Raw genomic sequence first — 228365 nt, 5'->3', positions numbered from 1 at the left:
ACACCTCCACGCGCATGTCTCTCCTAAGCAGCCCCAACCTTTGCGTGGAAGCCACACTCGTCCCTTCTTCCCTGGAGAGCTCCTTCCAGTCCTCCGCTTTGCACAAACGGCACTGGGAGCACGCAGCCCTGAAGCTGAAACGTGACATCTTGAGTTCCTTCCCTTCAGTCATTAAAAAAAAGTAACAAGATACAAAAATCCAGGTGTAGTGGTGTGTTTATAATCCCTGTACCGAGGAGGCAGAGACAGCTGGAGCCCCAGGACTCCGGGCCAACCAGTCAGTCTAGCCTGCTAGGTTGAGTTCCAGGGTGTTGAGAAACCTTGTCCAAAAAAAAAGAGAAACAAATGACACCTGAGGTTGTCCTCTGGCCTCCACGTGCTCCACGTGCACACTCCCACCCACACACGTGGTGGCCCACGCCTGTAATCCCAGCATTCCCCAGGAAAAAATAGGAAGATCAGAAATTCAAGGCCAGCCTCAGCTGTCTAGGGAATTTGAGTCCAGCCTGGGCTACATGAGACCCTGTCTCAAAACAAAAGCTGAACAATAAAAAGATGCTAGCAGGGATATAGTTATTTGAAAGCTTTTCCTGAAAATTAAAAAATAAAAGATTTATTTTATGTGTGTGTACCCCATGTATGCAGGAACCTGAAGTGGTCAGAAGGGGGCATCAGATCCCTCGGAACTGGAGTTCCAGGAAGTTGTGAGCCACCCAGGGTGGGTGCTGGGAAGCGAACCTGCATTTTCTATAAGAGCTGTAAGTACCAGCCACTGAGTCATCTCTCCAGCTCCCGTCTGAAAGCTTGTTGAAGCCTGAAAAGCCAGGTGCCCTGAAAATCGAATGCGGTTGGATGACGGGATGCCTCTGTTCCCCTTCTCATGGCCCCTCCGGACAGAGCTACTGGCTCCCTTGAGAACATCCTTCAAGGTATTGTAGAATCTATAGGAAGTTACACTCATGTCATTGGATGCAGAACAATCCCTACAGCGGGCAGGAGAGGGCCACTCAGGGAGTTGTGGGTACCCGAGGCATCGTCATCTTGGAGGATAGTCTCTCACACAGCCCCGCGGCCCTGCTGTGTTTCCACACTTCTGCTGCCCTCCAACGTGTTCCTCCTCGTGTTCCCACCCACGGGCTCATTTTCTGTTTTGCTAACATACCCAGAGGGTCCTGTTTCAGGAACCTTGCAGCAGTTGTTCCTACAGCCATTGCTACCTTCCCCAGGAGTTTTCCACACCCAAGATGTCCCCTTCTCTGAGAGCACTCTCCCGACCTCTGACCTAACATACCCCCCCCATTCTCCTTAAGGCCAGCCTTTTCTTTTCCTTTTCAGAGTACTGATCTCTGCTTGCCGTATGTTTTTGTGTGTTCATGGGATGCCAGCTTCCCTCCACGGTATCTAAGCTTTGTACGAGCAGGAAATTACCTGCATTTTCGTGACTGCCATTTTCCAAGCACTAGAAAGGTACCTGGCACACAGTCGTATAACTTTAGCAAACACATCACTGAAGGGCTTCCAGGTTGAGTGCGAATGAAATCTCCATGGCGGCTAACTCCTGTAATCTAACACTTAGGACACTAAGGCAGGATCAGTACAAGTTCAAGAGCAGCCTGGGCCACATCGTAAGCTTCAGAACAGTGTGGGCTACAGAGTAAGACCCTGTCTCAAAAATAAACAATAAACAGGATGGGCAGTGGTAGCGCACACCTTTAATCCCAGTGCTCCCAGGAGGCCAGCCTGGTCTACAGAGTGAGTTTCAGGACAGCCAGGGCTGTTACACAGAGAAACCGTATCAAGAAAACAAACAAACAAACCCAATATAAACAAATCCCCAAACAATGCCACTAGCTAACAAGCAAGTGTTCAAACAAGTGGGCAGACATTATACATCTAACCCGAAATTGCACCGTTCTCCTAGATTCCTCTGTTTTTCTGCTACCTGCGGCCGTCACTCTTCCATGTTCAGATCAACTTTGTTTAGTTTCCCCATTTGCCTCTCTGTGACCAGTTTATTTCAGTTAGCATACTGATTTCGCTTTTCTTTATGGTTAAATAATAACCCACCAGTGTAGATACAATACATTCTCTTTATCTGTCAGTGGGCATGAGGTTAAGACCATGTCTTGGCTCTGCATAGTTAACCCTTATTCTGAGTTTTGCCACGTACTTACGTGTGTTCCAAAGCTCCACACAGTAACTGTCATCTTTATTTCAGAGATGAGAAAACTGAAGCTGGGTGAGTCTAAGTGCATCCCGTGACAGAATTCACATCAGGCAGAGTGACGTCAGAAAGGTCATTCATGTGTACTGTGTGTTTGTGCATGTGTCTATGAAATACTTTTATTGAAGCCAGGCAGTGGTGTCACACACCTTTAGTCCCAGCACTTAGGAGGCAGAGGCAGGTGGATCTCTGTGAGTTTGAAGCTAGCCTGATCTTCAGAGACAGCCAGGCCTGTTGCACAGAGAAACCCCATCTCAAAAACAAACAAAAAACAAAACAAAACAAAACTCTATTGAGATATTATTCACATGCCATAAAATTCACTTACTTGGTATAAAACATGGGTGCAAGCCTGTAATCTCAGCACCGGGGAGGCAGGGACGGGAAGATTTTGAATTCTAGTCTAACCTGGGCTACATCGAAAACTGTTGTCAAAATAAACAAGAGGAGGAATGTGGGTCCAGCAAGATGGCTCAGCTGGTAACAGTGCCTCCTGCTAAGGCTGGTGGCCTGAGTTCGATCCCCGAGACCCATGTGGTAAAGGAAAGAACCAATGCCAACGAACGTCCTCTGACCTCCACATACATGTTGTCATAGCATGTGCCCTCTCCCCCAGCAAAAGCGGTCATTTTAAAAAATGTGGTCAGTTGTATAGCTTTTTTTTTTTTTTTAAATCAAAACATTCGTTTTCTGACTGAGCTGAAGTCATCAGGATGAACGGGGTGCTGCAGCAGCCACCCTCTTGAGTTTAGGTGTCCCATCACAGCACTGGTGTCTGAACCGCCGTCGACAGGTTTCAGGTATCTCAGCTGTGGCGGGGAAGTCACCTTCACCAGCGCAGACCCCTGAAGGGGGCAGCAGTGCACACAGGTCACACGCTTCCTCCTGTCACCTTGCTTCTGCCTCAGGACCAAAGAGCCTTTCCTATTATTTATTTATTAAGTTTTTTTTTATTCTGAGGTAGAGTCTCATGTGCTCCAGGTTAGCCCCAAACTCACTATATAGCTGAAGATGACCTTGAACTTCTCCTTAACCCTCCACCTCCTAAGTGCTGGGATTACAGATCTATACCAGGATACCTGACTTGGAGCTTTTTGCATAGTGTGCAGAGGGTCTTCGATTTGATTCTCAGTAAAGAAGAGGAGGAGGAGAGGAGAGAGAGGAGGGGGAAGAGGAGGAAACGACTACCCAGTTAAAGTACATCATTCAGTAGATTTCAATATATTCGAGGTTATATAACCCTCGATACAACCAAGTTTTTTTTTCACCCCAAAGAGCAACCGGATAGCCTTTAACATTCATTTCCACTGCCCCGCCTCCCAGCCCTAGGCAACCACTGATGTACTTTATGTGTTTGTGGATTAGCTACTCTGGGTGTTTCGTGTAAATGGGATCATTCATCCTGTGACCCTTACTGGCTGCTTTCCCTCACTACCGGTGTTACTTTTCACGGTTCATCCATACTGGACCATCTACCAGCACTCCACTTTTTTTTCTCAGTGATATCTTTTGAAGGGTTTCTATTTTTATATTCTTCATGTACAAAGACTAGCATGATCATGTCTCTGGGTAGACAAGTCTTGAATAACCCACTCAGGTCGCTTAGTCCAACTTAATGAAGCCTATGTTCTTCGAGTACTGACGGAAACACTAACAGCTCATGCTCAGTATTCCCGGCTCAGATCAGACTGGGACAGTTAAAGCAGACACAGCAAGAGCAAGAACTCTGGCCTAGCTGGGTGACTCCAACAGAGCTTGCTTCTAGAAGGCCAATGAGGAAGTGTTCTGAATGGTAATCTATTGCATGAGTGTATCACAAGGATTCTGCCCTTTGAATTGTTGCTACTTTTTGACTGTTTTGTGTCAGGCTGCTGTGAGCTTTCACGTGTGAGTGTTTGTAGGCACGGTATGTTTGCTTCTCTTGGGCAAATACCTGGGAGTGGACTGTCAGGACATGTGGGTGCAAAGCCCAGGTTCACGATTGCTTTGTTCTACTGCCTACTACAATGGATAAATCCATCACCAGTTTAGCTGACATAGTCTAGAGGCTATTTTTTTTAAATCAATTTTTATTTTATTGGTGTTTTGCCCATATGTATGTCTGTGTGAGGGTGTTGGATCCTGGAGTTACAGACAGTTGTGAGCTGCTATGTGGGTGCTGGGAATTAAACCTGGGTCCTCTGGAAAAGGAGTCAGTGCTCTTAACTGCTGAATATTTTTTAAGATATATTTTATTTATGAGTGTTTTGGCTGCATGTATGTGTGTGCACTGAGCGTGTGCAAGCCCCACAGAGGCCAGAGATTTGTGGAATAGAGAGATAGTGAAGAGATTAAGAGCACTGACTTCAGCTGGACAGTGGTGGCTCACACCTTTAAGCCTAGCACTCAGGAGGCAGAAGCAGGCGGATCTCTGTGAGTTCAAGGCCAGCCTGGTCTACAAAGTGAATTCCAGGACAGCCAGGGCTGTTGTACAGAAAAACTCCTGTCTTGACAAACCAAAAAACAAACAAACAAACAAACAAAAAAGGTCACTGACTGCTCTTATAGAGAACTCACATGGTGGCTTACAACCATCTGTAACTCCAGTTCCCAAGGATCTGACACCTTCTTCTGGCCTCCGTTAGCACCAGGCACGCATGTGGTGCACAAACACATGCAGAAAAAACACCCATACATGTAAAACTGAATGAGAGAGAGAGAGAGAGAGAGAGAGAGAGAGAGAGAGAGAGAGAGAGAGAGGTGTGTCAAAGGAGACCAGAAGACTGTTGGATTCCCACGACCTGGAGATACAGGCAGTTGTGAACGGCCTAATGTGGGATCTGGGAACTGAATTCTGGTCCTCTGCTAGCACAGCACATGCTCTTAACTGCAGAGCCATCTCTCCAGCCCTGTTTTGAGAGTCTTGGGTAGCACAGTCAGCACCTACTCGATCCAGGAGCCTGGTCAACTTTGAGTGCACCAAGTAGTGACCAGTGGCCTCTGATACTTGATGGGTGACACTCCCAGAGGAGAAACTGTTGCCAATGGCAGACTCCTACTGAAAATCACTCCCACATAGTTGCCCTTTCCTGAGAGAGCCAAGTGGAACAGCAGCAACCCTGTACCTCTTTTGCCCTGCACCCCTTTCTAATCAAGGCAGGAATTCTCAAGGTGACAGGCTGGTGGCTAGAGGTGTTGTCAATACCTAGGATTTTAGGAGTCAAGTCAACTGAGGACTAATTAACCCCTTTCCTGATTCTTCAGTTCAGGATTATTGTGCTTCACCATCTCACTTTAGGATTGAGTCTTCGTCCCCTCCTGGGAAGGGTTTCTCCTCCCAGAGACCCTGCTGCATCTTCCAGACATAGGGCATATAGATTAGAAGCTGGCAATGGATCTGCAAGACCAGTGTGTCTCAGAGCAGGGGCAGGAAGGTGAGAGAGGAGCCTGCTTTGGGGACAGGTTCAAGGACCGTACCTGAGACCTCTCCTTTAGGTAGCTCTGCTTAGATTTTGAAAATCCCTTGCCAGGCTGATGGCATCAGATGTCCAAACTATTTCCTTCAGCTTTACTACTTTCTCCAGCAAAAGGGCTGGGCCCACGGGCCACTTGGCAAACATCAATGAGAGTAATAAACACAGGAGCATCCCTGGGAAATCAGTGCGGTACAACAGGCAGGCAGTTTTCTCAGGTGAAAAGGCCAACAAACATGGGCTGTTGCCTTGGTTTTGTTTTGATTTTATCATGGGGTGTGGCTAGCACACGTTCGGAAAGAACCACAGGAACTTTACAACTCCTGAAAGGTTTTTATTGGGCTGAAGTTCAGGTCTGTTTATAATTCTTGTAATAAATCCTTGAGTTTACACACATTTCAGGTCCTCCAAGGCTTTTTCCCAAAGGCTGCTCCTCCTCTCTTTCGATATCCCAGTGAGTGAGCTACAGATTAGTGACACTGTATCTGTGTTCTAGAAGGCGGGAATGTGGGGCAAATAGGCTAAGAAAGAGCTTTCCTCAGGTTCTCGGAGTAAATGGGCTATGGACAGAAAATAAAGTCTAAGCCCAGCATTCATCTCCCCCTTCACAGTGGGTGAGATCAGGAGTTGACTTCTTTTGTGTCTGGGTTTGCAAGGGGAGGGAAATGCTATTTAGGGAACAGGTGCCACCTACCGCCCCACCCCCACCCCCAGAAATCCCAGCTGATTCAAATGTGCCATTCCAGCTGGAAGGCTACAAAGGAAAAGCCAGGCTTGTCTTGAAGGTTCATGACACCACCTTGCTTTCTTTATCCTTGATAAACAGCTGGGCCAGTCCAGGGATGCAGAAGAGACTCCTCAGCAAAGATGTCTGTCTGCGGGTGCCAAAGTGATTGAGATTTGGTTGAAGGTGTCCATCCAGAACCCACCAGGGTGGGGTAGGCACCCTGGAGAGACTGAAATGGCAGTGGATGTTGGGTAACTCCAGGACTAACTGGGAATGACTAAAGCTCTTGTGGAATGTTCTAAGAGCATAATGGCAGGAGAAGAGCAAACCTGTGTGGTGACTGGGGGGACTCTGATATATGTCACATTGGTATCAACTGGTGGTCATGAATTCATTGTAAAAAGGGACGGACCATGACTTAACACCAGAATGAGACCTGTGAGGTCAAATTTGAAGATTCATTTATTTTTTTATTTTATGTGTGTAGGCTTTTGCCTGCATGTGTGTGTATGTACCATGTGAATGTCTGGTGCCCAGGGAGTCCAGAAGAGGGCACTAGAGCCCCTGAACTGGAGTTACAAATAGTTGTGAGCTGCCATGTGGCTGCTGGGATCCAAACTCAGGTCCTCTACAATGGTACTGACCACTAGCCCAGCACACACCTTTGATCCCAGCATTCTGGGAGGCAGAAGCAGGCAGATCTTTGAGTTTGAGGCCAGCCTGGTCTACAGAGCAAGTTCCAGGACAGCCAGAACTACATTGAAAAACCCTGTCTCAAAACAAAACAGCACAAACAAACAAAAAGAGTACAGAGTGCTTTTAAGCACATCGCCATCTTTCTAGCCCCAGTGAAGTTAGTTTTAGACAGATCCCTTTATGTGTACTATCAAAGTAGACATGAGCAAAGTGTGATGGCACACACCTTAGTTCCAGCAGCACGGTGGAAAAGGGATGTGAATCTCTGTGAGTTCGAGGCCATCCAGGGCTAAAGAGTGAGACCCTGACTCAGAGCAACAAAATTAAACAGAGGAAAGACCAAAATTACTTAATTAGAATAAGGAAAAAGTCAGTTAACAAAACATTCATAACCAACCGAGTTGTTTTGTTTTGTTTTGTTTCTATTCAGCATTGCAACCTTAGTTGCTGGGTATACCCCATAATTTTTGAATTAAGAATGATGCACGTAAGGGGCTACTGATGTGGCTCAGTTGGTATGAATGCTAACATACACAAAGCCCTCGGTCTGAGCCTCAGCACTGCATAAACCAAACTTGGAGATGCACACCTGTAATCCCAGCACTCAGGGAAATAGAGGCAGAGAAACCCAATGTTCAAGGTCATCCCTTAGAACTTAGAGAGTTCCAGGCTAGCCTGGGCTACATGAGACCTTGTCAAGAAAGAAAGCAAAAGCAACAGAGAGAGAGAGAGAGAGAGAGAGAGAGAGAGAGAGAGAGAGAGAGAGAGAGAGAGAGAGAGAGAATTGGGGGAATAGTCAGGAATAGAGTTCTTGCATGCTTACAAAGGAAGAGGAGGAGGAAATGGCCATTTGTCTGTCTGTCTGACTGTCTGTACTAGCTGATGATACAAGCTAGAGTCATCAGAGTGGAGAGATCCTCAGTTGAGAGAATGCCTCCATAAAGATCAGGCTGTAGGCAAGCCTGTGGGGCATTTTCTTAATTAGCGACTGGTGGGAAAGGGTCCAGTCCATTATGGGCGGTGCCATCCCTGGGTCTTGGGTTTGCCAAGAAAGCAGGCTGAGCAAGCCATGAGGAGCAAGCCAGTAAGCAGCACCCCTCCATGGCCTCTGCATCGGCTCCTGCCTCCAGGTTCCTGCCCTTATTGATGTAACTAACCGTCTTATTAAATAAGAAACACAGAAACAATGTAAAAGAGAAAGCCGAGAGGTCAGAGCTCAGAGCTAAAATCTCACCCTTCCGCCTGTGGTGTCCCAGCTTCCTGAAAAAGAGCTACTTCCTGTCTGTACGCCTTTTTTATAGTATTATTGTTCTGCCTTCTCATTGGTTGTAAACCCAAACACATGACTGCCTCGTCACTGTCTGAATGTACAGCCCCCTAGGTCTTAAAGGCATATGTCTCCAATGCTGGCTATATCCCTGAACACACAGAGATCTATGGGATTAAAGGCGTGTGCCACCACCGCCACACTCTTGCTATGGCTCTAATAGCTCTGACCCCCGGGCAACTTTATTTATTAACATACAATCAAAATCACATTTCAGTACAATTAGATTACCACCACATGCCCTGTTTGATTCCTGTCCTGACTTCCTCCAATGATGGACTGTGACGTGGAAGTTTAAGCAAAATAAACCCTTTCCTCTCCAAGTTGCTTTGGTCCCGGTGTTTCATCACAACAAAAGGAACCCTAAGACACCATCTAAGGAGCCGGGCAGTGGTGGCACACGTCTTTAATCCCAGCACTCGGGAGGCAGAGGCAGAGGCGGGCAGATCTCTGTGAGTTCGAGGCCAGCCTGGGCTAAAGAGTGAATTCCAGGAAAGGTGCAAGCTACACAGAGAAACCCTGTCTTGAAAAAAAAAAAAAAAAAAAAAAACAAACAACAAAAAAATAACCAAAGACACCATCTAAGATGACAAAATAAATCCCCAAAAGACAGACATTTGAACTTCCTCCAACACACACATTTTTAATGAGAGAAATACTGGCCCTTAAAAAGACAAAAAAATCATGAAGATGAAAATACCTTAGAAAGTACAATAGCTTGTGGTCTTCAAAACTCACGTTACCCAACAGTCTTATTTCTTACTATTTAATTTTCTCATTAAGGAATGTTGAATATGGCATGCTTTTTTTCTCCTTGGGGGATTTGTTTTAAGTGTAAAATGTTAAAAAAAATTATGTATGGGATAATTATGATTTGTCAAAGAAAGTCTCTCAGCCATTATGCACCCTCAGCTCAAATTTCGGAAAATCTTTGTCTGTGGGCCACTGAGACGGCACAGCAGGTGAAGGTATTTTCTGTCTAGCCTGACATTGTGAGTTCAATCCCTGGAACCTACATGGTGGAAGGAGAGAACTGACTCTCCAAAGTTGCCCTCTGACCTCCGCACGTGCACCATGGTGTCCCATGGTGTCGTTATCGCCTGCCCATTCCCCTCCCTGGTCTCCCCCGCCCCACATCCCCCACCCTGCCCACTCACACACACAGAGTTAACCTGTGGCTTGAAAGTCAGATGTCCGGGGTCATGGGAATGACAGGAGCCGTACATAGTCTGGAGGCTGAGATTTATTGTGTGGAGACAGGTGGGCACTAGCAGAGAACACCCACTTAGCTCATTCCAATGGCTGTTTGTGCTAGCATGTGGTTAAAGTGTGTGTGTGTGTGTGGTAGTGTGGGAAAGAGAGAGCGCACGCACATGTTTTTAATGTACATATATGCATAGGCCAGAGGAGCACATCAGGTGTCCTCCTCCATAGCTCCCCTTCTTGGTTTTTTTTTTTTTTCCCCTTCTTGTCTTTTTGTTTGTTTTTTAGTAGAATCTCTTCCTGAACCCAGCGCTTCCCAGTTGAGCTAGGCTAGTTGGCCTGTGGGGGCTGGGGCTACAGGAATGTTGTTGCACACCCAGCTTTTACATGGGTGTGGATTTGAACTTAGATCCTATTGCTTTGGTTTTTCAAGACAAGGTTTCTCTGTGTAGCCCTGGCTGTCCTGGAACTCATTATGTAGCCCAAGCTGGCCTCAAACTCAGAGATCTGCTGCCTCTGCCTCCCGAGTGCTGGGATTAAAAGTGTGCACCACCACCGCCCGGCGATCCTATGGTCCTCACTCTTCTGGAGCAAGCAGCTAACTGCTGAGCCAGTTGCCCAGCCCCAAACTTTTGTGGTTAATTTTAGAACATTAGGCAGGACTGGAGAGACGGCTCAGTAGTTAAGAGCACTGGCTGCTCTTCCAGAGGACCTGGGTTGGATAACTAGCATCCACATGGTGGCTCAAAAATGTCTAACTTAAGTCCCAGGGAATCAGATGGCCTCTGTGGGCACTGCACACACGTGGTGCACAAACCTGCATGCAGGCAAAACACCCATGCACCTCAAGTTTAAAATAATAATCATTAAAAAAAAATTAAGAATGCCGTGAATGCAAACTTGGGGAAGGAAGACAGAAGAAATCTCTTTTGTGCCAACTGGATTACCATAATTGTTTTTTGTTTTGTTTTGTTGAGATAGGGTCTTACTATGTAGCCCAGGCCTGCCTAAAATTTACGATGGAGACCAAGCTGGCTTTTGGAACTCACAGAGATCCGCCTGCCTCTGTCTCCCTAGTGCTGGGATTAAAGGCCTGGCCACCACACCTGGCCTGTTTAAACTCAAGCATGTGTCCCTAACACTCAACCCTGGACGGAGCCTGTGGACCTGGAACCCTGCTCACTGCTGTTTCCGGGGTCTGCTCATCAAAGGCAGCTTCTCTCCCCAGGCTGCTGGGTGGGGATGTGTGCAGAGAGGTCTGACAGCCAGACCAGGGGTGGCTCGACCCTTGCCTGCTCTGTGCCTGTGACAATGCTTTAGAATAGCAGAGTTTATCAAGGATATTCTTATAAAGCACACACACCCCTCCCCCCCCCCCCCCCGACAGTGTGAATAAGCTACATGAAGGAAGACAGGTTTATTTAAAGATGATTTCTAAATTCCTGCCTGGGTTGTCACTACAAAAAAGTTGGCATAATTGATGACTGTTGATAAAATGCCTTTTCTATCTTGGGGTAGCAGGGCTTTGTGAGATATATGACGGACTATCAGCTGTTACTCCACCTGGCTGTCCCCAGCCTCCTCTCGAATTGCAGGCTGCCTGGTTGTTTTTTTATTGTAGTCTTGTCCTTTCTTCTTGTGTCCATAGAAACAACTAGTAATGTAGGGGGCTTGTCCTGTGGGGTCCCTGTGATTCCCACAGCTTTGCTGGGAGCCCAAGAGCTTTGCCCTTCAACCAGACACAGGGCTTTTGGGTCTCTTGGTGATGTCTTCTAGCTAAATCCAAATGGTCCCACTGAAGCCATGCACCACTATATCTGGCTATATATGTGTGTGTGTGTGTGTGTGTGTGTGTGTGTGTGTGTGTGTGTGTGTGTGTGTGTGTGTGTGTGTGTTTCAAGACAGAGTTTCTCTGTGTAATAGTCCTGGCTGTCTGGCTGTCTGGAACTCTCTTTGTAGACCAGGCTGCCTCAAATCCCTGCCTCTGCCTCCTAAGACTGCGATTAATGGTGTGTGCCCTGCCACCCAGCTAAAGATTCTATTTTAATTTTATGTTTACAAGTGTTTCATGTATGTGAGTGTGTGGACCTGGTGCCCAAGGAGGCCAAAAGAGGGCATCAGAGCCCCAGAACTGGAGTTGCAGACGGTTGTTAGCGTCATGTAGGGTGGGGATCAAATCCAGGTCCTCTGTAAAAGCGGCCAGTGCTCCTGACCGGACAGTCTCTCCAGTGCTCCTGACTGGACAGTCTCTCCAGTGCTCCTGACAGGACAGTCTCTCCAGTGCTCCTGACTGGACAGTCTCTCCAGTGCTCCTGACAGGACAGTCTCTCCAGTGCTCCTGACTGCTGCACAGTCTCTCCAGTGCTCCTGACCGCTGCACAGTCTCTCCAGTGCTCCCCCATTTCTTCCTTTCTTTTTTTTTAAACAGGGTTTCACTATGTAGCCCTGGTTAGACTGGAACTCACTGTTTAGACCAGGGTGGTTTGCACTCACAGAGACTTGCCTGCCTCTGCCTTCCTAGTGGTGGGATTAGAGGTGTGCGCCACTAGGGCAGGGTATTTTAATGCCTTTTAGAATTTGGTTGGTAAATAATACATGCACCTAAATTTGTGAGAAATTTTCCAGTATAGTTAATACTTAATGTGTTCTTATAGCCATCAAGGTAATAGATGGTGGGAAGTATGAGCTGTGGCTGGTCAGACAGATCTGAGTGTGAATTTTAGATGTGGCATGTCCTATGAGACATCTTGCAAAGCCTAGGGTTCCTTAGAGGTAGGACTTTGGGTAATGATGGGGCCTTCTTTATTTATTTATTTTTATTTAATTTTATTTCATGTGCATTGGTGTGAGGTTGTCAGATCCCCTGAACTGGAGTTACAGATAGTTGTGAACTGCTATGTGGGTGTGGAAATTGAACCTGGGTCCTCTGGAAGAGCAGCCAGTGCTCTTAACTGATAAGCCATCTCTCCAGCCCCCATGATGGGGCGGCCTTATAGGATTATCAGATGAGATCGTGATCACATAGTCAGGGGTCAGCAAAGGACAGATGTGGTTGTGGTGGCTAGTGAAGGAAGGAGCTGGGGAAGAAAGGAGGGAAGGAAGAAAGGGGAGTCTGACCTGATGGAAAAAGAGCTAAATCAAACTTGACGCAGAATTTTACAAATATTAAAAGATGTATTAAAATTTTTTTTCCGGAGCTGAGGACTGAACCCAGGGCCTTGCGCTTGCTAGGCAAGGGCTCTACCACTGAGCTAAATCCCCAACCCCTAAAAATTTTTTAAATGGCTGCTGAGGTGGCTCAGTGAGGAAAGGCATGACCATCAAGCCTGATGACCTGAGTCCAATTCCCAGGATCCACATGGTAGAAAGAGAGGAGAGGACAGAATCCTACAAGTTATAGTCATAGTCTCAACTGTCACAACCATGCTGTGGTACCTGCACACTCCACACATGCAGGAAGACATGCGCGCAGACACTGATGAATAAATATAATTTTTAATGTATCATTTACCTTGGAATAAATAATGCATGCAACTAAATATTTTAAAAATATAAAGAGGTAAAGAGTAGTAGATTGGCCAGGCAGTGGTGGCACACACCTTTGATCTCAGCACTCAGGAGGCAGAGGCAGGGGGAATCTCTGCGAGTTAGAGGTCAACCTGGACTACAAATCAAGTTCCAGGACAGGCAGAGCTGTTACACAGAGAAACCCTGTCTCAAAAAAAAAAAAAAAAAAAAGTGGAAGATTGGTCCCTTCTCATCCCTGTCCCTATCTCCTCATCCCTCTCGCCTAGGGCTACTAATAAATTTCCTGCATATCCTTCCAGAAATTCTTTTTTTTTTTTTTTTTTTTTTTTTTTTGGTTTTTCGAGATATGGTTTCTCTGTGTAGCTTTGCGCCTTTCCTGGAACTCACTTGGTAGCCCAGGCTGGCCTCGAACTCACAAAGATCCGCCTGCCTCTGCCTCCCGAGTGCTGGGATTAAAGGCGTGTGCCACCACTGCCCGGCCTTCCAGAAATTCTTATTAACATTTTTTTTTAAAAAGCATACTATGTTAAGAGTTGGAAACTTGACGGGCGGTGGTGGCGCACGCCTTTAATCCCAGCACTCGGGAGGAGCCAGGCGGATCTCTGTGAGTTCAAGACCAGCCTGATCTACAGAGTGAGATCCAGGACAGGCACCAAAACTACACAGAGAAACCCTGTCTCGAAAAAAAAAAAAAAAAAGTTGGAAACTCCCAAAATGTCCATCAACAGAGAGTTAGGCAAATAAACCCCAGAAATTTGACAATCTATTTCATGAAATCTCTGTGATTATAGAAAAGAAGATTTCCACTTGAGAAAAGGTTCACAATATACTACATTAAATCTGGGCCAGCCTGGACAACTTAAAGCGATATTGCCTCAAAAAGTAAGAAGTAAAGGAGATATAGGGTTATAATTCTGTGGGAGAATACTCGTCCACCATACGCAAGGCCATGGGTTCTGCCCACCCCCTGTACCAGAAAAACAGAGATACAAACAAAATGCCTTGCTAAGCATGTGCCCGAGTGGTCTGATAATGAAAACAGCTGTCTGTGCGCTCCTATTGGACCTAAGAATAGGGAGTATTTTGACAGTATATTTACTTCTCTGTGGCCTGTGCCAGACAGGGTGAAATCTTTCTAGCTATAATAAGACACGTGGGCTCAGAAAAGCAATATGATTCAGAAGCAGGAATCACAACCCCAGAGCAAAGAGCCCCTCTCAGGGAGTCTCCTGGCTTCATCTTTCATGACGGGTGGCAGGGAGGGCCCAAGCCAAGCCTGGAGATCTGAACTCTGGACTGTGGCTCATTCCCGACATTCTCCACTCGCCAAGCCCACATTGTCCACATTCCCCTTGGTTTAGCTCTCTTGCCTCCTGGACACAGATACTTGAGGTCACATAGCTTCTCCTTCAGCTGCTGGAGGGTCCCAAGGAGAGGATAGAGGGGACGATAATTAACGACCTTATAAAAAATAACCCAAGTATCCCTTCCTATATTCTCCCTTGGCTGTTGAGGTCCATTTCTGAGGGGGAGAATGCAGTTCTTTGAGGGTTTTATTGTGTGTGCATGAGTGTGTGTGAGCGTACATGTGCGTGCGTGTGTGTGTGTGTGTGTGTGTGTGTGTGTGTGTGTGTGTGTGTGTGTGTGTACAAGCGCCCACAGCATGTGTGAGAAGGTCAAAGGACAGCGTGGGTGAGTCGGATTTCTCTTTCTACTGTGGCAGGGATTAACCTCAGGCTGCCAGTCAGTCAGGTTTGGTGGAAAGCACCATTGCTCAATGAACCATCTTGCTGCCTCCAAAATTCAATCTTGTTTTTAGATGGACTTGGTGAACTTAACCGTTTCAGTCCTAAGGGCACCTGTTTATGGGAGGAACAGGGCTATTTGCTGTCATGCTGTGTGTGTGTAGATATGGGGAGCTAAGAGAGGTGACATGTCCCCAGTGTTCTGCCAAACAAACAGATATCTAATCACCCCAACTGAAAAGAGTCTGCAACCTCAGAAACATATTCCAGTGTGTAACATTCATATTTTTTTTTAAGATTTATTTATTTTTTGTATACAGTGTTCTGTGTGCATGTACACCCGCAGACCAGAAGAGGGCACCAGATCTCATTATAGATGGTTGTGAGCCACCATGTGGTTGCTGGGAATTGAATTCAGGACCTCTGGAAGAACAAGCAGTGCTCTCAACCTCTAAGTCATCTCTCCAGCCCCGCCCCCCCCCCCCCTTTTTTTTTTTTTTTGGTTTTTCGAGACAGGGTTTCTCTGTAGCTTTGCACCTTTCCTGGAACTCGCTTTGGAGACCAGGCTGGCCTGGAACTCACAGAGATCTGCCTGCCTCTGCCTCCCGAGTGCTGGGATTAAAGGCGTGCATCACCACCACCCAGCCCATATTTTTAAAGAAGGGGAGAGGTAGGTAGTACACACATAAGCATTGTGCACACTATGCACAGACTAATAATACATGAGAAAAATTCCAACAAAACAAAATCCTATTCAGAGCTGTCCTGAACCCGCTAAGCTAGAATATGTCTGGTTCCCAATAAGGAACACAATGGTGACACTCTTTATCAACTGCTTATACATAGACAAGCTCGTTATTACTTTATCCATTTGTTTATGTGTGTGTGTGTGTGTGTGTGTGTGTGTGTGTGTGTGTAGGCCAGAAGTTAATGTTAAATGCCCTTTTTCAATTGCTCTCCACCTTCTTTTTTGAGACAGGGTCTTTCCCTGAACCTGAAGTCAACAGTTTGACTAGACTGGTCAACCAGCCAGCCTCGAACTCACAAAGATCTGCCTGCCTCTGCCTCCCGAGTGCTGGGATTAAAGGAGTGCGCCACCACTGCCCGGCCAGGCCAGACTTTTAATGTTCACAATATCGGGAATGACCCCCACATAGCCTACTCCTTCCTTTATTCCTTCATTCCTTTCTCTCTTCAGAATCTCATGCATTCCAGACAAGTGCTCTACCACAGAGAGTTGCACCTCATAGCATATATAATACATACACACACACACACACACACACACACACACACACACACACACACACACACGACTCTCATTGGGGCTGGAGAGCTGGCTCAGTGGTTAAGAGCATTTATTGCCCTTGTAGAGGACCTGGGTTCGATTTCTAGCACCCACATAATGGTTCACAACCATCTGTAATTTCAGGTCCAGGGGATCCAATGCCCTCTTCTGACCTCTGCAGACACTAAGCGAGCATATGACACACAAACATACATGCAGACAAAACACTCACACATTAAGTAAAATTAATAAATCTAATAAATCTCATTATATGTCTCGGGCCAACCTCAAACTTACAGCAATCCTCCTGCTGCAGCACTCGGAGTGATGGGATTTCAGGCCATGTATGGCCCATGCCTGCCTCCTTATAGAATCATGTATTGTTTTTTGTTTTGTTTTGTTTCTTTAGGCAGACTAGATGTGAAATTTATTGGTGGCATGTAGGACAAAACAGAATGGAAGCCCTCTGAAGAGCAGGGCCACCACTTGTCCAGGGGATCGTGACTGGGGACATATTTCACCCCATAGTTTTTAGGGATGAATTGCATCTCAGCTCCCAAGTCCTCATTTCATCTACATCAAACTTGGTGAAGCCCCACTTCTTGGAGATACGGATCTTCTAAGGGCCAGGGAACTTGAACTTGGCTCTACAAAAGGTCTCAGACATGTGTTCCTTATTCCACGGGTTGGTAGAGATGGACATGATGACCTGGCCCAGTCACTGTGCCCTGGAGCTTCCCAAAGACACACTGACCACCTGTCTAGAATCTAATTTAGGGATGGCATTGTGATCAGAGATATGAATATCTACCAGAAAACTGCCTCCAAAGTCCCCTAGGGCAACTCAGGTAGGCAACAGACTGCCCACACTACGAAGGCTGCTGTTTGCTGCCATTGCATGCCAGGCCCCCATGAGGAAAGGAACCTGGCTGCCTAGTTGGCTGCAGACATGGACTGTGTCTTTCACATCCCTTTCATCTTCCATGTATGGAAGCTGCTTGCCCCGTGCATCTTTGCCTGTGTGTACATAAGCTATATAAAGTGAAAGATTTCCCCCATCTGACATACAGAAATATAAGGGTGAGTAATACTGTCCCTTCTGGTTGCCAGGCAGTTCTGGTATTTATATTGATTTTAGCTCATGATGCTTACAGAGATTTAATTATCCTAAGAATCTAATGTTCATGTTAATTTGGGAGAGGATGGAGATTTGGTTTCTTAGGCAGAGCCAAACATTTGAGAGCTGGTTGATTCGTAGCCCCAGAAGAGCTGCCAGCAAGACTTTGGAGCAAACTTTCAGCCTTGCAACTCAAGGCAGAACAGAGACGGCATTCCTGATTTCCAAAGGCTTTGCGCACACACCTGGTATAAGCAGCTGGATGAAAACGGAAGGATTAGAAAAGCAAAAAGCCTTGGAACTGGTGGGGAGGCAAGCCGACTTTTGTTTGTCCTTTTGATACGGGGTCTCATGTAGCCCAGCCAGGCCTTCCAATTTAGTATATTGTTGAGAGCGACCTTGAACTTCTAATCACCCTGCCTCTACCACTCAGGCACTCAGGCACTGTACAAATACTTGGCTCTATTCTATTTGTGAGTCAGATGAAACGGACTTACAAAAAAACAGGCTGGACATGGCGGGATGATACATGTCTTTAATCCCAGCATGCTTAGAGTCAGATGCAGCAGATCTCTGTGAGTTCATGGCCAGCCCAATCTATATAACAACTTCCAGGCCAGTCAGGGCTACACTGTGAGACTTTTCAAGAAAAAAAGAACAAAAACACAGAGCTGGTGAACTGGCTCATCAGTTAAACAGTTAAAACCACTTGTGACTCTTGCAGAGGACCTGGGTTTGGGTCCCAGAACTCACATGGCAGCTCACAACTGTAACTATAGTTCCAGGGGATCCATTGTCTTCTACACTCTGAAGACCTCAGGAAAACATGTGCGGGCAAAACGTTCATACACATAAAATAAAAACAAATGTAAAATATCTTCAAAACCAACCCCTGCTCCACACAGAGTCTGCGGCCAGTCCGTTTTCTGCTTACGGGTAGCCATGCAAAGTGTTACAGCAAACATAATGGTCTTGACAGTCTAGTGGTCAGTTCAAGACTTTAGCTCTAGTTTATATGAAGCACAGCCAATAAACCGAGTCTGTTACCACCAAAGTGATTGGTTTTCCTTCTTCACGTCACCTTCCCCTCTGTGGTCAAGCTGCTCAGGCAGGGCAAGCCTGGTTCAGGGTGCTTATTTACCTCTGGATCCTGACTGATAATTTTCTCCATGTCATGACCTAGTTGTAATAATAATGATGCTATTTTTTTTTAACTGAGGCCCCTCCCTTTTTGGAGACAAGAGTCTGTTTATTCCAGGCTGGCCTTGCACTGGTTATATAGCCAAGGATGGCCTTGAACTTCTGATCCTCTTGCCTCAACCTCTTGAGTGCTGGGATTACAGGCATGTGCCACCATGGCTAGTTTTATGTGGTGATGGGGAGCTAAATGAGGATTTCATTCTTGCAAGACAACTACTCTACCAACTGAGCTACAGTAAGTAGACACTAACATTTTTTCCCCCCCGAGACAGGGTTTCTCTGTGTAACAGCCCTAGCTGTCTTGGAACTAGCTCTGTAGATCAGGCTGGTTTTGAACTCACAGAAATCTGCTTGCCTTGGCCTCCCGAGTACTTGGGTTAAAGGCATGTGCTACCACTGCCCGACTTTGCTAACTTTTTTTTTTTTTTTTTGAAGAACTTATATTGGGCCAAGGTCAAACTGTAAATGAAACACACAATATGTATTATTTCATCTTGGCATAAACCTTTAGACATTAAAGATCCTTGCCAGATAAGAGAGCACTAGCCAGTCGGGGTGGTACAGGCCTGTGATCCCAAAGCTTGGAAGGTAGAAGGAGAAGGATGAGGAATTCAGAGTCAACTTGGACCACATGAGTTCTAGGTCACGCTGGACTACATGAGACCCTGCCAAACAGCAACACCTTCAGCCAGGGGAACTACAGATCTGAGGCCAGTTTGTAGATGTATATAGAGAGAGACTTTTCTCAAAAGAAGAAGAGGAGAAGGAAGAAGAGGAGGAGAAAGAACATTAGATCTAGGTATCGCCACTGTGTCTTCTAGAACCTGTGACAACTGAGAAGTAAAGAGACCGTAGGTCCTGCTCTGGGACCTAAAGCCAGAGGGACCAAAACTGTGTTGCATTCACTCAAGAAGTCAGGGGGGAAATGCAGCCGTGGAGCTTATTAAATAAGTGGGAAAATATTAGCTCTGTTCTCCTGGAACCACAAAGTATTGAAACTTGTGGTGAACGAAGATTCCGAGGTGAGGAGAGTGCGAGGGGCGGGCTGTTCGTGCCTGTTTCTGTTTTGGTTCCAGGGAAGCAGGGTTTCCATTGCATGGGATGCAACTGGATATTTCCTCCGTCCTCCGTGGCTGGGGCCTGGCAAACACTGTTTCCTGGCACTTGACGAGCGGCAAGTCCCAGCAGCGAGGTCAAATCCATTTTTGGAGCCAAACAGCAGCATTCCTTTACAGTTAGTTAGCGTTAACACTGCCAAGACCACTGCTGCCTGTCTAGTCTAGGGTGACATCTAGTGGCAACCAGGGGAACTGTTCCAATTTCCCAGTCCTGTTAGGAGCCACCCGAGAACGCTGGATTCAGTGTTCCCACAGGAGTGTCTTGATTGTATCCCTCACTAATTACTCTCTAATTAATGACGACATGTATGTTTGACAACATGAGTGTCTTAGTATTACTGTTGCTGTGATGAAACACCATGACCAAAAAGCAAGTTGGGGAGGAAAGAGTTTATTTGGTTTACACTTCCACATCACAGTTCATCATTGAAGGAAGTCAGGACAGGAACTCAAGCAGGGCAGGAACCTGGAGGCAGGAGCTGATGCAGAGGCCATGGAGGGGTGCTGCTTACTGGCTTACTCCCCATGGCTTGCTCAGCCTGATTTCTTATAGAACCAGGACCACTGGCCCAGGGTTGACACCATCCACGATGGGCAGGACCCTTCCCCTTCAATCACTAATTAAGAAAATGTCGTATAGGCCTGTCTACTATGGCTCAATCTTATGAAGGCATTTTCTTAATTGAACTTCCATTTTCTCTATCTTGTGCCAAGTTGACATAAAACTAGCCAGCATAGTGAACATCTTGACATTGTTCCTCCAGTAATGCTGGAGGGGCTGGGAATGCAGCTTCTCAGAAGATTCTTGTCATGCATGCTTGCCTTCAGACCTCAGCACTGACAAACAAAAACTATACCACCACGTGAGATAGCACATGCCTACAATCCTGGCACTTGGGAGGCTGTGGCAGGAGAATCGTGAGTTTAAGGCTAGCCTTGGTTACCTAGTGAGACTTTGTCTCAATAAAACAAAAAAACTGAAAGGTTTTTTTTTTTTTTAATGGGGTTTCTCTATGTAGCTCTGGCTGTCCTAGAACTCACTCTGTAGACTGGGCTGGTCTCTAACTCAGAGATCTGCCTGCCTCTGCCTCTGAGATTAAAGGCACGCGCCACAGAGTTCTTGATTAAACAGGAAAATGGAAGTGAAAAAAAGCAAGGTTTAGTGCCAGGTGTTGGTGGTGGTGGTGGTGGTGGTGGTGGTGGTGCTGCTGCTGCTGCTGCTGCTGCTGCTGCTGCTGCTGCTGCTGCTGCTGCTGGGATTAAAGGCGTATGTCACCCCTTGCCCAGTTAAAAAAATGTATTATTATTTTATGTGTATGAGTCTGTGCACCGTGTGTGCAGAGCTCATGGAGCCCAGAAAAGGGCCTCAGCACACCAGGAACTGGAGTTACAGACCATCTTGAGCTGCCATGTGGGTGCTGGAAATCAAACCTAGGTCCTGTGGAAGAGCATCAAGTACCATCTCTTCAGTCATCTCTCCAGCCCAGAAATGTGCTTTTATGTAAAGTATGAAATAAGATGCATCTAATTCCAGGTCTCAGCAGTGACTGTCTGGAGTTCCACATGAGTGACTTGTAAGTCTGCCAAGAGCGAGTTGCTTGGCTATGGGTCAGAAGTGGAATGTACCTTCTCAGAGGGACCTGAGAAATAGTAAGAAATAATGGGGGCTGGAGAGATGGCTCAGTGGTTAAGAGCACTGACTGCTCTTCCAGAGGTCCTGAGTTCAATTCCCAGCAACCACACGGTGGCTCACAACCACCCATAATGAAATCTGGTGTCCTCTTCTGGCCTGCAGGGGCACATATAGGCAGAACACTCTATACATAATAAATAAATAAGTCTTTAAAAAAAAGAATTAAATGTAAAAAAAGAAAAAGAAATAACAGAGCCAGGCATAGTGATACAAGCCTTTAATGCCAGCACTTGGGAGGCAGAGGCACTCCAATCTCTATTAGTTCAAGGTCAGCCTGGTCTACATAGTGAGTTCAAGGCCAGGCAGGCCAGGCAAGAGTACATAGTGAGACTGTTCCTAAAAACAAACAACAAAAGACATTAAAAAAAAAAAAAAAAGAAGCTGGGCGGTGGTGGCGCACGCCTTTAATCCCAGCACTCGGGAGGCAGAGGCAGGCGGATCTCTGTGAGTTCGAGGCCAGCCTGGACTACCAAGTGAGTCCCAGGAAAGGCGCAAAGCTACACAGAGAAACCCTGTCTCGAAAAACAAAAAAAACAAAAAACAAAAAAAAAAAAAAAAGAATGGGGTGGGCAGTGAAATGGCTCAGAGGGTCCAGGAACCTGCTGCCAGGCCTGACCATCCCAGTCTGATCCCTGGATCCACATGGTGGAATGAAAGAATGGCCTCTACACACACAATAAAGAAATGTTTTTTTTTTTTTTTTTTTTTTTTAAGGAAATGGTACAGGGGTGTAGCAAGCATATGCTGGTACACATGAGGCACTAGGTCCATTCCCACCACCAAAATAGCAACAACAACAACAATAGTGATAATCCACAAATGATGTAGCAGTTTTATTTGCAATCATCAGATGACTGAGGATACGAGAAGGCTTAAGAGAGAACAGCTTGAGATATGACCTGTACATTTTAAAATTTGTTTTATCAATTGACTCTATTTGTGTGTCTGTGCGTGTGTGCTCACGCATGCAGGCTTGTAGCAACGCCGCAGCATTCCTGTGGGAGTCAGAATTTAGCAAGTATTCCATGAACATATTCTCCTACAGATGATGAAAATACATGCTGGGCGTGCTAAGGCAGACCTGTGACCCCAGTATTTGGGAGGCAGAGGCATGACTATGGATGGCCATAAGTTCTGGGCCAGCCTAGTTTATATAGCAATAGTGTGTGTGTGTGTGTGTGTGTGTGTGTGTGTGTGTGTGTGTGTAGTTTATATATACTACAGGCCTCATAGCAACTATACGTAATAGATAGTGTGGCCTAGGACCATTTTGTAGATGGGAAATTATTTCGAGAAACATGGGTTCTTCAGTTCTGTCCAGTGTTACTACAGAGGATGCCTAAGATGAGAATGGAAAATAAACCACTCATTTTGGCTCAATGAAGATTGTTAGTTATGCTGATGGAGGTAAAAAAAATCTTGATCATTCTGATCAAAGAGCACTTGGAAGAAAGACAGTAAGAGTGGGGACATGGTGGGGTCAGAGGTGGCCCAGTGGTTAAGAGCACCATTGGCTCTTGCAGAGGACCTTGGTTTGGTTCCCAGAACCCACACAGTGGTTCACAACCATCTGTGACTCCAGTTCCCGGGGACCCGATGCCTTCTGACTTCTGCAGGGACCAAGCACACATGTGATGCACACACATACATGCAGGAAAACACACACAAAAGAAAATGAACAAATTAATTATTAATTTTTAAGAATCAAGGACATGAGTCAGCAAGGACAGGCAACTCACCCACCTACCCCCCACCTCCCACACACACACCAGCCACAGTCTGCTCTCTCAGACTTGGAGGGAAGAAATATTAAATGTGAGATTATAGCATGACATTTGGTATGCTGTCTTAGTTAGGGTTACGATTGCTGCGAGGAAACACCACAACCAAAAGCAAGTTGGGGAGGAAAGGGTTTATTTGACTTACACTTGGATGTTGCTGATTATTATTATTATTATTATTATTATTATTATTATTATTATTGGGTTTTTTGAGACAGGGTTTCTCTGTGTAGTTTTGGTGCCTGTCCTGGATCTCACTCTGTAGACCAGGCTGGCCTCAAACTCACAGAGATCTGACCAGCTCTGCCTCCCGAGTGCTGGGATTAAAGGCGTGCACCACCACAGCCTGGGCTGCTGTTCATTATTGAAGGAAGTCAGGACAGGAAGGACAGGAACTCAAGCAGGGCAGGATCCTAGAGGCAGGAGCTGATGCAGAGGCCATGGAGGGGTGTGGAGTGCTGCTTACTGGCTTGCTCAGCCTGCTTTTTGTTTGCTTGCTTGTATGTGTGTGTGTATGTGTGTTTTTAAGACAGGGTTTCTCTGTGTAGCCCTGGCTGTTCTGGAACTCACTCTGTAGACCAGGCTGGCCTCGAACTCACTTAGCTCTGCCTGCCTCTGCCTCCTAAGTACTGAGATTAAAGATGTGCACCACCCCGGCCCAGCTTAGCCTGCTTTCTTACAGAACCCAGGACCAACAGTCCAGAGATGGGTTGCCCCATTGATCACTAACTGAGAAAATGCTTTACAGCCAGATCTCAAGGAGGCATTTTCTCAACCGAGGCTTCTTCCTCTCTGATGACTCTAGTGTGTGTCAAGTTGACACACAATACCAGCCAGTACAGTAAGCCAACGGGTATCACCTGAGAGAAAGGGGAAGTTGTAATTACAGGAGAGGGAAGAAATGGAAGAAGACCCTTGCTCTCCGTCAGTCTCCGTGGACAGGAAGCAGAGCACATGAGGCCAGATGCAGGTCAGAGGGAGCAGCAGAGAGATACTGTCCTTCTACTCTCCTGGCTACTCTTCCTTCAGCTGAACTAGAGAGAGAGAGAGAGAGAGAGAGAGAGAGAGAGAGAGAGAGAGAGAGAGAGAGAGGATACTTGCTGATAGAGAAGGAAAAACATGAGAAACTTGATGACCAGAAGGCATGAACCTGTCCTTACAGCAGAAAATGAACTGGTTCACAAATATTATGGACAATATCAAGGCCCCAATCAAATGTGAAGTTGTAAATTTTTTGAGGGGGCAAGATTTTTAATTTATTATTATTATTATTATTATTGACAGGATTTCTCTGTGTAGCCCTGGCTGTCCTGGAACTCCCTCTGTAGACCAGGCTGGCCTCAAACTTACAGTGATCTGCCTGCCTCTGCTTTTTGAGTGCTGGGATTAAAAGCATTCGCCACCACACCTGAAATTGTAAATTTTTAAGTTTTAATAATTATTATCATTCTTTTTCTTTATGTGTATGAGTGCTCTGTATGTATGTGTCTTCAGAGGGCTTTGGATCCCCTGGAACTGGAGTTACAGATGGTTGTGAGCTGCCATGTGGGGACTGGGAGTCAAACCCAGATTCTCTATGGAAGAGCAGCTAGTGCTCTTAACCACTGAGCCATCTCTCCAGCCTTTGAAGATGTCAGTTTAAATGAGGCCATTCAGCCTATCGAGTGCATTTTTAAACCTAGCTGTTTAGAGAAGGAGAGAAAGATGAGTAGGAGACAAAAGAGAGGGGAGACTCTGGCCTTAACGTTCAAAGGCTACGGAGTTTCCATTTGAGATGATATCAAACTTCTGAACATGGCCTGCGCATGATCCTGTGGTCCCGGTTACCCTGTCTTCAGATAAGAAGATCATTTGATTCTGGGGCTTCAGTGAAGGCTGGGAATGCAGCTCAGTTGGTAGAGTGCTTGCCTAGCATGCACAGCTCTACTTCGAGTGGGGTGTCGGGGCACAGGTTGTGAGCTGCCCATGATGTGGGCGCTGAGAACTAGACCCCGGTCCTGTGAAAATGCAGTGGTTCCTCTTAATCACTGAGCCATCTCTCAACCCCAGACTCGACTCTATCCCTTTAATGAACAGAAGGTGTCCTGGGAGGGGTGTGGACCCAGAAACAGAAGGATGGAAAAGGGCCGGCCTCCTCTGAACTTGGTCTTAGAACTCCTTCAGAAAGCTGTCAAAACCAAAGTCCACTTGTTTGGGCTTTTATGCATTTATTGATATTCAGGCACCTAGAAGCCTCAGCCAGCCAGTCCCAGACCACACCAAAGCACTTTCCTGGCACTTCCCAGTTGCAGGCAACATGAAGTCCCAGGAGAAGCACTTGAGGGACATGTCCCCAAGTTCTCCCCCACCCAGGACTGTTACCATTCTGATTCCTGTAATGGTAGATGTACAAGAATTCCTAAGAGTTATATATTCAGAAAGCATTGTCATTCTGGGGCCACCCCAGAAATGACAAACCTGAGAATCCACCTGAAGTTGCTTATTTAAGGTTCATATTTCTGGGTCCTTCTTAGAACTAATGATTGGAAGTCTCTGAAATCCCAGAACCTCAGACAAATCCCAGCCCACATCCTCTGTTTGGGAGTTTGGGATCTGTTGCATTTATGAGAATTGTTGATCCTTTTCTCCATCTTAAATGTTTACTGCTTCATCTGGAGGGGCTCCAACCTGGCTCTACCTCTGGCTGGCGATGCTCGCTAATGTTCTAGATGATTCAGACACTGCCTCCTCTACAGAACCTGCATGAACTCCTCTCTCCTTCTCTCTGGGTTTATTCATTTTCTGTAGACATGGTCTCCCGATGTACCCTGGCTGGCTCAGAACTCACTGTGTAGACTAGGTTGGTGCTAATCTGCCTGCCTCTGCCTCCTAAGTGCTGGGATCAAAGGTGTGCGTGTATCTTTGACTTCCTCCAGTGCTTGTAGTGCTTTGCTCTGTTGTATCCCACTATTTGCAGGTGAGACTTTATTACCATACACCACCACTAGTTTACACAGTAACTGGGGACAGGGACTTTTTGTTTCTCGAGACAGGGTTTCTCTGTGTAGTTTTGGTGCCTGTCCTGGATCTCGCTCTGGCGTCAAACTCACAGAGATCTGCCTGGCTCTGCCTCCTGAGTGCTGGGATTAAAGGCGTGTGCCGCTGCCACCCAACAAGGGGGACAGGGACTTATTAAAAATTATAGAGGGGCTGGAGAGATGGCTCTGTGGGGAAGAGCACTTTCTGTGAAACAATTTCTGAGTTAGAATCTCCAGCAACCATGTAAAAGTGGGCATGGCCATGTGTGTCTGTAACCCTAGTGTTGGGGGGTAGAGACAGGTCCCAGGAACTTGCTGGCCACCCAGCCTAGCCAGAACTGCAAACTTCAGGTTCAGTGAGAGACCCTGTCTCAAAAGCAAGGTGCAGGGCCGAAGAGCAAGACTGGGAGGAGCGGGTGTGCAGCCCTAAGCTCCATGAGCTTCCAAGGTCAACTGAGAAAAGGTGAGTAGAATTTTGAAGGAACCACTAAATAGAAGCAAGAAGATGTGTGTGTGTGTGTGTGTGTGTGTGTGTGTGCGTGTGCGTGTGCGTGTGCGTGTGCGTGTGTGTGTGTGTGTGTGTGTGTGTGCAGGTTTGTGTCTCAGAAGATGTGCCTGGTGTGATCTAGGGCCAGCTCCTAAGGAAGGGGTCAGCAACTGTCAGGCAGCGAAATAGTAAATTCCAGTGCAATGCCCAGTTATTACCTGAAGGTGGCAGTATGATACTCATAAAAGTCACAGGTGGAACCCTAGCCTCTGAAAGTAAACTACCACCGCCCCAACGCACCCCCCTCCCCCCAAATGCAAAACAACAACCCTTGGGGCAGGTACAACACAGGAACAGGCAAACATGAGGGACACACCACACACACTTTTGATGACCAGTTTATATTTAGAAGTGGCTGATTTGGTCAGCAACTCTTGCTACAGTTTTCAGGTGTGACATCTCCTTATCCACCATTTCACCATGTTGGCACAATTACTGTTACCTTTAAATATTCTTTTCCAGATCTGATATATTTGCATGTATTTTTTCCACAGATATATTCAGATTTTTTTTTTTTAAAAAAAAAATCAGGGCTACAGTTGAAATGGAAGTACAGAACTTTTTTTCTTTCAAAATCTTTGTCAATGCTGAGCTAGCATCCACTCCTTAGCTCTGACTATCACCACCACACAGAAGAGCAGCCACAGTCAGGTGCGGTGATGACGCCTTTAATCCCAGCCCTCGGGAGGCAGAAGCAGGGAGATCTCTGTGAGTTCAAGCCTAGCATGGTCTACAAAGTGAGTTTTAGGACAGCCAGGGTTACAGAGAGAAACCCTGTCTTGAAAAACAAACAAACAAAAGAAAGAAAGGCAGCCATATTTTTACCTCCATTCATCTGCCTATCCACTTGTTTACTTCATAATGGGCACCAAGAATCCAAGGATACACACGTGAAAATGTGGAATTGTGTCTGGCCTAAAGCTCAGGACCATGTGGAGTCCCTGAGCTTGGAGGCACAATGGTGATTTTTTTTTTTCCTTTCAATTTTGTAAAAATTTACTTTGAAGTATGTTAATGTACGGGTAGATGCATGCATTGTGGGTACCCATGGATACCAGAGGCTTCACATCCTTACAAAGCTAGAGTCACAGGAGGTTGTGAGCTGCCCTGTGTGGGTGCTGGGAACCAAACTCAGGTCCTTTATAAGAGCAGTAAGCACTCTTAACCAATGGACCATCTCTCTACCGCCTTTTATTTCTGAGAAAGGGGCTCAGGCTGGCCTTAAACTTCCTGTGTAGTGGAGAATAACCTGAACTCCCATCCTCCTGTCTCTATGTCCTGGAATTATAGGTGGGAACAGCCCCACCTGGGTATAACAGGAATTTTGAAGAAAATACAGACTTGGGGACCTTAATACAGGGGAAAGGCCGACTGAAGAGAGGAAATTGCACTAGCAAAGATATGGACATTCAAAGATACGGCACCTTCCGGAAACCACAAGTGGCTCAGTATTAAGGGAGTTGGTACTGGCTGTGAGCTGAGCTGAGAAGAGAGGTGAGGGCTGGAGGCAGGAGCTGATCTCTAAGAGCCTTGCAACAAACGTGAAACGTTATCGTGCAGATGATAAATATCTTAGTTCTAATTGATTTTCCACTCTGCAGTCACAGTGATAAAGCAGTTTGAAGATGAAAATCAAACTGTGGTCCAGCCCTGCTTCAGTGTTTCATAGAACGGAGTTCCCTGGGCCTCTCCAACCGTCTCAACCCCACCCTGCATGCTTCTTTATCCTAGACCCCCTCACTTCCTCTTAGGCTAACCAGAGTCCCAGCCTAAACTTCACTTCCTCTGTCTTCCTTGGCTCTGGAAGAAGTTCCCTGCTGTGTGCTCCCAAAGCCACCAACACAGCCTGGGCACAGTCTTAGAAGTATGTCTTCCACTTTCAATGTCAAACTCTAGGAAGAAAAATCCTGCTGGCTGCAGAAAGATACGAAGTTAATGCCGGTAAGGGACAAATGCAGCTTGGCTATTTCTACCTGTAAGTCCTGGAGGGTTGCAGTCTTCGTTCAAAAACCAGCTCACCATGACTTCCTCATCTGCCCCCCCCTTCCCTGTGCCACCCACCCCTACACAGACACTTCTCTGTCCCTCTCCACATCCTCTTTTACTGTCTGGCAGCAGAGCCCACCAGAAACATAATTGCAGACGCTTGGTTAGATAAAATTCAGTTAATGCTGAATCCCTGAGAGGACCCAGGATGCTTTTTGTTTATTTGTTTGGGATAGGGTCTTATGTTGCCCAGGCTGGCTTTGTTCGTTCTATGTGGCTGAGGATGGCCTTGAACTCCTGATTCTCTTGATTCTACTACTTGATTGTTGGGATTATAGGTGTGTACTACCACACCTGGCTATTTATTATTACTACTACTATTATACCTTTAAAATTTTTTTTTTATTTCATGTGCATTGATATTTTGCCTAGATGTGTATCTGTGTGGTGGTGTTGGATCCTCTGGATCTGCCATGTGGATGCTGGGAGTTGAACCAGTGATTTTAACCACTGAGCCATCTCCAGCCCCTTATTATTCTTTTATTTTATGTGTGCAGGTGTTTTGCCTGTATGTGTGTATAATTTGTACATGCTTGGTGCCCATGGAAGCCAGAAGAAGGTGTCATGTCCCATGGAACTGTAACTAGAGAACTGTGAACCGCTATGTAAGTGCTGGGAATTGAACCTAGGTCCTCTGAAAGAGCAAAAAAGTGCTCTTAACCTTTCAGCCATCTCTTCAGCCCCTGTTCTTATTAATTTTTAATTATGTGTGTGTGTGTGTATGTGTGTGTGTGTGTGTGTGTGTGTGTGTGTGTATGAGTATGTAAGTACAGATGCTTTCAGAGATCAGAGGCATCGGGTCTTCCCAGACCTGGAATTCCAGGTGGTTGTAAGCTGTCTGATGTGGATAGTGGGAACTAAATCCAGGTTCTCTACAGGAGCAGTGTGCATTCTTAGTTGCTGAGCCATTTCTCCAGACCTATTTATTTATTTTGGTACAGGGTTTCTCTATGTAGCGCTGGCTGTCCTGGAACTTGCTACGTAGATCAGGCTGGCCTCGAACTCACAGAGATATGCCTGCTTCTGCCTCCTGAGTGCTGGGACTAAAGCCACATGCCACTACCATATTTGGCCCTATTTATTTGTTTTTGAGACAGGGTCTTATTTTATTTTATTATTGTTTTATTTTTATTTATTTACTTATTTAGTTTGTTTGTTTTTCTAGACAGGGTTTCATTGTGTAGCTCTGAGTGTTGGCTGTCCTGGAATTCATTCTGTAAACCAGGCTGGATTTGAACTCCCAGAGATCTGCCTGCCTCTGCCTCCTAAGTTCTGGGATTAAAGATGTGCTCCACCACTGCCCAGCTTTATTTTTGTATTTCTGTCTTTTCTTCTTTTTTTAAAAAAATTTATTTTATGTATGAGTATTCTAGCTGCACTTATGCTTTTATGCCAGAAGAGGGCATCAGATCCCACTATAGATGATTGTGAGCCACCATGTGGTTACTGGGAATTGAACTCCAGACCTCTGGAAGAATGGCCAGTGCTCTTAACTGCTGAGTCATCTCTCCAGCCCTATTTTTGGATTTCTTACTTACATCTTTTCCTTAGAATTTTTTGAGATAGGGTCTTACCATGTAGCTCAGGCTAGACTCAAAACCCCTTTAAATTATTTTTTTATTGTATGTGCCAGTGGCTTGCCTCCAAGTATGTATGTGTACTACATGTGTGGCTGGTGCCAGAAAATGGTCTGGATTCCCTGGAACTGGAGTTATAGATAGTTGTTAGTGCCATGTAGGTGCTGGGAACCAAGCCTGGGTTCTGCAAGTGCTCTTAACCACTGAGCTATCTCTCCAGCTCTGTGGACTCAAAAGTCTTGATCCCCTTGCCTCAGACCTCCTAGTACAGGGCTTCTCACTTTCTGTATCTGAGTGAGCTGAAGACACTAGCTGTCTTGTGGAGGCGCTGTGACTTTGGCATCCAGGGGGTAAGCCCGAGATCCTCTTGTTATTGTCACCTCCCACCAGACCCCTCCTCCAAAACCTCCCGGGTGCATGTCATTTGACACAGAAACCGAAGACGTGCATCTCATTACTCACCCCGAATCCCGGAGTCCACCCAACGTGAGACAGTGTTGGATTCGATCGCTCTCCTTTCTGCTGTCCCATTGCATGGTGATCTTTGTCTTTCTAATTCCTATGCCACCAGATAATGGCTCCCTCTTCTGGAACTGGTCATTCTGATATGCAGTTCAGGGGCACTTAGGGCCAAGTTCTTCTCTTTCAGACTAAGTCACTCTGTCCAGATTGCAAGCTGCTGGAGGCAGTGGCTTCACCTTTTACTCTGAAAGGCACTTTCAATGCAAGTGATGTTCAGCCATCACTTGGTCAAAGAACAACTCTTTTTCCTCATTTCAGTGGACCCATCTCTGTCCTACCAGAGGCTCGCTCGTGTGTTCTCTGTTTTGCTGGCTTCTAGACAACACATTAACATTAGATGTGTTCTGTGCTCTCCTGTAATTGGAACTGAGAGTTACTTCTCCAAGCTTCATCTCCCCCATACTCAGCAGCCCCCGAACAGGAATCTCTGTACTTTGCATCGCCTGGAACACGACTTTCTCACGCCTCCATGCCTGTTCTATGTGCCGTTCCTTTGGCCGGCTACGAGCTCACCCTGGCTCCTGCGCTGCGGAACTCCTACTCACCCTCCAATACTCAGCGTCACGTCACCGTCACCTTTGTTAAGTCTTTTATGCAGTGGGCAGAGGAACAGAGCCAGCCCTCTCTTTCTCTTTGGCTTCCTCAGCATTTCCCCAAATAGCTAGAACAGTACTAAATCATTATTTACTTAAATGCTTAGAAAATTATTATTATTATTGGTTTTTCAAGAGAGGGTTTCTCTGTGTGACAGCTCTGGCTGTCCTGGGATTTGCTTTGTAAACCAGGCTAGCTTCGAACTCACAGAGATACGCTTGCCTCTGCCTCCTGAGTGCTGCTGTTGAGATCAAAGGCGTGCGCCACCACGCCGACTATTTGTATTATCTTTAATTATGTATAAGTGTTATAGGTGTGTGTGTGTGTGTGTGTGTGTGTGTGTGTGTGTGTGTGTTTGCATAAGGGTGTGTGCAGGTGAATGCTGGTGTCAGCAGAGTCCATAAGCACTAAATCCCCTGGAGCTGAAGTTACAGACAGTTGTTAGCCATCTGATGTGGGTGCTGGGTAAGGAACTCAGGTCCTCTGGAAGAGCAGCGAGTGCTTTTAACCTCTGAGATGTCTCTCCGGCTCAAGATATTACTTGTTTACTCTTCTGCTGCTACTGTTGGCCGAATTGCTTGAAGGCCAGGATCTCCGTACGTCGTTTTATCTTCTTACCCAGCACAGTGCTTACTTACAGTAGTAGGTATGTAGTTCAGTCAATCATCTAACACTGCAGGTTGTACGGACCAGATTCCCCAACAATTCTAGGCCTGGTCCTCTATCTGGATTGAGCCATCCTGGGATCTCTTTTCCCTTCTCCCTCTTTGCCTTGGTTTGGTAGAACGGGAAAGGACCGCGATCCAAGTGTGGAAAGTGTTATTCCTCCAAGACAGAGTTCTAATTCACTTGCTCCGGCACCCAGAGGGTTACAGAGACCCAGGGGCGGAGCCAAGCCCGTGCCACCTGCTGCGGGGTGGGCTGGCGCATGCGCGCAGGCACCCGCTGGGCTACCTGCGGAGGCCAGCCGAGAAGGGGCGCTTGCGCTCTGGGCCTTTTCCGCCGGGGGAAGTCTCGCGGGGGCGGGGCGCGGCGGGGCGGGGCCGCGTGGGGAAGTTCTCGCGGGACCCTGCCTAGGAGCGGAAGCTCGGCTGCTGCTGCTTCAGCGATCGGGCGGCGGCGGCGGCGGCGGCAGCGGGAGCGAGGCTGAGGCGGGGACGGTGGCCGGGGCAGCGGGAGCCGCAATCGGGGAGCAGCAGCGGGGTTGGCGGCCGCGGGCGGCAGCGCAGGGCGGGCCGGGCTGGGCAACGGAGCGGACCGCTGCGCCACGGTGAGTGCACGAGAGCGGGCGGGAGGAAAGCGGGAGCTCCGTCGTCCCGGCGCCACGGCGGGCAGCCCGGGCCCGGTCGGCTTGGGGAGACCGGGGCGAGCCGTTCGCGGGCCGAGGCTGGCTCGGACCTGAGCGCAGTTGCTGCGCCGCCGTCTCCTCGTTTCCCCCTTTGGGGCGCTTCCTTCCTGGTGCCAGTCTTCCTCCCGCTTGGGGCAGAGACCCGGCTTGTCGGTGAGGTCTCGTGCCGCGGCCGTCCGCCTTGGCGCAGAGGGAGCCGGGAGCAGCCGAGAGGCGCAGGGTGCTGTTCTGAGTCAGGCTGACTGAGCCCGGGAGGCGGGGGATTCGGTGCCGGCTGCTAACGTGGTGATTGATGCTCCTTTGACCTGCAAAGCAACCACGTCACCATCTTTTGGCATCTTGCGGCGGAATTGTGTGCGGGAATCCACCGTGTGTTAGAATGATTGTTACCCGGACCCGTCGACGGGTCTTTGTCAGAGCTGGGCGCGTCTGTTTTAGAACTACTTGAAAAATACTTGTTGGGGAAAAGCAGCAAGCAGCAGCTGATGGGAATGCTGGGAGGAAGGATTTCAGCGAGAGAACCCCGTTGGTTCAAGCCTGTTTGTAGCGCTCCGTATGAGCTAGAGTTTGTTTAGAAAGTGATTTTTAGGCTATCTTCAAATGCAGTTGCAGTCCAGTTTGCCTGCGAGCCGAAGCGCGCTCCAGGTCCGTCTTTCGGTTCCGTTGACACTCAGAAGAGGCTGGAGAAATTGGTGCTAGAGAAATCGGCATCATTTTGACTTCCGCACCCTCTTTCACTTTGTTCTCCAGTCTTTTCCTTTTCAGTCTCCTTTCCACTCCATTTGTAACGCTAGTCATTGGCCCCTCCGCCTCCTTTTTAAAAATAATCTACTTCCCCTTCTTGCTGTACCTCCGTTATAGTTTTTGAAGTTTCTGCCCCTTTTGGCACTGTTAATTTTCTCCGTCGTTCCAAGATTCCTTTTTCTTTTTTCAGGAAGATACCTTTCCCCGTTTTCATTCTTTTACTTTTAAAACTAACACTGTATTGGTCTGCTAGCCAGAAGGGCTGCTCGGGCGTCGGGGGTGGGGGGTGGGGACTTGGGACTTGAGTTCTCCCCTGGGAACTAGGATACTCAAAGGACTGAATTCATTCCTAAGTCATCCTTAGCGCCACTAGATCACTAGTGGATTTTGCCCCTTTGCTTGTATTATTTGTTTTAGTGTTTTCTTCACAGAGCATGCTTCTATGCCTAGTATTTTCTTTCTTCTTCCCTCCCGTGTCTTTTCATTGTTAGTAAGGAAGATTGAGTCGGTTTGGGGGCCAAAAGACTTGGAGTTTTTAGTATGGCTAACAATTGTCAAGTGAAAATCAACTATGGAATTTATGAATTAAGAGAGCTTGAAAAATATAAAGGAACAGAACTTTAGAAAATTTGTGAATTAAAGCCTACCCGTTCTAACTACTGATTTAGTCAGCAGGCTTTTAAAAATGATTTATTTTATTTTTATGTGGGTGAGTGTGTTTTGCCTGCATGTATTATGTACACCATGTTCATGCCTGGTGCCTTCAGAGGCTAAAAGAGGACAAATACCCTGGAACTGGAGTTACAGAGGGTTGTGATTTGCCATGTGAATGCTGAGAGTTGAACCCAGATCCTCTGAAGAGCAGGCAGTGCTCTTAATGAGCTGTTGTTACCTCTTTAGCCCATCTGTCTAGCTCAGTTGTTGGGTTTTAAGTACTATTTATTGGTGGCACTAAGGGGTGTCTCAGCGATTTCGTTATGTCATGGGTGCAGCCGCACTTGTATGTAGCATTATGGAATGTTAGACCAGGAGAGTGACTACAGAGCCGCCATGTTCCTGACAGCAGTTGCGACTTACTAAGGAGCTCCACACCACCCCCCACCCGTCAGTGATGACTGAGATTAGTTGTTTTGTGTTTGCCAAAGTTGGTTTTTCCCCAGAATTGGGCCAAGTTGAATATGTATCATTTTTATTTTGTCCAGACACAGTGCATTTTCTGAAATGCAAAATTTAAAATTTGCTTAAGACGCCACTCAGATTTTAGCAGTGATTCTTAAAATTTGTATGTATTAATTTACCTGCCAATAAATTTGCTAAAATTTTTTTTAATCCAATTACTTTTTTGAGGTAAGGTCTTGATTTATATATAGAGTCCAGGTTGGCCTCAAACCTTTTATATAGTTATTTACTTGTTTGTTTTGAGGCAGGGACTCTTTCTATAGTTCTGGCACTATGTTAACCAGGCTGGCCTCAAAACACACAGAGATACTTCTGCTTTTCAAGTGCTGGGATTAAAAGTGGGCACCAATATGCATAGCCCTGGCTTCAAACTTTAAATCATCCTGCTTCAGCCTTACCTCGGTGCTAATGCTACGATATTTGGTGGGGATTTTTTTTTTAATTGGGTTATGGTAGAACTCCAGCAGTGTTATATAATGTAAATTTTCCCTCTAAGATGGAAACATTTGAAAGATTCCATCCCACTGGGAAGCTTTTTTAGTAGGAAGGCAAATAACTCAAAATAGCTGCAGGAAGTCCCTGAAGCTGACCAGATTCTCTAGGCCCCTCCTGCCAGAGTAAGCAATGGAAACAGTCCCTTTTGGACCAAGAGAAGCAGAGTTGCAGAGAAGACTCTTTAGACGAGACCAGCTGCTTGGAAGAAGCAGAAACCAGCCAAGCTGCCGGGAAGAGGTTTAGACCAGAGTCACTTGGAAAGAACATTCTCCAACCTGTTGAGCTGCCTGCAGGCTGTGCACTGTGCTCCAGGTTCTCAGCCTTTGTGAACTGACAGGCTGGGGTGGGCTGTCTTTGAGTCATTTCTGCTCCTGTGAGTAACCCCTCACCCATATGCCTGTAACTCACGCCAATAAAACTCACTGGTTCACCAACTTGGACTTTTGTGGCTTCCGTACTTTGGTCTATTGTGGGCTCTCTATCTGGGGTGAGTAGATGTGTGTTGTATCTTCCACAGGAAAAGTTTTACCACATGTCAAGCAGGCGCCCCACAATGAATTAGTCCCTGAATGTGTCTATTTAAAACAGACAACTTTTTAGGCTTGCATTAAAACTTGGATTAAAAGAGGAAATTCCCCGCTAGGAGGACCTCCTGCGCGATGGCCAAGCTCATGCTGCACAGTGGAGCCACTTCCCTAGCAGTTCAGTACTTGTTCTGTTTCCAGTTCTAGTCCTGGGAATTGATCCTGGGACCTTGCACATGGTAGAGAAACGCTCTACCACTGTGCTGTGCCTCAAACCAGTGATTAATTCTTCTGTTTTTAATTCATCTGTTGTAACCTCAAGCTCATTATATAGCCGAGGGATGACCTTGAACTTCTGATCCTCTTGCTTCTACCTCCTGAAGTGTTGGGATTACAGATGTAAGCCACCACACCCCATTTATATACTGCTGGGGATCAGACTCAGGGCTTGTGCATACTAGGCAAGCACTCTACCAACTAGGCTACATTCCCAGCCCCCATAGTTGGTTCTTACATATATAAAGTAGTAGTAAGACCAATATGGGGTGGTTTAACTTTAAAACATATATGTCTCCCAGGTACCGAAATGGAGCGAAGCCTAGTGCATAGAGCTTGCTAAGGAATACTTTACCATTGAGTGTGTCTCAAACACCTCCCTTTTTGTTTTGAAACAGCGCCTCATGTAGCCCAGCCTGTCCTCAGACTTGCTGTGTAGCTTACACAGAGGCTGAGATTACAAATATGTGCCATTGTGCCTTGAACCCAGGGCCTTGAATATGATAGTCAGGGCTTTACTGATGAGCATCATCAACAGCCCCAGGCTCAGTCCCAGTTTGTAATAATAGGCTGTTAATGTGCATATCATAGAGTTCTGAGTTCATGTATGTAGGTACCAGTTCCAGGCTTATTGTCACATGTAGACTTATAGTGGAAAGAGCCATCATCCTGGTTAATATCTTAACCATCAGAATGTTTTTATTAGGTAGGTGCTGCTGTCAGCCTTATTTTCCAGTTGAGGGGCACTAGGGTTTAGAAAATGGAAGTGGCTTCTCTGGTGTCATTTTATTTGCAAATGCTAAAAGGGATGGTTGAACTCAGGCCTTACGCCAGAGCATCTGTAAGGCCTTCGGTTTGCGTTGAGGGCGCCACATGGAAAGTAATAGTATCTGTTACCGACTAGTAGAAAGAACAGTTGTTAGCCGACCAGTTTCAATCATATATTCATGTATTATATTGCTTTATACAAATTGGAGGAAGTAGTATTGGGGGAGGTGTTGGGATATGGCCTTGATATGTATGCCTGGCTGGCTTCATGTGTAGCTTTGGTGGCTTCAAATTTTCAGTGATCCTCCTGCCTCAGCCTCTTGAGTGCCCCTCTCTGCCTTTGTTTTGCAGTTTTTTAAAACTTGGAAATATGTCTTTCTGCCTCTGGAGAAGATCTCCCTAGATAAGTAGTACTGATTCATGGGTGTGGACTTTGCCCCATACTTGTGTCATTTTTAGTAATAAAAATCTGGGAAGTAGAATTGCTTAATCAGGGGTACAGCTTAATTCCCATCTAGAATGTAGATGTTAATGGTTTTATATATCAGCTGCAATGTCTAGCATATAGTAACTCCTCAGTCTTGAATGAGTGAATATCTGATAGAATAAAGAGTCAAAATATTGCAGGTTGGATAGTGTATATCTTAAAAAACATCAGTAAGTACACAGAAGAAACCTTTTTAAAGATTCATTTTTATTCATGTGAATATGTGTGCGTCTTGTGTGTTTGCCAAGTGTGTGCAAGAGGCTAGAAAAGGTGTCGGATCCTCTGGAACTGGAGTTTCATGTGGGTCTGGGAATCAAACCTGGGTCCTCTGGAAGAACAGCAAGTACTCTTAACCACAGAGCCATCTCTCCAGCCCTGTTTTTACATTTTTTTTTAACATTTATTTTGTATGTGTGTTTGTGTGCATCCGCTTCTATAAGTAACACAGTATCTCTATCAGAAAATAACTTGAAAGAGTTGATTCTCTTTTCATTGCATAGGTTCTAAGGATTGAACTCAGGTCCTCGGGTTGGGGAACAATAGACTGAGCCATCTTGCTGGCCCTCTGTTTGTTTGCTTGTTTAAATAGGGTCTTGCTCCTGACTGGCCTGGAGCTTATTTTGTACAACCATGCTGGCCTCTAACTTGCCGTGATCCTCCTGCTTCAGCTTCCCAAAGTGCTAGGATTATATTGTTGGCTTTGCTTTGAAAAGCAGTAATCAACAAAACTAAAAAACTGTCCTTGTCAAGATACCATGTAGCAAAAGGACATGCATTTTAAGTCAGTCAGAATTTGAGACATTTGCAGCACAACTGAACTGCCGTAGAAAAAGTACAGGGTCAGGCAGAGAGGAGGCTTACGTAGTCCATAGTGTTTGCCAAGCATGCAAGAGCCCTGCACTACAATTAACAGAGTGTGTGGTGCATGCCTGTAATCCCAGCACTTGGTAAGTGGAAGCAGAAAGATCAGTTCAGGTCATCCTTTGCTGCTTAGAGTTGGAAGCCAGCTTGGGCTACAAGAGATGCTATCTCTAAACACCAGTAAGCAGTGAGATAGTTCTTAATCCCTGCTTTGTCTTAAAAAACAAAACACAAATGTCTGACACTTGTGAAAGTTGAAATTGAATTCAAGTAATCACTTAACAGAAAATCAAACCAGAGCCATTGAGATGGCTCAGCAGGTAACCGTGCTTGCTACCCTGGAACCTACTTGGTGGAAGGAAAGAACTGACTCCCCAAAATCTTGACATGTAGGTGCACATAATACATGTACAAACGCAAATAAATGTGAGAAAATCAAATCAATAATTCCATGTTTTCGGCAAATACGCATTTGACTTAGAAAACCTGAAGAGATTAGGTTATTCATAACAAAGGAATCCCAACCTTCCATTTTGTAGCAACAAAACTACACACTGTGCTGTACACAACACCATTTAAGGGAAGATCTGAAGACAAACGTGTGCAGTGATTTACACACACATGCGAGCACACCCCACCTGGGGACTGAACCAGGTTCAGGTGTGCTGAGCACCTGCTTTCCTCTGAGCTGTTTGTCCAGCTCCCACCAGAGTTGATGCTGCTGTCCTCCCCAAGAAAAGGAAGTGGCAGGGCACATTAGCAGTGCCTAGTGAAAGCGTCTCTAGACGGTTAGCACACAGTAAAGTCTAAGAAAGGACAGTTTTAATTGTTGAAGTGATAGGGGAATTGTATCTGAAAATGTAGCCTAAAGGATTTGGTAATTCTCTCTTTAAATTCTCTCTCCCTCTTCATGGCACTAGGCCAGCAAAGCTTAATGTTGAGTCTTCATGGTCTGGAGAGGTAGGAGAAATGCCATTTATTCAAGCAGTGAGCCTATCAGTTACACCTATAATACTTTTAAACAAGACCCAGTTTTCTGACCAGAAAAATGGAATAATAGCTACCTTTTTTTTTTTTTTTTTTTTGGTTTTTTGAGACAGGGTTTCTCTGTGTAGCTTTGGAGTCTGTCCTGGAACTCACCCTGTAGCCCAGGCTGGCCTAGAACTCACAGAGATCTGCCTGGCTCTGCCTCCCAAGTGCTGGGATTAAAAACGTGCACCACTACTGCCTGGCAGTAGCTACCTTCTAAGATAGATTGAGCCGGTAAATCAGATTGTGTGTGTGTGTGTGTGTGTGTGTGTAGTGCTTTGGATAGAGCCTGACAAATAAGTCACTGGAAGTTAAACAACAAAACAAATGCAAATCAAAGCAGTGAGTTGTCAGGGCCGGAGAGATGGCTAGGAGGTAAAGAGCATTTATTCCTCTTCCAGGGACCTATGTTTACATCCCTGCACTCATACAGGGCAGCTCACAAACTACCTTTAATTTCAGCTCCAGGGAATCCAACACCCTTTTCTGGTCTCCTTGGGCACCAGGCATGCACATGGTACACAGATGCACATGCAGTCAAAACACCCACACATGCTTAAAGATTGTAGATATGATTTAATCCATGCGAACTAACTACAGAGAATGTATTGGGAATTTAAATCCTTACAACGGGCTAATGTTTCTATTTTTAATGCTTTTATATTTGCTAGGACTTCTTCCTTCTCTTCTCTTGAGAGCACCACATAGACTAGTCACGGTATGGCCGTGAAGAACGAGCAGCATTGTGGTTCATTAGGGTGATGGCCTTCAGACTGTCCTGAGGACTTCCCCCTGACGATCTCTCCTCTGGCAGCACTCATGTCATCCCTGAATATCCCCAGCTGTCCTCTGCTTAGCCCATTCACAGCTGTATGCTTGATTAAGGCTCCAAATGTTAACTTTAGAACAAAAGAATAATAATTATCCGGGCCCCTCAAAGTGAGCTGCTAGGTAGTAATTATCCAAGAAAGGTGCCACTATAAATAATCTGCCTCCATTCTGCAGGGCTCTTGATTGCCATTGTTCAGTTTATATGGGAACTGTGACTGCAATCCAGAATGGGGGCTTCATTTTCCCTTAGGTATGCAGAGATCCAGGTTAGGCCCCCTGTTCATGGCCACACTGTCCCAGGTCACTGTCACCAGATACACCGCGGAGAAGTTCTGACCTATGACATTCACCTACAGAATCCTCTCACTCAGTGCAGGGCTCTCCTGACTGAGGAAGGCAGCTGAGGGAACTGGATGAAGCTGGGGTCGGACCATCTGGCACCAGCCTGTACTTAACCTGTCCCCAGAGAAGACACTTGAGGTGGGGGACGTGCGGTCTCAGCACTCCGGGGGGCCAACCAGGAGGATCACCTCAAATTCTTGGCCAGCCTGGTGTATAAATAGGGAGTTCCAGGTCAGCCATAACTCGGGTGTGAAACGTTTCCTTTCACTGCCCCTAATATAACTTGATAGCTCAGATTTGCCGAAAGGAACTACTTTTAAGTATAAATTAGAACTTCAGCTCCGCTCTTGTGCTGTTCAGAAGCACAGTAGAGGCTATTCCTGAATGTTAAAACCGGATCGCGTATTTCAAGGACTAGAGTCTGGGTATTTTGTGCAAGAGCAGATTTCCCCCTCCCCAGAAGAGTGCTGAGCTGAGTCCTCTAATGACCAAATGATAGGTTGGGCATGGACAGTGCTGGGCCTCCTTGTATCGTTGTGGGTGGTAAAGAGCATTCTAGGATCGCTCTCGCCCCCCTTGAGAACAGGTGAAGGTTTAGTTTCAATAAAGAGTAGAGCCGCTCAAGACCCAAGTCCTTGGTGGCTTCTGAGGGGGAGGGGGAGTGCCCTGCTTCTCAGGACACCAGCCGGTGAGGAGGAACGGGAGGGGGGCCCGTGTGACCACCCCCGGTGCCTTGGGTGCAGGGGGTGCTAAGGGGTGTTAGGGGAAAGGCTGAGACCGACGCCGGCTCCAGAGCTTGCACCCTGCGGGAAGGAAGAGGAAGTGTATTCTGGAATAGCTTAAGCAGCTGCCGCTATTGGCCGCTGGGCCTGTCAGTCGCCTGGGGCTGAGGCAGAAAAGAGGAAGAAGGAGAGCTGTTGCCTGGAAGGGAGGAGGAGGAGGGGGCTGAGCCCAGCGGAGCCAGGGGGCGTGGGGGCTGGGAGTGCAGGCCAATTGGCAGGGCGGGGCTGCCTTCGATCTGGCCACTTCTCTTAATCATCGCTCTTCTGATTCAGGGTGGCATTGTGTGTCCCAGTGTGCCAGAATAGCCCCAGAATCGGAAAGGCTGAACCCAGAGCTCTTCAGCAGGGAAGATTCCCTTCCCCCCTGCTTCAGGCTGCTGAGCACTGAGCGGCGCTCAGAATGGAAGCCATCGCCAAATATGACTTCAAAGCTACTGCTGACGATGAGCTGAGCTTCAAAAGGGGGGACATCCTTAAGGTAAGTGCTGATGTGGTTGCCTCTCGTGCTTGGCTGCCTTCCCTCACCGTGGTAACACACAAAGAAGCTGTGCTCGCTCTTCCCCCAGTGCACACTTTGAACATTTGTCACCAGGTTTGATTGGATAGCTTGCAGTAGATGCCGAGTGGATCATTAAATGTGGCCAACAGAGTTGGTGTGATGTGTGCTCCGTAACTGCCTTTGTGTGATGTCTGTCTGTTTATTGATACAGGGGAGTCAAAAGGGATATGAGTGATGGCTTTACCTTGTGAAATTGTATTTATTTGAAAAAAAAAAAAACCAACAAGGAATTTTTTTAAATCCTAAACATGAATTATTTATGTAAAAGCATTCCTCTAGTCTTACTGGGATAGCCAAGAGAATCTGCATTTTGTGATGGGATCCTAGTAGATTAGAAGCTGCTTAGGGAGAGGGTGAGCGTATATGCACAAACTCGCTGAGGAGTTCATTGCCTTTTGTTTCTGAAAAAAAGAATGGAGTTCTACATAATAGTGTTTAACTGGCCCTTAGACAAGGCAGATTCGGCTTTCTTTAGAGGAACTTGAGCAATTGCTGCAGATTAAAATCGAATTGCATAAAAAATGGATACAGATTAGAAGTGAACCACTTCACAGCTGGCAGCTTATTGACCCTGCTATGACATGGGCATTGGCTCCCCACCTGGCACATGGTGATTTACCCAACTGACCGAGCACTTGCACTTTTGGGCATCACTTTTCTTTACGGGGGTGAGTTTTGTCTAAGAGTGTGTGGACTCTGAGTGGGGAAAACTGAAGCCTAATGTTTTGAGTTCTGCCCATGTCTCAAGTTTTGATATTCTTTCCTCAGAGCCTTAGCTGGCAAATCCCAACAATCTAGACTTTTTTTTTGTACTACCAGAGTAATGTTCCTTGATTTTATAGAGGATGAAAGTGACAATATGATTTATAGGAAGAACTATATAGACTCATTATGTGAACCTATTGATAGTTAATGTTTGCCCTCAGTGCTCAAAGTGAGGGAGTGTTATTGTATGACAGAACTTTTCCTGAGGAGATGCCACACACATGTCTACTCAGCCCAGATACAGAGCCCACAACAAACTAAAGTATGGACACCACCAAAGTCCAACTTGGTGAGGCAGTCAGTTTTATTGGATTACTTACAGGAATGTGGGTGAGGGGTTACTTGCAGGAGCAGAAATGACTCAAAAGACAGCTGCATTACCACGTCCCACCCCAGCCTGTCACAGTTCACAAAAGCTGGGAAACCGGAGCACACTGGACCGCCTGCAGGCTGCTCAGCACTTATCTCAGCCTCTTGCAGGCAGCCCTGCTGGTCCCTGCTTCCTCCAGTCTGGCTCAGTCCTCTCTCAGCCCTTCTCCCCCAAGCCTTTCTTGCAGCACAGCTTCCTGAGAAGGAGATGCTCAGCTTTTATTGTTTATTGTGGCCGGGAGGAGCCTCGTGCATCAGGTCGGTTTCAGGGACTTCCTGCAGCTATTTTGTGGCGTTTACCTTCCTGTTTAAAGAGCTTCCCTGGAGGATGGAATGTTTCAATCTCAGAGGAAACTGTTACACCTTTTCCACATTAAGGAGCTGGGCTCTGAAAGTGTTACTGGGGGAGGGGGGGGGGAGTTGGCTCTCAAGTTCCCCGAGTAGTGTTAGAAATGGTAGGTGAACTGCACATAAGGTGGTGCGGGTGGCTGGGAAAGTAAGCACCTCTGCGGTGACATCAGGCTCTCTGAGAGCTTCTGAATGTGAGAGATGCATAGAAGCAGCCCTGGCTTTAGAGCCTTTGCTGGTTTCTTAGAGTGCTAGAACTCCGAGAGAACTCCGGCTACTAAACTCCTCGTTGCCATTGGTACAAAGGTTATTTTCTCTGTGGTTACTGTGTATAGTAGACAGTCCACTTGTGTTATCTTATAAGGAGGCTGGTTACTCAGACACTCAACATTGGCAACTTAAACAAAACCCTTAAGAACCAAGTTTTGATTTGTTTTATTTGGTTTGGTATTTTGGAGACAGTCTTTTTTTTTTTTTTTTTTTTTTTTAGCCCAGGCTTGTTTAGAACTCACTATGTAGCCCAAGATTGTAGGTGATCTGCACCATGCCTGACACGGTTTTGTTTTGATGTGCATGGAATTCCCTTTTAACTTACCTAGTGACTTACACTGCCACTCCCTGATGACTGGCTCTTAAGCTTGTCCTATACCTAGACCATAAATGTTTGACAAGTCGTTCATGTTCTCCTGGGAATTTTTATGATGAGGAAGGTGAATCAGAATGTTCCTTCCCACTTACTTTCACATTCTATTTGGGAGAGAAAGCCATACACTTGATTCTTTCCAATTTGGTAGATAACTGGGATATGAAGTCATAATGCCATTATTGCTTTTGAACAGTGGCCATTAGCTGCTTGTTAGTAATCTTGTGGCTTTACTCCAAAAAGTGAGTGAGGGAGTATGAATGTGTGTGTGTGTTGATACAGTGGTTGCCCTTTGTCTCATAGCCTGAAACAGCTTTATGAAGAGAAGGGACGTGTTCTGTGTTAAGAGCTGTTGGTAAAACAAGCAAGCAGTTTTCTTCCTTCCTTCCTTCAGGGAGTAAGCCCACATCATCACTTGCTTGGATATCATTTGATAGTTCTGGCCTCATAAAAGGGGCTGGAGTGGTACGTAACACTTAAAATTTGATTGAAACAGATATTTGTCGTCCCTTTTCTTTTCTTCCTCTTCTTGTTGTTTCTTCGCTTGTTCTATTTTGAGATGATACATGTGTTACCCATGCTGGTTTCAAATCATCTGCTTTTGTTACTTGTCCTTACCTATCTAGGCTTGTGTTTTGCTTGGAGAGCAGAGGTACTGGGACTTAAAAAGCTTTTCTTGCAAGCTTCAAGCCTCTGCATGGTTGAACTGCAATTAAGTCCCCATCGTTGTGGTAGAGGCTTGCAGTGGGCCCTGAGAAAGGGACTGGGGTGGAGCTCGATAGAGCAGTGCTTGCTCGGCATTCGAGAGACTCTTTGTGTCTGTAGCCTTTGTCATACCAGACTGCCATGTAGTCAGTGTGTGTCCTCAGGTCCTGCTGCACGCGGATCCAGAGGCCATTTCAAGCCCATAGACCTTTGTGAATTCTATTACAGCTGCTTGCTTCCGTTCTGGAAGGGGCTAGCACTCCAGTCATCGAGGTATCCTCTGGCTCACTACCTTTACTATCCTCCTGAACCGCTTGAGAAGTAGGTCTTGGGTTCATTTTCTGCCTTTGGGCATCTGTCTGTCTGCTGCTTGGCCTAGTTCAGTGTCATGTTTACTGAGCATGCCTTGAACCAGACTCTGTTCCCTGCCTTGACTGTTGGGGAAGAAACCTAAGCTACACTTTCTGTCTTCAATAGCTCTGAAAGAAAAACACATCACTGTACTAAGCAGCCCAAGACAGTGTTAAGTTCTAGGGTTTTAGAAAAGGAAAGGCCCTTTTAAAACCCCTTAACTTATGCCGGGCGGTGGTGGCGCACGCCTTTAATCCCAGCACTCGGGAGGCAGAGCCAGGCGGATCTCTGTGAGTTCGAGGCCAGCCTGGGCTACCAAGTGAGTCCCAGGAAAAGGCGCAAAGCTACACAGAGAAACCCTGTCTCGAAAAACCAAAAAAAAAAAAAAAACCCTTAACTTAGATTTTAAGGTGTTGGGGTTTTTTGGTGTTTTTGTTTGTTTGTTTGTTTGTTTGTTTGGTTGGTTGGTTGTTTGGTTGGTTGGTTTTTCAAGACAGGGTTTCTCTGTTTAGTCCTGGCTGTCCTGGAACTCACTTTGTAGCCTAGGCTGGCCTCAAATTCTGAGACCACCTGCCTCTGCCTACCAAGTGCTGGGATTAAAGGCGTGCCCTACCACTGCCCTGCCTAGATTTTAATTTTTACATCTATTTATTATTGTGCGGGGATGGGCACTTGTGCCACAGCCTGCGTGTGGAGGTCAGTCCTTTCTCTCCTTCCACTGTGTGGGTCCTGGTGCTCGACCTCAGGTCAACAAGCTTGGTGGTGAGTCATTTTACCTACTGAGCGGCCTCACCAGCCCCAACTCGGCCTGTATTGGGGGAGGTGTAGAGTCCCAAGCCTGGAATGTTCTAGTCTTCATTGTGTGATCTAAGTGCCAGTGTAGGTATTGGCTATTAGGAATGGAGGAGGATGCTGTGAGAGATGCTAAAGGGGAAATGATGGTTTTCTACCTGGCATCCAATGGTGTCTGCATCTCCTGTGGTCCAGGAGGACTGCCCACTGGTGAGCACAGCTCCATCTGCTTGGCTGGTTTTATCACAGCTGCAAGGCCTATATTTCGGTATAGAAGTCTCATTTCAGGTATTTGAATAAAATATGTAAAGAAATAAAAAGTAAGGCTGTTTTAAAACCTAGTATTGGTATACTGAGAGACGCATTTATGATCACCTATGGGTAATGTCGTTCACGAAACTAGAACGTTGTGTTTTAAGTATTTTTTTCTATTCCCACCCACCCACTCACCCCAGACAGGGTTTCTCTTTGTAACAGTCCTGTCTGTCCTGGAACTCACGCTGTAGACCAGGCTGATCTCTAACTCAGAGATCCGTCCTGCCTCTGCCTCCCAAATGCTGGGATTAAAAGTGTGTGCCGTCAACACCTAGCATGACATTAACGTCTTTATGGCTGAAAAAAAAATCTTTATATATAAAGTGCATTTTCTTTTTTTTTTTTCTTTTTTTCTTTTTTCTTTTTTTTTTTTTTTTTGGGGTTTTCGAGACAGGGTTTCTCTGTGTAGCTTTGCGCCTTTCCTGGAACTCACTTGGTAGCCCAGGCTGGCCTCGAACTCACAGAGATCCGCCTGCCTCTGCCTCCCAAGTGCTGGGATTAAAGGCGTGCGCCGCCGCCGCCGCCGCCGCCGCCGCCGCCGCCGCCGCCGCCGCCGCCGCCGCCACCACCACCACCACCACCCGGCATAAAGTGCATTTTCTTGATTCTGTTATTGGACATCCCTGTTGGTTCCCTGACTTAGCTGTTGTGACTAGTCCTGGGGTAAACACCGATTCAGATGCCTTTGATATTTGACTTGGAGTCATAAGGAAATGCTAGAGGAATTGGGGTAACTTGATTTATTTTTTATTTTATTTATTTGTTTATTTTTTAGACAGGGTTCCTCTGTTAGCTTTGGTGCCTGTCCTGGAACTCATTCTGTAGACCAGGCAGACCCCAAACTCACAGAGATCCACCTGCCTGTGTCTCTAGAGTGCTGGGACTAAAGGCGTGTGCCACCACTGCCCAGCAGGTCATGTGGTCTCTTTATTTTAGATTTTTAGTTTGTTTTTCAATTTATCATTGTCTTTATGTGTTTTTAAATTTTGCGTTTGTACGATGTGTATATGAATGTGTCACAGTGTGTGTTTGTTTGTATGATGTTTGTGAGTGTGTTACAGTGTGGATGTTTGTATGATGTTTGTGAGTGTCACAGTGTGTTTGTATGATTTGTATGAGTGTATCACAGTGTATGTTTGTATAATGTATATATATGAGTGTGTCACAGTGTGTATGTTTGTATGTTTGTGAGTGTGTCACAGTGTGTATGTATGATGTTTGTGAGTGTATCACAGTGTGTATGTTTGTGAGTGTGTCACAGTGTGTTTGTATGATGTGTATATAAGTGTGTCACAGTGTGTATGTTTATATGTTTGTGAGTGTGTCACAGTGTGTGTTTGTATGTTTGTGAGTGTGGCACAGTGTGTATGTATGATGTTTGTGAGTGGCACAGTGTGTATGTTTGTATGATGTTTGTGAGTGTGTCACAGTGTGTATGTGTATGAGTGTGTCACAGTGTATGTTTGTATGGTGTGTGTATGAGTGTGTCACAGTGTATGTTTGTGTGGTGTGTGCATGAGTGTGCTGCAGTGTGCATGAGGAGGCCATGAAACAACTTTGTTGAGTCAGTTCTCTCTTTCCTCAGGGTGTTTTTTTTTTTTTTTTTTAATTCTATTAATTATGTTTGGGGTATGTTGTGAACATGTCACAGCATGCGTGTTTAGGTCAGAAGAGTTTGTTGCTATTGGTTTGTTCCTTCCATCATGTGAATCCTAGGGATTGAACTTGGGTCATCAAGCTTGGTGACAAGAGCCTTGACCTGCTGAGCCACCTCATCACATCGGCTTTATCTTTTGTTTTTACGGAATGGCCATACTGATTTTCATAGTGACTGGAGTAGTTTACATTCTCATCAAGAAGTGTATAAAGGATTCTCTTTTGTCCAAATAGTCAGCATTTATTGTTACTCTTTCTTTTTTAGATTTTTAAATTAATCTTTATTTTCTATATATGAGTGTTTTATCTGCCTGTATCTCTTTGCATCACATGTGTGCTGCGCTTGAGGAGGCCAGACAGGAACATCATTCTGACTGCGGTGAGGTAGTGTCTCTGGAGTTTTGTTTGGCTGGTTGGTTTTAGTTTATTGAGACAAGGTTTCTCTGTGTAGCCCTGGCTGTCCTGGAACTTGCTCTGTAGACCAGGCTGGCCTGGAACTCAGAGATCTTCCTGCCTCTGCCTCACGAGTACTGGGATTAACGGCGTGCGCCACCACCATCTGGCCTTAGCTTGATTTTTAAAATGACAGTTTGTCATATGAGTTCTCTCAAGGCAAATAGATTTATAGTCACTTTGTCAGCTGAATGCAGAATTTCCAAATGGATGCTGAGAATGAACTTTCAGTTCCTACGCTTCTTGAGGAGCTGGGATAGAGACCACTTCCCTCTTCTGGGGAAGAACTGACTGAGGACATGTACTGTTCCCCTGGGGTGTCACATTCTGCCTCTTTGGCAATAGGTTGAGCAGACACCGTTTAAGGAACTCTGGCTGCATGTTTGGACCTTAAGAATTTTTCCAGTGCACTAAAGAACTGATACCATTAACCTCGTAAAGGGCTGACACCGTTAGCTCCATAACGTGGATGTGTAAATAGGCTCAGAAACAGCCCCTAGAGCTGTGAGCCACCCAACATGGGTACTGGAAACCAAACTCCAGTCATAAGGCAAAATCGATCTGTGCTCCTAACTGCTGAGCCATCTCTCCAGCCCCTGGTTTTAAATCTTTTAGGCTAAAGTGCACCATAGTCAGTGTTTAATATCAAAACTTTGAGGCCTTAAAAAAACAAAACAAGCTGGGCAGTGGTGGCCCACGCCTTTAATCCCAGCACTCGGGAGGCAGAGGCAGGTAGATCTCTGTGAGTTCGAGGCCAGCCTGGGCTACCAAGTGAGTTCCAGGAAAGGCGCAAAGCTACACAGAGAAACCCTGTCTCGAAAAACCAAAAAAAAACCCTAATGACTGAGGAAAATCTTGCTCCACTTGGCAGGTACTCTGATTTTACCACGTACTGGATGTGGTATGAGAGACAGTTAGAGTGTATTGTAAGGAGTTATACTCTGTAGCCTGCTCTACAAAGCAAGTTCCAGGACAGCCAAGGCTACACAGAGAAACCCTGTCTCAAAAAACAAAACAGAAAAAAGAGTTAGATTCCAGGCTAGACTCTGAATCTTAGCTCTTCTACTAGCCAGTTGTCATCTTGGACAGTTGGCTTAACAATTTTGCATTTGGTCCTCCCATCTGTAAAATGGGACTAATAATACCTGCCTTCCTAGGGCCACCATAAAGTTTAAAAGAGCTAACATGCTAGTGTGTTTAAATCCGTGACTAACATACATAGACTGTAATTGGCTAGCTGCTCTTAATTTTACTAATAGATTCAAGAGCACAAACAGTGTCGGAACTCCTAAAGTCATTCGCCTCTACCCACTAACCTGGTAAGTGTGTGTCTACTGTTACCTCAAATTCTGGTCTGCTAAACCCTGTCCCAGAACTCAGGGTATTTATTTGGTTTTAGTTTTGGTTTGAGACAGGGTCTCACTATGTAGCCCTGGCTGTCCTGGAACTCTCTGTAGACCAGACTGGCCTTGAACTCAGATCTGCCTACCTCTGCCTCCCAAGTGCTGGGATTAGAAGCATGAACCACCATGTATGGTGGTTCACTTAAACTTACTTTAGTTATTAGAAAGAACTAGGAAACTCCGAGCGCTATATAAACCTCTTTTAGTACTGTTTCAGAAATATTCAAGCTTTATCATTACGCAATACAGGCTGTTGAAATGGCTCTGTGGATAAAGACACTTGATGCCAACACTGGTGAGCTGAGTTCCATTCCTGGGACCCACGTAGTGGAGGAGAGGATTGGCTCCTGAGAGTTGATCTCTGACCTCCACCTGTGCACCTGGCTTGGCAGTACATGTGTGCACATGCGTGCATGCAGGTGGGTACGTGTGTAAGTGGATGTAGCTGAACATGTAGCTCAGTGGCATAGTGCATGCGTGCATGACATGCGCAGAGTCCTGTGGTTCCTCTCCAACACTGGAGGAAAAACAAAACAACTTCAATATGCTGTTATTTTCTATATTTTACTAATTTTTTAGTGGTTACATAATATATCAAGGTAAAGTTCTTTAATTGACTTTCCTAGTTCCCTGTTGCTGGGTTTCTTGATTGTTTCTATTAATAATTTAGTTCTTAGTCTCAAGGGGGCCTTGGGTACTATGTTGTCCTGCTGTCTGACTCCTGGACTGATGTCACCTGCTTTAAGACCGTTACTAAGAATGCCCCAACTTCTCATCCAGGGTAGATCTAACAGTGGTCCATCTGTTTGCTCCATTCTTAGTCCCCGATAACAACAGGACGTTGTTTCAGAGTTTGACAGTGTTTTATGGGACTGTGATAACCCAGATTTGTGAAGTGCCTAAGCAGCTTTGATATCTGAAATGGTTGGTGTTTTTCTGAGAAATGTTTTATTTTGTGCGTTTAAGGTGATTTTTGCCTTTCTAACTCTGTCATGAAGCTAGTGAGTAATTATAACACTAGAGAAATTTCACATGTATTTCTAGATACTTTGTAGTTTTTGTTTTTTGTTCCTGTTTTTTGGTTTTTGTTTTTCAAGACCGGGTTTCTCTGTGTAGTTTTGGTACCTGTCCTGGAATTCGCTCTGTAGACCAGGCTGGCCTCCAACTCACAGAGATCCGCCCCTGGCTCTGCTTCCCAAGTGCTGGGATTAAAGGTGTACGCCACTGCCGCCTGGTTTTGTAGTTTGTTTTTGAGACAGGGTTTTTGCTATATATACTTGGCTGGCCTGAATCACCATCATACTAGCCTGGCTCTAACTCAGAGAGATCTGCCTCTGCCTGGACTAAAGGTGTGCACCACCAATGCTGACTGTATTCTGTAGTTTCAGTTCTGTTTTCCTTCTTTGAACCAAGTGAATCTCTTCTAGACAGATTTCTTAACAAATGTCTAGAAAAAAAGTGGAAAAACAAACTAGGTTTTGTTTAGTTTATGTTGCAAGTGTGCTTTAACGTTAAGAAGCTGTGCTGGGGGATTTGAGAAACAGGTAGAATAGGTAGTAAACCTCCTCATTCACCAGCACGCGCGCATTTTCAGTGGTCTGGATGCTGGATGGCTTGTGGACGACTTTTACTGTCCGGCCAGCATTTAACAATAGGTGTATTTGTAACATAGACGTTTGTAATCAGAAAAGGCATAAATAAATAGGTACCATCTCCAGATGGCGGTTACAAGTGACTTTTCATTGTTGCTGGGTAGCCCTCTGGCAGTCCTCTCTGGCCTGAAAGTCACAGACGTTCTCCTGCCTCAGCTTCCCAAGGGCTAGAAACAGGCGTGTGCTCTTGTTAAAGTGTAACTGGCTCTCTCTAACGATCCAGTTTCTTTATCCCAGTTTGATTCCTGTCAAGCATCAGTCTGCTTCACTATGTCAGTTTCTGCAGTGTTTGCTTTGAAAGTAATTGAAGACTTGAAGTTTCGAACAGCTTTTTAATGTTAATTCATTTAAGCATTGAGTATTAAGTAAGGAAAGCGAGGTTATGCTTTTTCTTGTGGCCAGATAACTTTTTTGAAATTAAGTAAATCTAGAGTCATCATTGGAGAACTTAAAACTACCCCCCCCCCACCAATGTTTAAGTTTTGGAAGTCTTCAGGAAAAAGCATTAATATGTACAGCCGCCATCACTATTTACTACGTGCAGCTGTTATCATGATTACTGTGGTCTCTGAAAGTCCAGGGGCGAAAACCAATAATAAAACTGAGTTCCAAATGCACATAATGGAAGTAAGCAGGTATGTCAGTTGTGGATAAACAGACAGGGTGTCTGTTTAAGTGTCCTGCATCCCTTTAGAGACCGTCAGGGTTTTGCAGCAGTCAGGATGTTAGAGAAGACTTTTCTCAGTCACTGAATCCAAATGGAACCTGGAATTTGTCAGTTTTCTGAAATGTTGTTGTAACAGCATCTACATCAGACATCTACCTGGGTGAGTTTGTGACCAATGACCTCACCTAATACCCAAGGTAGAAACTGATAGACCCGATCTCCTAACTGAGGTCACTGTGGAGACCCACCAGTGTGCTTTCACGTGTCCTGGAGTTGGGAAGTCACTCTGTAGGTCCTTATCTGGGCCTTGATGAGGTGATCACGCCCACTGGGCAAGCTGCTGACCTGTGCTGCAGACTTCAGGATTCACTGTTAGTTTGCTGGAGCCGAGTGTGAAGGCTGATTTTGGCTCATCTTTCCCACCTTCCTGCTAGGTCACAAAGGTCCAGCAGGAAGGACACACTCCTCATCTGCATAACCACAGGTGACCCAGTCAAGTTATTTTCTGCTCTAAACTTGGTTTGAGGTGTGTGTGTGTGTGTGTGTGTGTGTGTGTGTGTGTGTGTGTGTGTGTATTTATTGAGATGCAGTCTTGATACGGTACTCAGATTGGCTTTGCCTCCTGCCTTATCTTCCTGGAAGCTGGAGTAGCCACACTTGCCACCACACCTGGTTTCCTGAACCCTTGGTTTTTGTTCTGTTTTAGATCCACAGTCTTATGTCTGGGTCTCAGTTCATGGTCGTCCGTCCCACTTTTGCTTTGCCAGTGCTGGGATTGTTCGTGTATTGTTTATTTTTTGAGACAAGGCCTCACTGTGTGTCCCCAGCTAGCCTGAAACTCACTGTGTAGACCAGGGGACACTGTTGTTCGAATCTAGATGGTCTTTTAATAAAAAACCCGGTACCAGATATTGGGGTGAAAGCTGAAAGAGCAGAGAAGCAGAGCCACCACCTATTACCCCACCAGCTCCACAGATCCTCTGACTGAAATCCTGAGTCCTCACCCAAAAGGGTCTCAACTGAACTGCCTTAGTTCCTGTTTCCTCATGTCTTTGTTTGTTTTTCGAGACAGGGTTTCTCTGTGTAGCTTTGCGCCTTTCCTGGAACTCACTTGGTAGCCCAAGCTGCCTCGAACTCACAGAGATCCGCCTGCCACCACCGTCCAGTTCCTCACTTGTCTTGTATACTTTTCTCTGCCAAACATCACTTCCTGGGATTAAAGGTGTGTGGCACCACTGCCTGGCTCTATGTCTAATTTAATGGCTAGCTCTGTCCTCTGATCCCCAGCTAAGCTCAATTGGGGTATATAATATATCTACCACACTACACTTGAACTCAGATTCATCTGCCTTCGCCTCTCAAGTGCTGAGATTAAAGGTGGGCATGCCTGTTCCCGACTCTTTTTTTTTTTGCTTTTGTGTGTGCTGTTTGTTTGAGAGAGGGTCTCACTATGTAGTGTTGATGTAACCAACCGTCTTATTAAATAAGAAACACAGAAACAATGTAAAAGAGAAAGCCGAGAGGTCAGAGCTCAGAGCTAAAATCTCACCCTTCCTCCTGCTGTCCCAGCTTCGCGAAAAGAGATCTACCTCCTGTCGGTTCGTATTTTTAAAGTATGTTGTTCTGCCTTCTCATTGGTTGTAAACCCAAACACATGACTGCCTCGTCACTGTCTGAATGTACAGCCCCCTAGGTCTTAAAGGCATATGTCTCCAATGCTGGCTGTATCCCTGAACGCACAGAGATCTTATGGGATTAAAGGCGTGTGCTGCCACCGCCACACTCTTGCTATGGCTCTAATAGCTCTGACCCTGAACACACAGATATCTATGGGATTAAAGGCGTGTGCCACCACCGCCACACTCTTGCTATGGCTCTAATAGCTCTGACCCCCAGACAACTTTATTTATTAACATACAATCAAATTAATATTTCAGTACAAATCAAAATAATATTTCAATACAATTAGATTACCACCACATTTCCCCTTTTCTATTTTAATAAAAAGAAAAAAAGCAAAAGGTTATGACTAACAAAAGAAAAACTATATACAAAAGTACAATAACTATATACAATATATACAAGTAATAAATACCTAAACAGGTATTTGACGAATCAGAGAAAATAATTCCATTATCTATCCTATTTTGATAATTCCAAGATGTATCTAATGTACTTTCTATCCTAATTAATTTTCAACTATAACTAACTAATCTTCAACCATAACTAACTAATCTTCAACTCCCTCAGAGACCCAAGAAGGGAATAATATTAGCTAACAAAAATAAAAACAGGAAGTGCATGCAAGCAACTTCCAAAAAAATTTTGTGAGTTGACAGAAACAGCCAGCTGCCTGGGCAGTCACCTGAGGTTTCTCCGCAGTGTTGGGGCATCATCTTCAGCCTATAGGCTTAGTGTATCTGACAGACTCATTTGTGAAGTAGGATGTACACAAGGTCAACAGTTCAACCTCACATTGGGTGAGAGCAGTCCACGTACCAGAAACACCTGAATTCCACTAGTGTCCTGTCATGATTCAGGATTTTAAATTCTGGAAATTGTTGACAGTTTTTTAATTCAGCTGTCCATTCTTCTTGGCTGTGTATATATGGCTTCATCTCAGCATCCCCTTCTTCTCCACATCCCTCTATTAAATGCCGGTCTACTTTTGAGAGGCATGAGCTTTCAGCTGCTGTTCCATTGTACAACAGAATCCATCGGCCCTCTGCCTGTTAAGCTGCCTTCGAAGAAAAGGGCACCGTACCTTTTCCGGAGGCGAAGGCCACTTCAGGGATGGGGCCATATTGTCCTGGCCTCAGAAGATGCCTTTTGATAAAGCCATAACCACACTTGTTTTGGCAAGAATCAGTAGTCCCTTGTTTCGTGATCTGTCTGTCCATATTGTCCTGTTGATTCGAGGATACTCTGTTGTCCAGTGGCTAACTTTTGCCAGAATGAAAGTTGACTCCATATGCAGTTTCTTCAATGCCCATATTTTCTCTAAAGTAGATTGGTACTGCCAGGAGCTGACATGTCTCAAAAAAGAAAAATTTTCTAAGTTATTAAAACATTTTAAATGCCATATTCTGTAGATCTCTGAAGGGTTTGAAGATGACCTGTCTAAAACATCTCTGCTCAATTTTTAAAACATATCTAATATGACTACAAGTTCTATTGTAATGTCTAACTACTAACTTTCATTTCTTTATATCCTAATAGTTGATAATAATAGCATTCAAGGATCAGAAATTTGCATTACATTGTTAAATGGATGGAATAAATACAATTAGAAATATACATATAGCATTTTCTAACAATATCAGTTTCAAATTTGTGTACAATATAAAACAATTCAATCCAATGTAAAGTATTTAAAACTAGTAATTGTCTTTCTCTTTTCTTTCTTTTTTTTTTCTTTCTTTCCTTCTTTCTTTCTTTCTTTCTTTCTTTCTTTTTTTTTTTTTTTTTTTTTTTTTTTTTTTTTTTAAACAAGAACCTTAAATCTAATCTCCTTTGCTTAGCCTTTTTCCTAACCCTTGACAATAACTTGTAACCAACCCCCCTAAATACTGAAAATTATCCCAGACCCAGAACCCATTAAAAAGACCAAAAAACCACCTGCCCCACACCACCTCTTTGGGAATGTGGGCGTCGTATTCTTAAAATTGCTTCCTGCTGGGTATGGGCGAAGTTTTCTTTATCCTGAAAGAAAAATTTTAGGTTAATTGTCAAATTCTAGGAGAGGTAACTATATCCTTCATTATCCAGTCTGTGTATAATGCCAAAGTTGAGGGTTTATCTGAAGTCCTTATTCAAGTAGTCTTTGAGACTGGATCATCTCAGCTAGTCATCTCAAATTTGCTCTGAGCATCTTGTAGTTCAAAGCTGATCTGTGGATGATGTTTGTCAGCTTAATGATATTATTATTGTCCACGTAGAATTGTTGTTGTTGTGGGGCCCCATCTTCTTTCTGGAGACTTCAGTTGATGTTAGGCCAGGCCGTGATTTCCTGCAGAAAACTGATAAGAGACTCGAACACAAAAATATATATATGCAGCTAGCCTTTTTTCTAGAATTAGTTAGTACTCTATGTGACCATTCATATCTTAATAAAGTTTAAAATGTATATATATATATTAATCTTGTAAATTTTGATATAAAATTTATACTTTGAGAAAAGTTTAAAGAATCAGAATAGAATCAAAGAGTTGAGGTTAGTAATAGAATAGTCCCTTAATTAATTTTGCTTTTGTCCTGTACCATAGCAGAAATGGCTCTTATTCTGGCATGATACAGGGAGTTTGCATTTTCCTTTTAACAACATGCTTGAGTTTAAAGAAGGAGAGAGCCATTCTCCAACTCCAAAGTCAGCTTTAAATTTTAATTGAACTGGGACTGTTAGAAGACCAATAGTGTTAAATCTTTAAAGAAAAGCAGAAACAAACATTTAGGAAGACATAAAATTTTTTCAGATAATATATACCCATACACCGTTTCACTCTGTTTCTTGGGATAGATGATTTGTCCCTTTTCTTCAGTTGTCTCATTTGTCCAGTGTTCTTCAGATTCCTTAACCTTCATTCTCCTAAAAGACAAAAACAAAAACCTTTCCCCAAGACTAATTTTGGGGATGTTCCTTTTTGGCAAGTTATTATCTGATGAAATGAAAAGGCATGTTTTATTGATACAAGTTAGTTTAAATTGGATGTTCATGCTGGTTGATGAACTATCACCTCCTCTAATTAAGAGGTCTCTCTTGTTCAAATCGAACCTTTATCAATTTTGATGGTACCCACAGCTTATCTTCTCCTGTAGAAACAAAAGCAAAACCACGTCCCCAATGTAATACATACCCTGGTTTCCATTCTGAGGTCAGCACATCCTTAAAGTATATAGGCTGATTTAATTCTGTAGTTTTTTCTATTATCCAATGTCTCTCTGCAGCTGTTGTTCCTTTCTCATTGGCATTCAGAAAATTCAAAGTTAGAAGAGCATTATGCAGTCTATTTCTGGGGGTTTTTGTTACCCATTTCTGTTTATTTAACATATCCTTTAGAGTTCTGTTTGATCTTTCTATAACTGCTTGACCTGTAGGATTATGTGGTATGCCTGTAATATGCTTTATATTGTAATAAGCAAAAAACTGTTTCATTTTAACAGAGACATATGATGGAGCATTGTCAGTTTTGATTTGTGCAGGTATACCCATGATGGCCATAACTTCTAGCAAATGAGTGATTACAGAATCAGCTTTTTCAGAACTCAAAGCAGTTGCCCATTGAAATCCTGAATAAGTATCGATAGTGTGGTGTACATATTTCAATTTTCCAAATTCTGCAAAGTGAAACACGTCCATCTGCCAGATTTCGTTTCTCTGAGTACCCTTTGGGTTACATCCTGCTGGTAATGGCGTCTGATTGTAGAAGGAACAAGTAGGACATTTCTTTATTATTTCTTTGGCTTGTTGCCAGGTTATGGAAAAATCCTTTTTTAAACCTTTACTATTAACGTGATGTTTTTTATGAAATTCTGAGGCCTCCAGCACATTTCCTATCAATAATTTATCAATCTCATCATTGCCTTGTGCTAGAGGGCCTGGCAGACCAGTATGGGATCGAATGTGAGTTATATATAAAGGATGATTCCTTTTCCTGATTGTATATTGTAATTGAATAAATAGTGAAGTTAATTCTGAAGCATCAGGGATAAATTCTGCAGTCTCAATATGTAACACCACTCTTTCAGCATACTGAGAGTCAGTTACTATGTTGAGAGGTTCTGAAAAATCCATTAATACCAACAGAATAGCATACAATTCTGATTTTTGAACTGAATTATACGGACTTTGAACCACTTTACTTAAATTTTCTGATTTGTAACCTGCCTTTCCTTCTTTGTTGGCATCTGTATAAAATGTACGAACTCCAGATATGGGTTTTTGCCGTACAATTCGAGGCAAGATCCAATCAGCTCTCTTTATAAGATCAATTCTATTGCTTTTGGGATATTTGCTGTTAATTTCTCCCAAAAAATTACTGCAAGCTCTTTGCCAAGGTTCACTTTCTGTCCATAATTTTTCAATGTCCTCCTTAGTTAATGGTACGACAATTTCTGCTGGGTCTATGCCTGCTAATTGACGAAGTCTCATTTTTCCTTTGTAAATCAAGTCAGAGATTTTTTCCACATAAGTTTTTATTTTTTTATTTGGTTTATTTGGTAAAAATATCCATTCCAATATAATATCTTCCCTCTGCATTAATATTCCAGTAGGAGAACGCCTAGAAGGTAAGATAACCAAAATGCAATCCAGCTTTGGATCAATACGATTCACGTGTCCTTCATGCACTTTCTTTTCTACCAAGGCTAATTCTTTCTCAGCTTCAGGTGATAATTCTCTTGGACTATTTAAGTCCTTGTCACCTTCTAAGGTTTTGAACAAATTAGTCAGTTCATCATTTTTTACCCCAACAATAGTTCGTAGATGAGAAATATCTCCAAATAATCTTTGAAAGTCATTAAGAGTCTGTAGTCTATCTCTCCGAATTTGCACCTTTTGGGGTCTAATTTTTTGTAGCTCTATTTTATATCCTAAATAATTAATAGAATCTCCTCTTTGTATCTTTTCAGGAGCAATTTGTAATCCCCAGCGAGGCAAAATTTTCTTTACTTCTTCAAACATTATTTCTAAAGTATCTGCATTTGAGTCAGCTAGTAAAATATCGTCCATATAATGATAAATTATAGATTTAGGAAATTTTTTACGTATCACTTCCAATGGCTGTTGTACAAAATATTGGCACAGAGTTGGGCTATTCAACATTCCCTGTGGGAGGACCCTCCATTGAAATCTTTTAACCGGTTGAGAATTATTATAAGTAGGCACTGTAAAAGCAAATCTTTCTCTGTCTTTTTCTTGTAAGGGTATTGAAAAGAAACAGTCTTTTAAATCAATAACTATGAGAGGCCATCCTTTTGGTAACAGAGTAGGCAAAGGCATCCCAGATTGTAGAGAACCCATTGGCTGAATTACTTTGTTAATTGCCCTAAGGTCTGTTACCATTCTCCATTTACCAGATTTCTTTTTAATAACAAATACAGGAGAATTCCAAGGGCTGGTTGATTCTTCAATATGCTGAGCATTTAACTGTTCTTCTACCAGCTCTTCTAAAGCCTGGAGTTTCTCTGTTGTTAAAGGCCATTGCTGGACCCATACAGGCTTGTCTGTTAACCATTTTAAAGGTAGAGCTGTTGGTGTCTTTGGAAGATCATCAGTTATTGTGCCCTGTTCTTGTATAATATGGATGGCTGGTGACCACTCATTAGAACAATATCTTCTAATATTTCTCTCAGTAACATGTGCTAGTTTATGATTTGTTTCTGAGATTGGAGGGATGTTAATCTGAGTATTCCATTGTTGCAACAAGTCTCGACCCCACAGGTTCATAGTTATGTTAGCCACATATGGTTTTAATTTTCCTCTCTGTCCTTCTGGACCTATACATTCGAGCCATCTTGCACTCTGTTTCACCTGAGATAATGTCCCAATTCCTAACAGTTGAACGTTTACCTCCTGAAGAGGCCAAGTTGGATGCCAAAATTCTGGTGCAATTATGGTAACGTCCGCACCTGTGTCTACCAGACCAGACAACAAAACACCATTTATTTTTATCGTTAATTTTGGTCTTTGTTCATTAATAGAAGTTTGCCAAAAAATTTTCTTTATGTTTTCTCCTGAATTTTCTATTCTCTCTGTTTCATCATTCTGACCAGCATGATTTATTCCAATAGGCATTTGGTTATTTAATCGCTCTCCAGAGCAGGCATTTCCTCTATGGCTGCCGGAAAGGTTTGAACTGGATTTGCACTGGGGGCCTGCCTGAGGCCCCTCTGGGAGTTTCCCGAAGACTGAGGCAAAGGATTACCCTGTCTGTCCTTTGTTGATCTACATTCGTTGGTCCAGTGTTTTCCCTTACCACACCTTCTGCATACTCCAGAAGGAAGGGGCATTCTGTTGCCATTGTTCCTTGAAGAAACATTGTTTCTGGAAATGACCTGTCTACAGTCCCTTTTCAAATGTCCTTGCTTTCCACATCCAAAACATCTAACACTCCTCAAACCTTTTGAAATTACTTCTCCTACCCATGTATCATCATGCTCATCAGCTTCAACATTAATTGTTTCTCTAATCCAATCTTCCATAGGTGCAGATCTTGCCCTTAATGGCCTGATTATTCTTTTGCATGCTGCATTCGCATTCTCAAAGGCCAAAGATTCAATTATTGCCTTACCAGCTTCTGAATCCGAGACCGTTCTCTTTACTGCTGAAGCCAGTCTTTGTAAAAAATCTGTAAAAGACTCTTTTGGGCCTTGCTTCACCTTTGTAAATGACTCAGATTTTTTTCCTGGTTCCTCAACTTTGTCCCATGCATTCAAGGCTGCCGTTCGACATAAAATTAGGGTTTGGACATCATATAAACATTGTGCTTGTGCTGAAGCATATTGGCCTTCGCCCATAAGCTGATCCTGGCAAACTTGTACTCCTTTATCCCTCCATTGTTTTTCTATGTTTTTAGCCTCCTCCTTAAACCAAGTCAGAAATTGAAGTCTCTGGCTGGGTTCCAGAACACCTTGTGCGAGGTCCCGCCAGTCCTGTGGTACTATCCTATTATATGTTGACCAAGTGTTTAACATTTGCTTTACATATGGGGAATGCATGCCATAAGATACTATTGCCTCCTTAAACCTTTTTAAATCCAACATTTCAATTGGAGCCCAAGTATTTTGTGTAGCCATTTGATCAGGCATCTGCTGTACTGTTACAGGATAAATTAAGGGTGACTCTGTGAAAACAGGCTTTCTTTCTGCAACCTTATGATCCCGACTTGAAACAACTTCACTGTTAATTTCTTCTGTCTGAATTTTTACAGGTTTAACAAGTTCTTCTAACGCTGTTATCCTGGCACTTAAATTGACTATCTTTTTAAATATTAAAATGTGGATTATTATAGTGATGAGGTGCATAATTCCACCAATACTAATATTATATAGTTGTTCCATTGCCAGACTGCCTAAAATTTCGAACAAAAACCAATTTTCTTCCAATGTACACATAAAACCCATTTGTTTTTTAATGTGGAAAAAAATTCTCTTTTAGATAGTTTCCTTTAAAATATCTGATATATTATGACTTACCAAATCTGCGTAGAACAGTAGAAATCCGAGGGGATTTTCAAAGCAGCCACCTAGTGTCCCAGGTGTAAATCCAGAGAGAGAGAGAGAGAGAGAGAGAGAGAGAGAGAGAGAGAGAGAGAGAGAGAGAGAGAGAGAGAGAAAAGAGAGAACGCACAAGAAAGCGTAGCCGGCTAAAGCTTAAATGCAGCCACGTGTTCCCTCTTGTGCCGAGTCAAGGCTTGGGTCTGGCTTCCTTAAGCTCCGACCACCATGTGCTTTGGCTTTACAGGCAGGGCCCTGTTCGGCAGGGCAGGTCTGAGTTGTTTGTAGCACCGGCTTTAGGCAAGCTGCTCACAGACCTAGGCCCGGGCTAGAAGTTGCTACCCGGACTAGGACGCCAGCAGCTCGGACTAAGAAGCCGATCGCCGCCGGCCGCCGTGTGCCGTCGCTGCCGCCGCCGCCGCCGCGGGCCGCCTGCCGCCCTTGCGGGAAAGCGGACCTGTCGCCAAGCCAAGCAGTTTTTAATGGATTCTTGTCACGTTGGGCGCCAGATGTTGATGTAACCAACCGTCTTATTAAATAAGAAACACAGAAACAATGTAAAAGAGAAAGCCGAGAGGTCAGAGCTCAGAGCTAAAATCTCACCCTTCCTCCTGCTGTCCCAGCTTCGCGAAAAGAGATCTACCTCCTGTCGGTTCGTATTTTTAAAGTATGTTGTTCTGCCTTCTCATTGGTTGTAAACCCAAACACATGACTGCCTCGTCACTGTCTGAATGTACAGCCCCCTAGGTCTTAAAGGCATATGTCTCCAATGCTGGCTGTATCCCTGAACGCACAGAGATCTTATGGGATTAAAGGCGTGTGCTGCCACCGCCACACTCTTGCTATGGCTCTAATAGCTCTGACCCTGAACACACAGATATCTATGGGATTAAAGGCGTGTGCCACCACCGCCACACTCTTGCTATGGCTCTAATAGCTCTGACCCCCAGACAACTTTATTTATTAACATACAATCAAATTAATATTTCAGTACAAATCAAAATAATATTTCAATACAATTAGATTACCACCACAATGTAGTCCAGACTGGCCTTGAATTCACAACTTTCCTCTTGGCCTTCTGAGTACTAGGATTCCACCCATGCTGCACCATGCCCACTTGGTGATTTAAAATGCATAGTAGATACGTGAACTCAGTCTCTGACCTGCACTCCTTCCGACCCCCTAGTGTCCGGGTATTAAATGCATGCCAATATGACTGGTAGATACATTGTCTTCTGTTGTTATTTAACTTTTTTTTCTCTTATTCACACATTTTACTTTAATTATGAATATATACTGTTGGATGTTATTTCACTTTTGGTTGTGTAGCTGAGGTTAGCCCTGAACTTCTGATCCTCCAGCATTGGGATCACAGGCATGCAACAATATGTCTGGCTGCATCGCACATTTGTTTGTTTTTATTTTCTCCTTTAAAAAAATTATTTTTGTGGGCGGTTGTGGCGCACACCTTTCATCCCAGCACTCAGGAGACAGAAGCAGGTGGATCTCTGAGTTCAAGGCCAGCCTGGTCTACAGAGCTGAGTTCTAGGACAGCCAGAGCTACATAGAGAAACAAAGCAAAAAAAACCAAAAATTTGTTTTTGATTGTGTTACACGTATGTGTGGGTGAGTACAGGTAACCTCCTGAGTCCAGAAGAGGTGTCAGGTAGCTGGAGCGGGAGCTGTGGTGCTGGGAACTACACACAGGTCCTCTGAAGTGCAGGCTCTTGACCCCGAGGTCTCCTGCAGTGTCCGCTCTTGACCCTGAGTCATAGCTCCGCTTTCCCTTTTTTGTTTTTGTTTGTTTTTCAAGACAGAATTTTTCTGTAACAGCTCTTGGCTGTCTTGAAACTCATTCTGTAGACCAGGCTGGCCTCAAACTCAGAGATCACTTGCCTCTGCCTCCCGAGTTGATGACTTCTTAAAATTACCTACCTTGATCAATTTTTATCTACAAATACCAGTAGATTATAGGACTGGTGAGATGGCTTAGTGGGTAAAGGCACTAGTTGCCAAAGATGACCACCTGAGTTTCTGTCTTTACAAGTTGTCCTCTGACCTCTACATGCCAAGATGGCGTATGCTCTGTAGCATGCATACACACTAAATAATGTTTTTCTAAAAAGGCTTTAAAGAAATCACTGAGTATTTCCTAAGTACTTAAACGGGTGCTGTGTTTAATGCTAAATAAGGTTGATACAAAGACCAGGTTTCAAGGTCTAAATAATACTTAATGCCCTGTTGTAAGAGCTTGCTGAAGATAGACATTGGATGTTTTGAATGGAACAGACATTGTAAGACATTGAACAGATTTCTGAGTTAATTTTGAAGCTCTCATGACCGCGTTTTGGCTGTATAGCTGTCCGTGACTTACTAAGGACTTAACTTCTAAATTTAGCAAAGCTCTGAAGCGTTAACTGGAACTGCCCTAGAACACTTCAACTTGGAATTGTCTTTGAGAAATGTATTTGGCAGTTTTGAAAGTAGATGTGAGCCATTGATAGCAGTGTGGCATGCCCAAGAGCCTTGAACTTATTATGACATTATTTCAGTTTCTGTGAAATACTCCAGTTCAGTGCCTTCAGATTTCATGCCTCTCTCTCTTTCAGAAAATACTTTATGGAACAGTTTTCTGTATAGAAAACACAGACAAGGGCTGGAGAGGGGCCTCAGTGTGCAGAAGCCCTTGCTGTGCAGACAGGACAGCCTAGGTTCAATCCTAGAGCCCACTGGGGGAAGACAGAACCAATTCCAAAAGGTCCTGTGATCTCTAACATATGCTCTATGGTGTGCACCCATCCCACCCTCCCGATAAAACACACACACACACACACACACACACACACACACACACACACACGCTTTCACACCAATACAAATCTTAGAAAATACGGAATAGACTGCTTACGTGGGGCTGCTGTTTATTTCCTTATTTATGTGTCACTGGGGCTTGAAGCCCAGTCTTTGCCCGACCTGGGAAATGCTAAGTGCTCACTTTACCAATGAACTGTATCTCCAGGCTTGGGACTGCTTTTAAAAACCAGAGCTTTCAGGGGTTGGGGATTTAGCTCAGTGGTAGAGCGCTTGCTAGAAGGCCCTGGGTTCGGTCCTCAGCTCTGAAAACACACACACACACACACACACACACACACACACACACACACACACACACAACAGAGCTTTCTTTGTGTTAAAAACATCCTGGGGCCAGGCGGCAGTGGCATATACCTTTAATCCCAGCATTTGGGAGGCAGATTTTTGTGAGTTTGGAGCCAACCTGGTCTACATAGTGAGTTCCAGGTCAGCCAGGGCTACTTAGTGAGACCTTGTCTCAAAACAAGCCAACAAACAAAACAAAAATAGCCCAAACTTCCTTGGGCCCTGTCACACTCTTCGTGGTTTTTTCTTAACCTAAGTTATCTCTGCTAAAAAAACAAATACTAATAGACTGAACTTCACAGATGTTTTAGTGGCTTCAGAAATACAAAAGGGTAAGTAAGCCTTTTATTTCCTTCATCTCCAGAACATCCTAATAGACCAGAGAGTTTATACCAGAACCCTGTTCCTCCATCCATTTCTGTCTCCACTTCTCCACCTCTTGTCTTTCCTCTGAATGAGGTCTCACTCACTCCTTAAGTCACAACACCCCCTGCTGCAGCTTCCTGAGTGTGTGATCCTCTGCTGCTCCTGGCTGGATGTTAGTTTTCAGTTAAAAACATCGAGATAGTGGAAATGAAGATGGGATTGTGAGGTGAGTCAAGGGCAAGGGTGGAATGCCTGCCTAGCAGATGGGAGGCCCTGGTTTCTACCCTCAACATTGCCAGGGGGACAGTTGTTCAGAGTTAATTAAAAAGCCCAAATTTTCATTCATGAAACCTAAACATGTTTGCTAAGTTCATGCTATTTATCAAATATAGAAGCATGGAGTCCCCCAAGGCCATGACTGATGAGAAGGACTGAACTGCTTACCAGCCCCAGGTCTGTGGGAGGCCAGCTCCCACCTTTTCCAGGGAGGAGAGAGGGATAAGAAAATATTAGGCCAGGCGGTGGTGGCGCACGCCTTTAATCCCAGCACTCGGGAGGCAAGAGCCAGGCGGATCTCTGTGAGTTCGAGGCCAGCCTGGGCTACCAAGTGAGTTCCAGGAAAGGCGCAAAGCTACACAGAGAAACCCTGTCTCGAAAAACCAAAAAGGAAAAAAAAAAAAGAAAAAAGAAAAAAAAAATTTTTTTTTTTTAGAAAAAGAAAGATAGCAAAGAAGATAGCAAAGAAGAGAAAGACAGAAACACAGAATAGCTTCGGGAGGACCTGGGTCAATACCCAACGGCCCCTTCTGCATCTTCAAAAGGGCTTTTTATAACAATGCCAAGGGGTGGGGCAAAAGACTTCTCCCTTGCTCCATCAAAGCATACCACACAGCCAAGTGTAGACCCTTCCAGACACCTGGTAAACACGCCCATGGTCGATATCATTCCCCTTATGCAGCCCTGCTGGGTAAAGCAAGCTCAAATTCTCTGACCCTGAGTTATTTGGGCCTCCACACAGGTCCCCTCCACAGGAGTGTAGCTGGTAGAGCGTCATCAGTGAGTGCCAAGAAGGAAGTGTAAGGACAGTATCCAGTCTTGCCATATGCTAAGAGCATGTTCTACCACTGATCTGTTCCCACAACCTTTGAACATACCTGGAACTCAAAATGGAGATCTTCTGCCTCATGAGTTCTGGGATCCACCACGCCTGGGTGAACAGTTTTAAAATTAAATTTTATCGTGTGTGTGTGTGTGTGTGTGTGTGTGTGTGTGTGTGTGTGTGTGTGTGCGCGCGCGCGCGCGCGCGCGCGCGCGCGCGCCAGAGGGCACCTTCTGGTCAATTCATTTTTTCCACTGTCAGGTCCAGGGCTCAAACTCAGGTGGTCAGGCTTGCACAGTGAGAGCTTTTGCCCATCCAGCCATCTTGCTAGTCCTCAAACATAGACAGACTCATGAGGCAGACTCACTATGTAGTCCTGTCTGGCCTTGAGTTTACAGAGATCTGCCTGCTCTGACTCCCTGTTGTTGCATCATTACACCCAGCCCTGAACGTAGATTTTTAAGGAGACACTTGATCTTCAAACACTTGGTTTTTATAAAGTCAGTTACAGAGATAGAACAGGGCGTCTCTGTACCTTCCACCAAGTTTCCCGTTACCTACCTCAGGTTAGTAGAGCCCATTTGATAGAGCCAATGACCTGTATTGATGCTCACCTCTCTCAGCTTTCCTTAGTTTTCTCTGTGTGTGTGGGGAGGGGTGAGGGGTGGTGGTGGGGCATATGGTGGGGGGGATGGTATGGTGTGGGAGGGTGGTATGGTGTGTGGGAGGTAGTATGGTATGATGTAGGGGATGGGGGATGGGTGAGAGGGGTGATATGGTATGTTGGGGGTAGTATGGGGTGGTATGGTGTGTGTGTGGATGATATGGTATGGTGTAGGGTGATTAGGAACCGAGGTCAACATCAGGTGTGCCTTCCTTTATTTCTCTCTGCTTTATTTTTTGATTCAGGGTCTCTCGTAGAACCTGGAGCTTACTATGTTGACTGGACTGGCTAGCTAGCCCCTAAGATCTGCCTGCCTGTCTTTGCCCTCTTTCTCTAGCTGGGGCTATAGACACGCACAGCCACACCTGGTTTCTACATGGTGTGGGGTTTTGAACTCAGGTCCTTCTGCATAGCACACTCTTAACCAGCTGAGCAGAAGCCCAGATGCCCTTTATCTTGCTTTGCTTTCCTCTTCTTTCTTTTTTTTTGGGGGGGGGGGCAAGCCCCCCTCCCCTGACAGGGTTTCTCTGTAGCCTAGCTACAGAGGAACTCTGTTTATAGACCAGGCTGGCCTCAAACTCACAGAGATCTGCCTACGTCTGCCTCCCAGGTACTGGGATTAAAGGCATGCACTACCATGCCCAGCTTCAGTTCACTGTGGTTTTTCCATTTCAAAGTGCCACACTGTTAAGTTGTGTCTCCCTAGGCTTAGCTGTACAGCTGAGCCTACAGACTTTAGATGCTGTGTGTTTTATTACCAGCTGAGCCTGTCGTGGCACAGGCCTGTAAGTCAGCTGCTTGGGAAGCTGGGGCAGGATTATTAAAAGGTCAGAGGGCCTGGGCTGCATTGAGCAGATGGCTGGCTTAGGCAACATTGAGTGTCTCCAACTATAAACAGGGGATGGAGGAGACTTAGAACTTACTAGTGCTTGCTGGTTTTTGCAGAGGATCTGGGTTCCGTTCCCAGCACCCACAAAGAGACCCACAACAGTCTGTAATTCCAGTTCTAAAGGGTTAGACTCCCTCTTCTGGTTTCCTGGCACCAGGCATATACGTGGTACACAGACATATATTCGGCACAACACCCATACACATAAAATAAAAATGAATTCTTTACTCACACTGGCTGCATTTCCAGTTCTTGATAGCTGGGTGGCTAGTGGTGGTAGTAATGCACACGTGCAGCCATGTGGCGGTATCCCGTAGGCCTGCTGCAGCTCTCACCACCTACACTGGTTTGCTGCAGGGCACCTCTGGGGTTCCACGGAGGTCTGGGAAGAACCGTCTTTTCACATGCACTGTTGGTGGTTCTTGTAGACTTTGGAAGTGCTGCTGTGGACTGGGTGGAGAATCCGGGTGCAGTTTCCTGTCTTAGGATCTCATTCTTGTCTGCACTCCTCTCCTTTGGACCTTGGCTTTTCCAAGTCCTCCTCTCACAGCACTGCCTCCTTCTACCTGTGGTCTGTGGAGAGGCCAACCTGCAAACCTGCCATCACCGAGTCCTTTACTGCTAAATAAAGTGGCAAGATCAGAGTGTCCCTGAGTGTCCCTTCTCGGGGTGGCCTGGAATTGCTGCCTCTTCTCATTCAGGTGGCTGTTGCACGACCTGTATTATGTGGTCTTGCGGTGGCCGTACCACGGCCTGTGTGATGTGGTCTTGTGGTGGCCGTACCACGGCCTGTGTGATGTGGTCTTGAGCTGAATGTGCAGACAGCAGCGTCTGAGGCTCGTCCAGAGAGCAGAGGCAGCGTTTCTTCGAATTCACCAAAACCATAATTACTGGATTTTCATTCTAGAACTGCCTCACAAAAGCAAGGCCCAGCTTTACCTTTACTCTAGAGTCTCTTAGAGTTGGGTTAATGTCCATATTTCGTAGTTTTGTATTCTCAACCAGGAAAGCTCTATGTGCTTCCCAGATAACACCTTTACCAGTAATTCAGAAATGGTGGGTCCAGCAGTACACAGCATGTGCTCAGTTTGCAGTTAGTCACCTAGTTTCCTTGGACACCAAGTGACTCACATCTCTGGTCTTCAGCCATATTGCTCTTTTTGCCTTTTCAAACTGCTGAAGTGTCCTATGTGTTATAAGCGTAGACGTTCACACAGCCTGGAATTCACCCAGGCTCTGATGGCTTTTGGATCTCCTCTTTCCCATCAGCTGCCTCGCCACTGCCCCAGCATAGGTGTGCCTCTTGCCACCACATCTCTCTCCCTCATGAGCAACTTTGGTATCTGGGAGCCTTGTCAGGTTTTGGCATAGCAGTAGCCTCCGGAGTATACACGGGCCACTGTAATTTGTTGTCCCTCCCTTTTTCTTTCTTTCTTTCTTTTTTTTTTTTTTTTTTTTTTTGTTGTTGTTGTTAACACCTTTGTTAGCTTCTTAGCTATTTTTCCTCTTAAATTTTTATAAAATATAAGTATACTCTACTGTATTACTAGCCAGGTCAGTGGTACATACCAATAATCCCAGTACTGATAGGTGGAGGCAGGAGGATCAGGAGTTGAAGGTCATCTCTGGCTATACAGTTAATTATAGGCCAGCCTGGGTTACATGACACCTGGTGTCTTAACTCCAGTCCCAGGTGATGTGACCCATTCTTCTGGCCTCTGTGGTCACTGCATTCACGTGCACAGATATACCTACAGGTAAAATACCCATACACATAAAGTAAACATGAAGGCAAAAAATTGTAATGAAGCCCCCCGCCCCCATTTTTTTCCCCCTGAGACAGATTTCTCTGTGTAGCTTTTGGAGCCTGTCCTGGAACTCACTCTGTAGACCAGGCTGGCCTTGAACTCACAGAGATTCACCTGCCTCTGTCTTCCAAGTGCTGGGATTAAAGGTGTGCGCCACCACTGCCCGACACTTTTTTTTTCTTTTTAAGATTTATTTTTTAATTAAGTGCCTCTGCATGGCTGTGTGAGAGCTGATGCCCTCAGAGGCTGGAGCCATTAGATCTCCCTGGAGCTGGTGTTACAGGGATGTGAGCCACCCAACATGGATGCTGGGAACAGAACTTGAGTCCTCTTCAAGAGCAGTACATATGTCTAGCCTCTTGATTTTTTTTTTAAGTTGTTACTTAATAATCTCAATTTTTATCAGTTTTTAGTTTTGGATATTGATCCAAAAGAGTGGTAAGATTTTATTTTAGTTGTAGTCTGGCATAGATGAGAAAATACCAGTATATGATGAATTCTAAAATTTAGCAACCCCCCCCCCCCCCATTACATGTGTAAACACACGTAAACAATCCACGGAGATTGTTTGAGATCCTGCTGATTTGTGGGATTGATGCATCCTTGGCTCTAGGAAAGAGCTGCTTTGGAGACGGTGTTGTGGGAGAGGAATCTTTTTGTCGTATATTCTCTGTTGTTTACTTTGCTGCTTTAAGTGAGATGGGTTAAGGGGAAGGTTTTTCCCCAGTGTTTCTCCAGTCTTGCCAGAATGCTGAGCTTAACAGACAGCTGTGTAACTGTGGGTTATGTTGCTGCAGGGACGCTCTCTGACCTCTTGCTAATATGACTAGCACTGCATGGTCTATGGGGCCGAACAGAGCTGTAGTCAACCTGGAATGTGTCCAAATGAAACAAGATACTGGAATCCAGAAAGGACAGGTGGGATGCATTCTGTCTTGGTCAGAGTCAGGACATCGTGAGTGATAGTCACAGAGGAAGGTCTGCTTTTCAAAGCTTGTGCATAGACTTTCGTTTTGATTCCTCTAGACAGATTCTAGGCTACAGGATATTAATAACTCTTTTAGAAGCCAGTTCTTGGGGCAAATGCATTTTGCCGATAAACTTGGAGCTGGGGTGCTTTGTCAGTGAGTGACCTGTGCTAGCTAACCTGCCTCCCATGTGGTGATCAAACAACCGTAGAAGGACTTAGTTTTAGCCATTGACTCCACAAGCCAGTGTAAGTGGCAGTGTGGTGCATTCGTTTGTTCTGAATATCGGGATTTCTTGTATTCAAACTGTTGGTCCGAGTTTGCAGTAAGTTCTACCGCTGATGCCCAGGCTCACCTTGAACTGGGCTCAGTCAGTCCTTTTGTTTCGGCAGCTTGAGTAGTCAGGATTCTCTTTAAATGTTTAGCTTTGGCTCATGGCCTTGCAACGTAAAGTAACATTAACTTGTGCATAGAAGTTTGAGTTTTTACTCCTTGTTCTAGCTAAACCTTATTTAAATAAATTAGCCCTGATCTCTGTGCCCCCCCCCCACACACAAATATTGAACTAGGAACCTAATACAAGTATTGTACGCTGAGCTGCAGTCCCAGCTGGATATGTTGAACTCAGATGGCAGTGATAAGCTGATGCAAAAGAAGGACGCAACCTAACATAATAGACTTCCAAGTTCTCCTCTTTCCATGTCCTACATATAGGTCAGTTAGCAAGCTTTGAGTCTGCTGTGGAGACCAGTTTAGTCTGCTGGGAATTTGCAGTAAAACAGGAAGGGCGCTGGCTATAGGAATACACGCACTGATTTAGAGAATTTGTAAGACACAGTGACCATCCACTCTAAGTGTTTTGGACTCCTTACCAGGAAATGCATCGTGCAATGGCAGCTTCCTTCTAAGTGGGAAGCCTCATGAGTGAGTATAAGTGGACTCCCATGTGGACACCCGAATGAAGTAAAGCTCTCACGAGGACCAAGAAAACAGGCTCTTCCTAGTCTGGTTGTGTGGGGAGCCAGGCCTACCCTGCCACACACTCTGGCTCCACCCCCTCCCCCACACCTACATGATTCTGCTACATAGTGAGTTCATGTCCAGCCTGGGCCACAGAGATTCTGTTACAACAACCAAAAGGAAAAATAATAAAATAGCAAGTATCTATCTTTGTCTCAGGCAAGCTTCTACAGAGGCCACAGAAGGGAGTTCTAAATCTAGGATGTGGGCTACAGAAAAGGCTTAGCCCAGTTCCTATCCCAGCACCACACAGAGGCTTACATCATACCATCAGGAATCCCTGTTTCAAGAGATCTGACATCCTCGCTAGGTCCCCTGGGCACCAGGCATGCATGTGGTATGGACATATATGCAGGCAGGATGACCATACTCATCAAATACATGTTTTATCTGACTGTGTGTATGTGCACCATGGATGTGCCTGGTACCCTTGGAGGTCAGGATTGGATCCTCTGCAACTCGAGTTACAGGCAGCGGTAAGCTATCTTGTGGTGCTGGGATCCAAACCTGGGTCTTCTGGAAGAAGAGCAGCAAGTGCTAGTTAACTATTGAGCCATCTCTCTAGCCCCACACGTGGATGTAGCTTGTGTTGTGTCTCACACTTACAGATCCACTACCACCACAGGCGTGTGAATGAAACTTGAAAGGAAGAGCTTACTCGAATAACCTTCCATTCCGTAACTCTTCCCACATAGACTTCAGTGTTTACTAAAGGTGATAAAACTTGATGTTTTCTTAGGAAAGGATGACTTTATTGTCATGCCATTCCTTACGATTCTGGAGTTTTGGAATTTGGTGGATATAAGGGCCTCTGTCCGTGAAGAGTTAAATGGTCGTAACCTAGCAGCCTTTGAGATTTCTTTTTCTTCCTCTCTTCCATCCTTTTTTCGTTCGTTCTTTCTTTTTTTTTTTCTTTTGACCTACAAACAGATCTCGTGTCATATGAGGCATTAGTTTCCGCCTGCTCCATGGACTCTGTCCAGTTTCAGCGTGAGCATCTGGACGGGCAGCAGATGGAGCTGCAGGAGGATTGGTGTCAGACCCGTGGCGGCTTGTAAAGCTCACAGTCTCGTTAGAGCAATCCCTTGGTACTAGAATTGCCAGGGATGTACAAAATAAAGATGGCCAATAGAGAGGAAAAGCCTGCAACATTACTGCCAGCCTTGTTCATGATCTGCTGTGAGAAGTTTTAGGTACATGTTCAAAACTGCCAAGAATAACAAAAAAGCTGGAGTTGTAGTTTGGTTGATAGTGCTTGTCTAGCAAGCATAAAGCCCCGAGTTCAATCCCCAGCACTGATAAGCCAGTGACAGCAGTTCATAGGAAAAAAACAGCAACACAGAACACTGGTTCTGATATGTTTAGACTGATCTGCCTTCCAGAAAATGAAAGGAACCCTTCCCTGCTTTGAGGTGGAACCTGAATACTTGGTAAATATGTATGCCCTCTCCCTGGCCTTCCAAGGGGCTTACACCTCTCTGCCTCTTGCTCGGCTGAGTTTTTGTGTTTGGATGGAGTGAAACAGTGGGATTCGGTATCAGGCGCTTGTGTGACAGTTGGGAGTAATGACATTGTTCTGAGTGCAGCGTCCGTTACTAGTTGATTTGATAGAACTCTGAGCCGTAGAAAGTATTAAATGACCTGATGACCAAAAGACTGTGTGACCTGTGGACAGCAGTCTTCAGGGACAGTGTTCTGTTGTAGGTGGAGGGAGCTGTGAAACGTGGACTCTGGTGCTTAGATCTGAGTTCCCATCTGTGTCCTCCATTTACAAGTTATCTGGCCTCTCTGGAAGAACCTTCTATTCCTTCTTTCTTTTCCTTGTTACATTTTGTTTCTGCACAGCACCGGTGCCCAGCGGAGCACACGAGCAGACCCACAGGACAACTTGCAGGACTCCTTCTTTCCTGCCACCATGTAGGTCCTGGGGACTGAACTCGGGTTGTCAGGCTTGGCGGCGAGGATCTTTACCCGTTGAGCCATCTTGCCAGCCGCAAAGAATGTTAGGTTCTTATCTGTAGAAACAAGACGGTACCGTCCACGTTACAGAGCCTGAGGATGCACTTGACTAAAACATCATGAGTTCTGTTCATGATAAAAGTTTAATAAGTTGTGTTCTCTTTGCTTTGAGACAGTATATCATAATATAGCTGAGGCTGGCTGAATTGTGTAGCCAAGGTTAGCCCCAAACTTTCTGTCACAGTCTCTTAAGTCCTGGGATTACAGTGAGCACATCCATGCCCAGTATACACTGTATTCTTAATTATAAGAGAAATTACCTCACTCTTCCAAAGTGTGTAGGATTACATAAAGGGCACTATGAGGAGTAACAGGATTTGCACACTACGGTGGTTGCAGTTCCTCTGACTTTACTAAGTGTGGTACATGTCGTTCTAGAAGGGAAAGGTGAGGAGTGTCACGGGTGACGGGGCTGAGTACACATGGAAAGAACAGCGGCGTCTAGGTGGAGCCAGCAGGTGCCACAGGGTGGACTGGAAAGCAGCAGCAGAGGTTGAAGAAGCAGGAAGTTACCACCAGGGAGTTCTGGTCCTTGGAACCTGGAGGAGCTGCTTCGTGTGTTGGCTGTCTTTTGTTGAAACGAGTCTTGACTCTGTTGCCAGGTGGGCCTTGAACTTGTGGTTCTCCTGCTTCCCGTGTGTTAGGGTCTTAGGTTTGCCCTCTGGTACCCACTGTACCCCAGCTTAGTTTTAAAGACAAGGCCTCACCACAGCCTGGGTTGCCTCTGCCTTAAGAGTGGTGCAGTTAGAAACATGCACCACCACACCTGGCTGGGATAATTCTTTAAAAGTATAATGTAATTTGAAGGGTTTTAAGCATAGAAATGATAACACATACCATGCGGTAGTGGCGCACGCCTTTAATCGCAGCACTCAGGAGGCAGAGGCAGGCGGATCTCTGTGAGTTTGAGGCCAGCCTGGGCTACAGAGTGAGTTCCAGGACAGCCAGGGCTACACAAAGAAACCCTGTCTTGAAAAAACAAAAGGAAGGAAGGAAGGAAGAAAGAAAGAAAAGAACAGGAAATGATAACACACAGTTGCTGTTTTTGCTTTTTTTAACCACATTTGTATTTTAAGTAAGAAATTGTCACAGTGGAGTCATAGAGGCAGGGAGGTCACTAAGAATGTTGTATTCTTCGTGTGGAGTTTATGTTAAGGGGACATCTACTTCCTCAGAGATAGAAGGGAAACTGGGAAAGACGGTTGGAGAGAGACGCTTTGGAATGTCATGCATTACACTTGGTTATGGTTAAGTTAGAGCTGCTTGTCAGATAAGAAAGATACATACCTGCATGCATGCATACGTACATACACACATACATACATGTGTGCAAACTCATACATACATACATACATACATACATACATACATACATACATACATACATACGTGTTGGTTTGAGCCAGAAACATTTAGTCATATTTCTGTGGAATGTGAGCAGTAATTGATGATTGTAAATGGCTGAGCCTCTGTGTGTGTGTGTGTGTGTGTGTGTGTGTGTGTGTGTGTGTGTGTGTGTGTGTGTGTGTACACACGTGCGTTCACCGCCTCTCCTTGCTGAACTGGGCTTACAGGCATGTGCTCACACCTGGCTTAAAGTGATACCATAGAGCTAGACTGTGATACCCAAGAGAGAATCTGGGGTTGGTGTGTGGCTCAGTGGAAGAGCTTTTGTGTAGCAATGTGAGGCCTGGACTCCATCCCTAGCAAGACAAAGGATTTGTAAGGTAAACCTTGAGAACCTTGAGGAATGCTGGGCATGTCGAGAAAAGCCAGAGGCAGATGGTGCCCTGGACTGTTCCTCCTGCCCCTAACATCAGGTTCATTATACAGAAGTAGATCATGTGACTCTTGGTGTGTCACCACAGTGTTAGTTTTCTGGTGTGCACATCACAACACCCCTCAGGACAAACTCAACAGAAATTCAGACCCATGATTTTTTAAGACCCAGGTGTGGTGAAACACTTTGCAAATGTAATAGTTCTCATGTTGCTTGTACTCTGGGATTCCTAGATAATGGCCATCTGTAATCTCTTTCACTGTCCTCACCACAGTCCGTGTAGTGTGCCTAAGTGAAAACAATGTTCCAGTTAATGGCCTGGTGGTTAAGAGCACTGGCTGCTCTCTCGGAAGACAAGAGTTCCAGTATCAGTAGCTACATGACAGCTCACCACCATCTGTAACTCATTCCAGAGAAGCCTATACCCTCTTCTGGACTCCATAGGCACCAGGCATGCATATGGTACATAGACATCCATGCAGGTAACATACATAAAAAATTAAAGTTTTAAAATTTATTTCTTAGGCAGGTGGATCTCTGAGTTTGAGACCAGCCTGGTCTACAGAGCGAGTTTTAGGACAGCCAGAGCTACACAGAGAAACCCTGTCTTGAAAAATAAAAATAAATTTTCTTTCTTTCTTTCTTTCTTTTTTTAAAATTTTATGTGTATTGGTATTTTGCCTGCATGAATGTCTGTGTGAGGGTGCTGGATCCCCTGGAGGTAGAGTTACAGGCACTTGTGAGCTGCCATATGGGTGCTGGCAGTTGAACCCAAGACCTCAGAAAGAATAGCCAGTGAGTGCTTTTAACTGCTGAGCCATCTCTCCAGCCCCTAAAAAAAATTTTTTTAATGGGAAGTGCTGCTGTCAGAGAAACCAGAGTGACTTCCCCTTTGCCACTGGCTTTAGAGTTCACCTGGAATCATGCATTATGGCTGAACATTTGAGCACACTCTGCCCAGATGAGGAAATTTAGTTGAGGCAGCACACTTACAATCCTTGAAAAGAGGTTTCTTGACTGTTGAACTAGAAAACTAAGTCTGTGCAATGGAAAATGGTTTCCCCGTTCCCTAAGAGCCCATTCTGTGGGTGGATAGGTCATGGATTGTGCTTCCTGGACACGCCCCACCAAGTTTTAAAGGTAACAGTGGCTGTGCTTTCCGTTGAGCACACAGAACATAATGGCTTTCTTGTAGCAAGAATTCTAATTGATCTTAATAATAAAAACCCAGAGTCAGATACAGGGGTAAAAGATGAAAGATCAGAGAAGCAGAGCAGCCAGCCACTAGAGTTCTTACCTCTACAAACTCCTCAGATTGAGAGGGGCTGGGCTTCTGTCTCCACCCGCCTTATATTACTGTCTCCACTTCCCTAGTGCTGGGTTTAAAGGCAAGAGCCTCCACCACCTGGCTCTGTTTCTCTTTTAGACTGGTTCAGTCTCCTGTAGCCCAGGGTGGCCTTGAACTCCTGATCTTCCTGCTTCCTCCCAAATGCTGGTATTAAAAGTATGTGCCACCACTGCCTGGCCTCTATGGTTACTAGTGGCTTAGCTCCGTCCGCACGTTGGTCTCCAGACAAGCTTTATTTGTTAGAGCACAAACAAAATGTCATGACGTTTCCCCCTGTTGTCTTATTATCTCCCTTACGTGGCTCTGTCCATCCCCTGGACTTACTATTCTTCTCTTCCTTCCCCTCACCCCCCCACATGGGAGACTTTAGCATTTAACTGCGGTACTTTATTTAGCCATGGCAGTTGTCACATTAGTAATTGGGGGAGCCCAGCTGGAGGTGGGGGGCTGTTCTGCCCTTTTGAAGTTCAGCCCCCACACCACTGTACTTAGGTACCCACGCTGGAGCAGAGGCAACTGGCTGGATCCTGAACTCAGACATTTGATGGTGTGCGTGGGAGCCTGTGTAGTTTAGAATTTAAATTCAGGACAAAGCCTGTGCACCTGATGGGCTGTAAAATACACTTTGCAGCAGACAGCTTTTGTTCTTGTTTCTTTTGTCTTCACACCCAACAGTTTACAGAGCTTGTAAAGTGAGAATTACTCAATACGACTATCTGTGGCATTTTGGTCAAGTCAACGTGTTTAAAACTATCTGCAGGCTTCCATAGGAATGCTTCCCGACTCCTCTGTGTTCTGAGGAATTGGGCAGTGAGTGAGTTAGATCTTGCATTCTTGGCAAGGATTCATGTCTCTACTAAGGGGTGAAATTTGGTTACTAGAGTTTGGGGGTGGGAAAAAATGATTCACTACACACACACACACACACACACACACACACACACACAAATTTGGGGGTAGGAAAAATTATTCACTACACACACACACACAAACACACACACATATAAAACAGTATATAAATAAGTAATGTATCTTTGATAGTTGATTTTTATAAGAGATGATGCACACATTTAATCCCAACAGTCAGGAGGTAGAGGCAGATCCCTATGAGTTCAAGGTCAGCCTGGTCTATATAACAAGTCTCAGGACACCCAGGGCTGTATAGTGAAACTCTTATCTTGAAAAATAAAGGACTGGAGAGATGGCTCAGTGGTTAAGAGCACTGACTGCTCTCCCAGAGGACCTGGGTTCAGTTCCCAGCAACCACACTGCAGCTCACAATTGTCTGTAACCATGAGTTCTGATACCTTCACACAGACGCACATGCAGGCAAAACACCAATGCCCATAAAATAGAAATAAATCATTGAATGAATGAAACAAGGGGCCAGAGAGAAGGTTCAGCAGAAGATCTGGTGGGATTCCAGCACCCACGGTGGTTCACAGTCACCTGCTATTCAAGTTCCAGGGAAGCCCAGACATCCATGTGATGTACATACATACATCCATGCAGGCAAAACACTCTCACACATAAATTAATACAAAAAAAAAACTTGTAGGTTCTCTTTTTGTCTGAAAAATACCATACGCTGGAAGAAATGAACATTGGTTATTACATTTTTTTTGTGTGTGTGTGTTTATTTACTTGTTGTGGGGTGGTTGTGAATGTGTATGGAGGTCTGAAAACTTTTGGGATTTCTTTCCCAACCTTTTTTCATGTTGGTTCCAGAGGTTTGAACTCAGGTCCTCAGGCTTAGCATCACGTGTCTTTCTTTACCCAGTGAGCCGTCTGCCCAGCGCCTAAGTCTGGTAATCTGTCCTCTTCCATGACACAGCCTTTTACTTGTGCCTTGGCTCCTTAGCAATTTAGTCTGTTTTCTCCTTTTTTTAAAAAAAGTATTTATTTACTTCTACGTGTTTGCCTGCATGTAAATCTGTGTTCCAGGTACGTGCCTGCCTGGTACCTGAGGAGGTAAGAGGAGAGAGCATAGGGCCCCTGAGACGGGAACTGTAGGCAGTTGTGAGCTGTGTGTTGGTGCTGGGAAACAAACCTAGGTCTTCGAGAAAAGCTGTCTCTCCAACCCCGCCTCTCCCACTCCCTTTTAAATGAAGCTGGTTAACAAAACTTTGGTTTTCAGTTTGAGGCACAGGCTGGTTATAGAAGTGCCAGACTCATCTTTCTGCTGCGGGGTGTACAGTGCTTCGTGTGTGAAGTGCTCGTGCATGCAGAGGCCGTAAAGCAACCCCTTTGTGTTGTGTTGTAGTCATTGACTAGTCACTGTGTGAGCCTGTTGTTTAGATCTAAACACGTTTCTGGATTTATTTACATTATGTGTATGAGTGTTTTGCCAGAATGTATGTCTGTGCACCACAGAGGTCAGAAGAGAGAGGGTGTTGAATCCCCTGGAACTGGAGTATGGGTAGTTGTGAACCACCATGTGGGAGCTGGGAAACGAATCTGTCTTCTCAGCAAGAGCAAAAAGTGCTCTTAATCTTCAAACCATGTCTTCAGCCTTGAAGATTTATTTCCTATATGTGTGGGTGTTTGGCTTGAGTGTCTGTCTGCACCTACATTGTAGTGCCCAGGGAGGCCAAAAGGGGACTTCGGATCTCTAGGAACTGGAGTTGGGAGCTGCCATGTGAGCACTGAGAACTGAACTCTGGTGTGTGTGGTGGTGAGCTTAAAGTGAACCAAGAGTTACTCCAAACATACAAAAACTGGTTCCTGAGGGCCAGAACGTGTTGTCTAAGGCAGTTGAGGTAAAGAGAGACTGGGAAGGTGGGTGGTGAGTGTTGATTATCTGTTGAAACCACATGCTTGAGAGTGAGTTATGGAGGTATTTTCTCAATTGTAAATATGCTGAAAACCAGGTGTAAGTGTTGCTTACATAATTCGACTCCTGTTTTGGCATTTACATCTGCCCTACCCTGAAGTGGAAGGATCATGAGCTTATTTACATTTGGAAAATAGTTAATGGGGGTGCTCACTTGCTCTCTCCTCCATCCCGTGTGTGTGTGTGTGTGTGTGTGTGTGTGTGTGTGTGTGTGTGTGTGTGTGTGTGTGTGTACACACTGTATCTTCGTAGCTCAGACTGGCCTTGAACTTGTGGTGATCCTCTTGTGGTGATCCTCCTGCCTCAGCCTACCAAGATTTTATACACTACATCTGAAAACTGTAATAGGTTGAGAATACAAGGCCAGGAAAAAAAAGTATGTCCATTTGAAATCCTAAAAAAGCACCGAAGACCATCCAATCAAGGAAGCACAGTTTAAAACCAGATCAGCTTTTCCCTCCTAGTGCTGTAGGCTATGAGCCTAATGGTGAAAATTGAACTGAGTCTTCTAAAAATAGACACTCATGACACAAGCCCTTCTGCTGTGTGGAGGAAGGATTACAGAGGCTGAGTGACGCTGTTCTAAGCAGCAGACACAATAGTCACACCCTAGTTTATATCTGACCTTAGAATTTGGGAAACTACTTGCCCTTTGGGTCAGGAGAAGGAATTGCTGGTACCAGTCACCCTTTGCTTTTCAGGCAGTGTGGATATTGTTCTTTTGCACACTACCCACCCATGGCATGGCGTGGCAGGCACAGTTCCCTTTCAGATAGACACAAGATCAGGGCGTTGTTCTTGTGGTCTAGAATTGAGGGGCTGACATACCAGTGTTTGCATTAACACCTCCTGTTATTAGCACTTCTAAACCCTGTCTTCTCTGTGGGTTGTGACATTTTTGTGTACCCAAAGTGCTGATTTTCTACACTGCACAGTGTGTAGGTGCTTAGAGAAAACTATAGACTGAGCAGAGGGAGGCTTGTTGTCTTTTGGTGGGCCATGCCACGTGTGGTGTGGTGCTTCTCTGGGCTCCCTGCCCCCAGCCCTGTCAGGATCTTTATTCTTTCCCAGCCTCTGGCCCTGCAGCTGCCTGCAGGGGCCTAAATGTGGTAATTAGCAGGACTGCCTCCACTTCAGCAGCACAAGGAGGGTAATTTAACCTGCCTAGGAGTGGTTATGTTTGTCTCCCGCCCCATTGGAGAGGCTCCATTGGAGAAAGGGTTGTTAGATCCTGAATTTGCATGCCCCTTTTCTTCTTGAAAGGGGTCTGTGTTCATGGTTGTGTAAGCCTTGGATGTCACTTAGGGAAGCAGAGAGACTATGTGACAAGGCACACACATGAATTAGGATGTGCTGGTTAGAGTAGGACACTCCAGAGGTAGATTCTAAAGGCATTGCAAAGTATGGAACATGTTTTTAATTAGTTATTTTAAAAGAGCAGCGTCGGAGCTGGAGAGCTGCTTCACTGGTTCAGAGCACTTGTTCTTGCAGGGGACCTGGGTCCAGTTCCAAGGCCCCACATGAGGCTCATAACTGTTAGTAATGCCAGATCCAGGGGATCCGATGCTCTTGTTTGCCCCCTCAGGCACCATGAGTACACGTGGGCACATGCAGGCCAAGCACGTATACACATAAGATAAATAAATGACAAAGAAGTGTAGGTGGAGTGGGAGGGCTCCTCGGTCCCACCCGTCCTTGAGGATATGTGGGAGTGCTGGCCGAAGAGAGGTTTCTTCACCTGGTAAGGGGCAGTGCTTCTGTGGACAACCTGATCTCGATCTCGATCTCTCTCTCTCTCTCTCTCTCTCTCTCTCTCTCTCTCTCTCTCTCTCTCTCTCTCACACACACACACACACACACACACACACACACACAATGAAAATAGGGTTGGGGTTAGTTGGTGTCGTGGTTAGTATCCTTTGCCAGCAAGGAGGAAAGCTCAGTTGAGGAACTGCCTCAATCTGATTGTTCTGTGGGCTTGGGCTGTATAAGAAGGGTAGCTGAGCAAGCCAGTGAGCAACATTTCCTTCAGTTCCTGCTTCAGTTCCTGCCTCCAGGTCCCTGACTTTGCTGGGCCTCCCTTGAGGACGCCTCCTCTCCTCCCCAAATTGTCTGTGATCAGTGTTTTATCACAGCAGAAGGAAAGCGAACTAGGACAGTTGGGAAGAACAGGAGGGTCAGAAGGGGTGGGCGAGACAAGAGAGGGTAAGAAAGGCCGAACATGACTACAGTGTGCTGTGCACGTGTGTGAAGATGTGTGGGGAACCCATTAGTATGCGTGGTTAGTATATGCTGATCTGTTTCCTAAAGGACAGTTTTTACATACTAGAGGAGAGCGCTGGCATGGAGTTCAGCAACAGAGCACTTTGCCTGCTGTGTTCAAGGTCCTGGGTATGGTCTCCATCATAGGGTGGGGTGGGGGATTTGGTGGGGAGCGAGAAGCAAACTTAAATTTTTTTTGAGACAGGTTTTCTCTGTGTACCTTTGGAGCCCTTACTGGAACTCACCCTGTAGCCCAGGCTGTCCTCTCCTCTCGAGTGCTGGGATTAAACGTGTGCACTACCACCCGGCAAATTTAAAATTCTTTAAATAACGCATATGTGTTTTTAATGTTTGTTGTAGAGACTTTTCAAAATATCTCTTAATCTTTATGTGTATGAGTGTTTTGTCTACATGTGTGTATATATGTGCCTAGTACACTCAAGAGTTGAGAAGAGGGTGCCAGATGCCCTGGAACTGGAGTTAGAGACGGTTGTGAACCACCATGTGGGTGCTGAGAAGGAACCTGGGTCCTCTGGAAGAGCAGCCAGTGCTCTTAACCTCGGAGCCGTCTCTGCAGCCGATATTTCGCGCGCACACGCGCACCTAGTCTGCTGTAGTGGCCTTTTAGTTAGTCACCTGGGCTTCCCACTGCCCTCATATGCCAGCCAGAACCATAAACCTCCTGAGTCCTCGCTCTGCCCTTTAAAGTCTGCACACTGTGCTCCAGTTCTCTGTCTGGCTCCTGGGGCTTCCCTTGCTGCCTAGCTTACTTGGATTTAGCATTTCGGTCTCTGAGCTGTGGGGGCCAGGGGTGTAGCTCAGCAGGAGAGTCTGAGTGCACAGTACACTCTGCTAAACTCGGTGCCCAGGGACCTTTACTTAGACTCTTCCTTTCTTGTAACCTTCTCTTTGCTCTCACTTGAATTCTCTGTCCTCACTGCCAAACCAAACTAGGGAAGTCCTCCTCTCAGTTACTGCCCTGGAGAGATTTCTTATGCCCGACCGACTGTCTTTGTGTGTGATTAGGTCTGCCCAGAATGCTCTGACTGCGCCCTGACCTTCTCATCGCAGAACTCACTATACCTGAAGGTTTCTCTTTTCTTTATTACTAATTACTGCTTGGGAGGTGATGTGTGGGTGTGTTGTCAGAACACAGCCTGCAGAGTCGTTATCGTCCCCTTTGTGTGCATTTCAGGGCAGTGGGCTACAGTTACAGGGCTGGCTTGCACAGTGAATGAGCACTTACCACTGAGCCCTCTCTCTCTCTGGCCTCTGAAGTTGTAATTATCTTTTTTTAATTTATTTTATCTGTTTATGCATATGGGTGTTTTGCCTACACGTATGTCTGTGCACCACATGCATGCCTGGTGCCCTCAGAGCCATAAGAGAGTTTCAGATCCCCTGGGAATTGAACCCAGGTCCTCCAGAACAACAGCTAAATTATCTTGTCTGTGCACTACCAGCTTCTAATGAGCCCCATCTAAATAACTTCCCATGAAGTCGTGTGTGTGTGTGTGTGTGTGTGTGTGTGTGTGTGTGTGTGTGTGAGTGTGAGAGAGAGAGAGAACACTCACATGCTGCAGTGCGAGTGTCCAGGTCAGAGGACAGCTTTTCCTCCCACCTTGTGAGTCCTGGGGTCAAACGTGTCTTCAGGCCTGACAACAAACACCTACCCGTGGAGCCGTCTCACTGTCCCTCACAGACCTTTCTGTGTCACTGGCTTGTTCCTGTTTGCCTGTGTCATCACCTGGGGACAGGCTCTCAAATGTCTGAACAGCAGACACAGATCTGGAGTGAGCTCCTTTCTCCAGAGCAGCCTGCAGGAAATGGTGCCCTCGGTGTTCTCAGGGCTGTAGGGCAGCCTCTTGGGCCTTGTGCAGGGACGATGGCTTGTCTGTCTGTCTGGTAGGCAGCAGCACTTCCACGGTGGAGTGACATTACCAGCTGATCATTCGCGTGAGATGGCTGCTGGGTCCAGTCATAGCCAGCTGTCCAAAGGCATTTAGTTAGGATTTGTCATTAAACTCTGGCTCCTTCATAGGAAGGCTGTGTGTAGCCTGGCAGAGAGCAGCAAGCATGGTTCACTCAAACAACTGTCTTCTTTTCTTTCTGTCCAGTGAAAGCAATAGAGCAGCGGTTCCCAACCTCTCTGTGGGTCCTGACCCCTACAGAGGTCACATATCAGATATTTACGTTACAAGTCATAACAGTAGCAACACGATAATTTTATGGTTAGGAGTCAGAACAACATGAGGAGCTGCATTACGGGGTCACAACATGAGGAAAGTTGAAAACCACTGGTCTACGGGGATATCCATATTGCTTCTGTGCACTTGCTGGGCCGCTCTCCGTCTTGCTCGGCTTTGGACTACTTCAGGTTGTTGAGCTTTCCACATCAGCCGAGTAGCTGATGGAAACATTAATGCGAATTCATGTCCAACAGTTCCCTTCTCTCTCTCTCTTTCTTTTTGGGTTTGGTTTGGTTTGGTTCTTCAAGACAGGGTTTTTTCTCTGTGTAGTTTCGTTGCCTCTGTACAGTTCTCTCTCTGTAGCCCAGGCTGTCCTCGAACTCACAGAGATCCGCCTGGCTCTGCCTCCCGAGTGCTGGGATTAAAGGCGTGCGCCACCACCATTTGGCCCCTTCTCGTTTTTTTTTTTTTTTATTCCTGTGTTTTTCACGTTCATAAATACTTGCGAGGACAAGGGTTGGCCTTTCTTCTTTCATTCTATTTCAGCTTCCTGAACAGATTCTTTCAGTGTATTAATGAAAGTGCAGTTAAAGGAGATGGCTAATGTAATTCCTTATGGCAGTCCGGTAATGACCAGACTACATTTGCAAGTCTTTGTACCCTCACCCACTTACCAACTCACTTTTTGTTTTTTTAAGAGGCACAGTCTTGGGCCTGGAAAAATACACCAGTGATACAGTACTTGCCTGCTCTGTGCCAGGCCTGGGAGTGTCCAGCCCTGAACACAAAGGGGACCAAGAGGAAAAGCGGCGTCCCCCCTCTGACCAGGTTGCCCAGACTGGCCTTCAACTCCAGGGCTCCATCAGCCTTCCCATTCACCACCAAGGAGCCACTGTGCTCAGCTGTCTGTCATTCCCCACCCAAACAACGGTGCTTTGTTCCCTGTTAGAAGTTTAAGGTAGAATATGGTAGCTACCTGAGAGTCTCTGCTCTGCTCAGGAGAATGAGGCCAGAGGACAGCCTGGGGAACAGAGGAGACCCCTGTTCTGTCGGGGGGGGGGGGGGGGACGACACACACCTGTTAAAGCTTCTTTTACAGTTTTCCTCTAGAAGTAATAGCAGAAGTTGAATACTTACCTGCCCCATAGCAAACATCACTCCATGCAGTAGTTCCTTAATACTTTCTAGAAGATATCATGGTCTGGTAGGGAACACCTGAGAATACTGCCAAGTGTGGGCAGGGGTACTCTAGGAACCACGGGGAGCGGAGGGAATGGGCAGGAAATGGGAAGAGGCACCCAACCCAAAGGAGGGAAGGACGCCGACCTTCAGTGGGGGGGGGGTCGACTCTGTACACAGACACCCTCGGGAAGAAAGGACCAGGAGATGGAGACACCGACCCTGGCCCCCGGCCCCCTGCAGTCCTGTGCACTGTGTGAGAACACTGGACCTGGTGGAGTAAGGGAGCCTGTGTCTTCACTTAGATGTTTTGACACTTACTTGTTGGGTGTGTGGAAGTCAGAGACAACCCTCCGGAGTCCGTTCTCTTGTACCACGTGGGTTCTGGGATCAAACACAGGTCATCAACTTGGAGGCAAGTAAGTGCATTTGTTTACGTGCTGAGCCTTCTCAGCAGCCCCATCTGCCTGGGGGAATCTGCTTTTCATTCCCAGTGAACTGAAAGGGGAGCTTGCCTGGTGACTTTACAGAGAAAGTTTTGTTGTTGGTTTGCTCTCTACATCTTTGAAACAGCAGCTCGCTGTCTCCTGCTTCCTTGGAACTCACTGAGATCCTGCCCCTGCCTCTCAAGTGCTGGGACTATAAACATAGCATGTGCCACCGTGTCCGTTTTATAAAACATTTTCCAGAAAAAGTCAGTAGCTGAGAGAGAAACCACTTGGATTCTCTGTCTCAAGTGTGCTTGTCCCCCGTTCTGCCCTCAGCCTTGTCCAGTGGCTTCTCCCGTGGGTTGTGACTGGTGCCTATCTGTCCCTCTCACAGCTGGAGCAGTGTTTGAGCATTCAAAGATAATGATAGAGCTGGTGATTTACAGTCATTGTCCGAGTTTGAATTCTTTATTTGTACACACGTGCACATGAGTTAACTGTCCGTCTGCACTTTCCAACACCCTGGAGAGGGTGTAGAAACCCCCACACACCCAGCGGCCCCCATTGTTTAGCACGTGGTCACAGTAAACCTACATTAATTTGGCAGTACACTATCCTGCACCAGCAGTAGCCCAGGCTAGCCTGGGATTTACAACTTCTGCCCCAGTTTTTGGTATAGAACTACCCTTTGTTGTTGAGAATGGTAGCCATTTGGGCTAAAGACTTTCATTGAATTTTTCACTATAAATCAATGGATTTCGTAGCTTGTCCCTTGAATCACTAAGATCTCGAGTTGAACTGAATGGACTGTTGCTGTTGCCATTACCTGGGTTCTGCAGGATGGTAGAAAATGAGGAGACCTTGAAGGGAACTGATGAACAGATCTGGTTGTCAGGGTCAGAAAACGTTTGCCTGCTCACTTCACCTCAGTGTCGTGTTGTCTGTGTCTTAAGACATAGAAAGTTTGCATCAGATGAAAAGCCTTGTGGTTGGGAGCAAGATGAAAGAGAACAGTAGCTAAAAAATGTGTGTTAAAAGCCCAGGCATGGTGGTGCACACCTTTAATCCCAGCACTCAGGAGGCAGAGGCAGGCAGATCTCTGCAAGTTCGAGGCCAGCCTGGGCTACAGAACAAGATCCAGGAGAGGCACCAAAACTACACAGAGAAACCCTGTCTCAAAAAAAAAACAACAACAACAACAAAAGACCTTGTTTCAAAAGGGGAAGGGAGGGAGGGAGGAAGGAAGGAAGGACTGTTAAAAAGTTAGCTGTAGTTTACTAGTCATTTTATTAGTTAGGAAGTACTGATACCATTAGTGACTGCTAATTTTGACCAAGAGAACAAGCTGTCCCACACTTGTTGGACAGCAGGCTGAAGAGTCGGGCATTCCTTCCACTCAACAGCTTTGCACAGGCTGACCCGAGCTGACGGAACGAACAGTCACAGTTTAGGCTTCCTCCAGTTTTCCTCATAGCTCTTAAGGCCGGGTGGATGATCTTCCTTGGTGTGTTGAACTCTAGCCATGGTGCCCATGAGTGCTCCCACCCTACCTGGTGCACCTGGAAGTGTGTCTGACTCTAGAATCCTGGGAGGGTGTCCCTGTATCAGTTCTCTAGATCTTACCTGGCGCTGTGGTTGCGTTGAAATCGTCTAGTGTAAGCTGTGTTCAGGGTTGACTTTCACTCTCGGTGCTGGGGTTGAATGCAGGGCCCTGAGCGTGCTAGACAGCCAGTCAGCCTGAGCTATAGCCCCAGTCCCTGGGTGTTCTATGTACATTTCCTCCTCTTACAGCGCCCTGCTGTGTCCCTGTGCTGCCGTCCCCCTGTCCCCACTGCTGCAGTTGAAGTTGACATTCTGAGATCGGTCCTACTTGAGTAGTGGGCCTTTCAGGAGTTAAAACAACAACAACCCACCCAAACCAAAGACATTTGCTTGGAGTGGAAACTCTTTGTACCCCTTTACAAAAAGTCTATCCTGTGTTAATTGTCTGTGCCTTTGGGTTTCACTGTCTGGAGATTTGTCTGCATGGACTGACATCACATAAATGTGAACCATTTTCCTGTTTTGTAAAGTACCAGCAACAGCCTTTCTAAAGTGACAACTGACCAGGAGGAATTTAAGGAAATAGCAGTTTAGTTTTGAGTACTAAAGTTTTTCAAAGAAATATTCTGCAATATCCTGTGATTTGGTGACTTATTTTTCTTCCATGTTACTTTTTTTTTTAGTTTGTTTTTTCGAGATAGGGTTTCTCTGTGTAGCTTTGCACCTTTCCTGGATCTCACTCTGTAGACCAGGCTAACCTCAGACTCACAGAGATCCGCCTGCCTCTGCCTCCCGAACGCTGGGATTAAAGGCATGAGCCACCACTGCCCATCTCCATGTTAGGTTTATTTTAATTATACCCTAAAACTCAGAGGTCAGCAGGGTCTCTGTGCTCAGCAGCTATAAAAGAGAGGTCCAGACCAGCTGGAGGCAGGTCACTGCAAGAAAGTATCATGTGGGAAGAGGGGCCTAAGACCCTCTTACATTATTTTATATAAAATCTATGTAGGGGAGCCCCCAAGAGTGAGTGACACAGAAACCATCCTATTCAGCTGAGAGTTAAAGGGGATTGAATACTGGCAGCAAGAGCGTGTTGTCAATGCCCTAACCCAACACGCACACCACCGTTACGGAATATTAGTTTAAGATGTGTTACATTTGTTTATGTTGTGGAACATTTGTTTAATAATGCAAAAAAAAAATGTGTTGCATTCTTTTTTTTTTTTTTTTTTTTTTGGTTTTTTGAGACAGGGTTTCTCTGTGTAGCTTTGCGCCTTTCCTGGAACTCACTTGGTAGCCCAGGCTGGCCTCGAACTCACAAAGATCCGCCTGCCTCTGCCTCCCGAGTGCTGGGATTAAAGGCGTGCGCCACCACCGCCCGGCGTGTTGCATTCTTTTATGTTGCATTTGTTTAACTTTGTGAAGCTGTTTAACTTTGTCTAAAACACCTGATGGTCTAATAAAGAGTTGAATGACCAATAGCAAGGCAGGAGAAAGGATAGGTGGGGCTGGCAGGCAGAGAGAATAAATAGGAGAAAAAGAGAAGAAAAAGATCAAGGCGCAAGAAAAGAAGGGGGCCAGCCACCCAGCTACACAGTAAGTAAGAAGTAAAGAAAGGTATAGAGAAATAGAGGAAGATAAAAGCCCAGAGGCAAAAGGTAGGCAGGATAATTTAGAAAAGCTGGCTAGAAATAAGCCAAGCTAAGGCTGGACATTCATAAGTAAGAATAAGATTCTGTGTGTGACTTACTTGGGAGCTGGGTGGTGGGCCCCCCAAAGAGCAAAGAACAGAGAACCAAAAGAGCAAAAGAGTTAAAAAAAATAAAAATAAAAAATAACAACAACAATGCATGTCTTTCATTCTCTGTGGTCCGCAGCTAGGACCTGAGGAGAGGGAGGCCTCGTGTTCACACCCCCACTTCTCCTCCCTTCTGTCTGTGTGACGTTGATAATCAGCATTCTGGGTGATACAGTGGACCCAGGGCAGGGCTTCGCATCCACTTTCTCAATGATCTTTCGACGATGGTGACTCTTCTTAGTTTTTCAACTTCTGGCATCTTTGAACTTCTTCTTTTTTTTTTTTTTTTTGTTTGTTTGTTTGTTTGTTTTGTTTTTTTTCCCTTAGTTTTTTGAGACAAGGTTTCTCTGTATAGCCCTCTCTGTCCTAGAACTTGCTCTGTTGATCAAGCTGGCCTCGAACTTAGAGAAATCCATCTGTCTCTGCCTCCTGAGAATGCTGGGATTAAAGGCGTGTGCCAGCCACCACCAACCATCTTTGAACTGTTTTTTTTTTTTTTTTTTTTTTTTTTTTTTTTTTTTTTTTTTCAAGACAGGGTTTCTCTGTGTAGCTTTGCACCTTTCCTGGAACTCGCTTTGTAGACCAGACTGGCCTCCAACTCACAGAGATCCGCCTGACTCTGCCTCCCGAGTGCTGGGATTAAAGGCATACGCCGCCGCCGATGCCGCCACCACCACTGCCCAGCTGAACTTTTTAAGGTGTTCTTGCATCTCAAAGATGCCAGTGTGGGGGGCTGGAGAGATGGTTCAGTGGTTCTTCCACTGTTCTTCCAAAGGTCCTGAGTTCAGTTCCCAGCAACCACATGGTGGCTCACAACCATCTGTAATGAGATCTGGTGCCCTCTTCTGGCCTGCAGGGACACATGCAGACAGAACACTGTATACATAATAAATAAATATTTAAAAAAAAAAAAAAGATGCCAGTGTGGTCCTTGGCTCCAAATGTGATGACTGTAGGTGTGGAAAGCATGTTTACCTCTACATCAGTCTTGTTGTGATTCAGTGAAAGAATAAAAAACTCCAAGGTCTTCCAGACTATTGTTGAAAAATGTAGCTGGAAGAATTGTAGCTATTAAATAAAGCTGCATGGAGTGGGGATATATTTATAGCCCAGATATATATATATATATATATATATATATGTGTGTGTGTGTGTGTGTGTGTGTGTATATATATATTTATATATATATATATAGAGAGAGAGAGAGAGGGAGAGAGAGAGAGAGAGAGAGAGAGAGAGAGAGAGAGAGAGAGAGAGAGAGAGCCTTGCCTGGCCTGTGCAAGGCCCTTAAAAAACAAAAAATTGCAAAAGTTAGTCATGGTTACACATGCAGGAAGATGATGGCATCTTCAGGTTTCCAGGAAGCAGCTGACCCCAAGACGGAAGTGGGATTAGAACTCTAGTAGAAACCAACACCCTTCCTCTCCTCTAAGCCAGTCAGAGCTTTGCCTCCTTTATCCTCGTCATGGTCACATGTCCCTCCCATGCTCACATGTCCATCCTGAAACCTTTCTGTCTTAGAGACAGTGCACACAAGTAGCCTTATGACATGATCCCATATCCTCCCATTTTGAGGTACACCGTGGCAATTTGTGGGTGACAGGCAAACTGATTACCTGATTCTCCTTCTTCCTTTATTTTGCCTCTCCTTCTTTGGAACAAATTTAGGGTGATCTATCTTCTTGAGGTTCTGCTGGGCATGGTGGTTCACATAGACCTGTGTCCCTGCCCTTGGGAAAATTAGGCAGGAAATCAATGAGTTCAGAGCCAACCTGGGCTAAATAGCAAGACTCTTGTCTCAAAATCCCTCTACCCCATCACCCAGAAAAGACATTCTTGTTTGTTGTCAACTAATGAAGAGTATGCTCTGTTCTCTTGATGATTCTGGGTCCCGCTTGCTCTGGTGTGCTGTGGACTTCACTCAGAACAAGGCCCATATAGGAGTCACTACCTCAAAATACACCTCATGCCATTTGAGAGAAACCCATTTGAGCATTGGGTGTTGAGCTAGCTAGCCTCAGGACCCTGGCAGGTTTGTTTGGAAGAGGCCAAGGCCTGCCAGTACATAAAGTCGTGGTAGATAAGGCATTTTAAGGGATTGTGTTGTTACTGACCCTCTACTAACTGCTGTAAAACTAAAGCTGAAAGAGAAGGGTAGCTGATGTTTCATGAGCTCAGAAATGAATCTGGAAAGAGCTGTCTGGAGAAGAAGGAGGAAGCCGTACCACAGGATAAGATGGCACACAGCTCAGTAAGTCAACTGGTTTGCCTGAACTAAGGGTTTATTTGGAGGGTAAAAAGGGTGTCTTGATCAGTGTTCTGGTGCTGTGAAGAGACACCATGACCACACAACTCTTACAAAAGAAAGCATTTAATTGGGCTTATTTACAGTTTCAGAGGTTTAATCCATTATCATCATGTCGGAGAGCCATGGGAGCAGGGAGACATGCTGAGGAAGTAGCTGAGAGCTCTACACCAAGATTGGCAGGTTCAACCAGCCAGCACGAAAGATCTGCAGACGCAAAGCCTGGCTAGCTCAGTCGGTAGAGCATGGGACTCTTAATCCCAAGGTCGTGGGTTCATGCCCCACGTTGGGCACCAGTTGTTGGTGAAATTATTAAGGCCTCTCCACATAGTTAAAAGGGAGGTTTATTTTGTGGGGTAACTTATAAGTGAAGGGATAGTTTACAGCAGGGAGAGATCGGCAGGGAACCATTCTTATTCAAATCACCACAACAAAGAGTAATTTGGACTCAGAAGAGGTTTTTTGTTTTTGTTTTGTTTTAAAGCAGAAAAACAGCATTATCTGAACTGATTTGGAATAGTAAATAGATTAGATGTAGAACCAATTTGGTTTACACTGTAATGCCTGGACATTGGTCCTTGTGGGACTGAACCCAGCTAAATGGGCTGCTGAGGAGGGTGACAGTGTAGGAGGCTAGGAAGCAGGAGCTTTTCCTCTCTCCTTTCTGGACTCCCTCTTTCTTTATTCAACACCATTGCATAATTACCTATTTTAGTGAATAGGTTTTTTAAAAGTTGTTTAGTAAACCAGGCAGTGGTGGCACACATCTTGAATCCCAGCACTCTGGAGGCAGAGACAGGTGAATCTCCGAGTACGAGGCCAGCCTGGCCTATACAGCAAGTTCCAGGACAGCCAAGACACAGAGAAACCCTGTCTCGAAAAACAAAAGTAAAAATGTTTAATGAAACAACATAGTTTGGGGAGAAAAACCTCTGTAATTACATACATACAATTTTATCAATACCAAGATCAGAATGGTTGGTTTTTTGTTTTGTTTTAAATTTCATGAAGTACCTGGCCTGACTGAGAAGTGGCTCAGCATGTTCTCGCTGAGTTGTGGCCTTGCAGCAGCAGTCTCAGACCACTCAGAGTGGAGGGTATCCTGATGGGCAGAGAGTAGGGGTTGACCTTTGTGTATTTAGTGAGCAGATGGAGGCTTCTGTGGAACTGGGGACCTTTTTTACCTAGTATCTCTAAATTCATTCTTGCCTGACACTTCATAGTGAGCCCCAAGGTGTTATGGATTCCTCCTGCAACTTTAATCCCAGCACCTAGGGCAGAGGCAGCAGGATCTGGAGTTCAGAGCCTATTTCTGGAGACATAGCAAGACTGTCTCCAGAAGAAAAGAAGAGCGGTAAAGAGGAAAGAAAAAAACAGAAAGGTTCATAATGGCTTATCTCCAGTGTGGGTGTTTTTCCTGGCTTGGCACATGGGATAACAGGCCGCTTAGCAAAGATGTTTTCATGCTGAGCAAAACCTGCAGCAGATGGACGTGGTGATTGCAGGGCACTTACTCAAGAGCTGGGAGTGAATCAGTGTGGCTCAGGACTGAGTCAGTACCGTGCAGACAGCAGGCCAGGGAGCATTCTCATCCTTTCTATGTAGTAAGTGACAGCAGCTGGAAGGAACTAACTTGAAATAGCTCTCAGGACTTTTACCCTTGTGAGCGGCCAATAGAGTTGGCTTTTAAGGATTAAAATCTTTAAAAAGTGTATTTGTTCTCGTGAAAGTATTTGGTGGATGAGGCTGGGGAGATGGCTCCGTGGGTCAGAACACTTGCCGTGCAAGCTCAAGGACCTGAGTTCAAATCCCCAGCACCCACATAAAAGATTAGGCATGGCTATATGTGCCTGTAACCCCAGTACTGGTCAGTGGTGACAGGAAGCTGGGGTTTGCTGACCTGCCAGGCAGCCTAGCCAAGATGTAGCACTAATGATTCAGTAAGAGACCCTGTCTTTTTTGGTTTTTCGAGACAGGGTTTCTCTGTGTAGCTTTGTGCCTTTCCTGGAACTCACTCTGTAGACCAGGCTGGCCTCGAACTAACAGAGATCCGCCTGCCTCTGCCTCCCGAGTGCTGGGATTAAAGGCGTGCGCCACCACCGCCCAGCTTGAGACCCTGTCTTAAAAGAATAAGATGGCAGATGATAGAGGAAGACATTAATTCCCTCCTGGCCTCCACGTGTCTGTGAGTGTAAGCAAAAGTGTGCATACACACACGCGTGCGCACACACACACACTGACAGTAACTGTCACTAGATCTCTTGGTAGTTTTTCAGTATTGTTATGTTGAGGTTGCTTAATTGATTAGCTCGTCAATACCTGGATTGAACTTCTGATGTTAAATTTCTACAATTCAAGGACTAGCTGTATGTGATAGTCTTAGTTTTTATAGACTAAGAATTTAAATGGTTTTTGATTTTTTGGTTTGGTTTGGTTTTTCGAGACAGAGTTTCTTTGTGTAACCCTGGCTGTCCTGGAACTCTCTCTGTAGATCATGCTGGCCTCAAACTCACAGAAGTCCGCCTGCCTCCACCTCCTATGTGTTGGGATTAAAGTCAGGAGGTGGAGGCAGGTGGATCTCTGTGAGTTTGAGGCCAGCCTGGGCTACAGAGTGAATTCCAGGATAGGCACCAAAGCTACACAGAGAAACCCTGTTTGGGGGCGCAGGGACACAAATAAATAAAAATAAAGATAAAAATGTTACTTGAAACACAAATGCACTTACAGGGGTTGTTTCATAGGTTGGTGAGATTTTGAGCAAATTTTCAATTTATTTATTTATTGGGGGCATCCAAGTACCACAGTATATGTGGAGGTCAGAGGACAACCCATGGGAATTCCTTCATTCCATCATTGGGTCCTGAGGATAGAACTCAGGCCATAAGGCTTGGCTACAGGTGTCTTTACCCACTGAACCATCTTGCTGGCCCAGTTCTAACTTTTGTTTTGTTGTCTTGTGTTTTTCGAGACGGGTTCCCTTTGTTCCCTTTGTAGCCCTGGCTCTCTTGGAACTCACTATGTAGACCAAGCTAGCCTCGAACCCAGAGAGCTTTCTGCCTCTGCCTCCAAGGTGCTGGGATCAAAGGTGTATGCCATCACTGCCCAGCTCAGTTCTAACTTTGATTGAGGTGTAATACACAGCAAAATTCATGGGTCATAACTGAATTTCCAGAAACAACACCAGGAGAAGACACACACAAGTCCCACTGTGGTGTCCCACCGTGTGCCCTCTCCTCCTCTCAAGTGTCTTCCTGATTGGGCTGACAGTTTCAGAGTCTCTGTAACGGGGAAAAAAGAGCCCTTCTCTGAAACTGGTTCTTCTTCCTTTTACAGTCTCATCTCTTGATCTGTGGGCTTCCGTTGACTAAAGTGCTTGTGTGTGTGGAGGGTGGGGGTGGGTCCTATAGCTACTGAGTCATAATGCGAGGGGATGGAGAAAGGCCAGACAAAAAGGCAGCTGTGTGGTGATGGCTGGAGAGATTCCCTGGAATAGTCAAAAAAGTGGAGCTGAATGTGGGTTGGTAAGGTCACCTGTTGGAAGGAGGTGATAGATGAGCAATCTCTTAAGTGCCTTCTGCAGGAAGAGGGTGGTAGAAACAGGTTGCTTGTTCTCAGCACTCAGAACAAGCCCTGGACTTCAGCGTGCGGGTTGAACGGTCAGCACCAACACCTCCCATGCCTTGGGTCACCTCCACTCCACTTTCCAACTCACTCTTAGCCTTTGCTAGTTTGTTTGTTCACACTTCGAATAAAAGTTAATTTGGGGGCCTGGTAGTGGTGGCGCACGCCTTTAATTCCCGCACTCAGGAGGCAGAGGCAGGAGGATCTATCTGTATGAGGTCGAGGCCAGCCTGGTCTACAGAGCGAGTTCCAGGACAGCTAAGGCTACCCAGAGAAACCCTGGCTGGGGAGTGGGGGAGTTAATTTGGAGCTGGGCATGATGGCATACATAATGAGTTCCAGGCAACCGGGCTATGTAGAGGGACCTTGTCTCAAAAAACTAACAAAAGTTAATTTGGTGGGCTAGAGAGATAGCTCAGCAGCTAAGAGTATGTATGTATTATTACTCTTTTAGAGGACCCAAGTTTAGTTCAAAACACCCACATTGGGCAGCTCACAACTGCCTGTAATGTCAGCTTCTGGCCTCTAATGCCACTTAGCCTTAAGTGCACATGCGTGCACTTAGACACATTGTTTGTTTGTTTCATTAGCTCTCTCACTCTCATGTCGATGAGTGTTTTGTCTGCATGTATGCGTGTGCATCACATTCATACCTGGTGACAGCAGACTCCAGAAGAGGGCACTGGATCCCCTAGAACTGGAGTTACAGGTCGTTGTGAGCATCCATGTGGCTGCTGGGACAAGTCCTCTGGAAGAACAGCCAGCATTCATAACCACTGAGTCATCTTTCCAGCCCCCAAAAGCTAATTTTTGAGTTCTGTTATTCTGGTGTCGGGCTTCCCTGTGAAAACTGCTGTATGTGCAAAGCAGGAAGTCCTGACCCCCGTCTCCCAGGTGACACTCCTGTGCTTGCCCCCAGCATAGCCAGCCTCTTCTTAAGTTCTAGAGTACAATCACAGAGTAGCACCATGGCTGTCTAGCATTCCCAGATAACTAAAATTGTAGCCATTCATGTGCCAAGCATCGCATTTCCCTGCTGTCTGGGAGGCAGAAGTGTAAAACGCCAGGTGATTGTTTGGTGCTGTAGAAAGCCATGGCTGTAGATTGTCTCCACACATGGGCTTCCCTTGATGTCATGCGCTGGCAGAAGGATACTTCTTAGGGGCTGACCTCTGTCTTGGTAAAGAATGCAGTGAGAACTAAGCTTCTGGGACTCCTGGTGTGTCCTGATGTCTGGTTTCTACAAGGCTGCTGGGTGCAGTCACACTGTCCTTTGCTAAGTGAATCTCTTACTCTCTTCTGGTGTACAGTTGCACGAGCAGGTCACAGCCAGTGCCTTGTCAGCCTGGCTCATCTGCTTTCCACGAACTCCAGAGTGTGTGGGTACACCCCAGCAGCTCTTGCCCAAGCCTGCTGACTGCTTTGTCACTACTAGAGGGTAGTCTTTCACGAGATGCTTGGGAGACCACATTGTTCTTGAAGCCCGTATTTTTGGTTGCTAACAGTACTGGCCTTAATCAATTAAAAAAACAAAAACAAAAAATAAACCTGGGCCTCCTCTCATGGGCTATTGAGAGCTCTGTGCTTCAAAAATGGGACTGCAGATAAGGAGCCTCTTATTCCCAGTCCCCTGTCCTGGGTGTGCCTGTGTGAGCAATGAAATGCCTCTGCTGGCCACTCCACAGGTCAGCATTTGCTAATGGAGGCTTTTAAATTATGTGTCCTACATAGTATATCATCAGGATCTTTAATAAAGTGTGAATGATTTCTCAAAGACTTTAGTGTGTGTGTCTGCGTGCGCGTGTGCACCTGTGTGTATGTGCATGTTCCACACATAGGCAAATGCTCTTGAAGGCCAGGAGAGGACATCAGAACCCCTGGAACTGGAGTTACAGGCAGTATGTGAGGTGCCCTGTTTGGGTTCTGTAAGAGAAACAAGTGCTCTGTGACACCGGTCCAGCCCCTACTTCTTGTTTGTTTGTTTTGTTTTGTTTTTGAGACAGGGTTTTTCTGTGCAGACCTTTCTGTAGACCAGGCTGGCCTTAAACTCACAGAGATCTGCCTGCTTTTCCCTCAGAGTGCTGGGATTAAAGGTACTCCATTCTCTCTTTCTGCCATGGGTTCTGGAGCTCCAGCTCGGATCAGGCTTGCATGCCAGTCACTCTTCACCCATCTTGCCAACCCGTAGATGTTTGTTTAAGGAGAATTTTTCAATTTGGTTATGGTAGCTTATGCCTCTTAATTCCAGCATACGGGAGGCTGAAACAAGAAGATGGCCCCTAGTCTTGGACCAGCCTGAGGTTCACAGTTCAAGGCCAGCCTAGGCTGTAAACCCCTATCTCATAAAAACAAATAGAAATCTGTCCTTCCTGCACTACAGGTATATGAGCCTCTTGGGAATCTGAGGCTGCCTCTTTGAGTGCTTATTGTTCATTTCTTAGCTTTTGTAAAATTAGCTGTGTTGGCTTTGGTTTTGTTTTTTGGGGGACAGGGTCTCACTATGTAGCCCTGACTGGCCTGGAACTTGATATAAAACTAGGCTGGCCTCAACCTCATAGAGATCCGCCTGCCTCTGCCCCCTTAGTGATGGATTAAAGGTGTGAGCCTGGCCCTCGTTGGCATTTTCACACATACATCTAAAGCCAGTGACTGTCACCTGTAGCTGGAGGCTGGCCGGCATGGCAGATAGGCAGCAGCAGCGTGATGGAGCTCCTCGGCCTGACGCCCTTGTTGAGGAGTGCGTGGTCTGTTGCAGCTGACAGGTTGTTGCTCTTTTGATGTTTTATGGCACTTTAAAATGTCAACATGCAGACATCATCCACATTAGAGCTGATTGCTGATTCTGATTGCTAACTTGACTGATGTTCAGCCTCTCAAAGTCACTTTGTAAGAAACAAATCTTTCAGACTTCCTTTTAGAACTCCATTGTGCAGTGTGGACTAACCACCACTTTGAGTCAGCATTTCCTTTGCTCCCCATTTTGGAGTTGAGCTCACTTCTGTATTTCCTCTTCCTTCGTCCTTTTGGAGACAGGGTCTCACAGTGTACCCCATGTAGACCTCAAAACTTTGACCAACCTCCTGCTTCTGCTCTGATGGTGGGAATTAGAGGTGGAGACCACCACCTTCTTCTGCATTTTCTTTTTTGTTTTTGTTTTGGTTTGTTTTTCGAGACAGGGTTTCTCTGTGTAACTTTGGAGCCTGTCCTGGAACTCACTCTGTAGCCCAGGCTAGCCTCGAACTCACAGAGATCCACCTGCCTCCACCTCCTGAGTGCTGGGATTAAAGGCGTGTGTCACCACCACCACCACCACCACCACCACCACCACCACCACCACCACCACCACCACCACCACCACCACCACCACCACCACCACCACCACCACCACCACCACCACCCGGCTGCATTTTCTTTTTTAATACCAACCTTAAACCAGGCATGGTAGTACACACCTTAGTCCTAGAACTTAGGAGATGGAGGATTGAGAGTTCTAACCAGCCTGCTTTACAAGATGGGACCCAATCTCAAAAACCAACCAAACAACCCACATATGTGCTTGTGATCGTAGCACTTGGGTGGTGGAGGCAGCAGGATCAGAAATTCAACGTCATCCCCATCGACCAAGTTCACTACAAGAGACTGTTTTTATTATATATATAACATATATATATAATATATCATTAGTTCCAGCCTAATCTAGGCTATAGGAGACTATATATATATGGAAGTCTAGAATTTGTTCCGAGTCTTGGGCCTGGAATTGTGTGGGTTAGTCTATCCAGAAGTGCCTGACCTGAACACAAGGCTGGAGGATGTGCCTGCCTGGTCATGAGAATGGTTTCCTATTCACTGGCCCCTGGTGACACCAGTGAGCTGCTTGGGGACTCGTAGAGAGGCTGCTGGGAACCCAGCATTGGGAGTTTGCAGGGGGCTTGCAGAGAACACTAGAATTTCTCTCTCTGCAGCTTGCTTTTCTCTGCAGCCTGTTCAGTTTCTGTGGAGCTGGGTCCCTGTGCTCTGATACCAGTGTCTCAGTCTCCTAGAGAAACCTCTTAAGAAAACACTCATCTATTCTGCCACTATCCCTTCTGCCTTCCCTCTGAGAGTTTAATTCTAGGTGTTGAAAAAGAAGCCTGGGAGCTGGAGAGATGGCTCAGCGGTTAAGAGCTGGCTGTTCTTCCAGAGGTCCTGAGTTCAATTCCCAGCAACCACATGGTGGCTCACAACCATCTGTAATGAGATCTGGTGCCCTCTTCTGGCCTGCAGGCAAACACGCAGCCAGAACACTGTATACATAATGAATGAATGAATATTTTAAAAAAAGAAAAAGAAAATGAAGCCTGAACTTTCATTGCTCAGAAGTTTCTTTTTCTCTGACTTTTATAGTTTAACATATAATGCTGGCTATTAAAGTTAAAAGAATTCTGATATCCAAATAAGCCTTCCACAAACCTAGAAGATACGACTGTGGTTGTACTTATGAGAATGAGAAAATGGTTGATTTTTTTTTTTTTTAATTTTTCCTCTTGTCCTTTATTTTTCAGGTTTTGAATGAAGAATGTGATCAGAACTGGTATAAGGCAGAGCTCAATGGGAAGGATGGCTTCATCCCTAAGAACTACATAGAAATGAAACCACATCCGTAAGTTGGACTCAGGTCCCCTAAGCAGGGTCTCACTTACTTGTCCCAAGTACTGGTTCGGATTTGGATTACTGGAGGTGAGGCAGGGTCTCACTATAGCCTTGGCTGCTCTGTAACCAGGCTGACCTCACAGAGACCCACATGTCTCTGCCTCCCTAGTTCTAAACCATGTGTATATGCTGCCTCAGCCTCCCGACGTACTGGGGTTACAGCCATGCACCACCATGCCAAATACTGTTGTTAAGATTTAAAATGAGGCCGGGCAGTGGTGGTGCACACCTTTAATTCCAGCACTCGGGAGGCGGAGGCAGGTGGATCTCTGTGAGTTTGAGGCCAGCCTGGGCTACAGAGTGAGTTCCAGGACAGGCACAAAGCTACACAGAGAAACCCTGTCTGGGGGGGGGGGGGATTTAAAATGGAGCCCACAGTAAGATGTCATGGTGCATACCTGTGATCCCAACACTTGGAAGGCAGGTGCGTGGGTCACAGCCAGACAGTATCTCAAGAACTAAAAGTACAAACAAAATAAAGAGCGTTGGCCAGACATTGTGGTACATGACTGTGATACCAGCACTTGAAAGGCTGAAGCAAGAGATTTGTAAGCCCAAGGCCATCCTGAACTACATAGAGATCTCAGGACTAGCCTGAGCTACATAGCGATTTCAGTGCCAGCCTGAACACACCAAGAACTTATTAGGGAACTAACCAAACAGAAAAGATGGCTGAGCTCTGCAGGGGTGGTCCAAGACCCAGCTCAGTGTAGTTATGGGGTAAAGCTGGTTTCTAGAATCTCTGAGAGTCAAAGTTTTTTTGTTTTGTTTTTTTAACAAGTTCCTAATTCTTTCTCATTGAGACTTTTAGGGGCACGATGCATCTCATGATTTCGTGTTTTGTTTGTTTGGGTTTTTTTTTTTTTTTTTTTTTTTTTTTTTTGAGACTGGGTTTCTCTGGTTTATTTTGGTTCCTGTCCTGGATCTCGCTCTGTAGACCAGGCTGGCCTCGAACTCACAGAGATCCGCCTGGCTCTGCTTCCCAAGTGCTGGGATTAAAGGTGTGCTCCACCGCCTCCTGGCCCTGTATGTTTTGAGATGTACAGAGTTCTTACCATGTGGTTTTGTGCCAGTGCACTTGATGACCTATGGGATAGTGTCTTTATTGTCTCAGCATTGGCTCTTCTAAATGTTTCTTTTCCATCCAGAGTTCCCATTTCAGAGAGAAAGAAGGAGCTAGGTTCTCTTCCAGGCTGCAGATATTGAACGCTGATTTCCCCTGCTCCTTCCATCCCCTACAACGAACATTTTTAGTTTTCTTCAGAACCCCTACCCGATCGGTCTTACTTGTGTTGATTTGTGGCATGGTGGCATCTTGGTCTGTGTAGGATGCACTCAAGAGCAGTCATTTGCACACTTTGTAAGTCAGAGGAGCCAAGGCTGTCAGCACGCAGACTGCAGTGCCGTGAGGGTCCGTTGGTTTCATGCTCAGTGGAAGACTGTTGGGTGCCCTGCTCCACCTGGAACAGTCCGGGGCCCTTCTACCCATGATCACCACTCGCAAACACCTGTCCTTTTGCTTTCCCAAGTACTGGAGCAGAGATGACATTGTACTGCTTCAGACTTCCCCAAATGCTGGTGACATCCTCTGCCATGTGTCCCGGAGCCAGCGGGGTCATCTGACTCATTCTTCTTTAGTCTACAAATTAGGAAAGCTTCTGGTGTTTTTGCTCCAGTGCTAGTAACTTACGAATGCAGCACTCTCTGTAAAGGATTCCCAGTGCCAAGAAAGAAAAGGAAGGGCGGCCTAGAGCCATAGACCAGCTTGTCCCCACACATGTGGTCCTTGCCGGTGACTGGTAGTAACTGGGCCAAATGCCACAATGGACCTAATCCTGAGTCTCATCTCAAAAGGTGATTTTTTTTTTTTTCTCCTGAATTGCCTCCCACAAAGCTGTCAGTTTAGTTCATGCCTTGGTCAGTGAGTCCTTACAGAATGTTGTCATGTGGCCCACTACAAGGTAATGAGAAGGTATGAGCTGCAGTTAACCTGCCCCTTAATGAAATCCACACAGTCCTGGAGAAGCTCTTAGAGATAATATCCAGGCAGCATTAGCCTAGAGATGCAGAGTATGATTGCCTGCAGGTGATCCACGGAGGATGTTGATGCTACCAGGAAAGATAGGGGTGCCTCAAGGAAACTCCTTTTACTGCAAGGACAGCCGGACACCTCATGATGTTATTTAGATATCCCATGGGGTGATTTACAAGATGAAGAAAGGTCTCATTTGTATATTTTTCTTGCTTTTGTTTTTTGGGCAAATGTGTAAGTTTGGTTTCTACCCAAAAGATTTTAGGTTCCTTGGAAAATTAGGTTGGGCTTCTACTTTTATCCATTGTAATTTGTACCTTGCTTTTTGATTGGTTTTTTTGAGACAGGGTTTCTCTGTGTAGGTCTGGCTGTCCTGGAACTCACTCTGTAGACCAGGCTGGCCTCAAACTCACAGAGATCTGCCTGCCCCTGCTTCCTGAGTGCTGGGATTAAAGGTGTGCACTACCATGCCAGGTCATACTCTTATAGCCTTTTAGTTGTAGTATTTTGCTTCAGGAAGTTGTGTGGGTGGGCACATCCTGGAGATGGAGCAGTGGGGAAGACCCCTTGATCAGTCTCATAGCCTGTGAGTCTCGTCCATGTAAGTCATGTAACCCCTGTACTTGGTTTCCTTTATCCATGCCCCAAACAAACCCTTGCTCAAGAAGTGTCTGTGCCGGAAATGGTGGCGCACACCTTTAGTCCCCGAACTTGGGAGGCTGAAGCAGGGGAATCTCTGGGAGTTCGGAGCAGGTCTACAGTGTTGAGGTCAGGGCTGCATAGTGAGACCCTGTCTAAAAAAAGAAAGAAAGAAAATATAAAAAAACGGGCTTGGAGAGATGACCCAGTGTTTGAGACCACTGGCTGATCTTCCATCACATCTGGGTTTGATTCCCAGCATCAACATCCTGACTCACAGCCATCCATAACTTAAGTCAGGGAACCCAAGCTCTCTTCTGGCCTCTGAGGTCACCGGGTATTAGGCACACATGTGATGCTCAGACACCTATGCGTATAAAATAAAAATTTTTAAATAAAAAAGAAAAACAGAAGATCAGTAGACAATTTGTAGAGGGTTAGATAGTGAAAGTTTTAGATTTCTAGTCTTGGTGGACCACGCTCCATTACTTTCCTATCAAATGTTTTTTCTTTCTTTTCTGCCCCTCCCTTTGTTGATTTCTTTCTTTTTGAGTAAAGGCCTTGCTTACTTACTATGTGGCCCTGACTGACCTAGAACTCCCTTTGTTGACCAAGCTGACCTTGAACTCAGAGAGATCAGCCTGCCTTTGCCTTCCAAGTGTCTGTGTTGAAGGTGTGTGCCAGCACACCCGTCCTGCTTTCTTTAAAAACAGTAAATTGTGCCTATGTCTGTGTGTGTCTGTGTCTGTGTTTGAGTATTATTGTTGAGAGACATAATAAAGGGGCATCGATCCTCTGGAACTGGAGTTATAGGTGGTTGTGAGCCACTAATATGGGTGCTGGGAACTGAACCCAGGTCCTCTAAAAGAACATTAAGTGTTCTTAAACACTTAGCCATCTCTACATGCACTCAGGCGCGTGCGCGTGCGTGCGTGCGTGCGTGCGTGCGTGTGTGTGTGTGTGTGTGTGTGTGTGTGTGTGTGCGCGCGCGTGCACACTTTTCCTTCTTTCTTTTCATCCCCCCCCCCCCCTTTCTTTCTGGGAGTTGAATAGTAGGCATGCATTTATCACTGGACTATGCCCAAAGTCCACTAAAGTTTATGCTTTGATGACCCATTAGGGCTGGGCTCGCTTTATATACTCAAGGCTCCGGATTCCACCCCTAGCACCATAAAAATACTAATTTTTAAAAATAAATGAAAATTGTAAAGGCGTGTGGTTTATGGTAGTATGCTTGCCTGGCACTTGTGAGGTGCTAGAGTAGGAGGAGGAAGACGGTGTGGTGGTGAGTGCTTGTCTCCCGCATTTCAGACACTAAAGGAGGAAGATGGCAAATGCAAGGCCACCCGGGGGCTGAGCAGCCTGAGGATGGCCTGAGTTCAATCCCAGATCCCAGGGGGAAGGAGAGAACTGACTCTCCACAGTAGTCCTCTGACATCCACAAGTGGGCCATGGCATATGAGTACCTGTGCATACATTATATGAATGTGTACACATTAGTAAATTAAAAAAAAGAAAAAGGCCAGCCTAGGTTTACATAGCAAGACAGCTGAAATTGAACAGTTGGGTTGTGGGCCAATTAAAAACAAAAAACAAAAAACAAAAAAAAAAAAAAACACACATTTGGCCTGAGAGTTCCCTACTGCTGTGATGGATCAGGAACAAAATCATCCTGAATACAGTTGCTGTGGTCTCCATGCTTCAGACTGTTAAATAAAGATGGGGCCGCCCTCCTTGGGAAGGAGGTCTAGTTGCTCTCACTAACTAGGACCCCTGTCATGCTTTACCCTTTCCCGTTACCTAAGAGTCTGGAGTGGTAGGTATACGGACCTGCAGTCTCCTGAGGTTAGGGAGAAGTATGGGAGTTCAGGGCCAGCCTGGGCAATTGAGCAGAATGAAAGGTCCAGGGGTATTAACTCAGTAGTAGAGCACCTGACCAGCATGGATGAGGCCCTAGGATCAAATCCTTAGTGCTATAAATAACTACCTAACTAGAAAGCATCAGCATGACCTGCTGGGCTACTTGCAGGCTGACTGAAGAAAAGTCAGTGTCTCTCTGCTCTTCGCTCTGCAGAGGAATGAAACATTCAGGAGCCTTTCTCCAAGTCTGTGAGCGTGCTGGGGAAGGCTCCTGGTGCAGAGTGCTTCTGTGACTTTACGGGCTCAGTTCCCACCACGGGGCTGCCAAGTATTGCTTAGTGTGGCACCGCAGTGTGGTGTACCAGAAGCCAGAACCCCCCCCCCCCTTGTTTGGAGAGAAAGAGGACAGGCACAAAATAAGAGTGCCAGCCACCTAATGATGCATTTGTGTCCACATGAAGACCGACAACGAGTTGTGTGTGCCCAGCGGATCCACACACGATCTTCATAGTAAGTGCATGTGGGCAGAGGCCTATGGCATGCTATAAATAATACACTGGAAAATACATCTCTCCTCCCCCTTGGCTTCCTTGCTTGCTATTTCTAGGGTAGTACAGACCAGTCTTTTTAAAGATTAGCAGAACATTTGTCTGTAGGCATGCAGTTACACATTAATACCACCATTTAAAGAAACCTATCAGGCTTGGTATAGCTCAGTGGTAGAGGGGACTAGCCCGGCATGCACAAGGCCCAGGCTTCTGCCTCCAGCACTGCAAGCTGTAATACTTTTTATTGGGTTTGTAAATGGCCTGTGAAAGTAGAGTCTAGAACTGGATGCTGTGAGCTGTCCCTCCTGGTGTGTAGAGTCTCAAAACCCTGTGTACTTGAACCACGAGCAGATACACAAGAAGTTTTTTGATCAGTGAAATGGTTTTCAAACTGATGCTTCATTCTGTTTTAGTTTTTGAGACAGGGTTTCGGTATGTGACCCAGACCAGCCTTGAAGTTCCGGTATTCCTTCTTCCTCTTCCGTCCCAGTGCTAGAATTCAGGTGTGCATCACCACACTCAGCCTGACACTTTATTTCTTAATGCATTTGTTTTGTAGAAATTTAGATTAGAAGCCAGGGTGGTGGTGGCGCATGCCTTGAATCCCAGCACTTGGGAGGCAGAGGCAGGCAGATGTCCATGGGTTTGAGGCCAGCCTGATCTACAGAACTAGTTCTCAAAGAAATCTTGTCTCCAAAAATAAAAACAAAACAAACAAAAAATCCAACTAGAGAGTTGGGCCTGCTGCACAGGTTTTAATCCAAGTACCCTTGAGACAGGAGAATAGGAGTTGGAAACCAGCTAGTCTACTAGACCCTATCTAAAAAATTAGCAAATAAAATTGTACTTGCAATTTAGAATTCATTTCAGCTTTTTTTTTTTTTTCTTTCTTTTTTTTTTTCTGAGACAGGATTGGTCTCATGTAGCCCAGGCTGGCCTCAAAATGTGCCATTATACCCAGCACTAATATTTTTTAATTGAAAACAAAATTGTGTCTTTTTTTTTTTTTTGCTTGCTTGCTTGCTTGTTTGTTTTTGTTTTTCAAGACAGGATTTCTCTGTGTAGCCCTGGCTGTCCTGGGACTAGCTCTTTAGACCCAGCTGGCTTCAAATACAGAGATCCACCTGCCTCTGCTTCCTGAGTGCTAGGATCAAAGGTGTACACCACTACTGCCCAGCAAGAATTAATTTTTTTTAAGTACATGCTTGGTGGCAGTATCTTAGGGTCCAGGAAGGAAGAGAGAGAGCGGCTGTTGAGAACATTTGCCCCTTCCTAGTGAGTGTGGGGTGAGGGCACAGGCACTTTTCACTGTCCCAGATGCTGCTGCACACGTACAGTAAACCCTTAAGTACCAGAGTCCACAGAAGGTGGCTGTATCCTCCGAGCTTCCTGGTCTGGTAACAGGGAGTTTCCCTTGTGTGGCCTGCTCGCAGACACCACAGGATTCACTCTCCAGCATTTGTAGAAGCGGGGGGGTGGGGGGGGGTGGGGGGGGGGTGGGGGGGGTGTCTCTCCTCAGCCTGGCATCAGAGCTTGCAAAGTGAGAAAGTCATGAAACAGATTTGGGTGCATTCAGATTCATTCAGACAGTGTTGGGGGTGCCCCTTCTAGCAGCTCCGTGTCTTCTAGCTAAATTTTAGTTTTAGTCTGGCAGAATTTTTTGAAAATATCTTGCAGTATGGCTGTTTATAAGATAGCCAGAGCCAGGCATGGTGGTGTGCACTTTTAATCCCAGCACTCAGGAGACAGAGGCAGGCGGATCTCTGTGAGTTTGAGGCCAGCCTGGTCTACAGAGGGAGTTCCAGGACAGATAGCCATAAGCCTTGCCTATGGCAAATGCCTGTAATTCTCAGTACTTGGAGGCCGAGGTGGACCAGACATGAAGTCCTATCTCAAAACAAACATCAGCCTTGGTGGCTTACACTAAAATTCCACCACTTGGACAGCTGTATGGAAGTGGGAGAGTTCAAAGCCAGCCAGCGTGGGCCATAGACTTCCAGGACAGCATGGGCTACCATACGAGACCACGGCCCAGCAGGGAAAGCACTTGCCACGAAAACCAGACTACTTGAATTTGATCCCTGGAACCCACAAAAAGGTGTGAGGCCAGAACCAACCCTCCAAGGTTGTCTTCTGACCTCCACGTGTATACAGTAATTTTAAGATTAAAAGATGGCTATAAAAGTTAGTTTTCTGTGACAGTAATAACATCATTTTTGTAAATTATTTTATTTTATTTTATATGTATGGTTGTATTGCCTGTGTGTATGGCCCTGGTACTGGAGTTAGAGATGGTTGTTAGCTGTGATGCTGTTAGGGTGCTGGGAACTGAACCCATGTCTCTGGAAGAAAAGCCAGTGCTCTTAACTGCTGAGCTATTTCTCTAGCTCAAAATAAAACATTGAGATAATTATGAAAGTTAGGTTTATGTAGCTTAGTTGCCAGGGTCTTGTCTGGCATGCATGAGGCCCAAGGTTCAGTCCCCAGCACCACATAAAACCAGGGGCGGGGTGGGACACACCTGTGGCCAAGCCCTCCATACAGGAAGGTCAGAAATTCCGGGTCATCATCCTTTCCATAGCAAGTTCTAGCCTGGGAATCCAGAGTAGACTCACCACTGCACAAAAGAGAATAACAGACCCAGATAGTGTGGTACACTCGTGTAGTCCCAGCACTGGGAGGTGGAGCTGAAGAATCAGCAGTTCGAGTCTAGTTTCACCTACATAAAGAGTTTGAGGGAGACCCTGTCTCCAAAATATTAATAATAGTTAGCAATAAAATTTGTAAAATAAAATAAGATTTGTAACTATAATGGACTGTTTGGTACTGTTGTGATTATCAGTTGCATACTGAAGAATTCCAGTTACCATCTAAGGTAAGGTAGGTCTTAGCTGGTGGGAATAACAGCTTTGCTTCCTCCCCCTTCCCTCTTGCTGGTACTTAGTAAGAGGCACTGATAGAGCCACCCTGCCCCAGCCTTACTTTTGAAACATAGTAAAATATTGAAGATGATCTTCACAGCCTCTCTGTCCTAATTAGTGATGGTTTTCATTTGAAATAGCTGGACAGCCATGACCTCAACCTTTTTTCCCCCCTCTCTCTTGTTTATTTTTCTAACTAGCTTTGCTGTTTTTGTTTGTTAGAAGACAGGGTTTCTCTGGGTAGCTTTGGCTGTCCTGGAACTCACTTTGTAGACCAGGCTGGCCTCAAACTCATAAAAATTCTTCAGCCTAGTCTACAGAACGAGTTCTAGGACTGTTAAACAGAGAAACCCTGTCTCAAACCACCCTCCACCCCCACCCCACCCCCAAAAGTAAAAGAAAAAGAAAGAAATCCACCTGCCTCTGCCTCTGAGTGCTGGAATTCAGGGCGTGTGTAGTCACCGCCCCCCAGCTCTAAGTAGCTTTTCTATGTGTAGTAACTTGTGATGTTCCTGGTGCTCTGTTCAGTTTTTGTTTGTTCGGGCTTTTAGGTGGTGCTGAGACTCAGACTCAAGGATTTAGGAATTTTAGGCAAGTGTCTTAGCAGTAGGTAGTGTGTCATCCACCCCCACCTGTGTCCCCTCAGGCCTTTCTCCAGTGCCTGTGAAAGCTGCACCCTGAGCCTGTCCTGAGAGAATGGCCTCCAGTACCATCCAGAGTCTGCTTTCTCACAGACCAAGCCTCCCTTTGTGCTTTAGCAGAAGAAGCCCTGCCTCCAGCTTCTTCTGGTCCTTCCAAGTCCCCCTGCACTCGTGTGAAACGGCTTCCCAAGGGCCCCTTTCTCCCGTCTTCGTCACCTGTGGCAGGGCTTTCCTGGGTGCTTTTCTGATGAGTCAGTGAGGGGCGGGTGGGGGGGGGGTGTTCAGAAACCTGTTTCCAGGTGACACATTTGGATCGTCTCCTCTAGTCTGACGAGAGCTGATGTAGAGGGTGGAGTGGACGAAGCTGCTTGAAAGCGCATCTCTTAGGAAGGCAGGAGCCAGAGTGGGCCAGTGAGCCTCACAGGAGATCTGCGGGTAAAGAGCCTCCTCCTCCAAGGAGAGCTCTCTTTTTTACTTGTGAAGCTGTACAGCCCGTTTCTTTGTGGGGAAGCAGATGTTAACCGGCTTGCCTTCCTTCCTTAGGTGGTTTTTTGGCAAAATCCCCAGAGCCAAGGCAGAAGAAATGCTTAGCAAACAGCGGCATGATGGGGCCTTCCTAATCCGAGAGAGTGAGAGTGCCCCTGGGGACTTCTCCCTGTCTGTCAAGTAAGTATTTCCTGCTGGAGCTGCCCACAGAAGCCTGCTGCCATTGGCTGACAGGCAAGGCTCTGGGAACATGTTACACATCTTTCCATGAATCCTAGTGTTTGCCTCCAAAGCCTGGTTGTAGCAGATCCAAGTTTTAGGTTCCCAGTGGCGTGAACCTTCAGGAACTGACAGCACACACAGCCAGTTCCTGACCCCGCCAGCCCGCCCTGGTCCCTCCCTGCCTTCAGTGCAGCTGCTACCCTCTAACGGGATGGCACATGCCATCCCAGCCTCCGGTGCTGCTTACCTGGACCAGATGCTAGCTGAGGCTTTGACATTACTTGAAAAGGTTGCCATGAACCGAGTGGGGTGCTGTCTCAAAAGTCCAAATAGGAGTTAGGCATGGTGTGCCTTCCTCCCAGCACTTGGGAGTCCAAGACAGGTGGATCTCTGTGAGCGCCAGGCCAGCCAGAGTTCTGTAGTGAGATCCTTCTAAGAAGGAATGGCTTTCCATAGATGTTTGACTGGTCATCTTTTTCTAGCTGATGTGTTACTGCAGAAACCTGCCTCAAAAGTCTTTTCAATCATTTCTTTCTCAGCACAGACTTACTGTGTGTGTACCTCAGGCTATCCTGGAACTTGCTGTGTAGCAGAGACAGGCCTCACATTGATGGCAGTGTGCCTGTCTCGGGCTCCTGGGTGCTGGCTGACAGGCATGAATAGCTAATCCACTTTACTTTATTGTTTGTCCATAAGGAAGGCTTAGGAACCCAGTGCCTCTAACCCAGCACCGGGCAAGAGAGAGGACAGACTCCTCAGGATCCGTTTTCTCTGCTACCTTGAGGGACCGAGGTTTAGACCCCAGTTGCTAGGTCTGTGCACAAGCGCCTCTCCTCACTGAACCAGCCCACCAGCCCTGCTGTTTGCTTTCAGACACACTGACCAGCGGCTCACTAAATCGCCCACACTGGGAGCTAGGGTGTAGCACACGCAGGATCTGGGTTCCATCACTGGTGTCACGGTAAATGAGTGAGTGAATGGCAGGCTGGCCTTGAACTTGGAATCTTCTTACCTTCACTTTCTGTAGTAGGAATGGCAGGCCTTCATTCCAGACACCAGAACAAAGTTGTGTTCTTCGTCTCAATGGAGATCTGAGAATTGGATAAATAAGTGAGATTTGATGCCACTGAAGGTTGTTTACAGTTTTTTTTTCTTTTTCTTTTTTTTTGTTTGTTTGTTTGTTTGTTTGTTTGTTTGTTTGTTTTTTCAAAATAAGGTTTCTCTGTGTAGCCCTGGCTGTCCTGGAACTTTTATCTGTAGTCCAAGCTGGCCTCATACTCGAGGAGGGGATCACCTGGAATTAAAGGTGTGCTCCACCACACCTGGCTTATAGTTTTTTTTTTCCAAACTGAGTGTGAGAATGGTTTCCTCTTATAAGCAGGGCTTTTGAAGTTCTTGATAAACACATGCAAGTACAGACCTAACAGAGCCTCATGGGCTGGGCTTGTAAATGAGCGTTTTTAAGCTCCTCAGTGGCTTGTGTGTGTGTCTGCTTCCCTTGACCTCTGCTGTCTGGAGTAGCAGGAAAACAGCCTAGGAAGGAGAAACAAGGAATTAGTCAGTGGGTAGTGACTGACCCAGCTCTGTACATGCTCCTGCGGAAGACACAGGAAGACCAAGCTGCTTCCGTCCATAAAGGAATCTAAACCTAAAACGGTAGAAGGGATGCTTGTGTGTGTGTGTGGGGGGGGGTGTCTCGGGTTCCATTGCTAGCACCAGCACTGCCTACAGCTGGGTGTAATCCAGGAGGCAGGAGGATCATAAGTTCTAGGTCAGCCTGGGCTACATGAGACCCTGGCCAGTGACATGGCCCAGTGAGTAAAGGTGCTTGTCATCTAACCCAGTGACCTGCAATTTGTCCCCAGGACCTACATGGTGGAAGGAGAGAGTTGATTGCTTCAAGTTGCCCTCTGACTCCACGGCCACCTCACCCATGCACACACATGCATATATAGAGAAATGTAATTTTAAAATCAAACAAAACTTAGCCAGGTGGTGGTGGCGGTGGCGCACGCCTTCAATGCCAGCACTTGGGAGGCAGAGGTAGCTGGATCTTTGTGAGTTCGAGGCCAACCTAGTCTACAAAGTATATTCCATGACAGCCAGGACTATTACACAGAGAAATCTTGTCTCAGGGAAAAACAAAATTAAACAACTTTTGAAGAAGTTAATGTGTTGTCCCTTTAGGAATAAAATAAAGCAGGGGCTGTGGGAGTGTGGCTCGGTTGGTAAAGAACCCACAGTGTAAACATGAGGACCTGAGTTAGGACCCACGGTGGAAAAGCTGGGGGAGAAGAGAGAGAGGTAAATCCCTGGAGCCCAGGAGCCAGCTAGCCTGGCCTAACCACTGAGCAGCTGGGTCAGTGAGAGAAGGTGGCAGAGAGGCTCCCAACACTGACTGGTTTCCACACACATGTGCATTCACACCCCAGGACCATGCACACCGAGGGGAGGGAGGGGAGAATATGAAATGTGCCTTCACTCCAAGTGTCTTTGCAGAGGGCTGCTTCACGTGGCACGTTCTCCGGGGTGGGGCACTAGTTTCAAGATCTTCAGGGTCAGGTTAAAAAGATGTGGCGGAGGCGACCCTGGCTCTCGGGGACCCTGCGCTCTTTGGACCCTGGATCCTCGGTCCTCTTGAGGCTTTCGCCAGCGCATTTGCTTCTCAGTGAAAACATCATGAGGTCGTCCAGCTGCTTTGGTCCCACTTTCCTCCATTTCAGTTACCACAGACCAACTGGAAAATCCAGAAACAACTCCTGGAGTTTAAACAACTTCTGTGATTTCATATTGCTGTAATCATTTCAGTGAAAATTAAACGTTATTGGATTATATGTGTCTAGAGGGGGAAATGGTGTATCTGGGTTCCGTGTCTGGTTTCAGGTTTGCCCTGGTGTTTGAAGAACTCAGTGTGCTTCCCTAGCTTGACGCTCAGTGCTGCCATCTGCTGGGTTGTCCTTAGAACTGCTTCACCTTCTTTAAGCCTTAATCTGAAGGAGAAACTCCTGGAAAACGTGGAGGCCTGGCAGTGGACAGGAGGCAGTGTCCAGGCCGAGTGACTGTCTTGTCCAGATGTCACCGGGGCAGATGCCCTGTGAGTCGGCCAGCATCAGTCAGTCACACATGATAGCCTTGTTCACCAGTGCAGAAGAGCGTGTTGTCTAGTGCTAGAAGCGTTTGTTTCTTCATGCTTGGGTCTCATTACCCTGAGAAAGAAAATAGAGAGACACTTCCTCAGTGGAAAGCATGGCTTTGGTGCCACACCTGTAATACCAGCCCTGGGGAGGCTGAGGCAGGAGGATTACCATGAGTTCTAGACCAGCTTAGCCAGTTAATGAGCTCCAAGCCAACCTGAACTAGTGTTTGAATGCCACGTGGCTTTTTTAACCATTAGAGCAGATAAAGCTGTAACTTCATTAATGGGCTGTGTTAGTAGATCCACAGGCACCTTCCGAGTGAAATGAGTGGGTGGACTTCCTTTCCGTGAGGGTTGTTCCTGTGACCAGCAGTCAGGAGGGGTCTAGAGGAGGCTCCCAGGATGGTCCCCACTCTGTCCAGCTGAAGATTCGGGTTGCTGTGTAGCCATTGTATCTCCAAGCTCTGATTAGCCAACCAGACAGCAGCTCCCTGGACACTTGCAGGTTCGGGACAGCCTGCGGAGCCCTGTGGTGGAGCCCTGTGGCTGCCTCATGCCTCTTCTCCCATCCTCAGGTTTGGAAATGATGTCCAGCACTTCAAGGTGCTCCGAGACGGAGCTGGGAAGTATTTCCTGTGGGTGGTGAAGTTTAATTCTTTGAATGAGCTGGTAGATTACCACAGATCGACATCCGTGTCCAGGAACCAGCAGATATTCTTACGGGACATAGAGCAGGTGCCACAGGTAAGCCAGAGCCCCGGGTCCCTTCCAGCAAGTGAGAGGGGCCCTCGAGCACAGAGGCCCTAGCAGGGCCTCCACAGCACCTCCCTGTTCCTCGGGCCGCCCTTATCCACCAGAGGGAAGTGCTTCCAGCCCCGGCAGCCTGTGAGGAGGGTGTCTGCTCGCACCCTGCCCTGACTTACTGTAGGAGTGTGGGTCATGACTGCTTTGACCCGTGTAGGCTGTGTTGCTGCTCCCTGTTAGCTTAATGTGGCCCTCGTGACCCAGGTGTCCTTGGTACATGCACCCCTGTGGTTTTAGTAAAGGATTACTCCAAACCCACCCAGGACTTGGGGACGGGTAGGGGAGAGGAGGAGGATGCTTTGGGAGGGGAGGTTTGCATGCACTTGCTCGCCTGGGAACAGTTAGCTTACAAGGCAGCCGGCAGCTCAGAAATGCCTTTTCTCTGCTTCTCCTGCAGCAGCCAACGTACGTCCAGGCACTGTTTGACTTTGACCCCCAGGAGGATGGTGAGCTGGGATTTCGCAGAGGAGACTTCATCCATGTCATAGATAACTCGGATCCCAATTGGTGGAAGGGGGCCTGCCATGGGCAGACCGGCATGTTTCCCCGCAATTACGTCACCCCAGTGAACCGGAGCGTCTAAGAAGCAAAAGAGATTATTTAAAGAAGTGAAAAGTTGAGACCATTCACAAGAATTACACCCACATGCTGCCTGTCACAGCCTGTGAGGGAGTGCAGAACACCTGGCTGGGTCCTGCTGCGACCCTCTCACTGAGGTTGAAACTTCGGGGGGGTGGGAAGGGGTGTTTGATTTCATAATGCCAAACTTAACCTATTGAATTGAGTTACAGTTTTTATTACAGAATCTCACCGCTGCTCTGGTTCCCTCCTGTCCTTTTTCTCGTCCTTCCTTTCCTGCCCTTGAGTGCATGACGTTTAAGGCCACACATATAGTCCCAGCTGATGCCAATAATAAAAGAAAAGAAACCAAGTGGGCTGGTATTTTCTCTATGCAAAATGTCTGTGGAGATGGATGGACTAAAGAGCTGTATTCTTCACATGCAAGGGGCGGCCAGGGCACCTGGGGCCCTTGGATGGGCATCTGCTTCCAGCCCCAAGCCTGGAGCACTCCATCAAAGTTGGACTTGGTAGGGAAGGAGGCACGATGCCCGCCTGTGGTTCCTGAGTCACACTGCAGACCTGCGCCGCCTCCCGCTCCCCCTCCAGGTGTCGCTAAGATGTTGTTTTCATAGTGCCTTTTTTCTTATTTCAAGGGTGTTTATGAGTGGTGTTTTTCCTTTTTTAAATAAGTTAAAGACAGTCCAGAGCTTTTCAGCTGAGTGGTCTCCTATCCTGTGCAAATACTTTCCTCTCAGGGCAGGGGAAACAGGATAGAGAAAGGAGCCGGTAGAAGCAGGGAGTGTGGTATTCCCCGTCTGGATGGGCCAGAGCTCTTGGCACACTCGGCTCCCTGGCTCCAGTCTCAGTTGTGGTCTGCCCTCTAGATGCCTGGAGCCCAAGTGTTAGACACAAAAGACGAGGAGCAGGAGGCACCCAGACTGCCCTCCTGCGGCCGTCACAGGCCTGCCCTTGGGTGGGAGTTGAGAATATGGCGCTTCATTTTTCTTGCTCTTAGAATTAGATCCTCACTCCAATTGTGTATTTTCCAACCCGCCCAAGAGTGCAAATAGCAGCGTTGTGGGTTGGTCCTGCTGCCCCATCCCCTGAAGCCTTGTGAGGTGAGAAAGACAAGACCCATGCAAAGCTCTCCTGTCTCCGTGAGCCTTCGGTCCTCCGTAGTCACGTGCCTGTACACCAGTCTCTCCGCCCAGCCTCCTCTCCACCCAGCCGCCTCCCCACAGCAGACACGAGGCCACTCCTAGACTCTGCCTTGGAGTTGGTGCTGGCCCTGGGCTGCTGGGCTTTTCAGGGTGGGGTCTCCCCTGGACTCCGTTTTGTGAGATGGACCCAGCCCTGAGGCGCCTTCCAGATGGATCGTGTTCCCGCCCTCCTGGTTCTGCTGCTTCTTTCCCTGCTGATGATAAAAATAATCTCTGGAGTTAGACCTGGGCCATTTGATTGTTTTATTTTGGAATTGGTGTATATCATGAAGCCTTGCTGAACTAAGTTTTTTGTGTATATATTTAAAGATCAGTGTTTAAATAAAAAGACCTATGTACTTATCCTTTAACTTCTGCGGATAGCATTTGGTAGGTAGTGATTAACTGTGAATAAACATACAATGAATTCTTCACTGTGCATCTTTATTTCTCCCTGAAAAGGTCTTTATTTTATAGACAACGTCTCTCTCACTATGTTGCCCTGGCTGGCCTGGTTCACCTACCTCTGTCTCCCGAGTGCTGGGATTAAAGGCTTGAAGTTTGTTAATACAGGCTGGCATACCTAGCCGCTATGATTCTAGGACAAGGGATACAGTTCATCATTCAGAAATTGGTTTAGACCAAGAGCTGGGCTTATACGGCTTCTCCCCCTCTGCTGAAGGTATAGAAAGGCTGATCTCTGAGGAAGTAGCTGAGACACATTGACCAATGCTGCTTCTAGGGTGATCCAAGGCTGGTAACCACACATGCGGGCTGTGACACAGCAATGGTTAATGGTTGAACGAGAGAAATCACATTGAGCAAACAGCCTCTGTTTTGGAGTCACAGCTAGGGAGTTTCTGGGTGCTGCGCCTGCCCACCCTACCATGTAGACTAGCTTGCTACCTTGAACCTGAGCAGACATTCCCAAGATTGACTGGCAGAAACTGGCATCGCACTCCATTTGTGTCCTTGCTCATCTTGACCCCTTCCTCTTTTGGGGTCTTCCTTTTTTCCCAGTGCTGGGAACCCAGAGCCTTACACTTGGCCAAGCAAGCACTCTTAGGACTGAGCTGGGTCTCTGGTCTTAGCCCCGATCTGTTCAGTGGCTCCGGAGTTTAGCATCAGGAGGAATGGTAAAATCAGGTGATGGTGTTGAGTCACAGATTTTCTGATCGGTCTTTTCCCACTTCTCCCCTGGATCAGATTCTTAGTGAAGTGTCTGTGCTCAGTGCTGCTCCCCTGAACAGACATCTACCAGGATCGGCTCCACCGTGCCTCATGGTAAAAGTTAGACTGGGCAAGGTCTTGAGGGTACCACTAGCCAACCTGGCCTATCACAGTGGCCCTCCTGGTCCCAAGACTCCAACATATACCCAGGAGCTAAGTGTGAAATGAGATCATGAGGGCTGCGATAGCTAAGTACTTCCAGCCTGTGTTGTAGCACCGGCCAGCTGTCTTCCTCTTGTCACTTGTCCCCTGAGCCTGCTTATAGGCTAGGTGACCTTCAGGCCCAAATAACTTACTTAGGGAAATTTTTAGATCGCTAGAGGGGAGTGAAGGTGAGTTTATGAATGTATCTTCAAAGTGCTGAAAATACGCTGCATCTGCCTGTCATGGGGTTCTCCAGGTCTGAGCCCCAGTTTACCCCCAAGGAAAAGGGATTTTGGAGGGCTTCTGTGTGTTCATTTAGGAGCACTTGGTGTGTGTGTGTGTGTGTGGCGGGAGCGGGGGGGGGGGGGGGGGGTGGCTTGGTTTTTCTGTCTTTTATGATTTTTTTTTTTTTTTTTTGAGACAGGGTTTCTCTGTGTAGCCTTACGCCTTTCCTGAATCTCGCTCTGTAGCCCAGGTTGGCCTCGAACTCACAAAGCTCCGTCTGGCTCTGCCTCCCGAGTGCTGGGATTAAAGGCGTGCTCCACCGTCTTTTATTGTTTTGTGTATCTTTTAACTTTTGAAACGGTCTCTCTCTGTAGCTCTAGCTGAACTTCAGAGATTCACTCCCTCCAGAGTGCTGCTTCTACTTGTTTTTGTTTTTCTTCAATATTTTCAGAGATTTTTTTTAAATTTTTATTTTATGTGTATGAGCATTTGAATATATGTCTGTGTACCATGTTAAGTACTGTAGGATAAGAGGGCCAGCCAATGAAATACACCCTGGCCCTGAAACTAGAGCCAAAGAAACACTGTTCAGCCCAAAAAGCAACCAACCCCTGAGCAGGAAAACCCAACAATCCCTAAACACAAAATCCAGCCAATATCTGAGCTTGTCCAAGCTCAGGGATTGAAATCCAACCAATTCCCACCCTGAAAATATCCACCCTGGAAAAACCCCACCCCTAAGAAGTCATATAAGCCTGTTCAGTTTGCTGCTGCTTTTTTTCAACCATGGCAGAGGCAGCCACCCTCCTGGATTCTTCCCTCCCAATCTCTCTCTCTCTCTCTTTTTTTTTTTTTTTTCTTTCTTTTTTTCAGAGCTAAGGACCGAAACCAGGGCCTTGCACTTGCTAGGCAAGTGCTCTACCACTGAGCTAAATCCCCAACCCCCCAATATATCTCTTGAATAAGGTTTGTGTGAGACCTTCTTTGGCCAGAATGGAGCTAAGCAGAACTGTAATACTTTTGCTCCGGAAATCTTCAGTTGTTACATCAGGGAGTGGAGGGGGCGGGGATGACATGACACCTAAGTAGAACTGTAACAGCTTCGCTGGGGAACCCTCCTCTGTCTGGGCAGAGCTGTTACATTGGGGAAACCTTTCCCTGGAGCAGGGCTGTAAGCTGCCGAGTTTAGGGTGACTTTGTGGTATTCCTTGGCTCACAACTGCCAGGACCCCTCTCTCTCTGAGCTGCAATGCTTACAGGTACAGTGCCCAAGAAGGCCAGACCTAAAAACTGGAGTTACAGACAGCTGTGAGCTGCCAAGTAGCCAAAACTGGCCTTGAATTCCTAATCCTCCTGCCTCCACCTCCCAAATGACAGAACTACAGGCATGCACCAACAGGCCGTGTGGGATCCTCAACAGTCTGGAGTCCCAGGTCCCTCAGCCACCAGCAACCTCTCTGTGATGGCTATCATCAAAATCTTGAGAGGGAATGGTAGCTCATATCTGTAACAGCACTCCAGAGGCCTAGGCAGGAGGATCAGGTTGCATTCCAGGGCTACAGACTGAGGCACTGTCCCTGTCAAAAAAAAAATTTTTTTTTCAGGGACTGTTGTACTTAGGGTTGCTGATTGTTAGAAATGGAAAAGTAACCAGGCAGTGGTGGCACACACCTTTAATCCCAGCACTGGGGAGGCAAAGGCAGGCAGAGCTAAGTGAGTTCGAGGCCAGCCTGGTCTAAAGAGCGAGTTCCAGGACAGCCAGGGCTACAGAGAAATCCTGTCTCAAAAAGAAAAAAGAAGAAAGAAAAAAATATAAGATTGCTAGGTACGGAGGCACAGCACTCTGGAGGCAGAGGTAGTCCAGATCCCTGAGTTTAAGTCTAGTCTGGTCCCTCCAGGCCAGCCAGAGCTACTTAGTGAGACCTTGTCTATGAATAAATAAGGGCTGGAGGAGCTAGGGGAGACGCATTTATAATCCCGGCACTGAGGAACCTGGAGACTTTTGCCAGGGCTCATGATAGGACCCGGTCTCAAGAGCACAAACCAAGTAGAGACCACTGAGGCAAGAGGTCCAGACTTGACCCTGGCCCAGCAGTAAGCATGGCTTGGGGTTTCTGAGAGAGCCTTTTCAGCACCCTTCGCTTGGAGGTTATCGAGCACAGTCCTCTCCTTGTGAGTCAGCACCTGGACCGGCTGCCTGCACATCCCTTCCCTGTACTGCCCCAGGTGTGGGGACCTGACCCTGCATCGGCCTCTTCCCCATCCCCTTGAGGCATTGTCAGAACCCCTGGTGACAGTGTCCTCCAGAGGGCACGTGGCCTCTTCTGCTCTAGAACTGGGGGACTTCCCCCACCCCCACCCCCGGGAGGAACAGGCAGAAGAGAGCCTTGTCCATCCCCCACCGATCAGCAGACTCCTCCACTCCTCCCCTGCAGACATCACTGAGTCATCCTGAGACTGGAAATTACCCCATTTTGGTCTTCTACTGTACTGCTAGGGAGGTGTTCTACCCAGTTCTTAAACTGCAGTGTGAGCCATGGGCTGAGTGAATTCAGAGAGGAAGTGGGGGGTGGCATGCAAATGGGGGCTTGATCGGTTGGCGCAGTTATTTGAACAGTTATTAATAGGTGGGCTGGAGGTGTAACTCAGTGGTAGCACACATGCTTAGTATAGGCAAAGCCCCGAGTTCCATGGCCAGCACCAAACAGACCATAGACCCATAGGGCAGGTGGAGCAGGGCTCGTGAGGGTGTAAGGCGAGCTGGCTGAGAGCCTTGGGCCAGCTCCTAAGTGTCCTTAGCAGCCCCTCTGCAGTCTGGCTGGGCCGGTGGGGCTCTGACCCAGTTGCACAGTGATATCTACCTTCTTTTGACACCGGAGGTTTCCTTCTGACCTGTACTTAGCTAATATGGTCAATATTTAAGACCATCAGTTTAAAAATAAAGTAATCAAAATCAAACTCTGTAACCATGGTGGCTTCTGCCTACCATCCAGGAAGTGGAGGCAGGAGGATTGCTGGTGATTTGAAGCTAGCCCAAGTTACATAGTAAGAGCAAGGCCAGCCTAGATTGCAGTGTGAGGTCTCTCAAGAAAATAAAACAGGCTGGACGGTGGTGGCACACGCCTTCAAACCTAGCACTGGGGAGGCAGAGGCCAGCCTGGTCTACAGGGTGAGTTCCAGGATAGGCTCCAAAAGCTGCACAGAGAAACCCTGTCTCAAAAAAAAACAAAGAAGAAAGAAAGAAAGAAAGAAAGAAAGAAGAGAGAGAGAGAGAGAGAGAGAGAGAGAGAGAGAGAGAGAGAGAGAGAGAGAGAGGAGAGAGGGAGGGAGGAAAGAAGGAAGGAAGGAAGGAAGGAAGGAAGGAAGGAAGGAAGGAAGGAAGGAAGGAAGGAAGGAAGGAAGGAAGGAAGGGGATGGTAATATCAGCTTGTTATTTCAGTATGCAGGTGTTCTGTAGCTTCGGCTCACATGCCATGACATGACGCCATCTTGGCATTCAGTCAGCACCTGGACCAGTTTCCCCCTCCACCTCCCAATACCAAGCCCTTCTGAGACCTAGGCTTCAGCAGCCTCTATCTTTCAGATCCTGCCATCTCTGCCTCTGTCCTTCCTCACTGACCCTCAGGCCCCTCCTGCCTACTCATCTACAGATCTGGGACCTGTCAGGAGACCTAACTCTGCAAAGCTCACCTGAGAGCTCCCATCTCATCAGACTCCAGGGAACCATGGCTCCCCTGCAGCCTCCAAACCTCAGGACGTGCCCCCCGCCCGCACCCCAGCTGTGTGTCTGTCAACTCCAGGGCTGCAGCCTGCCCGACCTGTGTCCTCTGCTCTCTTGTTCCCAGGGCCCTCTGTCCTGCATCAGCAGCTGGCTGTCTTCACCTGCAACCAGGAAAGTAGGAAAGGAGTCAGGGCCCCGAGGCGCGGCCATGCTCGCGGGCGGGTTGTTTCCTGCCTGAGTGTTGGGTCTGTAACACTGAATGTGTGACTTTCTGAGACTGGGGGGGAAGGAACTTAGGTTGATAAAAGGACTGGAGTGTGGTTGTCAAGATCGCACAGGGTACGTCCTGGGTTGTACGGGGCAGGAGGCCGCTCATCTGTGCTTGTGCCTGTTCTGGGTAAGTCATCCTGTGTTCAGCTTGTGCCTAAGCCCGATGCTGTCACCCGAAGTTCCTTTGTTTAGATTGACTTGGTGCTGGGGAGGAAAGCCAGAGTACAAATATGCTAAGCACATGCTCTACCTACCGCTGAGACACACCCTAACACCACCTTTGTTTCTGTGACAGGGTCTCACGATGTTGCCCTGGCTGTCCTGGAACTTGTATAGACCAGGCTGGCCTTAAACTCTGAGTGCTGGATTTAAAGGCATGCGCCACCACCCCAAATATATATATTTGTTTTTTTCTGCTTAGATCTGCATGTGGTAATTCTAGCACTCAGAAGGCTGAGCAGGAGGGTCTGAGCTAACCTGTTGTACATGGCAAGATTCAGGGCTACTCAGACTCTATCTCAAAATCAAAAACAAAAACCGGCTTGAAAGCCAGGCTTAGTGGCACACAACAATCCCAGTACTGGGGAGGCAGAGGCAAGCAAGTGGGTCTCTGTGATCTTGAGGCCAGCCTGGTCTACATAGAGAATTCCAGGACAGCCAGGGCTACAAAATGAGACCCTGTCTAACAAACAAACACAAAAACCCTGCCTGACCCAGGCTTGGTGGCTCCTGGCTATAATCCTAGCTCTCCAGAAGCTAAGATAGAAGACTGATGTTTGAGGCCAGCCTGTGCTACATGGTGAATCCCAGGCCAGCCTAGGCTAAGTGTGATATCCTGTTTCATTAAACCACATTTAACAGCCAGACAGGTCAGCACACTCCTCTAATCTTAACGCTTGGGAGGCTAGCGAGGGGATCCACAGCTTGAGGCCAGCTTGGGCTTCGTAGCCAGAAGCTGCTGTTCAAGGGGTGGTGGGGCTCTGGGCAGCCTTCTTTCTTAAGACTTCCCTTCAAGTTTGGGTGGCAGAGCGGGAATCCTCTCTTTCCAGAATTTCCCTGGCTTGGTGTGCTTATGTTTTCAATCCAAACTTTTGTCTTGTTCCAGGAAAAAAAAAAAGCCTCTCAGTGCTGTTGTGTGGATCTTGTGAAATTTATAAACTACCTCTAAAGTGTGGGCAACTTCCTGAAGCTGGGTGTCCCCATCAGGGAAGCTCGGCACAGCCCCAGGGTCATGGCCTTAGGGACCGTCTCAAAGTCGCTGTAAAGGAGTGTTTCTTATGCTCGCAGATGCCTAATTGCTTTGTTGGACTTTTTTTTTTTTTTTTTCTTCCCTGTCTTTTGGGACAGGAAGCATGTAGCCCAGGCTAGCTTTGAACTCCTGATCCTCCTGCCTCAGCTCCGGATGCTGGGATTGCAGGCGCATGCCTTCACACCTAGCTTTGGTATCTCCCCCTTCCCTGTGCAGCAGGCTACCGCCATCAAACACCTCACCGCCACCTCAGCCTTCCCTTCACTGAAACAGTGGACAGAAGTGAGCCCCACGGTCCCGAGGAAACCGTTCAAATTGCATCAAATTCTCTGACAAAATGCAACAAATTTTTTTTTCTTGAGAAGAGATACAAATCCTCTTTTTTGTTGTTGTTGTTTTGGTTTGGTTTGGTTTTTTCGAGACAGGGTTTCTCTGTGTAGCTTTGGTGCTTTTCCTGGAACTTGCTCTGTAGCCCAGGCTGGCTACACGGAGATCTGCCTGCCTCTGCCTCCCTTGGGCTGGGATTAAAGGCGTGTGCCACCACCGCCCGGTGAACTTAACCATTTTGGCTGAGGACTCAGGACTCAGTCTGAGGATTCATGGAGACAGGATCTCGCCTCCCTTTCAGCCTGAGGATTTGGTAGTGGTGAGAAGTGCTGTGGCTTGTTCCTTTGTCTCTCTGATCTTTCAACATTTACCCCAGTATCTGGCTCCAGGTTTTATTATAAGACCAGTTAGGATTCGTGCAACACATACACATAAATAAAAATTAAACAAGGGGGGAGAGCTGGCTCAACCGTTAAGAGCCCCGCGCTGCTCCTGCACAGGATGTGAATTTGGTTCCCAGCATCCATATACGGTTTAACACCACTGCTGGTAACTCCAGCTTCAGGACTTACCGCACTGCATTCACATGCACAGAGCCCACCACCACCACTGTGCACACACTTCATTAAAAAATACCATCTGGGGCTGGAGACATGGATCCTCAACTAAGCACTGACTGCTCTTGCAGAGGACCCAGGTTCAGATCCCAGCCTCCCCATGGCGGTCACAACCACCTGTAACTCCAGCCCAAAGATTTACTTATTTTGATTTCACTTGTGTAAAATAAATCTTTAAGAAGACAGCTGATGGACTGGGGAGACAGTTCAAGGCTTAAGAGCCCTGGCTGCACTTCTGGAGGATGAGGGTTCAATTCCCAGAACCCACACAGAGGCTAACAACCATGTATAACTCCAGTTCCAGGGGATCTGACACCTTCTTCTGGCTCCACAGGGACCAGGCACACATGTGCTACACAGACATACATGCAGGCAAACACTCACACAGATGACAAAATAAATAAAAGTATCTGAGCATGGGCCAGGTATGGTGGCGCACGCCTTTAATCCCAGCCTCAGAAGGCAGAGGCAAGTGGATCTCTGTGAGTTCAAGGACAGCCTGGTCTACATAATGAGTTCCAGGACAGCCAGAGCTACGTAATAGAGAGACCCTGTCTCAAAAAAAAAAAAAAAGAAAAAAAAGAAAAGAAAAGAAAAAAAAGAAAGAGAGAAAGAAAAAGAAAAAAGAAAAAAAAAGAAAGAAAGAAAAAAGAAAATCTGGACATGGTGGTACATACTTATAGTCCAGCCCTTGGGAAATGGAAGCAGATGAATCAAGAGTTCAAGGTCATCTCAGCTCCATAGTGAACTGAAGGCCCCTCTAGGTTCTATTACGTCAGACCCTGCTCAACATATACATAACATATGAAACACTTCACATTTCAACTGTTTATTCAGATTTTTGTTTGATATAATACCTCACTATGTGACCAGGCTAGCCTTGAACTTGAGATCCTCCTGCCTTAGCCTCTTGAATGTAGACATACAGGACAGGCATCTTTGCCCACTGAGCCATCTTATTACCTTCCAAAGACGAGAATTCAATCCCTGGAACCCATATAGTAGAAAGAGAGAAAGGATTTTGGCAGATTGTCCCCTGACCTCCACACTAGAAATAAGTAACCAATCAATCAATCATTCATTCCATCAATAAATTTCAAGTTGGGTGTGGTGGTATGTGGCCCTGGAGAGGCAGAGGCAAGGGGATTAACAAAAGTTAGGAGTCAGGGCTACAGAGTGAGGCCGTGTCTCAAATAATAAATAGACAAAGTTTTTTGATTTGTTTGTTTGTCTTGCTTTTTTTGAGACAGGGTTTCTCTGTGTAGCCCTGGCTGTCCTGGAACTCACTTTGTAGACCAGGCTGGCCTCGGAACTCACCGAGATCCACCTGCCTCTGCCTCCCGAGTGCTGGGATTAAAGACGAGCTCCACCACTAACAGGCATAGATAAAGGGTTTTTTCAAATCCAAGTAGATCGAGCCTGACACCCCCCACCCCCCACCCCCGAAGCTGAATGAAGAAAGGGCACTGCCAATCAGCCAGCCCCTCTGCAGCTTCCTTGCCAGACCCTGCAAGAAAGCACAGTGTGTTGCTCGGAAACGGTAACCAGGGGTGCTCTCCAGATGTGTGTACACAGCTAGAAAGCCAAGAAAAGTCCAGATGACCCAGCCGAGGGGAATGGGGGAGGGGCCGACATGAGAGACTGATGGAGGGGCCGGGGAGAGAAGGTAGATGTCTCCAGGAGAAAATCCCTTGTTTCAGGAAGAATATGATTTCCTGATCTACTAAGGTTTCAGGAACTTCCAGGCCATGCCCTCCCCTGGTGTGTGTGTGTGTGTGTGTGTGTGTGTGTGTGTGTGTGTGATGTTGTATGGACGCACACACACCATGGATCATGTGTGGAGGTCAGTGAGTCCTGTCAGGGTGGACAGCAAGCACCTTTACCAACTTTACCAACTGAGCCATCTCACCCTTTGAACATCTGCCCTCTCCCCGGCTAGACTCGAATGTGTTATTTGCTATGTCGCCAAAGATGACCCTGAACTTCTGATCTTCCTGTCTCTACCACCTCCCGAGCGCTAGGATTACAGGCCTGTGCCGTCATCCCTGGTTTATGAGACCTTGGGCTCAAACCCAGGGCCTTCCGCATGCTAAGCAAGCCCTCTACCAAGTAAGCTACATGCCCGCCCTCTTTTCTCCATCTCTCTGTGTCCCCAAGGAGCACACCCCAAAGCAGGTCTTGAGATATGGGGGAGAAGTTGTGGAGGAAGAGGACAATGCCCCCCCCCCTTTCTAATGGGCAGGGCTCACTTCCCTTCTCTCTGTGGGCGCAGAGTGGAGACTTGCTTCTCAAAGGCAGCAAAAAACGCTCCAGGGACTCAAAAATGGTGACGGGCGAGGTGCTGTTACCCACAAAGGCTGAACTAGCCGAGAACCAGAAGCCAAAAAGCAGAACTCTGGGAGCTGGGACACCCTCCAGCAAGTTGGGAACCCTTCCCCACTGGCTCCTTACCACTGACCCCTCTCCCCCACACACCTCCTGACTTCCCTGTGAGGTCACTGCTGGAGACCTGCTCTTGAATGCTACTAGACAGTGAATCCCCTTTCTTGCTTTGTAAGTTTTCTGGGTTTCGAGCCGTGTGCTGAGTGAATCCGAAAATAACAAAAAAGGAACTGTCAGAAGCACCCTCTGGTGTTGCCCTGGTGCCCCTGAGAACTTCCTCTAGAACATTCCGACATGTTGGTTTTTTCATGGGTTTCTCAGTAAAAAATGTCAAAGTCTGAAACAAAATAAAATTAGGATACACAACCATGCAAGCGCTTGTGAGTGAAGGTTTATTTTATTTATTGATTTATTTATTTTTCGAGATAGTTTCTCTGTGCAACAGCTCTGGCTGTCCTGGAAGTTGCTTTGTAGACTGGGCTGGCCTCGAACTCACAGAGATCTGCCTGCCTCTGTCTCCTGAGGGCTGGGATTAAAGGCACCCGGCCAAGTGAAAGTTTATTAACTATTATTATTATTATTATTTTTTAATAGAGCTGAGGACCGAACCCAGGGCCTTGCGCTTGCTAGGCAAGCACTCTACCACTGAGCTAAATCCCCAACCCCAACTATTATTATTATTATTTTGGTTTTTCAAGACAGGATTTTTCCTTGTAGCTTTGGAGCCTGTCCTGAACTCACTTTGTAGACCAGGCTGGCCTCAAACTCAGAGATTCGCCTGGCTCTGCCTCCCAAGTGCTAGGACTAAAGATGTGCGCTACGACCACCCGGCAACAATTAAAAATTTTATATTTATAAGTGTCTGTGTGCTGCAGTGCACATGTCCTGTCTGAGGTCAACTTGCATTCTCTCCCTCCACTCTGTGGGTCCCTGGAATCCAACTCAGGTCATCGGGCTTGATAGCAAATAACTTTACCCTCTGAACCATCTCTTCAGCCCAGAACTTTCATTCATAAATACTGAAACCTAGAAACAACCAAGATATCCTAACATTCAACTGGTGACTGGCCATACAAACTGGGTGGGGCATCCACACAAGACTTTGTTTGCCTTGGTTGGAATCCAACCTGGGATGTTGCTTGCTCAGCTCCTGAGCTGTGCCCCAGCCACACAGGTGGACACTGTTCACTCCCCACTCAGAAGTACCTCACTAAGTGACAGAAAGCTCCAGCAGGGAGGGACCTGCTATACCCCAGGGTCTGAAACAGTAGTGACTGTGGATCAGCACAGACCCTCAAGCAGTTATTTGGTGAACTTAAGAACGAGAGCAAGGAGCATGAAAAACAAGGGTCTCCGTCTCTGACTCCTAAGAAAACAGCTAAGTGTGGTAGCTGCAGCCTGCGACCCCTGAACTCAGAAAGCAATGGCAGAAGAATTACCATAAGCCAGAGTTTAAACTGATCTTCACAGCAAGCTCCGACTAGCCAGGACTACACAGTGAGAACCTGTCCCAAAACAAAAACAAATACAAAGTCAGAAGCTGGAGAGATAGCTCAGCGGTTAAGCCCACTGGCTGCTCTTCCATAGGTCCTGGGTTCAGTTCCCTGCACCCACGTGGCAGTTTACAGCAGTCTGTAACTCCAGTCCCAGAGGACCTGACACCCTCACACAGACATGCATGCAGGCAAAACATAAAATAAGAATAGTAAAATCATTAAAAAAAAAAAAAAAAAAAAAAAAGCAGCTTGTATTTCTCTTGCAGACCTACATTCTGTTCTTGTACCTACTCTGGCAAATCACAATTTCCAGCTCCAAGACATCCAATGCCCTCTTCTGGACACTATGGGAACTGCATTCTACATGCACATACCCTCCCTGCTCCCCTGACAAATAAAACAATTCTTTTTTTTTTTCCTTTTATTTTATTTTACAATACCATTCAGTTCTACATATCAGCCACGGGTTCCCCTGTTCTCCCCCCTCCCACCCCCTCCCCTTACCCCCAGCCCACCCCCCATTCCCACCTCCTCGAAGGGAAAAGCCTCCCCCGAGGACTGCAATCAACCTGGTAGACTCAGTCCAGCAAGGTCCAGTTCCTTCCTCCCAGACTGAGCCAAGTGTCCCCGCATAAGCTCCAGGTTTCAAACAGCCAACTCATGCAATGAGCACAGGACTCAGTCCCACTGCCTAGATGCCTCCCAAACAGATCAAGCCAATCAACTGTCTCACCTATTCACAGGGTCTCATCCTTTGGTTCATAGTTCATGTGTTTCCATTCGTTTGGCTATTTTTTTTTTCAATAATTGAGTAAAACCGAAATTTATTATAAGCCACAGTTGTCCTAGGGACCTCCATGCTATATATATATATAGCCTCCATGGTTCTATGGGTTGTGGTCTGATTGTTCTTTATTTTATATCTAGAATCCACTTATGAGTGAGTAAATACCATGACTGTCTTTCTGGGTTTGGGTTACCTCACTCAGTAACCTGCTCCCCTAGTATACCTAATTACAAATAAAACAATTCTTTAAAAAAAAAAAAGTTTCCAAGTGATTCTGTATCAGCTTAGACCGACAGTCATGTTTTTGGTTTGGTTTGGTTTTCTGGGTGTTTTTGTTTTGTTTTGACTCATGGATCTGTAGCTTGGATACCCTGAAGTCTACCTTCTTCATCTGGATGGATGGAGAGACTGAAGCCAAAGATACACAGCAGCCCCCTTCCACCAAGCTCGTACTGACGGCAGATTGCTGGGGCCCAGTTCCCCTACCAAAGCAGCCCAGCTGTGAGACACCAGCCCCAACCGAGACATTTACTCCCTCTGAAGAGGCGGGGGAAGTCCAGAACTCTTAATGGTTCTGTTTAGGGCGTGATGAGGTCACTCAGGGCTTCACTTCCCCAAGCTGACGGGAACTGTTATTTTTCTGGTTTATCTTTTCACATGACTGGATTTACTAAATATATTGAACTTAAATGACCAGATTGCAAATATGCAAAAATTAGGACTGGGTTACAGGCCCAAGAAAAGTGGCACCTGTTCAGGTGTGTGCGTGTGAAGAGAGCAGAGTCAAAGTGTACACACATGCAAACGACTATTTCAACAGAGGTGGAAAAGGAGGTACATGGAGAGAAATGGACTCTTCAGCAATACCAATATTCCACATGCTGAAAGAATTAACATCTAAATCCTGGGGTTGGGGCAGAACTCCAATCCATGTACATGCATTAGAAAACATAGCAGGGCTGAAAGGTTTTGCCACACGGTTAGTTATATGGGCCAAACTGGAACTGGCCCTGACCTTCAGGTTCTTCTGTTTCTGAGTGCTGGGATCATAGAAAGACGGCAGCAGGCCTGCTTTGGGAAAATCTTTATGAATCTTTGGCTAGGCATGATCCACTCCCCCAACCCAAGGAACACAACTAGACTTCAATAAAATTAAAAATTTCTAGGCCAGGTATGGAGGATCAGACCAGATGTGGAGAAAGGAAGATCAGGAGTTATGGGTCATCCATGAGAACCTATCAAAAATAAATAAATAAATAAAATTAGCAAAGCGGTGGTGGCACAGGCCTTTATTCCCAGCACTCGGGAGAAAGAGGCAGGTGGATCTGAGTTCGAGGCCAGCCTGATCTACTGAGTAAGTTCCAGGACAGCATGGACTACCCAGAGAAACCCTGTCTCTTAAAACCAAAAAAGAAGGAGGAGGAGAAGGAGGAGGAGGAGGAACAACAACAAACATGCAAGGAAGGATACATTAACTAGTCAGAACAAATGACTTAGGTCTCAGTTGGGATACAAATTTTGTTTGTTTTTTTGGGGACCAGGTCTTACGTGGGCTGGCCTTGAACTCTGTGGCAGGGGATAACGTTGAACTCTCCATTTTCCTTCCGGTGCCCAAGCCACCTCGCCTGGCTGTGTGATAAACGGCAGGGATACAGCCCCCACAAAAGGCTCTCATCCCAAGAACCCATCTAGAACCTCGACCCAACCCCGGCCCTCCGGGCTAGTAATGCCAGGCTTCCCTCCATCTTCTCCAAATTTAGATTATACGGATTCTGAGACTACACCGATTTGAAGAAAGGTGGGTCAAGTTCAGCGAGACCTAATTCCACGTCCTCCGCGGACTTCAGAGGATCCTGCCCCTGAGAGAGACCGCCCAGAAAGTCGTAAAAGCCTGCTCTTCCATCCTCTTCCTTCCGAAGTTGAGACGACGCACGCGCAGCAGGACTACATCTCCCAGGAGGCTCTTCGCTGCTTCTCTGGGGGAGGGGCTTGATAGCGGAAGACTACATTACCCAGAGATATCTCGAGGGTAACATTTGACGGTCCCTCCGACATGCATCGATTGGGCCATAGGCGGCCAGAAGCTGCGCCGTGATTGGCCCAGCAGCCCATCAGTTACTGGCAAGTGCAGTTAAGTTTTGCTGTTGGGCTACACTGAGGGAGAACTGAGCTTGTAGAGCCCTGCGGACCTGCGGACCTGCCGCCTCAGGTGAGTGTCCTCCGGCTTTGCTCTCCCCTGGGACGGGGGAACTGGTACCCCCGCTTCCTGAGTCGGAACACAGGGAATACGGAAGGACAGGTGTCCACGCGGGGCAGGGACGAATGCTCACGTGTTACACCTGACCCCAGGAGCATCTTCAGGGACACGGAAGGCGAATTCCCCCCGTCCCCGCTACACACACACCACCACCACCACCACCACCAGCACCTCAGGCAACGTGGGGTTGTCCACTGCTCAGGACTCCCGGAAAAGCCCTCCCCGCGGTTCGCCTGGACAGGGTACCAACACGGGGCCATCTGCAGAGCGCCTCACCTGAACACGTGGGCTCTGGGTTTCACCGAAGGACACCTGTCCACCCGGCAGTGGAGTCTGACACAGTAAAGGTGCAGGGTGAAGAAATTCGCTTGCACCCCATGCACTGCCACTCAGGTCAGCAGCCGGCCTGTCTCAGTCCTGCATTATTTATATTACACAATCGATTTTTAAAATCTGTTGAGATATCACGGTTATTGGTGCCAAAAGATTTTGAATGGGCAGGAGATTAATTTTTCCCTTTGTTTATTTTTGTTGTTGGTTTGGGACAGGGTAACTCAGGCTACACTTGAACTTGCTATGTTCTCAAGGATGACCTTGAACTCTTGTGTCTCCTGCCTCCAATTCCCAAGTGTTACAGGCTCCACCATGCTGGTTTGTGCTTCCTGTGGGGACCGAGCCCAGGGTGCTTTACCAACTGTAATACTTTTCAGTCCTGATTTTTGACATGTTTGCATCTTTGTGGTTTTCTTTTCTAGAAAACAAACATTTCAAAAGCTTTTCAGGTGTGTATGACTTACTTGTTTTCAAAATTTGTCACTTAATCTGATCAGCAATCTGGGCCAGGCAGGTCGAACATCATCTCCCACGTTCCACAGTGGAAAACAGTTGGTATTTTATTTAATTTCATTTTTGTGTGAATAAGCATTTGCTGCCTGTATTTCACCGCATGCATGCCTGGTGCAGGAGGAGGCCAGAAGAGTGGTTCAGATCCTCAGAGCCTGGAATTACAGACAGCTATGAGCCTTCATGTGGATACTGGGAATCAAACCTAAGTCCTCAGTAAGAGCAACAGTCAGTGCTCTTAACCACTGAGCCATGACTTCAGTTGGAATTTGAAAAGCTGCCCCTGGTCTATGGGAGAGACAGAACTTGAACATAGGTTTTACTTTGTTTATATTTATTTATTTATTTATTTATTTATTTATTTATTTATTTATTTATTTATTTATATTAGAGTGTGTGTGTGTGTGTGTGTACATACGTACGTACGTACGTACGTACATACATATGCGCACGTGTGTATGTATGTACCGTCACACACACACCACAAAGAGCGTGTAAAGGTCAGAGACAACTTTCTGGGGTCGGTCCTCTCCTTCCATCATGTGGGTCCCAGGGATGGAGCTCAGGGCTTAGGCTGGGCAACAGGTGCCCTCACCCACGAAGCCATCGCTATGGCTCCAGGCTTTTATTTTTGGTGGTAATGAGATTTTAAACTCAGAGCTTTGTGCAGACAAGGCACTCTACCCCTGAGCTATATAGCAGACACACACACCCGACCCTCGTAGTGCTAGGGAATGAAGCCCAGGGTCTTGCACATGCTTGCACTTTGCTCTTTGTCTGGGTTTCTTGGGCTGAGATCTTATGTAGCCCAGGCTGGCTCCTAATCCTCTTGCCTTTGCCTCCCACATTCTGGGATTGTAAGTGTGAACCCCAGCTTTCCTTTTTTGTTTTTTTTTTTGAGACAGGGTTTCTCTGTGTAGCCTTGGCTGTCCTGGAGCTAGTACTGTACTGTAGACCAGGCTGGCCTCAGACTCAATCTCAGAGATCAGCCTGCCTCTGCCTCCAGAGTACCAGGATTAAAGGCGTGCACCGCCTGGCTTCCTTTTACTTTTTATGTTAAGACATGGTCACATTATGCAGTCCAGGCTAGGCCTCACACTGTGGTCCTTCTGTGTCAGTCTCTCTAGTAGCTAGAACCCAGGTTTCTGGAGCTGTATCCAGCAGTGTAGAACTGCTTATTTCTTGAAATCCAGACACAATAGCCTCTCCCACCCTCTGCTTGGTTTGAATCGTGCAGTTACAGCCTGGGCTTCCAGATAGACTGGCTGCCTCCTCAGCTTCTGTGGACACCGAGCCAGGACACCTGCCACTTGGCTTTCTCTTCTTTCCCTCCTAGACTGCAAGAAACTTGAAACTGTTGAGGACTGAGCAGGCCCCGTCACCCCTGAGAGGGTTTAGTGGCTTCGTCCTCTGCCCTTGTTTAACCCGATTCTCCCAGCCTTCTGGGAGAGGTGCCAGGGTGCACTAGAGAGGGAAAATAGAAGTCAGAATGGAGGAGTGGAAGTTGTCATCGGGTGGCCAGTGATGGACGACCTAGTTACTCTGCATGTTCAAGCTGTGGGGTAATTCCAGTGGCCTTTCTGAAATCAGTTTATATTTAGGTGTTTTGTTTGTTTTGGGGATGTCTTAGTTAAAGTTCTTTTGCTGTGAAGAAACTTCATGACCATAGCAACTCTTTGTTGTTGTTGTTGTTTTGTTTTTCAAGACAAGGTTTCTCTGTGTGGCCCTGGCTGTTGTAGAACTCACTGTGTAGACCAGGCTGGCCTTGTACTCATAGATCACCTGCCTCTGCCTCCTGAGCGCTGGCATTAAAGGTGTGTGCCACCACTGTCACAGCAACCTCCCCCCCCCCTTTTTTTTTTGAGACAGGGTTTCTCTGTGTAATTTTGGTGCCTGTCTTGGATCTTGCTCTCTAGACCAGGCTGGCCTTGAACTCACAGAGATCCGCCTGGCTCTGCCTCCCAAGTGCTGGGCCCAGCCACAGCAATTCTTATAAAGGAAAACATTTAATTGGGGCTGGCGTATAGGTTCAGAGGTGTCGTCCATGGCAGCACGCAGGCAGACATGGTGCTGGAGAAGGAGCCAAGAATTCTCTTTTTTTTTTTTTTTTTTTTTTTTTTTTCTGGTTTTTTGAGACAGGGTTTCTCTGTGTAGTTTTGGTGCCTTTCCTGGCTCTCTGTAGACCAGGATGGGCTTGAACTCACAGAGATCCAGCTGGTTCTGCCTCCCAGTCCTGGGATTAAAGGTGTGCACCACAGCTGCCTAGCAAGAATTCTGTATCTTGACTGGCAGGCAGCAGTAACGGAGAGTGACACTGGGCCTGGCTTGTGGTTCTGAAACCTCAAAGTCCATCCCCAGTGACACACTTTTTCCAACGAGACCTCACTTACTCCAACAAGGCCACACCTCCCAATAATGCCGCTCCCTATGGACCTATAGGGGCCATTTTCATTCAGACCACCACAGGAAGGTTCGGTTTTGTGGTTTTGCCTGCCTGGAATTTGCTCTGTAGACCTGGCTGACTTTGAATTTGCAGTGATCCTCCTGCCTCTGTCTCTCAAGTGCCGGGTGGATTACAATGGAAGAAAAGGCAAAGAGGGCACTGGGTAGGAATTTTGGACAGTGGTAGCTTGTTGGAGACTAGTAATATATCTATAATTTAATTAAAATTTTTAGACTTACTTATTTCATGTGTTTGAATGTTTTGCTCACATGCATGCTTATATGTGCATCACCAGCATGCCTGGTGCCTGTGGAGGTAAAGAAGGTGTAGGATGACCCAGAATTGGAGTTACAGACAGTTGTGAGCTGCAGTGTTGGTGCTGGGAATTGAACCCAGGTCCTCTGCAAGAGTAACAAGTGTTCTTAATCTCTAGGCCATCTCTCCAGCCCTAATTTTATTTTTAATTATGAGGTTTTTTTAAAATTATGAGTGTGTTGGGGGGGGGGTAGATGTGTGTACATGAGTGCAGGAACCCTCAGAGGACCAAAGAGGGCATTAAATCTCTTTGGAACTGGAATTACAGGTATTTATGAACCATCTAATGTGTGCACTGAGATCTGGATTCCAGTATCCATGACTAAGCAGAAAGTGCTTTTAACTCCTGAGCCACCATCCGTGGTTTAGATGGATCTTTTTCTGTCACTGGATGTGGAAGGTATAAAGTTGAGACCAAGGCTATGTTTCCACTGGCTTGCATTCTTTTTGTTTGTTTTGTTTTGTTTTTGTTTTCGAGACAGGGTTTCTGTGTGTGTAGTCCTGGTTGTCCTGGAACTCGATTTATACACCAGGCTGGCCTGGAACTGAGAGATCCACCTGCCTCTGCCTCCCAAATGCTGGGACTAAAGGTGTGCACCACCCCGCCCGGCTCTGTGAGCTTACATTCTAATCAGGAGGACACGAAACCATATCCTGTAGGAATAAGGCTACAAAGGCCAGTGCCGTATGTGGGCAGAGAGGGCTGCTGCGCGGAGGTGGTGTCCGAGCAGAGCCGGAAGGAACTCGGCTTTACCCTGTGACTCTTACACTCAGCTCGATACTCATGGACGTTGGATGGACTAGCGGCAGGGATGGTCGGCTATGATGCCAAAGCAGATGGCAGGAATAACTCCAAGTTGGAGGTGGCGGTGGCAGGATCGGTGTCTGGATTTGTCACTCGTGCCTTGATCAGCCCCTTGGACGTCATCAAGATCCGTTTCCAGGTACCTTTCCCCTCGTCTCCACGTGACAACGGGCCAGGGAACAAGCAGGCTTCGTCCTTGCAAAGGCGGGTCTCGTCCTTGCAAAGGCGGGTCTCGTCCTTGCAAAGGTGGGTCCTAAAACTTGGAATTTTGTCAGGTGAAGGGTTCGTTTCCTTCAGTTTCCCTTTGCCACTCCCCCTCCCCCACCGCCCTGACCTTTTACACTTTAATCCCCAGCTTCAGATTGAACGCCTGTGTCCAAGTGACCCCAACGCCAAATACCACGGAATCTTCCAGGCGATCAAGCAGATTCTGCAGGAGGAGGGCCCAACGGCGTTCTGGAAAGGACACGTTCCAGCCCAGATTCTGTCCATAGGCTATGGAGCAGTCCAAGTAGGTAGCGGGGGACCCGGTCAGGTCCCTGTGGTCACACTGCTCCATGGAGCAGAGAAAGGGTGACAAGTAAGGACGTTGCCTTTGGTGGCAGTCCCCACCCTACCCCATTGCCTTCCCGGGAAACCTGCTCTGACTGCGTGAAGACATCATCAGTTAGCCACACCTCAGGCCTTCCCTCCCCACATCCTGTTCTCCTCCCCTTCTCCTGACTCTGTCCCCGCTAATACTGAGGAATACCTCCATTTCTCTGGTTTAAATTTCAAATTACGTTTTGTTTATTTCTTCAGAGAAATAAACAAAGGGGAGATGTGCTTGCTATACAATTTCTGCCAAGGTGTCCAGGTCAGAGGACAATTTGCAGGAGTCAGGTCTCTCCTCTGCCATGTGGGTCCTGGGGTTCACTAGGGTTTGTTTTTTGTTTGTTTGTTTGTTTGTTTGTTTGTTTGTTTTGTTTGTAGGCAGGTTCTCTCTATGTGGCCCTGTCTGTTCTGAAACTCTCAATGTAGAACAGGTTCACCTAGAACTCACAGAGATCCACTGCTTCTGCCTCCCACGTTCTCAGATTAAAGGCGTGCAGTGCTATGCTTGATTAGGCTCCCGGGATTCAAACCCAGGTCCCGAGGCTTGGCTGCAGGCCGCTTTACCCCTGACTCATCCGTTTTCGGAATAGCGCCTTCACCGCAGTGCTCAGTTGGGTCTCACTGGTGCAGGAGAGGGATGAGAGCAGGTGCCGCCAGCAGTGCAGGACGGGTGCCGGGAGGGACCTCGGGCTGCCCATGATGGGGGGACGGACACACAGGCTTCTCCCTTCGCAGCACTTCCTGCTTGAGTCCAGCACCAGCGTTTTCATGGTGTGCTTGGTAAGGTTTGGCCGGAGTGACACTGTCTCAGACTGTGGGCCCGGCCCCCACAGTCGTCCTGCGAGGTAGATGCTGTTGTCTTTCTGACTCTACAGAAGAGAAAGCCGTGGCTGAGAATGCTTATGTGGTTAGTCAGCTAAGGTCATTCGTGGGACCGTGGCAGAGGGGCGGCCAGCGTGGTGGGAGAGCACTGGCAGAGGGGCGGCCAGTGTGGGGGCAGAGCACGAAGCACCACCTTAGCAAGCTTGTGCATGCGAAGTCCTGGCTTTGGTCCTTGCAGAGCACAAATGAGTAAATGCAAGAGAGAGCGGCAGAGCAGGATCCTCCTCATGTAGCCAGTGTCAGAGTGGTCCCTGGCTGCTCTTCCAACCCTCTCACATTCTGTTCCAGTCCAGCCCTGCCAGCTTGGCATGCCTGTGTTGACCCGTGTCCTTCTCTGATGCACCATGTGGAGGAAATGCAGCAACGTGGTAGTCTCAGGAAATCTGGCTGGCTGGAGGTGATGGGGGAGGCTATGGTATGAGGGCCTGTGGTGTCAGCAGACGTGAGTGATTCAGCTGTGGTGTGGGGTCCTCTGCCGCAGGTCAGATAATGGCTAGCTTTTCTTAGGTTGCAGAAAAGTCGTTAAATGAAAGGAGTTTCTGCATCTTTTGAGCATGGCATGACACATACCTGTTTTTGTTTGTTTGTTTGTTTGTTTGTTTGTTTGTTTGTTTTTCAAGACAGGGTTTCTCTGTGTAGCTTTGTGCCTTTCCTGGATCTCGCTCTGTAGACCAGGCTGGCCTCGAACTCACAAAGATCCGCCTGCCTCTGCCTCCCAAGTGCTGGGATTAAAGGCGTGCGCCACCACTGCCCAGCTATGATACATACCTGTAATGCTAGCACTCAGGGACTGAAGGAGCATCATAAATTCAAGGCCGTCGTGGTCTATATAGCAAGTTCCAGGCTAGCCAGGCCTTCATAGTGAGGAGGCACCAGCTCAGAAAGTAATAATAAAACAAAACAGATCTCTCTGTATGTGTTTCTCTGTCTGTCTGTCTGTCTATCTCTGTGTTTGTATGTACATGTGTCCATCTGTGTTCATGTCTGTATGCATGTGTATATATGTAGGCCAGAGATGTGTCTTCCTCAGTCTCTCCCTAAACCTGGAGCTCACTAACTTGGTTAGACTGGCAGATCAGCAAGCTGTCCCTGCAGGCCCCTAGCTTGGGGATTACAGGCATGCACTGTTGCACCCTGCTTTTATGTGGGTGCTGGAGCTCAAACTCAGGTCCTGTGCTTGCACAGAAACACTTTACCAGCTAAGGTATTTCCCTAGCACCTTTTTTTTTCTTTTTTTAGATGATGTAGGAGATGGAACCCAGGGCCTTGTGCTAGGCTAGTGATCTCCAACTGGACTAAGATCTCCAAGCCTGCTCCATATCTTTTTTTTTTAAGACTTATTTATTATGTATACAGTGTTCTGTCTGCATTTATCCCTGCAGGCCAGAAGAGGGCACCAGATCTCATTACAGATGGTTGTGAACCACCATGTTTGCTGGGAATTGAACTCAGGACTTCTGGAAGAGCAGCCAGTGTTCTTAACCTCTGAGCCATCTCTCCAGCCCCCTTTTTAAAAGATTTTTAAGTTATATGTATTTGCACATGAGTGCTGGTTCCTACAGAGGCATCAGATCCCCTGGAGCTGGAGGTACAGGCAGTGGTGAGGAGCTGCCAGATGTAGGAACTTGGAATTGAATTCTGCAAGAGCAGTTCACACCTGCTCTTAGTTACTGAGCCATCTTTCCAGCCCCTTTCTTAACTTTTTGGATACTTGGCTTGACTCAAGTGGATAGGAAATGGCACCTGGGTTATTCTTTCTTTCTACTCTGTCCGTTTGGGTAAGGCAACTGCGTACACAGAGTGACAAGCTTCTTCTTCTGGGGGACCATTTCTGCAGCTTGTCCTCAGTGCCTTTCCACTTGCTTTTGCAGTTTCTGTCATTTGAAGAGCTGACTGAACTGCTCCACAGAGCCAACTTGTATGAAACTCACCAGTTCTCAGCACACTTTGTATGTGGCGGCCTGTCTGCCGGCACAGCCACCCTTGCTGTGCATCCTGTGGATGTCCTGCGTACCCGCCTCGCAGCTCAGGGGGAGCCCAAGGTGAGCAATCAGGGCCAGATGGGGAGCCTGGGGGAGGTGGGAGCACAGGAGTTGGGGCTCTTGTCCCTTCAGGACGCAGAGCTGGGGCGCCTTTCATTATCAGCACAACAGCCAGTTTGTGAGGCTCTGTCAGTAATCTGCACTCCTTCTGCAGTTTGGTGGTTTGTGTCCATTTCTCCCGGAGCTCGTAGACTTCCTGGGGAGACTGAGCCCACGGGGCAAAACAGAACAAATAAGTATCCGGCAGCGGGCTGAATGAGGCAGGCATCTGGGGGAATTGGGACACAGGAACTTTTGGCCATCATATCCTGAGGGTTTCCTGCAGGAACGTGTTGAAGGAGTTGGCATAGGTGAATCAGTCTCAGGAAGGACTTAAAAACAGTGGACAAGCCTTACGGCCCAGTGACTCTTCTCCTCGCAGTGATGAGACACTCTGACAAAGCGACTTAAGGAACAAAGTGCTTATTTTGGCTCACAGTTGCAGGGTGCCGTCCGTCATGGTGGAGAATCCTGTTGACAGGAGCTGGAGGCAGCCGGTCACACTGCGGCTGGAGTCAGGAAGCAGAGAGTGATTGCTTGTGCTCAGCTGGCTTTCTCCTTTTTGTACAGTCCAGACTCAAGCCCATGGATGGTGCCGGCTACTTTTAGTGTGGGTCTTCCCACCTTAACTAACCGGATGATCGTGCCTCGAGGGCACACCCAGGCATGTGTCTAGATGATTCTAGATCCGTCACAAGTTTGACCTCCTGGTCCAGTCTGCTTCCTGGATGCATTTAAGGGCAGCATCATTAGAGGCTGGAGAGACAACTCAGGGGTTAAGAGCTCTTGCAGAGGACCCAGGTTTGGTTCCCAGCACCCACATCTTTAACTCCACAGCTAGCTTTAACTCCAGGTCTAGAGAATCTGACACCCTCTTCTGGCCTCTGTAGGCACCAGGCAGGCATGCAGTCCACATACATACATGCAGAACAGACCCTAATACACGCATAAAATAAAACTTTTTTTTAAAGCAAGAGAAAAAAAAATCCTGCTTTAAAAAAAAAAATAGGCAGGCTCAAGGCCCAAGCCTATAGTCCTGGTTGGAGACAGGAGGATCCATGGGAGTTCAAGGCCAGCCTGGACTACAGAGTGAGGTCCTATCTCAAAAGACAAAAAACAAAACCTACATACCCCCAAACACATACACACTAGCAAACCCAAAACACAGCCACAAAAGGAAAAAGACAGCGGCAGCCACACACGTTGCTACAGTCCTAGTACATGGAGGCTAAAATGGGAAGGTTGACTGAGGTCAGGGGTTTGAGGCCACCTCAGCAATGTTTTTTTTTTTTTTTTTTTTTTTTTGTTTTTTGTTTTTTTTGTTTTTCGAGACAGGGTTTCTCTGTGTAGCTTTGCGCCTTTCCTGGAGCTCACTTGGTAGCCCAGGCTGGCCTCGAACTCACAGAGATCCGCCTGGCTCTGCCTCCCGAGTGCTGGGATTAAAGGCGTGCGCCACCAACGCCCGGCACCACCTCAGCAATGTAGTGAGAGTCTCAAAAATAAACAGAGCTGACAGGATGACTTGGTGGGTAAAGACACTTGCTGCCACCCTAATGACCTGAGTTTGATCTCTGGAACCCACCTTTTTTTTTTTTTTGTTTTTCGAGACAGGATTTCTCTGTGTAGCTTTGCGCCTTTCCTGAACTCACTCTGTAGCCCAGGCTGGCCTCGAACTCACGGAGATCCGACTGCCTCTGCCTCCCGAGTGCTGGAACCCACATATTAAGAGAGAACCAACTCCCGAATTTTGTCCTCTACCACATGTGCACAAAGTATGCACAGGCCCCCACACAGGAAATAAACACAGTGACTGGAGAGATGGCTCAGTGGTTAAGAGCACGGGCTGCTTTTCCAGCTGGCCGGGGTTCAGTTCCCAGCACCCCAAGGGATCTCACAAGAATCTGTAACTCTAGTCTCTGGGTTTTCTGTCCTCTGCTGTTACTTCATATGAGACATGTGTAAACATGCCTACAGGCAAAACGCTTGTCTTCGTCAGGGGTGATGTTGCTGTGATGAAACACCATGACCAAAAAGCAACTTGGGGAGGCAAGGGTTCACTTGACTTACACTTCTTATCACTGTTCATCATCGAAGGAAGTCAGGACAGAAACTCAAGCAGGGCAGGAGCTGATGCAGAAGCCATGGGTGGGTTCTTCTTACTGGCTTGCTTCCCCTGACCTGCTCAGCCTGCTTTCTTATAGTACCCTGGACCACCAGCCCAGGCATGGCACCACCCACAATGGGCTGGGCCCTCCCCATCAATCACTAATTAAGAAAATGCCTCACAGCTGGCTCTCATGGCAGCCTTTCTCAATCGAGTTTCCCTCCTTTCAGATCTAGCTTGTGTGTGGAATAGACGTAAGACTAGCCAGCACAGTATCCGTACACATAAAATTAAAGATGTGAAAATTCAGCCGGGCGGTGGTGGCGCACACCTTTGATCCCAGCACTCGGGAGACAGAGCCAGGCGGATCTCTGTGAGTTCCAGGAAAGGCTCCAAAGCTACTCAGAGAAACCCTGTCTCAAAAAAACTAAAAAAAGTAAAAATTCTTTTAGAAATACCAGTCAGTATGTGTGTGTCTCTATCCATCCTTATGGACACATTGGTTGGGACATTTTGTTTAGGTTTTGGTTTTGCCTGGCCTTTGTGTCCCTCAGGGTGGGGAACCTGGTTGGAAAACATTCTGATGCTATTTTGGCTGCAAAGAGCAAAGTCCCGTAGGAATAGTCTGGAAGAAAAGAATGGGGCACAAGGGTCAAGTGTGTGATAATTCACTGGGGAATTGGAGGCTGGGGTGACCGGCCTGTGGAGAAGTGGGGGATGAGGTCTCCGCAGTGTGGTGGCTCCTGGGCTAGAGGGAAGGTGGCTGACGACAGCCCAACTTTGCCCGTGCCCTCCTGTTACCTGCCAGCCTCTGGTGAGAGAAGGAAGTGCAGCGGTATTAAGGAAGGAGATGAGCTTTACCTCTGCCGACCGGTGCAGGAGGGTATTGTTCTGGGCTAACCTGCTCTGGCCCCGCAGAGCTGAGAAACAGAGTCACTGACACAGAAGGCCCCACGCTGAAGCTAAGCTGTTTTCCTCACCTCCCAAAAGAGCAGGGACTGCAGAATTCTCCAACAGGCCCTTTTCCGTGCCCTGCACTGGAACCCGCGCCCAGAGACCTGCTGCTAGCCTCTGGGGCATTTTCTGCTCTTCACCCTACTCCCCGCCTTCCTGGGAAGGAGCTTTGAGATGAACCGTCTACTCTGTGTTGTTGTGAGTTCCCTGGGAGACCTGGGCAGTCTTTGTTGTTGCAAGTGGCTTTCTCTGGAGGGTGGTCCAGTGGCCTCCCAAGTTCAGGTGGCTCTTTTGCAGTCCATAGGATGTTCAGGATGTTGCTGGGAATCTTTGGACATTTACTTTTTTTTTTTGGTTTTTCAAGACAGGGTTTCTTTGTGTAGTTTTGGTGCCTGTCCTGGATCTTGCTCTGTAGGCCAGGCTGGCCTCGAACTCAGAGATCCACGTGGTTCTGCCTCCCGGGTGCTGGGATTAAAGGCATGTGCCATCACCACTTGGCCTGGACATTTACTTTTAAATATTTATTTTATGTGTATGGGTGTCTTGCCTGCGTGTATATGTAAGATGAATTGCTAAATGGTCTTATTAATATAAAACCCTGTGCCAGATATTGGGGTGAATTCTGAGAGATCAGAGAGACAGAACCAGCCAACCTCACCTCGACAACTCCTTATCCAGTCGTGTTTCCACGAATTCTCAGACTGAAAGCTTCAGAGTCCTTACCCGAATGGATCTCAGCTGAACTGCTGTTAAAAGCTAAAAGCTAAAAGCTTAAAAGCCTAAAAGCCTCTAGTTCCTGGTCCTCACGCCTTATATACCTTTCTGCTTCCTGCCATCACTTCCTGGGATTAAAGGCATGTGTCTTTCCCAAGCAAGAGATATGAGGTCTCAAATTCTGGGATTAAAGTTGTGTGCCACCATGCCTGGCTCTGTTTCCAGTGTGTCTTTGAACTCACAGAGATCCAGATGGATCTCTGCCTCCGGAATGCTGGGATTAAGGGTGTTTGCCACCGCTGTCTGGCCTCTATGTCTAATCTAGTGGGGGACACAATACATCACCACATATGTCTGTGTACTATATGTATGCAGTGCCTACATACCCAGGAGAGGGCATGGGATCCTCTGGAACTGCCACCATATGGGTGCTGGGAACTGAACCTGGGTCCTTTGCAAGAACAGAACGTACTCCTATTTGCTGACACAGTTCTCTAGTCCTGGGGCACATCTGTTTATATACTCAAGAAGAAGTAACAATCATGGAAATTTCTGGGAAGTAAGTTGTCAGAAAGCCACACCCTTTTGTTTGTTTTGGAGACAGGGTCTCCCTATGTTGCTCAAGCTGACCTCAAGCTTTTTTTTTTTTTTTTTTTTTTTTGGAGACAAGGTCTTGTTATATATCCCTGGCTGTCTTGGAACTTGATATGTAGCCCAGGCTGGCCTTGAACTCGGAGAGATCTGCCTGCCTCTGCCCAGCTATGCCCAACTGGCCTCAAACTTTTTTTTTTTTAAGCTTTATTTGTCTTTATGTGTACAGGTGTTTTGCCTACATTTATGCCCATGCACTGTGTACATGCAGTGTTCTCGGGGGCCGGAAGAGGGTGTTGGATACCCTGGAACTGGAGTTACAGTTGTTAGCTACTTTGGTGATGCTGGGACCCAAACCTGGATCCTCTGGCATAGCAGCCAGTGCTCTTAACCTCTGAGCCCTCTCTCCAGTCCCTGTCCTCGAATCTTGATCCTCCTGCCTCCATTTGCTAAGTGCTTGGACGATGGTGTGTGCCACCGCACCCCACTGCCCTGTTGAATTTTTATTTTGTTTAGAGATAGGGTCTCATTCAGCCCAGGCTGGCCTTGAAAAGGATATGTAGTCCAGGCTGACTTTGAACTCCTGATCTTCCTGCCTCCACCTGTCAAGTGCTAGGATTACACGTGTGCCACCACACCCAGCCCCCACTTACCTTTATCCTTAGTTTTCCTAGACTGAAGTGGAAAAGTTACACTCCTGGCAGCTGGGTTTTAGATGAGAAGAAAAGGATGCATTTGGGCTGAAACCCCTCACACAGCTCACTCATACTGTGCATGTACGTGTGCAGATCTATAACAACCTGCGGGAGGCTGTGTCGACCATGTACAGGACCGAGGGCCCCTTGGTCTTCTACAAAGGCTTGCTTCCCACCGTGATCGCCATCTTCCCCTACGCGGGCCTGCAGTTCTCCTGCTACCGGTCCTTGAAGCGTGCCTACGACTGGGTCCTCCCGCCAGATAGAAAGCAAACAGGTGAGATGCCCCCAGCCTAGCCTGGGCCACGGCTTCTGTGAGTCTTGAAGGCGCTGGTTTTCCTGTCCGGAGCATCTGGCTCTGTGGTCTAGCTGGCAGAACATGTGAGTCTTGTACTTTAGAGGACACTTCTTCCAGCTCTTACACACTCACCCCTACACTTCTGGGAGCAAGTGTCTTTCCTGGGAATAGTTCTTCCTGGTTTTCATTTTTTTTGTCAGAAGCCCAACTTACAAATTGCATTTATTCATTTATTCATGTATTCATCTATCTATCTATCTGTCTATCTATCTATCTATCTATCTATCTATCTATCTATCTATCTATCTATCTATCATCCATCGCTTTTGTGGTTTCATTGTTTGGTGGGGAGGGGATGCACTGTTTCCATCTAGGGACTCACAGGTTCTGTGTCTCCAGGTGAGACCAGCTGGCTAATGTGTCTGTCTGTTGTCACTCTTGCTTCAATGGCTGTGTCTGCCTCTGGCAGTGGTCATGTTCCCTTTTGAGAAGCAAGAATTGCTCATGGGGTTCAGGTTAGTGGTAGAGTATTAAGTCTGATGACTTTTTTTTTTTTTTTTTTGGTTTTGAGACAGGGTTTGTCTGTGTAACAAACAGCTCTGGCCATCCTAGAACTTGCTCTATAGACCAGGCTGGTCTAGAACTCACAGAGATCCACTTGCTTCTGCCTCCGAAGTGCTGGGATTAAAAGCATGCCCAATTCTGATATTTTTATTTCATATTTTTTTAAGATTTATTTTTAAATTCTTAATTATTTTATGAGTGTCTGTGTACCATGTGTATGCCTGATACCCTTGGAGACAAGAAGAACTCATTGGATCCCCTGGAACTGGAGTTACCAGCAGTTGTGAGCCTCCATGAGGTGCTGGGAATGAAATCCAGGGCCACTGGAAAAGCAGCGAGTACCCTTAACTGCTGAGCCATCTCTCCAGCTCTGGTTTTATTATTTATGTGTCTGCATGTGTGTATGCCATGCGTGTGTGCGTGTGCGTGTGTGTGCGCGTGCGTGCGTGCGTGCGTGCGTGCGTGCGTGCGTGCGTGCGTGCATGTGTTTGTGTGTGTGCATGTGTGTGTGTAGGGTACTCAAGGCAGCTGAACTGTTCCCTGGAGTTGTAGTTCCAAGCAGTTGTGAGTGGCCTGATGTGGGTGCTGGGAACAGAACTTGGTTTTTCTGGAAGAGCAGCCAGTGCTTTAAGACACCAACACTCTCCTGTCCCTGTCATGCCATGGACCTTCAGCTGCATTTCTCTTTCTGTGGCTCAGGGAACCTGAAAAACCTACTTTGTGGCTGTGGGTCTGGAGTCATTAGCAAGACCCTCACATATCCCCTGGACCTCTTCAAGAAGCGCCTGCAGGTGGGAGGGTTCGAGCATGCCCGGTCTGCCTTTGGTCAGGTAAGCCATCCTGTGCCGAGCGCTCAGATCAGTGCTGTCATTGGACGTGAGCAGCCAGCAGCAGTGACCCCTCCCCCTTTGTCTTCTGTAGTTTTCTTTTTTTGTTTTGTTTTTGGAGACAGGGTTTCTGTGTGGCTCTAGCTGTCCTGGAACTAGCTCTGTAGACCAGGCTGGCTTCGAACTCAGAGATCCACAGAGTGCTGGGATTAAAGGCTTCACCACCGTCTGTCCCCCCACCCCTTTTTTTTAGTCAGAATTAATTCACTTTATTTTTCTTGTATAAAAACCTTATGTAGGGCTGGCGAGATGGCTCAGAGGTTAAGAGCACTGGCTATTCTTCCAGAGGTCCTGAATTCAATTCCCAGCAACCACATGGTGGCTCACAACCATCTATAATGGGATCTGGTGCCCTCTTTTGGCCTGCAGGCATACACGAGGGCAGGATACTGTATGCATAATAAATAAATCTTTAAAAAAAAAACAAACAAACAAACAAACAAACAAACAAAAACCTTATGTGGTGGCCACGGCTTAAGCCTGTTAAGCCTGGGTCCCCTGAACAGAGGCTCTGCTGTGAGTTTTCACAAGATGGTCAGTGAATTCTTGATAAGGAGAGTTGGTGAACACAGTCTCTTTCCAGAGGCCTGCGGTCAGGTACCTGTAGGTCTTGGAGATGGCATCAAAGGTGGCCTTGGCAAAGTTGCCCCGGGTGGCATTGCGGCCCCTGGCTGATGGGTAGCAAGCAACAGTACTGGCCATTGGCAGCAGCTTCTTGGGCACAGGAGCAGAGTCAATGCCAGTGCCTCTGGAGGCAGGGCTGAGACTTAGCGACACAGAGCCACAGCGGCCTGTCACCCTGCACAGAACAGTGTGGGGTTGGCCAGTCCTGTTCCCCAGTAGCCTCTGCACAGGGACAGTGGAAAGCTCGGCCAAGATGATGGCCACTCGATGGCAGTGGCTACCTCCTTGGAGCACTTAACACCAAGACCATCATGATCGTGGTAATTCCCAATAGCGACAAAGCCTGGAACCTGGTCTGCTGGCCAGCCCGAGTCTGATCCACACTGATCTTTAGAATCTCATCCCTTAGGGATGTGCCTAGGAAAAAAAAAAAATCAATAATCCCTGATTCCTTAATGGGAAGGGAGAACAGGTAGGTCTCCTCGGGGGCCTGATCTTCCTGTCTTTCAGCTCCTTGTCGTCAGCTTTGCCTCCGCCATCCCCCTGGCCCTGACCACAGCAACAGCCTCACCCCCCTAGGACCACTCGGAGTCTTCACCTCGTTCCCCTCGCCAGGAAGAGCCCTCTCTAGCTTAGTTAAGCCCGACCTATCCCATGTGCCCAGGGATGAAGAATTCCACCCCTCATTCATCCAGGGAGCAGTTACTGGGAGCTGTGTTGAGCCAGGTGACTCCCTGTTTTAATGACCATTTCCCTCCTCAGCCTACACCTTCCTCTTCCCAGGTGCGGAGCTACAGGGGCCTCCTGGACCTCACCAAGCAGGTGCTCCACGATGAAGGCACCAAGGGCTTCTTCAAGGGCCTGTCGCCCAGCCTGCTGAAGGCTGCCCTCTCCACGGGCTTCATGTTCTTCTGGTACGAGCTCTTCTGTAACCTGTTCCACTGTATGAGGATCGAAGACAGATAGCTGTGAGGGCAGGAGGGGCCGAAGGTCTGCCCTGGAGGCGCCTCTCCCAACAAGACTTGTTCTGAGCTCATACTGAACAATGGCTGCTGCCTGGTTGGCCTTCTAGGCCAGCTGTCCTGAGCATGAAGGGTCGTCCACAGCCGATGGCGGACGGGCCAGGGCCTTTTCTGAAGAGAACACAGAGAAGGGAGTGCTTGGGCTACAGAGACACCGAGGAGGAGGAGCCTGGTGTTGTTCCTCCTCTGTCCAGCCAGCCTCTGCTTTGTAGTCCTGGTTCTGGGGAGAAGCCCCCCAGTCCTAGTAAGAGCACAGCTTGAGCACACAGGGGTAGGACTGGGCTCTTTGCAGAATTCTAACCCCCACAACTTGGTTTGTTTCTCCTGCCAACTTATTTAATAGACATTAAAGCAAAAGGCACATTCCTCATCTCACTCTGGCAGCTCGTCTCATGAGCCACGCCCCAGTTGAGGGCGGGTGATGGGGGGGGGGCCTTTCTGGTGCCCCTGCAGCTGCAGCCCAGGCAGCCACGCTCTTCAACTTAAGGGGGGACCCCTACCACGTGGGTAGCTTCTGAACTCGCAGACCCAGACCTCTGTGGCTGTGAGGCTCCAGGACTGAACAGGAATGGTACTGGGACAGAACCAGTTTCTAGGTGGAAGGCGGGAAGTGAAGGGGATGTGCTGAGCCACAGGAGTGGGCAGGTGCTGGCCCAACCCTCAGGCTTGGCGGCGGCTCCACTTCACCGGGTGCTGGGTTAGCGCTGCTGGAGTGCAGAGTTCTCAGGCCAGGCGACACCATTAGCTCAGGGTTTTGCTCTTCAGCTCAGCATGGATGCTGTGTGTGTCCTCTGATCCCAGAAGGGCCTCAGCCACAAAGCAGTCCAGTAGTGGCCAACAGGCTAGGGGGGCATGGTTGGCATCTGTTAGCGGAACCAAGGATCCAGACAGATGGATGTATCTAGACGAAGAGGAGAAACTTGTCAGGGGCACAAGAGGATAAATACAGGATGGCCATCTTTTCCATGTTCCTGCCTGGCAGTGAATCTGGCAGAGGGAAGGGAGGAAAGATCCCTTGACTCTGTGGGATTCCTGCCCCTGTGATAACCTGGATTGTAACGCCTGCTGGGAATGGCCCTGTTCATGGAAGCTGGAACTTCTACCCCGAGTCAGCAGCCTCTCCTCTTGGCCCCATTGTATCTCTCCCCTAGCTGCTGTACATTCTCTGATCCTGGCTCCAGATTCTGAAGGTCCAGGCTGCTCTTGGGAGGGCTTCTAAGGCAGGTGGGCCCTTGCCTTTCTGGGCATGGGGTTGCAGAAGTCTCATGAGATCCTAGAGACAGGTGAACAAATGCCTATTCCAGAGGAGGAGGATGACAGACAGTGGAAAGACGCCACCTGTCTATGGGTTTTCATTGCTGACATGAAACACCGTGACCAGGAGCTGCTTGGGGAGGAAAGTGTTGTTGGTTATTTTTACTCTTTTGGGGGGCCGGCCACCCAGCTCCCAAATAAGTCACGCATGGAGGCTTATTCTTAATTATAAATGTCCAGCCTTAGCTTGCCTTGTTTCTGGCTAGCTCCTTAACTTAAATTATACCATCTACCTTTTGCCTCTGGGCTTTTTCCTTTATTTACTTCTGTATATCTTGCTTTCACTCTTACTCCGAGGCTGGCTGTGTGGCTGGCACCTAGAGTCCTCTCTCCTTGTTCTCTTGCTCCTTCTTGATCTCTCTTCTAGATTTCTCCTTCTATTTATTCTCTCTGCCTGCCAGTCCCGCCTATCCTTTCTTGCTATTGGCCATTCAGCTCTTTATTGGACCATCAGGTGTTATAGACAGGCAAAGTAACACAGCTTCACAGAGTTAAACAAATACAACATAAAAGAATATAATACAGCTTTTCATCATTAAACAAATGTTCCACAGTATGAACAAATGCAACACATCTTAATAATATTCTATAGTATTTTTCCCTTTTTGTCTAAATAAAAAGGTTTTAAATTTAACATAGTAAAACTATACACAACAAAAAGTTATCAAGTAAGAATTACATTTACAATATTCAGTCCATTTGTATTTAGCTTATTCAGAGAAAACATTATCTGTCCTATCTTAGTGAATACAAAATTTTACACCTAATTTATTTCCTATCATAATTAAAGAAAACTATTAACTAATTACTTAGTTTTTAACTCCATCAGATACCCTGAAGGATGTAATATTATCTAACAACAGAGACATTTGGCTGCCTGGACAGTAACTCAAAGTTCCTCTGCAACGTTGGGGCATCCATCTTCAGCCTACAGGCCCAGAATATCTGGCAAACTTTTCAGTGAAGCAGGAATTTGAAGAACTGTCCTGCCTTCTTGTGGCACAGTTCAACAGTCTTTCCTGTGGGCTCTGCATGTCCAGTCTGCACAGCACATTGTCAGAAGTTTCTTTGCCCAGTGGCTAACCTTGGCACAATGAAAACAAACTCCTATGAAGTGTTTTTTTTTTTTTTTTTTTTCTCCCCAAGACAGGGTTTCTCTGGGTAGCTTTGCACCTTTCCTCGAACTCACTTGGTAGCCCAGGCTGGCCTCAAACTCACAGAGATCCGCCTGCCTCTGCCTCCCGAGTGCTGGGATTTAAAGGCATGCGCCACCACTGCCCGGCATGTGATAAGGTTTCTTTTTTTAAAATTTATAAATAAATAAATTAAATATGTATTCAGTGTTCTTCATGCATGTATACCTGCACGCCAGAAGAGGGCACCAGACCTCATTACAGATGGTTGTGAGCCACCATGTGGTTGCTGGAAATTGAACTCAGAACCTCTAGAAGAGCAGCCAGTGCTCTTAACCACTGAGCCATCTCTCCAGCCCCCTATGAAGTTTCTTAATGCCCATCATCTCTGATGTAAATTGGTGCTCCCAGGGGCAGATATGTCTCATTGTCATGAAAAGCCCTAAGTTAACAAAACATTTTAAATGCCACATTCTATAGGTCTTTGAAGTATTTGAAGACCAATGTCTAAAATATATCTCTATATAATCTTGAAAGCATACTTTGGGGCTGGAGAGGTGGCTCAGCGGTCAAGAGCACTGGCTGTTCTTCCAGAGGTCCTGAGTTCAATTCCCAGCAACCACATGGTGACTCACAACCATCTGTAACAAGAACTGGCACCTTCTTCTGGCCTGCAGGCATGCATGCAGACAGAGTACTTATACATAATAAATAAATAAAATCTTTTTTTTTAAAAAAAGCATACTTAACACATCTACAAATATGGTTAAAAATTACTACTAACCTGTTTCTTGGTTGTCCTATATAATTCGTAATAACAGCTTTCAAAAACTAGAACTTTACCTATATTTTAAATGAACTACATAGGTGCAGTACTTTAAACAAGAGTAGAAGCATATATACAATATGTTGTAAGAAAAATAACCTTAAATTTGTATCAATATACAAGAATCCTTTAAACAAGAGTAGAAACATATATACAGTACTTTATAACAAAAATGACCTTAAATTTGTATCAATATACAAAAGTCCATACAAATACAAAATATTTGTTGTTTTTTAGTTTAAAGTAGATTTAATATTCTATCCTATTATCATTCCTATATTCCCCTAAATATAACAAACATCCATGACTCACCAGTTAACCAAAAGCCAACCACACCCCTCTTGGGAATGTGGGCAATGTGTTCTCCAAACTGCTTCTTGCTGTCTGTGGGTGAAGGCCTCTTTAGGGTCCCCGAGAACATTTTGAGATAATAGCCAAATCCTGGGAAGACCAGCAGTAACCGTTGTTGATAGATACCATCTGTCAAGATTCAGTAGGTCTCCCTTGATCAAACCTGATCCACATTATTCCTGAAGGAGTCCACAACTTCTGTGGGAACAAAACTTGAAAGCATTTTTGACTTCCATTTGACAATTTTTTTTTTACTTCTTTTTAAAGTTAAGGCATTAAAGTATCCTGATGGTTCAATTTGGCAGTCCAGTTCACAATCCCATGCCTCTTAACTATTTTTGCTTATCAGCATTCAAAAAATTCAAAAACAACATAACACTATATAGGATCCAGACTCCCTGTGTATTTCCTATCTTATGTGGCTTATTTCTTTTATATTACTTTTACTGTCTTTTTAAAGACTGTACTCTTTCTTTTCTTTTTTTTTTTTTTTTTTTTTTGGTTTTTCGAGACAGGGTTTCTCTGTGTAGCTTTGTGCCTTTCCTGGAACTCACTTGGTAGCCCAGGCTGGCCTCAAACTCACAGAGATCCGCCTGGCTCTGACTCCCAAGTGCTGGGATTTAAAGGCGTGCGCCACCACTGCCCGGCCAGACTGTACTCTTTCTAAACTATTTGTTTCTTTAACTGTCCATACCTTTTTCTTTCTTAAGCCTATGCACATTGTAAAACACACTGTTTAGAGGTCTTTTCTGTCTAGACCTCTTTTACTGCATAACTTTTAGCCTTTTTTGACTGCACAAGCAAACTTTAGACTGCTAAGCTATACCTAGATCCTCCACGCGGCCCTCTTGGCTGGCTCTGCCTGCTTCTCGGGTCCTGAAAGACAGGCCTAAAGCTTACAGCCCTGTCAGAGGTATTTGATCAAACACTGCATTCCACCTTCCTAACTGTAGGAAGCTGGTATCTGCATTGCCACAACCTGTTTTACTCAGCTTGCCTTTGTTTGTTGTTTGTTTTTAAGCACTGCTGACTGAACAGCAGTGCCTCTTAAAGGAGTAGTGTCGTTTTTCTTTTTTGTTCCTTTCCTCTTTTTTTTTCTCAGCTTTCTCAGTACCTACATGCAAATTTGGCCCACATTGGTATGCCAATATGTTGTTGGTTATTTTTTATTTTTATTCTTTGGGGGGCCCATCATCCAGCCCCCAAATAAATCACACATGGAGGCTTATTCTTTTTTTTTTTTTTTTTTTTTTTTTTTTTTTTTTTTTTTTTTTTTAAAGATTTATTTATTTATTATGTATACAGTGTTCTGTTTGCATGTATCCCTGCAGGCCAGAAGAGGGAGCCAGATCTCATTACAGATGGTTGTGAGCCACCATATGGGTGCTGGGAATTGAACTCAGGACCTCTGGAAGAACAGCCAGTGTTCTTAACCTCTGAGCCATCTCTCCAGCCCCCGGAGGCTTATTCTTAATTATAAATACCTGGCCTTAGCTCGGCTTGTTGCTAGCCAGCTTTTTAAAAATTATCCCATTTACCGTTTGCCTCTGGGCTTTTTCCTTTTCTTCTGTATATCTTACTTTCACTCTTTCTCCGTGGCTGGGTGGTTAGGTGGCTGGCCCCTAGCATTCTCCTCTCCTCGTTCTTTTAGTCCTTTTTTTCCTCCCAGATTTCTCCTCTTATTTATTCTCTGCCTGCCAGCCCCACCTATCCTTTCTCCTGCCTTGCAATTGGCCATTCAGCTCTTTATTGGACCATCAAGTATTTTAGACAGGCACAGTAATACAGCTTCACAGAGTTAAACAAATGTAACATAAAAGAATGCAACACATTGCTGGGCTCTGGTGGTGCACACCTTTAATCCCGCGCTCGGGAGACAGAGGTAGGCAGATATCTGTGAGTTTGAGGCCAGCCTGGTCTACAGAGTTAGTTCCAGGACAGCCAGCGCTATTACACAGAGAAACCCTGTCTCGAAAAACAAAACAAAAAATACAACACATTTATGCATCATTAAACAAATGTTCCACAGCATAAACAAATGTAACACATCTTAAAGTAATATTCTACAACAGGAAAGGGTTTATTTGGTTTACACTTCCATCTAGCTGTTCATCATTGAAGGAAGTCAAGATAAAAACTCAAGCAGGGTAGGAACCTGGAGGCAGGAGCTGAAGCAGAGGCCATGGGGGGGTGCTGCTTACTGGCCTGATCCTCATGGCTTGCTCAGCCTGCCTTCTTATAGAACCCAGGACCACCAGCCTGGGTTCACACACAATGGGCTAGGGTCTCCCCCATCAATCATTAAGAAAATGCTCTCCAGGCTGGCCCACAGCCTGATTGTATGGAGGCATTTTCTTAACTGAGGTTCCCACTTCTCACATGACTTTAGTTTGGGTCAAGTTGATATAAAATTATTTAGCACACGGGCCTGGACAGATGGCTCAACAGTTAAGGGCACTGGCTGCTCTTTCAGACTACCCAGGTTCAAATCCCAGTACCCACATGGCAGCTCACAACTGTCTGTGATCCAGCTCAAAGCGATTTGACACCTTCATATAGATGTAAATGTAGACAAAACATCAGTGCATCCGGAATATGAATAAATCATTTAGAAAATGTCCAGCACTCCCCCAAAGTCCAACTTGGTGAATGAGGTTGACAGCTCACGAAACTTGGAAACATGGAGCACACCGAACAGCCTTCAGGCAGCCCAACAGATTGAAGAATCGGGCAGCTGGTCGAGTCTCTTCAAGTCAACTTGACCGATCTTGAGAGCATTCTGGGCAGCCCAGCTCATCCCTGCTTCTTTCTCACAGCTGAGCTGACCCAAGCCTTTTCCGGGCAGCTTGGCATGGGTGCATCGCAGCAGTCCTCGCTGCTTACATAGCCTCAGTAGGGAGGGGCTTCCAGGAGCCTTGGGTTGTTCTCGTCCCTAGAACATCCGGTATCCCCTCTCCCCCAGCCCCACCCCGGGCTTTTCGAGCCAGGGTTTGTTTCTCCTCTCAGACGTCCCATCTTAACGTGGAGGCTTTAGAATCGGCTGTCTGAATGTTTTAGTTTGCTTTTTTTATGAAGTAAATTCCATGAGAATATTGCCCTGCCCTCCGGAGTATCTTTGCTGCCACAGAGGAGAGTTCTCTTGTACCTATTACCATGAGTGTTGTGACAACTCGTAAAACAGGCGCGAGCTTTGGCTCCTGGTCTCCTGAGGGTAGGGAAGCCGCATTGTTGCCCCCCTATACCCCCCAGAAAAGACCCAGGGCCCTCTCTCTCGGACTGCCCCTTTGATTTAAAACTTACTTTGCCCGAGTGGCAGAAGAGGGAGTTGCAAGGATGTGCCCCAGCCCTTCCACACCCTCCGCTGTAACCAAGCGAACCCCAGATGACGGTGCCCAGCCGTCTGCGATCGACCCGCCCCTCCTCCCGGGCAGACCACGCCTTCCGGAGGCTCCTCCCACGCCGCACGGCCGGAGTCTCCGACCCAGTTCACCTGAACCCCACAAGGGACATGGTGACCCTGGTGGGGGGTACGACCTGGCAAGACCAAGGGCTTCATGCTGAACCGAGAGCAAGTCCGGCCGAGCACTCGAGGGCCTCTGCGGTCAGAAACAAGGCGGAGGTGCGCCCGGTGAGCAGGGGACAGGGGCTGGTGAGCGCTCGGCGCGGCGGTGGCGGTGTCGCAGATGTCGGGTGCGAATTTGTCTCCGCGCCAAGCCGGGGAGCCGCCCGGGGCGGAGGCGAAGGCGAGCCGTGGCCGGCAGGCGGCGCCGGCGAGCAGCTCAGACGCCTCCATGGCAGATGATGAGCTCAGCTTCCGCGCGGTACCACGGCGGGCGCGCGCTGCGCAGCCCCGGAGGAGCGAGCGCCCTCCCACGCAGGCTAGTCGGAGCCCAACGGCTGCAGGGGTGGGTTTTGTAGGCTGGAAAGGACTGGCACACGTTGGGGAGAAGGGCTTGAAACTCTGCTGGTGTCGGGATCTGCGGCTTGGACAACACCGGCAAAGGAACTGAGCCAGAATTCTCCATGCTGGATAATTTGGGCGAGTCTTGACATTTACCTCTCCACAACCCAGTTCAGTATATGCTCCCCTAAATTTACCCTGATACTGACTGATAACCCAGATCCTGCCGCGACCGTAGGTGAATTCCCGCTTCATCCCTCGTATGTAGCAGCAGAAGCATGGGTTTCCTTAAGCTGAGCTGCAGGTGCCTACCTGATGCTCAAGTCTCCATCAGAAGCCAAGTTTGGTGGGCTGTAACCAACCACTGCAGGCGACAGAAAGTCCTGTTCCACCTGTCCCAAGCCCTGGCCTGCCCCACCCATTACCTACAGGACTAGAATCCGGAGCTCTGCGATTCTCACTTGAAGCTTCTTCCATCTCTGCTTCTCAGGTGCTGGCATTAGTTTGAGGCCAGTGAAAAGCTGCTGGGGCTTAGACCGTCATGGGAGAGGCCAGTAGAGATGAGTATAAAATCCAGTCTTTTGATGCAGAAACACAGCAGCTGCTGAAGACCGCACTCAAAGGTGAGCCGACCAGCCCTTCCGCTTGGGCAAGAGCTGCAGAGGGGCTGAGTCCCAGAGCCAGGCAATGCCCAGCCTTCCCGTGGCTCCCTGAGAATAAGTCACAACCTAACTCTTCGACTGGGAGACAAGCTACATCTAGGCCATTATTTTTGAGATGAATCACAGAGTCCTGTCTAAGATCATAAAGCCTTTAAGTACCCTTTAAAGAGAACACAGTCTTCCCGTGAAAGGCTTTGCATTCATTCGGTGCAGTCAGCTCCCTTGGACGTTCAGAGCTGCCTGCCTGGGGACAGAGGTGGGAGAATCTGCTTGCTGGAAGAGATATGTAATTGCCTGGCCCCATGCCCTTCCATTGTAACACTCGGGACAGAAGTTTGACTTAACAATTAGCAATGGCCGTCATGTGCCAAGCTAAACCCGTTGGGGAAGCATCTGCATAGAGCTCGTGTCTGGGGCCTCTAGTGTTTTGAGAACACTTGGAGCCACGTGATGGTACACAACTGTAATCCAAGCAGATTACAGAGGCAGGATTAGCACATATTTAAGGCCAGCCTGCTCTATAGAGAGAGTGCGCAGGGTGGGGGTGGGGGCGCCCAGCAGTTGAGAGCACTGGTTGTGAGGCAGGCATGGGGGCGCCCGCCTTTAATCCCAGCACTGGGGGAGGCAAAGGCAGGAGGGTCTCTGTGAGTTCCAGGCTGGTGTGGTCACTTACATAGTGAATTTCAAGATAGCCAGGGCTACATAGTGACCCAGTCACACACCAAAAACAAAACCCAAAACCTAAAGAGCCCTTGCAGAGGATCCAGAGTGGCTCACAATTATTAGTAACTGAGTTCCCGGGATCCGATGCCTTCTACCCTCCTCCGGTACCAGGCCAACACGTGGTGTGCATACATGCATGCAGACAAAATATACATACATATAAAATGAGTGAACCTAAAAAAATTGCATGATGAGCTGGGCGGTGGTGGTGTACGCCTTTAATCCCAGCACTCGGGAGGCAGAGCCAGGCAGATCTCTGTGAGTTCAAGGCCAGCCTGAGTACAGAGCGAGAACCAGGACAGGCACCAAAGCTAAACAGAGAAACCCTGTCTCGAAAAAAAAAAAAAAAAATTGCATGATGAGCTATAGGCCAGCCAGGGCTATTTTTTTTTTAAAATAATTTATCTATTTCCATTTTATGTGCATTAGTGTTTTGCTTGCATGTATGTCTGTGTGAGGGTCCTGGGGATTGAACCCAGGTCCTCTGGAAGAGCAGCCAGTGCTCTTAACCTCTGAGCCATCTCTCCAGCCACTAGCCAGTGCTATTAAATAGCAAAATTAGACTATCTCAAAAGACCAAAAAAAAAAAAAAAAAAGTTGTAGAAATCTTGGCATTCAGTATACATTCTTCAACCTACTGCCAAGAAAATAAAACATGTATCCCAAGAAACTACATTTGTACTTTGGTCTCTTAATCATTTATTTTTATTTAATTATATTATTTGGTAGCGCCCTGGCTAGCCTACAGCTCACTATGTAGGCCAAAGTGGCCTCACACTCAGGTCAGCAAGCCTCCTGAGTGCTAGGATTAAAGGTGAGTGCCACACCTGGCAGTATACAATTAAATTTCTTTTACATTTAGTTTACTTATGTGTATACCTACTTGTACCAACATATGCAGTGCCTGTGAAGGCAAAAGGGTGTCAGGTCCTCTGGGACTGGAGTTACAGGCAGCTGTGAACAGCCCAGTGTGGGAGCTGGGAATCGAACCTGGGTCCTCTGCAAAAGCAAGTTCTCTTAACTACTGAGACATGGCTTCAACTCCCCTGTTTCCTGATTGGGTAACGAGGGTCCTGAGGGTGCGAGCTGCCCTGCGCATGGTTACAAGCACTTTCTTGGAGACTGCTTTCATTGGTGTGGTTGCTCTGTGTCCAGCCTTTGGCTTTACACACAGTGGACAGGCAGAGTGCGGATCCCTAAATTACACCCTTTGCACCTGCAACTTTGATTTTTTTTTTTTCTAGATGGGGTCTCACTATGTAGCTCTGGCTGACCTGGAACTTGCTATGTAGACCAGGCTGGCCTGTCTCTGCCTCTCAAGCCCTAGAATTATAGGTGTTCACCACTCAATGCAGCTTTCTTTTTTTTGAGAGAGGGTCTCATGTAATTCAGGCTTTCCTGGAACTCTGCATGTAGCCAAGGGTAACCCTTACCTCTAGATCCTTCTTGTTTCTACCTCCTAAGTGCCGTCTGGCTGGTTTTCCCTTCATTTTTTTTTTTTTTTTTTTTGAGCTGAGGATCGAACCCAGGGCCTTGTGCTTGCTAGGCAATCGCTCTACCACTGAGCTACATCCCCAACCCCTCCCTTCATCTTTTAAGCAAACATCTCAGGTCTTTGGGTATTGTGGTTCAAGACTTTAATCCAGTACTCAGGAAGCAGAGGCAGGCAAATCTCTGTGGGTCTGAGGCCTGGTCTACATAGAGTGTTCCAGGCCAGCCAAAGCTACATGGTGAGACCCTCTCTCAAAGAAATATGAAAGCCACCTTCAATCCTTGGCAGATGGAGGCAAATGTGATTAAGCAGGCAGCTCTAGACTCCCCTCCTGTCTCTACCCCAGATCCAGGTGCTGTGGACTTGGAGAAAGTGGCCAATGTGATTGTGGATCATTCTCTGCAGGACTGTGTGTTCAGCAAGGAAGCAGGACGGATGTGCTACGCCATCATCCAGGTTGGGGGTGCTGGCAGAGAGGGAGCTGCCTTGAGGATGGCACCTCAGGATCAGGCACAGGCTGGCCAGCAGAAGACACAGGAGCTTATAGACAGAGGCTAGGGCGGGTGGAGTGGCCAGTGCCCTGCTTACCACCTTCTCCTGGCTCACAGGCAGAGAGTAAGCAAGCAGGCCAGAGTGTCTTCCGCCGTGGGCTCCTTGACAGGCTCCAGCGGGAGTATCGGGCCCGGGAGCAGCTTCGAGCCCGCTCCCTGCAGAGCTGGGTCTGCTACGTCACCTTCATCTGCAACATCTTTGACTACTTGAGGGTGAGGCATGGGCAGTCACCCTGTGCTGCCGTGATGGCTGGCCTGCGTCCCAAGGCCAAGGCTGGATGGCTCCCCCTGGTCACTAATGCTGCCTCCCTGCACCTCTTGCTCTCCCCACAGGTGAACAACATGCCCATGATGGCCCTGGTCAACCCTGTCTATGACTGTCTCTTCCAGCTGGCCCAGCCTGAGAGTCTAAGTAGGGAAGAGGAGGTGAGTGGCCATTCAGCCACAGGCTGTGGAGGGCATGTTGGCGTGGAGTCCCGGTCCCGTCCGTGGAGGCGCCTCAGGTGCCTAGTAGGGGCATTTAAGGCCTGTGGCAAGTACAAGACAAACTAGTGTCTGGAATTTATCCGGAACACACAGTAGCAAGGCCCCCAGTAGCAGACAACCTATGGTAGGAGTGGCAAGAGCTGTGGCCAGCTGTGGGCAGCTGTGGGCAGCTGGCCCAGAAACCAGCTCTTGAGTCAGGCAGTGAGTAGGGTTAAGCAGCAGTTTGGAGACAGGCCCAGGTTCAGCCTGGTCAGGTGTTCTGGGAGAGTCTCTGTGGTAGGATGTGGGCAATACCCTCTCCGTTGTCAGAATGGAGCAAGGAGCCACCATGCGGGGAAAGCATGGTACTCAGCAGGTGCCGGTCCTCCCTGGGGCTGACCAGGCCTTCCCACTGCCCCTGCAGGTCGACTGTCTGGTGCTCCAGCTGCACCGGGTTGGGGAGCAGCTGGAGAAGATGAATGGGCAGCGCATGGATGAGCTCTTTGTCCTAATCCGGGATGGCTTCCTGCTCCCAATAGGCCTCAGCTCCCTGGCCCGGCTGCTGCTGCTGGAGATCATTGAGTTCCGGGCAGCTGGCTGGAAAACCACTCCTGCTGCCCATAAGTATTACTACAGTGAGGTTTCCGACTGAGCTAGGCTCCACATGTCTATGGCTATGCACACCCTCCTGTGACCCTCCTTTCAAGTTGGCCTCGTAGACCTTTCCAGACTCACCTTCCCTCACTCTGGAGTTGTGGAGACTGCCCTGTCACCCTTCCTCCAAGTCCTTTCAGCTTCTTTTTCCCACTTCTCCCTGGGCCAGGCAGGGAAAGGCAACTCCTAACAACCACTGAACTGTGTAACCACTGCTGCAGTACTACCTTGGTGCCTCAGTTTCCCCATCTGTAAAATGGGCAATCACAGCCATTGGTGGGATGCCTTGGGATGTTAAGGGCAGAAAGAGTCCAAATCACAAGAGAAGTAGTGTTTTGTACATTTTGTACAGACTACTGTGGAGGTAAGCCTGTGTACTCCAGTCAGTTTTCATGAGTGACAGTCTCACCAGGTGGGAGGCGTTTCTAATAAATCTTTTCTGAAACCAAACTGCTTCCTTTCGTAACAGCCAAAGGTGTGCCCCAAGCTAACTGGACCTGAGTTTCTGGAGGAAATCTCTAAGGAGACATGTAGGTAGTAGGGAAGGGGAACCAGTTTGATTACTGGGCAACACATGCTCCTGGGACCCCGAGTCTTACTGTGTGAAGGGAGCTTCACCCTCAATTTGTACCCACCCAACTTCTAGGGCTTCATAGGATCTAATATTACATTACAAAAGGCCCTCTCCATCCTTAAATTCCTTCCAGAACTTTCCAGTAACTCAAGTCATTTATTACTTTATTAGTAATAGTATATGTACATTTCCCTGCATGTATGTCTGAGTACTATGTACATTCCTGGAGCCCACAGTGGTCAGAAAAGATGTCAAATTCTCTGGAACCAGAGTTACAGAAGGTTAGTGAGCCACCATGTGGTTGCTGGGATTGAACTCAGGACCTCTGGAAGAGCAGCCAGTGCTCCTAACCACTGAGCCGTCTCTCCAGCCCCTCAAGTGTCCCCTGTGGCAGTGTGTCCCGGAGTCTTCCATCCCTCCGTTCACACTACCACCAGCGGTAGTGGGCCAGGGCGCGGTTGGCCTCCGCCATCTTGTGCATGTTGTGCTTCCTCTTGATGACGGGACCCCGGTTATGAAAAGCCTCCAGCAGCTCTTCTGACAGCTTCTCCGGCAGCAGCGTCCGCCGTGGCTTATTCTCTCGGCACTCTGTGATCATCCACTTCATGGCCAGGAAGCGGCGTCGGCGGTCAGTCAGAGGTACGGGGACCTGGGTGAGGAGACGAGCTCAAGCTGAGCTGGGGCTGACTGAGAGCCACCACCTCCTAGAAGCTACCATGTACTGTCTTAGAGCAGCCCTGGGATGGGCCCCTTGACAGAACCCGTCTCTTCTCGGCTTTCTCAGTGACATCAGTGAAGACGAAACAGTCACTTAGTGAACTCAGTCAGCACGTTCCTTCCTAAGGAAAAGCTCTGCCAAGTCGACACAAGCACCAGATGGACAGTCTGCTCCCTGAGGCAGGCCGGCCACTTCAGACCAAGGGTGCCTGAAATACGACCTTCTGAACAAGAACCACTTTCCTGGCCCCATCGCATGCCAGGTACTATGCCACACTAAAGACACAGACAGTGAAAAAAATCCTAGTCTTAGGAGTTGCTGCTGAAGGAGAAGACAACCTAACGCAATAATATAAAGTAAATATGCTCTGATAGGGATGGCTAGCTCAGTTCAATAATGATGGTCAGGGGTCAAGTTCTATTCTAGATACCGGCACATCAACATTCCTTTCCCAAGTGCAGCGTAGACCACACACACAACACTGGACAATGGGGAGGAAGTGGGCTCCCCGAAGACGTCACCAAGTCACTCTGTTCTCTTGTCTTTCCACCTTCTGCCTGTGGTTTTTCCACTCTGGGCCTCAGATGAGTAGATCCTGACAGTGCCCAGTCTCTAGGGGTTATTATACATGGCCCAACTCTGGACCCTCATTCCCCGATCAGTTTCACATGTGGGCTGCCCTGCTTTTTATTGCCCACTCACCTGGTAGAAATGGCCTCCTTTGAGGATAGACATCAGCCCAATCACAGGTTCACAGTTTTTCAGTGCCTGGTGGAAGATCCTGTAGGGGTTACGTTCGATGGTGGCCTGTTCCTCTGCAGAGGCAGCACGGTACTTCTCAAACTGTTTCCTCTTCACAGCTTCCAGAGTCTGCAAAGGCAGGGACCAGGCTGCTCAGGCCCCTAAGAATTCGGCCAGTTCAGCTGGGAGTGGCGCTGCATGCCAGCAACTGCACTTGGGAGGTGGAGGCCGGAAGACCAAGAGTTCAAAGTTATCCTCCGGTATATAGCACAGTCCAGGCTAGACTACTCCATGAGACCGTCTTTCAAAGACACTAAAGAGAGTTTAAGCACTCACTGCTTTGCCAGACTGACCCCAAGAACAGGTGAGAACCCCCCTCCCCTGGCTGTCCTGGAACTCACAGAGATCTGCCTGCCTTGCCTTGTCTCTTCTGCCTTTTCAGTGCTGGAATCCAAGGCCTCTCCAGTGATGGGATTTAAGGTGGGCGCCACCATTCCCAGCTCTCAGAGATAAATTTTAATGACAGATATAGAAACCCGTTCTCTAGTTTTCAAGCTACGGTGAAGAAACCAGACACAGTACAAAGGCAGCCGAGGGAAAAGAGAGAAAAGCAAAGAGGACTCTAGACACTGCCTTACCTGGGCCATGAGGGACCTGGCCAGTATTTTGTTGCCGCCTTTCATCATCATGTTGGTGAATTTGCTTCAAGGAGAAAAACGTGTTTAGCTTTCCAAGGCTTCGTTACAGATCCCTCTGTAGAAACCTTCCCTGGGGTAATCCCAGCCCAAGGAAGAGCGGTTCCACCTCACCTGATGACGGGGTCTGCAAACACTGAGCTTGTCGAAGTTGCTGCGGCAGCTTTGATGAGCTGGGTTTTCTTGAGCTCTTGGTCATATTTCTCCTCTTCGGTGAGTTCCGCCACAGGTTTGCGGTAATATTCCTTGTCGATCAGGGGATCCCTGAATTCAGGGGCATAGCGGCTGCACCTCACCTGAATGTTCCTGGGAGCGGGAAGAGGAGGAGGAGGCAGAGGAGAACTCCACAAATGAATTTGTGACTGGACAAATGAACAAGCCTGACTTAACAATACGCCCGTCTGCCATGGCGCTGGCGAGGGGCAGGAACGCTGGGGCCGCAGGCTAACCCTCCCCGCAGGCGTTCTGACTCCAGTCCCCGGAGGCGGGAAGCCCTCGCCGAAATCGGCCTTGACTCGGCTCTCCCTCGACCGCCCAGGAGATCCCCGCTCGAAGGTCTCCAGCAGGGCGGCACCTTCGGCTCGGGTAGGGTCAGCCCCACCTGCGGGCAGGGCAAGCCGCTGACCCTGCCACCGGCCCGAGCAACAGCCGGACTCAACCGTCCCGGGCCGCCGAGCGGGGCTCCCTCGCCCCAGGACTCAGCGCGGCTCCTCTCCTTTCCCCAGGCCCTCCCGCAAAGGCCTGCGCGGCCGTGCCAGCGACCCGTGGCCGTCTCACCCTGGAAGGTTCCGCACGGCAAGCCTCACGCCCAAGGCCAGCCCCGACCACCGTCGCGCCGCCTGCAGTGCGGGGGCAGCCATCTTGGCCCGCTACGAGGACCCCCGGCGGGCTGTCCACAGCGCGCCTGAGCGAGTGACGGAATACGGATGAGAAACTGCACAGTTTATTCAAGCGTGGGTTTTACGTCAGAGTTTCCCTCCGAGGAAGAAGCGAGGAAATACGCCCGTCCGCCCGATATTCGACACAGTCCGGCGCGCCTGTCGGCGGCAGCTCTCAATCCTCTCAGGCCCCCATGCGGGCCCCGCCCCGGACCGGCTCGCGCAGAATCTCGCGAGGTTTGAGTCCGCAGGACCGGACTGGGCGGCTGCAATATGGCGGAGGCGGAAGGGGAGAGCCTGGAGTCCTGGCTGAGTGAGTATCCGGGGCCGCTGTGCCTGACCTCCAACCGCGGGCCGCGCCCCTCCCTCACCCCGACATCCTTCCGCGGCGGCGGCGGCGGCGGCGGCTTGTGGCAGTCCGCACCCGGCCTGGCCTCGCCGCGAGCATCCCGCATCCTCACCCCTGGGCGAGCAGGGGCCCCTTCCCCGCGGCGCGTCCTCCGGCTCCGGCGCGCGACACCTGCAGCTCGAGGTCTCGCAGACCCGGGAAAAGCGACAGCCGGGTGCTTAGGGCTGACAGGCACAGGCGCGTTGCGGAGGCTGAGGGACCCTGCACCCCAAAGCCCCAAGGATGTAAAAGCTCCGGATTGGGCTGGTCCCCCTGGGAGTGGGGAGTGGTGCCACCCGTGCAAAGCTGGGGGCTCCAGGATTGTGACCATGGACCCTGCATACGCGTTTTCCACAGGCACGATGCCTGAAGTGAGAGTTCTTTTCCAGAGTGACTGCAGGGATGGAGTACCACATATGCATTAAAGGGACGCGCGCGCGCGTGTACACACACACACACACACACTCACACTCACACTCACACACTCACACCTAACGAGATAACCCGCTCTGGAGCAGTGTGAAGCTGTTGTATCATTGTGCTGCTGTCATTACTAATTTACATTGCTAGGAAGGAATGAGGTTGAACATTAGCAGGCAGTTCATGTGTTTAGTAAGGGTTAACAAGGCTGGTTAATCACAAGGGTTAGTAAGTTAACTAAGGGCTAGCCCCCGGGGAGCCTCTTAAATGGAGACAGAAATTGGGATGCCTACATAGAGCCTTGTGCCAAGGTATTTTACTGAGTACAGTCTCCAGCCTTTGGGGTGTGAAGACTTGCCTCCCAGTTGCCTTGTCGTCCTTAAGAAATACCCTTCAGGAAATTGAAGTTAGGCTTGAAGGGGCGCACATCCCCAAAGGGAAGAAAAGTACGATTACATTCGCAAAGTCTGATGTTGCAGGCAGGCCACTGAACAGTTCTCCCTATATGGAACAGTTCTCCAAGGAGTGCACAGTGCTGGATTGCAGACATTGGTTAAAATCACTTAGCCAGGGAGCCTAGTGTACAGCCAGCCCTGTAGTTCCAGCTGTTCTGGGGGGTGAGGCAGGGCCTGCCTGGTTGACAAGTGAGCAAAACACTAAATAAGGCAAACAGTGACACCCCGTGTCCAAAACTGAAAACACTGAGGTTAGAGTTCATTGTAGAGTATTCAGCTGTCCTAGAACCCTCTGTGTAGACCAGGCTGGCCTCAAACTCACAGAGATCTGCCTGCCTTTGTCTCCCCAGTGCTGGAATTAAAAGTGTATGTCATGTCACCGTGCCTGGCTTCCAATCCCATTCTTTTTTTTTCTTTTTGTTTGCTATATAGCAGCTCTGGTTGTTCAGGAACTTGCTCCATAGACCAGGCTGGCCTCGAACTCACAGACATCACCTGCTTCTGCCTCCTGAGTGCTGGGATTACAGCCCCAATCACATTCTTGAAAGATGAAAATAAATAAAATGTTGACCCAGCTAACAAAACAAGTTCTGTAGCCACAATTCAAACCGGATACTCTGACTGCACTCAGACTTTTCCTAAAACCTTGCAACTGGGAATAACCAGAGGTGGAATTGGTTCAGTGTGCAGATGGTAATGAGAAAAATTGGAATAATTTAAGAGACTTAAGCTGAGCTCAGTAGGATTGATTTACTTGTTTTCTTTCTATGAGACAGGGTTTCAGGAAGCCCGGGCTAGCCTCAAACATGCTATGAAGCTGAGATTTCAGATGTGCACCTTCCACAGTTCTCATGACTGAATGGTGTGACTTGTACCAATCCTGTGAACCAGTCAATACCATCTTAGTGAAGGTCTTGTCACCCATGGTTTGCCTGCCTTACCACAGCAGCCTCTCCTTGGTCCACTCTGCATGCTGCTTCCGGGACAGCAGTTACCATTGGTCACCCACCCCCTGCTTCCAAACCTGCCCCCATCCTTCCAGTCCATCTCTGGTCATTCCCTGCCTTTTCTCAGTGGCCTTCTGGTGCTTTTCCCACCACAGTGTTCTCATTAACCCCAAAGCCCTGCTCCCCTTTGCTCAATTAAATGCTTCAAACCCATCGCAGATTCTTCTCACAAACCATCTCATGATGACTCCAACCCTCTCAGGTCCTGCTTGGCGCATTCAGCCGGTGGTTAGCAAGCCACTGCCATGTGGAGTATTATGAGAAGTTTATTTTCGCCAGGCATAGTGGAACACACCTTTAATCCTAGCACCTGTAAGGCAGAGACAGATCTCTGTGAATTTGAGGCCAGCCTGGTCTACAGAGTGAGTTCCAGGATAGCCAGAGATACACAGTGAGACCTTGTCTTGGGGGCAGGGGGAGGGGTGGTGGTGGTAGAAAAAAAGTTTATTTTATTTATTTTTTTTTAATATGGAACACTTGCTGGGCAGTAATGGCACACGCCTTTAATCCTAGCACTCAGGAAGTAGAGGCAGACAGATGTCTGTGAGTTCAAGGCCAGCCTTGTCTACAGAGTAAGTTCCAGGAGAGCCAGGGCTGTTACACAGAGAAACCCTGTCTCAAAAAACAAAACACAAAAAAATATGGAACACTACAAATTTGCGTGTTATCCTTGTGCAGTGGCCATGCTAATATTCTCTTTAACATTCCAATTTTAATATATGTGCTGCCAAAGTGAGCACAAGAATTGTGAAGTTTAAACAGTTGTTTTGTGATGGAGCTTTCACTTACATGTGCAAGGCACTGGGTTCCATGCCAGCCTTACAAAAACAGAAATAAAACAAAAAGGCCCAGGAAATTGAAGTAGTCTTTGTCTTCAGTTTGATGGCTGTGATGTCACAATGGGTAGAAACTGAAGCGGCAGAGACTCTGAGTGGAAGCCGTAAGTACTAAAATGCAGGTTTCCTTAGGTCATCGAGGAAGGAGAGTGGAGAATGACCAAAGACAGAAAATGAGAAGACAGCATCATGCTAGGCCTTAAAAAATGGGAGACGGCCAGAAGAGAATTTGACATTGCTGCTGCCGTTGTTGCTGTTATAGCAGTGGCGGGCACCACTGCTACTGTTTCTGGGATTACCATTTCATAATTGCTTACTACAGCTAGCACAATGGAGACCCTGGCAGCAAAAGTAGCTGTAACAATCTTTCATTCTATTGGGCATGATAAATTTAAATCAATAGTTATATACATTTCGATTGGCTTTGAAAATTATAAATTTTGGGGCTGCAGAGATGGCTCAGAGGTTAAGAGCATCGACTGTTCTTCCAGAGGTCCTGAGTTCAGTTCCCAACACCCATATGGTGGCCAAAGCCATCTGTACTGAGATCTGGTACTCTCTTCTGTGTACATAATAAATAAATAAATCTTTAAAAAGAAAGAAAGAAAGAAATTATAGATTTATAAACTCAAGTTCCATTTGTTTTTGGGATACCATCTTACAAGGGCTCCAATTTGCAGCAAGGCTCGTTAAGGAAGGGAATGGCTCATTTGCCTTTAGCCTACTGGCTATGGGTGGGATAGGACTTCTGTTGGTCTTTTCTGTGTCGAACACACAGATTGTGAGCCCAGTGCCACTTTGAGATCTTTGGCAGCAGTTAACTCTGCAGCTCACACACAATTGAGCCTGTATGATAATGAGTATTCAGAGATGAGTAATGCCTGGGGGGTGCTCACCAACCTAAGACAGCACCTGTGTGGCCTGGGCAGGCGGCTCTATGATGGGTAAGGTGACCTGCTGACGTCCCATGCAACCTAAATCAGAAGCTCATTTTTTAGTAAAAGGGGGACCTGTAGGGCCCTGGCCCCGTTTTGGGTAACTGTTGCCTTACTTGCTGACCTTGACCTTGATATTCTCCCTATGCTAATTCCCTGCTGGGTTCCACCCTCCTGAATGCTTAAGGGAAGTTCCTTGTCTGTGTGTCCTGCATAATGCCCGTTAACAGCTTAGATGCAAAATTGTAAAACATCGTAGCGAACTTCCCCCGGAGTTCTCTCATTGTGCTATAAGCCTGTATTTAAGACCTCTTCCCTCCTTCAAAAAACAGCATTCGGCATAAAAAAAAAAAAAAATAAGTTAAATAAATAAATAAAGAAAAAGAAAGAAAAAGAAAAAATGGGTGACGGCTGGGCAGTGGTTACGCACACCTTTAATCCCAGCACTTGGGAGGCAGAGGTAGGTGGATCTCAGTGAGTTCGAGGCCAGTCTGGTCTACAGAGTGAGTTCCAGGACAGCCAGGACTGTTACACAAAGAAACCGTGTCTTGAAAAAACAAAATGAAAGAAAGACCATGGGAGACAGCCCCGAGAATGCTGGGTGGTGATGTATAAAGCCCAGAGTAGCAGGGGTTGGAGTAGAGAAGAAGTTAGGCTGGGAAGTTAGGGTCAAATCCTGAGACACTGGAAATTTCTGCCTGAGGGGTTTTGAGTGTTGACAGTTAGCAAGCTCCCCTTCCTCTTAGACCTGATTAAACTGTCCTGTGAGGAGGATTGACGGCAGGCTTCACCTAGAATGTTGACAGCAAGCTAGGTGTGGTGGCTCTCCTCTGTTCTCCAGCACCTGGAGGCTGAGGCAGGAGGCTCTCCCCAAGTTTGAGGCCAGTACCTTTAAGGGTTACCGAGTGAGACCTTGTTTCCAAAACAACCCCAAAAACCAGCATTGGCAAGATGGTTCAGTGAATAAAGAGGCTTGCTGTGCAAGCCTGCCACGCTTGGGTGCAGCCATTGGGACCATGTAAATGTGGAGGAGAATCAGTTCTGTAAAGTTGTCCTCTGGCCTCCCCGTGTGTGCTGTGGGACCCATGCGCACCGGCTCAGATGTTGTGTACGACACAGAATGTGAGAGGAGGACAGGTTCTGGAAGGAGCAAGAAGTTGGGGTAGGGAGGAGAAAGATTGTACAAAGACGTGGATTAGGAAAGCGACTCCAAGAGCCAGGAAATGGCTCCACAGGTAAGAGCACTGGCCACCAGGCCTTAAACCTGAGTTGGATCCCAGGGAACCACATAGTGGAAAGAGAGAAGCAACTCCCACCAGTTGTCATTTAACCTTCACACTTGTACACACCACACATCTCCCCCCTACCCCCGTCCCACATACACAATAAATAAATATGTAATAAAAATTTTAGAAGGGGGGGGGAGCAAGATTGCCAGGATATGGGGAAGGAAAGAGAAGGGATCAGCAGTAGGGTTTCAGACCTGGGCGCTTTTGAATAGTGGCACTGTAAATAGAAATAGGGGAAGTCAGTGAGGAGAAGTGACAGGTCCTCAGACTTATTTGTGTATCAAAGGAACGTAATTATAGACTTGTTTATGTGCCAGTTTCTTCCTCATGCTCACATAGAAGCACAGCTTCCTCAAGGGCCTGCCTGTGTTGTGTGCTTCACCCGGAGCTCCTCCAGTGTCTTATTTTTGAGATGTGTGAAAGCTTGAATCATCTCAGACAACTTCGCGGGTTATAGCAGTTTGTTTCCCATGAGTGCCTGAGAGACAAGGCAACTGTGCCTTTCTCCTTTGGTTCAAGATGCAGCATACAGGTTAACTTTGAGCCCTTCCTTTGCTGTGCTCTTGGGTCTGCTTATTTTTGGGTCATTGCTGTGTGCAGCTTGGTTTCCTTGGAGAGGCCAAGCCATGTGGAGTTCAGAGTAGTCAAAGCTGCTTGTTTTCATCCCTATCCTCTGACGCCCTGTAGGAGCTGAGGTTAGCAGTGCTTAAGCTAAATAGTACTTAAGGAGAGTAGGACATCTGGAGGGATGGAAGCAGCGGAGGATGAGGCTTTCACCAGAGACCCAAAAGACAAACTGTCAGCAGAGGGGGACCCATAGGGGTGGCTCAAGGCGGGGACGGAGACGGACGGAGGAACGACACTCCATTGTTGGCTCTGCTAGATGAGGAAAATGTGGAGTAGGTGAAGTGATGAGCTTGGAGAGCTGGAGTCACCTAGTACTACCCACAGCAGTTTTTCTAGTTGCTATGGGTGACAGGTTGTGCCTTCTGAGCTGCAGACACTGGGAAGCGGTACTGTGTTCCCTGTCCTCAGTGAGAAGAAGATGGAGTGTTCTGGGTGGCAGCAGTGCTTGGGAAGAGAGTTTTCTTTGCCTGTTGCTTTGTAGGAGTCCTTATGTTACTCTGTTTGGAAGATGGTTTTCCCATTGTCCACTGTGCAAGTCTTGTGTCTCTTATAGAAGCATTAGGCATGGGTCTGGCTTCTTGGTGTCTTATTTTGAGTCCTGTAGCTTCTTGGTTTCATGTGAAAACTTGAAGCATCCCAAAAGATAGCGATTAGCATAGCAAAGCCACACTGACACCTGAGAAGAGTCACACCTGGGCCAGGAGACCTTGGTGATGACTAGTATTGTCTGGTGATTGGTGTAGGCTCGACAACCAATTCTTATCAAATGGACACTGCTGAATAAAATAATCCCTCTTTGTGCTTGCCATTTGGAAGGTGTTACTAATTATCTTTCAAGATTGAGAACAGTCACCTTGGCATAGATCTGTAATCCCAGCACTTGGAAGCAAAGGCAGGAGCGTCAGGAGTCAAGATCATCCTTGGTTACGTAGTGAGTTGGAGCCTAGCCTGGGCTACATGAGACCCTGTCTCAAAATAAATAAAAAGCCCTAGCCGTGTGTTTTTTCCTCTAAATATAAACTTACAAACTTGTGTATGTTACTGGGAATTGACGCTGGGGCCTCCCATGTGCTCAACAGGACCTCTACCACCTAGTTGCTCTCAACTCTAGTTACTTCTTACTTTGAGATAAGTGTACTTGGAATTCTCCTTCTTCACCCTACCAAGTCCAACGTTGAGATTGCAGGCTATTTTAGTGACTTTTCTATTGCCCTGGCTAAGACACCATGACCAAGGCAACTTGTAGAAGACAGTGTTTAACTTGAAGCTTGCACTTTCAGAGGGTGAGTCTGTGACCGTCATGGTGGGAGCAGGGCGGCAGGCAGGCAGCCATGGCTCTGAAGCAGTGGCTGAGAGTTTACGTCTTGAGATACAACCATGAGGCAGAGAGAGCTAAGGAATGGTGTGGGCTTTTCAAACCTCAAAGCCTGCCCCCAGTGACATACCTCCTCGGACAAGGGTCCTACAAGGCCTATGCCATGAGGCCTCATTCTTTCTTCCTTTCTTTCTTTCTTTCTTTCTTTCTTTCTTTCTTTCTTTCTTTCTTTCTTTCTTTCTTTCTTTCTTTCTTTCTCTCTCTCTCTCTCTCTCTCTCTCCTTCCTTCCTTCCTTCCTTCCTTCCTTCTTTCTCTCTCTCTCTTTCTCTCTTTCTTTCTTTTTTTCTCTCTCTCTCTTTCTTTCTCTCTCTCTCTTTTTCTTTCTTTTTGTTTTTTTGAGACACGGTTTCTCTGTGTAGTTTTGGTTCCTATCCTGGATCTCGCTCTGTAGACCAGGCTGGCCTCGAACTCAGATCACCTGGCTCTGCCTCTCAAGTGGGATTAAAGGCGTGTGCCACTACTGCCAGTCGTGGCCTCACTTTCTAAATTCAAACTTTGGTCACTAGCGTCTTCCTGCTGAAGCCAGACCAGAAGCCCTGTCAGGTAGAACCAGCCCCAGTCTAAGAAGACCTCTGCTCAGATGCCTGTTCTTGGTGGAAGGGTGGTGGGTTCTTAGGATTCAGTCCTCTACCTTACTGGTGATTTGTGGGTGGGGAATACAGAATTTTCTTTGTAACCCAAGCCACCAGAAATGCCTGACCTTCCTGCTTCTGTCTTATGAGAGTTGAGATTGTAGACATCCATTGGCATGCCAAACTTACCTGGTGCTTTATGTTTGTTTATTGGTATTGGTCATTAAACCAAGAGCCTTGTACATGCTTGGAAAGTCCTCTACTACTGAGCTATATCCCCAACCTTCTTTTTCTGTTTTTCTATTTTCTTTTTCTTTTTTGATTTTTTTTTTTTTTTTTTTTGGGTTTTTCGAGACAGGGTTTCTCTGTGTAGCTTTGCGCCTTTCCTGGAGCTCACTTGGTAGCCCAGGCTGGCCTCGAACTCACAGAGATCCGCCTGGCTCTGCCTCCCGAGTGCTGGGATTAAAGGCGTGCGCCACCAACGCCCGGCACTCTTTTTTGATTTTTTGAGACAGGGTTTCTCTGTGTAGCCCTGTCCTGCATCTCACTCTGTAGATTAGGCTGGCCTCCAACTCACAGAGATCCACCTGCCTCTGCCTCTTGAGTGCTGGGATTAAAGGCATGTACCACCAGGCATTTTTTCCCCTTTTTAAAAAAATTGTGAAACAAGTCAGGCAATGGTGGCACACAACTTTGATCCCATGGAGGCAGAGGCAGGCAGATCTCTGTATGTTCAAGGCCAGCTTGGTCTGCAAAGCAAGTTCCAGGACAGCCAGAGCTACACAGAGAAACCTTGTCTCAAAAAATTTGTGAGACAAGGTCCTGTTAAGTTGTCCAGGTTAACCTTAAACTTACTTTGTAGCCCAGGCTAGTCTTGAACTTTCAGGCCTCTTGCTTCAACTTCTCACGCAGTTGGCATTACAGGCCAATGCTCTCAGGCCTAGACCAAGTGGTGATTTTTAAAGTTAAGAAAACACAGCTTGGTGTAGTGATGCTTGCCTACAATTTTAGTACTTCACATGCCAAGGTAGGAGGATCATTGTGAGTTCAAGACCAGCCTGGGCTGAAGTATAAGAATCTTAAAAGAGGGTAGTGATGGGCCCGGGCGGTGGTGGTGCACACCTTTAATCCCAGCACTTGGGAGGCAGAGGCAGGCGGATCTTTGTGAGTTCGAAGCCAGTCTAGTCTCCAAAGCGAGTTCCAGGAAAGGCGCAAAGCTACACAGAGAAACCCTGTCTCAAAAAACAAACAAACAAAAAAAAAAAGAGGGTGGTGATGATGTTGAGGTGGCTCAGTCAGTGAAGGTGCTTGCCACCAAGTCTGAGTTTGATTCTCACATGATAAAGGAAAACTCACACCTGGCTGTGGTGGCCAATGCCTTTGATCCCAGTACTCAGGAGACAGAGGCAGGTGGATCTCTGTGAATTTGAGGCCAGCCTGTCTACTGAGCAAGTTCCAGGACAGCCTACAAAGCTACACAGAGAATCCGTCTTTTTTTTTTTTTTTTTTTTTTTTTTTTTTGTGAGACAGGGTTTCTCTGTGTAGCTTTGCACCTTTCCTGGAACTCGCTTTGGAGACTAGACTGGCCTCGAACTCACAGAGATCCGCCTGCCTCTGCCTCCCAAGTGCTGGGATTAAAGGTGTGCACCACCACCGCCCAGCTGAGAAACCCTGTCTAAGGGGACAAAAAAAACCCACTCACATGACAGGAGAGAACCGATTCCTATAGTTGTCCACAGACTTCCACATTCACAGGACTTGAGCCCCACCCATGCCTCCACACCCCCCCCCCAAGTAAATAAGTGTAAAGAAGACGAAAGCAGCCACATTTAGAACCAAAATCTAGAAACTTAGGAGGTTAGTTTGTGTAATGTTGGAAGGTCTGTCACTGCAGAAGATCAAGGCTCTTGGAGAAAATGTGTGGCTCAGGCTTTCTCTTGTCTCTGGGCACAGAGAGCAGAATTCAGATCTGCATCCGAGCCTTTCACCACCCGCAGCTGAGCCATCTTCTTTTCGCACATATGCCAAGTAGCAGGAAGGAGGCCAAAGCAAGTGTTCTGGGCTTTACATCTAGTGCTGGAATTCTAGAACTTCTGTAGCCCTCAGAATGCTCACAGGATTTGTCTGTACTTGATCATTGAAGGCAATTTAAACAGGGTTTAAATTGCTGAATCTGTTTATGCAGGGGAAGACTGCACAAGATTGGTAGGTGTTTAATTAGAGCCAAATACATTTGTAGAGGGTCCTGTGCAACTTCAGAAATCTTTAAAGCATTAAGAAAGGTTAGGTCGGGCTGGAGAGATGACTCAGCCGTTAAGAGGACCTGAGTTCAGTTCCTAGCACCCACATGGCAGCTCACAACTATCTGTAACTCCAGTTCCAGAGGATCTGACACCTTCACACCAGTGCACATAAAATAAATTTAAATAAAAAATATACCATTAAAAAAAAGAAAGGTTGGGCTGGAGAGATGGCTCAGTGGTTAAGAGCACTGACTGCTCTTCCAGAGGACCTCGGTTCAATTCCCAGCAACCACATGGTGGCTCACAACCACCTGTATTGAGATCTGGTGCCCTCTTCTGGCCTGTAGGCATACATGCAGGCAGAACACTGTATAAACAATAAATAAATAAATAAATAAATAAATAAATAAATAAATAAATAAATAAATAAATAAATAAATAAAAGGTTATGTCTAGAAAATGTTTATGAAGGATCTGTAGGTTTTTCAAGACAGGGTTTCTCTGTGTATTTTTGGTGCCTGTCTTGGATCTCGCTCTGTAGACCAGACTGGCCTCAAACTCACAGAGATCTGCCTGCCTCTGCCTTCTAAGTGCTGGGATTATGGGTGAGTGCCACCATCACCTGGCTGCTTTCTCATTTTTTTATTGCAACTTCCAAAAATATTAGGCAGAAAGCAGGATTTATATTGTTGTCTGGCTTAACTCTGGAAACATCCTTATGAAACAAATTTGGAAGCAAACTTACTGTGTTTAAAAATTATGAAGACAACCTTGTGTTGTGAATTGCTCTTCTAACAGTTTTCCTCTGTTTTGTGCCCCAAGATAAAGCTACCAATCCTTCTAACCGCCAGGAAGACTGGGAATATATCATTGGCTTCTGTGATCAGATCAACAAAGAGCTTGAAGGGTGAGTGCCAGTGAGAGAGAAGGCTAAAACCTGACCAAGGAGGGCTGGCCAGATGGCCCTCCATCTGCAGACTGACTGTAGTGTGCTTGTCCACCAGGCCCCAGATCGCTGTCCGACTCCTGGCTCACAAGATCCAGTCTCCACAGGAATGGGAGGCAGTGCAGGCCCTCACGGTAGGTCTTTGCTGTCAGAGATGAAAGCAGTGGAAATTCACTTGCTCAGGTCTTTCCTCACACACCCATTAGGCCATCGGTGGTAATCAGGCTCATGCCCAAAGTCCAGCGATACAGGTTGAGCATTTCTAGAACATGTCTATCAGCTGGTCTACAAGTACTCATGCCTCTAGACCTAGCACGGAGGCTGCACAGGTGACAGAGGGATCCCAGAGGCGGGACCTTCAGTCCAGTCCAGGGCTCAGAGAGGACTTAAGTAGTCTTGACACTTCAGAGTCAATGGCTCATGGACAGAGTCAGGCAGATTTCTGTGAGATCAAGACCAGTCTGGTCTACAAAACAAGTTCCAGGACACCCAGCACTGCATAGAGAAACCCTGTCTCAAAAAAGAACAAAAAAGTCAGCCAGCCAAAGAAAAGCCTGGGAGATCCAGTTGGTGGCATACCTGAAGATGCTGTCGGTACTAGTGAAGATGTCATGCTGATAGTCACGGGCCACAAGGGCAGAGGTCAGTATTTGGTCAGGCAGTGAGGGGAACATTCAGGTGCTTCCCTGCTCCCCAGACAACAGCCAGATTTAGAGACTCTGGGTCCTCTCTGACCTTGACTTCATTTGGTTCCTGGAGACAGAAGAACAATGGTGTGTAGAGGCCCAGGTGCAGTGCTCTTTCCCTGTGGAGCCAAGACCTTTACAACAGTGATTTTCAAGGGCAATCAAGCTCTTCATTTGGTTGATTGATTGATTGATTGATTGATTGATTTTAAGATGTCTCAATCCTTCTGTCTCCATCTCTAAAGTGTTAATACTGCAGGCATGTGTCACCATGCCTGGTTTGCAGGGAGGCAATTTTGGTCTCCAGAGACATTTGATAGTGTTTGGGGATACTTTTATCGTAGAGGGTAGTGTAATAGTGCTGCTGGCTTCTAGAGAGTGGTAGCCAGGGGTGCAGCTAAGTATCCTGAAATGCATAGGACAGCTCCAGAGCAAAGAGGGGCGAGTCTGAAGTGTCAGCCAGGCTGCAGTGGAGAAACCTTGCTTTACAGAAACAAACCACTGGGAGCTGGGGAAGCTGGCTCAGTGGCTAGGAGTACTGGCTGATCTTCCGAAGACCTGGGTTTAATTCCCAGCACTCACATGGAAACTTATAACCATCTGTAACTCGAGTTTTAGGGCATCCCATGCTCTCTTCTGGCCTCCTCTAGCACTGTACACATGTGGTGCACAGACATACAGGCAGACAAATACCTGTATACATAAAACAAAATCCTTCCCTAAAAAAAAAATTCCTTCCCTATGTATGTGTGTTTATTTTAAAAAGAAACTACTGGACATGTTATCACATGCTTTTTGGTTTATCTAGACAGGGTTCCTCTGTGTAGCTTTTAGAGCCTGTCCTGGAACTCACTTTGTAGACCAGGCTAGCCTCGAACTCAGAGATTCACCTGCTTCTGCCTCCCAAGTGCTGGGATCAGAGGCTTGCACCACCACCACCCAGCCTATCATATGCTTTTAATCCCAGCATTTGTTACCAGACACTTAATTCCAGCACTCAGTAGACAGAGGCTGGCAGATCGCATTGAGTTCCAGACTAACCTGCCTCAAAACAGAAAAGCAGAGACCGACACCGAGGGACTAGGGGGGTGGCTCCGTTGGTAGAGTGCTGTGCTGGCATGAGGACCTGAGTCCCTGGGACCTGCAGGAAACCAGATGTGATCCTGGGTGACAAAGACGGCAGGCACTGGCCGGCCAGCCTAGACTAATTGGTAGTCCTGGCCAGTGAGAGTTCCTGTCTCAAAACAAGGTGGAGTTCAGTTAAGGAAGGGTGCCTGAGGTTATCCTGGCTCCTACACACGTACGTTCAGACCTGAACACTGCCGTGTGCAAGCTGCATGAATGATGGGGCCCCAAGCAGAATAGGAACGTGCAAAAAAAGGAGGCAAGGGAAAGGCCCCATCATCTAAATGAAAGATGATAGATTTAAACATCTACCCCCATAAAAAGGTCAATTTGCGGAAAGGACCCTGGACCCTGAGTCAGAGGGCCTTTCTCCTTAGAACGTGGTTTTCCTCCTAAGGTTCCAAGTCAGTATCTCTGTGGAAGGCCCTTGCAGGTCTGGCAGCAAACTGTCTTGGTATCTGGGTCTCAACATTGCCTGCTCTAGCCCTTGTGTAGCATTCTCTGCAGAGCATGCCCTTAGAAGGAAGGATTTGTGTCGAGTGGCTCTGTGACGCAGCCTCCATTCCCAAGGGAGTGTGCACCATTTCTCATAGTGAGTCCCTTCACCTGGTCAGGTTCCTTAGTGCTGTGTGGGGCAGTACTGAGCTCCTCCCCTTGCCTCATACAATATTAAGGATCCTGCCTCAACTTGATGTGCCATGCTGTGTTGAAGGCCATGGGAGACCTGCCCCTTTCTGAATGGAGATGGAGGAGGAGTGGAACGGGAGGAGGGTGTAAGTGGGAATATCCTGAAGTGCATAGGACACTCCAGATTGGGGAAAAAAATGTTATTTAAATAAAATATATATTAAAAAAATACTGTATGTCTCAGGTGCCATACCTCCTGTCACAGACTGCCTCTCTCTGTGTGGCTGCAGGTGCTAGAGGCATGTATGAAGAACTGTGGGAGGAGATTTCATAACGAAGTGGGAAAGTTCCGATTTTTGAATGAATTAATCAAAGTCGTCTCTCCAAAGGTCAGTTGATAGCAATGTCCTGTGTTCTGGGAGCTTCTATTATGTCCCTTCCTTTTTTACTGGCTTTTCTGGTCATTTAACATCTTCACAGAGATGATGCTCTGTGTCCTGTACTTGTAAACCTGGTTCCTAGAAATACCAATGACTGATCAGTCTGAAGTCTGAGTAGCCTCCTGATGGTCTCCCAGCATAAACATGGCTGTATGTGTCCAGGAAAAGTGGAGAAAGCTAATACCCTGGGTCTGGATAGATGGCTCAGAGGTTAAGAGCACTGACTGCTCTTCTAGAAGTCCTGAATTCAATTCCCAGAAACCACATGGTGGATCACAACCATCTGTAATGAGATCTGGTGTCCTCCTCTGGCCTGTAGGCATACACGCAGACAGAACACTATAACAATATATACATAATAAGTAAATCTAAAAAAAGAAAAGAAAAAAGAAAGAAAAGAAAGCTAGTACTCTGTGCTCCTAGCCTACATTGGATACAAAGTTTTGCTTATTTGCTCCAATGGCCGGGGTCTGTTGGGTAGCTCTAGACAGAGGGAACCATATCTCACGTTGGTGGCATTCTCAGACAGTCCTTCAAGGAGATGTGGTTGTAGGGCCCTGGAGATATGGCTCAGCGGTTAAGAGCACTAGCTGCTCTTCTAGAGGTCCTGAGTTCAATTCCCCGTAACCACATGGTGGCTCACAACATCTGTGAGATCTGGTGCCCTCTTCTGGTCTTCAGGAATACATGCTGTATACATAATAAATAAATAAATCTTTTAAAAAAAAAAATCCTCACAAGTATGTTCAGTTCACCTTTAAAAATAAATAAATAAATAAGTCTGTACTACGTTGCCCACCTTTTTCAGTGTCTCAGGCAGCTTCTTCATGGAAGCCCAGGCTCTGTCACTCCCGTCCCCACTCTGTCACACACTGTAGAGTGCTGGGTTTGTTCAAGTAGACTTGTGAACTGGAATGGGGAACACGCTGTGAAGAAAGCAGTTCTCCTCAGGGTCTCAGTTCTTAGACTCTGACTTCCTTTTGCCTCTAGTACTTGGGAGACAGGGTGTCTGAGAAGGTGAAGACTAAGGTCATCGAGCTGCTTTTCAGCTGGACGCTGGCCTTGCCGGAGGAAGCCAAGATCAGAGATGCCTACCATATGCTGAAGAGACAAGGTGTGTGTTGACCTCTCATTAACCTCAGGGTGGCCCTGAGTGCTGGTCACGGCAAAGAAGACAAAGGAGTGCTGGGTTCCCAGGGCCCTGCCCTGTCTCTTCCTGTGGGGAGTTGTCGTGAGGCTGAGATGAAAGCAGGCTGCTCTTTTTCTTGCTCCTCATAGGGATTTGGGCCGCGATGTGTGAAGGACAAGATAACCATTGCCTAAGCACGTACTCTGTCATTTGTGTCTCCTCAGGCATAGTGCAGTCAGACCCCCCCATCCCCATGGACAGAACGCTCATCCCCTCTCCCCCACCTCGTCCCAGAAACCCTGTCTTTGATGATGAGGAGAAGTCCAAGGTAAAGTCCGTCTTGGGCCTGGAGTCTTTCAGATGACTTGTGGCAGTAGCGGGGTGAGTGTGTCAGGGTGGCTTTTGTTTTTAGTGTTAGTTATTGTTTTCAAGACAGGGTTTCTCTGTGTAGCCCTGGCTGTCCTGGATCTCACTCTGTAGACCAGGCTGACCTCGAACTCACAGAGATCCACCTGCCTCTGCCTCCTGCGTGCTGGGATTAAAGGCGTGTGCCACCACTGCCCGGCTGCTTTTGATTTTTTGAGACAGTATCCCACTGTAGCGTAAGCCAACCTTGAACTTGATATCTTTCTGCCTCAGTCTCCTGAGTGGTGGCATTGTAGGCTTGAGCCACCCTACCAGACATGAAATGGGGTCTTGCTTGGTATCACAGGGAGCTATAGTTTCTTCTAGTCTGCCCAGTGAGGCTCGGCACATGCTCCCCTTCCTTCACTTTAGACACCTTCTCTTCCAGCTTTTAGCCAAGCTGCTGAAAAGCAAGAACCCAGATGATCTGCAGGAAGCTAACAAACTCATCAAGTCCATGGTGAAGGAAGTGAGTGGGTCCTGGTCCTCTGGGTAGTGTGGGGCACAGAAGCATGTCACCACAGAGCAGAAGTCCTTCCCCAGAGATCTTAGGCCTGTCTTGTTCACTCTGCACCAGCCCTGAACTGGAGTGAGTTTAGGAGGGGCCTTGTATTGTCTATGGGAGAAAGCAGTAGAGAAGCGGTGGGTGTGAGTGGTGGAGGGGAGGTCTCACTAAAAGAAGAGCCCAGGGTAAGTCTGAGGCCTGCAGTCTCAGGAAACAGGCTAAGCAGAGCTCTGAGACTTGGCCTCTGCCCTTGTTCTGTTGGGTAACGAAGGAGCCCTGCCTGGTGGTCGAAAGGCAAGCTAGGTGAACTTGTTTTTTCCTGCACCCTCTTGGCTGAGGCAGGATGAGGCTCGAATCCAGAAGGTGACCAAGCGCCTGCACACGTTGGAGGAAGTTAACAACAATGTCAAGTTGCTCCATGAGATGCTCCTTCACTACAGCCACGAGTACTCGTCGGAGGCTGACAAAGAGCTCATGAAGGTAAGCTGCTGTGAGCAGAGAGCTCCATGCTCGCATTGCTCCCCCCAAGTGGGATCTGGTCTGCTGAGGACGTGCTTGCTTTTGGGGCTTGTTCATGACAGCAGAGGGCAGTGTCCCTGTTTATACAACTAACACTCCAGCTGCAAGTGCTACAGCAGGGGGATGAAGGACAGTGCTTTTATTTCACACAGCTAACAGCCCTGGGGCAGGTGCTTGCCCGAGACTCCAGTCAGTGTCTAGGTGCTCACTCCTCCTCTCCGCCTTTAAGCCTTGGGGACACGTGGGTTGGAGACTCCCGAGACCCTGATGGTGATGTTGTAGCTTGGCTGTGTTTTCTGAGACACACATCTCGTCTACCATTTGAGTGACTTTGAGTTGATACAAAGACTTGGGCAGCGTTGTTGAGTGAATCCTGACAGCACAAAGATGCATGCTCTGGTCCCAGTTCTGCCAGGAACTAACTGTGGCTGTAGGGGCATCCCACATTGAATCAGATAACTTCTGAGAGCCTCTGTAGTTGATTTTTATGTCCGGGTCTCTCTCAGGAGCTGTTTGATCGTTGTGAGAACAAGAGACGGACATTATTTAAATTAGCCAGTGAGACAGAAGACAATGACAACAGCTTGGGTGAGCATAAAGAGTACTTGGCAAGGATCTGTGTGAGAGTCGTCACGGCCCTCACAGTGAGGAGTCTCTTTTGCTCTAGGGGACATCCTGCAGGCCAGTGACAACCTCTCCAGGGTCATCAGCTCTTACAAAACAATTATTGAAGGGCAGATCATCAATGGTGAGGTGACCACCTCAACCATGCCTGACTCTGAAGGTACATCCTATGATTCCCCATTCTGGGACCCTCCAGACCAGCCCCAAGTCCTGACCACTGAGCCACAAGTGGCAAGTCTTAGGGCCTGAGGGAATTCCCAACCATTTCAAGTGGTCTTTTGCTTCTCAGAGGCAGGAGGTATGCATGGAGATTGTTCCGCTTGTCTTCTCAAGCCTGGTTTTCAATTTCCCTGGAGAAATGCTACTGATTTGGGACAGAAGCTAAAAGCCTTAGTGCCTGTGTCCGGCCGGGGTCCTGCCTCCTGCTACACAGGCACTACATTGACCCTGGATGTTTTTGTTCCTCTTGTGTCGACCCATCCAGGAAATGACCACTGCAGTAACCAAGGCACCCTCATCGACCTTGCTGAGTTGGACACCCCCTGCAGCTCCTCCCCAGTGTTGGCCCCAGCGCCTGCCCCAGCCACCTCAGGCATCCCTATCCTCCCTCCACCCCCCCAGACCTCTGGGCCTCCACGAAGCCGGTCATCCAGCCAGGCTGAGGCTCCCCCAGGGCCTGAGAGCACGAGCAGTGCCCTCTCCTTGCTAGATGAGGAGCTCCTCTGCTTGGGTACGTGCAAGGGCGGCATTAGAGGAAGGGTCTCTAGTGTGCTTTGTCGGTCAAGGTCCGGGGGCCACTGAATGCCAGGGTGAACATGGCTCCGGTGCAACTCAGCCCCTCTCTTCCTGGGCGGCCCTTCAGTCTCATGTACAGGGTGGAAGTGGATTTCCTTCCAAATCTAGCTGTAAGGGAATACTTCTCCCATTCATCAAGTAACGTCACTTGTCTTCAAATGACCATTCTTCAGGGAGTTGGGGGGTTGCTGCCTCAGCCCAGGGTCTCATCTCATTGAGTTTTCTTTTGTGTTCTTAGGCCTTACTGACCCAGCCCCCACTGCTTCCAGAGAGTCAGCTGGAAATAGTCAGTGGCACCTGTTTCAGGTAGAGGCACAGCAATGGCTACATCACTAAAGTGCCCAAGGACCAGAGCTCACCGGTTACTTAGTCTGTGCCTGGCTGCACTTTGCTAGATCCAGAGCGGCTGTATTCTCTAGAGCTCTGTCCACTGTAGCTGGGACATGCTGCTTCCAAGGGTTGTTCCCCAACATTTAGTTCTGTGGGTCATGATGGGATACCTCAGGAGGACTGACCTGGTGGGTTATAAACTGTGGTGGTGCTGCAGCCCTCCTAAGCCTTTACACACCTGCTGTTCCTGTTGTACAGAATGAGCCATCATCAGACCTGGACTTCTTCAACCCCAGGCCCGTGTCTGCGGCCTGCTGCCCCTCAGATGGATCTCTGCTCCCTCCCCCAGTGTCTACCTCAAGTACGTCCCACGCTCCACTGCCTGCTCCCTTCCCAGCTCCTGTGGTCCCAGCCAGTGCACCTGCCCCCAGCACTGGTTCCTTCTCGTTCTCTTCTGGACCTGCCCCAGCCTCGGTTCCAAAGGCTGATCCCACAGCCCCAGAGTGCCACAGCTCAGCACTGGGTGACAGCAACTCGCACCGCCTAGATGCCCTTGATCAGCTTCTGGAAGAGGCCAAAGTGTAATGGATGGGAGAAGAGAGGGTGGCTGAGGGTGGAGTGTCATATGCAGGTCAAAAGGGAGGCTCCAGAGGACGGGGTATGGGGATCCCTTTTGGTCCTGTTAATTGGGCTGGAAGCTGGTGGCCCTGGGTAGCTAGGGATTGGCCTTGATTGAGGGGTTGCCCAGCAGTTCTAGCCTGCCCTCTGACTTGTCCTCTGTCCTTCCTTCCTTCCCCCCCAGGACCTCAGGCCTGGTGAAACCTGTTTCTTGTTTCTCTCCTGGGGCCACCACCTCCCCGCTGCTTCCCACCTCTACCCCAGCCAGGCCTCTCCTGCCCTTCTCCACGGGACCTGGAAGCCCTCTCTTCCAGTCACCAGCCTTCCAGTCCCAAGGCAGCCCTCTGAGGGGCCCAGAGCTCTCCCTGGCCAATGTCCATGTGCCCTTGGAATCAATCAAGCCTAGTAAGTGTTGGAGACAGACAGCAGGCCACACGGCCAGTGTTTACAGGTGTGTGGTCAGTGGGTTCTGACTTTGCAGGGGTCACTTATGGTTAAGGGTCTACTTGCCTGCTGTCTTAAATTTTTTATTTATTTATTTATTTATTTATTTATTTATTTATTTATTTATTTATTTATTTATTTATTTATTTTTGAGACAGGGTTTCTCTGTGTAGATTTGCACCTTTCCTGGATCTTGCTCTGTAGACCAGACTGGCTTTGAACTCACAGAGATCCACCTGGCTCTGCCTCCAGAGTGCTGGGATTAAAAGCATGTGCCACCACCTCCTGGCTGTCTTAAAAATTTTTTAAAGATTGTATTTTCATTATGTATGTTTGTGTGCCTCAGTCCATGCATGTGCTTGGCATGAGTACAAGTTCCCCCAGGGGTCAAAGAGCGTGTCAGAACTCCTGAAACTGGAGCTGCAGGCAGTTGTGAGCTGCCCAGTGTGGGTGCTGGGAAGCTAGATCCTCTTCAAGAATAGCAAGTGCTCTTAACCACTAAGCCATCTCTCCAGCCTATCTCAGCTTTTTGTTTGTTTTGTTTTTCGAGGCAGGGTTTCTCTGTGAGGCCCTGGTTGTCCTGGGACTCACTCTGTAGACCAGGCTGGCCTTGAACTCACAGAGATCCACCTGCCTTTGCCTCCCGAGTGCTGGGAATAAAGGTGTGTGTCACCACAGCCAGCTCTACTCACCTTCCTACAGCACTTGTGTAACTTGGCCTCTCCAGTTCTCACAGGGGAGCACAGTTCAGCCACACTTGCTTTTCTCCATCCTGCTTGGCTTCACTCAAGAACCACTGGGGCTCTGGAGTGCCTTGGGTATTCTCTCCTGTCCTACTCTATACTCACTAGTGACACCTCCTTGCAGGCAGTGCTCTTCCGGTGACAGCCTATGATAAAAATGGCTTCCGCATCCTTTTCCACTTTGCTAAGGAGTGTCCCCCAGGACGGCCCGATGTGCTGGTGGTGGTAGTGTCCATGCTGAACACAGCTCCCTTGCCAGTCAAGAGCATTGTGCTGCAGGCCGCAGTGCCCAAGGTATCCGCCTCCCTTATCTTGAACCTACTATTTTGGCCGCCATTCAGTGGCCAGCAGGTAGCAGTTGGTCTCTCTCAGACACCTGGACCATTCCCTTCAAAGGAGCTTCTTTTTTATCTTCAGTCAATGAAAGTGAAGTTGCAGCCACCCTCTGGGACAGAACTTTCTCCGTTTAGTCCCATCCAACCACCTGCAGCCATTACCCAGGTCATGCTGCTGGCCAATCCACTGAAGGTAAGCATGGGAGACTCCACAATACCCCCCTGGTCCTGCTGCCCCAATTAGGACACAGGAGTGCCACCTCGGCGCCTCTTGTCTGAAGTCCTGGCATGACCTGTAGCAGGAACTCCTTCCTGTCCCAGGTTAAGGGACTGAGCATGGGTAGACATGGGTGCACAAGGTCCATCCCACCAGCAGAGTCAAGAGAGTGACCTACAGAGGGACTCCTGGACTGATTCTCACCTGCCGCCCTCTGTTACAGGAGAAGGTGCGGCTTCGGTATAAGCTGAGCTTTGCTCTAGGGGAGCAGCTGAGCACAGAGCTGGGTGAAGTGGACCAGTTTCCTCCTGTGGAGCAGTGGGGGAACCTATGACCCAGCGAGTGCTGTCATCTCTCCTTGGAAGGCAGGCAGCCTGAGACAGGCTCTGTCTTGTCCAGCCACTGGACACCCTTACAGTGTTTCCAGCTTGGTGTAGACCAGGGCCCTGGACATTTATCAGGAGGCAAGCCACTGCTGTGATCATCTCTTCTTGGGCCCCTAAAAGGACCAGTTTTATCTGCCTGTGTGACTTGAAGTGGCCGTACTGTGTGGGTGGGGAGTAGCTGGTGGCTTCACTGGCTGCCCTGGGATGGTGGACTCTGGGCCTGGAGTGGGTTTTCACTTTTTTTACTGGCATCCCTTGCTACCAGGGAGAGGGCTCCAAAGAGCGCCTTTCCAACCCCTTCAAGAACTGCGTATTTTCATCCTGAAGAGGCATGACATGGGAGACTGTACCTCCCACTGGTGTTCCATGCAGCTTGGCTAGCAGGCACTGCTGCTACCTGAACCAAAGGGGGCAGCAGTGGTCCAGAGTGAGAATCTAGAGTGTACTATAGTCTTCACTCCGTTTCTGCATCAGCAGCATCCTGAAGTGGCTATTGAGTGAGTGACGTGCTTTTCCTGACAGTGGCCGGTTGTGTCCTATGGACATCTCAGCAGGACAGGGAACACGGCTTGATAGCCTCAACTAGGGATAGGAAGGGAAATGGAAGAGTGCCAGTGTTTCCCTTCAGAAGCAGGTACTGTGGCTTTCTAGGAAAAGCATATCTCCTGCAGTGGGAATAGGCCATCCTACTCACTACCTCTTGCTTGGCATGAAATAAACTGCTGTGTTTCCCTTAAGCCTTTAAGGGAAGACACCTCCTGCCACTCTGCATCCTCCTGCTTTGGTGACTCCCCCTCCCCGCCACATGGAATGTAGTGTGGCACATGTGGTTGGACCCAGGAAGTCTCAGGGTCACACACATTGCACTAGACTTTGTCCTTTTGTGCTGCACCAAAACACCCACTTTTCCCCAGCTACAAAGGGGCGCTGTCAGCGACATGTTGGGTCTGGAAGTGATGAGGGGCCGTGCTTGAACTGAATTACCAGACCCTATTGCTTCCACAGTGCTCGTCCTTACCTCAGCTAGCATGCCCCAGCTGCCCCAGGCCAGAGACTTTAAGCTTCAAGACAACAGGGGCCTCAGCTGTCTGTTCCTTGGGAGAAGGAGGATGACACAACTGTACCCCTGGTCCCCTACACCTGGGAGCATCCTTGCTCTGTCTAGAGGTCATCTGACCTACCTCCCCACCACTGTCCTTAGCTAGCAGGTTTTACAGTTTCCTGACAACAGGTCAAAAGAATCATTTTCCCCAGTAATGGAATAAATCCAAGAACTTTCCAGAGACTGGTTTACTGCAGCCCTGGAATATCTCTGGGATTACTATGTGGAGACATACCTTTATGAACCTTTGAATATTTAAGTTATGAGTGTTGCTCCCTAACACAGAGGTCACTCTTCGTGGTCCACAGCTGTACTGGATGGTGTGCCACCTTCTGCCCTTGTTTTGCTGCATGTGAAATAAAACCATTTTCACCCAGCTTGGGATCCTTCAATACACAACAGTTCATCCCGACGGGAAGACAGTATGTGCGAACTCCAGACAGGTTTCTGAAGTCTTGTTGAAGATAACCGAGGAAGTTAGGGAGTATGTTCCAGGTCATTGGCTGAGTCGGGTAAGACCTCAGCAACAAAAATCGCCAAACTTTCCGTTTGGGCAGGAAGACACTGCATGTGCCTGGCCTGTGTGCTCTAAGACACCATTCTGTCCATGAGCTCAGGGGCCAGGTGTAGCACAGGCTACTTGACACAGCCAGCCTGTGAGGTGTGGCAATATCCATCTCAAAAACAGACCAAACAGTTTGTTCATTTTTGCCACTAGTTCAGGATAGACAAAAACTCCTTCGTCAGACTACTAACTGGACTTATATTTGCAAAAGAGAATTTATTGCTTTAAAACCTATTTACATCACCATACAAAGTCACTACATTGCAACTACTGTCCGCGGTGGTCTCAGGAACCTTCCAGTGAGCCTTCTCTTAGAATTGCCCGAGCGAGGTTCCGGGCAAGAGCCAGTCTCAGCATCTCCACCTTGGTGGCCTCTATGTCGTCTTCGTCCTAAAGAGCAGAGAGGCAAGGTGAGGCACAGCAGGCAGTGTTCTCTAAGGCTTCCAAGGAGCACAGCAATCAGTCAGCCTAAGACCGGTGTGCTATGGGTGGCTCTTGCCATGGATGGCAGAAAGGATGGGAAGACTAGAACCACGGACCACAGGAGAGTGGAGGGAATCCCCAGACAGAAACCTTTTTTTCCTACTCGAGCATGGGACCACCTCCCCAAAGTTAAAATGACCTGGAGTCGCTGGGCATCAGGCTCACCACACCCTGGCCTCCCTGAGGCCAAGTCTTCCAGGCAGCGCATCAGCTCATATGTCTGCTCTGCTGAGAAAATCACCTAGGGGAAAAAGACCGATTCACTTAGCTGCTCCCCAGGCAGAGCCTGTTTGGGCTAGGTCCAAATCCACGGAAGACCTTCCTTCCAAGGACTTGAGAAGAATGCTTTGCATAGAGACCTGGGCTGCTGCTGCAGCTCCTAGTCTCACATCCACCCCTCTAGTCAGGCTCAGCACCACTGGCAGATAGCATCACGTTGGCTTTTCTTTCATGAGCCCTATAATACACTTGCATGCACTTGGGAGGAGGCATATATGAACCAAGCTAAGGAGGACCACTAAAGGACAGAATACATTGCTTAGAAGTGGAGCCTTACCTGTTTCTGTTCCAAAAGAGGTAGGGCATCTGTCAGCAGAGTCATCCAGAAAGAACGAGGTGCTATCTGAGAGGTCATGAGGGACAGCAGAAGAGAAGCAGCGTCACCAAAGCGCTTCTCCCCATACAGTCTGTGGAACTCCCGGTACTTTCCTGTTGGGAGGGGCGTGAATTCACCTGAACATTCCTCTCCACTTACCTGAGACTTAAGACTACAAGAGGTCAGATGAGGACTGGAAAGATGGTTCCATAGTTAATCATATGAACTGTTCCTATAGAATATTTGGATTCAGTACCCAGCACCCGTATGACAGATCACAATCATCTAACTCTAGTCCCATGAGACCCCATACCCTCTTCTGGCTTTACATACATGCAGGCAGAACACCCACACACAAAACAGAAGTTTTAAAAAAGGATTAAAGGGCTGGAGAGATGGCTCAGTGGTTAAGAGCACTGGCTGCTGTTCCAAAGGTCCTGAGTTCAATTCCCATCACTTACATGGCAGCTCATAACTTAACTCCAGTTCCAGAGGATCTGACACCCTCACACAGATATACATGTAGGCAAAACATCAATGCACATAATAATTTTAAAAGAAAAAAAGATTAAAAAACTCTTGAGTCCTGGTGATATACATGAAACGGAGGGAGAAGTTAATCTCTTCCTGCAGTGAACTGCCGGCTCACAGTGATGAGACAAGGGTGGAAGTGTGATGGGCACTGGACATGGAAACCACCCCAGACTTTCTCTAGACCCATAATCCCAGCCTGGAGGAAGTGAGGCCAACAGATTCTTACATTTGGTTTGGTTTGGTTTTGTTTAAGGATTTATTTATTTTTATGCGCATTGGTGTTTTGCCTATATGTATGTATGTGTGCAGGTGTCAGATCCTCTAGAACTGGAGTTACAGACAGTTGTAAGCTGCCATGGGGACTAGGAATTAAACTTCGGTCCTCTGGAAGGGCAGACAGTGCTCTTAACCATCTCTCCAGCCCCCACATTTCCATGTTAGAGGATAGGGTGGTCCACATAGGGATTTCCAGGACAGCCAGGGCTACACAGTGAAACCCTGTCTTAAAAACAAAAATGAGCACAAAAAGTGTCATTCCTTGTGACATTTCTACATTTCCTTAAGTTTGGAATTACTTGAAAATAAAACGTTACCAAAACTCTGCAAAGTAGGTTTCTGAGCAGATTGGAGAAATCTAGAAAGATGGTTTTCCCTCATACTCAGGGAAAAGAATACAGACTCACCCAGGAATGTCAGTCGATCACTGAGCATCATGGCTGGCCCCAGGTTGTCAATGAGATCCAAGTCAGAAAAGCAGCCTCTCTCACAGTAATCCCTGAGGAATCTGCAGGACCCAGGCCAGAGGTTAGAGCAGCAGCACTAGGCCCTCCTCAAACTCCCACCTCCCAGCCACCCAGAAAACTGTCCCCACCTGTCAGATACGAGCGTGGCAAAAGCAGCGTCTTTGGCACGGATGCTCCAAGAGAGGGCTGAGCCCAGGCGGTTATTGCGGACAGCCTTCATGGCCAAGATCTTACAGATGCTTCGAACTTTCAGGGGAGAAGACAAAAGGCAAAGTCTTAGACCTTATCATCTCTCCTGTGAAGAGCCCTCTGGGACAGACATGGCCAACCTACAGCCTCTACAATCTAAAGAACTATGAGCTCAATGTACAGCTAAGTGAGAAGAACCAGAAACTTAATAGGTCTGACCTCTCGGCTTTCTCTTTTACATTGGCTCTGTGTTTCTTATTTCAATAAGAGGATTGGTTACATCTACAGGTTATTCTACCCCTGCCCCCCAGATGGTTTCTCTGTGTAGCCCTGGCTGTCCTAAAACTCGGTCTGTAGAGATCTACCTACCTCTGTCTACCAAGTGCTGGGACTAAAGTTGTGCATCATCACTGCCCAGCTCATAGTTTATTCTTGCTGCCTTCACTCTGCTCAGTACCACAGATGACCCACCCGCTCGACTGGCTTTCTGAGTGTTTGTGCTTGAGTGGCAAAAAAGGTCTTAGTTTCGTGCCCCCCCCCCCTGCCCCAACAGTCCCACCATTATCTGTCCAGAGACCACAAAATCTACCTTCCTTCCTTCAGGTCTTGAACACCATAAGCTTCCAAGTGATGGTTTAAGTGTACAAGTGCTTCTCATTCAGCAGTAGTGGGAGGACAGGGACAAAGCCATGGACACCTGTCCCTGCCGCTGTGCTCCTGCCCAGCTTCCCCACTGCTCCAGGTTTTGCTGGAGCAACCAACCACCTACAGCTACATATGATACTCAGCTCTGACCACAGGTCGCATGGAATGTGAGGACAGGTAGATCTTTTCTAAAGGAAAAGGACTGATTTTTTCTAGGTTTTAAAGGGCAACCCCAACTCTTCTGTCCCTCCCTGATGTGGCCCTGTGTCTAGGCATGTACCATGCACCATCTCTACGGTGTGGCAGTGAGAGGTAAGCTGTCACAGTATTTAGGAGCTGTGCTCAGCCTAAGGATGCCCTGACAAACCAGAGGACGGGCTGGGAAGAACTGGGACTCACCTTGTTCAGTCATCTGCCGCTGCTCACAGACCCTCAGCACCTTCAGGGCTTTCTGCTCTGTGTTGAGGGGAATCCGCTCTATGTGCAGCTCCAGGGAAACGCGGCCCAGCTCCGGGCAGTGGTCAAAGTAATCCACCCCCAGCTGCCACAGGCTAAGGACCAAGGAAGGCAGAGGTTGAGAGGCTAGATGGGCTGCCCTATGGCTCTGGGCATTGCCACCTGACGCTCATCCTCCCAACCCTTGAAACCAGCCAAGAGAGCAGTGAAACTGCCCTGGCATCCACAAGGTCACTACCATTTGTGGGGCCTTCCTACCTGTGATGAGCAAAGAGTCCTGAGGCATATTCCAGCAGAAGGAACTCTCTCATGTTAGAACCAAAACTGGAAAAAAACAACACAGGACTGCAAGCCTGCCCCCTTCAGGGCTCCAGCAACCTAACCTGCTCCTGTGCATTGAACTGGCCCTCCCTCAAAGGCCTGGTGACATAAGGAGGGCCGGTGCATCTGGGCAACTTACTAGAGGTTGTGTGACTGGAGGAGTCTGCAGTGATCCAACAGGTCGGTGAGGTGAGCTACGAACCACCAGTTGCTTAAGGCGATGCTGCAAATCCAGACACCAAGCAAAAAGGGAGTCAGGGAAAGGACCAAATCACATGACTGAGATGAACAGGAAACCCACACATCCTATGCTTTAAAAAGACAAAATAACTGGGCAAAGAAATGGCTGAGGGAAAGGTCCTGATGCCAAGCATGATGATCTAATCTTAATCCCTAGGATGCACATAATAAAGAGAACCAACTCTCAAAAGTTGTCCTTGGACCTCTACTGGAAACAACAGGGCATGTATTTGTGTGTATATGCAACATGCTCAAAATTTAAAAAACAAAAAAACAAAAGCTGCCTGGTGGTGGTGCACCCCTTTAATTGCACTGCTTGGGAAGCACAGGCAAACAGACTTCTCTGAGTTTGAGGCCAGCCTGGTCTGCAATGCTGCGGAAAATCCTTTTGTACACTGTGAAGATTCGTCACTGTGATTGGTTTAATAAACAAGCTGACTGGCCAGTAGCTGAACAGGATAAAGTTAGGTGGGAAAGCCAAATTGAGAATGACAGGATAAAGAAAGGTTGAGTCGGGCTGGGTGGTGGGGGTGGTGCGCACCTTTAATTCCAGGGCTTGAGAGGAGGCAGAGAGAGGGAGGCTGATTTCTGTGAGTCTGAGGCGCCAGCCTGGTCTACAAAGCAAGTTCCAGGACAGCCTAGGGCTTGTCTGGGGAAAAAAAAAAAAAGGGTGGAGTCAGGAGTCCCCAGAGAGAGATGAGTCAGACATACAAAATGAGATAGAGATAAAGGCCACGAGCCTTGGAGCAATACAGGGATTAATAGAAATGGGTTAAGTTGTAAGAACTAGTTAGTAATAAGCCTGAACTATTGGCTGATCACTTATAAGTAATATTAAGCCTCTAAGTGGTTATTTGGGAACTGGTGGGCAGGACAGAAACTCTACTCCATTTACAATACAGAGCAAGTTCCAGGACAACCAGAGTTATACACAGAGAAACCCTGTCTCAAAAAACAAAACAAAAAACACATGTGGTGGCACACATCTGTAATCCTTTTACCTAGTAAGTAGAGACAGGAGGATCAAGAATTCAAGAGTAACCTTAATCATGTATCAAGTTCAACTTCTGTCTGAACTACATGAACCCCTCTCCCCAAAAAATCCAACATGGTAGCAGAAGGGAAATCCTTTCCATTGCCCAGATCTACTGTAACAAATCCAGGTCAGTGAACTCAGTTCTAAGCAAGGCTATCTGCGGCCACTCCCAACTTCCTCCCTTACAAGCAGGCTGCAAACCAATTCTCAGTACAATACAAACAGCCAGATACTTAACTACTATATAGAGAGACTCCTTGAAAGTGTTCCCATTTGTTTGTTTTGTTTGAGACTGTGTAGCCTTGCCCTGACCAGGAATTCAGAGATCCCCCTGCCTCTGCTTCCCAAATATAGGATCAAAGCACGAGCCCCTGCACCTAGCAAAGTTTTGGTTTTCTGAGGCAGGGTTTCCTGTAACTCAGGGATCAAATTCACTATGTAGCCAAGGTTGGACTTGACCTCCTAATCCTCTTGTATCCACTCCCAAGTAGATGATCACACCACCAGGTAGGAAGGCTGAGCTTTGATTATGTTAGATACTCCCTACTTCGGTTATGGTTCATTGCAATGAAGGACAGACTTGGGATTGAAATTAAACTGTTGGGAAACACTCTCCTCTAAAGTGAGTGCATGTTTAGTAGGTACCTAATAATAAGTTTACTATTCCTAGATTTTTTTCTTATCTAACATTTATTTATTTGTGTTTCTATATGCAAGTACACACCAAAAGCCACAGCATACATGTGGAGGTCAAAGGACAATTTTCTGAAGTTGATTTTCTCTTTCCACAATGTGGGTTACAAGGAATCAAACTTTTCAGGCTTGGTGGCAAACACCTTTTATCTGCTAAACCATCTCTCTCTTTCTAGATTTTATTTTCTTTCCTTTCTTTTTTTAAGAGAGGGTTTCATGCAGCCCATGCTATCCTTGAACTTGTCATGCAGTAGAGGCTGGTCTCTGAACTCTGCTCCTCCATTCCTTAGTCTTCCAGGTAGCTGACTATAAACTTGAGCTACAAAGCCTGGCTACTTCCTATCTATGTCATTTCCTGCAATACCATTTGGAATATTCCTGCAATGGAAACAAGTATAAACAAGGCAGAGCTCAAGCTCCAGTAAAACCCCCAGTTCATCAGAAGAAGCCATTATCTGTTTGCATGTGGTCAGGCAGAAGACCTGAGCAGCCTTAGTGGCCATGAGGGCACTAAGAGATGGGGCTTCAGTGGGTGATAAGGACTCTCCTTCACAAATGAAATGCAGTCAGTTTACAAAGCACTTTTTTAGCAGGCTATGAGCCCTGCCTCCCACCTTCCACCACATGGGGCAGGCCATCCCTCCCTCTGGAGGATGCAGGACTCAGAAGCACTATCAGGAGCTGAGTGTGGTGACTCAACCTCTTCCCCAGCACCTGGAAGGCTGAGGCAGCACTGAGGGTCTACTGGCTACACAGTGAACTCCAAAACAGCCTACGCTACTGCAAGAGACTCTCACAAAACAACACCGGCCGTCACTGCAGCAAGGCACCTGCCAGGGCCTTCACCCAGACTTCCAGCCTCTCCAACTGTGAGAAAATACATTTCCATTCTACATAAATTACCCAGGCTCAGGCACTCCATGACAGCAAGTCTACAGAAATAAATGTAAAAAGGTTAGGTATGACAGTCCCTACCTGTAATTCTAGATTTTTTTGAAAGTTCAAGGCCAACCTGGGCTACTTAGTCAGTAGTCAGTTCCAAGGCAGCCGAAAACCACAAAAGATGGCTTGGTGCATAAGAACACTTGCTCTGCTAGCATGAGGGGCCCCAGTTTGAATCCTCCATACCAGGGAATAAGCCAGATATAGCTGTAAGTGCCTGCAACCAGAGCACTGAAAAATGGGCAAAAGTAGATCCTAAAAGCTTACCAGCCAACAGTCTGCCTAGGAGAAACATCAAGCTTCTGGCTCAGTGAGACTCCATGTCTCAAAGCAATAAAGCTGAGGCTTTCACAAGGCACATTAACCATCACACACAGAGTATACATACATACAAATATTTAAAATATATATATATATGGGGTTGGGGATTTAGCTCAGTGGTAGAGTGCTTGCCTAGCAAGCGCAAGGCCCTGGTTCGGTCCTCAGCTGGGGGGGGGGGGGAATATATATATATATATATATATATATATATATATATATGCCACTACACAGGAAAAAGAACAAAAACACCAGGCGGTGGTGGCTCATGCCTTTAATCCCAACACTTGGGAGGCAGAGGCAGGCGGATCTCTGTGAGTTCGAGGCCAGCCTGGTCTACAGAGTGAGTTCCAGGATAGCCAGGGCTACAAACAGAGACCCTGTCTCCAAAAAAGAAAGAAAGAAGGGAGGAAGGGAGGGAGGGAGGAAAAGAACAAAACTAGGAAAGAAAGTGAAAAAGGAGGAGGAATAAGACATTCTAAACGTGATGAGGGTGACGGCTGACGTATATTTAATGCCGCTGAATTGTACCCCTTAAAATGAGAGGGTATGGTGCACATGCCTTTAAAGGAGGCAGAGGCAATCAGATCTCTGGGAGTTCAAGGTCAGCCTGGTCTACATGGAGTTCCAGGATAATAAGAGCTACAGAGACCCTGTCTCATAAACAAACAGTTCAAATGAAGCCTCACCTGCACTCCTTGATCACCTGGTGGATGTCAAACTCAAAGGCCGCCATCAAGATGTTGTCCAGTGGCTCTGGACTGCTCTCACCTCCCAGAAACATGTCCAGGCTGGACTGTGGGAAGGTGATAGCCCACTCAATCTCCAAGATGGGAGCAGAGACTGGGGTGGGGGTGGGGGCTGGGGCAGGACTGCCGTGTGGGCAGTCTGGAGAGGAGTTCTTCCCAAAGAACTGAAGTAAAGAGCCTTCCTGTGCCATGGAAGCCACACCAAGAATTAGGGAACCAAAGAGTCCCCCGGACACTGTCACTCACTCACCTGGGCATAGAAGTGCAGGTCAATAGGTTTCACTGTGGGGTTAGAATACAGCAGCCTAGTCACTAGGAAATGGTACCAGTTGCTCAGAAGCTCCTTGTGCTCCAACAAGGTGGCCTCGTCTCCCAGCATGATCTGAGGAGAGATGTTCTCTGAGCCCTGTCCTCAGTGAAGACTTCTTACATCTCTACTGGTCTCATCTGGGGCCATGGGTTCCCTCCTTTGCAGTCACTGACTTGACAGCCCTCTCCAAAGAGAAGCCAGTTCCTTGCTGCCTGGATGCCAGGGTCCCAAGGGAAGCACCCCGCCCCGCCCCACCCCGCCCCACACCTTGCAGAGCGACTCCAGACGGGGGCTGGCTGCGAATGTGCTGTCTTGCAAGTGCCGCTCACACTCCTCACGCCAATGCTGCCACTTCAGCTCCAGCTCCGTCAGAGTCTGAGTGTTGCCAGGCTGTGGGAGAGACTGGCTGTGAGACACGAAGCTCCCAGACGTACAAGTTCCCTGATCCCTATCTCCCAAGACCGGGCAGGCAAGACGGCTCTCATGTACACTCAGAATGGGCATTGTCCTCATCAGATCCCCAAGGATGCGGCACATGCTTGCAGAAGGGGGGTTGGCATCAGCTTCTTTGGACAGCATTTGTCGTGCCTCATCCAACCGGCCCTGAAGCACCAAGACAGTCACCTGCAAAGAGATGTGGGACGTGAGCCCCAGCAGAAGGCTCAGGACTGCAGAGTGCTGACTCCTCCAGGCTGCCCTTGACCCAAGTCAGCAAGAACTCCTCCCTTCCAGCAGTAACTCCCAGTCATACCCTGTGCTGGCTGGCTGATTTTATAGTAGTATCGTCATCGCAGGCGAGAACCTCAACTAAAAAAATGCCTCCATAGGATCAGGCTGTGGGTAGGTAGAGTATTTTCTTAACTAGTGATTGATGGGGGAGGGCCCAGCCCATGGTGGGTGGGGCCATCCCTGGGCTGGTGGTCCTGGGTTCTAAGAAAGCAGACTGAGCAAGCCATGAGGAGCAAGCCAGTAAGCAGCACCCACCACGGCCTCTGCATCAGCCCTGACTCCAGGTTCCTGCCTTGGCTTCTCTCAATGCACTATGACTCTGGGATAGGTAAACTAAGCCCTTACCTCCCCAGGTTGTTTCTGGTCATTGTGCTTCATCTCAAGAATAGAAGCCCTGATGAAGGTATTACCCCTCTGGAAAATGTCAGTTGTAGGACAGTTGGCAGCCAACTTTACATGTTTGAATCCCTGTGTGTACATACGTGTCTACACAGCTGTGTCCCACGAGGAGGCCAAAGGATTTTATCAGGTGATTGGTTCTACTACTCTGTGACTTAGTCCCTTGAGACAGGCTCTCTCACTGAACTTAAGAGTTAGGCTGGTGGCCATCCTCTGCTTTCCACATCCCACATCACTGGGATTACAGGCAACCACACCACCCAACCCTGTTTCATAAAGACCAAAAAAAAAGCTACAGGCCAGTAAGGCTACATAGTCAGACCTTGTCTCAAAACCCAAACCAGCCTGGCAGTGGTGTCACACGCCTTTAATCCCAGCACTCAGGAGGTAGAGGTGGATCTCTGTGAGTCAAGGAGTCAAGGCCAGGCTGGTCTATAGAGTGAGTTCTAGGACAGCCAGAGCAACCAGAGCAAAGAAACCCTGTCTCGAGGAAAAAAAAAAAAAACCCAACAAAATAACCAAAGATACTCTTTTTCTTTTTGTGGTGCTGGAGACTGGGATCTTGCTGATGCTAGGCAGGCATTCTACTAGGATACCACACAAGCCCTGATCAGTGGTCCTCAACCTTCCTAATGCTGACCCTTAATACAATTCCTCATGTTGTGGTGACCCCAACCATAAAATTACTTCATTACTACTGCATAACTGTAATTTTGCTACTGTTGTAAACTGTAATGTAAATATCTGACATGCAGCGTATCTGATACCCCACAGGTTGAGAACCACTGCCCTAGAGTATCCTACCACCTCAAAATGGCCGCTGTGCTCATCTGCACTCCATCCCCACCTTGGTCCTCGTGAAGCACTTTTACTATTTTACCTTCTCTTCCTCAGCTCTACACACAAACCAAACTTCCCTTCCAACCGCAAGTTTACCAAGCGTTACTCTCCATGCTAAATTACTTTGAAACTACTCTGGAGCAGAGAAGGAAAGATGTAAAACCACCTCTGTGATCATAAACTCAAAGAGCTGAGCCAAGCCTGGAGCATTAGGCCATCCTATCTCCACATGACAGCAGCAGGCCGCAGAATGCAAGGCAGAAGGAAGAAGGGGCCAGGCCACATCACACTCACCAAGTTCCAGAAGCTCTCATGTTTACTTGGGTTCTCACTGCCCAGAACATCTGCTGACAAACTGTCCACCTCACACACGTGCAGTCGGACCCAGTCAAGAAGATGAAGGAGGAGGGGGCCAGCTGAGAAGAGAGACTCATGTCACACTCAAAGACCCCACCTTCATCTGCAGCAAGTTCCACTTTACCCAAAGTACAGACACTGATGTTAAAGCAGAAAACCTGACTGCAGAGGGGTTTATCTCCTGCAACTTGAAAGGAAAAAGCAAGGCGCTTACAAGCCAGTCCAGTCCAGTCTCTGCAAGGCAGGACTGTCTTTCACTGGACCCTGGAAGGGATGATATCTGCCTCAGACTGCTCTCAAACATCAGATTTTTGTTGTTGTTGAAACATGGTTGTGTTCTAAAGCCCAAGCTCATCGAGAACTCTGACTTCTGCTTCTGCCTCCCAAGTGCTGGAGTATATGGGAATGTCAGCATTGGAAGTGTGTGCTACCACACCCTGCCACGCTGCGTTCTTTACAAATATGGAAGGCTGTGTGCAGCGTGTCTGAAATGGCTACCCGACTGTTGGCATTAATTAGATTAGATGGTACGTATCAATGGTGATAGATGTACTTCTCAAAATCTACTGGACAGGGGAGGTATCTGAACAAATAAGTCTGAATTATTGCTTTGAGTTTTTGATATTGGGAGGGTTGTTTTTGGTTGTGTTTGGGGGTTTTGTTGGTGATTATTTTTTTTTGTCCTTTTTAAAATTTATTTATATTTATTTACCTGTAATTTATGAATGTTTTGCCTGTATGCATGCAGTACTCAAAAAGGCAGAAGGCAACAGCCGGGCCCTGGAGCTGGAGTTACACAGAGCTGTGATCCATCCTGGGGCTGGGAAGCACACGGGGCCCTCTGCGGAGCAGCTGTGCTCTTAAATTACCAGCCGTCCCTCCAGCCCCATTTTTGTTTTCTTTCCCCCCTTCTTTTTGGAAACAGGGTTGCACTATCTACACCTGCTTGTCCTGAAATTCAGAGACCCTCCTGCTGTTGGAGTTTATGAGTATGCCACCACCCCTGGTCTACGTTTTGATTTTATTACGGTAGAAGCTTACTGTGTATCCCTGGCTGCTGTCTCGGTAGAGCAAGCTGGCCTCTGCTGGGACGAATCGCTTGCATCACCACAGTGGGCTGTGTTTTGTCCTTTTTAGGCAAGATCTAGCTATGTAACCTAATGGCCTCTACCTCTCAATCCTCTGCCTTCAGCCTCCCAGTCACTTTAACAGGAGTGTGAGTGAAATGCTATGCTGCACAGAGGTTAAGGGTATTGGAAGTCATAGGAAAGAGCAAGCATAAGTCATTACATTGCAAGCTAACAATAAACAAACAAGGCCGGGCGGTGGTGGCACACGCCTTTAGTCCCAGCACTCGGGAGGCAGAGCCAGGCTCTCTGTAAGTATGAGACCAGCCTGGTCTACAGAGCGAGATCCAGGACAGGTACCAAAACTACACAGAAAAACCTTGTCCCAAAACAACAACAACAACAACAAAGCACAGCACCTGAACAGAGAGACCAGGGCACTGGATGAGCCACAACATAATTCAAGATCAAAGGAATAATCCCAATTAGACAGGGAGAGTGTCCCTAGCCTTGATCACCAGTCACAGCATTCTTGGCCTCCCATCACCTAGTCCCTTCCAAAATCCCTTACACGTAAAGCTCGGACAGTGCATAGACTGGGCATCCTTTTTTATGCTAGTTGGCTATTTGTTTCCCAGTACTTTTTTTTTAAACGTGTGTGTATGTTTTGCCTGCACATGTCTGCATCTGTGCACCACTTTCATGACTGATGCTAACAGAGGCCTGAGTGAGCTCTGGACCCCCTGGAACTAGAGGTAGAGACGTTTGTGAGCCACCATGCTGGGAACTGGAAGGCCTATGGAAGAGTGGCCAGTGCTCTTACTTGCTGAGCCATTTACTTCTGTAGCCCCACAGAGTAGTTTTGAAGTGTCATCTACCTATTGTTTTCAGTTCCTAGAAGGCACTTTCTAGGACACTTCCTGTGGGATCTGACGACTTGCCCATCTCTGTGGCTGCTCTGTCCTTGTCTCTGATGGTTACATTCAAGAGCAGCGCAGCACCAGCCTCTGAGCAGCAATGCACTGTCAGGATACACAGCACAGACCAGAAAGGACAGAGAACAACAGGGACCCTGTGACATTATGACAGTTAGCTGGGCTTAACTGAGGCTACATGAAAGAAACAAACAAACTGAGCTTACCTGGGGCTACTTCAATAAAAAGAATCTCACACAGGTTCCAGATGAGCTCCATGGCTGACAAAATGGAGACCTAAAGAGGAAATGAAGACAATTTTAACAAGAAACACTGCTGAAATCTGAATGCAAAGAAATATGGTAGAGCCTAAGTCACAAACCAACTGTCAGTGATACTCCTCCAGCAAGATTTCCCACCAGAGAGCCCAGGACCAGATTTTAGATGGGGAGAGAAAAACCTGCACAATTCAGCTCAGTGGTGGTGGCACACACCTTTAATCCCAGCACTCCGGAGGCAGGGGCAAGTGGATCTCGTGAGTTCAAGGCCAGCCTGGTCTACAGAGCTATAGTTCTAAGAGAGTCAAGACTACACAGAGAATCCTTGTCTCAAAAAACCAAAAAAAGAAAAGAAAAAAAAATAGAAAAAAAGCCCTGCATAATTCTGATACTAGTGAATTTATTTTGATATGAAATAGAAAGGTAAACTAGCATAACACACTGATGCTCTTGACGAATTGTGGTTATAGGAGTTTTACCTGAGTAAAAGGAAGAGATAATTTTGAGAAACTTTGTCAATAAATTGAATGAATGAATGAATGAGCAGAACAAAACTGCAAAGTCAGAGCCAGGGCAGTGGTGAATACCTATGAACTGCCACTCAGGAGACCGAGGCAGGAGTGTCACGGGTTCCAGACCCACCTAGCCTGTAATCCCAGCACTTGTAATGCAAGGGTAGGGGATGAGGACTTCCAAACCAGCTTGAACTATATGAGATCCTATTAAAAAAAAAAGAAAGAAAGAAAGAAAAGAAAAGGGGAAAAGACAGGCTCATATGCCACAGACTGCAGCTTAGGAAACAGGCTACTAAAGGCTGAGTCCAGGGGCTGAAGATCTTAGCAGTGGAGGGCACTAGCTGCTCTTGCAAAAGACCTTGGTTTGATTCCCAGCACTCTATGGTAGCTTACAACCACCTGAAACTCCAGCTCTAGAAGATCTGATATCTGCTTCTGACCTCTGTAGGGATGACGCACACACACACACATTGCACAGACACAATGCAGACAAAATACCCACGCACATAAAATAAAAAAATTAAAACAGAGTCCAGGGCCAGCACTCAGGAATCAGAAAGATCAATACAAGTCCATGGCCAGCTTGAGCTATAGAGTGGGATCCTGTCTGAAAAAACAACAGAAGGGCTGGAGAGATGGCTCCGTAGTTAAGAGAATTTGGGTGCAAGCATGAGGATCAGAGTTTGGATCATAGCACACAGACAAGCCGGAGTCCTGAGCACATCTGTAACCTCAACTATAAGGGGGACAGAGAAAGGAGAATCACTGGAGTTTGCTGGCTTCTAGCCTAGCCAAGAAAACACAACCCCAGGTTCAAGGAGAAACAGAATAAGCAGAGAGTGAGAGAGGATATTCAACATCCTCTTCTGTCCTCCACATGCATGCACAGGTGCACTTGTATGTGCATACACCCAATAAACACACACAATAAAAAATGAATAAAAATTAAGGGGACATGTAGACTGAGGATACATACATAGCTCAGTGACAGTGTAGGTGCTTAGCACACCTAGGGTACTGGGACTGTGACCCAGCACTGTAAAAACTGGAAGAGCAAAGCGTGATACAAGACCCTCCCACATAAGATAAAGGAGACCTGGACCCTGTCCTTAGGAAGACGAAGTCATGCCTCACCATCACCATGCTTCAGTTCAGACATTGTCACTCCTTGAACCTTGGTTCACAGAAAAACACACTGTGCCAATCTGAGACAGGGTATTATTATCCCTGTTAATCAGTCACAAAAAACGCTTAGGGATCTCACTAAGGAAAGAGGGTTCTGTGTGTCACCTTCTAGTCCCTACTGAATTATAACCATCTGCTGCTCAGCAAAAATGTTGAGTTCCAAACAATGGTCCCAAAAGCTCAACTCTCCACCTCAAATGACAATTCACCAACACCATGTGTTAGACCTCATCTTTTCCACAGGAAATGAAAACTCAGCATTTATCAAGTAGATCCTAGTTTCCATTGGACTAGACCTTGAAGGAAACTCCAGCACTTTTAAAGCCATACTTGCCACCCCAAAGAGCTGCTGGTCTACCTGGAAAGAAAACCCTCCTGCAACAGTGACTACAAAGCCACCCTAGACACTAAGGATACAGAAAGACACAATGTTGCCAATACAATGAACACAAGCCACCCCCTTACCTGGCTGCTGAACTGCCGGCCACTGGCTGGATCTTTAGCAGCAACTAGCAGAATACAAAACATCTTAAGTTGACTATATTCAATCCACTATGCCCTCCTAAGCTCAGTATGGCTCCTGTCTTTGTTTCTTTTAACACCCACCCATTTTCATTAGAAATGCTTATACATATAGCACATCCAACTGAGGCCCCACTCCGAACTGTAAAGTAGCCTCCTTAAAGGCCTCTGGAGAAAACAGTACCAGACACATACTGCAGATATACACAAGATCCTTACTTGCAACCTGGTGCATTTCTTCCATACAGGCCCGTATGACCGATCGGTAATTTTTACTCACTCGAACCAATCTACAAAGAAATGAAATGACACAAGAAGACATTAAAGGGCTGGAGAGATGGCTCAGAGGTTAAGAGCACTGGCTGCTCTTCCAGAGGTCCTGAGTTCAATTCCTAGCACCCACATGGTGGCTCACAACCATCTATAATGAGATCTAGTGCCCTCTTCTGGCATGCAGGCATACATGCTGGCAGAACACTGTAAGCACAAATAAATAAATAAATCTTTAAAAAAAAAAAATGGAGATCTGGCTCAGAGGTTAAGAGCACTGGCTGCTCTTCCAGAGGTCCTGAGTTCAATTCCCAGCACCCACATGGTGGCTCACAACCATCTATAATGAGATCTGGTGCCCTCTTCTAGCCTGCAAGGATACATGTAAACAGAACACTGTATACATAATAAAAATAAATAAAATCTTTAAAAAAAAAAAAAAAGAAACAAAAACAGAAAAAGGCTGGGTGGTGGTGGCTCACGCCTTGAATCCCAGAACTCAAAAGGCAGAGGCAGGTCTCACCATGCAGCTCTGGCTAATCTGGAACTTACTATGTAGACCAGGGTGGCCACTAGCTCTTCAAGATCCGCTTACCACATTTTCAAATCTCAAAAAAATGAGATCTAATTCAAGGGCTAATTTGGACTAGCCTTTTATTTGTTTATTTTTTGGGGGGTGGGCATATACAAGGGACACATACAAATGAAGTAGGAATCCAAACAGAAAGGCTTATCAAACCAGTAAGTCTTCCAACAGTATTTACATAATCAAGAAGTCCCATCCTGAGAAAACACACAAGAGAGCCAGGAGTTCCATAGCCCTCTGTCACTCACGAGAATAAGGATGCATTTTACGTCATCATGGACCAGCATCCACCAGTATCCAACTTACTGAGCTTTCCTGGATTTTCCAGTCAATTCCTCCTCAATTCTTTGCAGACCAACAAAGATTCCATGGGATTCATTGAAGAGTTTTCTCAAAATTTGAGAGTAAACATCTACATCTTTCCGTATGATATAGATAAAGGGGCAGCTCGGCACCTTCTCTGGTTTGTCTGAAACAAAACAAGAAAAAATGTAATTTAACATCTATCATTTCCCCCAAAAGAGAAACCATTCTAGTATTTCTAATTCTTTAATTACAAAAACTGGCTGAGCATGAGGGCATGTGCCTTTTATACTAAGCACTTGTAAGATTAGGACTGAATTCCATGCAAGCTAGGTCTGTTTTAAAAGGAAAAAAATTGCCAGGCAGTGGTGGCGCACGCCTTTAATCCCAGCACTCGGGAGGCAGAGCCAGGTGGATCTCTGTGAGTTCGAGGCCAGCCTGGGCTACCAAGTGAGCTCCAGGAAAGGCGCAAAGCTACGCAGAGAAACCCTGTCTCGAAAAAAAAAAAAAAAAAAAATTTTTTTTTCAGAAGATAGGGAACGTTGAGCTGGGGTCTCACTCCACAGCCTAGAATGGTATCACAGTCTTGGCAACCCTACTGCCTAAGCCTTCCAAGAACTAGGACTACAAGCAGGCAACACAACACAGTTTCCTCTTTTTTGGTGGTATTGATGATCTTATTAAGAGTGTTGCACATGCTAGAGAACCTTATCACTGAGCCACTGGATGATACCTATATCCTTGGTTTTTATGGTGGTTTTGTTTTCTTTCCCAGCCAGGTGAATCTCTGAGTTCAAGGCCAGCCTGATACACAGAGAGAGATTCAGGACAGGCACCAAAACTACACAGAAAAACCTTGTCTCAAAAACCAAAAACAAAAACAAAAAAAACACAGGTTGCTCTTCCAGAGGACCTAGGTTCAACTCCCAAAACCTCACTTGGCAACTCACATAAAAATATAACTCTAGCTCCTGGGATCCAATGCCCTCTTTTGGCCTCTGCAGGCACCAAACACACAAGTGGTGCATAGATATGCATTAGCCAAATACCCATACATAGAAGATAAATTTAAAAAATGCTAACGTCAAGTGCAGCAGTTCACACCTCAAATCCCAGCACTCTAGCAGCTGATGGAGGAAGATGCAAAACTCAAGTAAAATTAACCTGGACCACATAGCAGACTGCACAAATTCAAGCCTACTAGAACTACAAAGAAGGACCCCATCTCAAAATAACAAAAAAAACAAAGAAAGCTTCAAAAATAAAAATGTTGCCAAATAACTTCAGTTTCTGCCCCAGGTAGTCAACAAATGTGCCAGGACAAGGTGAACAAGAACTAACTACCTTTTTTGTTGAAGGAAGTTTCACACAGGAGCATCTCCCCAGGACCCCAGTCAAAACACATTTGCTTCTTCTTGGAATTCACGCCTGGAATCCACTAGCAAAACAGAAAGCACAGAACTGTTACTCCTAGTAAGGGTTTTCTTCTCATTCAGTGTGTAATCACAGAAATGCATAGTCAGGCTGGGCAGTGGTGAGCACACCTTTAATCCCAGCACTCAGGAGGCAGCAGCAGGTGGATCTCTCGTTTGAGGCCAGCCTGGTCTACAGAAAACCCTGTCTTGAAAAACCAAACAAAGAAAAAAGGAAAAAAAGGGGCGGGAAGGAGGGCTGGAGAGATGGCCTATCATCTAAGAGCACTGACTGCTCTTCCAGAGGAGCCAGGTTCAATCCCCAGCGCCCACATGGCAGCTCACAACTATAATTCCAGGATCCAACACCCTCACACAGACATACATACAGGCAAAACACCAATAAAGATCATTTATGGCCTGGCAGTGGTGGCACACACCTTTAATCCCAGCACTTGGGAGGCAGAGCCAGGCGGATCTCTATGAGTTCGAAGCCAGCCTGGTCTACAGAGCGAGGACACACACACACACACACACACACACACACACACACACACACACACACGATCAATTATTCACAAGATAACCAAGAGACAGAAGATTCAAGTCCCATTTGCTCTCACTTTTTTTTTTTTTCCTGTAAATAAGGACCCAGGTAACAAGCTGGCCTTCTGATACTCCAGCATCCATTTCCCAAATGCTGGGGGTTACGTCCTGGCTTTTGGAGAATGGTCTTGCAACGCAATTACCAAGCTAGCCTTAACTGGTGAGCCCCCAGCCTCAACCTCCAAAATCCTGGGCTTAGATGGGCATCGAAACACCTGGCTATGAATTTATCAGAGATTATCCACATTAGATAAAAAAAAGGTGCTGGAAAGAGGGCCCAGAAGGTAAGTGCGTTTAATGTTGTTGCAAAGGGCTGGAGTTCGGTTCCCAGCACCTACGTTAGGCGGCTAACTCCAGCACAGGTGGTATCCGATGCCCCTGCACATACTCAGATACATACACAATTAAAAATATGTTCTAAGTCCAAGAGGAACAGAATACAAATCGGCAAAAACTGGTAGTCTATACTCTCCTGAGAATAAACGACGCATTTATCAAGCCTCGGGCCAGCGTAGCAGAGGTAGAAGCTAATGCGGGGTTTACACCGAGGTCACTCTAAAGCCCGAAGGGGAAAACTAGAGAAGCAGGAAGGTCAGAAAGACAAGGGATGAGCGGGATGCCGTGGGGCCTCGGCGGCCGGATGAGTGGTCAGGAGCCGAAGCCTAGGGACCGCCCCCGCCCTAACCAAGTTCCCACTCCATCTGACATCCCGGCCGGTGGCAACGAGCCCAGGAAGAAGCGTGGTCCCGCAGCTAGGGAGGCAAGCCTGCAGTGACCAAGGAGACGCAGCCCTCACTGAGCGACAAAACAAGCCTCTCTCGGGCGCCCTTACAGTTACTGCGGGCTCGCAATCGAGCTCCTCCATAGCGGGCGGCCCTGCGAGCGGAACCTCGCCGCGCTGCCGATGCTCTCCACTCAGGCCTCCCGCTCACAGCCAGCTGCCAAAGAGGACCCCCGCCAGGGCGGCTTCCGCAGTGCCTGCACACCTCAACGCAGCAGAGCCCTTCGTCTCAGCCACGACCCAGCCCTCTGCAGCCTTCCATTCGTGTGACACCATCCTGCCCGAGACAACAACTCAGGAAAAACAGTGCAAGGAGCCACCTGACCTCGCGGAATGCTCCCAACGAATCAGGCGGCGCCGCGGACAGTCCCACACCTGGCGAGAAGAAGGCCCCCGGAGATGGCGGGAGAGGCGGCGGCTGGGAAGGTGTGCGCATGCGTGGGCGTGGAATGGCTCATCCTCTTGGACAGCAGTTTCTTGGCTTCAATAAGCCCACTTTATCTCTTCGTGGTGGTTGTGAACCGTCTCCTCCTGATCCATGTATGTTATTAGATTTTTCACTGCCCCTTTTCCGAACTCCGACAAGCATAACGCGCTTATTTTGGAATTAGCCGCGGCCACTGCCACCCCCAAAGAATGAGACATCATCAACCTTTTACATACTGGCAACTTTTTTTCCTTGGGATTATTCTGAATGACCTACTTAAATTGGTGGACATATATAACTTGGAAGTAGGGAACGGTGGCACAAGCTGGGAATCACAGCACTTGGGAAGTGGAGACTGGAAAATTGAGAGTTCAGGACCAGCGTTAGCTATATAGCAAGGTTTGAGCTCACACCAGGGCTAAATGAGACCCTGTCTCAAAAAACAAAGAAAACCCCACAGGTTGTTAAGGAAATCTTTATTTTTCTTTAAAAATCCTTTGCCATCAAAATTTCAAACAAATCCTTACCACTGAAATAAGCCATCCATAACAAAATTTAGGGGGCTGGCATGTTGGGGTCAGTAGTGGAGCACTTGGTGCTCTGCCAGAAGACCCTGGTTCAAGTCAAAGCATTCACACCATGTGAAACAACAGTACCAGAAGATGCGATGCCCTCTTCTGGCCTCTGCGGTCACCAGAGAGACAGCCACAGACACACACACACACACACACACACACACACACACACACACACACGGCACACAGACATGCAGGCAAAACACCAGTATACAAACAAATGAAATACTTTTTTAAAAATATTAAATTTACTGTAAACTTAAAATATTTTTAAAGTTATATCTTAAAATATGTATATTTTTTTTAAAACATAAATTTACACAAAGCACAACTGATTTACCACATGAATCCTGCTGCTTTTCCCAGAAGTTTCACAGTGCTATTATAATCACTGACACCAACAGTGTATTTTTAAAGTAAAAAAAAAAAAGTTATTCTTTTGTTGTTGTGATTGTTGTTGTTTTGTTTGTTTGTTTATTGTGACAGGGTTTCTCTGTGTAACTGTCCTGGCTGTCCTGAAATTAACTGTAGACCAGGCTGGCCTGGAACTACAGAAATCCACCTGCCTCTGCCTCCTGAGTTCTGGGAGTTAAAGATATGATCCCCCACATATTAAAGATAAGCCCAGCCAGTTACTTGAATTTTGTGGTGTGTGTGTGTGTGTGTGTGTGTGCACTCAGGAGGCAGAGGTAGGATGATCTCTGAGTTCAAGACTAGCCTGATCTACAGAACGAGATCCAAGACAGCTTGGGCTACACAGAGAAATCCTGTCTTGAAAAAACAAAACAAAAAGAATAAAGTGAATCTTTTTCAATTCTGCAGTATTGATACTTTGGACTTAATAGTTTTGTTTGTTGGTGTTTTGTTTTTTTTTAAGACAGGGTATCACTGCATAGCTCTGGCTGGCCTAGAACTCACTATGTTGACCATACTTGCCTAGAACTCACAAAAATCCAACTGTTTTTGCCTTCCTAGTGTTGGGATTAAGGGCACAGGCCACCAGACCCAGCTGGACTAGATAATTATATGCTGTCAGGGCTATTACAGGTTATTAAACAAAATACCCAGATTGTAGGCACTAGTTGCTCATAGTGTACACTGATAGTGATAACCAAAAATGTCTCCAGCCAGGCAGTGGTGGCGGATGCTTTTAAACCCAGCACCAGGAGGCAGAGGCAGGCTGATCTTTGTGAGTTCGAGGCCAGCCTGTGCTACAGAGTGAGTTCCAGGAAAGGTACAAAACGACACAGAGAAAGCCTGTCTCGAAAAACTAAAAAAAAAAAAAAAGATATAGCCCAGGTCTGCAGAGATGTGTCAGTGCTTAAGAAGGCATCCTGGGCAGGCATGGTGGTACATGCCTTTAATACCAGCACTCCAGAAACCAAGGCAGGTGGATCTCTGTGCTAGGATTAAAGGCATACCACGACTTCCGGCTAAATTTTTGTTTAGTTTTGCTTTTCTATAACACACTTAACATTTACCTTCTATCTTCATAGACTCAGAAATCACAAAGTCCCGTAAGCTAAAAGCAATGGCTCTTGTCTGCTCAGGAGCACTCAGGAGTCTGACGGGGATTTCAGGGAGGAAGAGGCCAGAAGAGGATACATAGTGAGTTCCAGCCTGTCCCCATTGCTACAGTGAAACTCTGTTTCTACACAAGCAAACAAAAATCAGCAACAAAAGTCAACTTACAGGACTATTTCACAAGTCCCAGCTTCTCAAACTGTGGATCATGGCCCATATCCAGTCATATACCTGAAGGTTGGAAATCACAAAATACCTAGCAATAGTAAAAGATTCCTGAACATGCAATGAACAAAAAAAATAATTCAGCAGTGAGGTGGTTGCATACACCTTAGTCCCAGCCCTGGAGAAGCAGGCAGAAAGAGGAGGCCAGCCTGGTCTACAGAGCAAGATCCAGGACAGCCAGGGTTACACAGAGAAGCCCTGTATCACAAAAAAAAAAAAGAAAGAAAGAAAGAAAGAAAAAGAAAAAAAGAAAAAAAAAGGAGCAAAATGTTGTCTGTGAAAGAAATAGTTCAGACAAACTCACCACCAAACTAAGATGTCTGAGTGTTGAAAGAAGACATACCTTTGCCTCCCAAATGCTGGGATTAAAGGTGTGGGCCATGTTGCCCAGTCTGACCTTGAACTATGTTTTTGTTTTGTTGATGTTTTTTGTTTGTTTGTTGGCAGAGGGGGGGGTTTGGGGGGGGATGGGATGGTGGTGGTGGTATGTTTTTGTTTTTTTGAAACAGGGTCTTTAGGCTAGAGAGATGGCTCAGTGGTTAAGAGCAAACTCTGCTCTTCCTGAAGACCTGAGTTCAATCCCCAGCAGCCACAGCGGGTGGCTTACAACTGCCTGTAACCCCAGCTCCCAGGGACTTGCATTCATGTGCATACACATAATTAAAATAATAAAAATAAATTTAAAAAAGAAAAGAGTAGGGCAGTGGTGGTACACGCCTTTAATCCAAGCAGGTGGGAGGCAGAAACAGGCAGATCTCTGTGAGCTGGAGGCCAGCCAGCCTGGTCTACCAAGTAAGTTCCAAGGCAGTGAGGGCTGTTACACAGAGAAACCCTGTATCTTATTCAACAACAACAACAAAAAGAATGAGTAAATAAAGAGTAATTTAAAGGAGAAAGGGTTTATTTCAACTCACATTTTAAAGATTACAGCCCAACATGATAGAGAAGTCACAGCAGCAGGAACTTGAGGAAGCTCACCATGTTACATTCCCACCTGAAAATAAAATAGAATGATGCTGGGCATGGTGGCACACATCCTTAAATCTCAACACTTGAGAAGTAGAGGCAGGAGAATATCTGCGAGCTCAAGCTAACCAGGGATACACAGTAAGACATGGTCTCATTAATTAAAAGAAAGAAAGAAAGAAAGAAAACAGATGGGCACTGGTGGCACACGCCTGTAATCCCAGCACTCAGGAGGCAGAGGCAGGCGGATCTCTGTGAGTTCAAGGCCAGCCTGGTCTATAGAGCTAGTCCAGGACAGGCTCCAAAGCTACAGAGAAACCCTGTCTCGAAAAACCAAAAAAAAAAAAAGAAAGAAAGAAAAAGAAAAAGGAAAGAAAGAAGAGAAAAGAAAGAAAGAAGACAGTGATGAACTCTTGTACCAAACTCACTTTCTCCTATTCATACAGTCCAGTATTCCAGCCCAGGGAATGATGCCACCCACAGTGGATGGGTCTTCCAATCTTTTTTTTTTTTTCCAGAGCTGAGGACCAAACCCAGGGCCTTGTGCTTGCTAGGCAAGCACTCTACCACTGAGCTAAATCCCCAACCCCGGGTCTTCCAATCTTAATTAACTTAATCAAGTTTATTCCCCATAGCTATTCCCACAGGCTTGTCTTCAAGTCTCCAAGGTATAACTTGAAACAAGATATAACTGTAACCCTGGCATGAAACTCTCTGTAGGCCAGAGATCGGCTTGTCTCACTTTCCAGGTACTAGATTGACAGGCAGGACCACCATGGCCAGTTTATCACAGCCCTTTTCTGACATTTTGGAATACATATTTACCAAACAATGTTTCAAGAATGGTGGCCCACACCTTTAATCTCAGCCCTGGAAGAAGTCCTGGGAAACAGAGGTAGGCAGATCTCTGTGAGTTCCAGGACAGCCAGGACTGCATAGTGAGATTCTATGGAATGACACCCAAAATTGTCCTCTAGTCTCTACACACACCCAATCACACATGTACACCCATCCTCACAAACATGTATACATACAGAAATCAAAACATCCACCAACCCTAGAAAACACTGAAGGTGCTCTTCATCCTGCATCATCAAATACTTAGTGAAGATTTATCTCTTTATGTTAAAAAGAAACAAGCTCATTCATTAATTAACATGCAAATTAGCTTCTCTCTTTTATAAATGGTAAAATTATGCATAAACTAAAGAATTGTTTTAAAATAAATTTTTAGGTTTTTTAAAATCAGTGAATGTTTCATTTGTACATCTGTTTTACATGAATATATACCCAATATCGCATTAAAAAAAACTCAAAGGCAAAGAAGTAGTAAGATAAACCAGTTGATAGAGTCTTTGCTTTGCAAACATGAGAACCTGAGTTCAGTCTCCAACACTCAAATGAAAAATCTGGGTGTGTACCTGGGCAATGGTGTCACAGGGGTTTAGCTCCAGTTCTAGGGAAGCAGAGGTAAGTGGATTTCTATGAGTTAGAGGCCATCCTGCTCTACATAGTGAGTTCTAGGCCAGGGCTACACAGTGAGACCCTATCTCAAAAATATATAAACAAGGGCTGGAGAGATGGCTTAGCAGTTGGGAGCACTGACTGCTCTTCTGGAGGACCCAGGTTCAATTCCCAGCACCCACATGAGAACTGTCTGTAACTCCAGTTCCAGGGGATCTGATACCTTCACACCAATGTACATTAAATAAAGTTAAATTATATATGTGTATACAATATAATTGTATATATATATATATATATATATATATATATATATATATATATAATTGAAAGTTTTAATAGCTGGTAATTTGTGCAGTGGAAAGCAGAGGCAAGTGGATTTGGATCCCTGGGGCTCACTGGCCAGCAAGTATAGCCATATGGTGAGCCCTAGGTCCCAATGAGAAATCCTATCTTAAAAGTGTGTGTGCTGCTGGGGTGAAACTCATAGCCATAGGCTAGGCTGTAATCTATCACCCAGTTCCCCCACCCCGTCCCCACTCACCGAATATTAATATACTTATTGTGCAATGCATTTGTATTCCAAGACTATCCATGTACATATTAGACACATATAACTTAGAGCAATGCTTCTGAAACCTGCATACAAATGCACAAACAGATGTGCCCATGCCTGTAGGGACCAGAGGTCAACCTCAGGTGTCATTCCTCAGAAGTCATACACCTCGTTTTGTATTCCACCCTCCCCCAGACAGGGTTTCACTGGGTAGCCTTGGTTGTCCCAGAACTCATTCTATAGACCAGCTGGCCTTGAACTCAGAGATCCACTTCTCTCTGCCTCCCAAATACTGGGATTTTAATAGACATGCATCACCACCGCCTGGCAATTATTTATTTTCTAATTTTCTTTTATATCTCTGCGAGTGTGCGTGTGCCTTCATGTATGTATGTACACCATGAATGTAAAGGTACCCACAGAGACCAGCAGAGGGCATCAGATCCCCATTACAGGTTGGTTGTGAGCTGCTGGGAGCTGAACCCTGGTAAGCTGTAAGAGCACCATGTGCTCTTAACCTCAGACCCCTTTCTCTCCAGCTCCAACTGTTGAATTTAAAGGATTATATACTTGGTTCTTCACAGTGACCGCTGCTAAAATCTTAGGTTTCATGTCTCTTGAAATGAACCAGTTGGAAGGTCTTTGGAACATCATCACCATCTGCCTCTAGATTTCCCCAGGCACCGAGGAAGCAGGCAGGCAGTATTCCTGTAGTGCTCACAGAATCGGATCAAGGACCCCACCAGACATTCTTAGAACTGAGAGACCAATGGACAGCATAAAGTATGCATGCTTAACATCCATATTATGAGTTCATTTATATTTATTTCCTGGCTAGGGGGTAGAGGTGGGGTCAAAGTTATAAATGGGCCAAGTGTAGTGGAGCATACCTTTAACCCCAACACTTGAGAGGGAAGGCAGAGGTAGGGGGAAATCTCTGAATGAGAGGCTAGTGTGGTCTACAGAGCAAGTTCCAAGGTTGCTAGAGTTAGAGAGAAACCCTGTCTTGAAAAAAGAACAAAAACAGGACTGGAGAGATGGCTCAGAGGTTAAGAGCACTGACTGCTCTTCCAGAGGTCCTGAGTTCAATTCCCAGCAACCACATGGTGGCTCACAACCATCTGTAATGAGATCTGGTGTGCTCTTCTGACCTGTAGTCATACATGCTGTATACAAAATAAATAAATAGCCGGGCGGTGGTGGTGCATGCCTTTAATCCCAGCACTTGGGAGGCAGAGCCAGGAGGATCTCTGTGAGTTCGAGGCCAGCCTGGGCTACAGAGCAAGATCCAGGACAGGCACCAAAACTACACAGAAAAACCCTGTCTTGAAAAACCAAAAAAAAAAATAAAAATAAAAAAAATAAAAAAATAAAAAAATAAACAAAATAAATAAATCTTTAAAAAAAACAAAAAGAAAAAAAAACTATACATGGCTCTGTGGTTCTTGTCCTTGCCTGTTCATTTAATTTCCTTCCACTGTGTGTATTTTGTATTTGCATTTGGCTTCAGATACTACAGATACACTACACAGCCCATACTGGTCTAACAGTACTGGTTCTAAGAGCACTAGTTCAATTCCCAGCGACCATATGGTGGCTCACAACCACCTCTAACTGCAGTTCCAGGGGCTTCCATGTCCTCTTCTGGCTTCCAAGGGCAGTGTATGCATGTGGTGTTGATGCATACACATACAACAAAGATGAAGCCGGGCCCAGCATTTGGGAGCCAAAAGCAGGTGGATCTCTGGGAGTTCAAGGCCAGCCTGGTCTATAAAGCAAGTTCCAGAAAAGCTAGAGCTGTTATGCAGAGAAACCCTGTCTCAAAAAACAAAAAGGCCAGGTGGTGGAGGCCCATGCCTTTAATCCCAGCACTCTGGTGGCAGAGGCAGGCAGATCTCTGTGACTTTGAGGCCAGCCTGGTCTACAGAGAGAGATCCAGGACAGGCACCAAAACATCACAGAGAAACCCTGTCTTGGGACACACACACACACACACACACACACACACACACACACACACACACACACACACAAATAAAACAAGAATGAATAAAATTACAAATTTATAAGGGTCTTTTTTTTGGATCACCAGCTCCTGGACAATGACATGGAGACATTTTGTTTGTTTTGTTTTGTTTTGTTGAGACAGCATTTCCTTGGCTGTCCTGGAACTTGCTCTGTAGACCAGGCTGGCCTCAAACTCAGATTCACCTGCCTCTCATCCTGAATGCTGAGATTAAAGGTGTGAGCCACTGCCACCCAGCTGATGCGGAGACTTTTTATTAATTATGAAAGCTTGATCTTAGCTTAGGCTTGTCCCCAACTAGCTCTTAAAACTTAAACTAACCCTTTTATGTTAATCTACATTCTGCCATGTGGCACATTACCTGTCCTCAGTTCCGTATGCCTGACTTCCTCTGAGTCTGGCTGGTAAAACTCCCACCTCAGACTCTTTCCCAGAGTTCCTGTACTGCCTGGAAGTTCCGCCGACCCTCTCTTCCTAGCTATTGACCTTAGGCAGGTGAGGTTAAAAAGAGACAAGTCTTCACACAGTGTACAAAAAGATTATCCCAACACAAATGTAAAAAAGAACAGCAACAAAAAGAGCAGCAGATACTCTAAACTTCTGGGTCATCTCTCCACCTCCTCCTCTGTGCTCGCTTGTGTGCGGGTCTGGTTTCCAGGGTCTTGCTATGTCGCCTAGGCTGCCCACAGCCTTGCAGTCCCTAGTCAAGCCTTAGCTTTCTGAATATGTACAACCATGTCTGGCTTTTATTAATCCCTTCACTTGATTCATAAATTACATTAGCTGTTGGAAAATGACTGGCACTTATGGGACTGGTCTCATATAACCCAGGCTGGCCTCAAACTTGCTATATGACCAAGGCTGACCTTAAACTTTGTTTTTCTCCTGAGACAAGCTCTCACTAGGTAGCTCAGGCTAGTCTGGAACTCACAGATCTGCCTGTTCCTGTCTCCTATGTTCTGGCATTAAAGGTATATGACTTGACATCATTCAGAGGTTCAAACCCGGAGTTTAGTGTATGCTAGACAAATACTCTACCAACTGAGCTACATTCAGCCTCCCTCCCTCCCTTCCTGTCTCCCTCCCTCTCTCCCCCTTCTTTCCTTCCTTCCTTCCTTCCTTCCTTCCTTCCTTCCTTCCTTCCTTCCTTCCTTCCTTTTCTTCTTTCTTTCTTTCCTTTTTCCTCTGTAGCCTTCTACGATAGTGAATGAATTTACAGCCCTTTGGAAATTAAGGTCTGGGGTCTGAGTCACAAGGCCTGCATTCCATAAGATCTGGACCCCTTCAGGGTGGTTGACAAGTTGTGTGGCCTCTCTGGGAAGATAATTATTATACAGGCTTCTTGAGGATTAAGGACTCAGCCGGTCTCCTCACTTGTAATCACTCAGTTAATGGCTGCTGTTAGCCTTTCCTGTGTAAACTCACTGCACTTCCTTTTTCTCTGATATTTGTTGGTTTCCTTAGAGCTGGAGTTACAGGTGGTTTTGAACTGAACTCCAGTCCTCTGCAAAAGCAGCAAGCACTCTTAACCAGTAATCCATCTGTGTAGCCCGTAGCCCCTAATTGTGTCCCCCCCCTTGTTTCTTTGTTTATATTTATTTATTTGGGCAAAACATTTGTACATGTGCCAAATGCCAACTTTTGGAAATTGGTTCTCTCTTTCCACCAGGTGGTTTCTACAGAAATTGGTCCATCAGCGTGGTGGCAAGTGCCTTTACCTGCTGAGCCATTTCTCTGGCCCTTCATGGATATTAGAACAGAAGCTTTTCAGTATGGTATTTTATGGCGCTGGGGACTATTTCCTGGGCTAGGCAAGTGTCTACCAGAGGCCCTCCTCTCTCTCACTGGTTCCTTCTTTTCTTTTTTTTTTTTTTTTTTTTTGGTTTTTCGAGACAGGGTTTCTCTGTGTAGCTTTGCGCCTTTCCTGGAGCTCACTTGGTAGCCCAGGCTGGCCTCGAACTCACAGAGATCCGCCTGGCTCTGCCTCCCGAGTGCTGGGATTAAAGGCGTGCGCCACCAACGCCTGGCTTGGTTCCTTCTTTTCTTATCTTTTTTTTTTTTTTTTTTAAATGAGACAAAGTTTTTCTGTGTAGCTTTGGAGCCTGTCCTGGAACTTGCTCTGTAGTCCAGGCTGGCCTTGAACTTACAGAGCTCCACCTGCCTCTGCCTCCCCAGTGCTAGGTTTAAAGGTGTGCGCCACCACCACCCAGCTTGTTTTTTGTTTTTTTTTTTGTTTTAAATTTTCTGAGATAAGCAGTCCCTGAGCTGCCTAGATTGGCCTTAACCTCACATGTAGCCCAGGTAGGCCTCAACCATTTGATCCTCTGGCATCCTTCCAAGGAACTGGCATTACAAGACTTCACTGTATGCCTATGCCTTCACCTTGCATGTGTGTGTGTGTGTGTGTGTGTGTGTGTGTGTGTGTTGTTTTAAATATTTGTTTCTTTTTTTTTTTTTTTTTTTTTTTGGTTTTTTTCGAGACAGGGTTTCTCTGTGTAGCTTTGCGCCTTTCCTGGAACTCACTTGGTAGCCCAGGCTGGCCTCGAACTCACAGAGATCCACCTGGCTCTGCCTCTCGAGTGCTGGGATTAAAGGTGTGCGCCACCACGACCCGGCTCTAAATATTTGTTTCTTTCATGTGTTTTGCCTTTATGAATGCTGTGCACGATGTGCATACAATGTCCTCAGAGGCCAGAAGAGATTGCTGGGGTGCCCTTAACTAGGGAGCCATATTTCTAGCCCTTTGTATGTGATTTCAGTAGTTCCCTAAATTCATTTTGCAGAGTTCTTGTGTGCCTTTGGAATACATGCCGCTCACACATTTTAATAAGCATTGTATATAAATTCCTTCTTTGCCTGAAGGTGATTTTGTAACTTAGTATAACTTTGGTGGGGGTGGGTATATTATAAAGAGATTCCTGTCTCCCGGATGTTAATACTTAAATGATCTTTGTGCTATTGAAAGCCCCCCCCCATGCTAATGAGGGTGAGTTTGACAACATATTTATCTCTGCATTTCTATAAGATGGAAAGGCATGTCGTGGCAATGAAAAGTCTGAGGTTCGGTAGGGCCTCGCAGACTGGGAAAACATTTTCTCTGTCTCTAGTACCTGTCAGGCATCTGCCATGTTCACTCCCTGCAAGCTGTGTGGTATTGCACACATTATTTAACCCTTTCAAGACTCAGTAGCAAGTATTTGCTCCAGTCACTGGGATGTTTCAGGAAAAGATGCCTGGTGGTGGTGGAGCACACACCTTGGATCCTAGCACTTGGGAAGCAGAGGTAGGCAGACCTCTGAGTTCGAGGCCAGCCAGGGCTAAACAGAGAAACCCTGTCTTGAAAATTCAAAAAGAAAGGAGAACTACCGGCCTTGGTGTCTGGTACATAGCAGGTACCAGACCCTGGAGTGTCTGTCGGTGGTCCTCCCTCTCGTTTCTTCTGCGTCACCCCAGCACTGGAGGTTACTAGACGAGGGAGTTCATCTTTCTTTCTTTTTGCACTCACTTGTCTCCGCTGCAGGATCTTACATACAGGGATCCTTTCTCTTCACTCACTCATGCAGAGAAACTTGGAATATCTACAATGGAGAAAAGATGGAAAAGACTTTTTTTTTTAGGTTAAGAAGGCATTAACTTATTTTCATTGTTTGTAGAGGGGTTTCATATGGCCCTAAGTCAATAGAGAGCCATGCTTTTTGGTTCTGTAGCCACGCCCAGTGGCCAAGGATGACCTTGAATTCCTGACCTTCCTGACTCTACCTCCTAGGTACTGGCAAAAAAGCCATGTGCCACATGCCTAGCTCCACTCAGCGAATTTCAGAAAATAAATTTTAATTCATTATCTAATTAATGGCTTTGAGATAGGGTCTTGTTGTAACTCTTTTTTGTTTGTTTTTTTCAAGACAGGGTTTCTCTGTGTAGCCCTGGCCATGGTGGATCTCACTCTGCAGACCACGGAGATCTGCCTGCCTCGGTCTCCATAGTGCTGGAATTAAAGGCAGGTGCCACCACGGCCCTGCTCTCCGTGTGACTCTTGCTGACCTGGAACATAGCACATAGCCCAGGCTGGCCTCTAACTCACAGAGAGCTGAACTCCGAGATTAAAGATAAGCACACACCTAGGCCGAGCTAAAAGGAAGCATTTTAATTAATTGGGATCTACTGAGTTTGAAGTGCACCAGGGACAAATGAGCAGAGAGATGTTTCAAAGTCACAGCTTTGGGGCTGGTGAGATGGTTCCTTGACTAAAGAGGCTTGCCCAAAGGCCTGATGGGCTGAGTTCAGTCCCCAGAGCCTACAAGATGGAAGGAGAGAACCTACTTCCAGAAGTTGTCCTCTGAACTCCACGTGGGCACCCTTCCATGGCATGTGTGAACATTGGCCCTCACTACATGGTTTTTTTTTTTTTTTTTTTAAAGACACAGTCTCACTATGTAGTCTCGGCTGTTGGGGAATGTACACAGATCTTCCTGTCTTGCCTCCCAAGTGTTGGGATTAAAAAGACATGTGCCCCTAGGCTCTACCCAAAAGAACGATTTATTGTTGTTGTTTTTAGAGTCAGGGTTACTCTGTTCTGCCAGGCTGGTCTCAATTCAGAGTGTTTGCTCTGCCTCAAGAGTACACTGGCAAGAAATGTTTTTTAAAGGTAGAAGATCTGGACTCAAAATACAGATTTGTGAGTCATTAGAAAGTAGGTGGTGGTGGTGCACACCTTTGATCCCAGCAAAATACCCATAACCATTTAAAAAGAAAAAGCCAAGTGCAGGCCGGGTGTGATAGCTCATGCTGTGAACCCACATTCAGGAGTCTACAACAGAAAGATCAATACAAGTCCGTGGCCAGCTTGGGCTACAGAGTGAGACCCTGTCTCAAAAACAACAGAAGGGCTAGAGAGATGCCTCCGTAGTTAGAATTTCCTGTGCAAACATAAGGAGCAGAGTTTGGATCATAGCACGCAGATTACAAGATGGAGACCTGCCTGGGCGGTGGTGGCACACGCCTTTAATCCCAGCACTCTTTCTGAGTTCCAGGCCAGCCTGGTCTACAGTGAGTTCCAAGGCTGCCAAGGCTACAGAGAAGCCCTGCCTCAAGAAAGAAAAAGAAAAAAAGAAAATAGTGGTAATGGAAGGGGTTGATGCATCCCAGTAGAGGAAATATAGTAGTAACTGAAAAAAAGCCTGTGATAAAACTCCCAGAAACAATTAAAAGAATGCTTGATGAAGAGAAAGATTTTGGTGTGACAAAGGACAGGCCCGAGGTGACAGAAAACAAAAACGTTTTCTGCAAAGTCACAGGGAGTTCAATAGGAGCGAGAAACCTAACACATCACTGATTCGGCAAGGTGACCTTGTAGAGTTTTAGTGGAGCTATGGGGATGCAACAGATTGCAGTGGATTCAGGAGTGAGTGGGAGTGGAGGGGGTGGAGGCAGCTGGCACGGGCATTTCTTCAAGCCGTTTGGCCGACGAGCATAATGGTGGTAATAGAGTTGAGAATTATTGTTTTTCCAGTGGTAGAAGGAAATACAGGGATCCAGGAAATAATAAAGCCAATGCGAGTCACGGGATGGGGCCCAGAGCGCAGAGGTCCGGATTCTCGCCCACCGGGAGGACCCCACTTCCAGTGTGTGCTGGAGAAGAGGGGGGAACGCTTGGCCTGTAGGCTTGAGGTCCAGAGAGCGAGTGTGCCCTCTTGAAGTTGGGGGACGCGCCCCTGGCGAGGAGCTTCTTGAGTGGGTCCGAGAACATTCCTCCTCAGCCAGGGGAGGGTTCCCAACAGGTTGGAAGAGATGCGAGTGCTTGAGGCTGCCTGCTGGGAAGCTGGTTGAGGGTGAAGAAGGATGGGGGACTGGGAAGTCCGATGTGCGGAAGGCTGCACTGGTCCTGCTGAGCAAGAGTCTTCCTCGGCGCCTGCTGCTGCTGCTGCTGCTGCTGCTGCTTTTCCGGTCGAGGCTCCCCCTTCCACGTGGAGCCGGCCTGCCTTCCCAGGCCCGGGCTCACGTCTAGGGCCGCGGGCCTTCCTTGCCCTCGCCGCCGAGGACCAGCTGGAAGCCATTTTGATTGCGCTCCACCACCGAAGGAGGACAATACAGCCCCGCCCAGAGCCAGGCGCGCGCCCGCGGCGGGGCCGGCGCGCGCGTCCGCGCCGCTTCCCGCCGCTCCAGCGGGCGCCCGGCCCGGGCGGCGGCGGCGCGGGCCGTGGGGGGGCGGCCGGGGAGGTTATGTAAGCGTTGCGCGCTCCCGCGAGGCGCCGGCCAATGGGAAGGCCCGGGCGCTCGTGCTCGCGCACGCAGGGTGGGGGGAGGGGGCGCACGACGTGCGCGCGCCCTCTGCCTCGTCCACCGCTGCCGCCTCCTTCTTCTGCCGCTGCTGGTGCTGCTTGTGTGCGCCTCCAGTGCGGACCCGGTGCCTCTTTTGTGAAGCGGCAGCTGAGGAGACCCCGGCGCTCGCCATGGCCGACGAGAAACCCAAGGTGAGCTCGGCGCCGCCGCCGCCGCCTCGCCGTGCGGGCCGGTGGGTGGCGCGGCCCGGGGTCCCGGCCGAAGCCCGCCGCGGGCTTCCCACTCCTGCCCCGGGCCCCCCACGGGGCCAGCCGCGGCTCGGGCCCGGCGCTCCGCGCCATTTTCCTCTCTGGCTCGCTTCCTCCCGCCCGCGCCCGAGGAGGCCCGCCGCCCTCCCCCGCCCCCAGGGCCTCGGAGCGCGCGCGGCGCGAGGCGGGCGGGCGGACGGGCGGGCGGGCGGCGCATCGCGGGAGCCCGCGGGCCCAGCGGCCCCGCGCTGGCTCTCCGGCGGCGGCCGGCGTGCGTGAGGAGAGCGTTGGGCGCGCGGAGCCCGGGGCGGCGGCGGCGGCGGCGGCGGGAGCGCTGCGGGCCGGGGTTCCCCTCTGGGGCGGGGGCCGCGCGCGAATCAATGGGCCGTGCACGGGCAGCGGCGGTCGGGGGATTCCGGAGTCGGTCCCACTCGAGGCCCCGGGGCCCCGCGGGGGAGGGGCAGCGCCGCCTGGCCGGGCCCCCAGCAACCCCGACCCCGGCGGGGACCATGTGGCTGCTGCTTGTAGTTGTGGGCTGAGGTGCGAGCGGAGACGCGATGGGCTCGAGTGGAAAACGCGCCTTCCGAGGCACCGGGAGACTCGGCTGCGGACCAGGGGACGCGCGGCCGTCACTAGGGCACCCTCCCGCCTCGACTCGACTCTAAGGGGGGGACTCCGGCTGGAAGAAGCCTTGGACATTTACATTTGATTGGGCCGAAGTTCGGTTTGGGTCGCGGTCTGCGGGAAGACGTGCACGAAGACGGTGTATGCGATCCATGACAGCAGAGGGAGGGAGAAATGAGGTCTGAACTAGAAACGAAGCAAACGTTAATCTGGCAGCGCTAAAGAGAGAATCGGGACATCCCTCAGTTGGGGACGGCCTTTTTGTTTTTTTCTTTTTTAAGATATGTTCATTTGATATGGTCATTGAGCGGAGGTTGCTAACTTTAACAAGAAGGTAGCAATAGTTTTGGAATGCAATGAAATTGTTCTCTCTCTCTCTCTCTCTCTCTCTCTCTCACACACACACACACACACACACACACACACACACACACACACACACACACACACACTTCAGTGGTTGCACTTAAAACGCTTTGAAAAGAGAAAGGACAGCCGGGCTTATGGGCAGCACAAATTTTGGCAACGACAGGAAATATGCCTTCTTAGGAAATTCAGCCTCGAAAACACATACAGTAAACCGAAGGAGTGTAAGTGTATTGTTGCTGTTGCTAGTGTCTGTGTTAGTGTAACAGCCTTGTAACACTTGCTGCAGGGTGTCTCATCTTTCAGAGCAGCGGCTGGGAACAGCTGTATGCTGATTGATAGAGAATGAAGGAAACCTGTTGATTCTGGAGCTGTTGGGACTGCTGCTGCTTTAAAGGTGTTTGTGTTTCACATTTTCCAAATTACACTCTTATTTTTCTTTCAACAGGAAGGAGTGAAGACTGAGAACAACGATCATATTAATTTGAAGGTGGCGGGGCAGGATGGTTCTGTGGTGCAGTTTAAGATTAAGAGGCATACACCACTTAGTAAACTAATGAAAGCCTATTGTGAACGACAGGTGAGGAATTAATATGTGCACTTCCACGTAATCATTCATTTACACAACCAAATTATGTGTAGAAAACAGACTAGCATATTGCCTTGAATATTTGGTAAGATGAATGTTATTGTATTGTACACTTTGCAGGTAGTAGGTTTAGTATTATGATTCTAGTGCTAAACCAATAACAACTCATTAGATCCATAAGACTCATTTGCAAGTTCCAAAGGAAAAAGTGGACTTTGTAAATTTTTTTTCTTTTATCATTTAGGCATTGCCCTCTGTCAAAACACCCGAGAAATCTGCAGGGCTTGATGGTGGTACATGCCTTCAATACCAGCACTCAGGAGGCAGAGGCAGGCAGATCTCAGCCTGCTCTACAGAGCTAGTTCCAGGACAGCCAGGGCTACACCAAAGAGAAACTCTGTCTGAGAGAGAGAGACAGATAGTGATAGTTAGTTTTAAAACAATCTTTGGTATTGCAGTTTTCTGAAGTACAGGAATTACAACATTTGTGTGTGCACATACGTTGGGAATTTAAACCAGATTCATGCATGATAAACATACACTATTCCATTGTTACCCACCCAGCACCAGAGGTTAGGAAGTTTTAACCCTTTTGAGTAAAGCATGAGCACTATATGTATGTATTTATAATTTTGTTTGTTTTTACTTTACATGCATTGGTGTTTCACCTGCATATATGTCTGCATGAGGGAGTTGCATCCCCTGGAACTGGAATTACAGGCAGTATTGAGGCCACATAATGGGTGCTGGGAATAGAACCTTGGTCTTTTGGAAGAACAGCCGGTGCTCTTAACTGCTGTGCCATCTCTCCAGCCCCAAACACTTGTATTACAGGGAGATTTGTATATTAAATAGAAAAATATATACATGTCGAGAGGAAATAGAAAGTTCTCCTTGTGATTTAGGTGTTGGGTTTTTGTTTTTTGGTTTGTTCTGAAACAATCTTCCTGTGGAGCACTGGCTAACTAGAACATGCTGTGTAAACTAGACTGGGCTCAAACCTAAGCAGTCCTCTGCCCTTTCCTCCTCATTTCTGGGATAGCAAGCCAGGCTCATTGTCTTTTTTGTTTATTTTGAGACAGGGTTGCTCTGTGTAGTGCTGGCTGTCCTGGAACTAGCACTATAGACCAGGCTGGCCTCGAACTCACAGAGATCCACTTGTCTGCCTCACAAGTGCTGGGATTAAAGTCCTCAGGCTCATTCTCTTGATTTGGACAAATGTTGGAAAGTCAGTGCAAGTTTAACTACAAGCGAGCTTCCCTTTGGAGTGCTAAGTCAGTAAAGCAAAGCCTACTTTCCAGATGACAGCTCTGTTTCCCACACCAGTTCATCTGCTGTAATAATGACAGAAATAGGATTATTTTTTCTTGTTCTACACTGATTGTCTAAGATGTGAAAATTTTGGAAATCATTTTGTTTTCAAGACAGCCAACTTACTTTGTGCCTAGATTGGCTTTGAAGTCTGCTCTAGTTTCAGTCGCCCCATTGGCAGGATTTTAGGCACGTGCCTTCATACTTCCTGTTTCATGTCTCCTTTATAACGTGATAATAGAGAACTGCTTCCGGGCTTGTTTATTTTGTTAATTTCCTTTGTTAGCATTCTTACACTTATATTTGTCTGCCTGAAACAAAAACCCATCTGTCTTGGCCTCCCAAGTGCTGGGATTAAAGGCACGTGCCAATACTGCCCAGCTAATTAATACATAGTATTAATTTTTGGTGACGAGTAAGTCAACAAAAAGATTTGGGAAGGGGCCTTTTGAGATGGCTCTGTAAGCCCGATTGTGTTCAGCCCTTGAGACCCACAGTAGACAGTTCTAAGCGGCCATGTGGTGCTGGGAATTGAACTTGGATCCTCTGGAAGAACAAACAGCCGGTGCTCCTAACTGCTGGCCATCTTTCTAGCCCCAGTTTAAAAAAAAATTTTTTTAAGGAATTATTAGAGTTGGAAATATACATAGTGCAGTAATAGAGCATTTGCCTACCCTGGGGAGGCCCAGATTTCAGTCCCCAGTAAGAGGTGGTTGAGGGCAGGAATTATTTGGTATCTTCTATTGAACATTCACCACCCTCAGGTTTCTGGGGAAAATCTTAATATTCTATGTAATTTTATTTTTCAAGACAGGCTTTCTCTGTATACCAGACCTGACCTGGAACTTGCTTTGTAAACCAGGCTGGTCTTGAACTCACTTGAGATCCACCTCCCTCCGCCTCCTGATTACAGGGATTAAAGGCGTGCAACAACATGCCCAACTTCTACAAGAATCTTAATTACTTGTATGTTTAAAAAAAAAAACAAAACAGGCTGGAGTGGAGAGATGGCTCAGCAGTTAAGAGCATTGGCTGCTCTTCCAGAGGACCCAGCTTCAATTTCCAGCACCTACATGGCAGCTCAGAACTGTCTGTAACTCCATTTCCAGGATACCTGACACCCTCATACAAACATACATGTAGGGAAACACACCAGTGTACATTAAAAAAAAAGAAAAACTAAATTCTGTTAGTCTTTTTTGTTTGTTTTTGGTGTTTCCAGACAGGGTTTCTCTGTAGTTTTGGTGCGTGTCCTGGATCTCGCTCTGTAGACCAGACTGGCCTCGAACTCACAGAGATCCACCTGGCTCTGTCTCCCAATTAAAGGTGTGCACCACCACTGCCCGGTGACATTCCTAACTCTTAAGGAACACATAACTAGCTCCCTCTTAGTTGAAATACCATGTGAGACACCCACCATGGTGGCTAACTCAAACCGAGATTCCCATTTTCTTCAAGTTGAGAATAACTTGAAATTCAAGTGACAAGATTCCTCCTTCCTTATGGTTTTTTTTTTAATCAAAAAACATTATTTATCCATGATTGCCTTAAAAAAATGGGTGTATTCTTCAAAGTATTTCTGTTGAATGGAAACATTTTATAGACTCTAAAACAATAAAGGTTTTAAAAAAGGCCAGAATCTAGTGTAAGTCAAGGAAACCTATTCACACTTCAGGCCCTTCTCCAGGAACCAGCATTGTTTATTTTAGTAAAATCTGATCTAATTTTGTAATCCTGACATCTTCTCTAACATCGTACTGATAAAGTCATCAATTCTAGAAGTGTACCAACAATTTATCACTCTTCACCACAATGTGAGTTCTTGATCGTATATACTTGTCCACAAGCTCCAGTGGCAGAGGGTAGAGTGGGTTTGAGTTAGCTACAACAGTGGGTGTCCCACAAGATATTTCAATTAAGAGGGAGTTAAATGTGTTCCTACAGTTAGGGATGACATGGCTGGAGAGATGCTCAGCAGTTAAGAGCACTGGCTGCTCTTCCAGAGGCCTGGGTTCAGTTCTCGGCACTATATGGCACTCACAACTGTAACTCCAGTAGCAGGGGATTGACAGTATTGCACAGCCATGCAGGCAAAAAACCAAGGAACACAAAGTAATGTTGGACGGCACTGGAGTCTGTTGGTAGAGTTGTTGTCTGGTGTGCACAAAGCCCTGGGTTTGATCTCCGGCACTGAACAAACTTGGCACAGCATTAGAAAGGTACAAACAGGATTGGGGAGTTAAATGTCATTCTCTATCATAAAGTGAGTTCGAGAGCTGCCTAAGACCCTGCCGTTAAAACATGAGGTAAGTGCATGCTATTAAAAGACTAATGCCTCATGTTCAAATGTACCGCCAAGAAATCCACACACAAATGCCGGGCAGTGGTGGCGCACGCCTTTAATCCCAGCACTTTGGAGGCAGAGCCAGGCGGATCTCTGTGAGTTCGAGGCCAGCCTGGGCTACCAAGTGAGTTCCAGGAAAAGGCGCAAAGCTACACAGAGAAACCCTGTCTCGGAAAAACAAACAAACAAACAAAATCCACACACAAATGAGTTCTAAGCCAGCTTAGGCTACATATTAGGTTCCAGGCCAACCTGGGCCATATAGTAAAACTGTCTTTAAAAAAAAACAAAAAACAAAAGATGGGGAGTGGGGCCTGATGGTATACATATCGGAGTCTACATGGGGAATTCCATGGTTTTCTAGACTCTTCTCAACAACAAAGCAGTCAGGACAACTTGATGGAGCTGCGTCTCCATCAGGGGTATCAAACTTGGACACCTTTAGCCTCTGCCATCTCATTCCTCTCTCCTTGTATGTTTAATTTCGATTGTATGTGATGTTCCGAGGTTAAGTGGAAACTTGGGAGTCAGTTCTTTTTTATTGCTTGGTTTTTTGAGACATGGTTTTTCTATGTAGACCAGGCTGGCCTCAAACTCAGATTAACTTGCCTCTTCGTTCTGGGTGCTGGAACTACCACACCCCCAGCTTGAGTGAGTCAATTATTTCCATCCGCCTTTCCAGGGATTGAACTTGGCTTGCCAGGCTTTCATGGCCAGACTTTTACTTCTAGAAATCTCTGTGGAATCCCCATGGAGTAACACTGTTGAAGTCTAAACATTAGGATCCTCCATATTGTCAGATTCATCAGCAGATACTAATCTGTACATCTTATCTGTCTGATGATGGCCAGAAGCCACATAACACACTGACCACTTGGATTGTGACTAGTATTGAGAGGTGCTATAAAATGTGAATACCCATATTTTGAAAATTTAGTTTAAAAAATTAAATGCCTTAACCTCCCCTTTTTCTTGTATTTTGTGTTTGAGATGGATCTCATGTAACCCATGCTGATCTCATACTTCCTAATCCTCTCAAGTGCTGGAATTACTACAGGCATGTGTGTACCATCTTGATTTTGAAACACGGTCTCTAAGTATGAGAAACACCAATATTTACTTACATAGAAAATGTTAGCATTTTGTTGATCATATAAATTACCTCAAAATTTTATGGTTACATATGTTTGTAGTTTTATTGGAATTGGTTTTTTTATTGAAATTTTATTGAAAAACTGAGTTTTTATCCAGCTTGGTCCACATAGTGAGTTCCAGGACAGCCAGAGCTATATAGTGAGACCTTGTGTCCACAAAAACTAAAATAGGAATTTTTTTTTATGATTATATGTTGTTTGCTTTTAATCTCTTGTTAGGGTTTGTCAATGAGGCAGATCAGATTCCGGTTTGATGGGCAACCAATCAATGAAACAGATACACCTGCACAGGTAAAAATCTCTGTACTCTTAAGAAAATTATGTTTTATGGGTATGGTTGCTATATTTATGCATGAGCGTGTTAGTGGCCAGTGAGGACATCATGTTCCTGGCCCTATTACTTTAAGTATTATTCCTTTGAGACTGAGTCTTCCTTGAACCTGGGGGTTGGTTGGCATTGGAGTTTCACTGATCCGACAGTCTCTGACAGTTACAGCTGTCTTTTTGTGTGTTTGCTCACTTGCTCCCTTAAAGGTGTGTGCCACCACCTCGTGTTGTGTTTCTTTTGTTTGTGCATTTGTTTTGAGACAGGATTTCCTCTGTAGCCCTGGCTGTCCTGGACTTTACTCGGTAGCCCAGGCTGGCCTTGAAACTCGAGGTTTGTCTGCCTCTGCCTCCTGAGTGCTTGGGCCACCATGCCTGGCTAAAGTGATTTGTTTGTTTATTGTTTTTTTTTTTTTCCAAGACAGGGTTTCTCTGTGTAGTTTTGGTGCCTGTCCTGGATCTTGCTCTGTAGACCAGGCTGGCCTCGAACTCCCAGAGATCCACCTGTCTCTGCCTCCCAAGTGCTGGGATTAAAGGCGTGCGCCACCACTGCCCGGCCTAAAGTGATTTTTTTTTTCACTATTCTTTTGGGCATATCTTTGGTTTTCATCTATTCTTGGCTCAGTCTGCCAACTCTTCTTGTTTGCTGAGCTTTGACTATGTACATGTAGATGACTCTTTACAAGCTTGATTGGTAAAGGTAATGCTATTATCTCCTTTAATTTTCTGACATAGCACTGAAGGTACTATGTATCTGTGCAATACATGATTTTCTCTATATGAAGCATTGTGTCCTTTTCCTCTAAAATTCCTTAAATTTAAGACTTTACTTTAAATCACTGATTTTTTTTTTTTTTTTTAATTTTATGTGCATTGGTGTTTTGCCTACATGTATATCTGTAAGGGTGTCAGATCCTCTGGAACTGGAGTTACAGACAGTTTTGACCTGCCATGTGGGTGTGGAAATTGAACTTGGGTCCTCTGGGAGAGCAGTCAGTGCTCTTAACCACTGAGCCATCTCTCCAGCCCCCTTAATCACTGATTTTTTGTTTGTTCATTTTTGTTTTTGAGTCAGGACTATTCTGACTGGTCTAGAACTTGGTCTGTACTGTAGTTGGGGCTAGCCTTGAACTCAGATCTTCCTGCCTCTGACTCCCTAATGCCAGGACTAAAGGCATGCACCACTTCTTCCTGGCCTAAATCACCTAATTCTTGTGAGTAGAAATTTAAATTGGATTTTTTGGGCATTACACCTTTAATTTGTTGGATTTTGGTTTTTGGGTTTTATAGTGATCATGCCTCTGCCTCCTGCAATTTACAGGAGCATATAACCAAGCTTGGCGTTTTTTGAGACATAGCCTGTGCTATTTCCTAATGAATTGGCCTTGAAGTACATTGAGAATGCTGCCTGGAATCACAGAGTGTGAGCCACTACCTGATTGGATTTTCAGCTTTAATTCTCCAATACAAATTGGAGGGGAGCCGAGTATGGTGGCATATGCCTTAATTTGATCCTAGCACTCAGGAGGTAGATAAAGCAGATGGATCTCAGAGTTGGAGGCCAACCTGGTCTACATAGTGATTTCTGGGACAGCCAGAGTTAGACATTGAGACAGTTTTATCCTACCCCCACTACCCCCTCCCCTCAGAAAATGGAGGTGTGTTGTCTGGAGCTATGGTTCAGTGGTTAAGAGCACTTGTTGCTCTTGCATGGGAGACCTGGAATTCCTTTCCAGGACCCACGGGCTCACAACCATCTGTATAACTCTAGTATGGGAATATGATACACAAAACATACATACTGAGCTGGGTGTGGTGGCATATCCCTATCCCACCGCTTGGGAAGCAAAGGTAGACAAAACTCTGATGCTAACCTGGTGTGCAGAGGAAATTTCAGGATACCCAGAGTTATGCAGAAGCCCTGTTTCAATTGCCTCTGAAAAGTGTATACATAAAATATTTTTTAATGTTAAAATAGTGGAGAGGGTTAAATAGTCAGGAACATCAACATCAAGGTGTGATTTTACTAATAGACTTAAAGACTTACCTTGTCTGACTTCTGAGGGAAAATGTGCTGAAGAAATTCTCACTAGTGGCAGTCGTCAGTTATGTTTTGTAACCACAAGGAGGTGCTAACATTTCCTTTGTAAATGTGGTATGTATGTTTTGAGGCATTTAAATTTTTACCATAAAATGATATTTTAATGTAAAAATTAATATGTATTCAATTAAAATTGTTACCCTGGTACATTGTAAAAATGTATTATGTATATAGTGTTCTGCCTTTGTGTATGCCTACAGGCCAGAAGAGGCACCAGATCTCATTGCACATGGTTATGAGTCACCATGTGGTTGCTGGGAGTTGAACTCAGGACCTCTGGAAGAGTAGCCAATGCTCTTTATCACTGAGCCATCTCACCACCCCCCACTGTATCATTTTAAGATTTAAGAAAACTTGTTGGCCAGTGGTGGCTCATTCTTTTAAACCCAGCAGAGGCAGGTGGATTTCTGAGTTCCAGGCTTTAGACAGGGTCTCACTATGTAGCTCTGCCTGTCCTGGAATTCCCTCTGTAAACCAGCCTTGAACTCAGAGAGATCCATCTGCCTTTGCCTCCTGAAGTGCTGGGATTAGAGTCTTATGCCACCACCTTCCAGCTTCCTTTATTTACATTTGTGTGTTCCTAGAATTAAGAAAATTTCTTTTTTAGCCTGGCAGTGGTGGTGCTCACCTTTAATCCCAGGCAGAGGAGCTATGTGAGGCCAGCCTGGTCTACAGTGTGATTTCCAGGACAACCAGCTGTTAAACAGAAACACTGGCGAGGAACTCTTTCTGTTGACCAGGCTAGTCTCAATTACAGAAGTGCATCACTATGCCTGGCTACTACATAATATTTAAGTTTTGATTTTGGTCTAATGCTTTCTTTTGGGGATGTTTAACAAATTATTTCCTAAGAGTATTGAGCCTCGTTTAAAAAGTTTATATTTATTGATGTTTAACTTAGGATAAGTCTTGGTTTTTTGAAGACTTGACTATTACATGTATTGTAGTCTAGGCTGGTGTCAGAATATAAAGCATTGTTTCAATCTCTGGGTGCTAAGATTACAGGTATGTGGTGTATGTGAAGCCATGTGATGATGATTAGGTTCATTAAAACTGTTTCACTCCCAACACTTGGCAGACTGAGGTAGGATTGGTGAGTGCTTAAAACCAGCCTATGGCTGGTATCACATGCATTTCCATTTCTCGAGCTCCATAATTCGGGGGTTTTAGACAGCTGTGTGTCACCATGCCCAGTTTTTATGAAACTAACATCTGTTAATAGTGAAGCCTGAGGTGGAAATGGGACCTGTACTTTTCTGTAAATTTAACATGAAAACTAGAATTTTAAGTTCTTCACTGGTCTTAAAATTTGTTTTCTTTTCTGTGCTAGTTGGAAATGGAGGATGAAGATACGATTGATGTGTTCCAGCAGCAGACAGGAGGTGTCTACTAAAAAGGGAACCTGCTACTTTACTCCAGAATTTTGTTATAGACCAAGAATACATTCGCAATTAGAAAGCCGCAATTTGGTTCCACCACATCCTGACTACTACAGTATAGTTTTCTCTATTCTTTCATTTCCCTGTCCCCATTTCTTTATTGTACATAAAGTAACTGGTGTATGTGCACAAGCATTTGCGCTTTTTTTTTTCTTTTTTAAACTAAATGGCCAATGTTCTGTTTTGATTGACATCAGATGGAGATGGTCCGGGGGGAAAGTACTGGTTCTGTGAAAATATCCCCCTTTCTCCATTAGTGGCATGCTCATTCAGCTCTTATCTTTATATTCCAGTAAGTTATTTTGCTCTCAACGTTTTAACAAAAGAACCCAACAACAAAATCCTTGCATACCTTGTTTGATTGGAGAATTTTAATGTTTTTCATTTATCATTGTAAAACCAAGGACAATTTTATAACTTTTTTGTACGTAGCTGTTACATGTAGGGCGATCTGTCTTTAAGTAGGGGTAAATTACTCTTGAACAAAATGATCCTAGATAGTTTTCCCTTCAAGTCAAGCGTCTTGTTGTTTAAATAAACTTCTTGTTTAAAATGAGCTGTTCTTTTTATTCTGAGGAATCATAAATAGGAAAGATGTTTAATGCCAAGTGTGTTGTCTCATACACCCTTAATCTAAGCACTAGGGAGGGAGGTCTACATAACAAGTCCTATAATAGCCACAGCTAGATCGAGAGACCCTGTCTCAAAAAAAAAAAAGAAAAAGGAAAGACAAAAACCAAACCAAGCCTTACAAGGGAAGGTCAGATGTGGTGGCACACACCTTTAGCCCCTAGCACTTGAAGCAGGGGTCAGGCAGATAATGCAGAAGCAAACTGGTCTACATGGCTGTTTCAGACCGACAAGGGTGATACAGTAAGACCGGCTCTTGATTTTTAAAAAGGGACAAGAAAGGGCTTAGCAGTTAAGAGCACAGTAGAGGACCCTGTTTTGGTTCCCAGTCTCCATCTGGTGATTCATAACTAATTCTAGTTAGGCAGATCTGATATGCTCCTCTGGCCTCTATAGGCCAAACATCTATATGTGTCAAATAAATAAAACCAGGTATTTAGGGGGTAAATGTTACGCCTGAGGTATAGAGAAAAAATATAACTTTTTAAGGAGGGTGTGTGTGTTCTGCAAGTCACAATGTAGATCAGTAGATCAGGCTGGCTTAGAAACTCATCTGCCTCCTAAGTGCTGAGATTAAAGTTATGTTCCACCACACCTGACCCATTTTTAGTGTTTTAACAAGTATACATTTGCTGGGCAGTGGTGTCGCATGCCGTTAATCCCAGCACTAGGGAGGCAGAGGCAGGTGGATTTCTTGAGTTTGAGGC

The 228365-nt window shown here is 46.9% G+C and overlaps 7 protein-coding genes, 2 long non-coding RNA genes and 3 other non-coding genes across 23 annotated transcripts; 7 read left to right on the top strand and 5 right to left on the bottom strand.

The window, feature by feature from the left end:
• Nucleotides 1-17006: 17006 nt before the first annotated feature.
• Nucleotides 17007-17137, bottom strand: LOC121831889 (small nucleolar RNA SNORA70). Its single transcript, XR_006075486.1, has one exon. It is a non-coding gene; the product is annotated as a small nucleolar RNA SNORA70 (small nucleolar RNA).
• A 15397-nt stretch (nt 17138-32534) lies between these two features.
• Nucleotides 32535-114412, top strand: Grb2 (growth factor receptor bound protein 2). The gene is made up of 6 exons (XM_006993629.4): nt 32535-32672; nt 41342-41546; nt 98784-98881; nt 108116-108238; nt 111992-112160; nt 112618-114412. Exons 2-6 carry the CDS (start codon nt 41469-41471, stop codon nt 112801-112803), a joined length of 654 nt encoding a protein of 217 aa, XP_006993691.1. The 5' UTR covers nt 32535-32672; nt 41342-41468; the 3' UTR covers nt 112804-114412.
• On the top strand, nt 90839-90911 carry Trnak-cuu (transfer RNA lysine (anticodon CUU)). Its single transcript has one exon. It is a non-coding gene; the product is annotated as a tRNA-Lys (tRNA).
• Nucleotides 114413-127524: 13112 nt separating the features above from the next.
• Nucleotides 127525-128312, bottom strand: LOC143267042 (uncharacterized). Its single transcript, XR_013041968.1, has 3 exons — nt 128248-128312; nt 127977-128057; nt 127525-127663 (listed from the first exon to the last, which is right to left on the bottom strand). It is a non-coding gene; the product is annotated as an uncharacterized LOC143267042 (long non-coding RNA).
• A 95-nt stretch (nt 128313-128407) lies between these two features.
• On the top strand, nt 128408-145476 carry Slc25a19 (solute carrier family 25 member 19). Of its 2 annotated transcripts, none has more exons than XM_006993628.4 (7): nt 128408-128637; nt 133061-133230; nt 133447-133602; nt 136439-136609; nt 141800-141983; nt 143268-143398; nt 144863-145476. In XM_006993628.4, exons 2-7 carry the CDS (start codon nt 133099-133101, stop codon nt 145043-145045), a joined length of 957 nt encoding a protein of 318 aa, XP_006993690.1. In that variant the 5' UTR covers nt 128408-128637; nt 133061-133098; the 3' UTR covers nt 145046-145476. The 2 variants fall into 2 exon arrangements, with proteins under 2 accessions (XP_006993690.1, XP_015842611.1); XM_015987125.3 differs by lacking the exon at nt 128408-128637 and adding an exon at nt 128944-129078.
• A 6733-nt stretch (nt 145477-152209) lies between these two features.
• Nucleotides 152210-157623, top strand: Mif4gd (MIF4G domain containing). Of its 4 annotated transcripts, none has more exons than XM_076543722.1 (6): nt 152210-152344; nt 153117-153249; nt 155850-155959; nt 156112-156267; nt 156388-156480; nt 156944-157623. In XM_076543722.1, exons 2-6 carry the CDS (start codon nt 153168-153170, stop codon nt 157169-157171), a joined length of 669 nt encoding a protein of 222 aa, XP_076399837.1. In that variant the 5' UTR covers nt 152210-152344; nt 153117-153167; the 3' UTR covers nt 157172-157623. The 4 variants fall into 4 exon arrangements, with proteins under 4 accessions (XP_076399837.1, XP_006993687.1, XP_076399838.1 ...); XM_006993625.4 differs by having other exon boundaries at nt 152215-152353; XM_076543723.1 differs by lacking the exon at nt 152210-152344 and adding an exon at nt 152628-152764.
• Nucleotides 157624-157894: 271 nt separating this feature from the next.
• On the bottom strand, nt 157895-160818 carry Mrps7 (mitochondrial ribosomal protein S7). Its single transcript, XM_015987126.3, has 5 exons — nt 160679-160818; nt 160016-160207; nt 159845-159908; nt 159168-159335; nt 157895-158396 (listed from the first exon to the last, which is right to left on the bottom strand). Exons 1-5 carry the CDS (start codon nt 160759-160761, stop codon nt 158175-158177), a joined length of 729 nt encoding a protein of 242 aa, XP_015842612.1. The 5' UTR covers nt 160762-160818; the 3' UTR covers nt 157895-158174.
• Nucleotides 160819-160909: 91 nt separating this feature from the next.
• Nucleotides 160910-193994, top strand: Gga3 (golgi associated, gamma adaptin ear containing, ARF binding protein 3). Of its 4 annotated transcripts, XM_015987121.3 has the most exons (18): nt 160910-161092; nt 171750-171834; nt 171932-172007; nt 174602-174700; nt 175742-175865; nt 176105-176208; nt 176674-176754; nt 177133-177270; nt 177816-177897; nt 177977-178093; nt 178418-178663; nt 178967-179034; nt 179317-179419; nt 179528-179639; nt 179861-180081; nt 180988-181157; nt 181281-181391; nt 181639-183279. In XM_015987121.3, exons 1-18 carry the CDS (start codon nt 161053-161055, stop codon nt 181747-181749), a joined length of 2088 nt encoding a protein of 695 aa, XP_015842607.1. In that variant the 5' UTR covers nt 160910-161052; the 3' UTR covers nt 181750-183279. The 4 variants fall into 4 exon arrangements, with proteins under 4 accessions (XP_015842607.1, XP_076399830.1, XP_006993689.1 ...); XM_076543715.1 differs by lacking the exon at nt 181639-183279 and adding an exon at nt 193625-193994 and having other exon boundaries at nt 179317-179639; XM_006993627.4 differs by having other exon boundaries at nt 179317-179639.
• LOC121831850 (U6 spliceosomal RNA) lies at nt 163685-163789 on the bottom strand. The gene has a single exon (XR_006075453.1). It is a non-coding gene; the product is annotated as a U6 spliceosomal RNA (small nuclear RNA).
• Nucleotides 183665-216328, bottom strand: Nup85 (nucleoporin 85). Of its 5 annotated transcripts, none has more exons than XM_076543718.1 (20): nt 213616-216328; nt 206152-206231; nt 201032-201125; nt 199691-199853; nt 198748-198818; nt 198472-198515; nt 196256-196325; nt 193985-194106; nt 192212-192346; nt 191990-192112; nt 191663-191794; nt 191353-191459; nt 187574-187657; nt 187372-187437; nt 187057-187208; nt 185952-186069; nt 185764-185864; nt 184508-184659; nt 184091-184192; nt 183665-183858 (listed from the first exon to the last, which is right to left on the bottom strand). In XM_076543718.1, the coding sequence occupies exons 3-20, from the start codon at nt 201090-201092 to the stop codon at nt 183754-183756; spliced, it is 1908 nt and encodes a 635-aa protein (XP_076399833.1). In that variant the 5' UTR covers nt 201093-201125; nt 206152-206231; nt 213616-216328; the 3' UTR covers nt 183665-183753. The 5 variants fall into 5 exon arrangements, with proteins under 5 accessions (XP_076399833.1, XP_076399834.1, XP_076399835.1 ...); XM_076543719.1 differs by having other exon boundaries at nt 213755-214632; XM_076543720.1 differs by lacking the exons at nt 206152-206231; nt 213616-216328 and adding an exon at nt 202692-202800.
• On the top strand, nt 186087-186517 carry LOC143267043 (uncharacterized). Its single transcript, XR_013041969.1, has 2 exons — nt 186087-186224; nt 186301-186517. It is a non-coding gene; the product is annotated as an uncharacterized LOC143267043 (long non-coding RNA).
• A 210-nt stretch (nt 216329-216538) lies between the features above and the next one.
• Nucleotides 216539-227584, top strand: Sumo2 (small ubiquitin like modifier 2). Its single transcript, XM_076543726.1, has 4 exons — nt 216539-216719; nt 218215-218346; nt 223384-223455; nt 226920-227584. The coding sequence occupies exons 1-4, from the start codon at nt 216699-216701 to the stop codon at nt 226980-226982; spliced, it is 288 nt and encodes a 95-aa protein (XP_076399841.1). The 5' UTR covers nt 216539-216698; the 3' UTR covers nt 226983-227584.
• The last annotated feature ends 781 nt before the right edge of the window (nt 227585-228365 follow it).

This window comes from Peromyscus maniculatus, chromosome 8 (assembly GCF_049852395.1).
Source record: "Peromyscus maniculatus bairdii isolate BWxNUB_F1_BW_parent chromosome 8, HU_Pman_BW_mat_3.1, whole genome shotgun sequence".
Taxonomy (NCBI): Eukaryota; Metazoa; Chordata; class Mammalia; order Rodentia; family Cricetidae; genus Peromyscus; species Peromyscus maniculatus.
Note: the sequence above shows the minus strand (reverse complement) of the source record. Positions and strands in the feature narration are given on the sequence as shown.

Bases quoted from the DNA above. Each gene is read 5' to 3' on its own strand.
- Grb2 (XM_006993629.4), top strand. From the start codon at position 41,469: ATGGAAGCCATCGCCAAATATGACTTCAAAGCTACTGCTGACGATGAG. The intron at 98,882-108,115 runs GTAAGTTGGACT...TTCCTTCCTTAG, and splicing joins ATAGAAATGAAACCACATCC to GTGGTTTTTTGGCAAAATCC. The intron at 112,161-112,617 runs GTAAGCCAGAGC...CTTCTCCTGCAG, and splicing joins ACATAGAGCAGGTGCCACAG to CAGCCAACGTACGTCCAGGC.
- Slc25a19 (XM_015987125.3), top strand. The intron at 133,603-136,438 runs GTAGGTAGCGGG...TTGCTTTTGCAG, and splicing joins TAGGCTATGGAGCAGTCCAA to TTTCTGTCATTTGAAGAGCT. The intron at 143,399-144,862 runs GTAAGCCATCCT...TCCTCTTCCCAG, and splicing joins CCCGGTCTGCCTTTGGTCAG to GTGCGGAGCTACAGGGGCCT.
- Mif4gd (XM_076543722.1), top strand. From the start codon at position 153,168: ATGGGAGAGGCCAGTAGAGATGAGTATAAAATCCAGTCTTTTGATGCA. The intron at 153,250-155,849 runs GTGAGCCGACCA...TCTCTACCCCAG, and splicing joins GCTGAAGACCGCACTCAAAG to ATCCAGGTGCTGTGGACTTG. The intron at 156,268-156,387 runs GTGAGGCATGGG...CTCTCCCCACAG, and splicing joins ACATCTTTGACTACTTGAGG to GTGAACAACATGCCCATGAT.
- Mrps7 (XM_015987126.3), bottom strand. From the start codon at position 160,761: ATGGCTGCCCCCGCACTGCAGGCGGCGCGACGGTGGTCGGGGCTGGCC. The intron at 160,208-160,678 runs GTGAGACGGCCA...TCCCGCTCCCAG, and splicing joins GCCGTGCGGAACCTTCCAGG to GAACATTCAGGTGAGGTGCA. The intron at 159,909-160,015 runs GTGAGGTGGAAC...TTCTCCTTGAAG, and splicing joins TTTGCAGACCCCGTCATCAG to CAAATTCACCAACATGATGA.
- Gga3 (XM_006993627.4), top strand. From the start codon at position 161,053: ATGGCGGAGGCGGAAGGGGAGAGCCTGGAGTCCTGGCTGA. The intron at 172,008-174,601 runs GTAGGTCTTTGC...GTGTGGCTGCAG, and splicing joins AGGCAGTGCAGGCCCTCACG to GTGCTAGAGGCATGTATGAA. The intron at 175,866-176,104 runs GTGTGTGTTGAC...GTGTCTCCTCAG, and splicing joins CCATATGCTGAAGAGACAAG to GCATAGTGCAGTCAGACCCC.
- Nup85 (XM_006993624.4), bottom strand. From the start codon at position 202,570: ATGGAGGAGCTCGATTGCGAGCCCGCAGTAACT. The intron at 199,854-201,031 runs GTAGTTAGTTCT...GTTTTGTTTCAG, and splicing joins AACTTCCTTCAACAAAAAAG to ACAAACCAGAGAAGGTGCCG. The intron at 198,516-198,747 runs GTAAGGATCTTG...GTATTCTGCTAG, and splicing joins AGAAATGCACCAGGTTGCAA to TTGCTGCTAAAGATCCAGCC.
- Sumo2 (XM_076543726.1), top strand. From the start codon at position 216,699: ATGGCCGACGAGAAACCCAAG. The intron at 218,347-223,383 runs GTGAGGAATTAA...ATCTCTTGTTAG, and splicing joins AAGCCTATTGTGAACGACAG to GGTTTGTCAATGAGGCAGAT. The intron at 223,456-226,919 runs GTAAAAATCTCT...TTTCTGTGCTAG, and splicing joins AAACAGATACACCTGCACAG to TTGGAAATGGAGGATGAAGA.